The sequence below is a fragment of the Purpureocillium lilacinum genome (assembly GCF_023168085.1).
Source record: "Purpureocillium lilacinum CBS 284.36 DNA, scaffold_6, whole genome shotgun sequence".
NCBI lineage: Eukaryota > Fungi > Ascomycota > Sordariomycetes > Hypocreales > Ophiocordycipitaceae > Purpureocillium > Purpureocillium lilacinum.
The window spans coordinates 1789204-1991382 of record NW_027072116.1 but is presented as its reverse complement, the minus strand read 5'-3'; the positions used below and the strand labels follow the sequence as shown (position 1 = coordinate 1991382).

The 202179-nt window shown below is 59.8% G+C and overlaps 68 protein-coding genes across 68 annotated transcripts; 30 read left to right on the top strand and 38 right to left on the bottom strand.

The window, feature by feature from the left end:
* Positions 1 to 3773: 3773 nt before the first annotated feature.
* Positions 3774 to 4448, top strand: PLICBS_008515 (uncharacterized protein; the record flags this gene model as incomplete). Its single annotated transcript, XM_018323960.2, has 2 exons — positions 3774 to 3833; positions 3957 to 4448. 2 exons carry the CDS (start codon positions 3774 to 3776, stop codon positions 4446 to 4448), a joined length of 552 nt encoding a protein of 183 aa, XP_018177139.1.
* A 1405-nt stretch (positions 4449 to 5853) lies between these two features.
* PLICBS_008514 (uncharacterized protein) lies at positions 5854 to 7044 on the top strand (the record flags this gene model as incomplete). The annotated part of the gene is made up of 1 exon (XM_018323961.2): positions 5854 to 7044. One exon carries the CDS (start codon positions 5854 to 5856, stop codon positions 7042 to 7044), a length of 1191 nt encoding a protein of 396 aa, XP_018177140.2.
* Positions 7045 to 7820: 776 nt separating this feature from the next.
* PLICBS_008513 (uncharacterized protein) lies at positions 7821 to 8708 on the top strand (the record flags this gene model as incomplete). The annotated part of the gene is made up of 1 exon (XM_018323962.2): positions 7821 to 8708. One exon carries the CDS (start codon positions 7821 to 7823, stop codon positions 8706 to 8708), a length of 888 nt encoding a protein of 295 aa, XP_018177141.2.
* A 1375-nt stretch (positions 8709 to 10083) lies between these two features.
* PLICBS_008512 (uncharacterized protein) lies at positions 10084 to 10978 on the bottom strand (the record flags this gene model as incomplete). Its single annotated transcript, XM_018323963.2, has 4 exons — positions 10084 to 10152; positions 10206 to 10595; positions 10653 to 10759; positions 10813 to 10978. 4 exons carry the CDS (start codon positions 10976 to 10978, stop codon positions 10084 to 10086), a joined length of 732 nt encoding a protein of 243 aa, XP_018177142.2.
* A 5198-nt stretch (positions 10979 to 16176) lies between these two features.
* Positions 16177 to 17265, bottom strand: PLICBS_008511 (uncharacterized protein; the record flags this gene model as incomplete). Its single annotated transcript, XM_018323965.2, has 1 exon — positions 16177 to 17265. One exon carries the CDS (start codon positions 17263 to 17265, stop codon positions 16177 to 16179), a length of 1089 nt encoding a protein of 362 aa, XP_018177144.2.
* A 1521-nt stretch (positions 17266 to 18786) lies between these two features.
* On the bottom strand, positions 18787 to 21695 carry PLICBS_008510 (ribonucleotide-diphosphate reductase subunit rnr1; the record flags this gene model as incomplete). Its single annotated transcript, XM_018323966.2, has 4 exons — positions 18787 to 18830; positions 18884 to 21395; positions 21454 to 21611; positions 21677 to 21695. 4 exons carry the CDS (start codon positions 21693 to 21695, stop codon positions 18787 to 18789), a joined length of 2733 nt encoding a protein of 910 aa, XP_018177145.1.
* A 947-nt stretch (positions 21696 to 22642) lies between these two features.
* Positions 22643 to 23938, top strand: PLICBS_008509 (uncharacterized protein; the record flags this gene model as incomplete). The annotated part of the gene is made up of 3 exons (XM_018323967.2): positions 22643 to 22708; positions 22771 to 22948; positions 23007 to 23938. The coding sequence occupies 3 exons, from the start codon at positions 22643 to 22645 to the stop codon at positions 23936 to 23938; spliced, it is 1176 nt and encodes a 391-aa protein (XP_018177146.2).
* A 79-nt stretch (positions 23939 to 24017) lies between these two features.
* On the bottom strand, positions 24018 to 25544 carry PLICBS_008508 (uncharacterized protein; the record flags this gene model as incomplete). The annotated part of the gene is made up of 1 exon (XM_018323968.2): positions 24018 to 25544. The coding sequence occupies one exon, from the start codon at positions 25542 to 25544 to the stop codon at positions 24018 to 24020; it is 1527 nt and encodes a 508-aa protein (XP_018177147.2).
* A 1610-nt stretch (positions 25545 to 27154) lies between these two features.
* Positions 27155 to 28554, top strand: PLICBS_008507 (uncharacterized protein; the record flags this gene model as incomplete). Its single annotated transcript, XM_018323969.2, has 2 exons — positions 27155 to 27455; positions 28025 to 28554. 2 exons carry the CDS (start codon positions 27155 to 27157, stop codon positions 28552 to 28554), a joined length of 831 nt encoding a protein of 276 aa, XP_018177148.1.
* A 254-nt stretch (positions 28555 to 28808) lies between these two features.
* On the bottom strand, positions 28809 to 29213 carry PLICBS_008506 (uncharacterized protein; the record flags this gene model as incomplete). The annotated part of the gene is made up of 1 exon (XM_018323970.1): positions 28809 to 29213. One exon carries the CDS (start codon positions 29211 to 29213, stop codon positions 28809 to 28811), a length of 405 nt encoding a protein of 134 aa, XP_018177149.1.
* Positions 29214 to 32255: 3042 nt separating this feature from the next.
* On the top strand, positions 32256 to 34163 carry PLICBS_008505 (uncharacterized protein; the record flags this gene model as incomplete). The annotated part of the gene is made up of 6 exons (XM_018323971.2): positions 32256 to 32349; positions 32634 to 33109; positions 33179 to 33555; positions 33615 to 33738; positions 33794 to 33873; positions 33929 to 34163. 6 exons carry the CDS (start codon positions 32256 to 32258, stop codon positions 34161 to 34163), a joined length of 1386 nt encoding a protein of 461 aa, XP_018177150.2.
* Positions 34164 to 35828: 1665 nt separating this feature from the next.
* Positions 35829 to 36843, top strand: PLICBS_008504 (uncharacterized protein; the record flags this gene model as incomplete). Its single annotated transcript, XM_065601401.1, has 2 exons — positions 35829 to 36656; positions 36832 to 36843. The coding sequence occupies 2 exons, from the start codon at positions 35829 to 35831 to the stop codon at positions 36841 to 36843; spliced, it is 840 nt and encodes a 279-aa protein (XP_065457473.1).
* A 985-nt stretch (positions 36844 to 37828) lies between these two features.
* On the bottom strand, positions 37829 to 40379 carry PLICBS_008503 (uncharacterized protein; the record flags this gene model as incomplete). Its single annotated transcript, XM_018323973.2, has 3 exons — positions 37829 to 38313; positions 38389 to 40051; positions 40170 to 40379. 3 exons carry the CDS (start codon positions 40377 to 40379, stop codon positions 37829 to 37831), a joined length of 2358 nt encoding a protein of 785 aa, XP_018177152.2.
* Positions 40380 to 42202: 1823 nt separating this feature from the next.
* PLICBS_008502 (uncharacterized protein) lies at positions 42203 to 43978 on the bottom strand (the record flags this gene model as incomplete). The annotated part of the gene is made up of 4 exons (XM_018323975.2): positions 42203 to 42461; positions 42514 to 42960; positions 43021 to 43326; positions 43386 to 43978. 4 exons carry the CDS (start codon positions 43976 to 43978, stop codon positions 42203 to 42205), a joined length of 1605 nt encoding a protein of 534 aa, XP_018177154.2.
* An 802-nt stretch (positions 43979 to 44780) lies between these two features.
* Positions 44781 to 45971, bottom strand: PLICBS_008501 (fatty acid alpha-hydroxylase; the record flags this gene model as incomplete). The annotated part of the gene is made up of 2 exons (XM_018323976.2): positions 44781 to 45171; positions 45226 to 45971. 2 exons carry the CDS (start codon positions 45969 to 45971, stop codon positions 44781 to 44783), a joined length of 1137 nt encoding a protein of 378 aa, XP_018177155.1.
* Positions 45972 to 47249: 1278 nt separating this feature from the next.
* On the top strand, positions 47250 to 49805 carry PLICBS_008500 (uncharacterized protein; the record flags this gene model as incomplete). The annotated part of the gene is made up of 5 exons (XM_018323977.2): positions 47250 to 47366; positions 47425 to 47452; positions 47511 to 47671; positions 47726 to 48945; positions 49004 to 49805. The coding sequence occupies 5 exons, from the start codon at positions 47250 to 47252 to the stop codon at positions 49803 to 49805; spliced, it is 2328 nt and encodes a 775-aa protein (XP_018177156.2).
* A 568-nt stretch (positions 49806 to 50373) lies between these two features.
* On the bottom strand, positions 50374 to 51870 carry PLICBS_008499 (uncharacterized protein; the record flags this gene model as incomplete). The annotated part of the gene is made up of 1 exon (XM_065601400.1): positions 50374 to 51870. One exon carries the CDS (start codon positions 51868 to 51870, stop codon positions 50374 to 50376), a length of 1497 nt encoding a protein of 498 aa, XP_065457472.1.
* Positions 51871 to 53194: 1324 nt separating this feature from the next.
* Positions 53195 to 54710, bottom strand: PLICBS_008498 (uncharacterized protein; the record flags this gene model as incomplete). The annotated part of the gene is made up of 4 exons (XM_018323978.2): positions 53195 to 53409; positions 53586 to 54016; positions 54095 to 54173; positions 54272 to 54710. 4 exons carry the CDS (start codon positions 54708 to 54710, stop codon positions 53195 to 53197), a joined length of 1164 nt encoding a protein of 387 aa, XP_018177157.2.
* A 512-nt stretch (positions 54711 to 55222) lies between these two features.
* On the bottom strand, positions 55223 to 56440 carry PLICBS_008497 (uncharacterized protein; the record flags this gene model as incomplete). Its single annotated transcript, XM_065601399.1, has 4 exons — positions 55223 to 55285; positions 55333 to 55580; positions 55669 to 55761; positions 55807 to 56440. 4 exons carry the CDS (start codon positions 56438 to 56440, stop codon positions 55223 to 55225), a joined length of 1038 nt encoding a protein of 345 aa, XP_065457471.1.
* Positions 56441 to 61061: 4621 nt separating this feature from the next.
* Positions 61062 to 62556, top strand: PLICBS_008496 (uncharacterized protein; the record flags this gene model as incomplete). The annotated part of the gene is made up of 2 exons (XM_018323980.2): positions 61062 to 61902; positions 61961 to 62556. 2 exons carry the CDS (start codon positions 61062 to 61064, stop codon positions 62554 to 62556), a joined length of 1437 nt encoding a protein of 478 aa, XP_018177159.2.
* Positions 62557 to 62764: 208 nt separating this feature from the next.
* PLICBS_008495 (uncharacterized protein) lies at positions 62765 to 64117 on the bottom strand (the record flags this gene model as incomplete). Its single annotated transcript, XM_018323981.2, has 3 exons — positions 62765 to 63067; positions 63146 to 63787; positions 63962 to 64117. The coding sequence occupies 3 exons, from the start codon at positions 64115 to 64117 to the stop codon at positions 62765 to 62767; spliced, it is 1101 nt and encodes a 366-aa protein (XP_018177160.2).
* Positions 64118 to 67316: 3199 nt separating this feature from the next.
* On the top strand, positions 67317 to 69535 carry PLICBS_008494 (uncharacterized protein; the record flags this gene model as incomplete). Its single annotated transcript, XM_018323983.2, has 5 exons — positions 67317 to 67655; positions 67712 to 68206; positions 68312 to 68891; positions 68973 to 69198; positions 69289 to 69535. The coding sequence occupies 5 exons, from the start codon at positions 67317 to 67319 to the stop codon at positions 69533 to 69535; spliced, it is 1887 nt and encodes a 628-aa protein (XP_018177162.2).
* Positions 69536 to 70536: 1001 nt separating this feature from the next.
* On the bottom strand, positions 70537 to 71650 carry PLICBS_008493 (CDP-diacylglycerol-inositol 3-phosphatidyltransferase; the record flags this gene model as incomplete). The annotated part of the gene is made up of 3 exons (XM_018323984.2): positions 70537 to 70926; positions 70992 to 71368; positions 71458 to 71650. 3 exons carry the CDS (start codon positions 71648 to 71650, stop codon positions 70537 to 70539), a joined length of 960 nt encoding a protein of 319 aa, XP_018177163.2.
* Positions 71651 to 76352: 4702 nt separating this feature from the next.
* On the top strand, positions 76353 to 77456 carry PLICBS_008492 (orotidine 5'-phosphate decarboxylase; the record flags this gene model as incomplete). The annotated part of the gene is made up of 1 exon (XM_018323985.2): positions 76353 to 77456. One exon carries the CDS (start codon positions 76353 to 76355, stop codon positions 77454 to 77456), a length of 1104 nt encoding a protein of 367 aa, XP_018177164.1.
* Positions 77457 to 78226: 770 nt separating this feature from the next.
* On the top strand, positions 78227 to 80652 carry PLICBS_008491 (uncharacterized protein; the record flags this gene model as incomplete). The annotated part of the gene is made up of 5 exons (XM_018323986.2): positions 78227 to 78334; positions 78400 to 79158; positions 79208 to 79344; positions 79425 to 79955; positions 80013 to 80652. The coding sequence occupies 5 exons, from the start codon at positions 78227 to 78229 to the stop codon at positions 80650 to 80652; spliced, it is 2175 nt and encodes a 724-aa protein (XP_018177165.1).
* Positions 80653 to 81531: 879 nt separating this feature from the next.
* On the top strand, positions 81532 to 83344 carry PLICBS_008490 (uncharacterized protein; the record flags this gene model as incomplete). Its single annotated transcript, XM_018323987.2, has 6 exons — positions 81532 to 81621; positions 81734 to 81943; positions 82009 to 82056; positions 82104 to 82389; positions 82465 to 83180; positions 83234 to 83344. The coding sequence occupies 6 exons, from the start codon at positions 81532 to 81534 to the stop codon at positions 83342 to 83344; spliced, it is 1461 nt and encodes a 486-aa protein (XP_018177166.2).
* Positions 83345 to 84167: 823 nt separating this feature from the next.
* PLICBS_008489 (signal recognition particle subunit) lies at positions 84168 to 85076 on the top strand (the record flags this gene model as incomplete). The annotated part of the gene is made up of 1 exon (XM_018323988.2): positions 84168 to 85076. One exon carries the CDS (start codon positions 84168 to 84170, stop codon positions 85074 to 85076), a length of 909 nt encoding a protein of 302 aa, XP_018177167.2.
* Positions 85077 to 85477: 401 nt separating this feature from the next.
* On the bottom strand, positions 85478 to 88963 carry PLICBS_008488 (Dynactin, 150 kDa isoform; the record flags this gene model as incomplete). The annotated part of the gene is made up of 2 exons (XM_018323989.2): positions 85478 to 88785; positions 88960 to 88963. The coding sequence occupies 2 exons, from the start codon at positions 88961 to 88963 to the stop codon at positions 85478 to 85480; spliced, it is 3312 nt and encodes a 1103-aa protein (XP_018177168.2).
* A 34-nt stretch (positions 88964 to 88997) lies between these two features.
* Positions 88998 to 89552, bottom strand: PLICBS_008487 (uncharacterized protein; the record flags this gene model as incomplete). Its single annotated transcript, XM_065601398.1, has 1 exon — positions 88998 to 89552. The coding sequence occupies one exon, from the start codon at positions 89550 to 89552 to the stop codon at positions 88998 to 89000; it is 555 nt and encodes a 184-aa protein (XP_065457470.1).
* A 726-nt stretch (positions 89553 to 90278) lies between these two features.
* On the bottom strand, positions 90279 to 92524 carry PLICBS_008486 (uncharacterized protein; the record flags this gene model as incomplete). Its single annotated transcript, XM_018323991.2, has 2 exons — positions 90279 to 92053; positions 92212 to 92524. The coding sequence occupies 2 exons, from the start codon at positions 92522 to 92524 to the stop codon at positions 90279 to 90281; spliced, it is 2088 nt and encodes a 695-aa protein (XP_018177170.1).
* Positions 92525 to 94223: 1699 nt separating this feature from the next.
* On the bottom strand, positions 94224 to 95896 carry PLICBS_008485 (RuvB ATP-dependent DNA helicase pontin; the record flags this gene model as incomplete). Its single annotated transcript, XM_018323992.2, has 4 exons — positions 94224 to 94356; positions 94496 to 94827; positions 94926 to 95693; positions 95753 to 95896. The coding sequence occupies 4 exons, from the start codon at positions 95894 to 95896 to the stop codon at positions 94224 to 94226; spliced, it is 1377 nt and encodes a 458-aa protein (XP_018177171.1).
* Positions 95897 to 96635: 739 nt separating this feature from the next.
* PLICBS_008484 (uncharacterized protein) lies at positions 96636 to 98087 on the bottom strand (the record flags this gene model as incomplete). The annotated part of the gene is made up of 1 exon (XM_018323993.2): positions 96636 to 98087. One exon carries the CDS (start codon positions 98085 to 98087, stop codon positions 96636 to 96638), a length of 1452 nt encoding a protein of 483 aa, XP_018177172.2.
* A 1592-nt stretch (positions 98088 to 99679) lies between these two features.
* Positions 99680 to 100319, bottom strand: PLICBS_008483 (uncharacterized protein; the record flags this gene model as incomplete). The annotated part of the gene is made up of 2 exons (XM_018323994.2): positions 99680 to 100164; positions 100259 to 100319. The coding sequence occupies 2 exons, from the start codon at positions 100317 to 100319 to the stop codon at positions 99680 to 99682; spliced, it is 546 nt and encodes a 181-aa protein (XP_018177173.2).
* Positions 100320 to 112215: 11896 nt separating this feature from the next.
* On the top strand, positions 112216 to 114198 carry PLICBS_008482 (uncharacterized protein; the record flags this gene model as incomplete). Its single annotated transcript, XM_018323996.2, has 1 exon — positions 112216 to 114198. The coding sequence occupies one exon, from the start codon at positions 112216 to 112218 to the stop codon at positions 114196 to 114198; it is 1983 nt and encodes a 660-aa protein (XP_018177175.1).
* A 4718-nt stretch (positions 114199 to 118916) lies between these two features.
* On the bottom strand, positions 118917 to 121572 carry PLICBS_008481 (uncharacterized protein; the record flags this gene model as incomplete). Its single annotated transcript, XM_018323997.2, has 3 exons — positions 118917 to 119012; positions 119066 to 121363; positions 121420 to 121572. The coding sequence occupies 3 exons, from the start codon at positions 121570 to 121572 to the stop codon at positions 118917 to 118919; spliced, it is 2547 nt and encodes an 848-aa protein (XP_018177176.1).
* Positions 121573 to 124173: 2601 nt separating this feature from the next.
* PLICBS_008480 (uncharacterized protein) lies at positions 124174 to 125065 on the bottom strand (the record flags this gene model as incomplete). Its single annotated transcript, XM_018323998.2, has 2 exons — positions 124174 to 124737; positions 124811 to 125065. 2 exons carry the CDS (start codon positions 125063 to 125065, stop codon positions 124174 to 124176), a joined length of 819 nt encoding a protein of 272 aa, XP_018177177.1.
* A 2395-nt stretch (positions 125066 to 127460) lies between these two features.
* On the top strand, positions 127461 to 128428 carry PLICBS_008479 (uncharacterized protein; the record flags this gene model as incomplete). The annotated part of the gene is made up of 2 exons (XM_065601397.1): positions 127461 to 127666; positions 127957 to 128428. The coding sequence occupies 2 exons, from the start codon at positions 127461 to 127463 to the stop codon at positions 128426 to 128428; spliced, it is 678 nt and encodes a 225-aa protein (XP_065457469.1).
* A 69-nt stretch (positions 128429 to 128497) lies between these two features.
* Positions 128498 to 129303, top strand: PLICBS_008478 (uncharacterized protein; the record flags this gene model as incomplete). Its single annotated transcript, XM_018323999.2, has 3 exons — positions 128498 to 128737; positions 128794 to 129066; positions 129139 to 129303. 3 exons carry the CDS (start codon positions 128498 to 128500, stop codon positions 129301 to 129303), a joined length of 678 nt encoding a protein of 225 aa, XP_018177178.2.
* Positions 129304 to 129892: 589 nt separating this feature from the next.
* Positions 129893 to 131777, bottom strand: PLICBS_008477 (uncharacterized protein; the record flags this gene model as incomplete). The annotated part of the gene is made up of 3 exons (XM_018324000.2): positions 129893 to 130004; positions 130063 to 131070; positions 131122 to 131777. The coding sequence occupies 3 exons, from the start codon at positions 131775 to 131777 to the stop codon at positions 129893 to 129895; spliced, it is 1776 nt and encodes a 591-aa protein (XP_018177179.2).
* A 1157-nt stretch (positions 131778 to 132934) lies between these two features.
* Positions 132935 to 133725, top strand: PLICBS_008476 (uncharacterized protein; the record flags this gene model as incomplete). The annotated part of the gene is made up of 2 exons (XM_018324001.2): positions 132935 to 133066; positions 133216 to 133725. The coding sequence occupies 2 exons, from the start codon at positions 132935 to 132937 to the stop codon at positions 133723 to 133725; spliced, it is 642 nt and encodes a 213-aa protein (XP_018177180.2).
* A 949-nt stretch (positions 133726 to 134674) lies between these two features.
* PLICBS_008475 (uncharacterized protein) lies at positions 134675 to 136841 on the bottom strand (the record flags this gene model as incomplete). Its single annotated transcript, XM_018324002.2, has 3 exons — positions 134675 to 135202; positions 135254 to 135880; positions 135933 to 136841. The coding sequence occupies 3 exons, from the start codon at positions 136839 to 136841 to the stop codon at positions 134675 to 134677; spliced, it is 2064 nt and encodes a 687-aa protein (XP_018177181.2).
* A 1747-nt stretch (positions 136842 to 138588) lies between these two features.
* PLICBS_008474 (mitochondral 37S ribosomal protein S27) lies at positions 138589 to 139034 on the bottom strand (the record flags this gene model as incomplete). Its single annotated transcript, XM_065601396.1, has 4 exons — positions 138589 to 138614; positions 138667 to 138716; positions 138774 to 138979; positions 139029 to 139034. The coding sequence occupies 4 exons, from the start codon at positions 139032 to 139034 to the stop codon at positions 138589 to 138591; spliced, it is 288 nt and encodes a 95-aa protein (XP_065457468.1).
* Positions 139035 to 139462: 428 nt separating this feature from the next.
* On the top strand, positions 139463 to 140536 carry PLICBS_008473 (uncharacterized protein; the record flags this gene model as incomplete). The annotated part of the gene is made up of 1 exon (XM_018324004.2): positions 139463 to 140536. One exon carries the CDS (start codon positions 139463 to 139465, stop codon positions 140534 to 140536), a length of 1074 nt encoding a protein of 357 aa, XP_018177183.2.
* A 1551-nt stretch (positions 140537 to 142087) lies between these two features.
* Positions 142088 to 143101, top strand: PLICBS_008472 (autophagy protein 37; the record flags this gene model as incomplete). Its single annotated transcript, XM_018324005.2, has 3 exons — positions 142088 to 142103; positions 142184 to 142481; positions 142546 to 143101. The coding sequence occupies 3 exons, from the start codon at positions 142088 to 142090 to the stop codon at positions 143099 to 143101; spliced, it is 870 nt and encodes a 289-aa protein (XP_018177184.1).
* Positions 143102 to 144544: 1443 nt separating this feature from the next.
* Positions 144545 to 145330, top strand: PLICBS_008471 (uncharacterized protein; the record flags this gene model as incomplete). The annotated part of the gene is made up of 1 exon (XM_018324006.2): positions 144545 to 145330. The coding sequence occupies one exon, from the start codon at positions 144545 to 144547 to the stop codon at positions 145328 to 145330; it is 786 nt and encodes a 261-aa protein (XP_018177185.2).
* A 422-nt stretch (positions 145331 to 145752) lies between these two features.
* PLICBS_008470 (NADH dehydrogenase (ubiquinone) 78K chain precursor, 5-prime end) lies at positions 145753 to 148297 on the bottom strand (the record flags this gene model as incomplete). The annotated part of the gene is made up of 6 exons (XM_018324007.2): positions 145753 to 145870; positions 145928 to 147832; positions 147892 to 147906; positions 147990 to 148041; positions 148097 to 148120; positions 148183 to 148297. 6 exons carry the CDS (start codon positions 148295 to 148297, stop codon positions 145753 to 145755), a joined length of 2229 nt encoding a protein of 742 aa, XP_018177186.1.
* Positions 148298 to 148886: 589 nt separating this feature from the next.
* Positions 148887 to 150866, bottom strand: PLICBS_008469 (uncharacterized protein; the record flags this gene model as incomplete). The annotated part of the gene is made up of 2 exons (XM_018324008.1): positions 148887 to 149813; positions 149871 to 150866. 2 exons carry the CDS (start codon positions 150864 to 150866, stop codon positions 148887 to 148889), a joined length of 1923 nt encoding a protein of 640 aa, XP_018177187.1.
* Positions 150867 to 152102: 1236 nt separating this feature from the next.
* PLICBS_008468 (uncharacterized protein) lies at positions 152103 to 153193 on the top strand (the record flags this gene model as incomplete). Its single annotated transcript, XM_018324009.2, has 3 exons — positions 152103 to 152210; positions 152297 to 152426; positions 152484 to 153193. 3 exons carry the CDS (start codon positions 152103 to 152105, stop codon positions 153191 to 153193), a joined length of 948 nt encoding a protein of 315 aa, XP_018177188.1.
* Positions 153194 to 153330: 137 nt separating this feature from the next.
* On the bottom strand, positions 153331 to 154473 carry PLICBS_008467 (uncharacterized protein; the record flags this gene model as incomplete). Its single annotated transcript, XM_018324010.2, has 3 exons — positions 153331 to 154032; positions 154084 to 154265; positions 154329 to 154473. 3 exons carry the CDS (start codon positions 154471 to 154473, stop codon positions 153331 to 153333), a joined length of 1029 nt encoding a protein of 342 aa, XP_018177189.2.
* A 3741-nt stretch (positions 154474 to 158214) lies between these two features.
* PLICBS_008466 (uncharacterized protein) lies at positions 158215 to 161275 on the top strand (the record flags this gene model as incomplete). Its single annotated transcript, XM_018324011.2, has 2 exons — positions 158215 to 160645; positions 160695 to 161275. The coding sequence occupies 2 exons, from the start codon at positions 158215 to 158217 to the stop codon at positions 161273 to 161275; spliced, it is 3012 nt and encodes a 1003-aa protein (XP_018177190.2).
* A 467-nt stretch (positions 161276 to 161742) lies between these two features.
* On the bottom strand, positions 161743 to 163755 carry PLICBS_008465 (rRNA (cytosine-C5-)-methyltransferase nop2; the record flags this gene model as incomplete). The annotated part of the gene is made up of 1 exon (XM_018324012.2): positions 161743 to 163755. The coding sequence occupies one exon, from the start codon at positions 163753 to 163755 to the stop codon at positions 161743 to 161745; it is 2013 nt and encodes a 670-aa protein (XP_018177191.2).
* A 515-nt stretch (positions 163756 to 164270) lies between these two features.
* On the top strand, positions 164271 to 164955 carry PLICBS_008464 (uncharacterized protein; the record flags this gene model as incomplete). Its single annotated transcript, XM_018324013.2, has 2 exons — positions 164271 to 164381; positions 164455 to 164955. The coding sequence occupies 2 exons, from the start codon at positions 164271 to 164273 to the stop codon at positions 164953 to 164955; spliced, it is 612 nt and encodes a 203-aa protein (XP_018177192.2).
* A 324-nt stretch (positions 164956 to 165279) lies between these two features.
* On the bottom strand, positions 165280 to 166134 carry PLICBS_008463 (cofilin; the record flags this gene model as incomplete). The annotated part of the gene is made up of 6 exons (XM_018324014.2): positions 165280 to 165420; positions 165482 to 165530; positions 165587 to 165660; positions 165715 to 165898; positions 166067 to 166077; positions 166132 to 166134. The coding sequence occupies 6 exons, from the start codon at positions 166132 to 166134 to the stop codon at positions 165280 to 165282; spliced, it is 462 nt and encodes a 153-aa protein (XP_018177193.1).
* Positions 166135 to 166970: 836 nt separating this feature from the next.
* Positions 166971 to 168850, bottom strand: PLICBS_008462 (chaperonin; the record flags this gene model as incomplete). Its single annotated transcript, XM_018324015.2, has 3 exons — positions 166971 to 168484; positions 168544 to 168685; positions 168743 to 168850. 3 exons carry the CDS (start codon positions 168848 to 168850, stop codon positions 166971 to 166973), a joined length of 1764 nt encoding a protein of 587 aa, XP_018177194.1.
* Positions 168851 to 169797: 947 nt separating this feature from the next.
* Positions 169798 to 171363, bottom strand: PLICBS_008461 (uncharacterized protein; the record flags this gene model as incomplete). The annotated part of the gene is made up of 1 exon (XM_018324016.2): positions 169798 to 171363. One exon carries the CDS (start codon positions 171361 to 171363, stop codon positions 169798 to 169800), a length of 1566 nt encoding a protein of 521 aa, XP_018177195.2.
* A 1258-nt stretch (positions 171364 to 172621) lies between these two features.
* PLICBS_008460 (uncharacterized protein) lies at positions 172622 to 173258 on the bottom strand (the record flags this gene model as incomplete). The annotated part of the gene is made up of 3 exons (XM_018324017.2): positions 172622 to 172982; positions 173054 to 173106; positions 173163 to 173258. 3 exons carry the CDS (start codon positions 173256 to 173258, stop codon positions 172622 to 172624), a joined length of 510 nt encoding a protein of 169 aa, XP_018177196.2.
* Positions 173259 to 174651: 1393 nt separating this feature from the next.
* Positions 174652 to 175104, bottom strand: PLICBS_008459 (uncharacterized protein; the record flags this gene model as incomplete). The annotated part of the gene is made up of 1 exon (XM_018324018.2): positions 174652 to 175104. One exon carries the CDS (start codon positions 175102 to 175104, stop codon positions 174652 to 174654), a length of 453 nt encoding a protein of 150 aa, XP_018177197.2.
* An 867-nt stretch (positions 175105 to 175971) lies between these two features.
* On the bottom strand, positions 175972 to 176671 carry PLICBS_008458 (uncharacterized protein; the record flags this gene model as incomplete). Its single annotated transcript, XM_018324019.2, has 2 exons — positions 175972 to 176424; positions 176516 to 176671. The coding sequence occupies 2 exons, from the start codon at positions 176669 to 176671 to the stop codon at positions 175972 to 175974; spliced, it is 609 nt and encodes a 202-aa protein (XP_018177198.2).
* Positions 176672 to 177527: 856 nt separating this feature from the next.
* Positions 177528 to 178312, bottom strand: PLICBS_008457 (uncharacterized protein; the record flags this gene model as incomplete). Its single annotated transcript, XM_018324020.2, has 3 exons — positions 177528 to 177878; positions 177944 to 178177; positions 178241 to 178312. The coding sequence occupies 3 exons, from the start codon at positions 178310 to 178312 to the stop codon at positions 177528 to 177530; spliced, it is 657 nt and encodes a 218-aa protein (XP_018177199.1).
* Positions 178313 to 181594: 3282 nt separating this feature from the next.
* PLICBS_008456 (uncharacterized protein) lies at positions 181595 to 182770 on the top strand (the record flags this gene model as incomplete). The annotated part of the gene is made up of 3 exons (XM_018324021.2): positions 181595 to 181755; positions 182050 to 182691; positions 182746 to 182770. The coding sequence occupies 3 exons, from the start codon at positions 181595 to 181597 to the stop codon at positions 182768 to 182770; spliced, it is 828 nt and encodes a 275-aa protein (XP_018177200.2).
* Positions 182771 to 183317: 547 nt separating this feature from the next.
* Positions 183318 to 183678, top strand: PLICBS_008455 (uncharacterized protein; the record flags this gene model as incomplete). The annotated part of the gene is made up of 2 exons (XM_065601395.1): positions 183318 to 183505; positions 183675 to 183678. 2 exons carry the CDS (start codon positions 183318 to 183320, stop codon positions 183676 to 183678), a joined length of 192 nt encoding a protein of 63 aa, XP_065457467.1.
* A 232-nt stretch (positions 183679 to 183910) lies between these two features.
* Positions 183911 to 184931, top strand: PLICBS_008454 (uncharacterized protein; the record flags this gene model as incomplete). Its single annotated transcript, XM_065601394.1, has 3 exons — positions 183911 to 184065; positions 184562 to 184825; positions 184883 to 184931. 3 exons carry the CDS (start codon positions 183911 to 183913, stop codon positions 184929 to 184931), a joined length of 468 nt encoding a protein of 155 aa, XP_065457466.1.
* A 1352-nt stretch (positions 184932 to 186283) lies between these two features.
* Positions 186284 to 186984, top strand: PLICBS_008453 (uncharacterized protein; the record flags this gene model as incomplete). Its single annotated transcript, XM_065601393.1, has 2 exons — positions 186284 to 186441; positions 186642 to 186984. 2 exons carry the CDS (start codon positions 186284 to 186286, stop codon positions 186982 to 186984), a joined length of 501 nt encoding a protein of 166 aa, XP_065457465.1.
* Positions 186985 to 187514: 530 nt separating this feature from the next.
* PLICBS_008452 (ubiquitin fusion degradation protein) lies at positions 187515 to 188770 on the bottom strand (the record flags this gene model as incomplete). The annotated part of the gene is made up of 3 exons (XM_018324024.2): positions 187515 to 188327; positions 188383 to 188706; positions 188768 to 188770. 3 exons carry the CDS (start codon positions 188768 to 188770, stop codon positions 187515 to 187517), a joined length of 1140 nt encoding a protein of 379 aa, XP_018177203.2.
* Positions 188771 to 189338: 568 nt separating this feature from the next.
* On the top strand, positions 189339 to 190748 carry PLICBS_008451 (uncharacterized protein; the record flags this gene model as incomplete). Its single annotated transcript, XM_018324025.2, has 1 exon — positions 189339 to 190748. The coding sequence occupies one exon, from the start codon at positions 189339 to 189341 to the stop codon at positions 190746 to 190748; it is 1410 nt and encodes a 469-aa protein (XP_018177204.2).
* Positions 190749 to 192740: 1992 nt separating this feature from the next.
* On the top strand, positions 192741 to 194201 carry PLICBS_008450 (glycerol-3-phosphate dehydrogenase; the record flags this gene model as incomplete). The annotated part of the gene is made up of 2 exons (XM_018324027.1): positions 192741 to 192869; positions 193314 to 194201. 2 exons carry the CDS (start codon positions 192741 to 192743, stop codon positions 194199 to 194201), a joined length of 1017 nt encoding a protein of 338 aa, XP_018177206.1.
* Positions 194202 to 195072: 871 nt separating this feature from the next.
* PLICBS_008449 (uncharacterized protein) lies at positions 195073 to 195579 on the bottom strand (the record flags this gene model as incomplete). The annotated part of the gene is made up of 1 exon (XM_018324028.2): positions 195073 to 195579. One exon carries the CDS (start codon positions 195577 to 195579, stop codon positions 195073 to 195075), a length of 507 nt encoding a protein of 168 aa, XP_018177207.2.
* A 1795-nt stretch (positions 195580 to 197374) lies between these two features.
* PLICBS_008448 (uncharacterized protein) lies at positions 197375 to 199859 on the bottom strand (the record flags this gene model as incomplete). The annotated part of the gene is made up of 2 exons (XM_018324029.2): positions 197375 to 199229; positions 199282 to 199859. The coding sequence occupies 2 exons, from the start codon at positions 199857 to 199859 to the stop codon at positions 197375 to 197377; spliced, it is 2433 nt and encodes an 810-aa protein (XP_018177208.2).
* Between the last annotated feature and the right edge of the window lie 2320 nt (positions 199860 to 202179).

Here is a 202179-nt window from a genome sequence, read left to right as displayed (position 1 = left end):
ATTCGAGGTACGAGAAAAGGTGCGCCAGTATCTTTTGAGTCGTCGAGGTTCCTGACATGTGAAAGTGGCTGGTGCGCAGTGCGCACTCACTGCACTGCAGCAGCGGAAGCCAGGACCCCAGGGGGAGTGCCAGGTGCCAAGTGGGGCGTGCATCATCCCTGTCCGGTTTGCCGCCCGCGAACCCCGACAGGGGGGGTACATGTGGTTTTTTTAGTGGCGCATTTGCACTGCTTTCCTCAATCCGTCCGTCGGTCGCCTCCCTCCCCAACAACCTACCGCCATGCGCATCGCGGGTGTGCCGAGCCAGACGGCGCGCCGCAACAAGGCCGACTAACGTGCGCCGTACGCATCCAACGCTGGAACGTGCGTGCCTCGCCGCGCGTTGGTTCGATTGCTCGGCTCGGTCTACCACTCACTACTGGTCTTTGCCACCCCGTTCCTCGTCCTCCTCAGCCCTCGGCATCGGCCGTGGCTGCTGCCTCGCCTCGTGGCCCCCCTTTGACTTCTTTTTTTTTTTTTTTTTTTTTTTTTGTTCCCGAGGCGACCTCCCTGTTCCCGAGGCCGGACATGGGCAGACGGAAGGGCCAACAGGAATGGTTCGGATCCGGACGAGCCTCGCGCGTGGGCCGAGATCAGGAAACTGCCTGCGCTACGCATCGGGGCCCCTTCACGCTTGGACCTGGTACGAACGTCGTTGAGCCACGATTAGCCGCACGAGCTGACTGGACCATCTGCCTGGCCCGCCCCGTCGCTCGTGCGCGCATCGGACATTGTGTTGTGAGATGTATGCACAGGGGTCCTGATACCAGGACCAAAACCCGCTCGCTTGTTCCCGCTTCCCGGACCTGGACACGCCCGCGCCGTGATGGGCTACCTGCTGCCACGAGCCGCTTCCAGTCAGCCTTCATCTAGGTGGATGCGTTGGCCTCACTCTGCAGCTGATGATGGTTGAACTGCTTTCCGATGCGGGCGGGCAGCAGAGCTGCGTCTTCCGGTGCCGAGTCCGCTTCTCGAAGGGGATTGCCGCGGCATGGCTCGCACAATTCCACAACGGCTGGGGCGTGCGTAGCAGAAAACGCCCCCGAACAGAACACCACTTTGCCTGCACCGGCGGGCGCCATGGCTTCGCTGGTACGTGGGAGGCGCAGTAGCCAGCAGCAGCAGGAGCAACAGCAGCAGCAGCAGCAGCTTCTCGAGCGAAGACGGCCGCGGAAAACCCCCACGATCTGCTTGTTCCCGGAGCCGTCTTTGCCATGGCGTGGCTGATACGTAAAGCGTTGAGAGAGGAGGTGGGGGAATGGGCAATCGCAATCGACGAGACAACAAAGTACCGCGCAGTTCACGATATGGTATGGCCTTGCGAGCAATGCCCATCATCGGCAAGATGAGACGTGCCAACGACGGTGGCGTCGTGCCCCCCCGCGGGCGATCTCCAGGGTCCGCGTCTCTGACAAGCGAGAGTGACAAGGAGAGATAGCTCAAGCCGCCCCCTCTGTCCCGAGATGGAAGCACGGCTCGTTCGCCCTGATACAGTACATCCTGCAGACGAGGGGGGCGGCGCGGTCGCCAGTCCCATGGCCGCGATAAGGCGACAGCGCTGCCGCTCTGTTGCGTGCTCCTGCCATCCGCCGCGGAGTGTCGTCGCATCCGTGCATGACGATGAATTGATGAGCCGCCAGTTGCTTCCCGGCTACTTCTTACTTGGTCATTGGTGCCGTGCCCCCCCTTCCTTTCGTTCAATTGACACCATTCCATGGTATATTGCGCGGATCGGATGGCGCGGAGGGCCTTTGCCGGCGAAACACTGCAGCGCAGGCTGACACGAGGAATCTCGAGTGTAAATCATCAAAGCTGCCCCGTAGATTGCCCGATGGCTGGCTGCCAATCTCAGCCCCCCGAGTCAGTGACATACATGAGTTACATGCTACGTATGTACAAAGTAAGAATCAGCAAGAGCAGAGCTGTTGAGTGACGATGGGATGGACGCTCCCTCCCTCCCTCCCGCGGCGCGGACCCGGGTCTCCGGCCGTCTGGGAGAGACGACAACGGGCCGGATGAATGCGCGCCAGAGGGCGTATTAGCTTTAGTCAACGGCCGGCGGGCGTGCTGTGGCGGTTGGCCAGGGATTGGCCCTCAGCCAAGAGCTGGGAGCTCTTCTTCTTCTCTCAACATCGCATCTGGAGGAGGAGGGGGGGCGGCGTGGCGGCGGCGCATCTTCACATGCCAGCGTCCGCCACCACCAGCACCACCCCCAACAAGTCAAAACAGGGTGTAGGTTGCGCAATAAATAGCTTCCAGGTGCAGGCAGCGTGCAGTGTGCAGCGCAGCGCATTGGGGAGGGGTGGTGGATTGGGTGGATTGGATGGACTGGGACTGGATCCATGAGGTGGGCTGTTTGTGGCTGGTGGCGGGAGGCCGGCCAATGGCGGGCGGCCGGGAGCCCTGGGCCTGGCGCTGCGCCGGATCGCGAATGGACGGGCGGCATCGAATGGGCGTTTTGCCGGGGCGAGTGCCTAGTGCCTACCTGGCACCAGCAGCAGCAGCAGCAGGTTGGAACCTGGAAGGTCAGTGGACGGTTCCCATGATAGCGGCGGCGGCGCCTGGGCGTGCACCCACCACCCCCTGCCGCTCTTCCGTCGTGCGCTTCTGCACACCTTCCGCTGCTCTGGCGCCGCAGCACCGGGCTGCTTGATCTGGCCGCGCTCTGGCAGGCCCTGGCAGCCGACAGCCAGTCCGCCCGGACAGGGAGCAACTGCGCCAGAGGGAATGAGAGACCGGGAGAGAGAGGGGTCGCCTCACCTGGGATGCTGGGCCCCGGCTGCTTCCATGCTTTCCAGTGGATCCTTCAAGTACCTTCCATGCCTGCGCAGGCATCCCAGCCCAGCCCGTGACGCCGCCGCCGCCGCAGTGGATTCCGTCTTGCACGGGGGCGCGGCGGACGGGTTCCACCATCACCTGTCTGCGCCTGTCCGTCTGTGCGTCTGTCTCTGGGCTGGTGTGAGAGTGATGGAGTGAACCCACTCGTCCCGTCTGCGACCTTGAGCCTTTGTTGGAGGGGCCGCTTTCACATGCTGGCGCGCGTGTTGCTTGCTCGCCAGCAAGGGGACCTGCCCATGCCTGCTCATGCTGTCTCCCTGACTGATGAGGGTGGTGGTGACTCTGATTGCATGTTCCCATTCCCAATGCAACAAGCGCTCGCTGCTGCTGGCGGTACCGAACTGCACGATTGCAGAGGTAGAAGCAAGCACCAGCACCAGCAGCGCGCTACCTCGTCCGCTGAGATTTCATTCTCTTTCACGTTCTTGTCCCGGGTCCATCCCCCCCCCTTCCCTTGGCGCTTCCTTTCCCGTGCGTGGGTGCGGCGGCCCATCCACGGATGCATGTGCCAACCTCTACGGACCTCCTCCACCTACACCTACACCTACACCTCACTTATCCTGATAAAGTCTGCAGTGGCGCTCCCGCAGCTCCTCCCCTACCGCCTGCCTGGCCTGCCACCCTCCCCTCCTCCTCCAGTTTATTAGCCTTGGGCCTCGCACATTCGTATCTCGTCCCTTTCCTCCTTCTCTCTCCTTTCCTCTCCCCCTCCCTTTTCTTCCGTCAACGAACGAAACCTGCCTTGACGCCATACCCTCCTCGTCGTCGTCGCACCGACCACACAAAGCGTCCCCTGTGATACCCCCATCTCCCCAAACGCTAGTCGAAACCTGTCGACCATACGCCCGCCCGCCCGCCCGCTCTCTCGTCCTACTACGCACACGTACTCTTCCGCAATGGCTGTCCCTCAGGTCAACGGCGACGTGAGCCCTGCTCACCAGTCTGCCTTTATCCAGGTAAATGCGCCCCCCTCCCCTCAACGTCCGGCGGCAGAATTGGATATACCTGCGCCGCTGCCACCATATTACGTGATGGTGACGAGAGAGACGCATGGCTAACGACGACGTGTGTGGGTGCAGCACCTCCTCAACTACCCGCTCATCAGCGACGGCATCACCACCTTCAAGTCCAACGAGTACGCCCAGCGCTCCATCAAGCTCGGCGACTCGGCCTACCAGACGTTCGCCGCCCCCGTCCTGCCCTGGATCGCCAAGCCCTACGGCTACATCTCGCCCTACGTCCAGCGCGCCGACTCCATCGGCGACAAGGCGCTCGACCGCGTCGACGAGCGCTTCCCCGTCGTCAAGAAGCCCACCAACGAGCTCTACAACGACACGCGCAGCCTGATCCTGCTGCCCTACAACAAGTCCATCGAGGGCCGCGACCACGTCTTCCAGGTCTACAGCAGCGAGATTAAGAAGGCCGAGCAGCAGGGCATCGTCGCCCAGGGCAAGGCCGCCGTCTCCACCGCCCTCGTCGTCAGCAACGAGACGCTGAGCTGGCTCAGCAGCCTGCTCACGGCCAAGAAGGCCGAGGCCGCCAAGCTCGTCAACGAGAAGGTCCAGCAGTAATGGAGACTTGAAGTGCCGGGTGGCGGAATCGAGGGGGGAGAGCAAGTCGCATTGCACAGCGACGGGGAATACCTTTTTTTGCTCTTCAGCACAACTCGCGTCCTCTTTGTCGGCGGGGGTTCAAATATTGGCGTTTGGTTGCGCGCCAGCCGTGACCGCCCGTCGTCGATGCAGCCGACGGGCGTCGTCGCGAACGGTGGTGCTGGTGGCTGGTTGTTCATTATACCTTGGACTATGTTGGGCATTTTCTGCATCGCTTTCGTCTCCAAAATCTCTTTACTTGTGCTTCGGACCTTATTCGAGCCAATGCGTTCTTCTTTCCTTGGAAACCACTCTGCTATCTCTCACTCGCGTCGCCACGTCTCGGCTCGCGAATCGACCAAGCACACACCATCTTTGCTCATGAAGCTCTCATACACTGCGTCATGCCATTGCTTCCATTTTTACGGAAGGGGACGGCGGCGCAGATGCGCGAGTGTTCAATCAATCACTCCCCTCGTCTGGCTTGGATCGGAATGACGACCTGAATGATTCGGAAAACAGAAAACATCTTGGAGGCAACCAAAAGACCAATGGAAGAGCTAATAGAATTTTTTCTCCCCTACGTGCCACCTTGACCGCGTCACAGGGATCGTGGGACTGACTGGTGTTGGCACCCTGCTGAACTGTCTGACATGTGATTGTTGTGTGATTGCGGGTCCTGCGGGACACGGCATGGATTCATGGAGGCCCCCGCAGGTCGAGCTGACAAGGTGACAAGCTGATGGCAGCGGTGGGGGGCCCTTGCTGCTTTCCGTTTTTTTCGAGGTGAGCTTGATGAGCGTCCAAAACGGTGCCCGGTGGAGCTTCAGAGCGAGGCGCGACGCTGGAGCTGTTCTCCGTTCTGCGACTGAGCCACACTGAGCGTCGCTCACCCAACAAAGATGACTTACCTAAGCGTGTACCAGGCAAACCGGTGTGGCTGGGTCATCGGTACGTACCGGGACCCCATGGCTGCTGCCCGCCCCTCCCCCCCCCCCACTCTCGACGTTCGCAGAGGGAGAGATGCTGATGTAACTTTGACTAAGGCCGAGGGGCGGCCTTCAATTGGGGGGATTATTTCCAATCGCTGACATTTACCACTACTGGTGGCATATGGCAGGTTCAGAAGAGGTTGACAGCTAGCTAGCTAGTTAAGAATGGCGGGGGAGAACGCCGGTTTTCTTGATGACAGCTTTTTTACAGCTCTGGACTGACACATTATCAACCCCAATTCTTCTCCAATCTCCTCCTTCTTGCTTCTCGGGTTTTCTTCTCCGGATTTCTAGGATCGACTAGCTAGGACGACGAGCTCTAGTCTAGACGTTGCATCAAGGCAAAGGAATCGTCTATATATTGCCGCCGATCGTTCCTGGACCCCAGACTCATGAAGAATTTCCTGAGCATCAAACTCATACTCGCAATTCTTGTTGGCTTCGTTTCGACTGTCGTCCTTGTCGTCGTCAACAACAACCCAAGCAGCGTCGTCTCGGAGCAGATATCGTCTTTCTTGAGGCAGCACTTTTACACCACCACCACCACCACCTCGTCGGTATCGTCGGCTGAACTGACGTCGTCTGAGAGCATCCTGCAACAGCAACAGCAGCAACAGCACCTCACCTCCACAGACCCCATCACATCACAAGACAAAATGACGTCGACATCCTCCAGCGTCGTCCAGCGCGCCATCCGCAAGGTCTTCCTCGCCGCCGAGCAGTCCGAAGGCGCGGGCGCCCGCGTCCGCCGCTCCATCGGCACGCCCTCGCTGCGCAACCTCTCCCCCTTCCTCATGCTCGACCACTTCTCCATCAAGCCCGGCGCGGGCTTCCCCGACCACCCCCACCGCGGCCAGGAGACCATCACCTACCTCCTCGAGGGCGCCGTCGACCACGAGGACTTTGCCGGCAACCGCGGCACCATCCACTCCGGCGACCTGCAGTTCATGACGGCGGGGCGGGGCATCGTCCACGCGGAGATGCCGGCGCAGAACCCCGACGGGAGCGCGAATGTCGGGCTGCAGCTTTGGGTGGACCTGCCGGAGAAGCTCAAGGCGTGTGAGCCGCGGTATCGTGACTTGCGCGCTGCGGAGATTCCCCGCGTGGAGGTCGACGACGGCAATGCCACCATCAAGGTCATATCCGGCCAGTCGCACGGCATCGACTCCGTCAAGGACCTCGCCTACACGCCCGTCTGGATCCTCGACGTGGAGCTCCGGCCCGGCGCAAAGGTCACCCAGCCCCTGCCGCAGGGCTGGAACGCCTTCTCCTACGTCCTCGAGGGCGACGCCTACTTCGGCGAGGGCGACGCCCGCACAAAGGTCGCGCAGTACCACAACGTCGTCTTCCAGCAGGCCGGCGACGCCGTGCACGTCGAGGCCGACCCCGCCGCCAAGGGCAACACGAGGCTCGTCATCGTCGCCGGCACGCCCCTCGACCAGGAGGTCGTCCAGTACGGCCCCTTTGTCCTCAACTCCAAGGAGGGCGTCTACAAGGCCCTCATGGACTACCAGAGCTACTCCAACGGCTTCGAGCGCGCCAAGGACTGGCAGAGCGAGATTGGCAAGAGCATGATGCATTGAGCAGTTGACGGAATGGGATCAGGGCAAAATTGGGTAAATTAATGGCGTTTTTATGTTTGTATTTTTTGTCTGTTGGCGGGAGATTGGCGTCATCGTCCAACATGTGTGATTGCGTTCGGCGGCAACTTGCTACTTGCGCCAGGGGTTATCTGACAAGCCTTGTTCAATAGCAACGCATCTCTGTAACTTATATGCATCCGCAGATTTTAGCAATCGCAGCAAGTAAAAGTCATACGCACGTGCGTCATACGTATTTGCATCCGGAGGACATCGTAGCCGTACTTCAGTACGTGGACAAGGCCCATTTCACCTCGTAGACGTCGACGCACACACAAAAGGTCTAGGACGATTATCGTTCAGCAACATTCGTGCCAAAAGCCATCATCCAAGTCGCGTCCGAATGGCTCAGGAAAGCAGCCGCTCGGCACGCGGCGTATCGAGGAGGCCCTGCCTCTTCTCTCTGTCCAAGGGCTGGCGGAAGGCTGCTGGTGTGAGCGCGGACGACACCATTGGTCGCCACCCCGGTGGAGGATCCATTGCGGGATGTTGTCGTGCAGGTGTCACAGAGTGTAACACACTCACGGGACTCGAGTCCGCACTCGCCCAGTCGCCGTATAAAAGGCGTCCCTTCCTCCTCTGTCTCCCATTCCTTTTTTTCTCTCCTTCATACCTTCATGGCACGGGAGGGGGTACGCCAACGTCAATCAGTGAATTGTCTCGACCAATTTCACACCTCTGTTGGGCGTCATCGTGTCTCATCGTCTTCCAACTTCAAGATGGGTGCTCTTCGCCCAGGGCCTGGTGGGGCTCGATTCAGTAGCGGCAAGCCCTATGCTGGGCGCGGGCCCTGGCCTGTCAAGGACGCAAGGAAGGATGAGGAGGAGCTGGACAGGATTCCCTGGGAGGGCTCGCGGCAGGAGCAGGGTGGCCGGAGATTTTGCGAACTCTACCTTGGATCAACGGAAGGCGGTCTGTGCATCGGGTCAGGCACTGGAGAATACTACTTTCTTGTCCCGGTGACGGAGGTTTTGGCCGGTATTGCTGCGGAGCGCCAGTCGACCGCCCTGCACTTGTCGGGGGTTCTCTTTCGCATGGACCTTTTCCGTCAGGCCGAGGTGGACTTTTTCGCCACACTGGTCAAGGTTCCTGCTGCAGACCTTCAGAGCATTGAAGTGAATGCAAAGAATCGCGTTTTTCAGCTTGGGGCTTCAGCCACCGAGACACCGGAGGGTGCTCGTCCACGGGCAATGGGTGACCCAGCTGTGGCGAGAATTGCCAAACACGCGTACACCGGCTATGCTGCAGACGGCACCCTCTTCAATGCACCCATGAAGCCAGGACTTCCTCCTGTGAAGAGCGCTGAGGTGAACGGCGACACGAAGCGCTATTATAGAGGCAGGTTCCGGACTTCGTTGAACGGAAGTGGTGATGGCGGTGTCTCGCATGTGACCGGTGAGGTCAAAGACTCCATCCGCGTCTATTGGAAGCCCAGCGAGGACCTCACCGTCCGTGACGGCCCGGGGAACGTGGTGGTTGATGATCGTTACGTGATCCTCGTTGGAGTGCGTCCTCTGGGGGCGAGTCTGGTCGACGATGAGGACCCCAACAGTCGCCGCGTCGCCCGCGTCAACTGGGTTACCGTCGAGTATTACGGCCATTTTTGAGGGGAGATAAGCTTGGTACAGATTGTTTGGGAGGATTTCATTGTTCTCGACAGCACCAGATTGTTCATCATTTCCTTGAGTCTGTTTTCAGTCATTCGTTTAGTTTGAGGGAAGCACGGTAGCACACACAAAAAAAGAAAGAGAATACACGAGGGACTTGGAGAGTGAGCAGCCGCCAAGCCAAACCGTGAAACTGAGAACGTCTCTTCCCCCAACCCCGCCATTCATTATGCTCGCATGGCTGGGATGTGATTCACAATTCAACAACACCCCCGGTGCAAATCAGTCGCACCGGGCCGGACCGCCACCTACTGCCCCCCAAGGCCGCCGCGTTGATCCCGCCACGGCCCCACCCCGTTCGTTGACGCCATTCCGAGCCAGCGAGCCACAGCCGAGTTTGGGCCTGGACATCGCCAGCAGGAACAATGCCATGGCCCTACGAGGTAAGTGCCATGCGGAGATCAGCAGCAGGAACAACGAACGCGGTGGTCCTACGAGATACGTAGTGTGCAGTTTCCAGCGTATGGGGACCGAAGCGGCTCGCTTCGCCTGACTTGGCACGCTCATCAATCTCTTTCGTCGTCCTCTTCGAGTTGACGTGCCCGAATCGCGCCATGAACTCCGGCGGTTCGCTCTCGAAGCCGCAAAGGGAAGTGTGCGGTCGTGACCGACTCTTCCAGACTTCCAGAGTTTGGTTCGACGGCGTGCCCCGGCATCTCAAACATATCCAACACCATCAGAGCATCGCGCATAACACGATGGTATAGTTGCCTTGTGATCGTCATCCAGCCCGAACCTGGCTGCACAAAGGCCCTGAAATCGTATTAGGATCCAGGTATGAGAAGCTCCAGCTCGTACGACTCCTCACTTGCATTCACAGCATGATAGTAACCTCAACTTCACAGTTCAGACCAGTTGTGCCAAAATTATCAATTAATTCGTGCCTAATGAGAGCAAGAAAGTAGACGCCAGGCAGATCCGGGTATCAATGAACCACCATTCATCCGAAGACGGGCGTCCACGTCAACCCCCGTCGGCACCTTGCCAAGCCCACACCCACTTCTCAGACACTCCGAGCCACATGGGCACCAAACCACGTTGCGTACCGGGAGAAAACAAGATCCCTTGCTGCATTAATCGTCACCACGATCTGAGTGAAAGAATCCATAAACCTCATTAGTCCTCCGCAGCCTGATTTGCCCCCATGTCCAGCTCACGTGCTCTGCAATCCACATCGCAAAGATCTTCCAGGCGCGCGGTTGCACTCCGATGAACTCGTCGAGATGGCGGCCGAGCATGAAGAGGTATAGACGGGTATTTTGTATCAAACATGTGTAGCGTAACCATCAAAAAAATCGTAGAAGCCCGCGACTCCTTACAGGAAGAGAGCAGCGAGGCCAGCGGCGGCCAGGATGCCAGCAGGAGCGGCCGTCTTCTGGGGAGCCTGCATACGTGAGTCAGCACACGCAATCAGTTTCGCGCCGGAGGAGTACTTACAGCAAAGCCAGTGCTAGACGAGGTGCCCGAACGGGTGGCCGATGTCTGCGAAGCGCCGCCGTTGCCTCCAGTAGTGCCCGAAGCCTCGCCGCTGGTGGTAGAGGCGCCACCAGTCTCAGAACCGGTGCTGCTCTCGCCGGTCGTCTCAGAAGCGCTAGCCGTGCCCGTCTCGGTGCCAGAGCCGGAGGCGGTGCCAGACTGGCCGCTGGTCATGGTGGTGAGCGTGCGGATGATCTGAGATCCGGCAGAGGTTTCGGTAGTGACAACGACGCCTCCATTGCCAGTAGTGCCGGACGCCTCGCCGCCGCCAATAGTGGTCGTGGCAACGGGAGTCGTCTCGACCTTGCCGTCGGTGCCCGTGACAGTGCTGAAGATGGTGGAGACCTTGGCCTGATGTTACTGTTAGCCTTCACCCTGCCAAGCAGGATTATGAGCGAGATCACGTACGTCTCCGCTGCTGCCACCGCCTCCAGTCTTGGTAGCACCACCGTCGGTCGCAGTGTTGGTGGCGCTGCCACTGTTGCCGCCACCAGTGGTGATGACGACTCCGGCACCTGGACCAGTGTTAGCTAGAAGTACAGTGCTGTGGTGCGTAGCGTTGACATACCGGCGCAGATTTTCTTGCCGTATTCGATGATCTGATCCGCGAACTTGCCACCGCAGACAGAGTTGGTGCAGTCGCGGAGGCCGTAGGTGAAGTTGACGTTGGCGCAAAGGCACTTCAAATCACCCTCCTTGCACTCCAGCTCCTCTGCCTTCTTGGCAGACAGCATGTTGTTGGCGCAGGTTTGCTAAATCCTACATTAGCACCGGAAGAACTAGTCCTCGGTCTGTCGCAGGAAAGCTTACCGCGCACTGCTCAAGGCCAGCCGTGTCCTGGGCCAAGGCCACCGTGGCCAGGGTGGTGAGAGCGACAATGATGGACTTCATTGTGACGTCGGTTGGTCGGCAAAGACTGGAGAGTAACTAGAGAGCGACTTAGCACGAAATGCGCACAAAAGAGCGTGGGTTGTGAAGGAAAATGGGAGAAGTTGGAATGCAGGGAGGAGATCTGGGGCGAGCCTTTTAGGTGCCTGGGGTTGGAATGGGCAGGGCACAAGCTGCGTCGCTCGAGCGGGAGAGGGATCGGCAAGGGTTGATTCAGACGAAGTCATCCGACACCACCTGGTTTGGTTCGTTCGCCTTGCCGTCGAACTCGTGGGCCGCGTCTGAATGAGCACAGTGGGTGACAGTGAATGGGCAAGCAGGAGGGCGGTGTGACGTTGCAGTGATCTCGTCGAGACGAGACGGAGGAACGCAAGCAGGCAAGCAAGCACGCGGTGGTTCGTGACTTGGGGTGGAGGAGAGGCATCGCGACGAGAATAGTGTTCTCGTGGCGTGCGAGCAAGTCTCAAACGACGCGTTGAGACAATCCAAGAAACGGCGTTTGAGAGTCTCGGCGTGGCGGAGGTGCCATGATGCATAGCAACAGGAAGAAGCTCACCTGAAGGATCTTGACCGAGATGGCGGCGATGGAAGTGGCACGAGGAGATGCGGGTGCAGTCGAACGAAGTTGGTTTGCGTGCAGGTAAACAGAGGAAGCGGAGAAAAGGGAGAACCAGAGGGTAGGGGTGAGAGGAGGAGGAGGAGAAGGGTCGGGAGTTTTATTTTGAACAGCGGGAGCAGGTGCGGGCTGGGCTGCGGCTGCTGCATCGTCGCCCGGCCGCCCGCCAGCTGGGCAGGCATAGGAGGGACCGGTGGACGCACCCAAGCAGGGCAGGGCAGGCTGGCTGGCAGGGCACCCGCCCACTTGGTGCTACGTACGTCCGTCCGTCCCTCCAGCTCCCAATGCACAAAAGCCAGGCAGGCAGGCAGGCAAGCAGGCCCAGGCCACGCTTAGCCAAGGTACACTTGGCCAGGTACCGTCCCCGCCAAGGTACAGGGCTGCGCTCGTTCGGGCAACTGGCTGCATCTTGGTTCTGCCAACTTGCCCAGCCTGGCGAGATGGTGGGCACCTGAACGACGCTCTTGGCCCTAGGGCGCCTCATCACCGTAGGAGATCGGCTAGCCAGCCACCTTGGCCCGCCGAAGCGCCATTCGAACGAGGGCGCGCGCCAGGCCTCGCGAGTTTGGGCGAGGAGTAGGGAGCATCAGACACGCCATCCCATCACGCAAATACCACAGATTCAGACTCAAAACCCGTGCAAGCAGCCTTTCCCGCGCCGTGCTGCAACGTGCTTAGCTACAGACTACGTACGAATCACTTGCGCAACGCCATCCCGGGGCCCGTGGCTCACCAAAGATTCTCCGCACGGGCGGAGGAAGAAACAAGGGCCCCGTTGCCAGATTTGCGGCGGGGCCTCCTTGTGCGCCGGATCTATCCGACGGCGCAATCGCTCTGCGGGAGAGCCTTGCATGGACCACGCAGAGACGCGGGCCATGAGGCAAATGAAGGAAATGGAGCGCACGGACGGAGCCAGATTGAAACCACGATTCTCGTTGCGAGAAAAGGGCGGCGATGCACCATCGTGGGTTGGGCCATGCCATGCCCTGGCAACGTGCGTCTCGCGGTGCACAATGACAGACCACGGGCAATCGAGGTGCGTTGTACAGAGGGCTCTGCTGTGAGCGTGTCCTGAACTGGACTTTCGTCCTGGAAGCTTTGCTTGGCTAGCGGGCACCGGGGAGCAGGGCAGCGAGACAACTGCAGCGGTGCCGCCAAAAAAGCATGGTGAGGTGGTCACCAGTCCGGCAAGGGACCACAGCCGAGATGAGGTCTGAGGTCTGAGGTCATAACCAAGATGCGGATCGAAGTGCGTCGGCATTGGGCCACACTAAACTAGGCCGGGGTGTTGGTGGGTGGGGAGCGAGAGGTTGGGGGTGGGCAAGGTGGGATGGTTGTTCCCAGTTGGGGTCCCCCCCCCCTGAACCCATGTCTGGGTCCCACTCCACCCACCTGGCGCCGCCCTCCCGATACCCGACCTGTGTGGCTTTCCAGAGCCACCATCACCACCACCCGCCAGCATTTGGAGGTCCCACGATCGCCCTTTCAATCTTGCTCAAACACGCTTTCGCGATGGCCTTGAACCTTTTGTCGCACTTTTTTCGATGCTAAATAGAAGCCTCGGAGATCAGGATGGACCCAAGATGCCCCACGAAGCGACCAGAGCGAACAATCTCAAGGCTGGTCTCCTGTGCCGGAGGGGCTGCATGAGGATCTGCACCTGAGCGGCCGGCCGGGCTATGCCCAGCCGATACCTGCCCGCGGTGATCCCATCTCAAGTTCGACGACCTTTGGCCCAGTTGGGCCATCAGAGAGGCCTGCCATGGCTGACCCCGCCGGCCATAGTGGCCAAGCAAGCCAAGATACCTGTTCACCTGAACTACTAGGTGCTTGATTATGCTGAAATTTACCGTCTTCCCAGAGGCTCGACACCCTCGGTCTGTCCGGCAGCAGCAAGCCGTGAGCCGTGCCTGTGGCGCACGCAACGGCGAGGAATGAAGCGGTGGGCGGGCTTCCGCGACGGACCGAAGCTGCTGAGCTGGCAAGGCCGCAATGCTAGCGCGCCGGCAGTGCTGCAGCGGCCAGCTGAAGAGCGGCGCGGCCGTTGCGCCACATGCACGCGGCTCAGCCACACCGCCTCAGCGTTGGGAACGTCATTGCTCCATATCGCTTCGCAACACCACGCGTTCACCGTCCCGGCTCCCGGCCGCCGCCAAGGCACAATACCTGGTTCTTTGTGTAGGATTCTTGGTACGGGACCGGTTGGCGGGCGGACATGAGGCAATCGAGTGGTCATCGGCCGTCGGGACCAGGCGAGAGGTGAGGTGAGGTGAGGTCACACCCGACGCGATTGACCAGGGAACGCGGCCCCCTGTCGATGGGACGTCTGCGCGCGCCATTGGCCAATTGGTCCTGGGGGTTGGGGTTTTTCGCCAGCTGGGTTTCCCTGGCCTGCCTGGATCGCGCGGCATGGACGAGCCGATTGGCGACGTTCCGGAAAACCCAAGACGGTGATCGATCACCGTTGTTGTTTGTGCAAATTAACGTACGATGTACCGGCGGACGGCCAAACTGCCTACCCACTCACCCACTCACTCACTCCCACCGAAATGACGCAGCCGTTTCCGTCGTTGTCAACAAACAGGCAGACGTTGTCGGCAAACCCGCAAGCCGTCGTGCCACGGCCGTTGTTGCTGCCGAAAGTTCTAAACTTGAGATGAGATTTTGCTCAACGGAAAATCTCCTTTGAAGTCTAGGACGGCCTTAGAAGACGATTAGCAAGCCGCCACCAGTGCCCCGCTCGCCGTTCAAGTCGCGGGCCCTTGTCCAGCTGGACTCGAGATTGTCCAGCGACTACGGAAGGCATAGCGCCAACCGCACGGGCGCGCCGTCCAATCACAGGTGCCACGCGGGCCATGTTTGCAAAACGAGCCCAGAAAGACCGCCTGTGTAAGTGGATGGACGGAGCCGAACCGTTTCCTTTCCAGCGGCCTCTCCGTCGGGGGTTCTTGCTGGGGCCGTCCTCTGCAACAACAAGCTCACACTCTGTGGCCTCTTTGTTGCTGATCAAGGCCATCAGTCAGACAGGCTCCTCCGCCCATTACTCGCCGTCTGCGTTCTCCACGGCCCAGGTCCGCACCTCGGCCCAAGTTGGGACCCCCAGCCAGCCTCTGCGGTCTGCAACCACGGCAGCCGCCCGGAAGGCAGGTGATGCAGTCTTGACAAGTACCCTCCACCGAGCTGTACATGGGGTACTTTGCTTGGCACACACACATCGTTGTCGTTCGCGGGGCGACACTCCGGGCGGCCTGTGGCTCGCGGCTCACCTTGCATCATGCCGCAGCACGCGGGTGCGTTGGCAGCGGAACCGTGCACAAGCGCGCATCATTCATGTGCCTTTTCGTCACCGCAGATCGGGTCCGTCCCCGGGCGGCCTCGTCCACCTCCCCCGCCTCCGCTCGATCGTGGCTGCCCGCCTTTGATGTCGATGTCGAGATGCGGGCCTGGAAGAATGTCATGGACATCAATCAGTCCGTGCCCATGGGTTGGAGCCTTCACCGACAGCAGCCATCGCGGGTGGTTGTCCCGGCAGTAGAATGAAATGTTGCTTTGTCCAGCGCAAGTGCCTCTCGAAAGCCTTCTCGACTTACTACGTACATACATCATAGGTTGCCGTACTGGCCGTGAGACCCTGCCCCTCGTATCCAGGCCGTCGCGCGCCGTACTTCGTAGTACAGCTTTCCGTCTGGCCACCTCGCGAAGCCCTCGGCCCGTCCAGCGCCTCCTCTTATTCGTACAGGCGCGCTGGCCCCTGACTCTCCCGTGTAACTCGAACCCGACGCGATTCAGGGTCACTCGCTCGTCGTCAGGTTCGCTGCGTGTTTCGGGTACCATGTGGCACGACTCGCTTCTCTCTCTTCGATGTCGCTCCATGTCTCTCGCGAGGGAGGCAGCGAGCAGCAGCAGTAGCGCACACGACATGAGGGAGGAGGCTGCACCAACCGCCGTCGTGTTTCGATCGCCGACAAAGACGCATCGTCTCGTCACCGAGCTGCCAAACTGCCTACACCACAACTGTTTCAAGTCGACGCGAAACCGCACGTCATTTGACACAGTTAGTCGGATCTAGAATACATTGTAGCTCCATGCCGGCGCGTTGCATTACCCAAAGTGCCCGAGGGCTTGGGGCCGGTTCTGGCTTTTTGCCCTGAGCCGTCCCAGCCTCCAACCCCAGCCAGCCAGTATCAGCGCTTTCAGGCCGCCTGCCATCCACGGCGCCCAGCAACGGAACGAGTGTTCAACGCTTTGTCCAGTGTTCAACGCTTTGTTTTGGGCGAGTGGCAAGACTCTCAGTTCCAGGGTGTCTGACACTACTTTCACATATTTCGTCATGCGTCCAGCCCAGCCCAGTCCAGTCCGGTTCCTTACTTGTATATCCAAGGGTTAACTGCTAGGTTGAGTACAAACCATGTCCTTCCGTACACAGCATCAAAGGCTCCCCTGACTCCAGCACCACAGCTCCCCTCCCGGCCCAGCCGCAAAAACCATCAGCTCCTGCGACCCCCGTGGGCTCAGCACCGGCGGCCCACGAATCGGCCCTGCGTCCGGCTGGCCGAGACTCGCAAACGGGCCTCCCGCCGGAGACCAGGCGCTGCCGGTCCAAGCCTTGTGGTGAACATCACCGCTGTCAGCCAGCGCAACAATGTCGAGGCGATTCGCACTCGGCGCCACCACATGGAGCGTGTCGACGGCGAACTGGCCCCCCAGAGCCGCTGCCTCCAGCGCCGTCACGGAAGGCTCCCAGCCCTGCCCGGGCACATGCGCCTTGTGATAGACGGCTCGTAGGGCGTTGGCTCCGTGGATGAACAGGTCCAGTCGGCCCTGTCCCCAGCTTACTTCCACGGGACTGCTGCTAGGAGCCGTTACTCCTACGTCGGTGATCCTGCCCCAGCCGGTTTGCGACGGCTGCCAGGCGCCGCCGTCGCCGTCCTTGGACTTGTGGTAGATGGCGTGGTCTGTTCCGCAGACGGCGAGGTCGATCCGCCCCGGGCCCCATGACACCGGGCAGGGCAGACCGAGAATCGTCCCTCCGACGTTGCTCCACGGCTGCCAGTCAGCACTGCCCTCCTTGTGCGTGTGGTAGACGTTGCCGTCGTTGAACCTGGCAAATACATCAAGGCGGCTGGGGCCCCAGGTTACGGCGCACGGCTGCGAGTCTGCGACTCCGCCTCCGGGCAGCGGTTCGGCTCTGAACTTCTCGTCGGGCGCGTCCGACGCGGCTTTCCAGTAATGCCGGATACGGTTGTCTGTCGGCGACCGCGCGAAGACGTCAAACCGCCCGGGTCCCCAGGAGACGACGGAGAAGCCGGCGACGGCGGCGTCGCTTACGGGTTGCGGGGAACTCGAGTCCCAGGTTCCGTTGACCCTGTACTTGCGGTAGATTCTCATGTCGGGCGCTTGGTAGAATAGATCGAGGCGAGAGCCGCTTGCGACGACGGCTGGCTTTCCGATCACCCTGACCTTCAGCGACTTCCAGCCGCCGACGGGGAGAATAGATTGGGTGGACATGTTTTCCATGGTAACGTCAAAAGAGGGGAAGCAGGTTCAAAGATCTTGCGTACTTGAGTAATAAACCCGTCCTAAGTCTACTGCTCCCTTGCTGGGTTGAGATCATGCCGGGCATTAAGTAGGTGGAAATCGAGCTCTCCGCGGCAGGCGGTTAGCTGTCGCAGCGAAGGCGGCTGAACTGGCCCGTAACTGTAACGCCAACCTCGGGCATGCGATGAGGAACTTGCGACTTGACTTTCCTTTGCACGGACAGATAGATGGTAGCAAAAGTCACCAAAGGGGTAACAGAAATCGCACCACAACCAGGTCAGATCAAGTACTGTATATGTCACAGCACGTAAGAGCAGCAGGTCACCTGTCGCATCCAGTGCGGCTGACTGGAACTCATCTACAACGCTGACGCCAAGCTCGGGGTCAGCAGGGGGAACGTCTGGCTTTCGTTTGCCCGTCCTGGAAAGGCAAGGCAGAGCAGCGAAACCTACAAAGGGAGCTACAAAAAGGCGTATAGCATAAGCAAATCAATCATCTGCCAGACAGCACGAGAACATGCTTCAAGTCGACAGCTACAGTAGGGCAATGCAGCAGACTTATCAACCTAAAGAAAATGAGGTACGATACAAGTATTTCAGCCGTCAAAGCTTCCCAGAATCCTACCTGCTGATAGGCCTAACAAAACCGACTCACATGAAAAAAAAAGATCGCGAATTGCTTCGCCGCGGCGGCGCCTTTTCCGTTTCACACCATTCAGCAGGTACTTCCATTGGACACGCGAGCGCGGAGCCGGCCGCCGATCGCGGTCGATTGGATTTATGCATAATACTTCCATAGCTGTTCAGGTGTTTCTTGGTTTAAACTCTACTGCGATCTCGTTTCAGCTGTGGGCAGTGAGGCGGGGCCTAGGTTCTCATCGGCCAAATCGAGCACCCAAGGGTTGCCTATCGCGGCGGTGAGTGACGTCGCTCGGCATCACACTCACAAAGCGAGGGTTGTAGGGGAAAGGCCAGCCTGCTGGTTTGACGTGCACGCGGGGCGATCGTTGAGATTGGTGGGTGTGTTTGCCTGTAGGGAGGGACTACTGCGCAGCGTAGGTAGGTGCGGTAGACTCGAAAGGGACAGTACCTTGGTTGAGGGCTCTGGAAGCACTCGAGGGCAGCTGAGACAGGCCGCATATTTGTTCCCTTGATATGAAAGATGTTGTCCATTGACAGACGGGACTCGCGTCAAGCAGTCTCCTGAGAAATGTGCTAGAAATCTTCAAAAGACTCGTGAAACAATGTAGTAAATGCAGAGCCCGCAGACCGACCCGTAATCCCAGTCAAAAAGGAAACTGTACAAGATAACCGTTACATGCGAGGGAGCACCCGCCCAGCTGGATGCTGCACCCCGTATACTACTCGGCCGGGGTAGCCATGTCAGCTCTTCTGCCAGGCTACCACTATGCGCATTCAATCCATGCCCGTTATGCTCATCTCATCAACCGTCATTAATCCCTCAGCTCGACGAGCCACAGGTTACTATACTCGACTCCCTCTAGCCGCTGCACATGACGCAGGACTCGGGGTTCTCAATGCTGCCTGCCAAGTCTGTTAGTGTCCGGCTTCGTTCACGAATTATTGGGGCCTCTTACAAGCAACAACGGCATCAGAGTAGATGTCGCGTTCCCTCTCCTCGCTGTCCTCGTCCTTGTCTTCAGACTGAGCACCAGCAGGCTTCTTGCCGGGCTCGACCAGTTCCTCGTCGTTGATCTTGTCAGAAGGCTCGGTGGGCAGCACCCTGGGGCTGTCGCCATCATCGACATCGGCCTTGATGGTCGAGGGCTTGTTCGGTGAGGCAACAACCCGGGGCTTACCCTCGGCTGCCAAGGCAGGCGGCGGCGTCGTGCTAGGCGTCGGGATGCCGTTGGAGCTCAGCGAGTTGCCCGCCTCCTCCTTCAGGTATGAGGCGCGGGGCACCGCCGAGGGAGAGGACATGTAGCTGGTTCCCGCAGGAGCCGTGCGCTTCTTCAGCACCCTCTCCTTGCCCACGTTGGTGTCGGCGACCTTCAGAGCCTGCTGGTCGACAGTGAACTGAATGGGTGCCGCAGCTGCCTGGGTGCGCAGGTAGTACATGCCAGTCTTGAGACCCAGCTTCCATCCGGTGAAGTGCATGCTGGTGATCTTGCCCATAGTGGGATCCTTCATGTGAATGTTGAGGGACTGAGACTGGTCGATGAAAGCGCCACGGTCAGCCGCCATCTGGACGACATGTCGCTGCGAAATCTCCCAGACCGTCTTGTAGAGAGTCTTGATGTCGGCCGGGATGTTGGGGATGTTCTGGATGGAGCCGTTCTCCGCAATGATGCGGTTCTTCATGGCGTCAGACCAGAGACCCATGTCGACAAGGTCCTTGAGCAGCCACGGGTTGACGACCTGGAACTCGCCAGCCAAGACGCGACGCTGGTAGATGTTGGACGTGTAGGGCTCGAAGCACTCGTTGTTGCCCAGAATCTGCGAGGTGCTGGCCGTGGGCATGGGGGCAAGCAGCAGACTGTTGCGGATACCGTGCTCCTTGATCTGCTCCTTAAGGCTGTCCCACTCCCAGAGGTCGGAGGGCTTCACGTTCCACATGTCGAACTGAAGAATGCCCTCGGAGGCAGGCGAGCCCTTGAAGGTCGAGTAGGGCCCCTGCTCCTTCGACAGCTCCACCGACGCCGTCAGGGCGGCATGGTAGATGGTCTCAAAGATCTGCTTGTTCAACTCCCGGGCCTCTGGGGACTCGAAAGGCAGGCGCAGAGCCAAGAAGGCATCGGCAAGACCCTGAACGCCGAGACCGATGGGTCTGTGGCGCATGTTGCTGTTGCGAGCCTCCTGGACCGGGTAGTAGTTGACGTCGATGATGCGGTTCAGGTTGCGAACAACCACCTGCGTGACCTCGTGCAGCTTCTTGAAGTCGTAGCAGCCCTCCGTGTAATCAACGAACGCGGGCAGAGCGAGGGAGGCGAGGTTGCACACGGCGACCTCGTCGGGGGCGGAGTACTCGATGATCTCAGTGCACAGGTTGGAGCTGCGGATGGTTCCCAGGTTCTTCTGGTTGCTCTTCCGGTTGCAGGCATCCTTGTACAGCATGAAGGGGTTTCCGGTCTCGGTCTGGGCCTCCAGGATGGAGTACCACAGCTTCTGAGCCCGGATGGTCTTGCGACCCTTGCCCTCACGCTCGTACTTCTCGTACAGGGCCTCAAACTCGTCGCCGTAGCAGTCGGCCAGGCCGGGGCACTCATTGGGGCACATGAGAGTCCAGTCGCCGTTCTTCTCGACACGCTTCATGAAGAGGTCGGGAATCCAGAGGGCCAGGAACAGGTCACGAGCACGGACCTCCTCCTTGCCGTGGTTCTTGCGCAGGTCAAGGAACTCAAACACGTCGGCGTGCCACGGCTCCAGGTAAATGGCAAAGGCGCCGGGGCGCTTGTTGCCGCCCTGATCAACGTATCTGGCCGTGTTGTTGAACACGCGGAGCATGGGAATGACACCGTTGGAGGTGCCGTTGGTGCCGGCAATGTAGGATCCGGTGGCACGGATGCGGTGCACGTTCAGGCCAATACCGCCAGCCATCTTAGAAATCATGGCGCACGTCTTGAGGGTATCATAAATGCCCTCGATACTGTCCTCCTTCATGTCGACGAGGAAGCAGGACGAGAGCTGTGCCTGGGGAGTACCAGCATTGAAGAGTGTTGGTGAGGCATGTGTGAAGAATTTGCTGGACATGAGGTTGTATGTCTCAATGACGCGCTCGATGTTGTCACCCCAGATACCGACAGCAACGCGCATGATCATGTGCTGCGGGCGCTCAACAATCTTGCCGTTGAGCTTCAGCAGGTAGGATCGCTCGAGCGTCTTGAAACCAAAGTATTGGTAGTTGAAGTCGCGGTCATAGACAATGGCGGAGTCGAGCTCCTCCTTGTGCCTCATGACGCACTCGTACGTCTCTGTCGAGATCATGGGTGACGCCTTGTCATTGCGGGGGTTGACGTAGTGATACAGGTCACTGACGACGGCAGACCATTGCTTCTTGGTCTGCTTGTGGAGGTTGGAGACGGCGATACGGGCCGCAAGGATGGCATAGTCGGGGTGTGTGACGGTCATGTACGCGGCCGTCTCGGCAGCCTGCGAGGGATGGATCGTTAGCCGCGGTACAGACTGAAGAGACAAGAGGTTGACGTACCAGATCATCGAGCTGAACGGTCGTCACGCCACCGTACACGCCGGAGATGACCTTCTGGGTAATGGCAACAGGGTCAACGTGCTCCGTGTCCAGACCGTAACACAGTCTGGAGACGCGAGCAGTGATCTTGTCGAACTGAACGCGCTCCTGGCGCCCATCTGATTCTGGTGTGAGCTGATGATCTTCCATGTCTGAAGGGGAGCAAAGCTGAAGCTGCACATACCGCGCTTTCTGACGAACATGATGACGGCGACGCGGCAAGGTCGGCCGGGGGTGGTGGCGAGGAGGTGAAGACGACGAGGAGAAATGCAATGCGGGGGCTCTTTGCTGCGCGTGTCCTAGAGAACAGGCAGCTGCCACGATTGTAAAGAGCTTGCAGGGCCGTCAAGAAAAAAGACTGTGAATGCCGCAGGTGGGATGTGCAGGATCAAAGGACGAGGTACGCGTGTGTCGATGGCGGGACGGAGGTTTTAAGTGAGGCGCGTGTTTTGCACGCGCGACGCCAACCCGCTTAGCGCGACAACAACTGACAGCACGTTCCAGCAGCCCCAATCCATTAAACTGGCCCCGCGCCGCCTCAGCCCATCCGAGCGCCCGCCCGCCCGGCACAGGAACAAGGGGGAGGCAGGGATCCGCCGGCCGCCCAGGCGACGCCCTGGAGATTGTTTCTCGGAGACCGATCGGTCACGGCGAATGCTCGAGCGTGCACGGCGAGCGAGAGGGGCGCCTCGGAATTCCAGCGGCCGTTTCCCTGGGGATCCGTGAGTCTTTGTTCGCCCCGTTGTGTTTTTTGGCGTGGGTCGAGCGTGTCGCGCATCCCTACCGCACTTAAATGGCTTGCAGCTCCGTGGCGGCGCGCGGTCACGTGCAGGGCGGCGTCATTATTAATTGTTTTTCCACGCATGCCCAAGACTGACCGCTGCCCACGTGACCGTGTCGAGTCTGGACAGTGGGCCGCCCAAACTGGTGCGGCATCTGGAATTAATACAACACGCTACTCTTTTGAGAAGTGACCGAGCAAGGCTCAACGAGGCCTTGTCATGACTTTGTGACTCAATAACGAGAACGAGAACAGTTCTTTCCATGGCGTTGTGACTCACCTATCTCTATGTTCTCAAGACTATTTCAACACAGAATCGTCTCGCGCCCAAGTTCATCTCTTTTCCGTCAATCACTTTGCATCGCAACCATGGCTTCAGAAGCAGCAGCAGGCCCCGCGCCTGCGGGCGCGACGTATACGCCGAGATATGCGGATGTATGTCTCAAACGACCATTCAATTTGAAGACCTGACCTTCTGACGCCACATCATCTAGTAGATTGGCATCAATCTAGCAGACCCAATCTTCCGTGGCAAATATCACGGCTCTCAAAGGCACCCCGATGACCTGAGCGCCGTCATCGGCCGGGCGCGGGAGGTGGGCTGCACCAAGCTCATGGTGACGGGCTCCGACTTTCAAAGTTCTCGAGACGCGTTGAAGCTGGCAGATGAATACTGTGAGTGGTCTCTCAACTCACTGCGCCAGTATCACTCCCGGTCTCACACCATCAATAGCCGGAACAGTCTTTGCAACCGCAGGCATCCACCCCTGCAGCAGCTCCATCTTCAGCTCAGAAGGGCATCCTAATGGAAATGGACATTCGATGCCTTGCGACCCTGACCCTTCAGCCCCTGTTCCTGAGCACCACTCGCCCTGTCCAGACAAATCGTCGAGCATCATTGCAGATCTCGCGAGTTTGCTGGCCGATGCCAGATCGTCCGGGAAAGGGCATCTCGTGGCATTGGGCGAGTTTGGTCTCGACTACGACCGCCTGCACTATTGCAACAAGGCAGTTCAACTACACTCGTTCAAACTCCAACTCGAACTAGCCGCCTCTCTCTCTCCTCAGCTGCCGCTGTTCCTGCACTCAAGAGCTGCGCACGCCGACTTCGTGGCGTGTCTCAAGACTGCCTTTGGAGACAAGCTGGAGAGGTTAGAGAAGGGGGGCGTAGTCCACAGCTTCACCGGGACGCCCGAGGAGATGCGCGAGCTCATGGACCTGGGCCTCTACATTGGTATCAACGGATGCAGCTTCAAGACAAAGGAGAACTGCGACGTCGTCAAGGAGATTCACCTCGACAGGCTCATGCTGGAAACCGACGGACCGTGGTGCGAGGTGCGGCCTAGCCATGAGGGCTGGCGGTACCTGATCGAGAAGACGGCGTCCGAGGCACCCACTGCGAACGGATCGGCGACACCATCCGGGCCGCCTCAAAAACAGCCCAAGAAGAACCAGAAGAAGGAGCCGGAATCCTTTGAGCGCTACAAGGTCGTCAAGAAAGAGAAGTGGCAGGAAGGTGCCATGGTCAAGGGCCGAAACGAGCCGTGCAACATCGAGCGAGTGGCCAAGGTCGTTGCCGCCATCAAGGGAGTGGAGCTGGAAGAGGTGTGCGAAGCGGCTTGGAGAAACACGATACAAGTCTTTGGACTCGGCGAAGAGAGCTAGACATCATTGCGGCATGTTCAGGGGTATCATTGCATATAAGTAGAAGTCATCAAACATGAGCGGTCCCGCGTTGCTTGCATCAGAGTCCTGCGCCCTTGTGGCCCCTGATCCGTCCGTGCCTGATGACTCCTGTCGTGACGCCTGCTTCTCCGGTCATCCAGCCGGGCATACGCTCGCCATCAACAATGCCCGCTTCAACCAACTGCCGGATGCCAGCAAACACATGCGACCCTACAAAGGTAACCTTGACGGCTGGTGTCCACCGGGAGGTATCCTCCTCGTCATCGATGGCATCGACATCGGCGCGGGCTTGCCGAAGAACAGCGTCTACTTTGCTCCGCCTTCGGTCGAGCGGTTGCTCGTCGGCAGTCTCCTCTTCGTCACCTGCCTCCTGGCCTCGGACTGCGCCGCGAGACGCAGGGAACGGATCTCGCATCAAGAATTCGGCCCTCTCCACCCCCGTGCCGTCTGTGACTAGACCGCTATTTCCAAAGCGGGCCTTTGCGACCATTCTCGCTCTCTTGGCTTCACGCTGTTGCTTGGATGACGTCGCCCCCCTCTTCTGAACCGCCCCGAGACGCGGGGAGTCCTTTGACAACGGAGGTGTCGGCAACACAGTCTCCAATGGAGACTCCTTGGCTTTCTCGTCCGAGTAGATGCTCCAACCGCCACCACACGCGTTGCTTCGTCCGGGCCCGCGCTTGTCGAGCAGGGCAGACAGGTTCCTGCTGGTCAAGCTCGACCCCTTGAGTGTGTACCGCTGTCGGGGTCGGGACAATGCCTTGGGAACTCCATTGACTATGAGAGTGTGCAAGCTCTTGGAGTCACCGGCGCCTCCCAGGCCCGTGGATTGCGGTCTGGATATATAGAGCGCGGGAGAGCCATCTGGGAACGCCAAGTAGACTGTTCGAGATGCGCTAAAATTGGCCGTGGCGTTGGAGGAATCCCCATTCGCCATGGCCAAGCCGGTGTTGTATGGAGAGTCGATGACGAAGATGCGGAGTAGCAACAAGGGAAGATCCTTGGGGCGATAGAAGTGGTAGTGTGCCTTGACGTCCGGCAGAACTTGGTGTTGAAGATTCTGGAGAAACGTTGATGGATGGAACCGCGGTATCGTCAAGCTCTCGTGGTTGATCTTGCGTAGCTCCTCTTCGCCCTCCGTGGATGGCGGCTTGAGGGGTAGGATGCTATACGCAGTCCACTTCTGAGAGGTGGGATGCTCGTCAAAGTACGAAAAGTCCACCATGGCGAGTTGGAAAAGAGTGAGGCCATGCCGCCAATCGCCCTCCAGGATGCGGCTGGCAACATCTCGCTTCGAGCCCTTCTGTTGCTGCATGTCTGAATAGAGCTCCCGCAGCTCGTTGACGGAGCGACATGGCGGATACAGGTCGTCGGGATCATCTTCGTCGTCCTCGATTGTACCGCGTCTTCGCTTGAGATACGGGACTGCGTTGGCAAGAGAGTTTTCGTCAAGCCAGTCGAGGACCAGTGAGATGAGTGACTCGCGTGACAAGCGATTGAGAGCCTTGACGACGGCCGGGTTGGACGACTCGACACGGAGAGATGATGGCAGCCGGGCCTTGGTTGGGATTGAGAGCCGAGCCATCTCCAGAGCCGTTGCGCGTGCGCAGGCCAAACGAAGAGTCAGGTGCAACAGGCAGATCGCTTAAGCTTCACGGGTACTTGTCAATTGCCATGAGAACCCAGAGTGCAGTCAACAACCTTGCGATAAGTCGGCTCGCCCCACCAGGACAGACGCGACTTCGATTCCATGTCCAGACGCGTCGCCCACTGGCTGTCAGTGGACGGATTTGAGTGGTGGGTGGATGAGTACGTAAGCAGACTCAGTGACACGTGACATCGATCTCAGCCAGCGTGCCGACACCTCCCGAACGGCATCGAGCAATGCAGACGCGCCGCCATGGTCTCTTCAAGCAGACAACACTAGCACGAGACCATCTGCGCTAGCGATCCCAAATGATCATGAACGCATCCAGGGGTGCTGGAAGTCTTCTGCTCGGGATCGGGCGATGCTTTTTCCTGGCCGGTGGCCGGCTGCACTTGCCCGCTTGAGCAGCGGACCGCTGGTCAGGCATGTGCGCGGACCCCGGCTTCAGCCCCGATCTCACCCACGGGCACCCACGGGGCCCAGATTTGCATGGTTGCGTGATTAACTTTTGGTGAGGATCATCGGACCGTAATGATCCAGATGCAGGGTCCAGTGGCGGCGGCTGGACAGTTGGATGGGCTTCGCCTACCACCGGCCGCTGCCCAAGGGACCGTACGAAGTTGGCATGCCGTTCTGCGCAACCGGACAAAGAGACGTGTAGGTCTGGCGGCAATGCTAAGAAAAAACCACATCATCAAGACCAGCACGCTTTTCTGGTCGGATTAGTGAAAGCAAGCGATCGCGGATCTGCTGCACAAAGTCAATTGCTTCATCCAGGCGTCATCGACACATGTGCTCCGCCCGCCGTTGCGCCTGGAATTAGCCGCTCAAAGCCCTGCGCTGCGGCAGTCCTCGGGGACCGGCGCAACCGGCGGCGGCCTTACGGGCAGCCCTGACTGTATGGGCGCGGCTTGGCTGCCATCCGCCCTGCTGGAGGTACGTACCCCGTTCTCGTAGTCATGACTTGGACAAATGATAAGAAACCGTGCCCGGCGACTCGACCGCTGATTGGCGGCCCGGCCTTGGACCGGTGGACGACAGGTGGGGGTCCAGACTGTCGATTGTTAAGCACGCCTTTTGCGCCCCGCCTCTGGTCGTCCGCGCCTGCGAACGCCTGCGGGCGCTTTCGGCTGCCCCTCGGCTTGCCCATTCGGCTCTGCCTGGCGTGGCCTGACAAAACTGCGCACGACTCACCCCCACCGCCGGTCCGGCCCCAATCCTGCCTCTCGACACTTCCGCCACCAGTCGTGAATCCTCGTCCTGTCAACAACCCATCGATCTCGACGACACCGTTGACCGCGAAATCCATCAACGACGCATCGCCGCGAGCGAGATACAATTGACGGCGACGACTACCGTTTGTTTCGAACATCCGTCTACGACTGCGAGGTGGCTTTATTCTAGGCGGCGCACGCAACCGCACACCCCGCGCTCGCACCTCCGGCCATTCCACAGCCACGACGGCATCGCCGAATCGAACACACGCTCGCTTTTATGGGCACACGATACTAGTCCTTCATCCCCGGTAAACGACAAATCGCATCATCATGTCGACATACAACGGACGGCACGGTCCCAACGTGTCGCAATACCTGCGGGACCTCAACACCATCAGTCCTCAGGACACCACGGCCCCTGAGGAGGGCTTCAACATGGAGGACGACCTCTCCCTCTTCACCAACACCCAGTTCTTCGACTTCGACTCTGGCCAGAACCTGGACTACCAGGCCCAGCCTATCAAGCCCGATGGCAAGAGCGCCGGCCGCCACAGCTCGAATGCGTCCGACGAGGCGACCACGGCCGCGCCGTCGGTCATTGGCGACATGCCCAACCTGGACTTTATGTCTGGTGAGTGCCGAAATATTTCATACATCTACCTGCGTTCGCTTCGGCAAACCGTTCTCGTTCCTTCCCCTGTCTGTTTGAGCGAGCCTGAGCGGCAGCGGTAACCGCAGCCGCTTTTGGCGGCGAGTCCCCTGCGGGGGCTGCGATTCCCTGCCGTTGCACTTGCCCAAAGCGCAAATCACACAATATGCACCCTTGATTTCCCTTCCTCCCCCCGCTGCAGAGTGCGGCACTGGTCTGCCTATCAAACGAGGATGCGACCGTGTCCGCGCGCTGTTTTGGCCTGCATGGAGTGTTGCACATCTGGTCGGGTGGGGCATCTCACACCAACCACATGCGGCTGACAAATGATCCGCGATGGTGCAATTCCTCGTGATCTGCCGCTCGCGGGTCCTTATCGGACGTATGGTGAAGCGCTATCAATCGGCGCTGCCCGCCTGCGATGGCCTCACAGACATGCACCCTCCCCTCTGCGGAGCCCTGGGCCTTTCCGGGGAATTGTCTTCTCTTCCAAGCAATGGTTGCGCCGCGCATTGAGTGGAGCTTTCCTGGCTAACCGCCTCATCCACCAGGCGACTTCAACTTCACCGAGTTCAACAACGCTTATGCGTCCCCGTCCATGAACACCTTCCCTGATGGTGCCTCAACTTTCCCGCCGCTGCAGCCCAACCACGCCGCCGTCCAGGCCCACCAGTCGCAGGCCCAGTTCCGGCAAGGAGCTGCCCGGCCCGCCGAGAAGCGCAAGGCCGAGGCCATGACGGCCCCGACCCCGCAGCTGAACTTTGAGGAGGCCTCGCGCGTCGCTGCCGAGGAGGACAAGCGGAGGCGGAACACGGCCGCCAGCGCTCGCTTCCGGATCAAGAAGAAGCAGCGTGAGCAGGCCCTGGAGAAGTCGGCCAAGGAGATGACGGACAAGATCACCTCGTTGGAAGGAAAGGTGTCGCAGCTCGAGACGGAGAACAAGTGGCTGAAGAACCTCCTCGTCGAGAAGAACGAGGGTAGCGACGACATCACCGCCCTCTGGAAGGAGTTCACAAAGCACGCCACGGAGAAGACCAAGGCCGCGTCAGCCGCGTCCGAGGCTGCCAAGGAGGAGCGGTGACCTCGAGCAAAGCGGGTCTGGGCCGGAGGTGTCTGAGCTGGACCCTCCGGCGGCGTTGTGCGGTTCAGGCGTTCTTTGCTTCGAGGTGAAAACGGTCGGCAGGCGGGCAGACACGCTGTGGGACAACCGAGAACCGGTTGGCAGTGGATGACGTGAGGGTTATATATCACCATATACATGACGGGAGGAAGCGCATAGAGAGCCTACGGGCCCGAAGCGGATGAGTTATTGTTTGCATGAAATACATGAACGTTTCAATTGTTGCTAGATGAGCCGTCGCCGCCGTTTTGCGATTCGCGAAGAGTAGCCAGCCGAAGCTTGTTGCGCTTCCCCAGGATCCTGAGCGTGTTTTGCCTCTCAATGTCGGTCATCTCTGCCCAATTCGATATCCGGGACATGGTGCCGTCCTGGTTGACCACGAGGGGTCCGAGCGCCCCGAGCTTGACGGTCGTGCCCTCGCCGCTGACGTCCAGGGTGGTCACGTCGCTGCCTTCTCCCGGAGCCGGGAGCGCCTTGTCTGCCGCCGCAGTTCCAGCTGGGCGCTCATCCTGGCCCTGCTCGGTGTCCTTTTCGGGCTGGGCCGGCTGCTGCTGCTGCTGGGAAGAGGAGCTACTCCAGGACGCGGTTGATGCCTCGCGGCTGGTGGTGCGGGAAGACATGTTGACGAGGCTGAGGAGAGAGGCTGAGGGAGTGGCGGCGCGCGCGGTGACGGGGCGGGCGCGGGAGAGGCGAGCGATGGTGGTGCGGGCGGCGTGGCGGGCGATCTGGGACATTGAGGAACGGTCGGGCGAGCCCGGCTGAGCTGGTAGGGAGGCAGGCAGGCGGACCTCGTGCGGGTGTGGTTGTCGTGGTCCTGCAGGTTCAACTCGTAGATACGGGACCCCTGAAGCGAGCGGCGTTGGAGGCGGCGGCAGCACCGTTGCCGAAAAAACGAGCGTGTGTTCCAGCCGGAGCGGGCGAGCGAGCGTGAAATTTTCTGAGCGACGCCGGGCCGATTGAATCGGGGCGAGGCGTTCGTCGTATGCACGTATGTAGATGTGCGTAGATGTACGTACTTGACAGGACGTGGGTTTTGAGGCTCACACGAGGAGGTGTGTGGTGAGGATGAGTCGAAGTCTCAGTTGGTCGTGTTGCCTACGTCGTCGGCGAGCATGCAGTCGGGCGTCTCCAGTGCTCCACCATAAAAACCGCCCCCACGGCAGCGAGGACCCCCTGTCGCCCACTGGGGAGGGACGGGATGGAAGACCCTAGAAAAATGGATGGATGGATGGACGGATGGGATCGCGGGAGCGCCCGCATCGAGCGGCGGGAGGACTGCAGGAGGTGATGCACACACACACACATCGTTTCACGACATGTCTGGATTCCATCCATAGGTGGCGAGATTTCGCGCAGAGAGGAGGGCAGGGAAGTGTTCAATTTGTTGTTCAGCTGCTCGGTATATATGCGCGGGCGCCGAAAGGAGCTGATGGCAATATATCGCGTTCAGCTATGAATAGTTACTAGCGAGCAAGCAGTTGCTTCTCTCACACATCTCACGGCAAGTCATGATGCGCGTCGGAGGAGGACCCGGCGGCGCATTAGCAAGTAGGCAAGCAAGCAAGCAAGTAAAGCGCGCATCGGATGCAGGTCAACACGACGGGGCGACGGCGGCGGGCGCGCGCACGGCGAGACACGCATCGGATGAAATCTCACGAGGCACATTTCGCGCAGTGCAGCGCAGTGCAGTGCAGTGCATCGCAGCGCAGCGCAGCATTGTACAGTACAGTGCAGACAGACGGGGCTGATCTGGACGTGTATCCCTAGTAGTAGGGAGTTACATGCGCTGTCCTTGCTGCAGAGTCGCGTATCACGAGAGCAACACGCGACACTCGGGATGCCATCCCAGAAGGGTTGCTCACCGAGACGGAGGGGTGGCAGGCATCCCAGGTGAGAACTAGAAACGGGCAGCGGCGCCGGAGGTGAAGCGGACGGACAGCAGGGGACCGACCCTGGAAGCCGCTGCACTGTTGGCGGTTGACCGTTGGCTGTCGAATGTCGACGCTGGCGGTGGTGCAGAGGTGCTGACGGCAGTGCGCCCATCAGCCGGGACGGCAAGGGAAGCATGTCTACAAGTAGTAATTGCCAGCCTTGCTGCGGCGCATAATGGCCGATTTGCATATCGCCCCTGGCATCTGAGGGAATTGCAGTATACAGGGGATCCTGACAAGATTGTAAGTGCGCAATGTCTGCTTAGAGTCGATCCGGAGGACCTAGTGAGGCCCTTCGGGCTCAACCGGAGGAAGCATCAGACAGAAACAGACACCGCCTCTTGTTTTTCCCTCTCGGGCTCTCTCCCACAACCCAGCGACCCACTGCGGTCCCCCTGGAGCCCAGCGCTAATATGTTAGCTTCAGGTCTTCCCCAGCGAGAGCTCTCCTAGGGTGACAGCGGCGCAAATGCCGATGACAGCTGCCTGCCTGAGGTGCCCGCCCCGTAACAGTGGAGGGGGTGGCCGGGGCACGATTCTTCGCTACAAGCCAAGGTACCTGTCATGGTCGTCGTCGCGCGGCATGCCGTGCCGACTTTGCCGCTTCATCATCGCTGCCCATCCCCCGGGCCGGGGCGCCCTGCAGAAACGAGAAACAAAGCGACGTCATGGGCGGCGGCGGCGGCGGCGGCATGCGCGCGTTGCCCTGCGTGCCCCCATGGAAGGGTAGGTCGGGTTGGGGCGTCGGTGTTGTGCGTATGCAACAACGACGAGCCCTGCAGAGGCTGCATCGGGGGGACGTGAAACGCCTCAAAGGGAAATGTTACGTGTTGGTTGGCCCATTGTGTCTGCCGCGGCGGGCGGCGACGCCGTGAGGTGAGGTTTGGCCAAAGTGCCTCATGCGGTACCCATGCACAGTATCGTACTGCACGGTAGAGTACAATACCATGCAGCAGCAGCGCCATGTCTTGTAAATGCAATGGCAGCAGCAGCCTCATCCGCTGCCAACGGTCAACTCCCCAAAAACGGTCGTCCCGACTCTCTCGTCATCCGCGCCGACGAGAATGAGACAGGCGGCCTGGTCTAAGCAAAGCCCGTTCCACCGACCAAGTTAGTTATCCCCAATTCTCGTATGGCGGCGCCCGGGAAGGGCTTCCCATTTTTTTACGCAAACATGGGGCCCATGCAGACGCCAGCGGGGGGGCTGCGGCGGCGGCGGCGGCGGCGGCGGCGGTTGACTAGGTGTGTGTGTTGTCGCCTAACGCAGAGTTCGGTGAAGCGGCCGCCCGCGGAGGGATCAACTGCCATACCTTGCCTGGGCTTTGCCTTGCTTTGTCCCTCTGGGTACGAACCTGAAGTAAAAATGTACTGTAGGCACGGGCTGGCCTGTTATAACTAGCACGGCAGCGACTCCTAGCATATTTACCTGTCCGAGCTTTCTTCCCTCCTCTGCTGCTGCAACAAAAAACCAGAAGCACCGCATGCCCTGATCGGCCTTGCCCTTCCCCCTCCAAGCCGACTGCGCGCTGCGCCTCTTCATCTTTTGTCGTTGCTTGCCCCCCGTCGCGCGGCTTTTCCTCCGCAAACTTGCAGCTCTCTGCTTGCTTGAGCTGGCTCCTCTTCCCTTGTCTACTATCCCAAGCTCATATTCGTCGACCCGTGGCGCATTGAAGAACCCCTCCTACCACCACCTCGCAAACCCCTCCCGCGCTTGAAGCCCGATCGATTCACCATGTTTGGCGGTCGCAAGTTCTCGGTGAACCGCCACACTGGCGTGCCGAAGCCGCTGATGCGCCGCTTCAGCGGCGTCGAGCCTTCGGCGAACGGTGAGTTCAAACGTTGTCCTGGCTGCGAAGCTGGAGTCTTGGGGCGGGCTGGAGGAGCTGGCGTGCCTGGGCTGGAGTCGCGGTGAGACAGCCAGCTGGGCCTTGGCAGAAGCTGTGCCCCTCCAACCGCCCATGGCGGTCTTGGCCGCTGTCGTGCGTCTCGCGCGCGGCGACCCCTCCCCCGCAGCAGCAGCAGCAGCTCTGGCGCCACTCCATGGAGGCGAACTTCACGAAACCGGTCTGTAAAGACAACAGTTGCTGACAGGCCCTCGTCCTTTCTCCAGAGATCCAGTCCAAGATCCATCGCCAGTTCCGAAACGCCCACGAGGGCCACCTGCCGCACGCCGGCCTCGACGCGAGCCGCTCCTCGACCGGCGTCGTCTGGTGCACCGAACGCGCCTCCGAGTATGGCTTCCTCGAGGAGCCCGACGCCTGGGCCAACCTGGGCCAGGGCGCCCCCGAGGTCGAGGATGATATTTCTGGGTGCTTCAAGCGGCCCGAGACGATCGACATATCCGTCGCCGCCAGAGAATACGGCCCCACGGCCGGCATCCGGCCCCTGAGAGAGGCCGTCGCCAAGCTGTACAACGAGATGCATCGCAAGGGCAAGGACAGCCTGTACACGTGGGAGAATGTGGCCATCGTCCCCGGTGGCCGAGCTGGCCTGATTCGCATCGCTGCCGTGCTGGGCAACTCGTATCTGAGTTTCTTCCTGCCCGACTACACGGCCTACAACGAGATGCTGAGTCTCTTCAAGAACGTGCGTCTTGGTCGAAATGTTACTTGAACGGGGGTTGGACTGTCGAGCTAACACGGGCCAACGATGCAGTTTGCCGCCATTCCGGTGCCCCTGTCCGAAGAGGACGGCTACCACATCCACCCCGACAAGATCGCCGAGGAAATCGCCCGCGGCACCTCCGTCATCCTGACCTCGAACCCGAGAAACCCCACCGGCCGCGTCGTCGCGAACCCCGAGCTTGCGGAGATCCAGGACATTTGCCGCGGCCGCGCCACCTTCATCAGCGACGAGTTTTACTCTGGCTACAACTACACGAGCAACTGCGACGGCACCACCATCTCCGCCGCCGAGAATGTGGAGGATGTCGATGAGGACGACGTGCTCATTATCGACGGCCTCACCAAGCGCTTCAGACTGCCGGGATGGAGAATCGCGTGGATCCTGGGCCCCAAGGAGTATATCAGCGCGTGAGTCGTCTCACTAGCAAAGGCGGCAGCGGGGTTGCAGCTGACAAGGCTCCTTCTAGCATCGGCTCGTGCGGGAGCTACCTCGATGGCGGCGCGTGCCACGCCTTCCAAGAGGCGGCGATTCCGATGCTCGACCCTACGCTCGTGCAGAACGAGATGGTGCACCTCCAGCGCCACTTCCGGGTGAGTTGGCGCGCACATGCGCTGCGCTCGTGTCCCTTACTGACAGCCCTCGTAGGACAAGCGTGATTTTGTCGTCCGACGCCTGCGCGAGATGGGCTTCGTCATCAAATATGTGCCCGACTCGACCTTTTACCTGTAAGTGTCTCACGAGGCTGTCTCCTCACGTGAGATGGGTGCTGACACCCTCCAGCTGGCTCAACCTCGAAGGCCTGCCCGAGACCATCGCCGACGGCCTCAACTTCTTCCAAGCCTGCCTGGAAGAAAAGGTCATTGTCGTGCCCGGCATCTTCTTTGACCTGAACCCTTCGCGCCGCCGCGACCTCTTTGACAGCCCCTGCCACCACTTTGTGCGCTTCTCGTACGGCCCGAGAATGGACGTGCTGCGCATGGGCCTCGACGGCATCGAGCGCGTCGTGAACAAGTGAGTTGCCCCCGCTTCTGCCTTTTGGTGCTTGGGCTAATCACGTATGACAGGCACAGAAAGTCGAATTAGTCTAGTAGGGTAGGAGGGACGGGCTGTGTTGAAAGTGTGTTTGATCAGTATGTCACCGGGGGGACACTAGTCGGTAGCATGTTGGGAGAGTTTTGGTCGGGCACTGGTAGGTGCATTGAAGACATGTGTGATGAGGATGGTCGAGTTGGTTGTCGCTCTTGAGACGAGTCCATGTCTGTCTGTCATGCGTCGTTGCTGGGTCATTTGTCGCCATTGCCAAGGCTCTGTTGTGACAAGTTCTTAATTCCACATATCAGTCCACGGAAAACAACCCGGATGATTGAGAGAGAAAGCCGTGCCCGCAGCCTTGCCGGCCCATTCGTTTGCTCGGCCTCCTTTTCCGGTGTGACAGCCTCCCTTACTCCCGGATCTCGACGCCAGAGAGGGACAAGTGGACCAACAAAAAACAGGGGTTGAGATCTTGTTGCTCGAGATTATTGCCCGAATTGAATGCAGGTAAAGCAACACCGCGTGCGCCCTGAGGGGCACAGATCTATCTTATCATCTGGCATCCCGCAAGGCAGACGGGCCAAAGAGGGCTGCTGTTCTGACGTGACGTGTGACAGGGCGGGGGGGCTATGGTCCCGCGTGTGTGGCGGAAACAGCACAAGCACCGCCCCCCCAATGTTTCGACAGCCGCTCCCAGCAAACACGCTCGACACTGGACACCTGCAGGGTCCGGCCGTGTGGCTGAGCTGGGCGGGTGGGTGGGCGGTGCTGCGACGCCCCGACAGGGCGGGACAGGCAGGGGTCATTTAGCGCCCCCGGGGTTTCTTTGGGCTGTAAGTTGTAAGTCGTCTGGGTGCGAGTTCTATGAGACTGAGAGAGCCTTAGGGCCCTTGACTGAACCGCCTCGGTTCGAGCCCATGTAAGGCTTCGTTGTGCATGCACACCAGATGATGCCATTCACTCTCTCCATTCTCCATTCCCAAAAAGTCTACCTAACAAAGAGGGCGGCAGTGTGTATGTACCCCCCTCAAGCAAGATGTTTATAAAAGTTGGCAGGTCGGAAACCTGCCTGGCCTTTTTGTGACTTTTGGAGATATGACCATAAGTCTTGATAAAAGACAGGGGCTTGCGACGACAACCACAACTGTTGCGCAACACATCATCACCATCGAAGCAGAGATAAAGTGAAAATCGGAGAGATCCATCTGCCGCAGAGAAATTACTCTTACTCCTTCCCGCCGACGACATTCGATTCTGCCCAGAAACTCCTCTAGGTACCACAACCATGGACAAGCTCCGCAGTCTATCTCATCGACTGTCCCGCTCGGGCGACAAACGGCCACGAACGGAGAGCACCATCAGCAACGCGCGATGCGCCTCGTTCGGACACCACAACGCCTCCCTCACGCCCCAGGTACCATGTGCGTCTCCGCGCCCCAGTTCCCCCACCATAAACGCTCTTCCCGTTGACACGCAAGGAATCATCATCACAGCGCGCAGCGGTGCCGCCACGGAAGCCCCTCCGGCTTACACCCTCACGGGACCGCCCCCGGCGTATTCCACCACCAGAACCGCAGCAGCAGCAGCAGCAGCAGGAGCAGGAGCAGAAGCGCCGCCGCCGGAGCAGCAGCACGCATGCGAGTACACCATGGAAAACATGACGCGCGACGACGACCCGCACTACTTCCTCTACCTCTTCGACACCGTCTTCCTCGTCGACGACTCCACGTCGATGCTCGGCCCGCGCTGGCGCGAGGTCCGGTCGGCGCTGCGCCAGATCACGCCCGTGTGCACGAGCCACGACGACGACGGCATCGACATTCACTTTATGAACCACCGCTCGTCCGAGAACACTACCACCACCAACAACAACAACAACAACAGCGACGATGGTATCTCATCCCTAAGCGGCGGCGGCATGGCCCGCGGCAAGGCGCGCGGCGGGTACTACAACATCACCGACCCCCTCGCCGTCGACGCCCTCTTCCAGCGCCTGCGCCCGTGCGGCCCGACACACACGCGCGGCCGCATCGAGGACATCCTCGAGCCGTACTTCACGCAGCTCGAAAGCACAGAGAACGTGCAGGACGTGCGCCCCCTCAACCTCATCGTCATCACAGACGGCATGCCCGGCCCCTGCCCACGACACGTCTACAACTTCTCCGGCAGCAGCGGCTTCGGCAGCGGCTTCAACGGTAGCGGCGAGGCGGCGGCGGCGCACAACCCACACCTGCCCGACCCGGCCATCGTGCGGTACGCCCGGCGCCTCGACGAGCTCCGCGCCCCCGCGTGGCAGGTCGGCGTGCAGTTCTTCCAGGTGGGCGACGACGCGGCGGCGACGGCCTCGCTGCGCGGCCTGGACGACGGGCTGGCGCGCCGGCACGGCGTGCGCGACATTGTCGACACGCTCAAGTTTGGCGACGACGACTACAAGACGCTCACGGCCGAGGAGATTCTCAAGGCGGTGCTGGGCGCGGTGAGTAGGCGCCTGGATAACCAGAGCTGTGAGCGTGAAGGGGCCGGACGGTCCGGGCGTCGAGCCTCTCGGCCCTTGCGTCGTTGATGGTGATTTGCAGTGCCAGTATATGGTATATGAGGGAAGAAGGGTGATTGCCAATTTTTCTCAGCCTCTTTGATGGCATGGGCTGTAGGATGTGGACTGAAACTGACAATGTTGCTTGACATGGAAAGTATAGCGAGGGGCGGACTTAGATGGGCGTCCTCACAGACATTAGAGACCTTTTCATAGACTTTGCGACCTCTGCAAGGGGGACAAGTGTACGGATAGAATAAACAATATGTAATTGTGGACCTATTAAAGCCTCCCGAGTCGTAGCTACCTTGTCGTTGGTCAAACGTGTCTGTAGTCGAGATAGACGGCGAATACACAAGCCTATTCCGCCCGGAATACGAGCCTCTTCGTCTTGGAGATGCTGTAGATGAGGCTTCTATGCGCCTCTCCGGCGCTTCTCTACGCCCCGACCGCTAGTTCAACGCCCAACCCTCACGTCAGCCCAAGTCTTTCACGTGCACCCTCAGCGTAACGCCAAGTGTAGGTAAGGTTCCGCCGGGGTCGAATGCCTGGCGGCGACTTCAGTCGCGAGTAGCCGGTTGGCGCCAATGAAATCTGATCTTCCGATGTTGATAGGAGTAAGTCCCCCCATGCGTTGTGAATAATATGCCTGATAGTGAACCGCTTTGGACCATCTCACCACACGTTTGTCGTGTTGTGGGATCGAGTGTCGTCATGGGATACAGCTTCGGTCCTGGCGATCGAGTCTCACGCTTTTGTCTCTCCCAAGGCCCTTCGCAAAATGACGGAATGACCAGCTTGGAGAAATCTTCTCCGAGTGCCAGGGCACCAACCAAGTAAAGAAAAAGGAAAAGAAAAAAAGAGAAAAGAAAAAGTCAGTAAAGTGAGAGGTCCCTGCTCCCTCTCCAAGAAGAAAACTATCGTCCCGGTCCTGAAACCAACTGCTCCAAGATCTCTTCTTATGGCAAGTCTTTCCATCGACCGTCTGCTCTCCAAATGCCGTGTCCAAGGAAAGGCAATGAGGAAAACATGACCAGTCACCTGTCGGCCGTTCAAATCGCATCCTTGCGCAGCAGAGCAGAGTGAACACCGATATCTATCGTACGCACCAACGCCTACTGCATGCAGAAGACATCGGCCAGCGCAATCGAGTGCGCCGAGATCCCCATGCCCGTCTCGTTGCGGCACGTAATGACGGGCGTCGCGACGAGCGCGACCCGAAAGTGCTTGGCCTGCAGCTCCGCGGGATCAGTGTGCGGCCAGATGGGCAGCATGCTCTGCGACGAGAAGCGGCTACTGATCTCGGGGAAGCGGAAGTCGAACATCAGTCGGCTCGTCAACATCTTGGCCGAGATGTCCCACGCAGACTCGGCCACGGCAGCGAGGTCGCACCGCGCCTCCTCCACTGCTGCTGCGGCGGACATAGCGCTGTTGATGCCACTGTGCTTGTTCATGAGCGGCTGGAGAGCTGCGTACAGCGAGCGCGTCGTCTCAGAGACGCGGGACTGGTGCAACGTAGTGCCTTGTTCGTTCCTGAGCACGTGGTTTATGATCGCCGCCTGGCGGTTGAGCAGGGGCTGGCGCGCTGACGACGGCTGACCTGTTGGTAACCATATAATGTCAGAACAAATAAGTCCGCTGTGAGGTGATACGTGAGAAGTGCCAAAAGACTCACCAGCCGTGGCCTCAAGCTCGTGGCTCAAGTCCATCAACTCACAAGTCGTCTGGCTGTCTGAGCCCGCCCACGCGACAGGCACCCACACGCGGTTAACGACATAGTCAATGATCAGGCGCGTCACGACGCATGCCTTGGAGTTTTCGTTGCGGAGGTGAAACTCAAGATACGACGCCGCCTCCAAATCGGAAAGGGGGCGGTACGTGGCCAGCAGCGTGTGCCAGAGACTCGTTCCCGCCACGTGTGCCAGGGGCCCGCGCTCAGCGTCCGAGGCGTGCCGCTCAACGAAGGTGCGGATTTTGCCGTAAAAGTCCATGATGCGCTCGTTCCACGCAGAGACGACCTGCGGCGTAAGCTGGTTGGGTGCCGCGGCGATGGGCCTGGCGAGGTTGCTGCTGGAGGCGCGGGACATGAGGGCAAACGATGGAGAGGGGGACTCAATGTTTCCGGCAGGGATGCTCTCCGGGGCGCGGCCGTAGCGGCTGTTGCTCCTGTTGCGGCCACCGGACGTGGGCGTCGTGACTTGGAGCTGGGAGCGGTGGCCGAACGCACTGCCAGGGCGGGTGATGGCCACACCGCCCTGAGGTTGAGCTTGAGCCGTGGCGAAGCTCGTCGAGGGGTACAACTCTGGCGCGGTGGGACGGTATCGCGGGAGCGGCTGAAAGTTGCCAGGTCCAGGCGCGGTGAGAGGCGCGAATGCTGAGTTCGTCACGTTGCTCGCGTTCCCTCCCGAGACGGCGCGGTACGCTTGCTGTCCCATATTCCGGGGGGCGAGGCGACGCTCCTGCGAGAGCGCAGAGGGTCCACGTGGAGGCATGCCTTGGGCTTGGAGAGCGTTTCCGAACCTGGGTGGTGCGAGAACGGGCGGCGAGCGAGCCATGGGCTGGAACGCTGTGGCAGGGCGGATCGGCACGTTCTCAAAACTTGAGCGGGAGACCAAACCCAAGTCTCGGGTCTGCCTCTCGAAGGCGCCGGCCGTCGAGTCATCCTCTTCCTCTTTGATGGGAGATGCGGTTCTCTGTGCGCGTGAAGTCTGGGCGGACTCTGAGGTGAATAGGGAGCTAGCGAGGGGAGTGCTGCTCGCCTCCTTGGCTCCCGGGGGGATATTTGCATAGAGCTGCCGTTCGATGCCGTCGATGGATGGGGCCAGAGCCTGCATATTCATGTTAGGCCCTAGACATTCGGTAGTAATGATGGTGCCGCTGCTACCCAGCTTGCTCACCTTGACTAGCTCAGCCTGGGACGGGCTCGTCTGCCAGGCATTCGTCATAGTATCCTTGATCACTTTCACCTCTGTCATGAGCTCTTCAAGGGCCGCCCCGGTCTTCTTGGCGCCCGCCTCCGCCTGTTCGCATTTGGTCTTCTCGGCAGCCAGCTCGGCCGTGAGCTGGCTGATGGTCTGCGCCTGGTCGTCCGTCCTGGCGCTCGCGAGGTTGGCCTCGATGCTGATGCGTGCGATGGCCTTGTCCGTGTCCTCCTGGTCCAGGCTCAAGGTCACCACCGCCTCGACGAGCTGCGCCGTCTCCTGGTTGACGAGTGTACCGACATCGTGGAGTTGGTTGGCGAGCGAGGCGGACTCAACGCCCGCCGGCGCGGTGCGGAGGATGGCGCTTTGCACGGCTGCGAGGATGCGCTGGATGCGCTGGCAATTTTCGAATGCGGGCTGTTTATGGTGACGATGTCAGCCAAGTGCTTTACGGTACCATGGGCAAAGTGTGACGATCCGGGAAGCGTCTAGAAAGAGGAGGGGAGAGAAGGGATTCAGACTGCAAATTACTCACATGTTTCTCAGTCATCTGGCGAAGCCTGGCGGCGCGAGCAGCTCCCGCGAGGGGCGTCGACGAAAAGTCCACCGTCAGCATGTCGTCGTCCGCCGTGGTGACGGTCTGGTCTGGCGTCCGAAGGCTCGCCGAGGGCGATCCCATGAGCGGCGCGCCGTTGTCGGTTCGCTTAGCCGACGAGGCGCTCGTATCGTCCGCAGTGTTTGGCATGGTGACGAAAGAAAAATGGGCACGCTCGAAGGGTGTCGTCGCTAACTGTCTGCTGAGTCGAAACGATGAAAGTCGTGACGTTTTTTTTTTTTTTGGACGGGCAGGGTGCCCCGGCGAAACTGGCTTCAATCTCGCATTAGCAGTCGCTTTTCATGGCCGTGAGAAATATGTAGAAATGATTTGGAGATGCTGGAGAGGGGGAGAGAGACGGTTTGTGTGCAGGAGGAGAGAACTGACCGAAATCTGGGGTCACCAGCCTGAAGCCGTTTGGAGAACTCTCGAGGCAGGCGCGACTGCGAACGAACCAAAAGACTGACTTTCGTAGGCAAAAGACGACAAGGCAAAGATGCCGAACCTTGCAGCTTCGTCCCGCTCGTGCTTCTTCCCGGCGCACGCAGGATGTTTGTCGACGTTTCTCTCCAGGGCAGGTGTTGCAGATGTGAGGGGAGAGAAACGAAAGTGATCAAACGGCAGCGAGCGAGAGGTGGTAAGGCGCGGGCACAAGGGCACCTCGCCCCAGGCCGTTCAGCAGAGCGTGCCCTGGCAAGCTCCCGCGCGCAGCTGCGAGCGCCACGGCCACCTGGCACACCGCCCAGGGAACTGTTCAGGCTGCCTGGCTGCCTGGCCGGTCAGCCTTCCCCCTTTGCCTGGGCAACGAGGCCGCCCAAGCTGTGAACAACTGTGCGGCGGCCAACCAACCATGCCACAAGCTCACTGGAGCCATGGCCCCTTGAGCCGACGGATGCGAGTGCGAGCCCATGCTGTGACTGTGATTCAGAGTGACTCAAGCCTGGAGCGAGCGACTTCGCTTGCAGAGGCGGTGGTGTTTGCAGTGAAACGGGAGTTCAACGATCCGCGATCGGATGCCACTTCGACTCGACATGGACCCTCTCAGGCCTGCAGAAGAGACACATCATCAGGGCAAGGCCACTGTGAAGAGCAGAGACGAATATCCGGTCTAGTGTCGGCGATTTTGCGACGCTATGAGGTGTACCTGTGAAACGCCTCGTTGAGACGTCGCCGACCGTGTAGGCCTGGCTTACCATGGGCGAAGCCTCATCGTGTCCTGTTTTGCATCAACCCGACGTGCCTTCAGCGGCGGGAGAATACCACCGGATGCGTCTCCGTCACTTGTACCCTCAAGACCGACAACACGGTGGTCCACGCACAACAGCATCAGCGGCCAAGGCAAAGTTGCTACTTTTGACATTCATTTCCACTGGAAGATTACCCTAGTCTTTGGGAATCCAAGCCTACGCCTACCCATTTAACCTGGAAGCAAAATTTCCTCCCTTGGCCCACGGAAGAGGCTCGCTCCTATGTGTTCGTACAGACATCAGTGTAACGGCATGTGACCTTGTCACATGAAAAAAGCCAGTTTCGTCTGGCGGTGAGCGTCAGGAGATCCCAAGCCCAGCCAGATCCCGGATGGTGTAGTGTACATTTGTACTTCGGTTCTGTCGCTTCTGTGTTCGGTTGTCGAACTGGGACGATACGCCGTTGGACAACGACTTCATTAAGGGGCCCCCGTTCAGCATTTTACCATGGAATGGCATCAAACGGGTATCAAGGTCGTGGCATCTGAGAGAAGCAATGTTAAAATCTCAGCCACAGACGACGAGTTGGCGGGTTGAGCGTCGCACGAACGAAAAGAAAATTGGGAATCAAACAGAGCACGCGGGGCCAGGCGGATGGATGCCTGGGCGTACTGGACACGAGCACTTAGTCAAGATTCCGCAGTAGTGGATTGGACGCTACAAACCTGCCGAAAACCTAAATGGAGCCGAAAACGGTTCTCCCCATTGTCAACGAGTTCATCAACATTAGACGGCTCGGGCGCGAGAGAAGATGCTGCTGTAAATGGCATCCACGACGGGGGATGCGTTGATCATGCGGCCTCCGAAGTAGCGTCCGTTGAGGCCCTTGATGGCGTTCTCGCCGCCTTGGACCTTGTCGAACTTGAGGTAGACCTCGCCGGGGGTGTTTCGGTCGACGGCAATGTGCACAACGCGGCCATACTTGTCCTCGCACTCGGTCTTGACGTCTTCTTCGAGTTCCTGAATGAACTGCTCGCTTTGCTCCCTGGGAGAAAGGTTAGCACCGCTTCACACTACGACAGGAAGGAAGTACGTACTCGGCCGGGTCGTACATGTTTCGCAGCACGATGCATCGGCTCGCCGTGTTGACATTGACCGGCAAGGGCTTGACGTCGACACGAGGCTTCGCAGTCTGGGCATCGTCTCTGCCACCGGCTGGCTCTTCGGTCCTGGCAAGCTTTCTCATCAACGCGTCTCGACTGTAGTTGTTGAAGTTCACCCCTGCGACATCGGTGTCGTCCAGAGCGCTGCCACCACCGTTTCGGTCATCACGACCGCCGGCGCGGTCAAACGCTGCGGTTGGGCCGCGGCCACCGGCACCGGAAAAGGCGGAGCCCTGGAAGTTTCCATTAGGGCCGTGGTTTCTGGCGTCAGCACCAGCACCGGAGCGCTCGTTGCCCAGGCCAACACGGATGGGGCGGCCGGCGAGCTCGAAGTTGTTCATCTTTTCCATTGCCTCTCGGGCGTTGTCAGCTTCCTTGTATCTGTCAAGCATATGTTAGCCTCTCATCGTTTCAAATGCAAGCGGATGGGGTTGTCCTTACTGCACAAAGCCATAACCCTTGCTGCGACCGTTGTCGTCCATGAGCAGCTGGGCAAAGTCAAGCTCGCCGAACGGTTCAAAGACCGCCTCGAGATCTTCCTGAGTCACATTGAAATGGATGTTGCCAATATACAGGCGATGGAAGGGGGCAGAGCTGGATTGACCGCCGTCGTCTGGCTTCTTGACTTGGCGGTTCTTCTCTGCCTCAGTGAGCTTCACAATGATTGGGATGTTTTCGAGAGGACGGCCAGTGAGTTGAAGAGCCTTCTGAACGGTCTCTTCATCCTTGAACTCAACATAGCCAACACTGATGAGCAGTGTGTCAGCCTAGATCTGGAGTGAAGTGCAGAGAGGGGGAAAGCGGACCCTTTGGATCTTCCGCTGACGCGATCTTTGACGATCTGCGCCTCGATGACGGGACCAGCGTGTTTCTCGAAGAACTCCTTGAGTTTGTGGGTTCTCACGCGGTTGGCGAGTTGCTGAACAAAGACGGTGCGGCTGTCACGCTCGTTGGGTGGGGGGGTGTTGGATTGGGCTTCGCGTCCTCTGCCGTGATCCGCAGGGCGGCGGTCAGAGCGGTCGTGGCGGTCTCGTCGGTCGTAGCGATCACGACGATCGCGGCGGTCACGGTCATCTCGATAGTGGCGACGAGGGGAGCGGGATCGAGAACGGCCACGTCCTCCACGGTAGTAGTCTCCGTCGCGTCGGCTGTGGCTGTTGTAGTCGCGACGTCCATCTCGGCTGCTTCGATTGCCGTGGCGGCTGCTGTTGCTACCAGTGTCGCTGCGGGCGCCATCGTTGCGGCGGTCGCGGTGGCGGCTGCGGTTGTCGTCACGAGAGCGGTCGGAGCCGCCTTTCTTGTCGTCTCCGGCGTGGCGTTCATCCTGCATCGCCAGCTTCTTCTCGTTGGCTTCCTTCTCCGTGGCGGCCAGCAAGGCCTCGACGTCCAAACTCGCCATCGTGAGCTGGCACTTGACAACGATCTGCTCTGGTGATCAACGACGATGAGCGACGTGAAGAGCGCGCGAGAAGAGAAAATGCCTCGATACAGGTGAGGATGTAGAGTGAGCTTTCGCAGCGGGGGATAGTGTGACGACCGAAAAGCGCAAGAACTCGATCGAGGGATGCGGAGGTGGTGTGTTGGAGAGGGGAGCGCGGTTGTGTTTGCGAGGTGGTTGACTGGGTCTTGTTGGAGGCAGGCAGGTGTGGGGCAGGGGTGTTCAGAAAATCTTGGATGGCTTTGGAAAGAGTGGAGACGGGCCAGTCACGTGAGGGGTGCCGCCTGGCCAGCTGCCAACACCCGCGCCCACCTGGTCTGGTGCGCGCAGCCCCCCGCGCAGCCCGTCACACAGCCTTGGCAGTCTTTGACATGTTCGGCGTTCAGCATCCGCCCAGCGCAGCTCCATTGATTAGGCAGCAAGCGTACAGGAACGGCTATAGCAGTGACACATCGATGCATGTCATGAATCAACATCTTTGCGGGTGAAGTGAAGAGTAGACTTTGTTATTATTAGTGCTGTAGTACGTTTTTCTCACACAGAGACATCAAGTCTCCATTAGGTTCCCCGATACCAGTCTTTGTCGTCATACGTAAGGTATGTAATGCATGTTCCTGGCATCACACCATTGCCATCGTTCGTTTGTCGCTCAACAACAGTCCAAACGAGGAATCCAAACTCCAGCCAACCCATATCCAATAACGAAAACGACAGGCGTGAATTAGAGGGCATCCGCAAAGGCGAGACGCCCAAGGTGGACTGCTCACTTCGTCTTGATGAGGGGCTGTAGCTCCGTGCCGAAGATTGTGTCCCAGAACTTGGTGGTGACGCCAAAGCCGAGTTCGTAGTCAAGGAAGTGGTGCGCAAGGTGATACTTCTTCAGCTGCTTGTACCACAGCGGGAGATTCTGGTGATGCAGGAAGTAATGCGTCATGTCGTAGCAAATGTAGCCGAAAACACCGCCGCAGTAAACTGCCATGCCCGCGTACCAGTTGTACGAGAAGACAAACTTGGCCAGTTTCCAGAACGGCGTGGCCAACACAACGAAAAGAACGGGCGGCATGACTAGGCGGTACTTGTCCATGGGCAGATAGTGGTGGATCCCGTGGAGCAAGAAGTGCATCGTGATGCCGACCCTGTTGTCGGGCAGATAGCTGCGCGTCTGTTAGCTCTTTCTTCGGCTCGGCGTATCGGGCGCAGTAACTCACTCATCGAGGTGGAAAAGGAATCGGTGCATGCAGTATTCGATGAATGACCAGAGGAAAACTCCGAAAACCCAGTAGGCAGCGGTGATGCTGGGAGTCTCCAGGCCTTGGTTTGCCAGATAGACACCGTAGCAGACGCACGGCAACCACAGAGTAGGCACCACCCACCAGGCAGTTTTGGTGAGCGGCTCGAGGAAGTTTCCGAACAACGGAGCAGAATCACCGCCTCTGTAATGCCGCGGACGATGGACCTGGTCCAGGTAGAATTTCTTGCTGAAGCCTCCGTTCCAGATCTGAAGGAAAAGTGGCCGGTTGAGATCGAGGAACTTGTGCTTCTGATAGTCCTGGGCAATGTCCGTCTCCTTGCTCAAGTCCTCTTCGCAGGACATACCGGTTCGAGGGTGAACGTAGGGCGTCGACGTTTCCGTATTCGCCGAGCCGTTGGCCTCGGCCTTGGGATGCGCGGAGCCGTTGGAGCCCACAGCCTTTTCGGGGACCACGAAGCCGACTAGGGAGTCGTCCAAAACATCGTACGCGGCCTCCGAGTGGGGATGAGAAGTCGGATCCTTCAAAATGTCCTCAACGTCCTTGCCGGCATACTCCAGCAGCAAGTCGCCACCGCCAGGATGGTCGTCGACAAAGTCCGTCACATCGTACACCTTGGTGCCGATGGTGACGAAGCACGAGGCGGCGGACGCGTGCGATTCCACCTCGGCGCGAGTAAACGTCGGCAGCGTTCGCGACGGCATTGCGATGTCGAAAATCTCGGAACGGTCGGGGATGGGGCTTTGGACAGAGGGAGAACGACGCGGCGCGACCAAGAAAGGAACGAGGCACAAAGGGACCGCTTAGACCCCGAAGCAAGGGCGAAAAGGGGCAGCAGCGACAGCGACCCTTTTAAAGCGCCGCAGAAGACAGTCGCTATATCGTAGGGCAGTCTGAAGTCGTAGGATGGCGATGCATCATTGATCAGGAGATGTCGCGGTCGAAGGGTTTTTAATGAGCCTGCTGACCTAGCGCGTCCTTAGTGGCCAGAGGCCCCTAAAAGCCCGGGACTCAGACGGAAGCCGCGTCCCGTCGAGGAGGAAGTGGGCTCACTTTCCACTGGCCCCACCGTCCCGCCGCCTGGGCTGGCAGCGTGGCACTGTCGGAATCGTCGGGCGAAGCCGAGGCTCCGTTGGCGCATCCAGGCGCCCGCCACAGGGGAGGCCGCAGGGGAGGGGGGCGAAGCTTCGTCAGTGGGTGACCCGCGGCGGCACTTTGGTTCGATCTGGTGCTGGTGCTGGTGGCCGTGCTGTGGAAATGTCTGCCGGATGGGGTTCGTTTGTACATAAGACGCGGAGGGCAGTTGCAACGGCCAAACGGCATCCACACAGTGGTCAGCAGAACCCCTTGCTTGCCGTGGCGTCTTGCCGCGATTCCACCGTGCGAGCCGAACCATGCGCTACACAAACAATACAGCTGCCGGCGGGAGCGCGGCTGTCGCCACAGGGGAATGGAGCATGTGGCACAAGCCGCCGCCAAGACGATTCATCCAGGCGCGAGAGGCACGGATGAGAGGATGGGGTTTCATTGATGCGACTTGCAGTAAAGGCATCAACACCATACCAGGTCGTGAAGAAGGCATAGGGTAAGGGTGCTGTAGAGCGGCAACGATCCCACTCGTGGTCCATGAAGGAGCTAATTGTACGCCCCGGGACGCGCAGACCAGAGCCGAGCTGGGCGTCGTCACGGTCCCGTTCCCGCTGAAACTGGAAAATGGAGGGGTCCGGCTGGTGGTGGCGGGGCAAGCACGCTGACGAGCGGCGCGCTTCAAAGGTCTTCTCAGCCATGCCACACCCGCTACGTAAGTCAGCTCTTGGAACTCCTCCCAACCACCCAGCTGCTCTCCTCGCTGCATAATTCGCAGCTTCTTTCCAGCTTCATCCGTGGGCAGCTAACGGTGGCACATCAGCCAGTCCTCTGATTCTCCAACCCATTGACTCTGCGCACCTCCAACGCCCCTCCATCCCGAGTCCGTGCCGACAATGTCGTCATTCCCGCTGCCGCGGGGCAGTTGGCTCCTCGTGCTCTGCGTCTGCCTCGTCGTACTGCCCGGCAAGGCCGCCGCCTTTGGCGCAGGCAATATTCCTTCTATCGCACAAGTGCGTGTTACAATTCCCCGTCCTTGTAAAAGGCATTTTCGCTAACGGTCTGCACTAGGTTGAAGGCCACAACTGGCGCCATGGAGGTACGGGCACTGAATGGGGCTGTCCCAACTAATGCGAGGTTATACTGACAGGCGGCAGACATCGAGGACATGCTTGCCAGCCTCGCGTTCCTCCACGGCAAGAAGTGGAGCTCGATGCTAATTAAGCGCACCTACTTTGGCAACTGGCTGCGCGACTACTCGCAGGCCGTCGACGTCGGCAGCTTGAAGGGAGTCAATGCCGCCACCATTCGCATTCTGGTGAGACGACGTGTCTGTCTGCGCCTGTAATTTCTTCAGCTAAATCGATCCAAGGTCTGGGTCCTTTCGTTCATGGCATTTGGCTATGCCACTGAAGAGTTCGAAGTCACCGAAGAGCGCCTCGGCTGCTACCGTCCCGAAGAGCACATCGACAACCCCAAGGGCTACGCAGATGGCCTCGATGCGCGCAAGTTCGACCCGCGCCTGCGCGGACCCGTCGATCCCGTGGAGACGGAGATCGATCTTAAGACTGGGATGAAAAACTACATCGCCAACGAGACGGGGCATTGGGCTACCAGCGCAGGCTATCTCCGGTTCAGCTTTGCGCGCAGCATCCACTTCGGCCGCCTGTACACCTGCGGCTCCCAGGGCAAGGGCAAGGACGAGAACCTCTGCGAGGCCCTTCGGTGCCTGGGCCAGGCCCTGCACTGCATGGAGGACTTTGGCGCCCACAGCAACTACTGTGAGCTTGCCCTTCGCGAGCTCGGGTATCACAACGTGTTCCCGCACTGCGGCACCCAGGCCGAGATCAACATTCACGGCAAGAGGCTGTACCCCATCGTCACGGGCACGTTTGGCGCCGTCGACTTTTTGCATTCGGTCATCGGCGAGGCCAACGACCACTTCACCCAGTCGGAGGTCGACGAGGTCGACGTCGCGCTCAAGAATGCCGAGGCGGCCCGAAGCGGTGGCGGCGGCTCCAACTCCAGGGGCCTCTTTGACGGCTCGGGATCCGGCGACTTCATCTCGCTGATCTCGAAGCTTCCTGACGTTGGCTCCGGATACGCCGATCAGGCAAGGGACCTGAAGGCCGCCTCCGAGGCTCAGGAGAGGGAGAACCAGGAGCGCAGCCGCGCGGGGGATAACGTCAACCTCGTTCCCGGCATGAGCCCCAACTTCGACCCGGTCAAGACCGCGGGACAGATCTACCCCATCCTTCAGTTCAGAGACAAGATCGTCAAGGCGATTAGCAGGGGTATCTCCAAGGTCCCCGGTCTCGAGAAGCTCATCGAGCACATCAGCGAGACGCTGACGGCGTTCGTTCTGGGCCTCCTCGCGCCGTTCATCCGCCCCATCATCAACCAGGTCTCCAAGGTGCTGAAGGACGGGTCGTCTGGTGTCATTAGTGCCAGCTCCAACTCGCAGCTGGAGCCCTGGGACAACCCGCGCTGCTCCGACCCAACGCACTCCATGCTGTCCAAGGACCACTTCACCAACATTCTCAACTCGTGCGCCGGACGCGTGGCTACCACGATTCTGCAATACGCCGTGCCGTAAGTCGACAGTCCCCAGTTGGCTCCACTACGAGATGAATCCTGACCCTCCTTCCAGGCGTGTCCTCTTTGCGTGGGAGAACCCCAACGTCCCCGTCGATGAGGTCGTCAATGACGTCCTCCGCGCGTTCCACCACCCCGCCCTCCGCAACGAGAGCATCGAGGTCCAGCGCGACATGTTCAAGACCGTCAGGATGTGGGCCGACGAGCACCCCCGCCGTCACCAGCTGGGTCAGCTTCTGGGCTCAGAATCCGTCAAGAAGGGCAAGAACCATACCCTGAGCTCGCAGAACAAGAGCGGTGCTGGGGGCCACGGCGCGGGCGGCCACTCGCACGGCCCGTGGGAGTCCTTGAGCCAGCTTGGCCACGGCAAAGTATCTGGCTCGCTGTGGTCGCAGGTTCACACGCGCGATCTCAACTCCTTGGAGGGCCGCGACGGTGATGCCTCGGCCAACTACATGTCCTCCTCGCCCGCTCCTCCGTCCAGCCAGCGGCCGACTCAGCCCAGCTTTCAACACGGGGAGAGCGCTTCTTACATGTCTCAGAGCGGCAATCTGCAGCCAGGCCCGCCAGGCGGTTACTCTGGCCCCTCCCCTCAGCCTAGCCAATACTACGGGGGCGGCGGCGGCGGTTACAACCAAGCTCCGCCTCCGGGACCGCCCCAAGGATACGGCGGCCCGCCTCCCGGAGGACAATGGGCTCCTTCCGGCCCTCCACCACCGCAGGGCTACGGCGGCCCTGGCTACGGAGGCCCCGAGTACGGCGGTCCTCCGCCAGGCCAGTATCCTCCCTATCAGCAGGGTCCTCCTTCCCAGCAGCCACCTCCGTCGTGGGGCTCGTACCCCGGACAGCGCTACTGAGATGCGAATCGTAGTATGCCTTTGGAGAAACGGCGGTCAGTATGGTTGGGATATGAAAGCAGGGCACGCAACTGCCTCAGGATTTGACGAGAATGGGGAGTTTGGTGTGGGTTTCACGAGAGGTAGGAATGTGCTGTGAGTAGATTTCATTTTTCTTTGGCTGCAATACGGCACAACGTGAACATGAAGAGCAAAGCAAAGCAGCAAGGCTTTTGCATATATGCAGTCGTCTATTTCGCGGGACTGGGCTCTTTCTACCTTGGCCCTGCCCGACATGTCTGTACGCTATGTAGCTTTCATTATGCAAGTCGTCAAAAGCTCCTCCTTGGTAGTGACAACGTCCTCCACTCGAGTTCCCCCTTTTCGGGGAAACGCAGACCGCCCTAGTTACTGTACAGGGGAGCCAGCGTAGAAGGCTCCTTCTGAGCCCTCGTCCGCGAGCAGGGAGATGTGTGTGTGTGTGTGTGGGAATGGGAAATAAATTTCTCGTGTCTTTCGTTTCGTATCGTCCGTCTTCCAGTCTGGCTGCGCCGGCCAGAGGAGACGCCTAGTCGGTGTGGTTCGTCAGTTAGCGCTTTCCGCGACGGGGATCCTGGGCCTCGGCACGGCGAATGTCGCGAATCTCCTTTGTGCCCAGGCTGCCGAGGCCGCCCTCGGACCTGCGCTCCCAGCCGCCGAGGCGGACGACCTGGCAGGTGGCGTTGTCGCCGTCCCTGGACACCTCGGTGGCGTAGTCGACGACCCTGCGGGCGCCCTCGTCGGGGGTCTTGGCCTCCTTGACGACGTCGACAATCTCCTGGTCGCTGAGGGTGCCCGACACGCCGTCGCTCATGAGGACGAGGAAGGAGTACTGCGCGGGGCCCATGTCGACGCGCGTGATCTCGGGCTCGGCCGAGACGCCGATGCGCTTGCTGCGAATGTCGCCGAACGCGCGGCTGTTGGCCAGCCCCGCGATGCGCTCCTCGCCGAAGCTGTCGCCCGTGACCATGGAGCCCGCGGGCGCGTACCGGCGGAGGCGCCTGCTCTCTGTCGGGGTGGTGGGGTGGTGGTCCGAGGTCAGCGGCTGGGGCAGGCCGGTGGCCGTGTCGCAGAGGAGGATACGGCTGTCGCCCACATGCGCAACGAGCAGAGTGGACTGCGCGCCGGGGTGCCAGAACGGCGCGGGGGTGGGTGTCGAGATGAGGGCCACTGAGGCCGTCGAGCCGCCCTTGAACCGCGTCGTGCCTCCGATGTTGTGGCCCGACGGCGTCGCGTGCGGAGCCCCGAGAATCTCGTCGTCATTAACCGGCATGTCCGAATCTTCGGGGTCGACCTTTCTCGCCTGGGCCGACACAAAGTCGAGGTCGGCGCGCAGGAACGCGTACGCGATGCTCGACTCGGCGGAGATGGGCGACTTGTCGCCAGGCTCGTCCTGCGTGGCAAAGTGCTCCGGGTTGAACCGCCTAAAATAGCCGCCGATGGTGGTCGCGTACTCCCTGACCAAGTCCCTCTCCAGCTGGACGGCTTTCGCAATGTCCTGCACTTCGGCAGGTTCCGATTCGGCGCTGGCTAGCGGCTTGCCGTGCTTCACGTCGCTCACCGAGCCGTTGTCGTGGTTGGGTATTTGCATATCCTTCTTGACCTCTTCCGGGCCCTTCATGTCCACCGAGTCAAGAGCACGACCCTTAGTCGTCTCCTTCACACGAGCTGTCGCGGAACCGTTCTGGTCGCGACCCGGCTTCTTCTTGCGGAGGCTGCTCTGCAAGCCAAAGTCCCTTGCTGCCTCCTCGATGTAGCCGTGCAGCTCGTCTCGAAGGAAATGGGCACACTGGCTGCCACCGTGGCCGTCAAACACGCCAAAATAGAAAATCTGAGGGTCGCCAGACGCGCTGCTCGCCGGCGTCGCCTCACCGGGCTTTTTCCTCACGCTCATGGGGGCTCTCTTGGCAAAGGCGGGAACGCTGATGATGCCGGCCTGGTCCGCGTCTTCGTTGTAGGGCCGGCTGCCTCGGGCTGAGTGGGAGCCGAAATGGTGCTTGGCCCGGCGCAACGGGATCCTGACGACGGTTAGATCTCTGCCGGGCATGTTGGGCAACGCCACGGCGGGCGATGAGCCTGGGTCCGGCGTATGGGGCATCGAGGCATCGCGGGGTAGCTTGTGCCCCGGACCGGCCGAGTTGTGCGCATCCGGGTGAAGAGACGACGAGGGGAGGTGAGTGACGAAGTATGTGTGGAAGCACTGACGGGCAGCCGGCGGCGCGTGGGCTTGCGTATGGGTTCGCGCAAAGTGTCTTGGCCCTGAGAACACAACGATCTGGGCGGGGGAGCGGCCGACCCGCTGCGTTCGCCGGGCGGCCGCCGCGGGGTGCGACGAGGCCAGAGTCCGTCTCGTCGCGAACTCTCCGACCTGGAGAGCGGCAGCGTCATCGCTCGCGGGTTGGCCCCGACGCAAGGTCCCTGCTGGAGCCGGCGACAGCGTTAGTATCGCGGGGGCGTCATGGGAGAGTTGAGCGGCAGCTCTCGATGCGTTTCGACCTGCCCGCTGGACGACGGAGGCCGCCATTGTTGCTCGGGCGCACGGCTGGGAGCTTGACTGTGGCGTGCTGGAGTCTCAGCATCCCCCGCGCAGTAGGAGAGCCAAGTGTGCGTGGAGCGTCCGGTCCATGAAACGTGGTGTTGGCAGCTTGCGCAAACGGACGCGCGCGAGTGTTTGGAGGGGGAGAGAATCCCACGATGCGGCCGGGGCCGGATACCGGCGGCTCTTGGTCCCAGGGGCAGTTCAGATGGTTGAGAGTGCTCAGGCGGCGTCGAGGGACGAAGCTGAGGGGAATTATTGGCGATGTGTCCGCAAGAAAGGCCGCAGAGTTGGATCGAACAAGGAGAAAAACGCAGACGAAGTGACGCGGGAGCGGGTTGGCGGACTGGGTGTGCCGATGCGGGAGCGGCGTAGTTGCGAGTTGGAAGCAGGTTGGTCTCCTTGGTTCTTGGTTGGGCTTTGCGATGACGGGACTGGTTTGGTTTGGCCACCAAGTGCCCGCCGCAGTGTTTGTTGGGTGGGGCCCCTGGCGGCTGGCCCCCACCGTGGCCCGCCAGTTGCCGACGCCTAAAATTTAGGCGGCTGCCCCGCCTGCCGCTGATAATGTTGAACCGCCCAGGTGCCCGCGGACCGCACACGTAGTGGACATTCAAGCGTCCCTATATGTACCAAGCACCGCCAATATCCACGCAGTCAATATCGTCTATACTTTGAACCAACTCACTGCAGACATTCCAAACTATGAATATAGGGTGAGCTGGCACTGCAGATAGCCCCAAAAGCCCAATCATGCAGCCACGCAAACAAACGACCTTGTTCTTCTCAAGCCCCTCGTCGAGGTGCTCCGCCGCTCATTCTTGGCCCCAGCTACCTCTCAGTGCTCGTCGTGTGCCGGCCTTGGTGGCCTACCTGCCTTTTGGCTTGGTGCTTCTCCACGCTTGTGCCAGTCGGCGAGCAGAATCTTGGCCTCCCAGACCACCTTGGTCCCTTCGTCGGAGTTTCTGCCCATCTTCTCGGTGACATAGTTGGCGTACTTGTCCCAAACGACCTCGTCGTCCGAATCGGCACATTTCGCGGTGAGGGTCAGTCCTACCGGGACGGAGTGCTCAGTTAGGAGCCTGATTTTTGTTTTGGGGGGGGGGGGGGGGGGGTTTTCGAGAGAGACCTCGTATCTCTCCGCCTACGCCAAAAAGGGGGTGGGACTTCTCCAGCATTCAGGGGTAGGGAAGAGCAGTGAAGCTGAGTTTATCAGGGACGTCACTTACCACCCATTCTCCAATGCCAGCGGAAAATCGCCGACTCTTGCGTCGAGGAAATCATAATCAAGTCTATGTCCTTGAGAGCCACTTCAGGCGCGTCAAACGCCTCCTGGATGCTAATAGCTTTCTTCGTCTCCGAGTTTGCATCCGGGGCTATGGCGAGCAAGAAGTCGGCGTTGCCCAAGCTGCCGGTGATTCTATCGTACGTGCCGCTGTCTCCCATTTTGAAGTGAATCATCAACCTGTTGACGATCTGGCACCCGACCATGGGCGAGTCCAGCTTGGAGCCGAGGCCTTGTTGCTTGCGTTCATGTTTCTGCGCAGCGCCCTCGCAGCGGAGAGAGCGCCCGCGATCGTTCCAGTTTCCGGGCTTGAGCGGTTCGAAAAACGCCACGGTGCGGTTGACGTCGACCATGGGTCCGTCGCAGGAAAGGTCACTATGCAAGGCGCCACGTTAAATGTCAGGCTTTCGCGGTTGAGGCGCTGGGGCAGCATCAAAGGTAGGGGAGTCATACTCGTACAGCTTGCAGGGGCCAGCAGCCCAGTTTGGACGTAGGGAGGACACCTCTGCTCTAAATGGTTTGGGATAGTCAACTGGCCTGCATGATTAGCCTTCAAGATGCCGCAATCGCATATCAATGATGGTATCGCCACAGCCCGCGACACCGTGGCCTGACACTATTAATACGTACCGCACTGCCCTGGAGGAGCGTCGATCCATACGCACGGCGGGCCGAAGTTGATGTCATTGCATACATAGACGCTGGGTTTCAGCTTGCCCATGTCGAGAAGGCCACTGCACTTGTCACCACCACTCGCAGCTACCGTCCCCGGCTTCCGGGCATGAACCCCATCAGACCTCTTCATCATATGGGACGGACCAGGCCCCCTTGGATCGCGCGTGCAAGAACGGAAGCTCACGCCCGTCGTGGCCGAGATATGCACGGCGTTGTAGACGGCTGGGAACCGGCGCCACAGCATCTCGTAAAGCCCTGGGAACAGCCGGCTGAAAGACACGATGCCCCTGTCCAGGTACTCCATCAGGTCGGCCTCGCTCATGTTGGCCGCGGCCCTCGCGTGTCGCACGAACTCGGCCCACTGCCGCTGGCGGACCGAGCTGTCGTATACCATCTCCGCGCCCGGGTCATGCGCGACGACGCCCCCTGAGGCCGCCGCTCCGGCCGCGGAAGCCGCTGGTGTGCCTTGGTCTCGACGGCAGCGGCGCCTCTGCTCCAGGCGTGTCAGGCGGTTCAGCCTACCCCTGAGCCGGCGACGGTCGAGTGGCCGCGATGGGCCGGCGCTGGTGCTGGGACCAGGGTCGAGGGTGTCCCTGACTAGGGACATGCAATCTTCTACATGTAGCATCAAAAGCATTTGGTCGTCAGCGGCTGCGGTACACGCTAACTTTGGAGAGCCCTTGAACGTGGCAAGAGCAAGCCAAAGAAAATGGAAAGATCACAAGGGCCGGGGAAGGGGTTTCTCCATACCGCTTTCACTTGCTGATGACGACGCGCAAAGATGCTGCCGTGCGTCCTCTTCCATCTCTCGCGGTGACCAACCGCGCTCATCACTCCCGCTCTCGCTTATCACAGACTCCGGCCGGAGCAAGTTGTGCACCATGTGCTCAACGCCCTCCTCGCAGTTTAGGCGCTCCATTCTCGCCTGGTTGGCAGGTAGCCAGCCTTGGTCAGGTCGGCCGAGTCCTTCTGCTCGTCAGCAATCCTGTTGCACTGCGAATGCCGGAAATTGCTACTGCTTTCGCGGTGCTTTGCAGGCAGGCAGGTGTACTGTTGAGGGGCTTGTACTTGCCTCCGGGATCCACCCCGTCGAGCGCCATTGTATACCTAACCCCCGAGAAGTGCGGCCCTGCAAGGAATCGCAGTAGGCGGACGACGTCGATGGCCGACGGGAGGCCCCCTTCCAGCGTCAGTCGGAGGCGTGTTTCGATGTTCAACGCACCCCAATCTGTGCCCAGAGCCGTCACTGTAAGCTGAGTGGGCGCTGCAAGCTCTAGTCAGACCTCAACCTATCCCCATTGAAACTGACGGAACTGTCGACAGCTTCGCCACTGGCAGCGTATAGTACATACAATTATTCTGGCGGGCTAGGGGCCATGTGCGGGCGGGGAAATGTGTTCGGTCCCAGTCGAGTAGCTCTCGGAGCGTCTGGCGTTGCGCGTCGTCTAAGGCCGGATTATAATTGCCCGTTAGTTCGTCGAGAAACTCACCATAGGGGTCCGACTCATCTGCAGCCAGGCGTTGAAGCCTCTCTGTCTGCTCGGCTGCGCCTGGGCCATCACCTCCGAATATCGGCTGCCACTGACTGGCCCCGAACCGCTCCCACGTATTGTTATATGCAGAGTTTAGCTGCCATTCGAGGTCTTCTGCTCTATCCTGCCCGTCCGTGACGGCGAAGCTGATGATTTGCGACCAAACGATGCCTCCAACCGCCAGGTAATGCCTCGGCTCTGCGTCTGGGTCGGCATTTCCAGCCCCCGATTCTATCATGTGAGGTCCGGTGGCCAGCTCGTAGATCCACGAGCCTGGATTGTTCGCTCCTTGCTCGAGAACCTCGCTCAGGTTACTGCTAGTCAGAAGAAGACGGGGCAACGAGTATCCGTCTAGCCCTTGGATTCCCCCCTGCCGCTGCACCTGGGCGGGAGTCACGGTCGGGAAGTGCATGAGGGGCTCGTCGGCGAATTGAGGAATGGTTATATGGTAGACAACGTCGTGGACGCCCATACCATGCTCGAATACCATCTCTCGTGCTTCGGGGGCAGGCGTCGGTGGCACGGCGTAGCTGCGTCTGGCCCATAGTGCCAGGCATATCCACACGCCCAGACCTTTGCCGAGTGTCCTCATCGTGACGGACGAAATACCCACTGAAACGAGTCAACAGGGTAGTGCGGGGCCGTGTATATATAAGAAGCTGAGAACTTCCTCGGAAACGTTGCCCGGCAGCAAGTTGCTCGAATCGCCCTTCATCCTCGCCAACGTCCTCACAGAACATTTAAAGAGACTCCGCCTGATCTGTACATGTAGAGCCCTATCATCTTATGGCCAACTTAAACGCAGCGCCATGCTTGGTACGAATATGCTTTCTACCATGCATCCGGCAGTAGAAAGGCCGTAGTCGTGATGGTGTTACGCAGCCCCATATATACCACGTCAGCATTGAATACGGCTCCCATGGTTCAAGTCGGGATCCATGCAAGATGACAACAAGCAAAGAACGCAAACAACAACTTCGCCATGCAGTATAACAAAGCCCCGTTCTTGGCTTGACACGTACGACGTAGGCTGCCACTGAAGTTGATCATCGGCGTACATGTAGCGATATTGCCTGAAAACGCGTCAGGTGGAAGAGGAGTGGCAGTGGAGCGTTGTTTGCGTTGTTCGAGGGTTGGCACGCAGTTGGAACCCTCGGGTCCTCTTGCAGTAGAGCGTATATAATGCAATCCTATAGCCGGATTGCTGCCAGATGCAATGCTGGGGCTGACTGCAGCATGGGCACCCCCACGCCGCAGCTGGGGCCCCCGGGATAGGAAGCCGCAGCTAGAATCCTTCGCGGTTCCATAGTTGTACTGTGCAGTTATCTTCAATGTTGTGTGCCGTGGCAATTCCCCATGCCTCTTATCTCATGGCCGGCTGCGGCTCGTGCTCAACTACCAGACGATTTCTTCTGATGCTGTACCAGAAACCCGTGAAACTCTGCGAGAGTGTCATGGCCAACCCGCTTGAAGAAAGGATGTAGTTCCTCCCCCGACACCAACGACTCGAGCATTTTCCGCGCCGCCCAGCACTGCCCGTCGCTATATCGCTCAATCCCACACCCTGTCAGAGCATCGCTCTGGCTTCTCTGCGCCAAGAACTTCCATACATCCTGCCATCGAGACAGCGCCCTTTGTATGGCGGGGGCGCTCTCCGATATTGTCGACATGACGTGTCCGGATACCATGACGCAAGTGAGTCCTGTCTGTGTCAGCGCGCATGTCTTGTTACATGCAGGCCACGACGTAGGTAGCTATGCTGTCGACCTACCCGTGATGATCAAATACATGTTCGACATGGATACGCAACGCAGAGCGGTGACTTGCGAGCTTTCAATTCGGTCTTGCATCAGGACGCGGATGTAGTCGCTGATAGAACGCAGGCTGCCATGCACTCTCGCTTCTTCTGTTCGACGGTCTTGAGCCATGGGCTTTGAAAGATGGTCGGCGTCCCACGCATCGACCGCCTCGGGCATATCCCCAGTCAACTCAGAGATGGCAACGAGCGGTGGCATATGGAACATGATGCTTTGGTGCCAGTCGGCCATTGCTGTCCAATGGGCAATCCTGCACAGGCAGAGTTGAGTCCTGGGTTCCTAGTAGACGCACTTTTGGGCCTGTACACTTACCGGATGCAGCTCTGCTCTCGGACATGTTGCTCCCAGTTCGTGTCGGAGGAGTGTCTCGTCGCGAACAAGCCAAGCCGTCGGACCGTAGCTACCAAGGCTGGCAGTCTCTGCGTCCGTATTCTTCGCCGGGTCGCCACGTCATTGTTCATGAACTGCACATTGTTGACCAGAATCGCCGCCTGTAGCGTTCCCAAGAGCTCGCTCTCATCCAGCGATGAAACCGAGAGTTCATGTGTAGACATTATGTCCGCAAGCCGGAGAAAAATGTACTCTTCGAACAATCGCGCCAACGCCCGCACGGAAAGGGCGTCATCTCGGGGCGGCGACCGTAGGGCTCCTGCAAGCGCCACGGCCATCAGCAGCGCCTTTGAGGTTTCTGGCAAGCCAAATGAAGGTCGATGCACAATGGGGATGTGGTGGTGGCTTAGGTGGAAGTAGGTCGCTGCGAAACGGACGATGCTTTCCGGTGCGAGCACCTGTTTCGCGGTAGGTCTGTCAAATGAACAGCGATAACATGCGTCGTAGGCGGCAAGTGACTGATGGAGCTGGTGCAGGTCGTTAACGACAGACTCTGTCTTGGTTTGCAATACTGCCAAAGCCTCGGGTCGGAATATGGGCGATACCACATCGGTGAACATGTCCCCAGACGGAAACGGTACAACAGCATCATCCATTTCGGCCTGCCCCATCTCCATCATGAAGTCTTCAAAATGCTTCAAGAAAATATCCTCTTCCCCGAGTACTTCCCCAGCATCGATGGCCGCCGCCAAGTCAGGTAGCTCGGAGGGATCGTCGTCTGTAAACGATTCCAGCATGGTTGCGGCGGCCGGGTTGGTCAAGCTGAGAAGGAACATGGCCCCTGTTCGACTGCTATCAGATTCCCTCTCGCTCAGCTCTGGCGATATAGAATCGTGCGGTACTGTCGGCGAGTCGCTTCGCGTTCGGGCATAGCTGCAAGTCAAACGGCGAGCGCAGCACCGTCCACACGGTTCTCTCATGTCGCAAGTCACTTTGCTGCTGGCGCATTGCCGACATGCCTTCGGTTTACGTCCGCGAGCCAGTGGTGGCAGATGTTCACCCTCGTGTCTCTCCGGGCACTTGGTGCAGTGCTTGCGCAAGACATCACTTGAAGTGCTCATGTATCAGCCTTGTCAATGGTCCTTGGGACGGACTGGAGGCTTTGATTACCTGCGAGAAAATGTCTTGCGGCAGCCACGGCATTCATAGCGTAAAGGGCCATTGTCTGGTAAACTGTAAGCGCCTGGGCTCTCAACATTCAACGAACGGGATGTACATTGATGTAGGTCTGGACTCACGAGTGGCCTTGTGGCGAGACAGATGATTCTTCCGCTGATACGATTTACCGCAAATTGTGCAACTGTAGGGCTGAGTCATCGTCATGGGCATCATGCGTGCAAGCGTTCACCAGGGGCATGCGAGCCGCACATATCGGTTCGTAATGGTCGGGATGATGGGTGAGGCCGGCTCGAAATGGGTTTTCACCGAGCTGTTTGGCGGGACAGATGGGTGCTGGTGGGTATTTCCCGACGGGTCGGCCATAATTGTGGGGCCGCACAGCTGCCCGGTGTCGACCGGTATAAGCTGCAGCCCTCGGCAGCTACAATAGGTTTCCTCCTGGTTCCCCTTGCTAGAATTGTCTGTGGAATTACTTGCTGTTAATTCAATTCCAGTCTGATTCCACGATTCTCTTTTCAGGCGAAAGTCGGGCAAGAAAGGTGTTGTCTACAACCGACCGCCAGTTGACGGACCAGACACTTCACAGGGTGTAAGCCACAAGTGAGTACACCCAGACTGGGCATCGTTCGGTCACACCTGTTCAATCACAAGACTTGTGATGCTGATACGAATACAGTGAGAACTCGAATTCCGACTCTGCTGTTCCGCCATGCCCGGCTCCAACCTCGCCGAAGTCCCGCCCTACCATGCGTGCCTGTGCGCCACGTCCACCAAGCTCCCAAGAGCGATACGGCCAGCGACACTGCCAGTGACACGGCCAGTACCGATCTTCGAACAAGCTCGGGCCAGAAGTCCCTGTCTGTACAAAATACAGTCGAATATGCTCTGTTCGTTGTTGTCCATCCAGGACCTTCCACAACAAGCCCTATGCTAACGACTCAAGAACCACCCTGGATTCCCTCATCAACTGGGGCCGACAATCCTCGCTATGGCCTCTGACGTTCGCGCTCGCCTGCTGTGGCTTAGAGATGATGCAATGTTCGATGCCGCGATACGATCAGGATAGGTTGGGCATCATCTTTCGTGCCTCTCCACGGCAGGCCGATGTCATGATAGTGGCGGGCACCGTCACAAACAAGATGGCGCCGGCCGTGCGCCAATGCTACGACCAGATGCCAGATCCAAAGTGGGTCATCAGCATGGGCAGCTGTGCAAACGGCGGTGGCTATTACCACTATAGCTATTCTGTCCTCAGGGGGGTTGATCGCATTCTCCCCGTGGATGTGTACGTCCCGGGGTGCCCGCCAACTGCAGAGGCGCTCATGTATGGGATATTTCAACTCCAGGCAAAGATGCGACGAACAAAGGTCACTCGAATGTGGTATCGAAAGTGAATGCCGGTTAAGGAGGAAAAGGGATGTACTCGTGTCTGTTTAAAATGGCCGGTTCAACGGGCTGGATATGGGATGTGGACGCTTGATACATTACTATTCGAGAGTGTAGGTTAAGTTAAAGATGGTCGCGTGCCGTCGCGCAGCTTCCATGCGTGGACCCCTGGCTCAGCGGTCCGCCATCGCCGCAGTGGCAAAGTGGGTACCTGCGGCGTGTCTGCTACTGGGCGCCGCTCGTCCTGTGGTGCCTGACCAGTGACGACCACCACAACCTCGTTGAACATTCAGTGTGATTCGGGCAACCCATCTTCACTCACCATCCTCGAAGCCGGAGCGCCACCAACGCCGAACTCTCACCAGCAGACGGTCTGGAGCCTCGTCCCGGACATCTTCACAGTGGCATGCCGTTCTCGCACGCCGCACAAGACTCACGACCCCAGCCCTCCTCCAGCACGCCCCGGAACGCCCGCCGTGTCGCCACTCAGCCCGCCAGTCCATGTCTGCAACGCCGTCTGTGGCCGCAGACGGAGATGCATCCGAAAATGCCAGCAGCGATGACCCCGGCGTCGTCACGGTCGCCAAAGATGGAGACATTGTCCTCGAGGTGACTTTTGAGACGTCTCCGGCGACGCTGAAGAAGAACCGCCAGGCAGCGGCCTTGGCCGTCAACGGCAGGCTCTCCGCGACGACCACGCGGCCGCCAGCCACGACTCCCAAGCCGGCAACCACGCTCAAGGTGGCGTACCGAGTGAGCGTGCAGTCGCTGAGCCGGCACTCGCGCTACTTTGAAAACCTCTTTTCGAACCACCAGTTCCGCGAGGCGCGGCTCATCGCCGACGCGCACGCCAAGCTCTCCCTCACGGGTATTAAGCCCGCCAAGGCAGATGTCCGCGACCTACCAGTCGTCACTGTGGTGGACGATGACCAGGCCACCGAGGCGGCCGGCCGGGAGCTCGCGTTTGAAGACATGTTGAGCGTCATCCACGAGCAGCCTGCGCGAAACGCCAAGCCGCTCATGTCGTATGCCCTGACCATGGCCATCATTGCGGATCGCTTCGACTGCGTCGCCGTGGTGGCTCGCGCGCTCAACCATGAGCTCAAGTTTAAATGGCCCATGACGAGCAACAGGCCGTTCATCGATGATGCGGGCCATCACACGCAGGTCGAGCAGGTTCTGCGGCAGAAAGTGCTGGTTTCGTGGCTGCTTGGGCAGGCGATGCGGCTTCAGCAGTCGACGCGGGAGCTGATTATGCGGGGGTCGAGGCTCTGGAGCGCCTTTCATGAAGCGGACTCGCGCATGAGCGCCGCGTGGTGGAACTTGCCAGAGGGCCTAGAGGGTATGCGCCCGCCGCCGCGGACATGCTGCTCATGCAATCGCTTACTTGAATATCGCAGATGAGCTGCAGTACCGACGCGAGTGTATCCTCAACACCATCTCATCGGTGCAGCGCCACTTCCTCGACCTGTACTCATCACGAGACAGACAGTGCAAACTTGGCTACGACACCAGCGCCGCGTGCGACATCTTCCAGCTGGGGCAGCTCCACCGCTTCCTCAAGTCCAAGGAGCTCCTCTTCCTCGTCGACTACTCCCAGTCGTCGCTCGACGCGGTGCCCGACACGGCGCATCTCGACCTCGAGGAGCTCATCGCGACGCTCAAGCAGTGCCCCAACTACCAGGTCGACAAGCACCACGTCAACTGCGGGCCGCAGCTGCGCATGAAGGCCATCCTCGACTACATGCGCACCATGCTCTCGGCCAACGTGGTTTCCATCTCCCACGCGGACTGGAAGAAGCGGCGCGCTCAGGTTTCCTGGAAAGCTCGCAAGGAGAAGGCCCATTTGGAAGATGATGACGGCGGCAGGACATTTGCGTTTACACGGGCTATCGCCAACGACGAACGGCTGCGCTACGATGGGGTGATGCACGCGGACCGCATGGCCTTGAGCCTCTTCACGGCGGATGCATGGAATTGGACCCCAGAGGCATGATGTTTCACGAAACGATGACTTTTACAAGTAGCGCGCGCACATATCTATTAGAGATGAACTTATTTCTGCCGGTGGTGGCCGGCAAATGCTTCATAAGACGCTAGATGCAGGGCAGGCCTCTAGAGGCAAATGGATTGGGTATTGGATGGATACATGGCCTTCTATAGACATCATGTGTGGAATATGAGCTGGTCGCGGGGCATTTCCCTCAGACGCTTGCCGTCGTCGTCTTTTCTTGAACGGCGCCCTTGGACTCGACGCCGCCGGCAGCCTCGCGACTCTCGCTTCCGCTGCGGCTCTCGGCGTCAGCGGGCGAGGGGGCGGCCTTGGCCTTCATGAGGGGCCAGTGGCCCTTGGTCTCCTTGAAGCGCAGCGCGACAAACATGCAGATGACAAAGAGCCAGTACAGGTTGTACGAGATGACGGACCCGTAGGTGGCCGAGTTGGTCCAGCCGAGGATGGCGTTGAAGATGCCCCAGCCGCCGTCGGTGGCGCCGCTTGGCTGGCAGCACTTTTGGGCGTGTTAGCGACGGCACGGGCTTGATGTTTGGACGAAAGGAATGGAGCAAGGGGAGGGAGTAGGACGTACGTTGACGTGCCAGACGCTCTTGTCAATGTCATAGGAACCAGCGCCGCTGCCCGTCTCCGTGGCATCGCCGCCAACGGCCTCGTTCCACTTCTGCGCCTCAAAGTTCCAGACGGCGCGGGAGAAGAGGCCCGCCGAGACGAGATACAGGAGACACGTAGACGCAACGAGAAAAATCTGCAGCTTCGCCGTCGAGCCGCCCTTGTAGAGCAGCCAGCCGATGAAGCCACCCACAAGGAGCCCGACGACAACAGGCAGGGGCACGGCATACGCGGGCGCAGAAAACGACACGCCCGCGACGAAGACGACAGCCTCGATGCCCTCGCGCAGGACGGTGATGAAGGGCAGCGCGAACATGGCGTACTTTTCGAAGAAGCGGCCGAGCCAGCGGCGGCGGGAACCGGCCTTGAGGGGCGCCTCGAGGGAGCGGGCGAGCTTGACGCGCCACTTCTCCTGCATCTTGCCGATGCGCAGGAGGGCGACGCCCATGACGGTGATGATGAGGGAGGCGACGAGGCAGAAGGCGCCCTCGTAGTAGTGCTCGTTGGTCTCCCACGAGTTGCCGCCGACGGTGTAGAAGACGCCGATGAGGGCGGCGGCGATGATCATGCAGATGAGGAAGCCGCTGCCGACGCCGAGCCAAATCTGCGCGCACGCACGGTGTTAGTCGTTTACATATCCAGAGATGGGTTGGCACTTAGTTTTGCGAGAATTGCATCTCGAGGTGAGAAGAGCAAGGGGAGGGTTGGGCACAGTGGGAGGCATAGCCAAGTGTAAAAGTTGATTATCTTGGGTGAATTGAGGGGGGGGGAAACGTACCTGTCGCCGCAGCTTCTTGTAGACCTTGACATCGCGGTTGGGCCCGTCGAGCGTCTGCTTGAGAAAGGCCAGCAGGACGGAGACGATGATGACGGTCTCGAGCGTCTCGCGGAAGACGATGAGGAAGACGGGGACGGAAAAGACGTCCTTGGCCATGGCGGGCAGCAACGCACGGCAGGGTCAGGGACAGGAGGGTTGTGAATGAGGGTGCTCCGTGATTGTGTGTCTGCGGTCTGTGTGTGTGGCGCCGACAACAGTTTTTCCCAATCACCCCCAGAGGCAGCGAGGGGAGTGGCAGCTCTGTCTGCTTTAACGCTGCCTTGGGAGAGAAAATTGGCAGGGTCGTGTAAGAAGAGCGACAGCAGACAGACAGAGAGGCCCAGACACAGACAGAGTGGAGCGAGAGAGAGGAAAAGAGGGCAGTCAGTCAACAGAAAGACCGATTGACAGGACGCAACGCAGGTGACATGCCGGTGCCAAGCGACGCCGGTCTGATTATCTACCTGGGCATCGGGAGTTGGGAGGGGAAGGGGTGGGCATGTGGGTGGGTGGTGGGTGCGGCGCGGCGAGGACCGGGATCTTGATTATCTGGGTCGTCAATCAATCAATCAATCAGTCAGTCTGTCAGTCAGTCCAGCAGGAGGGGGGAGCGGCCTCGGATCAGATAAAATTTCGGGGCACGCGCGCGGACGCCCACAGACCACTGTGCCCCCCCGTGGCTGCTGGGTTCCGGGGCTGACGGGCTCCACGGGCCATCATCAGCTCCATCACCATCATCATCATGGCAAAGTGTGGCTTTCGCACTTGAACCGCGCTTGCAATGGATCATGCCACCACCACCTTTGCCGAAGCACCCCCACAGCCATCCCTGGATGATGGCGGCGGCGACCTGGACGAGATGAGCATCGGAGTGAGGGACCTGAGCACCCTTGTTGTTCCCTCGCGCGCTCACCGGCTGGTCGCTGGAGGTGATGATGGATGGGGGTCCCTCCCCCGTCCGCCAGTGGACCGCCGGCGGCGGCGACGGTGGCGGGCATGTGGTGGTAGCGGGTGCAGGAGGGCGGGCGGTTGGCAACCTCAGCATGGCGCCCATCCATTCACCACCCCACTCGACGACACTCGCCCAGCGGGGGTCCAGCGACCCAGGCCAGGCCACCTAGGGTGCAGCAGTCCAGCCAGCATGCAGGGGTGCCCTGGATTGATCGCCAAGGTCAATTGATCCCCTCCAAAGCCCACGCACTGAAGAGCTCCAGACGTCGAGGTGCTGCCCAATGCAGCATGGCGCTGGAAGCTCCCGCCAATCTGTGCTTGGCACAGGGCCCAGCTGGAGCCGTTAGTGCCGCAAGCCACCGGCATCTCTTAGCCGGGACGAACTTCATCACTCGCTTTGCTGCGTGGGAAGACTGGCCGACTTGTTCGACCTGCTGTGCTGTGCCGTGCCCTGTTCGAGTTCAGCCGCCGTTGCGCGCAGCGGCAGAGGGCGCGGTCGCGGGGGCACAAAGGAGACCTACTATTACCTTCCGACTTTGGTGGAGAGTCAGAAAGACGGGCGGGGGGGTCCATGCTTCCGATGAATCAAGGTTTGGCTTTTTTTTTTTTTTTATCCCTCGTCGTCTCCGTCTCCGTCGTCGAAGTCGTCCCGGCAGGGGCCTCGGCCAAAACAGGAGGTTGGCGCCGCGGGCGCGCGCGGGCGGCTGGACTGGCTGAAGTGGACGTGATGGGACCCAACGCACAACTAACACACAGTCACGATACTGTCCACATGCCCAACGCGACGGGGGGAAGGGCAAAAATCAGTCCACCGGACGTCGGAAATGGCAGTCTGCAATGCCACCGACATCCGCGCTCCCGCGGGCGGGGGACCAGCAAAGCAACAGCAACGGAACAGCAGCGACGATCCCCTCTGCTGCAGATACTACAGGGCCGAGGACGAACGAAGCACCACCGACCGACGCACGTTGAAGAATCGAGCCAGGAACCTAATTACAGCAGCTGCCGCGGGCAAGCAGCAACGGTTACAGCCGCGGCGAGTTCCATGCTGTGTGCCCGCTTTCCCTCTTCCCACTGTGGGACGGTGGACAAAGTTCCGCCGGGTGTCGTTCGACTTCCATCCTTTCTTTGCTGTATTATTACAGTACAACCCGGCCAGCAGGTCCAGCTCCAGCTCCAGCTCCACACCCACCGCCCAACACCACCACCTTTCCTGTCCTTTCCTTTCCCTCCTCGGCCACCACCATCCAGCCATCCACCATCATGTGCCACCGCCGCCAGAGGCGTCCGGGATCGCAAGCCTCGTGTTGGAAAACTTTTTTTTCTCCCGCCCGCCCGTGCCAACGCCCGCCCATCGTTCCCTCCCTCGTCCAAGTGGCTTCGGACCCCGCTCACACGCCCGCTTCCATCCCAGCACACAAGCACCGTAGCCGCCCTTTAACTCGTATGTGGCGCCAGCTTGTCGGCTTATCAGATGGGCCTAGATGCTCCGTGGTTGGGCCCTGACCTTTCTAGTTGGCAGTTTATCAATCAGCCGGGGGTTGGCCGCCCCGCGGGTCCGTCCATGCATGGCGCCCCCTTCCATCCGTGCCCCCCCCCGTGCCATGCCATGCCATGCCATGTCCGTCTTTACTCTTGTCCGTACGACGAAAATTTGTCGTCAGGTGAGAATAGAGGAGCATGGAACTCGTCTCGCCTACTCATGCCTATCCCAGAGCCTTGTCGGTGGCCCAATCATAAATCCTTTCTGCTCCAGTTCTTCTTGCCCATGCCTGGCTCGGCTACACTTCTTCACCCCCCCCCCCCCCCCCAATCTTCGTTGCTGAAAGCCCCCAGCCCGTTGTCGGTCCCGCCCTGCTTGCTCATTCGCTTGCTCGCGCGCAGCTGTGAAATCGTGTCACTCGTGTAAGTGATCAACGCCATGCGTGTGGGGGGAAGAGGGTAAGCCTCAGATCCAAAACTCGCCACTTTCCATAATTCCCCATTTCCCTCGTCTACCGACGCATCGTGCCAATTATCCCCATAGCCGCCGCCGCACGCCGTCGTCGGCTCAGGTCATACCGCCGGACCAACTCCCGGCCGCGCCCACGAGCCCACGATCCCGAGATAATCGCGCATAGGCAGACTGACTCCATCGAGTTGGCCGGCCCCCCGGTACCGTACGCCTAGCCTCGGATACAAAATCCGTATTCGCTTCGGACACAAGGCCGTCTCGCCGCCGTCGGTTTGTTGTCGAGGTCGGTGAGATCATCGAGGACAAAGGGCATCGCTTGTCTCCCCCGCGACTTACCCCCCCGTCCCGAGACACTCACTCGCCCGCCCTTCCAACTGAAGTCGCCGCTGCTGTCACACACACACGACGAGCATGGCCGTCTTCACCAAGGTGGCAGCTCTGGCCGCCGTCGCCGGCGTCGCTGCCGCGGCCACGGTCAACTACGACTTCAACATCACCTGGGTGACGGCCAACCCTGACGGTGCGTTTCCGCGCCCCGTCGTCGGCGTCAACGGCCAATGGCCCATCCCCAAGATCGAGGCCGACATTGGCGACCGCATCGTCGTCAAGGTCAACAACCAGCTGGGCAACCAGACCACGTCGCTGCACTTTCACGGCCTGTTCATGAACGGCACGAACCACATGGACGGACCTGATGGCGTGACTCAATGCGCTATCCCTCCGGGGCAGTCAATGACATACAACTTTACAGTGAGTTCTGAGATGGCAATGCCCGTGTTAGCAAAGATTCGTCTAACCAGAGGCAGATCGACCAACCCGGCACGTACTGGTATCACTCCCACACGCACGCCCAATACCCCGACGGTCTTCGCGGCCCGCTCATCATCCACGACAAGGACTTCCCCTACAAGAAGGAAGTCGACCACGAGATGGTCCTGACCCTCTCAGACTGGTACCACGACCAGATGCAGGACCTCATCCCCGCCTTCATGAGCAAGAAGAACCCCACGGGCGCCGAGCCCGTCCCCAACGCCGCCCTCATGAACGAGACGCAGAACCTGACGGTCCCCGTCGAGCCCGGCAAGACGTACCTCTTCCGCGTCATCAACATCGGCGCCTTTGCCGGCCAGTACCTGTGGATCGAGGGCCACAAGATGCGCATCGTCGAGGTCGACGGCGTGTACACCCAGCAGGCCGAGGCCGACAGCGTGTACATTTCCGCTGCCCAGCGCGTCAGCTTCCTCCTCACCACCAAGAACGACACGGGCGCCAACTTTCCCATTGTGGCGAGCATGGACACGGTGAGTAGCGTGGCCTTGTGCTCATGACGAATGCCTTTTTCTTCTGTTTATTAGAGATGAATGACGGTTGTACGCTGCGGCAGCGTCGCTGACATGCAAGTACAGACGCTGTTCGACAAGCTGCCCCCGGAGCTCAACTACAACAGCACCGGCTGGCTCACCTACGACGACGCCAAGCCCAAGCCCGACGCCGCCCTCGTCGACGAGTTCGACCCCTTCGACGACATGACGCTCGTTCCCCACGACGAGATGCCGCTCCTCCCGGAGCCGGACCAGGTCGTGCAGCTCGACGTCATCATGGACAACCTCGGCGACGGCGCCAACTACGCCTTCTTCAACAACATCACCTACAAGGCCCCCAAGGTGCCCTCGCTCTACAGCGTGCTCTCCGCCGGCGACTTGGCCACCAACGCCGCCATCTACGGCGAGTTCACGCACCCGTTCGTCCTCAAGAAGGGCGAGATTGTGCAGATTGTCGTCAATAACCTCGACACGGGCCGCCACCCGTTTCACCTCCACGGGCATGCCTTCCAGGCTATCCACCGCTCGGAGGAGGATGCCGGCACGTATGAGGACCAGGGCGGGGATCAGAACCAGACGTTTGCCAAGGCGCCGATGCGTCGCGATACGCTTGTCATTTACCCAACGGGCAACATTGTCTTGCGCTTCCGCGCCGACAACCCAGGTATGTGTCAACCTTTGGTTCTCATCATCCACGGAACACACCATTCGTAAGGGCGAGCACTTACACGCGGATAACCTACAGGCGTCTGGCTGTTCCACTGCCACATCGAGTGGCACGTCGTCTCCGGCCTGATGGCCACCTTCATCGAGGCCCCCACCGAGCTGCAGAAGCAAATCACCATCCCCGAGGACCACCTCGCCGTGTGCAAGTCCGCCGGCCAGCCTACGGCCGGCAACGCCGCCGGGAACACGGCCGACCTCCTCGACCTCAGCGGCCAGAACGAGCCGCCCACCCCCCTGCCTGCCGGGTACGCTTACTTCGCCCTCCCTTTCCCTTTCATCCCCATCCTGTAAGGCTGAGCGCAAAGCTGACATTGCTTGATTCCCCCCTTATCTAGCTTCACCACCCGTGGCATCGTCGCCCTCGTCTTCAGCTGCATCGCCGGCATCCTCGGCGTCTGCGTCGTCGCCTGGTACGGCTTCGTCCAGCCCGCCGACGAGGTGCCCCCCGAGGTGGCCCGCATCGTCAGCGACTCGAGCGATGTCGATGCCGGGAACGCCAACGCTCCCAACGCTCATGGAGACGAAGCCCTCGTCACGGCCGCGTCCGGTGGTGGCGGCGGCGGCCACCGAGCAACGTCTTGACGAAAGTCGGATTGTTAAACGATCCGTTGGTAGCGAGCAGATGCATGAGGTAGAGTGGTGGTGGTGGTTCGTTCCGCAGCATACAGCCAGCAGTAGAGGAATTCGGAAGTGAAGTGGGCGGAAACACGACGTGGATGAATCCAGGCTCAAGCATTGTAGAACCCCAGCATGTCACTAATTACCTTAGTTACTACTATATGATATCCCGCTCGAGAGTGGCCCTTTCTTTCTATGACAAGGCACGCACCGCGCCCGTGTCCTGTCCGTCCGGCAGCCACATATTCACCCCTCCAGTGCCGCCACTCATGCTCATACCGTCAGAGCAGAGAACAGCCTTTCACATTGAAACCCCCCCCCCCCCCCCCCCTCTTCTTCTCGCCGTAGCCCGTATAAGAGCGCGCAGAAGAAATCCCCACCAAGTAACAACATATCTATACAAAGCGAGAGTTCGGAAAAAAAAAGAGATTGAGATCAAAGAACATGATGACCGCTGGTTAAATCCGATCAAAAAAATCTCAAAATTCCTCGGAGAGCCACCAGCTTTCTTTCTTTCTCTCATCTGCCCTCGCCTCACCTTTTGCGTGAGGGGGGGCCGCCTCGATCTCTGGCATGGGAGATTCAGACGTCGAGAGTTCATACACCGTCACCGCCAACCGGCCCTCCCCTGGACCCCCTCCGTCGGGGGTTCCCCCTTTGCGCCGAAACTATGCACGCAACATCCCTGGTTCCTGACACCACTCGCCGTGGGTCGGCCCTGCATTAAAGTGTCGGGTGGTGGCCTCTCCTCAAGCACCGGTCTTCGCAGAGGAGAGCACCCGCTAAGTTTGGTAAAATAGATTGTCGTCGGCCGCCTAGCACGTCTTACATCGCGCCGCGTCGTCCGCCGCACCACTGGCAGAAAGTACCGCACGACACAGCCAGTGCACGTCCCACAGAGGCTCCGAAGCACACCGTCGCTGGAGTGAGGGCCCTCGGGCCGTGCCATGTCCATGTCGATGGGCTTACCCAGTCTTCACCTTTCTGGGGAGACCCTTCTCCTTTCGCGACTTAATGTCCACTTCGGCGAGCGACTTGCTCGCCTTGACGAGCTGTACGACGTTGATGAACTGCTTCATGGCCATGACGGGGAAGCTGAGTCCGGCGAGAGCCCAGGGGATGTTCGAGTCCATCTTGTTGGCCCGGGCAATCTCGAGGGCGGCCGCGCTGAACGGATCGGGGAACAGCTGCCTCAAGAGCGACGCGTTGACCGGCGCACCGGGCTGGATGAAGCCGCCGCTCGATTCCTCGACACTCTTGATGAGGTGGGGCGACAAGAGAGGCGATGAGAAGGACAAGAGGTAGAGGGCGATGAAAAAGAGCTCGTTGAGGGCGCAGAAGACGAACAAGACATTCTAGAGCGCCACAGCCGTTAGCTCACAATTCCATCATTCCTGGGTAGCAGCTCAGTGGCACCAACCTTGTTCGAGTAGTACAGGTTCAGCAGCCGGCTCTGGCTCTTATCAATGTTCTTGTGGCTCGAGTCGGCGCCGCCCACAACGAGCGTGGCATACATGTGCATGTAGTGGCTGGAAAAGTCGAGGGCGATGAGGCTCTGGAAGATGATGGCCCACCGAGGGAAGGCCGACGATAGGAAGACGAGGAGGCACGAGGTGGTGCAGCGGTCGGTGACCATGTCGAGCACCGCGCCGAAGCGGGTCGACTGCTCGAAGATGCGGGCCGCATAGCCGTCGAGCGCGTCCAGCAGGCACGAGATGCTGTACAGCAGCGAGCACGTCCGCGGGTGCAGCGGCATGTAGTATAGGGAGGCGATGGCGAGGACGATTCGCCAGTACCCTGCGGAGGCCGCGACGTTAGCAGGGCGGCGGACTTGGAGCGGACTTGGCGGGAAGGATTGCGCGCGGATGCGGCGGATATCGACGTACCGATGACATTGGGCCAGAAGAGGAAGATGTTCTCCTTGGGCTCCGCGTCCGACTTATCCGACGACGCGCTGTGGACGACGGCGCTGCCGTTCATGGGGGACGCGCGCACGTCCTCGTCTGATGATGACGGCGTATCGCGGGCCTTGGCCGCCGCCGCCGCCGCCGTCTTCCTTCGAGTCTGCCGGGCAGGCATGGTTGCTGCGAAGCTGTGTCCAGTCTCGCGTCAAAAAACTTCTTCGCTATCGATGTGCCGCAAGTGTGCCCGCGCGGGTCGTGGCCGGCGATGCAACGGCGGAAGCGTGCAAGGGGCAGGCGGGCGGTCGTTCGACGATGGCTTGCACGAGCGCGTGGCGCGAAAGCCGAGGAAAAGCTGCTGGGCGGATCGAATCGCGCGCGGTCGATGCGATGCGAGCGCGAAACGTGCGGGAGAGCGGACTCGCGCCGGTGAGAACGGTGATGTGACGGTGGCAGCTGTGTGCGAAGGAGCGGATGCGAAGTGAAGGTTGGCGGTTGAGGAAAATGGGACCAAGGAAGGCTGAGGCAATGATGATCAGGAGAGCGTCGAGGCAATTTGGGCCAAGGTCCGGTGGATTTTAGGTTTCTCCAGACGCCAAGCTCCACGGGCGCGGACACAGCGGCCGGCCGGCTGGCCCGGCGCTGGCAAGGTAACCTGGGAGGTCCACGGGTAAGTTAGCGTAGCGTTCCACCGGTGCCCGGGCGGCCTGCAGCAGCTCCAGCGCTGCTTGAGGTCCCCTATCGCGCGCCAGCCAGCCAGCTAGAATTTCGTGGGTAATGTTTGCGACCCAAGGCGCGCTGCTGACGTAGCTCAAGGGCCTTACGGAAGCCCTGGAGGGCAGCTTGGCTAATGAGCTGCGCGCTCGGTGCTGGCCAGAACGAGGAGCTTTGAGCGCGCTATGTGCTGTGATTGGCTCGAGGGTCGCCCAGTCGCCCAGCAGCTTTCTGTGGGCCTCCCGTGCCTTTCGCGAAGCTGGCAGCTGATAAGCCAGCGAGTGCCCGCCATGGCTGCGACAGGGCAGCTCAGCTGGAGGACGATTGTCTTGTCAGCAGCGGTCGGTTTGCCGTGTCGGATGCGAAAGAAACAGAGTCAACACGGCGGTTGCGGGCTCGAGAGACAAACTCCCTGAGACTGGCCGACAGGCCATGCTCCGACCAGAGGACCCTGCATCAAAATGGCCGGCAAGGCAGGGGGCCGACTCTGCGGGCTCCAGCGAAAACCACGCCACCGCCAACGACAACCCGCTGTCTCATTCTGCCCGATACCCGCAAACGCTCTGGCTGTCACGTTCCGTTCAACGGCGTCTCAGGGAGAGGTGCTGTCACATACATACCTCAAAGCTCATGCCAATTGCCGACGAACCGATGGAGGAGCACCCGGCGGTCCGATGCCAACACGCGCGGAACCGCCGGGCGGCCGTTTATAGAAATCGTGACGAGGGCCCCAACCGCGGGTTCGCGATTGCGAAGCCGGCAAACCTCCAGCCAACGCTCCCCGGGGTTTGCGAAACGGGCCAACAGTTTCCCAGACGGTTCGCCATCCGGCTGGATGATCGGTTGCCGGAGGCGGCAGGGGACCTTTTTTAACTGCAGAGCGAGCGAGGCATGCGAGCACAAGCCTAATACTGCAGCTACCATGCCCATTATGGACGGCAGCCAGGGATGGCGGTGCTGAAACGTTCCTGCGAGGTCCCAACTTCTCCGCATCGCGCGCGTCCATATCAGGCGGCGCGCTGGAAGTTGCCGGCATGCGGTCCCTCCCTCGTGCGTCATGAGCCAGTCTCATCGCTGGGAATAACCCGAGTCCCCCTCCTCGAGTTGCTATTTCTGAAGAGGGCCGGGGAGAGAAGTCAATGGGCGATGTAAAGGCAGCTGGCTTTCGTCCACACGGGTGACGGCCGGCTCTTGGTCTGCAGGCCTTCCAACACCACTTACATGCAGCCTGCAGGGTGATTGTTTGCGATGCTCCTTGCCCCAGCACGGCAGGACGGCGCACCTGCAGCCTACGTACGGTGCGACGTTAGCCAGGCATTAGTCGGGAGCCGTCAAGACGTCGGTCTCGAACGAGCTGCGGCAGGGATACCGTATCGTAGTACTGTAGTCGCCCCAGTCTCTGCTCCGTATGCCAGACGCGATCCTCCTCTTGTTAGGCGGCCCTTATTCTTCGTGGCAGCTCTCGATGCAACCCCCCGCCCCATCGGCGCGATGCAGCTGTTACGTGCAGCGGGGGAGGCATTGCGCAGGATGGAGAGCCAAGACAACCCTCATCAGCGCATCTCGCCCGGAAGGGTCCGTGATGGCCTGCCCGTCCTGCCCGTCCTGTCTTGCGTGTCCCCTCCACCCATCCACCAGCGAGGGACCCCAGGCCACGGATCGGCCTCTCAGGGCCGGGTGATCGCCAAACCGTGCATATGGGTTGAAGACGTGCTAGCCCCGAAGGGACGGCGTGCAGTAGTTGACCTGCGTTGCAGCAGAGGGACCACGTAGCGTGCGCCAGGTCGGCGGGCAGCCCGGTAGGCACGCCACGGACAGATCCTCGGTGTCAACGGCGGACGAGGCAAGGTGACGGGTGGCGAGCCCTGATTAAGGTACTGCACGCTACCACGGCCCTTTTCATACCTCAATGGACACTACACTCGCACAGTCGAGGCAAGGTAGTTTGACGAGCAGTGGGGGTCGCTGCAGCGCGGGTAACGCTGCAGCCGCCGGAGCACATTAAGTCGTTGCAAGCGCAACTGCCTGCCGCCGGCATCGACGACCATGATGCCACCATCTCGCCATCAATGGGCGATTTCGCCTGGTACCGCCGTCCGGTCCATTGCCATCGATTGCGGCCTTACTCATGCCGCCTAGCGCAGTATCTACTCGTACCAAGCTTCGTACACAGTAAGGCTGAGGACTATAGGCATCGTATACGAGTCCTCCCCATCCAGGCTAGACCGGGGTTCCTCATCGTGGAGACGCAGCAGCGAGCCGCTGCGTCGTTGCATCGTCACCCCTCCGGTCCCCAGCGAATTGGCACTTCAGCCGCCGCCGCCAAGGGGGCCCCTGACCTGTGACCACCTCGACGACAAGGGCCCAGCCGCGTCAGACGACCGCGAGTTTGCCTTGTTGCGCGCCGATTGCCCTCTTCTCGTGGACAAACGGGCTCGATTGGCCGTGGCACAGCAGCCTCGGCGGCGCAGAGCAGGGGGGGCCAGGGTACGGTAAGGTCCACGGTTGGCTGTCCACGGCATTGGGCCAGCAGGGGGGGGGAAGGTGGCTGCGGCTACGTTGTAGCAGGAAGCAAGCAAACAGCTGTTGAGGCCCAGATGGACGGATGGAGGGACGATGGGCATGGATGCTCCCGGAGTGCCGTTCGCCGTCGTCCAAGCAAGCTGCCCTGGTGGCAGGGGGCCCAGCAGCTCCAGCCAGCTATGTCCCCTGTTCGGCGGCGGCGGCGGTAGTGGATCTCGGCGGCCATCACAGTGCATCCGCGCCGCGGGGGCCCACCCGGTGACAACCTCCCTGGCCTCCACTGGAGGTGCCGTGCCCCCGAGGTGCTGCCCTCCACTGACTGCCCCAAGGCTTGTTGCCCCTCCACGCCGGGTTGAAGCAACAGCCCACCCCGAAAGCTGAATCTGGACGGACGAGATCCAGGCAATGATGCTCGAACCCCGATGGCGGTGTTCACCTCGTTGCCGAGCCGTTGGCCCTGGTGCAAGCACAGCGTGGGAGGGCTGCACTTGTTCGGTCGGCCAAACTTGTGATAGTACCAAGATGGGCTTGAGCAGGGTCCATTCTTCCACCACCTCACGCTCATGAGGAGGGGATCTCGGGCATGTGGTTCCCCAAGCAAGCTTGGCAAGGTCCCTACAGTGCGCCACCACACGTCACGCTTCCCTCAGGTCCCCCACCCCACCTCCTCCTCCTCCCCCGGCAAAGGTAGCCAAACCACCCGCCCGCTTTCCATTTGCAGGGTCCCCGTCCCAGTCAAGCCAGTCCAGCCCGCTCGCTACTGGCGGCGACTCAGGCGCTTTGCCGTTAATACCTTGCCAGGTTGCTGCGTCTGCTGGTGCCGGCGAGCGCCAGCCAGAACCTGCCTGCAGGTGCCGCACCGCACCTCAAAAATTCTTCGCCTTTGTCCCGCCGCCACAAAGTGGGCGCATCTAACAAAAATCCTTCGACCAATTTTATCATCGGACCCCGATTGCTTCTTCTCGCCGCCCCCCCTGTGGTTGTTGATGTGACCACTGCCTCTCATTTCGCCCCCCCGCGTCCTCTTGCAAAGCCGGTGCGGCGACCACCGGCTCCTGCATGCGACTGCGCCCGACCCGGTGTTGCTGCTCCCGCTTGATCTTACCCTCATCCCACCACTACCATCACCATCACTCCACATCGAACCGCCGAGCGCTTGCTTGCTTGCTTCGACGTTGCCGCCGCCGGGTTCCCCCAACAGACCTTCCCCCCTGTTGCGTCGCCCTCCGATCCCTCCTGGATCGAGAACCTGTCGGCCTTGCAAGGAACCGAATCGACTCGTCCCAATTCTCTCGGTTGACCAACAGCTCGAGACAGCTCGCGCCAGTGGCTCGCCCTCCCTGCCCGGCACTCTTCATTTAGATCCGGTCTCGCCGTCTCATAACGGCGCCTCCGTGCCACCTGCCGCTGCCCCTCCTATCTGCCCATACACGTTTGACGGCCGCCGCGAGTCAGAACGCCTGTGTGCCTAAAAACGTGTGAGACGCCAGCGCACCTTTGACTGAACGTGTCAGTCTTCGAATCAACCCGCCGGTGCAAGGCTGCAGCTCGTCTTCCCCTCAGACGACGCTGACGACGCGGCACCCGCGACAGTCGACCTCTCATCACCAAAACCGGGCGAATCCTGCCGGCACTTAACCGCAATGGCACCGCACCCGACGCTCAAGGCGACGTGCGCCTCGAGGGCTGAGACGGCCACTCATCCTCTCACCTCGTATCTCTTCCGGTTGATGGAGCTCAAGGCCTCCAACCTCTGTCTGAGTGCCGACGTCACAACGGCACGTGAGCTGCTCTACTTTGCCGACAAAATTGGGCCGTCCATCGTGGTGCTCAAGACTCACTACGATATGGTGTCGGGCTGGGACTTTCACCCCCAGACCGGCACGGGCGCCAAGCTCGCCTCTCTCGCCCGCAAGCATGGCTTCCTCATTTTTGAGGACCGCAAGTTCGGCGACATCGGCAACACGGTCGAGATGCAGTACATTGGGGGCTCGGCCCGCATCATCGAGTGGGCCCACATTGTCAACGTCAACATGGTCCCGGGCAAGGCGTCCGTCGCCTCGCTCGCCAACGCCGCCACGCGATGGTTCGAGCGGTATCCGTACGAGGTCAAGACTTCCGTCACCGTCGGCACGCCCACCGCGGAACAGTTCGAGGACGTGGACACGGGCTCAAGTCAGGAGGGAAAGGCAGACAAGGAGGAGGGCAAGACGCGGGCCGACGACGGGCGCAAGGGCAGCATCGTTTCCGTCACCACCGTCACGCAGCAGTATGAGCCTGCCAACTCGCCGCGCCTGACCAAGAGCATGGCCGGCGGCGACGAGGTTTTGTTCGCCGGCATCGACGAGGCTCCGATGACCAGGGGTCTGCTGATCCTGGCGCAAATGTCGAGCCAGGGCAACTTCATGAACAAGGAGTACACGCAGGCCTGCGTCGAGGCCGCGCGAGAGCACAAGGACTTTGTCATGGGCTTCGTGTCACAGGAGAGCCTCAACTCGGAGCCGGAGGACCAGTTCATCCACATGACGCCCGGCTGCCAACTGCCGCCCGAGGACGAGGACCAGAACGGGACGGTGCAGGGCGACGGCAAGGGACAACAGTACAACACGCCGCAAAAGATCATCGGGGTGTGTGGCGCAGACATTGCCATTGTCGGACGCGGCATCCTGCGGGCCGGTGATCCCGAGGAGGAGGCGGAGCGGTACCGGTCAGCAGCGTGGAAGGCGTACACGGAGAGGGTGCGTTGAGGGCCGGCTGTGTGTATGTGTGCAATACAGGGCGCAGGTATTTGGGGTGTAAAAGCCAATGAATTGGGCTTGGTTGATGCTTGAAAGATGCAGATGTTGGGGAGACCATGGCACTATCTAGGGAGAGGCCAGCCGTAAATACGTGGACCGTTTCGGGTAATGACGAATCTATAATAGCAAGACAGTGCTGCATTGTCTCTGCGCCTGCGCCTGAATTGCTCACGGTGCTACCTTGGTGCTGCTCTGGGCAGAAGATGGTGAGCTGAAACCACCGAGCTGATATAGTCGCCTGCGAGTCACGGCCCGAGGCTGCGGAACCCCGAATCGGCAGGGCTGGAGAGGCTGCTGGAACTGGACTGGGACCCCACCGACGGCCGGGCTGCCACGCACGGGGTTAAATCCCCGCGGCACGGAGTTTAGTCCACGTTTTGACAGGAGCGTCAATCGTCATGTCAGGCGAGCGAGCCAAGCAGGAGCAGGCGTCGCAGCCGGCCCCACCCCGGTTCCTAACGTAGACGTAGACTCGAGACCCAAGACAGGGCAGCTCCTTCCGCGACTTCGACCAGCAAAGCACGTTACTTTGCGCATAGCCTTGCAGCTCTTTTTCGGCCTTGTTGGGTGGGCGAGCCTCGTTTCCCTCTCTCACGCGCCTCTCGCGACACAAAGACGCAGCCGACAGCAGCAGCATCTTTTGCCGCCATCTCGACATTGACGCGCTGGGCTTGCGGGCGCAGTGGGTAGGTGGTCTGCCAGCTGGCCCGGGCGGCGCAATGGACGACCCCTCGGTAGACGGCAACCCGCCCTCTGAGCGAGGGCCGCCCAGGAAGAGACGGCGCATCGTCATCTCGTGCGGCGAGTGCCACAGACGTAAGCAAAAGGTTTGTTTGTTTGATCGTTGCTGCGGATGACGACGGACACGCCATTCTGACCAAGCATCGCGCAGTGCGACCGCGAGCTGCCCTGCTCCAACTGCCGGTCCAGGAATCGGGAGTCGGCCTGCAGCTATGACCCCGGGGCACCCACGGCCCGGGACTATGAGATGCGCAAGCCCTCACCGGGCCGTCATGATGACCAAGGCGACCTCAAGAGAGATGAGCCGCTGTCGTCCATGGCCGCCACCTGGGGATATGGCCAAACTGGCACCTCGACAATCGGCTTCCTCAAAAAGATTGAGATGGCGGACGCGGACTATGTCGATGGACCCATGGCGGCTCCATCCTGGGGCTCCAAGCAGCAGAGCTTTGCCATTCGGGAAAAGTACAAGGGCCTCATCAGGCAGCTTCCTGCGAGGACCTACGTCGACAAGCTCATTCGCCTGTTCCTGCACGAGTTCAACTACCAATACTCGTATGTCGACCCGGGCCTCTTTTTCAAGCAACTTGAGGAGTGGCACAGCATTCCGTTCAACGTGCTGTCCAACGAGGGGCCCGAGGCACTCTCGCCAGACCTGAGGGCGTTTCCCGCTGTGCTGTTTCAAATCATCGCGACGGCCCTGCTGCTCATATCCGAGGACGAGCCCTCCGACTTCCAGGGCCTGAAATACGCAGGGACCATGACTTTTGAAGACTTGGCCTCCGAGTATAGTGAATCCGGTGCTGCGATTGTCAACCTCTTTGGCAAGAAGGGCTTGTCACTCACGACTGTGCAAGCCGAGTTTCTGAGAGCTTCGTTTCTGAAGTTTACTGCCAACGTCACAGAATCGGTCGGTAAAGCCCTCAGGCTTTTGGAGAAGTTTGCTAACGCAACATCAGTGGCACACGATTGGGGTTGCTGTCAGGGACGCGCAAGAGCTTGGCATGCATCGCGACAGTCTCGACCCGAAGCCCAAGGATGACACTCCAGAAGCCATTCTAGAAAACCAGTGGCTTGTCCAGAGACGGCGTAAAATGTATATGATGTTGGTAATATGGTTTGTCACCTCACCCAGCCGACGCTCACGGCCTGGGCGCCTGCGCTGACAAGTGACAGGGATATCAACATGTGTGTCATGTTGGGCCGGCCAGGAGCCGTGGATGCAAGACACGGCCTGCCGTCCATCCCCATCGACGTACCGGCGTCGACCTTTCAGTCGAAAACAGCGCTGATACAGCGGGACAAGGACAATGACCCACCGACGCCCCTCACGCGGGCGCTATGGCTCCATGAACTCATGTTCCCGCTCCGAGACATTCTCGATCTCGAGCGGGAAGGGCCGTACCCGAGAGACTTTACCAAGGTTGACAGGCTTCATCAGGCAATCATGGAGCTGAACGACAGGAAGCCGGCTGCATTCCGACTGGAAAACCCAGACACGAGGTGGGACAATGATGTCGACACGCATTGGATTCAACCAACTCGGCTCTACGTGGCACAGCTGCACGAGTTCAGTCTCATGGCGTTGCATCGGCCGTACATATTTCATCGAAAAGAGAGCCGCATACACGCGTTGCGTGCCAGCCTGGATTTGTTGGAGCTACAACGGCAGTTTTTCGAGAGCCTTCCACCCAGGGCATGGAGGAGGTAAGCCCGCACACATGCATGCACAGACACCTGGTCCTTGAGGCTGACACGACGCAGCTTCCTGTTGTTCTTTGGAAGCTTTGACGCGATTGTCGTCATCGCGGCCATTTATATACTGTTCCCACACGACCACCCTGAGCTTCGGGACAGCGCGACGCAGAAAGTGTACTGGGCGATTGAGCGGTTCGCGGCAATGCAAGATCGCAACCCCTTGGCCAAGTCTGCGCAGGGCGTGTTGCGCGCCATCCTGGCGAAACTGACGAGAGCGGTGGGTGGGCAGACGGCGTCAACCACCGGGGGGAGCAGCACACAGACCCCTGGCGCCACAAGCCTCGGACAGACGAGCGCAACGTCGGTGAGCCCACCGAGCAAACCGGCAGTTGAAACGGGCCACGTCGCGGCCGGGCCGGGGGCACCGGTCCAGGACGTAGGGTACTCGACGGCGATGATGGCGGCGGCCGACTGGTCCCTGCCGCCGGTAGACAACCTGGCGGCGATCGCTCCTCTGTTTCCGACGTCAGACCTCATCTACAACGACCTCACGGGCATCCCGCAGCAGGGGATGATGGCGGTGCCCATGGACGGAGACGACGCGTCGCTGGGCACGGGCGGCGTCTTGCCGTGGCAATTCGAAGGCGACTTTGGCGAGGACACGGTATGGCAGATTCTCAACCAGTTTCAGTCACAGGAGGCGTGAATATACGTAAGCGAGAGCGGGCATGACGAGGCACCAGCGAGCTGGGGCAATCGGCCGCGGGCTCCTGCAATGAGATGAAACCGTTGATGATTCAAGGAGGTGGGCGGGAAGAGGCGCGCGCTTGCCGGGATCCGCGTGATTGGACTGTGCGTGGCTGCATTTGTTTGTGTTTGCTCAGCGCACTCACGGCCGCCCCGTTGATTGCGTCGTGACACGACGTCTTATTATTAGTTTTGCGAGTTGGGTGCGCCGTGGGGACTCGGGATACAGGCCCTCGAGGGATCTGCGAAACACGGGTTCATCAGCGTACATACGTATCCACGGTTCGGGGCGGGAGCAGCAGCACCAGCGGATGGATCGTGGATCCTGTCATGGGGGGGGACGAGCAGCAGCAGCAGCAGCAGCAGCAGCAGCAGCAGCAGCAACAGACAGAGTAGCACCAGCACCAGCAGCACCAGCGGCAAAGCACCAGCAGCCGGCTGGCACGAGCCACGCCCCGGGACGCGCCATGCAGCCGGCCGACCGACTAAGAGAAAAGCAACTCGCCCGCCGACCAGTGAATCACGTTATTTAACATTATTGCAGCCGCTGCAAGGCCCGGCACATGCTGCGTTACCTACCTTTTTTGTTATGTTGGAGCCTGTCCCCGTCATCTCTTCTCTCCGAGACGTCTGCACGCGAGATCTCATTTCCCCAGAAAGCAGGGGTTCATTGAGCAGCAGCAGCAGCATCCCTCCTTCCATCTAACTAATACTGTGCCACACAACAACAGCAACATCATCTACAACAAAGACCAGCTCGCACTCACTCCATCTTCTTGTCTCTCGCAAAACACGCCAGCGCGATCGAACGAATCCCAACGACAAAACTCGGTAAAACATGGCCGCCCTCGGACAGAGCGTCGTTGATTTTGTGCAACGATTCCATAAGCTGCAACTCCAACACGATACCAGCGACACGCTTATTCGGGTCCGTACACGCACCACCCCACATCCCCATCTCTCTGTTGGCCGGGGGGACTATGGCGAGCTCCAAGCCATTCTTCCTTCCACCAGGTTCCAAGCAATATGTACAGTAATAGCTCACGCCTCGGTTCTTGAAGGATCTCCTCTTGTACTGCGATCGGGTCGAAAGCAGTCTGCGTCTGCAAAACAAGAAGCTCTCGGACGAGTTGCAGGCGTGCAAGTTCAATCTCACCGACAGCACGAACTCGAGACGAGACCTCCTGCACCAGCTGCAGACGCAGGAGACGCAGACCACCTGGCTGATAGAAGAGAATAAGAATTTGAAGGTAGGCGGCGACGACGAGCATTGGGCAGCCCCTTGAAAATTCGGACGCTGAGCAGCTCATGTCAGGATCGCAATTCATACATTTTGGTGATGATTGATGGCGACGGCTTAATTGTACGTCTCACCCCTTTGCTCACTCGAACCGTCCTAACGTCAATAAGTTCCGGGAGCAATGGACGCGTCAGGGCTTCGAAGGCGGCAAGAAGGCTGCACAGGCGCTCCGAGAAGCCATCGCTGAGCAGTGCGGTGACCGTGCAGACGACATCGAAATTGTGTGCAAGGTCGTGGCAAACAGGGCCGGCCTCGGCAAGACGCTGTCCCGCGCTGGCGGCCTGGAAAGCTGTGCTGATATCAGGGACTTTGCCGCCGGCTTCACGAACGCGTACGCCTCGTTTGATTTTGTCGATGTGGGCACCACCCCAGGTGCCGCGAGCTCCAAGCTGAAAGGTATGCTCGCGGCCATTGCTGAACGTCGAGAGTTCGCCCTTTGTGCTGATACGTTTCGTTATCGTCCTCCTGCAGATAACACGCGCTGGCATTTGCAAAATCAAAACTGCAAGCACATTTTGCTGGGAATATCGCACGACCCGTCATATGCTCCGTTTGTAAGCGAGATCCTCGAGGACGAGACTACACGCGAATGCATCACCGTCATCGAGGGAGTTCCCGTGGCCCACGAATTGGCCTCGACAGAGGTCAAGGTCATGGATCTTGGAAAGAACCTCTTCCGATGTGAGACCCCCAACGGCAGCGCGTATTCAGCCTGGGCGAACGGCGGCCCTCGCACGGCGAGCCCGGCCACGAGTGTCGGCTCGAGCAACCTCACGCCCGGCAGCAGCATCATGTCCTACGCCAACGTCACGTCCAGCGGCAGCCCGCCGCCCCAGATCAACGTGGCTATTGCGCCCAGGCCGTTCAGCGCCGTGACGCGCCCCAAGGTGCAGTATCAGCAGATCCCGCCGCAGCAGCCGGACTGGAATCCTGGCGCCCGGGGCCTGGACGAGCCCATCACGGTCAGCGTGACGGCGCTCGAGAACATCAAGAAGCGCAAAGACCACGACAAGCTGTGCAACAACCACTTCCTGCGCGGACCCTGCACCAAGGGCGACTCGTGCATGTTTGTCCACAACTACAAGCCCACGACGGACGAGATCAACGCCATCGCCGTGCTCGCGCGGCAGAATCCCTGCACCAGCGGCCAGGACTGCGAGCTGGAGGACTGCATCTACGGACATCATGTGAGTGGGCGACGTGTTTCTAATTTGCGGGCGATGCTAAGACTGGCCGACAGTGCCCGAGCATGAAGGATGGCGTCTGCTGCCACCCATTTTGCAAGTTTGCCGAGGACGCGCATCCTCCCGGCACAAAGTATAGGAACTCGCATATCCGAGCCAACAACTAGAGTACGTATATATCAGGCGGCCGTCGACATGAGGATGGCTCAGGTGGGACTCGGGAAAGGGGCTTGGGTCTCGCTTTGCGGATGTCACGCACAAACGACATGACACAGAACAAGGCATATAGATATACAGAGCGAGGGCATCTCGTTATATAATGGTCAAGTAATGAAACTAGGGATTTTTATCCTTTTCTCATTCAGCCTGGCTGCCAGGTCCTCGAGTCGGCTCAAGCTCCCGCGCACAATTTCTTCTTCACTTGAGAGGAACGCCAGGGGCGCAGGATGACATGACCTTGTAAGTTGACAAGCTCGGATGCCAGAAGCGAGCATTTATCACGTTTTTTGTGGCTTCTTTGGGTTTTGGACCAGAGGACGTCGAGAGGGATACTGAGTCGTCTGGTCTGGTTTGCCGCCCCGGTCGGCCACTTGCCCCGCGAGACTTTGGACATGGAGGCCCCCCCAAGCGCCCCCACCAGAAACCCACAGGCGGCCAACCCCACCATTCGTCAAAATCCATGTGCCACCACCCAGCAGCTGTGGCCAGTTTCAACCTCACCTCGTCAAAGACGCACCACCACCGACCAGGCGAATCCCACCAATCTCCCCCCGCCTCCCAATCGAACCCGCCCACGCCCCCCGTTTACGACCGCGAGCTGCGCCCCCCCTACCGCATTGAATCGTCGGCATCTTGGGCATTCGCGGCGCCCGGCCTGAAGTCTTCTCTGGCCTTTGCCTGCCCGCATCGCCTTCGCTAAAGGACGGGGAGGAAACAAAGGGCGAAATCGATATCATCGGACAGACAAACGGACGGAGCAGCTAGCCCGCCATGTCACACCCCCGCGTGGAAGAGGTCTCGGACAGCGACCCAGACGCCTTCTCGGACCCGGACGAGGGCGACATTGACGACTTTGTCGACACGGACATTATCCGGCGGGTGGCCGACCCCCGATCACAATCGCAAACCCAGTCACAGCAGCAGCAGCAACAGCAGCAGCGCGCGGCCGCGCAGTCGCACATCCTCGACCCGGCGGACCTCAACCCTCTGCGAGCAGGCCCCGGCGGCGGCGGGCTCTCCGCCGATGAGCACGCCGCGTACAAGGGCTTCCAGACGCTGTACCCCGTCTACTTCGACGCGACGCGCTCCCGCGCCGAGGGCCGCCGCGTGCCCGCCCACCTCGCCGTGCGCAACCCCCTCGCGCGCGACATCGCCAACGCGTGCTCCCGCCTGCGCCTGCAGACGCTCCTCGAGCCCGAGAAGACGCACCCCAAGGACTGGGCCAACCCGGGCCGCGTCAAGGTCGGCCTCAAGAAATCCGCCCCGGGCACCACCACCACCGCGGTCAAGAACAAGCACCACCTCTACACGCTCGTCGCGCGCCACCTCGTCGAGAACCCCACCACGGAGGCCAGCGCCGGCCTGCGCCTCCGCGTCGGCGGCCAGCTCCAGCCCCCCGAGGGGAAGCCATACCCGCGGCCCGCCGTCCCGCGCGGCTGGAAGATGGGCGAGCTGCTGCCGTACCTGAGCGCCGCCATGACGGGCGGCGGCGTGTCCGAGAACCTCTTCAAGGACATGATGAAGGAGATGCAGGGCGGCGGGGACCCCATGGCGGCGCTCATGGCGAGCCAGCAGGCTGGTGCTGCTGGTGCTGGCGCAGGAGGCTTTGGGGACGAGGGCGGTGCGGGCGGCGGTGGAAGCAAGAAGAAGAAGGACAAGAAGGGCAAGGGGAGGGCTTGATGATGGGCGCATGTGCGGGATGAGAGCGGTACAGCAAAGAGCCTGGACGTGTCCGGATGGGCTGGCTTTGATGGGTCATTGTTCGCTACAGGAGATGCATTCATCCGCCTCTGCATGAGAGCAAAGTTGGGCCTCTGCAATTCCTGCAGACAGGAAAACAAAATATACCAAACGAGCACATGACACAGAGGTCTATTTATCCTTGAAAATGCCCATATCCCTTGCGGCCTCGAAAACTGTACAGCATCCGGACAGATGGCAATACGAAGTGTATATAAAACACAAAACTCATGTACGCCTCGAGTCTGTCTACAGGACCTCTCGGTCCAGTGGGTATCAATCCTGATCCTGACTTCGTCACGGGCAGCAGCACCAGCAGCAGCCCTGTCGCAGCCATTCGTTCATACAGCAGCCATCCTGCCCCTGCTCCCCTGCAGCGCCTCCCACTCACGCGATCCCACCACCTGCACGCCGCCCGCGCCGATGCCCGTCCCGGCCATCATCGCCTTGCCGTCGCCGCGGGGCAGCCTGATCTGCAGCTGCGCCGCGGGGTTGCGGATGAGCCGCCCCGAGCCGTCGTCCATGCCGGCGCGAAGCATGGCAGACTTCTTGACCACGGCGTCCTGCCACGAAGACAGGGCGGCGTAGTCTTCCATTTGCTTTGCGGCGTGGTACTGCGGCGTCGTCTTGGCCGGGCGCCAGGCGAGCTTGTCCTTGGGCAAGGCGGAGAAGTCAAAGAGCGTCGCCGACGTCGCCACCTTGATCAGCTCGCCGAGGACGTCCTTGCCCTCGGTCTGGAGCAACTTCTTCCGCTGCTCCGCGAGGCCTGTTGGCTTCGTCAACGGCTCGGCCAACCAGTCGTAGCCCTGCTGTTCCTTGGTGCGAGCACGGCGGTTGTCCTCGCGCAGATACCGTACGGCCGATTGCAAGCTCTCAATGTCCTTCTTCAAGGCATCCATCTCCCGGGCCGTTGCCACCGCACGCTCCTGTCCGGCCTTCATGCCCGCAGCGTCGGCGCCGTCGGCATACGCCCGGCTGTCGCTGGCAATCTTCTTCCACTTGTCGCGCTCCGACTCGAGATTCTTGAGCTCCCGGTCCTGTTTCTCGATGTCTTCCTTCAGACTTGTGACTTGCTCGCCCGACGCTTCGAGCTGCTTCTGCAGGTTTGTGATGCGTTCGACATTAGCTTGTGCATCCCGCATGCGGGACTCCAGCGTCTCTATCTTGAGCACAGCAGTGCTGAGGTGCTCATCGCGCTGCGCAATCGTGCGGCGGGCCTCGTTGTGCTCCTCCCTGAGCCGGCGCAGTTCTTCCTCTGCGTCTACGGGCACCGTCTTGAGCGCCTTGAGCTCCTGAGATCGGAGGCGCCAGGGAGCAGGGCTCATGTCAAACTCTTGCGTCTGCTCCAGATCCGTGGCCAGCCCGGCCAGGTCAGTGATCTGACTGTTGACCGCGCGAAGCTTGGACAAGTAGTGCGATATCGAATCCGTCTCCATGACCGCGCCAATCTCCGTAGCGGCGGCTTGAACGACATCCTGAACCTCCTCGTGTGTGAAGGGCTCGTTGCGACCTTCGTCCTGCGTAAAGAGCTTGTGGACGCTGTTGCCAATCTTGCGGGCCAGGGTAGCCAGGTCCAGACTGCCACTCTCGCATTGTTCAAATGCCTCTCTCGTGTCTGGCGAAAGCGACAGTGATCGCGTCTTGAGGTCTTCCAAGGCCCGCACGGCTTTGCCAGCAATGACCTTGGTGCTCCTGGTCTGCGTGATGATCAAGTCGAACTTCTTTGCGAAGTGATGGCCCAGCTCGTCGTCTTCGCCCTCTTGACCCTCTGCCGGTAGCACACGCTGCACCATGAGCTTCGTCGTGTTGAACGCAACAGCCGCGGACTCAAGGTGACTCTGGACCACCAGCGACCGCATGTGGACCTCGTCGGCAAAGCTGGACAGCCCGGCGGAGATGTGGACCTCGGCGAGGTGTGACATGAGAGACACGGTGCGATGCAATTCGTCTGCGCAGTTCTTTTCCTTCAGGTCGTCCCGTCGCAGTCCATCGATCCAGGCATTGAGCGCCCGCTCCACGGGCTCGAGCTCGTGCAGGGCATTCTGGTACTTTGAGAACCGCTCCATCGAGCAGTGGCTCATGTCGTTGACGAAGCGGTCGCACATGGCGGACACCCATACCAGGTTGTCAACCGCATCGCAGCCCGCAAAGACATCGTCCTCGTGGCCAGGGTGAGGCTGGCCGCTGAGGCGCTCCCGGATGAAGCCATTCAAAAGGTTGGCCTTGAACGCAAGCCTGCGGAATCGCAACAGCGCAAGGACCGAGTCTTGGTCTTCCAGGTAGGTGTCGGGCAAGAAAAGTCTGACAATCTCGAGATGCTTGCCTGCTTCCTCTGCCTCCAGTCGGCGAAGCTCTAGATCGATCGTCTTGACTTGTGCCTTGGCAGCGGAAAGCTGAAGCTTCATGTTGAGATCCATCATGGCTCTTGAACGGTCGTTCAGTTTCTCGGATTCGCCCTCGGTCACGGCCTGTGAGGCCCGCATGTCCTCCAAGTCGCTCTGCAAGCTGGTGACGAGCTCGCGGAACCTGGAAAGGGTGTACTCCATGTCTTCAAACGACTCTTCTTGTTGGGCGGCCCGGCGTGCCTGTTCTGCAATGACGCTGTCCTTGAAGTCGAGATCCTCCTGCATCTCCTTTTCGTTCTGGACATGGTTGGCTTCCAGCTCGTCATTGATCTCTTTCAGGTTCTCGAGGTCGTCGATGACGGCCTTGAGCTCCTCGATCTGCTCCGACATGCTCATGTTGCGGTCCGTGAGGTCCTCAATCATGTCTTCGGCCCCGAGAGCGTTGTCGAGCTGCTGGCGAAGGTCATCAACTGCGGCTTCGGACTTGTCCAGCTTCTCCTTCGTCTTTGCATTTTCAGCCTTGACGGCATTGAACTGCTTCAACTCTTCCTCGAGTCCGGTGATTTGGTCTCGCAATCCCTCTTCTTGCTCCTGGGTAATGTCTCGGAGCCTCAGCAAGGCATCGCGCAGTCGCTCATTCGTCCGTTCCATCTGCAGCCAACCGGTGCTCGCGCGTTCTTCGGGCGTCATGCCTTTGCTGTACTCGGTGTTCTCCTCTCGAAGAATCTCGACCTCCAGCTCAAGCTCCTCGGTCTTTTGCTTCAGCGTCTCGAGCTCCATCTTCAGGACTTCTGCCGTCTCTTCGGCCATTTCCCTGTCCAGGGCAGCGAGCTCCAGGGCAGAATCATGCTCGGCCTGCATGGCCTCCACGGACTCGAAACGGGCCTCTGCCTCCTTGAGCTGTTTCCTTAGTTCGGCATTCTCCTGCTGCTGCGGCTGGTATTTTTGCTGGAGCTTCTGGATGATGGTCTCAAACTTGTCGCGTTCGCCCTGAACCTTGTCAAGCTGCTGGAGTTTGTCACGATCTTCGATTCGTTTTCGCTCTAGCACCCTAAGCTTTGCCTTCAAATCTTCTATCTCACGGCTTGCTGCGGTGGTGCCCGGGGTTCGCGATGCGGCTGCTGCTGCTGTCACCCTCTTCAGGGGCGGTGTAGAGGATGTCCCGGGCGACGTTGCGGCGGCCATCTTCTCGAGAGCATTTGCCCTCCCCCGTGCCGGGCTGGTTGGCTGTGGTGCAATTATGGGTGCATTGCCCCTCACAGGAGACACCGGTGTCGTATCGTCGGCCGAGCTGCTATCTCGTCCTGCTTGGGAATCGGCAGATGGGCGGCGGGCGAAGTTGTGTTGGGACAGTGGGCGGACACCTCCTGGCAGCGCTCGTCCAGTTGACGCTCGCGCAGTCACGGTGCTGGCTCTCGAAGCCACAGACGATATGGAGGACTGTCTCGCGGTTCGGGTAGAGGGGAGGGCAGGTGGACCCATTGAGGTTCGCGATCCGCTTATCGAAGTGCGAGGCTTACTTCCGACGGACGAAACGCGCGTGTTCGAGGGCGTGCCGGTCCGTGACGCTGAAGAGCTGGGCGGGCCGCTCAGTTGCTTGGTGGGAGACTTTGCAGGGGACTTGATTTCGCGTTAGAATCATGGACGCGGCCATGGTCGGGATGCTCACCCTGATAGCGCTCGTCGGACGGGACATCTTAGGCCCAGGGCTCGGACTTGGCGCGTTCATGCTCCGGCGCTTCGTCAAGGCCACGTCCCCGCCAGCGGCCGATGTCCTGCCGGACACCGGGTTGAGGCTGCTCGGCCGTGCAGGCTTCCGGGCCGCGGCTGGCTTTGCGGCCGGCGGCTGGGCGAGGATGGTCACCATCATGGGCTTGACGAACATGCCATATCCCATGGGACAGTCGAAATAGCGCTCGCCTTGGACGCTGCCGTCGTTCTTGCCGGTCTTGTCCTCGAGCTCGACGCCGACCCATTCTCCCACCTGGAAGTGGGTTTGGCCAGCGAAGCGGACGATGCCCTTGCGGCCATCGCTGAGCTGGACCGTCTGGCCCGATTTGAAGTCTGGCATTATGGGAGGCGGTTGAGGGGACGGGGGTGCATCGTGCCGGGTCAGGACGGTGTGAAGTTGCAGGTCGTTGGCGTAGTTGGTTGGTGACGATGCCAGGCCGTTGTTGACAATGAGGCTGCGCCAGGGGATGATCGGGATGGAGCTTGGGTGGATGCGGCCCCCCTAACCAAGACAAACACGCGTGTTGGTGGACGCGCCCCATCCCCGTGCGGTACCGGCCCAGTAATCAACCACGGGCCCCACTTCTCGGCCCCTGAAGCAGAGCACCGACCATCCGCGTCTGAAGCAGGTACGTAGTGACGTACAACGACAGCTCCTTCCCGTACCCATATGTGCACGAGAGGCGACTCCTTCCATGCAGGAGCGATGCAGGAAGCCGTTAACATAACCATGGGTCGTTACCGGTAACTCCATGGCCTTGGTCCAAGGTACAGGTACGTATGAAATGGTAGGCGGTGGTAATGGAAAGTAATTTGGGTTCGCACTTCGCATCTCGAAAGACACCAGGCCGTTTTCGACTTCACATTAGCAGGCAAATACCACCCAGCAGTTGTGCACACTTCGACTGTCATTATTTGGTCTCGTTACGCCCATGGCACTGAACATGCAACAATGCCCTCACAACATGCTCGTCGGCCTGTCTGCCTCAGCGCACGGCCCAAGACGCCGCGGTCGTTTCCGTCGACGTGAGGAGGTATGGCGGCGGCAATCCAATCGGTTCTGCGCTCATAGAGCATCTGACCTCCATCCTTGAGGCAGCGCCTCGCGGAACGATCCCTCTCTCATCCACTCCATCACCTCAAAGGCAATCCTCCTCTCTGTGCCCTCATCGATTTCCTTGCCCGAGGGCAATTTGACGAGGATCGAGCCCAGGCGCCGCGAGAGTTCGACAACCCTGCGGCTACCGGTCTCCTCGTCTTCAGCCGGCATGACGTGGACCACGAGATCCGGACAGACAGTGCCACGCCAAAGCGACGCCATCCACTGCCAATGATCGAGTGGCGAGTAAGTGTCCTGGATTGGCATCGTGCAAGCGTACCTGTCCGACACCGTCAAGCTGAACCCGTCTCTGGCCAGTGCCACCGGCATCCTGACGGTCGAGCCTGGTCCTCTGTCGTCTTCCGGCGGCGTGCAGGCTTCGGTTGAACGGGCTTGGGCCACCACCCGCTCCCCGTCTGCTCTTTGATCCTCGGCACTCGGGATGAGGGCCGTCTTGCCGGTAATGTGGCGGCCAATCTGCTTTGATTTCTTCTGCCACGAGGATACGACGTCGAAATACGGCTCGAAGGAATCGCCGAATTTGCTACCAGCACGACTCAAGGACGATGCTTGTACCAACGAGTCCATCTCGGGCGACTCGTCCTTCCACACCTTCAAGTCAATGTCGCCGCACGCCACCAGCGTCTTCTCGATGACGGTCCCCACCTCTCGAAGCAACCTCGCGTCAGAACCTTCCACTGCAATGAAAGCGCCTCTCGTACCCCCCGGGTCGGCATCCCTTGCCAAGGGCGGAGCGGTCCGACAGATGCTCGCAAGAACGGACAGCTTGCGACTGAATGGAATCGCCATGATGCTGTCTTCCATGGATGAGGTGCTCAGGCCGCGAGGCTCTCGAGGAGGTGACTCCATGAGGCCACCCATGGGCAAGCTGACTCGACGAGTGTCCAAGGACGGCATGCGGGACGGCGATGGTGGTACCGACGACTGCAGGGGCGGCAATCGAAGAGACTCGTCAAAGCCACTGTGCCTCCGGTTCGACGAGTCTTTCTCCAGCCAGGATGTCGAAGGCGAGGGTCGAAACGGTGGGGGCATCGGGCCGCTCTGAGATCTCGGCAAACCCCCAAGTTCGGGTAGGGGCGTTCGAACAAATGCATGAGCAGGAGTTTGTGGCGGCCCATCCGTCCGTGCAACAGCTGGTTCTCCTGGCTTCCTGCTCACATAGCCGCTGAGAGATCCGTTGATGGGATGATATCCACCGGCATCATTGGCCCGACGTCTCTTCATGCCTGGCGAGGTCGGCTCCCCACTCTCCACATCCCTCACGGAAGGCAGCTTGGTCGGAAATGCTAGTGCGCTTGTGGGCGACTGCTCGAAGCTCGATCGACGAGACCTGTCCGTATCTGCCCGTTGGAGGCTGGGCCTGCCTTGAGATCCAGCCCCTACCTTGGCGGCGGGAGACGTTGCAAAGGGGGTCGATGGTGTCTGTGGCGTGGCAGCGGCTCGTCCATGGCACTTTGGGCACCGGCCTGGCTCCTCGGTCGGCGACGTGGTCCCCCATCCAGCCTGCGGCTTGTTGCCGCGGCGCGGCTGGTAGCGGTAGTTTGGGTACTGTGTCTGGTGGCGCTGCTTCTCCTCCTCGGCGAGGTTCTTCCACGTCTGCTTCACATCTTCATCTTCATTCTTCCACTTCTCTCCGATGATCTTGGAAATGTCCGGGTTGGACAGCTTGGGATTATCTGCTGTTACCTGCGCCTGATGATGCTGGCGGTACAGGATAAATGCTGGCCAACGAAGCGTTTGTCAGCCGCTGGTCTTAGCTCGGGGAAAGCGATGAGTTTGAACGCCCGCTTGGGAACTCGTTGGACTCTCCAGGCCCCATCACTGCATCGACGTGGAGTTCCACCGCCCGGGGGTTGCGCAAGGCAACGTCTTCACTCACCGTTTCGTGGCCTTGGAATCTTGGGGGCTGGCGTGCAGAGGCAGATGAGATCCCTGGCTCCATCCTGCCTCTGGGTGCCTGCGCTGCTGGCGCTGGGGGACTCCTGCATGCCGCGGTCGGCATCCACGGCGTGTATGGTGGAAGCCCGCTTTCTTGATGACGCGGACCGGAGAGGTGAGGGAGAGTGGCCCCCATCAGCCGCGGCGGCGATGCCCGCTGGCTGCTTGTACTGCTGTCCCAGGTCCACGTGACGGCGAACAGGAGCTCCGATGGCTTCCATGTGTCGGGCAGCCAGTGCGAGCACTTGTGTCATCGTTGACGGACGCAAGGACGACGTGAAGGGGCTACCGGTGAGCCGCGAGACGGTCTGCACTTACACCTGGGCCCAGCCGGCAAGGGCGTTCTCGGCGTCAGGGCTTCGAGACGGCAACACGACGAGACGACGACGAGAACAATGGGAGTATAAGACGGGGACTGGAGCTCGAAGAAGGACGAGATAAGCAACGGTGGCAGGAAAGATGCCAAGAATGAAGATGGAGCGAGCCGTTGCCCGAGTGCCCGGGTCCTTTCCTTTGTGAGAGGACGCTGGCATTTGGCCATTCACTCAACCTCCGCTCAGTGGACAATAGCACACCCGGCTCCGGACAAGCTCGCTCAACAGGCCTGACCTCGCCGGCCCTTCTCTCTGACTGCTGCGCTGCTGCCTTCAGTGTGCAGAGGGGCCAGTAAGAATCCCCCTACATGTCTCGGGAGTCCACCGGGGGGGCGTCGACTGGCGTTCACCCGCGGTCCAGTGAAGGTTTCTGGCCGGCGGACAAAGCGTGAGCTTGTTGCCTTTGTCTTTGGGGGCGCGAGCGTTTATCCTTTTTTTCTCCGGGGCCGCTTCGTGCTCTTCGGAACGTTTTTTGCGAGAGGGAGGGGGGCACGCCGGACGGGAATCGATCTCCCTCCCCCTCCTTGGCCCCCTGGCATCCCGGCAGTGATATACCGGCGCGGGTCCCTCTTCAACGCCCAGCCTCGAGGCAAAACCGCATGACACCCAACATTTCTACCGCTGCACCGCGCCTATTCGTCCTTTGCCCGCGTCTCTCCGCTCCTGCAGGCTGGCTGGGGCCCAACCTCGCTGTCCCCGGGGGCGGGCGACATTGTCGACGGGCCACAGGAATGCGAAGCGGCGTCGGCCTGGAATGCTGCGCCCGCCTGAGACAAAGGACGAATGGCTGGCGCCAGCCCGAACGCGGTTTAAAGGCTCGTTCCGCACGTGATGCTTGGAATCGGTCAATCGGTGAGGGTGAGCGGGAGCCCAACCTGCGATCGTGGTGTGCTCCGCATGCGTGACTTGCCTGCGTGCGTCCCATCGCTCTGCGCCCACCACGACCGTCGCCAGCCTGTCATGATGGCGCGCGTACGGCCCCCAGCAGGCTTCTGGTTTTGTCTTGGGCCGCCTGTCTCTGCTGGTTGGCTTTCCAGGTTCCTGGATGTCTCGGCCGGGGGCGACGCTCACGACGACACGCACCTCTCACTCGCAGGCGCCGCGCCTTCACACCTTTGACACTTCAGGCCGCTTCTGGGATGAGATGGATGGGTGGGTAGGAGGGGCGGGCGGCACGAGATGGGCGAGGCGTCGTCCTGTCACTTTTTAATTCCCCCGAAAAGCTTGGAAGGACGCCAGAAAACCCAATGGCAAGGCCCCTTCCCCCGTTTCGGTGTTTCGCCCATGGGGGCCGCCCGTTACAGGCAATATCGACACTTTTTGCTACTATTCCCACAAGGCGTTGCGCCTCCCCCTCCTCTCCCTCTCTCCCCCCCTTTGGCCTGGTAAAGCGGGTAAAAAAGATGAAAAAAACCGTGAAGTGGCATACTCTCCCGGCGCCGGACCATCCGCCAAAAGCAAAATCCCGTAGAAAACCTTGGGGCCCCCTCCCCGTCTCGCGAAGTTACGCTTCAAGTCTAAGGGGTACACTTTCTCTTCCCGTTTTGTCGTCGTCGACGCGGCCGTCGGCTCCGCCTGCTTACGAAAGGTACCCCCGTCCAGCTTCGGTGCTCAGCAGCGCCGCGCTGCGCCGGGCGTCGAGGAAGAGGTCCTCGCACTCAGCCACGTCGGCGATGTCGATCTGGGAACGGCCGTTGGCCTTTGCGAGAATGCTGCCAAACCATGTCAGTAAGCGGTTGTCATCCAAGCGGGGGACCAGACGATGGAAACGACGTTCCGGAATCGGAACGGCACAAGGACTCGTGGCCATCGTTCCTCGTTTCATCGTCTCCGGCGCATTCTGAAACTTACCTGGCAGGGGTCAGCAGCTGCAGGCAGTACCGCAGGCTGATGCGGACGCCGTGGTCCGAAATCTTGTCAATGGCAGCGTCGCTGATGGACACGCCTTCCGTCGACGCCCGTATCCGCACAATCTTCTTAATCTCGTCGGCCTGGTAGGGCGCCGTGGGAATGATGAGTAGACGGGCCAGGAAGTCGGTAGGAATGCCGTGGGCCGCAACAATGTCGTCGGTGCCTCTTATTGTGCACATTCCGCGGTTCGACGCCAGCACCACAATGGGGGAGATGGGCGATTCCAGTGCTCGGTTAAGGTAGGTGAAGCACTCCACATCGAGCATGTGTGCCTGGTGAACCCATGCGAGTCAGCGGCCTTGCGCGTGAAACAAACACGGGTCGAAAGCAGCCTTCTCGACATGCAAGAGAAGACAGGCAAAAAACATACCTCGTCGATGAACAAAACGCCCGGAACCAGCTCGGCCACGCCCTGGTCGATGTACTTGCTCACGACCTTGTTGATCTCGGCGCGCAGCTTCTCCGTGATCTCAGTCATCTTGGGCTTCATGAGCTGGCCCATCATGCTCATGATGTCCTGGCCGCCCTGGGGCCGCGCGTTGGCGACGTCGAGGTCGTGCAGCGTGACGTCCTGCACAATCTCCTTCTTCTTGTGCACCTCGCCCTTGGGGATGGGCACGTACTCCTCGGCCTCGAGGTCGAACTCGGTGGCGTACGCGTCCGACCGGCCGACGCGCTTGCAGGCGCCCGTGTTGGCCTCGATATAGATGACATCTCCGACGGTGACTCTCTCCTTCTGGATCGCCTCGTAGATGCTGGGGTCCAGTCGCAGCTTCTTCTGGCCCTTGGCGCTCTTGAGCCCGATGAGCAGCGTGCTGATGGTCTTGCCGTATCCTCCCAGCGGGTTCTCGGCCTCCTCCGGGGTGAGTTCTGTGACCTCGCCCTCGTACACCTCCTTCGTCTCGCGGACCTTGAGGCCAATGGCCCTTCGGAAGTTCTCCATGAGCATCTCCGTCTTCTTGACCTCGGTCGAGTAGATTTCGCTGCCGACGATGGGGCAGAAGGGGATCTTGGTGCCGAGCTCCTGGCTGATGGCCAGCGCGAGGGCAGTCTTGCCGGTGCCCGGGCCGCCTGCCAGCAGTACTCCCCTACCAGCCATCTTATGAGCTCGAATCAGGTCGACGACAACGCCACATGACTAGAATATCGTCAGTTGCCTAGCCTCACAGCGCGACACGCGATTGGGGAAGCCCGTACCTCTCTCGCGGACGCCTGGCCCACGAAGCCGCCGGCCTGTGTCTCTGCGCGTCCATCGGACCTGAGGCCGAGGCCTTTGATGTGCGTATGCGCAGCCGTCCGGTTGTCGCGCTTGTTGCCCTTGACCTCGCTGATCTGGACCATGTTGGCGGTTTCGGCAGTGACGCTGCCGGACGTCGAATCCAAGCCTGGCTTTCTGTGCGGTTGGAGGGGGCAGTTCTCTCGGATGCCGTCTGCTGCTATGTGCTCCCCGTCAGGGCTGTTGCGAGTTTCGTGGAGAGGCGATGAGGCTGGCGACGGACGGGCGAGGGTTCGAGATCTCGAGGTTTTACCATTGGACCCCAGCCTTGCAGTGCAGGCGCTCGCCCTTGCGCGGCTGGCTGGGGGGGCCAGAACGGCGGCCCACTTTGAGTCACGTGATAGCGCGAACGCGCGACTGCGATCACGCTGCTCACAAATCTTGGCTACCCTATATCAAGTCCGCTTCTTCGCCCTGGAGAGCAGGACTGACGGTGGCAATCCGTCCACTGCTTTCTGAAGTCGATTTGAGGGCCTTCCTAGTTTGTAACTTGCTGGGCCTGTTCTCTTTCAATGAGGCTTAGCCACCGTGGCTTTTTGGACAGTGGCTGAATCGTAGTTGTTTAACAACTCCATCGTCGACGGCAGCCGGCCCTGGTGACAAGTGCACTCATAGCAACAACTCATGCAAGTGCCGCAGCTCAAACTTACAATTTACACCACACGCCACTGTTGGTCAAAATGATGACCCCCATGCTTCTATGGATCATCGTGGTCACGCACGTTGTATCACGCAAGCTCGGAGACGATTTCCTAAGCAAGGTCACACTGCAGCAATGCAGTCTCGTTCCGTAACACTACGTGACTACCTCATCCTTTCCAAGTGTACACTCTCCGCGTTGCCGCCAACGCCCATGAGCATCGGCGAACCCTCCGCCTCGCCGCTCACGTTGTTCTGCCTCTCGACGTCCTCCACTTTCGGCGGCGAGGGCGGCTTCTTCATGAAGACGACGCCGATGGCGCTGCCCAGGATCAGCGCGCAGCCGAGGAAGCTCATGACGCCCATGCGGTGCCCAAACACCCAGCGGTCAAACGCCACGGCGAAGAGCATGTGCGTGTAGACCATGGCGTTGGCGCGGTTGGACTTGTCGGCGGCCAGCCCCGCCGTGAGGAGGTACTGCATCACGAAGCCCAGGGCGCCCAGCGCGAGCAGCAGGAACCACTGCTTGGGCGACGTGGGCGTGATCCACCGCAGGGCCGGCTGGCCGACGTCGAGCTGCGGCGCGGCGCACAGCGTCACGACGCAGATGACGGTGCACGTCATGCCGAAGAAGTTGACCGAGATGAGGGGGTGCGCGCGCTTGCCGATGGAGCGCAGCGTCGTGAAGGCCCCGGCCGCGCCCAGCACGCCCAGCAGGGCCACGCCCACGGCCACGAGCCGCTCCTGCGCCGTCGTCTGGTGGTCCGCCCCCGGCAGGCCCTGCTCGGGCGGCTCCGTCGTCGAGTGGTCGTCGCCGCCGGTGGACGATGACGTGCCGCCAGAGAAGAGGGCCGCCGGCTGCGCGATCAAGACGACGCCGAGGAGCGCCACGACGGTCGCCAGCTGCTCGATGCGCGTGAACGGCTCGCGCAGCAGGAACCAGCACACGAAGCCGGCGACGCCCGGCGCCAGGAACGTTATGACGGTGGCGTCGGCCAGCGGCAGGTACATCATGGAGTACCACATGCCGAAGATGCCAAAGAAGCCCGTGAAGCCTCGGGCGACGAGCAGCCACCGGATCTCGCGTTTGCCGATGGGGAAGTCGGGCACCTGCATCCACCACATGTAGGTCAGGCAGCATATCGACGTCAGGCTCTGCCGCAGGAGGAGGACCTGGACCGGGTGCATGCCCTCGCCCTCGAGCTCGAGCAGGCGCGCGCTGAGGTTCATGGAGGCGCCGAACAGCTGGGACAGCGCCACGAGGATGGCGGGCTTGTTGCGGTCCCAGAAGCGGGCCCATGATGATTGCTTGTAGGGCTGGAAGGGTTGCCCGTGGGCTGGGTTGTATGAGCCATGCGGTGCCGGGGAGAGTCTGCCGCTCGGGGCCGGACTCAGTGATAAGTGACGGAAGTGCTCTGCGGCGGTCGGATGTAAGGCCTTGTTGTCCCGTCCACGCATATCCGGGGACAAATCACGGTGATGGAGCGGATGTTGTTGTTGCGTCTCTCTTGCGTTGTCGTCGTCATAGTCGGGGCGGGAAGCTTTGGGTGACTGACGAGCCGGCCGTATCTCCGCACCGGAAGGCGGCCGACCGCCGTTGGGCTCAGGCTCCTCCATGATTTTGCGTCTCGCAGTCAAAGCAAAAGTTGCAGTGAGAGATGTTATTTACGCTGACGACGATTGGGTCTCAACCAAAACTAAGGACAACAAGAGCAGACAGAACTGCGCCATAAACAACAAACGCAGTGAGAGCAGAGAGGCCTGTTCCTCATCGAAGGGCTGCTGCTGCTGCTGGTGGCTGTGCACAAGGTTGAAGAACAAACACAGAACCGACTTTCCAATGAAGAAAGGTGCAAGGGAAAACAATGCGCAGCGCGGGAGCCCTCCCCTCCCAGCGAGAGAAAAAGCTAAAGGACCAGAACAGCAGCCGATGCCCTGTTGCTTTACTAATGAACAGCCTAAAAGAAGCACGATGCCCGCTCGCCGGCCCGCCCGCCAACCTCTTTGGATGGAGGGATGCTTGCGGGCTGCAGTTGGCGAGCAGGGGGGGGGAGCCAAGGGAACAAGAGGTGGTGGTGGTGGTGGTGGACCAGCTTTCCCTCGGGCCCGCAGCCAGTCGGAGGGGTGGCGACTACGCATGGAAACACAATCCATCTCAAGCCAGGCCATTTTGCACACACTCTGCACTTTGCGCGGGCCGGTCAGGCAAGTGTAGGATGAGCAACAGCAAATCAGGCAGTTGGATCGAAGACGAGCCCGAGCGGCGGCGGCGCCCTCTGCGGGGGCGGATGTAAGCAGGATGGACGGGGATTGGGGATTGGGGGAAGGGGGCCCAAGTGCTTGGCTTGCGTGCGTGCGCGGGCGGGCGGCAGTCCGTCCGTGGTTCCCGATATCGCATCGAGGGCGGTATCGGCGGAGGAGGAGGAGGAGGAGGAGGAGGACGGGCTGCGGGGCTGCCACTCCGGGGGTAAGCAGCGACGAGGAATGGATCCCTTGCCGATTGCCGCCGCCGCCGCCGCCGCCGACGCGGGGGTTCGGCGCAGTTAGCCGGTCGATCTCTTTTGGGCGGCCCGGCTGTTTTGATGTTGGGGGGCAATAGCCGTCGCCGACTTGTTTCCCAACACGTTGAAGAGCCGTAGCGAGACCAATTCATATCCTGCTGGTGAGAAAACATATACGACGTATAGTTAAGTCGGTAGTGTTGGATACGTCCAGCGAGCCTTGTCGGCACTGGAGGCATATAAACCGGCATTGGTGGGCATCACCGATCTTCCACCACCGATGCGTCCCTCACGCCGCGTCTCTGCTCCGCCAAGGCTCATCAGTACGCGCACGGGCCTGCCGACGGGCCAGAAGAGGCAGTTGCGGGAGAAGTCGTACAAAGTGCTAGCATTTCCCCTTGTGCTGGCCGAGCAACTACAGTTTACTATACCTGTGCACGACAACGCCGTGTTGCGCCGGGCCACTTGCTGGAGCTGCGGGCTCAGTCTCTGACGGATCTCAACACAATACCAAAACATTCTCTTGCCGCGATAAAGCTTGTACCGAAAACGCCGCGCTACCTGCCCGTAAAACTCTCGGCTGTCAACGCCCGAGAGAGACCATCAGCCACAATGCCCCATGCCTCATGCCCAAAACGCCAAATGACATAGCCCATGACTCAACAACGGAAACCGTCTTGACGCAACGCGACGCAACGCAACGTCATCTTATCGCTTCTTCCCCAACGCATCCGCCTCCGCCTCCGCATCATCATCCGCCTCGCCCAACTCCTCCTCCGCACGCGCAGCCGCCGCCGCCGCCGCCGTCACCGCCGTTGCCCTCCCACCAGCTCCACCACCCGCGCCGCCCCCCGCCTTGTCACCGCCGCCGCCGCCGTCCTTCTCGCGCCTCTTCTCCTCCTCGGCCGCCTCCTTCATGATGTCGTCGTCGTTGTCGCGCAGAATCTCGCGCGCCTTCTTGATCTCGCGCTGCTTCTCAAACACCTCCTGCACCTTGCCCAGGAAGGCCGGGTTCTTGCGGAACGCAAACTCAAAGTCCTCGTACTTGATCTTCTGCCGGCCCGAGTAGTGCGCCGCCCGCGTCGCCTCGAAGGCGATGGACTGCATGAAGTCGGTCAGGATCTCGTCCAGCACCCGGATCGTCTCCGGGAGCGGGTTCTTGACGTCGCCGTGCGCGTAGAGCAGCTGCGCCACTGCGTGGTGGGTGAGCGAGGTTAGCAAAAAGGGCGTCGCGGGGAAGGGCGGGCAGCGTAGCAGCCCGACGGGTGCGTAAGGGGGGCGACGTACGCTCGATGTGCGAGAAATTCATCTTGCCGACATTTTTGCCGGCTCGCGCGCGAGGCTCCATGGTGACGAGCTGTAGGCCCCGGCCGGGAGCAACGGGTGCAAATGCGATAAACGATGGTGGCTGAGCGTTGGAGGCGACGATGCGCACGTCGCAACTTGGGCGGATCTGGTATGGCGTAGCCTCGAAACAGTTGGAAAAAAGCCCGGTGCTTGAAGAAAAGTACGAGGCAAGGTCCAGCCTCGCGAAAGCGGCAGATGATGGACGTGGATAAACGTGCGTCGTCGAGTTGATGAAGATGAAGTGTCGACGGTGCCCCCACGAGCAATGGCTGGTGGAGCTGCCCACTGCAGCGGCCTCGCGTCGGCAAATCCTCGCTTCCCCACAGCTTGCCTGCCAGGTAATAAAGCTCCCCTGGCGCGGCGCATCAGACGCGCGAGGCTGAGAGGCCACCATTCAATCACCTCGAACCACAGCGCCGTGCTGCTGCCGCGAACCACATCTCGCTCTTCCCACACGCTTGCTCCCGCATCGACCATCGCACATACAATATCGCTCTCTTTTAAGCAAGCTTCAACATGGTATAGACGACCGACCCCCACCAGAGTTTCCCATTCGTGACGTTCCCCCAGCTAACTCGCCGTTTCCCCGCGCGCCTCCGCAGACGGCCCTCTTCAACTTCCAGTCCCTGCTCCAAGTCATCCTCCTCCTGATATGCACGAGCACATACGTCCACCACTTCGCCCCGGGCATCATGGACCGGAACAAGAATGGGTAAGACGGTGTCCCCCACATGCGCGGCATGAGCAAGCAGCAAGCCAGACAGGAACCCCCCAAGCTGACTTGGAGGCGCCCGCGCGCTCGCAAATCCAGAGTGATGGGTATCTTTTGGAAATGCGCCAGGATAGGTGAACGCCTAAGCCCGTACATCAGCATCTGCTGCGTCCTCATGGCGGTACGCGCGACCTCTCCTCTCCTCTCCTCCTTCCCCGCCCCCTCGCGAAACCCCCTCTTCTGCAACCACCCTCTCGTGCCTTGAGAAATGTGCGCTCAGAGACTGACGCGCGTCGCCCGCCAGGTCTCCCTCTTGATCTAGATACACGGACGCAGACGACGACGACGACGACGATCAAAACGAGTATCGACGGAATGCACACCTAAAGCCTACGAGCTTGGAGTTTCAGGTGTTGGCGGGAAATTCATCATCATGGAAAACTATTCCGATGACGTAGGCTGTCTGGTTTGTGCAAATGGTCCGCCGGCGCCGAGCCACCCGATTGTCCTGCATCTGCAGGGACGCCGCTCGGTACTTGCGCCCTCCTGTACGCCGAGGGATGCGGCAGCAAACTATATACCAGGCACTGAAATGGCGGAAGTGCGATGTGGCCTATCAAGCAAGCAAGAGTGCCGGGAGCTGCCGGCGGGCATGGATTAGCTCCTGGCCGGACGTCCGAGAATGCTCATCCACAGGACGGCGTGTCCTCGCCGCACAATGAGCAAGGAGCCATTGCAAGTAGGGCGTCAATACACTAATCATCTACCCGCATGCGTTGACTGCTGGCGGCAATGGAGGACACAGAAATCATGTAAGCATGACGTGGCCATCAAAGGTTTCAGGATACCCTGTATAAAAATCATGAGCATCGTCCCATCGCCCATTCGATGCGCCATCCCATGTCGATAGCTGCTCGGGCACCAGACCTTCGTCTCCCCTACGTGTCTATCTCTGGCGTTCGAGCAAATGCCATCATGGATAGCAATATCATGCCAAAATCTGCTCATGCCTCATGCACTCCATCGGCAGTTGTGGCGACACCCGGGGGCCGCCAGCAACTCAAATCACATGTACATCCGGCAACCGCCATAGCCTTGCGAGTCCCTTCCCCGGCAGCCCAGCCTCGATGGCAATCCCGCGTCATATCCACATTGTTGCGCCTCATTACTAGCGATTTGACTCCCACGAGGGTGTGGCACGCTGAAAGCCTCAGAAAAGCCAGCCGTCGCTTTCGCCGAAACCGGCAAGGGCGGGCATTGCGCCACGAGGGTTTCCCCAGATGGCTCTCGTCTGCCTCCAGGCTTGGCCGAGGAGGCAACAGGCCGTCTCGAAATGGCAAACCATGGCAAACAGGGCTTTCGGGGGAGAAGGACCTGGAAGAGAAACCTCTCTCCTTATTTCCCAAAAGAGCCAAACCAAGTCCCAAACCAACTCGCCCGCATCCATCAGGCTGTAACATGCCGCATGTGATGGCGACAGCCCAAAAAAAGACTGAGCGTCGGCAAACTGCTTGGGCGACAGGATTTAAATTATTAGGGGTGTGCGGCGCAAGTACCGGTACATTTGGCGAGTCGTCGGCGCGCCCATCAGCCAGATTCCCGAAATGGGCAGCCATATCCGCGCCAGGCTTGGCCGATGATGGAGGGCCGGGCATCCATTTTGGACTTTTTTGGGCAGACGAAAAAAATCCAGCCCACCGGTAGCACGGTAGGGTCGGGCGGGCACGCTCTGGCTTCCAGAACAACCGCCGAAGAGGGTTGCAGCGGCGGCCGGGCTTGGCTTGGTGCCGTGGAGGAAGCGGCGGAGCCCTGTGACCCAGCGGCCCAGCGGCCACGACACGACACGAGACGGTGACAATGGGGCTGGGGACATGGGGCCGCCCAGCTGGAGACCTCGCTTGTCGGTGCTGCATTGCGACTGCAAAGCGTACTCGCAGTGCCTTTTTGCCGCCGGAAGCGTGCGAGGTGTCAGAGTGTCAGCTGGAGTTGTGCGTCTTTTTGGCGCGACCGCCTGCGTAGTGGCACGACGAGAGCCGCGATGGAACGCATCTCGTGGAGCGCGCAATGCAGTGCGACGATGCCAGGCCCGTCGCATGGTGGTTCCGTCATGGTCGTGGTCGATGTCATCGTGGTCGCCCGCCGGTCGGCACCCGCCCGCCCCTCCGCCAGCTGGCTCTCCCCTCGTCGACGTCAAGCCCGCCACGGCGGAAGTGGAAGATGCATCATCGGCGCGGCGGGACCCCCGGGACAGTGCTGGCTTCTCGAATGCACCTGTGACATGCTCTGGGCTCGCCGTGCGACGTCCGGGCTGCTGCTGCTGCTGCTGCTGCTGCCGCTCGCCCTGCCCTGCCCTGCAGTTTCGCCGCTGACGGTGACGCAATGGCCTTGGACGCAAGGACTCGGATCTTTGCTGACCTTGGGGCTGCAACATCGACGGGGGCCCGGATGCAGCGGCGTTTCGTGTTTACATCAACACATCCTCAGTGCAATCTTCAGCTCACGCGCCGCTGACGGCTTCCTCGGGCGGACAGCACGCTCGACGCTGTGACAGGGCACTGCTGCACCTCAGCTGGGCTCCAAGCAGCAGTGAACCGCAACCAACCTGGCCGAGGCATTGACGCTTGTCCGGTAGCGGGCTGGAACCAGACGGCGAGCAGAGATCTCGGGGGCCACGTGAGGGTCCGGGCCGGACCCAGAAGGGAGGGACCCAACGACGGCGGGACCGCAACGTGGCTGGCCACCCTTTCCGGGCATCGGCTCTGTGAAATGGATGGGCATCTAATGTGCATGGGGGCGGAGCCATCCATCGCTCGGTTCCAGGCGTCTGGGCCAGGCCACGAGACGAGTCGCCAGCCCTGGTTCACGCATTTCGTTCCCCGGTCGGTCTCGCCCCGACTTTGATGATGTAGGTTCCTCCGTGCAGCGCATCCGCACCAGTAGTACAATGCCGGCGAGTCGTGAAATGTAGGCAAGGCATGCTATGGACAGGCATCTGGCGAGCTGGTCTGAGGCTGAGCTCGTAAGTACAGCACCGCACACGTTGAAAGCCTTTTCGTCATACGACACTTGCATGCATGACAGTGCATACCGGTTGCTTAGTTATGAGATGAATGCACGAAGCAAGGTATGCGGTATGCATATACGGAGAGCGGTCGGAAACGGCACGTCGTAAGGCAGCCTGACCCTTGTTGACCTTGTTCGTGGCGACCATTCGTGCGCCCCGAGTTCCCGTGACCGTCAGCACCGAACGGCGACCCTGCTGCCGATAGCCTTGCTGTGATTCCAATCCGTTTTTGCCTCCTTCGCATTGCATTGCGCTGCACGGCATGTAAGATTCATGGCGCTGCAGTGAGCTGTGCTGCGTGGAGCGCCGATGAGACGTGTCACTCCGATGATGAGGCGTTCCTCCGCTCCATGCACGACAGAGCGGCGGCTCTGAAATGGTCCGACTTGACATGCAGCTGTCGCAAGAGGTCCCTGTTCCGTGTAATGATGATCGCTGCGCCGACGCGCCGCTGTGGCGTCAATCTTCCGCGCAAGGGCGACAAGTCCGAACCGCCCTGGCCCCACGCCCGGCTGCAGGACCGAACGCGGTGATGATGCCGTCGGGGCCTGTTGACCTGCGGCGGATGCGTGAGCGCCGCTGATGATGAGCCCGGCGAGGTGCTCGTCATCGTTTCACCCCGTTTCAACGGCACCACGTTGTCACAGACAAAGCATACGCAACCCCAAAACACCCTTTGTCGGCGCCCAACAGATACAGAAAAGGCGGTGCGCCCTGCGCGTAAAATTCGTGTCGCAAAGCCATCTGCAAAGTGCCGGGCGCAGGACATGCAGCACTGCACCCCGTAATACTGCCCCGTATCTGGCGTGCAGGATGGAACTATCAGCCTGTCTCTCTTTGACCCGTTGGCGTTGGTCCACTACCGCTTGTCGTCGAGGAGGTTGAGGCCGTCGGCCTACCGGTGGTCATGCAACAAGCCCGGGGGGTCTTCCCGACTTCCGCTTCGGACCACGGCGGCGCACATCGCAGCCGTCGTCCGGGACCAGTCACTTGCATCCGCGCTTGACCTGGCGGCGCAAGGACCATCGTTTGCCTGCCTCCTGGCGAGGAACGAGACGCCACGGCATAAACGCCGTGAACGTGAGTGGGAGAGCCAGCAATGGCTGTGGGGGGTTATCCCCGGCCGCGTTTTGGTCATACATCCGTACTTTCTGCAGAGCCCGGGGCGATCTTGACACAACCTTCACCAGGCGATACGATCCTGCGGTGCCAGAAAACCTCTCACGGCTATATCGGGTCGCAGCGATGGTGACTCGCCGACGAAGGGGGCGCCTGCACGTAATAACCCGCTGGGCAATTCGTGGCTGGTCGTGCGTTTCGGGGCTTGGCGGGTGCAGCACTCTGGCCGCATAACTTTGACGCCTCGCCATCTGTTTTTTTCCCGCCCTCCTTCGTTTGCCGGCGCGGCGCGAGGTCGTGCACGGTCATGGCGCAGCCAGGGCGCCCGGCGTTGGCCACGCTAATAATATTGCGGTACCGTGCCTCGAATCGACTAATCGCCTCCCTGTGCCATCTTCAATATTAGATCTGACGGGGGAATATCTAACCAACACGGAGGGGAAGTGATCCGCAGGGACACAGCTGGCGTAGTCACCAGACCCTGCAGTGGTCCGTAAAGACATCGGAGGGTAAGAGAGTCTTGAAACGTCCCCTAACGTGTCGTTTCCATTCTCGGTACACTACCGTAGCCGGTCCACTTCAGGGGCCCTCGAAGGTGAGGGAGGCATGGGGGCCGAAGCCGTCCAAGAGCGGTCGCACTTGAATGTGGTCCAGTGGGTAGGCGGCCGGCAGCAGGTAGGGGGAGGATGCGCTAGCTGAGGATGTGCGTACATAATAGCAGGTGTTTGTGTCCCCAGTGTCGAGTTGAGGCTGCTGCGTTCAGGCGGTTGGCGGCAACCCATGGGCACATCGTCATTCCTGGCCCCGGACCCCCGGTCCTGTAATTGCAGATATTGGAACTTACACGCCGCAGTTGACGGCGACGGGGCTCCGCCCAACCGACTCCGTCCACAGTTGGTCCGGCTCTCCGTAGTGGGCTCGGTGCTAGTAGTCCAGCTAGCAGTTGCTCGTAACCGCCAAAGTCAAAAAAGCATGAGGGAAAAAGTTGCCGTCTGTCGGAGTCCAAGTTTCAGCAGCTGGCTGCACAGTTGGCCTGCTCCGGAAACAGCGAATGGATGTTCCATTTGCTCTTCGTTGCGACGGCGAACCCAATGGCGGTGGACTGGAAAGCCAAAGCTCCTGCTGGGACCGTTTGTTACGGATATACCTGACACCCGTCATGGCGCCAGGCTCCTGGTGGTTGACGGCTGCCGCCTTCTTCCCCCGTCCCATTACTCGTGACAACTCCACCAAAGTCGGCACCGCCCTGACTAGGTCTCGGCAAGGTCGAGCGTAAAGAAAGAAGAAAATCGTACCCCGCAGGGATGCTTGCACATGACGAGTCGGCTGCCGAGCCCGGACCGCCTTTCGCACTCTATCCGAAGTTGACAATGCGGTTGGGTGGTTTTGCCCTGGTGTTGTGTCGCGTTTACGACCTATTCCGTCACTGGAGACGTCGGGAGGCAGCCTCACCGTGTTACTGGAGCAAACGACATGTAAGTTAGACGTCGAGCCGCTGGACCATTCGACCGCCAAGGTTCGTTCGGCGAGTCTCCGCGACTCACAGCCGAGGACTTGTTGCGTAGCCTGTGAGCGAGGTCGTATGACCAGCATGAGGTGAAGCGCCCCCAAAGCTGGTTCAAACTTGGCGAGGTTGCATCAATGTGCAAGCGACTGAACGGAGAGCTGAAAGGATGTGAAGCCGTGAATTGCCCCGGCGGGCTCAGTCATCATCGCTTGGGGCCTTGCGGGATCAATGCCTCGCCTCATTCACCAAGCACTCCAACGCACCTGCCAACCTGGTATATCTGCTCATCAGCGGTCGGCAGGTACGAAGCAGGCGTCGCAGAGTACTTGCGAGTACGTGCTGGAACGCGTACCGGATTACGTACCGGGGTACGTACTCGTACAGGTCTCGGTAAAGGCACGGGGGCCACTCAGCCAAGCAGCCAGTCCCAGCGAGTCGGATCACCCAGGACGGCAGGAGGGGCCCACGGAGCTTCCGTTATTTTGGCTCACCGGCGGTGGGCACGACCCAATGGGCAGCGCTTGAAAGGCTGTTTCCAATCGGCGTGGCAGTCCGCAAAGTACGAAGTACCCGGCACCGGCGGGTTTGTGTGTGTGTGGTGGCGAAGCCTCAGCCACGTCTCCAGATGGCCAGCTGCGCGAAGTCAGGATGCATGCTCAGCGACGCACGCAGCAGCTGGGCCCGGCCGACACACGACACTACGTCTACGTAGTAGTCGGGTGGATGCCACGGCAGCTGCGGGCAGCAGCCAAGTGCGTGAGCACCAGTTGGTGGCGATGCATGTACGAAGTACCCAGAATGCGCTCTCGTCCGTATCCTCTGTGACAGAGGGCAGCCCTGGACAGCCCTGTGATCCACCGTCATCTGGCACGTCCGATCCCTCGTGACCATGACAGCCCTGACGTCGCTCTCGAGACGCTCACCAAGTACATAATACACGGGGCAGGTATGATTTTGATACAGCCCGCCAGCCTCCGGCTCGCCTCCCTGCATGCGGCCAGACAGGACGAACCTAGGAGGCTGCCAGCAAACTCACGAACCCACCTCGTAGGGCTCGCGGGAGGGTACAGCACAACATGACACGCACCAGACCTGTGTCAAAAGTACGCTGACACCCGAAGCTCGAACGAAACCGTGCCCACCTGAGGCGCGGCGTTCGGACGTGCGAGTCAGGCTGTGACAGAACCACGAGGTGGTGAAGGTGCTACCTTGCGCACAGCACGGTTGCACCGCCCGTCGCAGGACCGGCTCCGAGGGGGGCAATCACCGAGACGACCGCTGGCGGGCGTCATCAGGCAACCGGGCGCGATAAGCATGCCCGAATGAATGCTGTCGGCTGGTGCGAGGCTGGGCACACCCAACAACCAGACCGTGTGATGCCAGTTGTCCTTGGTACCGTTAGTTGGCGAGGCCGGCGGCGCCATCACAGCGGGCCCTCAACTTCCACCTCCGCCAGGACAGCTGCGCAATCAATGGCAGAACATCGTTGGTGCCGCTGGATTGTCACTGCAGGGACAGGAACTTGGTAGCGCTGCACGGACGGATGCGGGAAAAAAAAAGGAAGAGGTCACCTGGTGCCCTCATGGCGGGACTATGGGACAATGGGCGAGCGCTCGCTCGCGTCTGGGCTTCTAAATTTTCTTTTTTGCTTTTGCTTCGTGTCTGTGGCATGACAGCAAATAAACACTTGATGATTAGCACCGCGAGGGCACGCACGCGCGCGCGCTGTAGCAGTGCTCGTATGCACGTCACCCGCCGAGTCTCTGTGCCATGTTAGTGACTCCGTACAGTGTGCTGCTACTCCGAGTCGTGCAGGGTCGGTCTTATTAATGACCGACATTAGGAACTCTCAGTCATGCCATTGCGTTGGGCCGTGTCTCTTGTCGTCCCTGTGATCGACCACGCCTTTACTGTACCTTGCCAGAGCTACGGACCGCAGTAGAGTAGTACGTTAGGTAGGTAAGGTACCTCGGGCAGCCGCTCGGCTGGGGGACAGGCAGGAGCGAGCTGGTGCACCGCACCGTTAGTTGTTGACCTGAACACGGTCAAAGTCACTCACCTGGACCATCCATCCATTGCTGCCCCTGTCGTGCAGACGAGACATGCAAGGGTCGGTCGGCCAGGCACTCAAACAGCCTTGTCCACCATGTCCATCCACCACCATGCCAGCCAGGCGCGCAGCACGCCTCCATGCCATGTCGTGCCATGTCCCCCGGCCATGCCATGCCATGCCATCCCGCCACTGCTCCCGTCGCGACGGTCGCGGATGAGGCTGGGGCTCGCGATGGAGCCCGTCCCCCATCAATCGAGCCGGATAGGCGTACCGGCCTGCCCGCAAGGGGATTTTAATGGGCGCCCATCGTAGGATCCATGCCATGCCGTGGCCCCGTCCGTCCCGCAGGTCCCTGAAAACCGCCCACCCCTGGCCTGGCCCTTGGTTGGTGGATACTGGGCGAAGGGGTGTGTTCCGTGTGGTTCCCACCACATCCCGCGCATCGTGGGTGGTGCCCTCGGTGCCCTTGGTGTCCTCGGTGCCCTCTGTGGTGGCCTCCCTTTTCCTCCCCGGGCCTGGCTGGCCCGCGCCGCAATTTGAGCCAGCATGGGGTGGTGCCATTGCCGGTATGATGCGTGTGCTGTGCTGCAGGCAGAGCGCAGAGACACAAGGCGCTGGCACTCGCAAGTCGCATCAGCACGGCGGCCAGCTCTCACACACGCGCCGTGCCTGCTGGCGTCCTGGGCTCCGGCCGCCTCTGCGTGAATGTGTTGGGTTGTAACAATGCGCCTGCGTCTCTGACATGCAATGCAGTCTGCAATCTGCTCTCTGTCTCCGCGACAGAGGACAGACACGCACTCGCGCACATACGAACATCATCAGCCAATGCCAGAGGCTGTCCGGGCACATCGCATCGCATCGCATCGCATCGCGTCGCACCCGACCTTGCCAGGCGGCAGACGTGTGGTTGGGAGTCACACCTCATACGGCCCTCCAGCTGCTCTGGTCTGGCCTGGCGTGGTCTGGGCTGGTTCGTGCCGTCCGGCCCAGCCCAGCCCAGCCCAGCCCAGCCGCGGCACATGCGCGCCCTCTCTGTGCCTGCCTCCTGCCTCCACAACAGTCGCTCGTCATGTCTTAGGGCTCCCCGTGCGTTAGGTAACTTCCATGCCCATTGCCAGGGCGGGCGCGCCTGAGGCAAGTCGTCCTCGTACTTACGAGTGAGCGCCCGCGCCCCGGCGATCCGGCCCATGTGCTGCTGGAGCCGCATCCTCACTAAGGCAAGGTTAGCGATGCCAGCCGTCCAGTAGCACCGGCGAAGCACGGCGTCCCGCTTGCATGTTCAGCTGCTGCCGACCGTGCTGCCGGCCTTGGGCCGTCCACTGACGGCACAGAGCCTCTGATCGCCGCCGGAAAGAGAGAAAAAGGGCGGGTTTTGGATATGAGCAGGTGGCGGAAGGCAATAAAGAACCTTGAAGTTGTTGCTGGACCTAACCGCCATGACGCACGCTCGACCGCGGAAAGTGACTGTGCTGAATCGGACTGGGCGACAGCGCCCCAATATAACAAGGTACATCCCAAAGGCTAAGCCCGGTCGATGGCGGCCACGCATGACTGGGTATGCATCTTCTGCGCCTCACGGCCTGCTGACCTCCATGACTTCCGGTGCGGCGCAAAGGTTGAACTGGACGTGACTTGCCTGACTGACTGGCGATGGTGGTCTGTTCTGGCCGCGAGGGCGGCGGTAGGGGGCCAGCATGCTGCGCGGTGTGAGATGCCCCGTAGCCCAGGGGCAGGCACCTCAGTGGGCGTGCACCGCCTGGATGGGTCAATGGATGGCTGCACCTCAGTTCAGCAGTCCGTGTCCCTCGAGACGGAAGTACCGGCCCGCCGGAGTTGGCCGTCGGAGGTACTTGGGGTCTCCGGGCTGGGACCAGACCTCGCGTCCACTGGTGGCCCCCGCCATGAATCTCACCTCAATTGTTTGGTTACCCGCCTGCTGGGTCGCTGGGGCCCCCCTCCCCCCACTGCGATCCACCACCCACCAGGCGCTCCCTCACTGTCGCGCCCGTCGCTGCACGCTGGGAATGGTACCTTGCCTTGGCTTGCCCGGGTCCAGCAAGCCTCCCACCACGGCCTCCACCACCACCACCACCACCACCACCTTGGGGAGCGCACCCCCCCTGGAGGTACCAATCCCAATGGTACCCGACCCAATCTGAGGCGTCTGGCGCTCCCTTGACCCCCTACCGCGGACACAGCGCTTTGGCTTCAGCGGACTTGACTCTGTGCGGACGAGCCACACCCACCATGCCACCCTCTGTCCCAACTGCTCCATCCGCCGCCGGCACGGTGGCGGCTGCCACCACGCTAGCACGCCGCCCACTGCCCACTGCCCATGCCATCCGCCCCCGTGCCGATGGAACACCCCATGTCACTCTACCCAAGTACTCGGACGTCTCGCAAGTCATGCACATCGTCCCTGGCGGCAAGTCCCAGTCCCAGGCGCCCCCCCTTCCTTCCTTCCCCAGTGGATGGTCGTGGTGGTGGTGGTCAAAGACTTGTCTTTGGGTCCCCTTTTTCTCGCCGCCCTCCGTGGGCAGTTTTATTAAGCCATGCCATGCCCTCCCGGCATCTCCTGCCTTCTTTTATTCCTTCCCTCCCCCTTCCGTTTCGAGATCTTGCCTCTTTTCCCTCTTTCCGGACCGACTCCTAAACTGCCTCTCTCTCTTACTCTCTCTTCTCTTGCCGTCTGTCATTGTTCATTGCATTGCGTCTTGCCCCCTTCGTCACTGCACCCATTGCATGCAACCTCGGCTGAACGAATACACGCCCAGTCCGGCTCGACGCTGCAACCCACGCTCCTTTGCATTCGCCCTCACGACCACGTCACTTCACGCCATTGGCACCGGATAGATTCACTCAGCAAGCGTTTTCGACTCTCGTCGGGCCATACAAGCAGCCGATCACACCACACATCATCCTGCTGGTCGACGTTTCCCCCGTTTGCAGCGAATCTCTTCACCAACAAAGCGAGGACGTGCAAGGGGGCCACTTACAGCAAACGCCGCCCCCCCAAGTCCCATACTTGGCCGTTTGGTGCAGCACTCACACACCGGAATTGTATGTAAGAACGGCAAACCGCATTCCCGCTCCCCTTGTTACGTCGATGCCCAATTGCAAGCCGCTTTGTACTCGCTTGGCCAATTGTGTCGAGGATCCGTACTCGGGCAGCCACGCGGAGGTCCAGGCATTGCTCTAATGAGCGACTGCCGGCGCATCACTCTGTGTGCTGGCTTTTGACACGGCCGTCGTGGACAAATTTCGCAGTGGACTCGAATAATGTTGGTGACCTCACTAACACCATCTCCAGATCTTTGCCTCACATAGACGCCGCCTGGCGTCTTCCCCCACCGCGAAGTCGACCTGCTGGGAGACCATTGGCGTCGTCGCCTGAACAGGCGACGGTCTTTGCACCACCCGACGAACCCATTCGAACGGAAACATGGATCAAGGCTATGGAGGGCCGGTGGAGAGGTCGCGGACGCTTTCGACGTCTGGTCCCGTGCCCAACGGGGACGGTGAGGCCATGAAGGACACCGACGTTCAAATGCAACCCGCACCTCAGAACGAGACGGAAAACAGCAAAGCCGCGCAACCATCACAAGAATCACCTCGGCGGTGTGAAGGCCCTGTACGGACGTCGTCGCCCGCGTCGGCCGGCACATCAGAGTCTGGCTCGACTAGCGCCTCCGAGTCGGAACATGCAAGGGGAGAGACTACTTCGGCCCTCACAAACCGGAAGTCCCGCCGCCATTCGGCCCCACAGCCGTCTCCCCTGGAACCGCCTGTAACTCGCTCTACATTAAGTGAGCTTGACGTGTCTAAGATCATTCACAACCCAAAACTGCGTCATGATATCAACTTCGACCCCGAACTGCATTTCCGACCGAACTTGGATGGCGAGAAGGGCCGCAAAAAGCAGGAAAGGGCGAACCAATTCTGGAAAACACTCAAGGAAGAACTCATCGAATTCATCATGGATCGGCCAAGCTTTGACCGGAAGCACGGCGAACGAAATGACTGGACTCTACCCGCCTTGCTGAAAGCTGTCAAGGAAATCATTCAGACCCTGGTACCTCAGCGCGATCGGCAGTTTCTCGACGAGGGCCTGAACGTGGAGCTGCTGATGCAACAATTTAACAAGGGCATTGCCGACCTGGAGAAACTGGCATCGTGGCTGTCTCGTGTCCTCAAGTCACACTGCGCTCCCATGCGCGATGACTGGGTCGACACCATGTATACGCAACTGAGCAACGGAAACCGCAATGGCGACCTCGACGAACTGGTAACGGGCATGCGCAGCCTCCTGAGCGTTCTCGAGGCCATGAAGTTGGACGTCGCGAACCACCAGATTCGATGCCTGCGACCAGTGCTCATCGAAGATACGACTCACTTTGAACAAAAGTTCTTTTTGCGAAAGATTCAATCGCGCAAGGTGGACGTCACCGGCGCAAGGCTCTGGTACGCGGACGCCGAGCGGATATGCGATCGCCTGCCGGGCACTTCCCAAACCTTCGGCGACATGGGGGTTTTCTTTGACGGGCTCACCCGGCTGCTGCTTCCCTCTACAACAGAAAAGCGCGTGCCGAGCACCTTCCTGTTCGACGAAGAGCGCATCATGAAGCTGAGATCTGACGTGTTGGACGCCATAAACCTTGACGTGTGCATGCGCATGTACGAGGAGCTCGAGGGTCTTGGGTCGCTCGACTACAAGGTCTTGGGCGCTAGGCGGGTTATGGACGAGTTTGACCGCTGCGCAACCCCTGAAAGCGACTTCAACTTCAACACGCCTCCGTCGAGCTCTCGACCTTCGAGCTTGGTCTTCAGCTCTGCTGGCTCGACGTCTTCGTCTCCTCGATCGTCGGTTGTCCTCCCGTCGTATGTCGCTCCGGAGAATACTGAAGCCCGAGCAAAGGCCCGCAGTCTATACACCTCCCTCGTGGCCCTCTTGCAAACTGCGACGCCGACGTCGCGACCTCATGCGCGTTGGCAGGAAATGGCCCCATACATGGCTGTACAGATCTTCCGGTCCACAAGCGCGCCCCAAGATATGCTCGCCACCTTCGAAGAGAAGGTTGTCAACACAATCTGCAGAGCCAAGTCCGAGCTCTACGCGGAGGTCGAGTCCAACTTCCGCCAACGACTCATGGCAGAGCTGAGCGGTCGCGTACGGGAGTTGAAGGCGCTTTCTGGCGTCTCGCTCTTTGCCGTCGCCACGGGTGCTCGCATCCAGAACAGCGGCGTGCTGCAGACAAGCCGCGATACGGAGACGTCTTCTCGTGACGGCCTGGAGGAGGGTGGCATCGAAGACATGGCAACCCGTCTCGCCCATCTCGGTATCCTGCACTGGAGGGTCTGGGCCCCTCTCGTATACTCTGGCGACCAGGACGACATGGTTCTCGATGACGCACCAAACCAGATCTGAGGCGACTCAACCCAACGTCCGTCTCCACGGCTTCCCAAATTTATACTCGAAACAGAATGGCGACGCACACTCAGTCATGGCAAGTCCGAGAGACTGTCTTGCTAAACTGCATAACCGCACCGCACCATACAAACACGCCTCTACACACAAAGCTGCGTTCGCCACTATATCACACTACACACTAATTCGGCATGGGGTTCTCACAACCCCCCGGCTCGACAAATATTTCGACCATTTGCCATATCGTCTATCATACAGCTTTACCCATTGGAGTTTCCGCTACAGGAGTTCAAGCCATTAGACCCGGGTACGGAACAGGCGGCCGGACTTTTGTATTTTTTGCTTTTGGCATCGGCATTCGAATTACACTTCAGCATTTGATTCACAGGCAGCTCTGCGACGCGTTCGCCGACCGATTAGTCTATTATACTGCTTCATGTTTTGCGCTTTCGACAAGTCGGCGTTGAGGAATGGAAGAAAATGACGGCGGAGTGCAAGGCACGCCGCCTGCCACCGCGTGGGCCCACGTCAGGGGCCGGCACCCGGTGAGAGCAACTCCAGCATTTTTCTTGTAAGATTTCAGGTGGTCGGGATTTCGATAGACTCGCGTGGCGGCTTCGGCCCCGGTTCTTAGCAGAGAGAGTAAAGAGGCAATCATACACAAACCAGGGTCATCGATGGATGATCCCGTTATGTTTACTATGGCGTTTCGGCATTGATCAGTGATTGCGACCGTGGTCACTGGCCGCGAATGAATTAGCACGCATGGCTTGTCGCCCAAAGCAGCGCGGACTCATGCAGATTTTCCGGCGTGGCTTACAACACGCCGTCTTTAGCAGCGCGCTTGAATTCCGTCAGCGGAAATGCACCATGTGAGGCAATTGCTTGGCAGACAGACCTGAGCAGTTGTGTACACATCTGCGGAAGCATCACTGCTAGTATCGAGAGCTTCATCGGAAAGGCTCAGGCCACCATTGACGCTCTTTTGCTTCAAGTATGTAGTTACGGCCCCCCTCTTCATGGATCCTCCAGCGTGCTTTGTTTTTCCTCCACGCACGCCTCACTTTGGCCGGGTATGTGCTACATGAGACCGTCTCAGGGAGCGCGGCGTGACTGTGTTGTTGGTCTTATATACTGTATTATTTGTATCTTGATTTGTTTTTATTAAGTTACACAACAGGTGTTGTTTACCTACTTTTGGATGCTGGTGAGGAGGTTGGTGTGATAGCCAATATGCCCAATGGCATGGCGGTAACAACAACTAAATTGCCGTCTTGGTGAGTCGAGGACCTGGTGAGTCGATGGATTGGTGGGTTTACTGCATGTGTTGATGAGTTGAATGCATTGAATATGTCTCCGGGTTGTCATCGACCACTGGAAATCACGACGACGTCGACAGGATGACAAGAAAGTAACTCTCAGTGTGTAAGCATGGCCACTGTTACAGATTCGAGAATTTCGAGCGTCATTGCGGGCTTCACGCTTGCTTAGTGCTTTTCCCAACGGTCGTGCAGTTTAGTGTCAGGGGTCACCAACCTTGTGTGGCTGGGCTGGCATTTAGTGTGTAAGTGATGTTTCGTGGAAGGCTTGCAGTTAACTACTTATGTAGCCGATGTATAAGTTGTGATGACGGCGGACCGTGACTGGGAGTTGAGGTAGAGGAGGGAGGATGATGGAGGTGCACATGTGTCTACACTTGGCACCGCGAGTAAGAGACCAAATATACTGAGAAAGCAGCCAGGTTGATGAGGTTCAATGTCAGACTTATAAACAACGTGTAAGTGGCGATGGTGGCGAGCAATGAGTGGGGAAGAAGAGGACAGGAAGAGCGCATGCATCTGCACGGGATAGTATGAGTGGAGCACAAAGGATGTAGGGCCTCAAGGTTGGTGATGCTCAAGTCAGGACGTATTAATGGTATAGAAGTGGTGCAACAGATAAACGAGCAGTGACTGAGAGTAAGAGAAGCACGTGTGTCTGCAACTACATGGCGCGAGTGAAGGACACAAGATGACTAGTCACCCGCAATATTGCCCGTCCACTCTTTCCCCCAGCCATAAGCAAGAGAACAACGCATGAGAGTCACGAAGTGCCAGCGTGGCAAGCGTCAACGACGTAGCTGCCGAGAGTATCTAGATCCCGCAGGGCGGCCGGCATCTGGCCTGTCCTCGTACATTGGCGCCATGTATGAACACATATGCACACATGCAAGATGCAGGTGGACATGCTGCGCAGCACGCGGCACCACCGTAGGGGCACGCACTCTGCAAAGTAAATGCTCTCTCATTAACGGCGGCCAGGGTGCCGCGTGGCTGGGCCCGGTGGAAGGGCGGGTAGGGTTGCATATCTTGGACAGCCCAGGGTCGTAGAGTTCAAGTAGTGAGATACGCGAAATCCGGGGTACATACGTGCGTAGAAACTTAGATGACGCCGCAATGGTTGGTACAAGGGAGGCCTCCAAGACCACTCGGACTGATATAGCTCGAGATGAACCCGCACGACGGCGAGAATATGATATACGCGATTTGCATCACTTCTGTTGTCAAGACGACCCTAGTGTCGGCGGGGACGTACTCATCGCCTCGACACGACAGCTCTCCACGACGGCGGCAAATGTAGTACACACCATTGCATCGCAAAATGAAGTAATTCACTGAAAGGTGGTTCTCCGGGCACCTCACGCAGACAGGCTCCCTGCGACGACTGAACACAAGAGCATGCTCTGACGTTTATCCGCCCCCCATACGTGTCTACTGCATATCCCACCCCATCCCTCACTAGTCAGGGCAGCGGCGGCGGCAGAGACGTTTTCATGTGATTTTCAACACTGCAGGGGTTCTAGAAGTCAACGCTCAAGGGCGGAGGACCGTGCACGAAGCCCTACGTATGAGCTCTATTACCCGAATAGGACTGTGGCCGTAGATTGTATGGCTAGATTTGCTTGGGCAAGGGGACAAGGCTGGAAGAAACCTCATAGGGGCAGGCTTGCCGCGAAGTCTATGCAAAGGGCGGGGGTTCGGGAGGCTCAAGTCCTTGGCTTGCATGCGTCCGGGCCGTGCCGCAGTGCCATGAGCTAAGGCGGGCTGGTCACGTCGATGCCTATTTATGGCCAGGTCCCCTGAGCTGTCCACATTGTTTAGCTTTCGTCCCTGCCCGGCCTTAGGTTCACCTATGCGTGGGCCCTGACAGAAATAAGATAAAACGGTCCGTCGGGTTCTCAAAACGGACCCTCGGTGCGGGTTCGTGCTTAAGCGAACGCGCGGGCGGCGTCCGCTCACGCCGCTCTTAAACTTTGACCATGGGACGCACGCATAGGCGCGTGCGGGGATGGCGGGCCGTGGTGCTTCCGTGGACCGGCATGAGGGCATGACGACATTTATTAGGTGTCTCTTTTTCGTGGCATCTTTGTCCGTGAGGTTTCTCTGTGAAGTCTCACCGTGAAGCGGAGCTCCGTGACCTCTCGCCGCCGTGACGCATTGCCCGGCATGAGAACTCTTTCCGTAGTTTCTGCCTTTGTGAGGGTCCCCTTCTTGGCTCCTCTCCGTCTGTGACTCTCCGTTCGCGGAGACTCTCTCTCTCTCCGCGTGGAGCCCTTCCGCTCGTACATGCGTCCGTCCGCGTACGTGGCTGGTTTGTGTTATCGAGATGCCACTACCAGGCCTCATGTCCGGTTTCTTGCCCCCGTGATGCATCACTCGGCAAGGGATCCCCCTCCACAGTGTCTCCCTTGGTGCGGGTTCCGTTTTTGACCCTCTCCGTCTGTACCTCTCCGTTCGCGGAGACTCTCTCTCTCTCTCCGTGGAGCCTCCCGCTTATACCTGCGTCCATCCGCCTATCAAGTGTATTTGGTATATGTTGTCAAGACGCCACTTACAGACCTCATATCCAGACCGGAGATCTCCGACCGTCACAACAGACGCAGCCCGTCGTGAATATGCCGGGGCCGAGGCTGAGCCTGAACCTCTCGCTGTCCTCACCAATTGACCTTTGTAAACATGCCCGAGGCTGGACCTCTTGCCGTCCTTGTCAATCGACATTGTCAAACAGCCTTTCCACGATGCAGCATGTCGCGGTACAAGCATCCGTCCACCGCTCATGGACATTAATTCTGTGGAAGGGAAGAAGTACGGCACGGGCTCATAATTCTGTGAAAGGTGACAGTTGGCAACAACACGACGTCCTCGGGGTGTCGACAGTGAGAGCCACAAACACGTCAACATGCTTCTTTATCAAAGACTATGGCTGCTTCGGTCCTAACCCTGACTGACATCTGTGGGGCGAATCCAAAGAAGCCCCAGCCCCGTCCACATCCAAGTCCCCTGTGTCTTTATACTTCCTATATAAACACGGGCGTCCTTTGTTTTTCTGTCAACCCCTCTCCTGCTATTCCTGCTTCCTTCTTCCCCTCGGCACCTCTTTGTCGCCGTCGAGACGGCGTTGCCCATGCAAGTACAAGTCTATAATGCCCAAAGCACCCCTCATCAAAGGCCCGAAACCGAAAAGATAACAAAACCGATTCCCCAAAATAGAGATATGTTACAAGAAGCGAAAATAGCCAAACCGGCCGATGCCCAATAGCTGGCCCCATGAAAGCAAGATGATACAGGGAACAGAGTCCGTATGAATGAATATACAAGAAAAGAGAGCAGGCTGGTGTACCTGCACGAAGGATGATCGGATGACGTGTGAGAAAGCGCGAGGTTGGCGTTCTGCAGTGATTATTGCCGGGGGCTGAGCGGGCTTTTGCCTGGCCCTTGGCTCCTTTTGAGCCGGCCCAGCTCTTCCTCGAGCCTGCGGCACCTTGCACGCTCCTCCTGAGACCGTCGTTAACAGCTGCTCCTTGGGCCATTGGCGAGTGGTTGCTTACCTTGATGTCCTCTTGGAACTTCTTGCGCTCCTCCCGCATCGTCGCCCGGAATTGCTCGCTCAGCATAGACGCACCAGCTCCGGGCTTGCCACCGCCCGCAGACGCCTTCAGCCTCTCACCATCCAGGTCTTCTTGGAGCTTGGCCATCCTCTCTCTCGTCTTTTGCGTCTCGGCCTCGAATGATGCCTTGGCGGAGAGGGCCTCGTCCAACTTGGCCTCCAGCTCCAGCTTCTCACGCTCTGAGCCGATCGTCTCCTTGGTGATGGCCTCCAATTCCTGGACCGTCTCGCCGAGCTCCTTCTTGAGTCGGTCGACCTGGTTCTGGAGCTTAACCACCTCGGCGCTGGTCTTGATGGCCGCGACTTCTGCCGCGCGTTCTGCACGGGAGCCATACGCGCCGTCCAGTTCCGCCCGAGCAATGGTCAGCTCCGTCTTGAGCTCAGCGAGCGTCATGTTGAGCAGCTCCAGCTCGTCCTCCTTCGTTTTGATGGCCTTGGCGTTTGCCGTCATGGTGGCCGTCTTTTCGTTGAGCTGCTGTTGCAGCTTCTGAGCATTGTCCTCCGCGGCGGTCTTTTCTTGTGTGAGCGTCGCAATCTGGGCCTCGAAGCTGCTCAATTTCTGCCCGGATCCCTGGTCGTTCGCCTCGGCGGCAGCAAGCTTGCTCTGCGCATCCTTCAGCTTTGTCTCTAGAGCGTCAATCTTGGCGTTGCGATCCTGGATGGCGGCTTCGGCGGCCTCGGCTGCGCCTGCTGAGCCCCTCTCCTTTTCCAGATCCTGGAGCGCGTCTGAGAGCATCCTCTGCGCGTCCATGGCGTCCTTTTCGGCCCTCGACAAAAGCTCACGGCTTTGTTCGAGCTCCTCCTGCCTTCGGCTGAGCTCCTCATCCTTCTCGGCGTCAGACTTGTTGTTCAGCTCGCGCTGCTGCTTGATCTGTCTCTTCAGCACGTATTTCTGATCCTTCAGTGTTGAGGCCTGAGAGTGTAGCCACTGAACCCTAGTCGCGAATGAATTCAGAGAGTATGGCTCATTCGTGTCAAACGCCTCATCTTCTGACATGTCGTCTTCGTCAGGCAGACCCTTGTCCATTCGGGATCTCTTGCGATCTTCCTTGCGTTTCTTTGCTTCGATGAACCCTCTCTGAATGCCGTCCCACAGATCATTAAGCACGGGGCCGGAATCGCTGTCGTGACCCTTTGACAATGCCCGACCCAGCTGCGAATCAGCGAGGCGAAGAGAGTCTTCGAGGTAGGAGAGGCCGCCTTGCACGTCGGACTCTGCGGGAATAGGGGTGGGCGTATAGTGAGGGTCGGAGGACATGAGCAGATCCCGAACTTGAAGGTTCAACGACTCGATCCGTTCGCCCATCTCCTTGCCTCCGGCGAATGAATCCTGCTCGGCTTGTACGGCGACGAGACCGCTTTCGAGGTAATCGATCTGGCTCTTGATGAGCTCAGCAGGCCTCGCGTCCTGCGAGACAATGTCTCCCGGTGGCTCTTGGTAGGCCCTGTTGACTTCGGGGTTGAACCTGACAATGGTTTCCCGCAGCGACAAATTCAGGCTCTGGAGCTTCTTGATGAGCATGTCCGTCTGGCCACGCAGCTGCATGTTTTCCTCTCGGAACCGGTCCATCTGGTTCTGTTCGCGAATGGGTGACTTCATGGGAATCTCGATGGCGTTCTTCCTAACTGCCCGCCCGTTTACGCCCTCGAGCGACTCCAGCTGATACAAGCTCGGATCGTCAAGGTGTTGCTCTTCGCCGTTCTGATCCAGGCTATTTCTGCTGTGGGAGTAGGTGTATAGGCTCTCGGGGCTCCCTGGGATGCCGTTCGGGGGTTGACCATTTTGCAGCGGCGCCCTCCTCTTGGACGCTTTGTGGGTGAGCTGCAGGATGCCGGCAGTATGCTCGAGCAATCGGCGTTGAGGAACCATGAGACGCTTCTCCAGGTTGAAGAGCTCCGCGGCCAACTCCTCGCACTTTTGCTCGCACGACTCCCTCTCCCGTTCGGCCTCCACTGCGTTTCGGTCGTCGGGCGCAGACGCGTTGGCGCCGCCGGGGCGGTACAGTTTCGCCATGGAGACGGCCGCATCTCGATACTTTGACTGGATCGCGAGATTCGTCCTGGTGGATTCGACGCGTTGTGCGAGGAGCTGCGACTGCTTCTTCAGCTCATCCACCTCTTCCTGCGTCAATATCTCGTAGCCCTTGCTGTCTGATAGTGCCGTCTCGGTGAGCAGGTGAATCTGAATGGGGTCCTTGAGGTCCACGACACCCGATTTCGTCGTCGCATTGCCGTTGCCCTGCAAGGCGTTAGACTCAATTGCCGTGGCGGCACTGGGGAGTTGAGCGCGCTCACCAAGTTGAATCGCGGGGCATCGCGATCAAAGATATTAGGGGCATCTCTTCTGTATCCGTCTGGCGAGATCTTGCTCTTGGGGCTCGTCGTCGGCGGCGACAGGGCCGAGGCCCCGTAGTCGTAGGGAGCGCCTCCCCCGGGATACCCGTTCATGCTGGGCGAGCGATTCCCTTCTAACTCGACTGGTCGTCCGAACGGTCGTTTATCATATACACATTACACAGGAAAGAAACGGCGGCCGTAAAATGTCGAGACGGGTCAGCTCGCCATGCGTCGCAGGACCGGGACGAGCGAGCAGGGAGCAAGGCTGCAGCTGTCTGCTGCGATTGTCCACGTCGCGAAGAGACGGCCCGACTGTGTCGCTAAAGGCAGGGCGAGACTCGATCGATCGGAGGCGACGTGACGGGTTGTCGTGCACCTATGCAAGGTGTTTGCGGCAAGGGCGTGTATCCCCCCAGCGTCGTGGTTGCGGATGCGGACCGGGATCGCGACGAAGACGGGCGGGCGGGCGGACGGTCGAGGAAGCAAACGGGAATGGGGCCCAGCACCAACAGTCGTGGAATGGGGGGGCAGGATCACGGGCGCTTGTGTGCCTGGGCTGGCTGGACAAAGAGTCGTGGAGGGCGGATGGGTGGCTGGACAATTGGCGACGGGACGTTCGAAAAAGGAGTCCCGCCCTTCGGGCAAAGGGCAGGGCGCGCAGGCTGGCTGGGGCTGCAGCAGCCGCTGGAGCAGCCGATAGCGTAGCGCAAGGTACCGAAAGTTAAGGTAGCTGCCCACCTCGTCAGGTGTGGGCGGCTCTGCGAGGCCTGGGCCGGGTACCTCCCGTCAGCACCTCATGGGAGGTACGAAGACCCGGACCAGACTGCAATGCGGGACCCGTCACTCCCCGTCAGGCGGATTTGCTGGGTCCATCCCATCCAGCTCAGGCAAACTCCCCGGAGTCCATCTCCAATCATTTTTGCGCGCTTTCGCTGCGGCGGTTGGGCTGAGAGGCGGGCACCTCCCCTGGAGCAGACAGTGGCGCGCGCGGGGCAGCTCATCACTTGGTACCCAGGCCATCCAGCCCCAGGCAAACAGCGGGCGACAGTGGATGAGTGGTTCCTTTTTTGGGAGGGAGGGGGGCCTCGCCCAGCGGCCGTCCAGTAGCGTCGCGGTGCCTGGACGGTCGCGCGTGGGCGACGGCATGGGCGGGCGGGTCAGCCGCCGCTGGGACCCGGGCATGGACCTGAGCGGCAGTGCTCGGCGGGCGCTAGCCCCGTCCAGGGCCCAGACCGGACGACCCGTCGACGTCGCGGACCGCCTGAGCTGCCTTGGGCGGGCGGGCACCTCCTGCAGCAGCAGTGGGACCGCCCGCCATGCTGTAAGGCACGGAGTCAGTATCCTTGGATTACAGCGCATGCGCGTCCCCTCCGCCCCAAGCCCCCCTGAGGCATGCCAAGCAGCCGACGCGGCGGGCAGGAATTGACACAATTTGAGCACGTACCCTTTCCCACTGCTTCCATGCTGCAGCCAACTCTACTCGGCGGCCTGAAGGCATTTACTCGTACGACTGGCGCATTCTGGCCTCGGCTCCGAGGGCCGACAACCTGCGCAGGACGTAATATGGCTTTTGAGAATTGTCCAGGTGCTCGAGCTGAGGTGCTGGTGTCGAAACTTGAACCGTCTAGCGCATGCCGCTCCTCATGTTCGCCGCCGTGCTGGTGCGGATGATCACCAAACCAGCAACCCATGCCATGCCATGCCCGTCCACCCACATGCCACCCATGCGGCGGCCATGGCCCTTGCTCGTTGCATGGGTGCCATCCATCATCATCCCGGAGCCCCGAAAGTGATTATTTTACGCGACGATGCATGATGAGGTGCTTGCTTGCCCTTGTCCTGCCTTGCCTTCCACGCCGTGAGAATGGAAAATTTTCCCAGCCGAAAAGAGCCCAGCCGGCGGCGGCGTCTGCGGCTGCGAGCTGGGGATCCCCGAAGCCCACGTCCTAATTTCCCAGCATCTCGGGACGAGATTGGACGCCGGCCCGGGGGGCCCGGATCCATGAGATGAACGCCCATGTGCCGCCAGCCGAGAGACCTGGCCTGTACATTTCGTGCGTACATACGTACATACAGGCATCGAGCTGATCATCGTGTCATGCATAGGGGAATTCCGGTTCTTCTCCTTATATTCGTATGAAGACGTCATATGGCTGAAGACAATGCCTAAACTATCGCTGGATTTTGCTTGCAAGCTACTTGGCGCAACGAGATTGACGAAAAGAAAAGCTCGCGCGGCACGGCCAACGCCACGACAAGAGCAACACACAAACATAAAAGTGCTCCGTATGACGCGCTAACGCTTGCTGCTTGCTTTTCTCGGCACGGACTCGCACACCACACGAGGCCGAGACGGCGCGATACGTACGGGTAAGATGGCGTTGTTATCCCGTCTCTGACACATCGGTTGCCTTACAGCGAAAGCTTGGGAAGGCTGTGGGGTGACGAATGCGGGTGAGGCCATGTTATCGCGTCTCTGATGCAGGACTTGTCTTGCAGCAGAAGGCAGGGGCAGCTGCACTTCGTCTGGAGATGGGATGACTTCAGATGCCACACTCATTCCTCAACCTCGCCCTCCTACCTATCATGCATCACAGTGCTCGGTGGCCACAAAGGCAAAACGACACAAGTCACGAAGTAAGGAGGTTGGTACTGGTACGATTGCCATTACCAACCCTAGTCTAGACTCTAGAAGTCGGTATCAAGCACAACCTACAGCGCCTCGCGGAACTGATCTACTATCTGCTGTCCCATCGTGCGCCGTCTATCCGCCTGCCCACCGTCGGGCTGCCCCTGCACGCCCGTCGACACGCCCGTCGAATTCTCCCCTTCCAGCCTTCGCCTCAGCCCTTCAAACTCCGCGCTGCGTCTTTGCGAGCTCAGCCCGACCATCCATCCGGGCAACCGCCACGACATCAACGCCACCGGCAGCACGCCGCCTCGCCACGCATGTCCCACGAGCCACCCCACGCCGGCCCCAATTACCGAGCCGGGCCACTGCAGCAGCGACAGGTGGAACGCGATGAGGTATTGATACGTCTTGTCTGAGAACGTCACGCCGGAGAAGGGCTCGCTCGTCGGCGGGGCCTGCGACGTGGCCACGCGGTACTTGTACATGTGTGGCACCATGGCGTAGAACTGGGCGAGGACGGCGAAGATGATGGGTGTCGGGCCGGCGGGCATGTAGTTGAAGAGGGTGGAAGACAGCGGGCGGAGGACGGCCATGATGAGGAGCGGGATAAAGGCCGTCAACAGGTACGTGACGATGAGGAACGACTAGCACACCACAACGGTCAGCGGGGTTGGGACTCTAACGGCAACGACATGAGAGAGCTTCAAGCGGACTTACGGCGTACTTGCGCGGCCCCCACATGCGCTCGACAACCCTCATGTTGTAGAGCGAGATGGCCGCGAAAAGCACCTCGGTCGAGTTGGTGTAACAAGCCTGGTAGGCGAGTAGCCGCCAGAATTGCCGGTACCGCCACAGGTGGGTGTCGATGAGGATGTAGAAGTAGTGCTTGACGTCGAGCATGCTCGCGGCGATGGACACGGAGACGAGTCCGAGGACCGCCAGGCGCGTGACGGGCGCATTCGTGAATGTCATATTGGGCGGTAGCAGCTGTCCAGGATACACTATCGTGGAGTTGTGGCCGGCCCGACGCGGTATCGTGCCTCAGCAGCGCATGCCTTGGGAGGCCAGCTGTCGTCTATGCGACCGTCGACAGGACGTTGCTTGCCCAGGGCCAGCGTGGGCAAAGCGCGGGCGCGGAGGGGAGGACCTCGAAAGGCCTCCAATCAAATCAGAGCAAGTGCCTGATGATAACGAGGGCGCTGCATTTGCAGCCTTGCGACCAGGTGGGCGCAATTGGAGGCGTTGCTCGACCGTGTTGTCGGGTATGGAGGAAGAGCTGCCAACTGGTCCTTTGTGCCGAAAGCTGTCACTTAACGTTAGTTGGTTGGGTCCGCTCTCGGCGACGACGCGACGGTGGCATGATGACGAGCATCACGTGCAGGGCCCCGCTGTGCTTTCGTCGTGGGAGAGCACTCGAAGACGACCTGCCGGGCGTAAACTCGGGGGGACGGGACCCGGGGGGATGGGGGGGCCGGGCACTACCGTACCTAACACGCCGGGGATTGGCAGGGGTAGGGGGAGTTTGGGGGGCCGGACGGACGTCAACTGGTGGGTGCGGGCGCGGGCGCGGGCGTGCAGAGAGCGGGGCAGTGACCGTTTTGTTTCTCCAGCGGAGAGAAAGACAGCGGATGCCCCGTGCGTGCGCGCGCGAAACCCAACTCCTCCTCTCGTGGCCGGCGAAACACCTCGGTCAGAGAGCCAGCGGTCTGTCCTAGGTACAGTGCCGCCCCTTGCGCTCACGAGCATTGCGTTTGGGGCAAAAGTCGTCGTTGGGCTTGGCACAACACGTTTCCTCGTGGCAGATGATATGTCGCGTATCGCGCGTGCGCTGGGGTCTCGGTTCTGGCGAGCGCAAGGCGCCTCCTCGTGTCTGTGCGGGTTGATGGTTGTCCGTCCTGTCCTTTGACATTGGTACCAGCTCAGGGCCACCTCTAAAGACATGTGGGTATAAATGGATCGCCGCAGAAGGCCATCTCCCGTGCACGTCGTCTCCATGGCGTCCTATGTCGAGTAGCAGTGTATCCAGCGGGATGGGACCGAGCGCAGCCGTTATAGGCCTGTACCACCTGCGGCGCGATGCCCAGGCCGGCAGTGACCCTGAAAGCTACACGGCGCCTCAGGCTGGCTGTCTGAATGCCCAGGTGGCTGTGCGCACGCCGCTTGGGAGTGTGGAGGGCAAGAGGCCCGTTGGGGCGCGCTTGCCGGCGCCCGCAACGCCACTGAAGATAGGCTCTACAACCACATGCAGTGCCCTTGAAGTTACCTTAGCACATCACGTCGTCGTGCCCTGGGGCATGGTAACGGCGAACCAGACTTTACCATCGTCCATCATCACTCCCACCTACCTACGAAAATCCACGTTTGCACCGCACGCGGGACCCGATCCTCGGTGGCGGCAGTCGGCACGACGACCAAAGACCGTCTCCCAACTCCCACGGGCCCGCGCAGGGCTTGGCTGCAACCCGCCCTCTCTCGTGCCGGCGTGCGCGCCAACATCTCTACCGGGGGTAATTCGTCGTCGTCACTTCTGGCTCGGCCAACAGACATCGTCGTGCGCCTGCCTGCAGACTCCCAGACGCAGACGCAGACGCAGACCCAGAGACGCGGACAACGCAGACCGCCCTGCATACTACGTATCGCCAAGCCCAGAGACACGACTGACAGGGGTTCCGCGGAGAGGCACCGCCGGTTGATTCCCCCCCTGCGTCCCTCCCTTTCGTCACGCCTCCCAGACCGTCGGGCTCGCTCGCTCGTGGGTGCCGAAAGCCGCTCCTATCGTCTGTAGCCTTGTCGGGCTTTCCATGTTTGTCCATTTCGCGTCACCAACATCTCTTCTTCGCGCAGCTCGTCTCGTCTCGTCTCGTCCCCCATCGCCACCAACATCTGTCGGGACCTCCGCCTCTGCCGGTGACGAGACGGGGAAGCCAACCTACCTACGCCATCGCACCTTAGCCCTGGGTCCGCTGCAATAATAACTTGCTGCTTCTTCGGCTCCGCCCTCCGCGCTTGCTACTTCACATACTCCGTACATACGCCAACTCGTTTTGCGCCTGCAGGTCGCTGCCTACTTACCTACCTACAGCCATCGATACTGTGGAGGCAAACCCTCTTGGCATCGCCTTTCCATCCAACTTCGCCCGGGTGTTTACTCACCGTCTGTTCGCCCCCCTTATAAACGCCCCTCTTCCTGTCCTGGCCGCCCGCCAAGATCCGTCGTCGCCGACACAAGCCACACACACAGATACTCGTCCGCGACCCTCCAGTCTACAGCCCACATCCTTCAGCCCTGCCCGCGGCGCAGATCTTCAGCCGGCTCCAATTCGTCGACGCTATTCCTACACATCGCCACCCCGAAACTCATCTCATCATGCCTCTCGCAAACGTCGGGTCGCTCGTCCTCAACCACGTCGTCTTCCTCACCCACCTCGTCTACATCAACCTCGCCTTCTCCCATGCCGAGCCCAGCCTGCTCGTCGTCCTCTACTTCGTCTCCAAGCTCGTCGCCCGCCGCCCCGAGGACCTGGACCTGGACGCCGCGGCGTCGTCATGGCCGCCGCCGACCGCGCCCAAGTGGTGATGCCGACCGACTCGCCTCACCGCAGCGAGCGCGCCGTCTCATCTCAGGGCTGCGGGTATGAGTCGCCGACCGAGGAAAACCAGCCGCCGTTCTTCTCGTCGCCGTCACCGACCCCGAGCTTTCATCAGCCTCACGGATCCGCTGCCGTTGCACCACGTCCTGCCGCTCACGGCCCCGTCCCTCGCGCTCCACTCACCTCACGGCCGTCGTATGTTGCAGCGCCCGCCTCAGATGGCCATGCGCACGCCGCGCGTGGGCACGGTCGCTGGCCTCCCAATCAATCAAGTCTCAATGGCATGGTAGAGAAGGCAGAGACCATGTTGCCGGACGCCAAGGTCACTCTCAGAGACCGCATCGCCTGCTACCAATGGACCTACTTCACGATGACCATGGCCACCGGCGGCATCGCCAACGTCATTCATTCTCTTCCTTACCGGGCATCTTGGGTCACGGGCATCGGCGTCTTCTTCTTCCTTTTGAACGTCTCACTTTTCCTGCTTCACTGTATCCTCATCGCCGCGCGCTTTTACCTACGCCCGGGCAGCTTCGTCAGGTCCTTCACCGACCAAGTCGAGTCTCTGTTCATCCCGGCTTTCTTTGTTTCCATCGCAATCATCATGATCAACACTTGCGAGTATGGCGTGCCGCGCTCGGGCGTCTGGCTCCTCAGGACCATGGAGGTCATGTTTTGGTTCTACGTGGCGCTGAGCGTCTTTGCGAGTGCCGGCATTTACCTTGTCCTATGGTCAACACTGTAAGTCGACGTGCGCACGGTCCCATCGCAACACACGCTCACTGACTACGACAGCATCTTTCCTGTCCACACAATGACACCGACGTGGGTCTTTCCAGCATACCCTCTGCTGCTCACGGCACCGTTTGCCGCAACCCTCATCGACGCTGCCGAGACCTCGAGCCACACTCTTTCGCTCAACGCCACAGCGGTTGCCCTCGGCGCCGCAACGACCCAGGGGACCGGATGCCTCATTGCGTTCATGATCTCGTCAGCGTTCGTCTACCGGCTTATGACGCAGAAGCTGCCGCGCGATACCCAGCGGCCAGGTGTGGTGAGTTTTCATGAGAGCCTCCCCCGACAAAATGCATTTGCTGAGACCCCGCCAAGTTCATGTCGATAGGGCCATTTGGCTTCACCGCCGCGGGAATCGCACAGCTCGGGAATCAAGCCAGTCAAATCTTTCCCCATAGCTTTCTCGGCTCCGAGACCACCGTCGACATCGTCAGAGTGGTGTCCATCCTGGTCGGGCTCTGGCTCTGGGGCCTCGCCATGTGGTTCTTTCTCGTCTCCGTGGGCTCCCTGTGGAAGTACGCCCGGTCGGGGAGCAGCCTGCCCTTTCAAATGACGTGGTGGTCGTTTGTGTTCCCTAACACGGCACTGGTACGATCAAGGCCCATACTCGCCCCCCATCTTTAAACCTCTCTTCTTCTAGGCATACTCACCTTCATCCAGGTCACTGCTACCCAAGTCATGGGCAAAATCTTTCAGAGCAAGGGCCTCCGGCTCTTCGGCTCCATCATGACCATCGTACTCGTCATCGTCTGGGTCGGCGTCTTCGTCACCATGCTCCACTGCCTGCGGACGAGGAAGCTGCTCTGGCCCAAGAGCAATACCTGAGGCGCGCGACCTGCCCCTTCGTCACGACTTCTTGCTTTCACTTTTCGATCACGCTTCTTCGAGATTGTCGTTTTGAATACTGTACTGCATTGGTGGCGTTTGTACGAGCAACACGGACGAGCCTGGGGATAGAGCATGACCGTGTCACGGCGTTTTTGGGCGAAAGGTGCATCAGCGGGGACCGGAACCGTTTCTTATTATTCTCTAGTACAAATAGTATTCGTCGGCACGATCGAGTGCCGGTTTTGTTTGGGTGGGTGCTGACGGGCACCTGTCTGGAACCGCGTATCCCACGTATACAACCGCAGGCGCTGTTTGTGTGTGAGTATAGAGTTTCGCCCGCCTTGTATCCCGATATCCCGAGATAGCGGCGGCGGGCAAGACAGCATAACCATAGTTAACGCTTAGACGCCCCGCTTGTGCATCCTTCTTCAACCAGTCGCTCCTGCGCCGTTCACACTGCCGTGGTGAGGCAATGGTGCAGCCCGCATCAGGCAAGACACCATGCAGATAGGGCCGTCAACGCCATGCTGGCTAGCGCCAGCATCTTGCGACTGTACCGCTGCGGCCGTTTCCCTGACTCGGCCGTCTAGAGCTTCGCCTTGGGCTCGTCCGGCTGGGCCGTGGCGTCGAGATTTACCGTCACCTCGCCCGTCTTCTCGCCCTTGCCAAAGAAGATGACTTGCACCGTCAGATCGTCCCTGCGAGACACTGTTAGGATCGATACTTGTGAAAGGGGACCGGGCTCTCGAGCCTTACCGATATCTCCTGGAAAAGGGTGAAGGGAGAGTGAGGAGCGCCCGCACTTGCTCGTCATTGTTCCCACCCAGCGCATTGCGAACGAGATGCGTCGCGACGTTCTTGTCCTGGACGGTGAAGCGGTCCTTAGCATCCGGGTTGATCCCCCACTGCTGTACGCGGATAGGCGTCCGCTGGCCATCTGACCCGTCACCCTTGCCTTGCTCGATAGGGAGCGGCTTGTTGGCCGAGCCAAAGATCTTGGCCCAGGCGTTTTCGAACTGCGAGCTGGATGAGCCTGCGGCCTGGGATTCGATCCACTGCCCGACAAGACCAACCACCTCATCGTTGGTCAACATCTCCCAGAGGCCGTCAGTGGCGAGCACAACAAAGTCGCCGTTCTCGGGCTCAATCTTGGTCGTCGTGATGACCGGCTCAGCAGTGACGTATGGCGGCGTCTTGAGCAGGGGAGATGGGCTGCGACCGAAAAAGCTCTCGCGGAGCTTTCCGGCAACATCCCGGCTCCATTTGTAGACTGCATCGCCAAATGCACGAGTCGGTTCCAAGCCGCCCAGGACACGGCCGTTGCGGACCACATTGTCCTCTCCAGGGTGTTCTTTGCGCATCCGTGCTACCTCGCTGGGGGTGCTGCCCGTCTGGTCCTCTGACAGTGCAGTTGCCGTCCACTTGCCCGAGTTGGACCGTCGGCCCAGAACCGCGCGAGAGTCACCAGTGCAAGCAATGCGGAGCAGCTTGCTTCTGCTGTCATAGAAGGACAACAAGGCGCAAGAGCCGGACAATGCTGGCTGCAGTAGCTCGGCAGCTACGGCCTTGGAGCTTGCCTTGAAGACCTTCTCAACGCTCTTGTGAACGATCTCGTGGTCCAGGCGGTTGAAGCCGGTCTTGATGGCTAGTTCGATGGCCTCCGAGCTCGGGAGGCTAGCATCGGAGGCCTTGTATGTATGGTTGAGCTCCCTGGCGACGTAACTGATGAGGCTCTCTCTAAGGGTCGCTGACGTAGTCCAGCCGCTGGGCGTATGTCAGTTGAATGTGGCAGTGTAACGAACAAGCTCGGCTTACGAATGACCGTCAAACACGCCCCAGAACATCCAATCGCTGTTGGTCTCGGCTCCTGCTGCGCGGCTAGGAACCTCGACGATCTTCTCGGCGTGGTCGTCCTCGATGGGGTCGTTGCTAGGCAGTTGGACCAGATCATATCTTGTAACGCCCTCGCCGCGGTTCACAGAAAAGGACTGCTCCAAGCGGCGCAGCTTCTGCGTGGCCTGATCGGGGGTCAGCATCTCGACGATCCTGCGGCCGTCGTCTGACGTGGGCTTCAAGATCGGGCCCTCGCCCACGATGGTGCCCTGCCTGAGCTCGTCGGCGCCGACGACAAGGACGGTGCGCGTCGGCACGGCATCCCCAGCCCCGACACCGGCGCCCTGCTTCGAGGTGAAGCTGCGCGCGGCCTGGCCGCCCGGGACGCTCGACGAATTGTACGAGTACCAGGCGCCGTAGCCGACGACGAGGCTGGAGACGAGGGCGACAGGGAGGCGGCGAAAGTACATCGAGGACCTCAGAGGCTCATTGGCGCTGGGCTGCTGACGTTGTGCGAGGTGGCTCGCGGAGGAGAAGAGGGCGCGGCGCGGGGTTCGCGAGGCGGTCCGGGAGAGGTTGCGGACGACGCTGAGGTATGTCGACGTGGTGCGGAACGCTCTGACGGCCGCGCGATGCATCGGGGCGGAGTGTTGGCGATGAAGCGACCGACGACGCTGGCGGACTGACTACGGCGACGTGGGCACCCTGGGCTGATGCCGCGCTGCACACTGCGACTGCTCCGGTGATCGCAGCTGTGGTCGGACGCGATTGCTGCGGGCGGATGACGGTTGGACGGCGAACCCGCGGGTTGGGTCGAGGGATGGCAGATGGCCCGGGCCGCTGCTGCTCTGGTGCTCGTTCTCGCTCGGCGGCGGATGAGGCGAAGGAGAGTTGAATCGGGGTTGCGAGAGACGAGAAGCAGCTGGGCTGGGGAGGTGGGTTGCAGCGGCAGGTCCAGAAGTGGCAGGTGCGCCTTTGATCGGTGCCTGTCACTGCGAATCGAGGGGCGGCGATTGGCGGTTTACCGAGGGGGGCGTGGGAGGTGAGGTACCTCCAGTGAGTAGAGGTACAAGGGCGCCGCCGATGGCGGGCCAGTCTCGTGCGCTGCGGGGCGTTGGCATGGCCTGCAGCTGCGGCGCACTGCCGTGCCGGCACCGCCGCGCGCAGTGACAATCCACCACAGTGCAGTGCGATAGGAACGCCAGAGCGTTGAACGCCTGCCCGCCCGTGGCAGTCTGCGTCCAAGTGCTGACGACCTGCAGAGCTCCATCTCGCCGCTGAGGATGCACATCAGTGCGATTCTCTCTTGCTATTCTAGACAGCACCAGACAAGTGCGTCTGACCGGATTTGGGCAAATCTACTGGACGTCGGTGCTTGCAGGTGGAACAGCGACCTCGCCGTTGGACCACCCGGCTTACAGCGACCATGCCACGAGGTCGTTGCACCGCCCCCGAGGTTTTGCCATGCCCGTGTTGAGCCCACCCGCCACGGCCATGCATTGTCCACTGTGCCAGTGCCAGACCCTCCCCTGCTGGAGAGCGCCCGACCCCAGATGCAGGGACCCAGCCAGCCCAGCCAGCGACCCGACCCGACGACGACCGCCGCCTGCGTCTTGGTCACTCCCTGTCTCTCGTCACATGCAAGTCAACCTAACCTCATTCTCACTCACACCCCATAGACTTATACGTCTTGCACACGCGACACCGAGCCAGGCCACTTCATTTCACCTCACATCATCCTTTACCAAGGTGCTTTTCCTCGCGCGGGGAAGCAGACCTGCGCACCTAGATTACCATGGCCCAACCGCCGCCACCACATCAACAGCCGACGGCTTCCGGCGCCGACCGCATCCGCTCCCTCACAGACCAAGACTCCATCTTCCAGGCCTTTGACTCCTACCCCTGGAGCAAGGACAAGGCATTCCTGGTACGTCTGCCCGGACTCGCTCCTCTCATCCTTGTAAACATCCCTAGCGGTTGCCGCTGCTGGTGCCGATGCTGCCGCCATGAGCATCTCATCCGCGACTTTCATGACGCTCCTCAACGCTGACCCGTCCGTCTCTCCCCTCCTTACAGGCCGGCCTCTCTGCCATCCTCGGTGAACCCGGCTCGCCCAACCCGCAGGGCGGCTCCCCCACAGACATCGCCACGCACGCCCGCGTCTTCTACTACGCGCAACGCATCGGCGTACAGATCGACTTCGCCCAGTACCAGCAATGGCTCGCAGACCACCCCGACCACAAGCCGCCGCAGGTCGTCCCCCCAGAGTACCTCCCCGCGCAGGACGACGCAGGAGACAAGGCGGCGGGAGACGCATCCTCCGCATCGACTCTCTCCTGGCAGCAGGCAGCCCCCAAGGCCGACCTCTACGTGGACCGCAGTGCCGCGTCTCAGGCGTCCCCTGGCGGCGCAGGCGAGCCAAGCTACCCGATGGGCTTCGCCGAGATGCTTAAGCTCCTGCAAGAAGGGAAGCCGATTCCGGGAATTAGGCAGATCCCCAACACGGTTGCTAGAGACCCGGTGAGACTTTACCTCCACATGATGCGCCAGTGTAGCTCGTATTCTTACTATCTGAGCAGGGAGTGAAACCCGTTGGCTCACGAGCCGCACCAAAGAAACCCTGGGAGAGAGACGAGGTCGTCGCACCACCGGAAATGGATCTTCCCCATTCACTCGATACAGACTTTCCGCCGTTGGACACCGAGGTGCCTGAAGCTCAAGCAGAAACGGTTGCCTCATGATGATTAACCACTCACACTATTCAGCCTTCGAATCTCACGCAGTCTATGGGGCGGCTACATTACAGGCGTTGAATCTCGCAGCATGTCACGAACTCAAAGGGGCTACGTCTACCCAAACATGCCAATGATGCCGGGACATTCATGTATTATGAAGCGCACGACTCGGGCTTCCGTTCAAGTCATGCAACCTGTATCAGTGCTAAAGCCAAACATTTTCATTAATGAGCGTCATCTCTACTTGGCACGCCTAACAGACCACCAGACTCTGCCGTAAAAAGCAGAAGGTGGGAAACCACAATCTCAGTGCCCGCCGACGTGCCAGAACAAACTCCCTAGCCCTCCTGTAAAAGATCACCTAAAGCCAACTGGGTCAGCGTAGCCGGCGCCGATGAGGTCTCCTTGCTTTGGGCAGGAGGACCCCAAAGGTGCGACCACCGCCAGCCCGCCCAGGCATATGCTGACAGGTCATCTATGGAATGCAGGCCCCCTCACGATTAACAGCTGCGTACTCCTCCATATTGCAAAATCCATAACCATGATGTGTCCAATGCACCCAGAGAGGCTGTAGCCAGCTGAGCGTAGGATGACGGGTGATCTGTAAATTACCTGCAAGGGAAAATGTTCCTAAGTGAAAGTCGACAAATTCTTGCTCGGTGGTCAGTTCGGGCAGAATAAGGAGAGGCAAAATTGGATAGCGGTTGCAACGTAAGCTTGATTCGGGGAGCGGTCGCAGTCATCTGCCTCGGGCAATACAATGCGCAGCGGCATCTAGGCGAACGCTCGACTGCTCTGGCTTAACGATACGCGCCTCCGAATCGAGGTCCAGGACCCATGCGGCTGCCCATGCCGGGACCGACCCCGGGACCGGGTCGAGTAGTAACTGCATGATTGGTGCACAACATGCCGACTCGCGAGCCAAACTTGGAGCCTCGCAGGGACACCATGTGCTTGCGGATGTGGGCGGCGACCATCTCACGGTGCTGAGGCGTGGCGTTGTTGAGAATCCACTGGATGAGGTAGTTGCCGTACTGGTCGCTCGCGATATCGATCAGGGGGATCCGGGTTCGATCGCGGCGGCCCTCGCAAACTCGGTCCAGGTATCGGCCAAGAAAGTCAGTGCCACCGATCTTGAGGCACTTCTCGACGACCTTTGAGGCGAACTGGTCGGTGCTGTACTCAGCGGCGTAGCGAATGACATGGTCAATCGCCCGGCTGCGGTCAGGGGGGGCGCCGTGTTCGCAAATGTGCTGGATGCACCAGTTTCCGAACTGGCCATGGGCGACGATGTCGATATTGGCGAGTACTTCTTCGATGCATGGGCGCTTCAAAGCAATTGTCAGTATTACTCCGCCGTCTCGCTCAGGCTGTGTTACCTTGTCGTCTTCAAGACAGTTCTCAAAGATGTTCTGAACGACCAAACTGCCCGTCTCTCCGAGGGCAACCTCGTGCCACATGCCCCTCAGGGCGTCGTTGACATACTTCATGATCTGAGGCGGCGTCTCAGTCCAACGAAGCTCAAAGAGCTTCTGCCACACATGGCAGGCGTAACGATGAATAACAGTCTCCGGGATGCGGCGCAGGAGCTCATGCACCATGATTGCCTTGTAATCTTCGGGGACAGAGTCAAACGCCTTCTGGACCACGTGGCATCCAAACGGGTCCATGGAAAGGTTCAGGGTGTTCCCTCGGATGGCGTCCGCGATCTTGATCACCTGCTCGGGAGTCCCATGCTCAAAGCAACGCTGAACCAGGAAGTTCCCGAAGCGATTGACCATCAGGGGGTACGCCTGCGCCACGATTGCCTCAACAATCTCATACTTTTGCTCAGGGCTGCCGACCTTGAGCTTCTGCTGAAGAAAGATGGACGCCTGCTGGTCATTGTTGCAAACGATCTTGTCCACGATGTACTTCCAATTGGCGCTGACGTTTTTATCAAGGAGTCGGCGATAATTGAGAGGTTCCGTCGCTGGGAGGTACGTTGGGCCTTCAGCCGGCACGACCTGGTCGACGTCAGTAGACGGCTACAAGAAAGGGAAGTCTCGCTGCAATTACCTCATTCTTCCAGCCTGCTTTCGAGGTAAACTCGGAGGCGTGAGGGGACAAGGGCGTTCCAATGGGCTGCTGCTGATACGGCGAATACATCCCAAGCCCCATGGGGCCAAGTCCCGGAGGTGCATTCATGGGCAATTGGGCAGCCATGGGATCAAGATGGTTAACCGGTCCGGCCATAGATCCAAAGCCACCCGCGAACTGGTTCGGGGCACTCAGTCGATGGTCGTAGCGACCGCCTCTTCGACCGGCGGGGGGCCGCATCATCTGTGCCGGGTCCTGTGCGGCCCGATCAGCACGAAAGCTGTCGACCACAGGATAGGGTTCGTTCGAGTCTCCAAATACCTGACCGAAGCCTCGACCACCGAACCAGTTTCCGGGGGCCGGCTCACTGGCCGGAGGTTGGAAGGCATTGTTGGCGAAATTTCCCTTTGACGGGCCCCATATGCCGCGATTCCTATTGAGGGCAGTGGTGGACATGGCGTCACTGGTGTCAGACTGAGAATCGTCCGGGGGCACCCAGGTTGGTTCTCGGGAGACCGGTGGCATGCCTCGCGGAACCATGTAGCCCTGGGGTTCTTGTTCTCCCTTGAAGGACTTGGTCTTGGCCAGCTCCTGGTCCAGCTTGGAAATTTGATTCTGCGCTTGAGCCAACTGGAGCTTCAGTCTCAGGACTTCATCAGTCTCTGGACGAGAGTCCTCGATGGCGGCGCTTGCAGGGCGAGTGCTGGGGGTAGCCGCTGGAAACCCTTCGGAAGCCGGGGTGATGGGCAACGAGTTGCTCGACGAGGCGTGCTCGGCGGTTCTCGCATGAACTCTGTTGTTTTTGTCGTCTTCGGCGGACCTCAACGCTTCGTTCTGCTGGTTGAGGACGGCTTGCTGCTCCGTGAGCTTGGCGAGTAGCTTGTCCATGGGATACGATCCAGGAGAGCCATCCTGAAGATGCGTGTCAGTGAGTACCCAAGATAGTATCAGCTGTTCAGCAATCGCACCACTAGGCCAGGCTGATTTGCCAACTTGGAGCTGGCCAGGATGGCAACATTTCTGAGCATGGAAGGGTCCGAGCTGCCATCGCGCATCTACTGTGGCTCAGCAGCTGCTCAGCGGCCACGATCCGGTGCACGGGGAAGAAATGAGATGGTAGGAATCACTTACGCCTCCCACGAACACCGAAGAGCCCGAAACACCGGAGGGAGAGGTGCTGTCGTCTTGGTGGAGGCCCGCTGCGTGCTGCCCTCCTTGTTGAGGAGTCGGGCCGCGATGCTCGGAGGCCGACATGATGTAGCCAAGACTGGGTGCAGGTGCACGTTGGTGAGTCGCGTCTAGCGAGGACTGAAGAAGATCGGAAAATATGATCAAAATGGCGAGGCAAGAAGAGGCCAACGAGATCAAAGGCGCTGGGAGATGGGGAGCCCAACCGCGTTGAGGCAGAGGAGGATGGGAGGATTTGTTCCACAAACCGTCGGAGAAGATGAGTCTAGTCAAACCAAACGCGTAAATAAGAAGGAGCCGCCAAGGCCGATAAGGAAAGAAGGAGTGCTTGGGCAGACCCGAAATTATGCCCGACCACGAGAGTCGACCAGCAGGCGGCAGTGGGAAGATGTTTGGTGTGGACTGGGGCCTAAGCGAGACGGGTGAGGAGGGAGGGAAGGCTGGAGTTTTTCTGGGGGGGCGAGGTGCGGAAGGACGGGAGAAGCACTTGACGACTGGCAGTGCGGTGTGCCACTCCAACCCGTGCACGCAGTCGCCAGTGCTGGACCTGGGCGTGCTGCAAAGCGCCGGACTGCACGCCAGCTGGCAGGGGGTGTTCAGCGAACGCGCGAGGACTGCGCACCTAATTGCACACCCTGAACAGATCTCCGGGCTGAGGTCCCGCAACAACCTGGAATGGCAGCCGTCAGAAGCTCAAGGCAGCATCTCGCCCCAGGTGGGCACTCACAGCTGCAGGGTCCGGCCAGGTCTTTGCAGGTCGCCCTGTTCGGACGGTAGGTAGACTGTTTCCCCGTGCCTGGTTGTTCGCTACCCACTCCTTGGCAATGACCGCTATGATGGCGCTGAGGACCGCCTGCAAATCTCCAAGGGCAAGAGAAGCGTTAGATGAAAGGCTTGGCGCATGGCCAATGTCGGATGCGTGCTGGTCGTAGATGCCTCGCGGCTGCGTCCCGTGTGGTGATGATGCTGGCACGTACTCTGCAATAGTCAGCAGTGGATGCCGTCCCCACGAGTAAGGACCGGGAGGCCTGCCGCAGATAAATACCGTGCGCCGATTCCTACGAGCACTGCCGAGGGAGAGCTTTTGATCATCAGCGAGACCAAGCCAGAGCGACCCAGAGAGCCAACGTGAACGACCATCTGCTCCTGAAGAACCAATAGCCGGGTCTTGACAATATGGCGCCCATCAAAAAGAAAAGAAGTTCCAAGCACTTCCACGGCGGCACTGTCGTAGATATTCTCGCATTTTCGGTGTATGATACAGTAAAATACAGCGTCCGAAGCTCATTCCCCCGCCAGCACCCTTTCGTGCTTTGCGGCGTCTTCGTCTATGACATTGCCAGCGCTGAATCCCGGCAGTCCATCGTACAGCTCGCTTCGGTGCATAGCGGGTATCGTCACTTGTCGTGCGCGGTCCGAAAGGTTGTCTACCATCGGCGTCTCGAGATCATCGCTTCTTGCCGGGCGTGGCAGCTAGCTGAGGGTTAGCAAAGAGCCCCAATATCTTAAGCCATCGCTGACGCACCTGGCGGTCCCGTCTTCTTCTTGGGCGCACTCTTCCCTCTCTGCTTCAGCCTGTATCATGCGTGTGAGCGTACCGCTGCCAGTGATTCGGGATCAGAGTCTGCGTACTCCTCAATGTACTCGAACCGGTCCTCCTCGGCGTCGTCCCAGGTCGCGAGGATGGGCCCGAACTCGCGCTTCACATCCTTGATGGTTGCCGTCTTCCTTGGGTAGTATGCGGCGACGGCAGGGCCCTTTAATCGCTGTCGCAGGACCTTGTTGCCCATGCGCGCTCCCTCAGGGTTGAACGTTGTCGCGAAGACCTGGCATTGCGCCTGGGCGCGGTTAGCTGCCTGCGACTGCAGGAACGTTTCGCGGCCTTACCTTCATCAACTCCACTATCCGTGCGCGAGGGACGCTCATCTTTGCATGGCCGACTGTGCTGTTGTTGCCGTCGACGTCGAATTTTCGAGATTGAGGTGAAGTCGTTCAGATCCTGGCCGGCACAGCTCTCCGGGACCACGATTGGTTAGTGTGATGCATGTGGGGCAGCAGACCAGTTCCACCATACCGACCACGGGGACGCCCCAAGCCGTGCCGACTTGAACTTGGTTTACACTTCTTCACAGTCACACCTTGAACAGCAGACCTTACACTTTGTGCCCTAAACCCGTACATTTTTAGACCACCGAGGGCCCGACACGCTCTCTTCGACACAGCTTGCCCGTGAGAGCATTTTAGTGCAAATATTTCACCGCCGTTCACCCACTCACTGATTGTTCTAGGCTTTGGATCTCACTGGCAAAGTTGGGCAAGCAATGGCCAAACGCCCAGCCTCGAGCCTGGAGGCCGGAGAGGTCCTCAGCCAGAGTGACCAGGCGAGTAGCAAGCGACCCAGGCAGGACGAGTCGGAGCCCCCCAAGGATGGCCAGCCACGGCCCATGCAGCCGAACTCGTCCGAGTCAATGCCCAGCCTGACAGACTTCGTCCCTTGGAAGTCTTCAGAGATCTCTTCACAGCTGCCTCCGCTGCCGCAGGTCAAGGACCCGGAATTGGAGAAGAGGGCATTCACTCACCCTGGCGTTCCCCGAAACGGTGAGGAAAGCTACGAACGGCTAGAGTGGCTCGGCGACGCGTACATTGAGCTCGCGGCCACCGGCCTGATCTTCAAGACATTTCCGAAGACTCCTGCCGGCCGCTGCTCCCAGCTGCGTGAGCTGCTGGTGCGCAACACCACACTCGCTGGGTACTTCCGGGAATACAACATGTCATCGAAAGCGATCCTCCCTACGGAGTTTCATGGTGATCGTGGTTTGGGACGGGGCAGATCGAGCGACAAAGACCTGTGCAAAACGCAGGCCGACATGTTTGAGGCGTACTTTGGCGCCGTGGTCGCGTCGGACCCTCAACACGGCAAGGCCGTTGCTCTAGCCTGGATACGAGCACTCTGGGGTCAGACGCTCAAGGAGAAGATTGTCGAATACGAAACGAAGCATGGTGCATCGGCCGGTGCCAGCGCAGTGGCATCAGCCCCGGCGTCCAAGGCAACTCCGGCCCCATCCGACGTCAACGCGAAGCTCAACCCCAAGGACAGGCTGCGGGCGGCCATTGGTGCAAAGGGCGTCCTAATCAGCTATCTCGACATACCGGGAAACAAAAAGGACAAGAACAACGGGTTGCCGCTCTACACAGTCGGTGTGTACCTTGACGGCTGGGGCGAAAACAAGAAGCTCCTGGGCACCGGCACGGCGCTGCAGAAGAAGGAGGCGGGACACAAGGCAGCAGCCCAGGCGCTGGAGAACAAGAAGCTCATGAGGGTGTACGAGACGAAGAAGAAGGCGTTCCAAGAGGCCCTTGCGGCTGCGCAGGAAAGCGAAACCCCCAGACCATAGGGTCAGGGAGGGTTACAGGATGGCAGATGTTGCAATTGTTTGAATACCCCGAGACTCTTCAGAGGAAGTGCCGTTTGTCTCCCAGAAAGGCGTTGCATGCGGGTAGATGTCAGAATCTTGCAGGGAAATGTTTGTGGAAACTACACCCTGTCAACAAACATGGCTCTAAACACGAAGAAAGTGTGGGAATCACGACGTGCTCCGTAGGTGCAGCAGCGCTTGTCTCGCGGAAGGGTGGGGAAGTCGGACTTCGGAGGATCGTGAGGTCTAGTTGCTCCGAGGGAGCGGGCGCCGTGGAGTCGGGTGCGACGACAGCCTTTTATCACCTGCGAGGTCTACGGCAGCGATGGAGGATAAAGTATGTCTCAGTATCGTGAATGGCCTCGAAAAGAAAAGTAGACGCCGGCGCATTTGTTATTGCAAGGGTTGTTGTCTTCAAGCATAGGTTATCCTGTGGTGTTAGACGGCCGGGCGCTGTCACATGCCTGCCGAGACGGTGCCTCCACGGCCCTCTGCGGCAGGGTGACCCTTGCGAAATGCCCACGTACAGCACCCTTGGACAATATTGGGTCCAAGGGAGAAATGGCGATAGACAGACGACACTATGCCTGTGTTACTTTCACACAAGCTACATTGCATGTTGCAATGGGCAGTCCGGCATGAGAGGGCAACGACTGCTGTGATGGTGGCGGAGGCTGGCGCTTCGCTTATATCAAGGATGTGAGATCAATGCGCCTCTGATTCCAGAGATTTGGCGGCTCGTCAGCGGCTCCGACGGCAAGTTCAGCAGCCGACTGGTTTAATCTTGTAAGGTACAGTACATTACCGACCGTCTGGAAGCCCGGGAGTCCGGGAGGGGCGGAGGGCGGACGCAATGCAGACGGGCCAGCCCAGCTCAGCAGCACACTGGAGCACTGCAGTAGCACGGGTGATAGGCCCGGGAGCCTAGAATTGGAAGTGCCTCGGCCGACGCCTGCACCCGTTGGTGGCGCCGCCCAATAGCCCGCCTGTCACACCTGCTGAGTCGCAACCTAACGCAGCACAGGGCCTCGGCATGCCGCGTCGGAATGTCCATTGTTAGCATCATCGTTAATTCCGTCTTCGTCCCCCAGCCCAGCCCAACTCGCCCAGCCCGCCGAGCGTGCCTCCGTCTCACCCGTCCGTCCGTCAGCCAGCGTCACCATTACACCCGCGACACCACATCTCGACGGCCACTCCCGCCCCCGAGTTCCCCGTCTTGATTGACTCCTCCCCCTCTCTCCCTCCGCGTCCAATCCACGGCGCCCCGACTCTCGCACCCGCATCCAGCGCCTGCATTGGACCCCGTATTCCGCCCGCCCGCCCACCAGCCCGCGCCGCCCTCGTGCTCCGGTCCCCCCATATCTCGAGGGAGGTCATCGCGTTGCACTGCCATTGAAGGGCTGGAGTCGCGACTGGTCAACTCCTCTTCTTGTCGCCCTGCCGCACGTCGCATAGGCTTCATCAATCTAGCCCACGAATTACGATCCTTCCTCATAACGGACTCGCTGGTGGCGAGATACAGCCGGCACCATGGCCGACTCCGTGGGTGCGTTGCACGAATCCCGCCTCTGATGCCGTGCAAAGGACCATCTCCCTTACGCTGACATCGTATACCCTTCCGCACAGATCGCGTATTCGTCCACGCCCTCAACACAGTCAAGAAGATACCCAAGACGGGAGCATCGCGGCCGCCTCCGTCCGACCGGTTACGGCTCTATGGCCTCTATAAGCAGGCAATGGAAGGGGACGTCGACGGCGTCATGGAGCAGCCCACGGCCGGCCCAGGGCTGACCGCGGAGGAGCTGCAGCGGGAGCGCGACAAGTGGGATGCGTGGAACTCGCAGAGGGGCATCACGCGCACCGAGGCGAAGCGCAGATACGTCGAGGCGCTTATCGAGACGATGCACCGCTATGCGACAACCTCGTGAGTCCCAACCTTGGATGCCCCGACTTCACAGTGACGCATGGCTGACATTATGGGCCATCAGGGATGCAACCGAGCTGGTCACGGAGCTCGAATTCGTCTGGAACCAGATCAAACACAACTCTTCGAGCTCGACGGGCTCGTCCCCCAAGGCCGGGGGTTCGACCGGAGCCCCGCGGCAGTTCCAACAGCCCATGAGCGGGAGCGACGGGCCGATGAGGATCCTCAGCCCGATGAGCGAGCAGGACGAGGCCGAACTGAGGTCACAAAGACAGATGGACCTCGAAGACGAAGCCGAAGCTGCTGTGGAGAGCGGCCGCAGTAACCGGTGGCAGAGGAAGATGGAGCGCGCCGTCACGAAGCTCTCCGCCGAGATTGCTGCGCTGCGCGAGCAAATCACGACAGGACGGGAGTGGAAGTCGAAGAAGGCGCGCAGCTACCCCGCGTGGGTGAGCTGGCTTGCCTGGCTGGTGCTGCGACACCTGGTCATCGACAGCGTCATCCTCGCCATCGTCCTGCTGTGGCTTCGCAAGCGAAAGGACAGGCGCCTGGAGGATCTCGTCCGGGCAGCGCTCAAGATCATCCGCGAGTATGTCAGAAAGGTCCTCCCGTCGAGGTGATGAGCAGCAGCAGATGCAGACCGACACTACTGTCGGGAGCTGCCTCCCACGCTCAATCATGGCGCCCGAGCCACAGGATTCGCGCCGCGTCACGCCATCTGGTATGCGAGCCCTTTGCGCCGCAGCGGCACAGCGCAACAGTCTGATCTCGGCAAGCGACGCTGCGAACGGCCTGGCTTAGACAAGTCCCACATCCCTCCTCCGGTATAATCCGCGCTGTGAGTCGCCGCCGCACGGCATGTATGACCCCGAAATCACGGCGTCGAGCATTGGTCAACTCGAAGGAACGTTCCGCTGAGAGGCGGTAGGGAAGCACCCGGTGGGGGGCAGACGGGAACGTAGACGCACAGGGGGATTCCATTTGTTTGGTAATATGAGGTGAGGCATTCGGAGACGGACCTAGTATGGCAGAGGACCATGGCCCAAAGAGGTCTGCATATGTCCATAGAGAGGCACGATGTATGATAGATGTCGAGGCATCTCGACCCAGAATCACCCAGCTGCACGTTCGGCGCAAGCCATGATGCAACAGGGGTTTACCATTCACAAAGCCGAATACTCTCAGATGCAAGGCGTTTCCGCTGCAATACGATAATGCTGCTGGTTTTCTGCTTGCATGAGACTCGCGTGGTACGGCCACGACATGTACTAGCAACTGAGCAGACTTACAGACAGAGACGTGTTGTAGGCCTTGTAAGCAGAATCCCTCAAGGCAAAGCGGACGAAACCCATGCCGCTTCGGCTGTCGATGGTATGCGTGTAAGTCCGCACTTCGTGCAGCAACCCATGCAGCCCGCCTGCAGTTTTGCGGCAAAGCTGCCTGATTAATTGATCGGTCAGAGGGCCATTGTCTGCAGTCAAGGGGGTCACCTGCGACTGCCTGCCTGCCTTCCATCCTTCCCATACGGAATACATGCATTCGTTATTGCAGCACCATAAAAGCCCAGCCCAACACCACCTCCAACCTCGTGCATCTACCTTTCAACATTGCTGCGCCGTTTCCCCCACACCACTCACTCACTCACACACAAAAACAAAAAACAGGCACAGGAGACCGTGTGCGTCGCCGTTGTCGTCGTCGGGGCGGCGCCCGATACTAATACACTAATATCACCCATACACGAGAAAGGCCCCGCATCGTTCCTGCCTTCGTTTACCAAGGGAGTCCGTATTATGGATCTGTTCCGCCTGCGGGCCGGAGCACCGCCGCCAACAGCTCCTCAGGGTCCGCGGCACCAACCTCGACGTCAACCTCAGCCTCAGCCTCAAACTCAAACTCAACTTCAACCGCAGCCTCAATTGCAGCAGCTGTTGCGGCAACCTCCCACCGCGCCGGCAGCCATGCTGCGCGAGCGAAACCTGCATGGGCTGCCACCTCCCCTCGCACGCGCCGCGATGATGCGCGAGCGAGGCCAGTATGAAGCTACCGTGCCTTCACCAGCCATGTCCGCGGCACCACCGCAGTCGCAACACCAGCAGCAGCAAAATCAGCAACATCAGCAGCAGCACCACCAGCAACAGCAACAGTACAAGCCAAGCGACATCCCCCCGCTGACCTACCTCACCCCCGGCGCCATCTTCGTGCCCCTCCCGGCCGACCTGGCCGCCAACCCGCTCCCCCCGCCGGCAGACCGCGTCGCGCGCCTGCGCGCCATCCTGGCCCGCCTCGACGAGTACGCCGCGCAGGTGCGCTCCAACGCCGTGGCGCTCGTCCGCCGCGAGTGCTTCCGCGTGCTGAGCAACGCCCTCGCCGCTGAGCCGGAGCTCCCTGGGCAACTGCCCCAGTCCAAGGGGGAGGACGATGATGTCCTTTCTCCAACAGCAGTTGCGCAAGCAGCTGGCCCTGGTCCTGGTCACGGCCATGGCCATGGCCATCCGCAGCACCAGAGGCACCCGCAGCACGCTGCTCCCGCTCCCGCTCCTGCTCCCAGCAGCAGCAGCGCGCTCTCGCCCGACGACTACAACGCCATGATCGCCAACATGTCCGCCCCAAAGTCCGTCCTAACCGCCACCATCGGCGACGCCAGCATCGCCGCGGACCCCCCTCCGCGCCCCGACTTCACCAAGGTGCCCGTGCGTTCGCAGCGGGAAATGGCCACCTACCAGATCATGGCGTCCGTCTCGCGGCTGCTCGATGAGCTCACCAAGATGGACATGCACTTCGCCCAGACCAGGCGCGAGTACGAGGCCGCGCTCAAGCGGGAGATGGAGGCCGACGAGGTCCGCTAGAAGCGGGACCCGTTTGGCCCTCGTTCTTCTCCTTCTTCGAGGCCAGCCGCAACGACTACGACAACAGCGAGGGGGCCCTTTCGGCCGAAGTCTAGCCCGGCAAAGCCGCTCCGGTCATGCCTCAAGCGCCGTCCCGGCGACATAGTCCAGCAAGCGGGACCTAGCGTTGCCAGCAAGCCTAAATAAGGCGAGCGTCCACGAAGCGGCCTGGGGTTCTAAGGCAATCATTCATCAAGACGCGGCACATGGCCAACCTTCAGACCAGCTAGCACCACGCGACTGAGACATCAGCTTGGTAAATTATTTTACCCTCATCACCTCCTCTAGTCCGACGTCCTATATGTACAAAGCCGATTCAGACACCACCTCCACCAACATGACGACGCAAGGGAAATCTTTCTATTTTGGTACAGCCGCACGTCTTATACCCCGTACGCGATCTGGCCCATGGGCTTGTCCTCCTCCATACCCGGTGCCATGAAGTTTGTCCTCGGGTCGCCCGTAGCCTTGGCTGCGGAGCACCGGGCCATGGTTGGTGAGCTGGACATTATGAGTTAGTTCTAGAACACATGAAGCGACTCAATAGACAAAACATACCTCCGAGAGATGACGTCTGTGAAATAAAAGTTGTCGACAACCTTCTTCAGCGGCGATCCGCTGGCCTTGGATCCCTTGTTCTGGTCCACGAGCTGGACCTTGCCCAGTTGCCGCAGGGCAACGGGCTCAACGACGTCGTAGGCAGCCAGCGCCGGGCTAATATCCACCATGCGGTCCCGCACAGCAGCAACATCGTCGTACGGCAGAGGAGCACCTAGGAACTCACTGGCGGCCCGCAGGATCTTCCAGTCGGTTCGCGCCGCGCCGGGCAGAGAGGTGGCCGCGCGGGTCATCTGGACTCGGCCCTCGGTGTTGACGTACGTGCCAGCCTTCTCAGTGTAGGCGGCACCAGGCAGGATGATGTCGGCAATCTGCGCGCCACGGTCACCGTGGTGGCCCTGGTACACGACAAAGGCATCCTTGGGAATATCGGCCTCGTTGAACTCGTCGGCGCCGAGCAGCCACACGAACTTGGGCTTCGTCTCCGCAACAGCAGCGGAAGGCGTCGTGAAGCCAACCTCGAAGGCGCCCGCTCGGGACGCTTCCCTCTGAAGCACGTTGTAGCCGTCCCACTCCTCGGTCATGAAGTTGGCAGAGTTCTTCTCAACAAAGGCACCAACGGTCTCGTAGAAGGCCTTGGCGTCGGCGTGGTCGGTGACACCGGAGCCGACGACGATCATGGGCCGCTTGGCAGCCTGTAGCTTCTTGCCGAAAGGACCAGCGAGGGCCTTCTTGAGCGCGGCGTGGTCGGCGCCGAGGTGCTCAAACTCAAAGGTAGACTCCCAGGTCTCGCCGACAACGCCAATCTCGAGATCGGAGCGGAGCCATTGTTTCCGGATGCGGGCGTTCAGAACGGCGGCCTCGTGGCGGGGGTTGGTGCCAACGAGGAGAATGCAGTCAGCCTCCTCGATGCCCCAGATTCGGGAGTTGAAGGCGTAGTTGGACCGCACATCGATACCGTGGGCGATGGGCTGGCTGCCGGTAGGAGTATCCAGGGCGAGGTTGTCGGAGCCCAGCTTGTTGGCCATGTCCTTGGCGACAACCAGGGACTCGACCTCGGTCAGGGCACCAGAGATGATCTTGAACTCGTTGCCCTGGGGCTTCTTCTGCTCCCAGGCGCGGGCAACCTCGGTGAGGGCCTCCTCCCAGTCGGCCGGCTCGAACTTGCCCTCTCGTCGAACCAGGGGCATGGTCAGGCGCTGGGTCTTGAGGCCGTCGCAGGCGAAGCGGGTCTTGTCGTTGATCCACTCCTCGTTGACATCATCGTTCAGACGGGGAAGAACGCGCATGACCTCGAGGCCGCGAGAGTCGACACGGATGTTGGAGCCGAGGCCGTCGAGGACGTCAATGGACTCGGTGTGCTTCAGCTCCCAGGGGCGGGCGCGGAAAGCGTAGGGCTTCGACGTCAGCGCACCAACGGGGCAAAGGTCAATCACGTTGCCAGACATCTCTGAGTCGAGGTTCTTCTCAAGGTAAGTACCAATCTGCAGGTCGTTGCCACGGCCAGTGGAGCCGAGCTCGGGCGCTCCAGCGATGTCGTTGGCGAATCGGACGCATCGAGTGCAGTGAATGCATCGGTTCATCGAGGTCTTGATCAGGGGCCCGATGTTCTTGTCCTCGACGGCACGCTTGCCGCCAATCTCGTGGAATCGGCCGCGGTCGGCACCGTATCGCATGGACTGGTCCTGGAGGTCGCACTCGCCACCCTGGTCGCAGATGGGGCAGTCGAGCGGGTGGTTGGCGAGGAGGAATTCCATGACACCCTCGCGAGCCTTGTGGGTGAGCGGCGAGTTCGTCTTGACAACCATGCCGGGCTGCACAGGCCAGGCGCAAGAGGCCACGGGCTTCGGGGCCTTTTCCACCTCTACCAGGCACATACGGCAGTTGCCGGCGATCATGAGCTTCCTGCGGGCTTTGTTAAATTTCGGTTCGGCGGGACAACGGGGAGGCGAGCGGGATCGTACTCATGGTAGCAATATCTGCGGGCGGCGTTAGCAACTGCAATTGGCACCGACGACGAACTTCAGGTCTGAGAGGGCGACTGCGGGGAGCCAGCACATACCTTGGGATGGTCACTCCAGCCTTTTCGCAGGCCTGGATCAGGGCAGAGCCAGCTGGCTCGGGGTCAGCAACAACGTCGACAGCAGCTCTCCAACCGCCGCGACATACCTTCAATCGAGACCTTCTTTCCATCTAGCAAGGTGTCAGCCCACGTCCGCAGCTCAATGGCTCCCTCGTCTCGCGGTCTCGCTTACCAACTGTCAATTCGACCTCCGCCTGGCGCTGGGGCGTGGTCGCAAAGGTCCGGGAGACGTTTGCGACCCGCCGGCCGGTCCGCCAAGCCGAACGTGCCAGAGACTGTCGAAGCATCGTGTCGCCTTGACGGAGAGAAGGAGATGGACGATGCAGCGCGCTGCGGCGAGATAAAGGCTCAGTGGTTGACGCCTCGACAAGAACTGGTCTCCTTCGGGTGGATGGGAAGTGCGCCAAACACGGATTACTAGGTACTATACCCCGGCCCTGATTGGCTGGCCGGCTCCGACGTGTGTGCCTGAGGCCGCCACAGCCTGCGTGGAGCCCCGACCATAACCTCGCCAGAAATTTTGCGGGCAGCTTAGCTGCTCTTTTTTCTCCTTCTCACCATAATTGTACCACGGGCACACTTTATTGTAGGTGAGCTTGAGCCGCGTGTCTGCCTCGCAGACATGGTGCTTCAGTCGAGTCTTCCTCTATCTTGTGCCCCAGATTGAGATCTATTACGCCGTTTATGGAAGCATGGGAGAGTAATCGCTCCGTGACCGCTGCCTCTTACCGCCGGTCGTTACATACCGCATTGAAGGACATGTTTGTGATGCTCGCGAGACGCGGGCCTTGGTGGAAGGATCACGGGATGTGAAGGCCGCGTGCAGGTTCTCTCGTCGATCGGGTCTATATTTAAAGTTGCCGGGCACGTCTTGCGCTATGAGCTGCAGCTACACTGGAGGGCCCGTTCCGTCCTGGGCACCTCGCCGACCCATCGTTGCTCCTCCTCGGCGTCGCCCTTCCACGTAGCACCATCGAAGGACTTCCCGTCCCACGCCTCTTCGAATGGGTTGAGCGCCATGTGCATGACGCGATCCAGGACATCCCTTTCGCCGTCCTTCTCGACGCGTCGGATGACCTCGTCCAGGATCCAGCCGCGAGGGACAAAGTTGGGGTTGACCTGCTTCATGGCTTGGATGCGCTCCTGGTCTCTAGCCGAGGACACGCTTCCCTCCCCGTCCTGCCAGTCGGCGATGATTCTTGACCGCCACTTGTCCAGCCAAGTGGCGAGCTGATCTCGGGCCTCATTCTCGGTGACCGTCTTCGGCGGGCCCTCTTGATGGAAGAAGACGGAGGCCTTCTCCTTCCGGGCCTCCGGGGTAGAGAGGTCCTCCAGCTTGAGGCCGCTCAAGCGGCGGAAGAAGTGGCTGAAGTCCAACTCGAGCGTCTCCATAATTGTGAAAATGGTGCTGATGAGCTCGTCATAGTCCGACTTCTGGGCCTCCCGAAGGCCCAGGCGAGCAGTCATGAGCCGCTGGTACTCCGCAAGGGCGGTAGCCTTGTACTCCTCGCCGGTCTGCATAATGAGCTTCTCCGCCCGGGAAACAATGTCCTCCTCTTGGCCCTCCTTGACACCTTCAGAGACGAATGTCTCGTCGTCTACCTTGGCTCCGGCGCCCATGAGTTCGCCAATCGCCTCTCCGAAGCGGACAAGATTCCACCAGATGATGGTGACCTGGTTGCTGTAACTGTATCTCAACATGTGGTCGTCGTGGTTGGGCGTGTAGGAGCGATCAAAGGTATCCATGAACGCAAACGGTCCAAAGTCTATCGACAAGCCGTAAATGGACGTGTTGTCCGTATTCTGCCAATAAGGTCAGCTGCGTCACCGGCGCGAGGAGGGTGTGGTGAGGTGTCATACCAAGACGCCATTCATAAAGCCATATGCCTGCCATGCAGCAACCGTGCGAGCGTTCCTCCTCACAATCTCGCGGTACAACCTCGTGAATCTGTTCTCGGCCGTCTCATCCGGTCCCTCAATGTCCTTTGCCCCAAGACCACGATTTGGCGCCGGCGACTGGTCTGGCTTGTCGGGGTTGGCAAGCCGACCGGGGAGAGTTTCCCACCCCCCAAAGACATCTTCGGCGATGTACGTGGCGAGCTTCCTGATTAGGTTCCTGTCTCCCCGCGCACGCAGAATGTCAAAGTTTCCCAGTCGCAGCCACGACTGCGCGAAACGCAGGACGATGGCTCCCGGCTCGATGGTCTCGCGCCTCACCTTGGAGTGCGGCAGCAGCGTGAGCGACAAGGCCCGGGTCGTGGGGATCTTCAGCGCATTCAGGGCTTCGGAGACGACAAATTCGCGGATGCTCGATCGCAAAACGGCTTTGCCGTCGGCGAAGCGCGAGTAAGGCGTCAGGCCGGCACCCTTGAGCTGCAGCTCGTAGCGCGTGCCGGACGCCGGGTTCGTCGTCTCAAACAGCGAAATGGCCCGCCCGTCACCGAGCTGGCCAGCAAACTGTCCAAACTGAAAGCCTCCGTAGCACTGCGCCCACGGGTAGCCGCCTTCCAGCTTCTCCTCGTCCCATCCGTACAGCTTGTTACCGGCAACGAACTGGCGGAAGTCCTCGGTCTTGGCTTCGCTCTCCTTGATGCCCAGGTCGCGCAGGGCCGCGGGACTTACGGCTAGCAGCTCAGGGTCCTTCTGCTCCTCGGGGCGCACCCACGTAAAGAGGGCGTTGCGGACCTGTCGCGGGCCGATCTGCTCGCGGGGCGTCTTGTGGGAGTCGGCCGGCGTCGGAAACAACGCGTCAGGCGGGAGCGACTGCGTAAAAGTCCAGGACTTGGGCAAGTCCTCGAGCGACGACCCGGCATCCTGCGCCGCGGAGTTGCTGCTCGACTGCCGCGCCGTGGCCATGGCAGCTGTGGTTCGGAGACAGAGCCGTCGGGTCAGTCCGGGTACAGCGGCTCGGGAGAGCATCAACGGCAGATGTTATCGGCGTTGGAGCGGGACTAAAGTCGAGCGCAGTTTATTGAGCAGATGCGAAGAGTCTCATCGGTCTCATCGTCGCACCGAGGACATTATCTGACAATATGCGGTTGCGATAGGCTGGTGGCAATGATGACAAAGTGACGATGTAGATTCGATGGGTCTTCGGGGCGCGGATTGACATCACCAACGGCTGTGGCTCGGGAAGTGACACCCACTCCGGGGCCCCCACACTGCGGCATTGCGGCATTGCGGCGGGTATAGGCGCAACCCGCGCTACAAATGCCCCTCGGCTTGAGAGGCGTCACCAAGTTGCACCCGAGCTTGGTGATTAAGCTCTTTTTCGTATCGTAGACGAGGGGCAAGGCATCGAGGCCGAACTTGCCAAAGAGCAGAGACTGTCGCCAAATTATTCTTCGCTTTATTTGGAGGCTGAAGATGATGGACATCCCGGGTGTGTGTGTGTTTTCCGCATTCCGAGCTCCCGCTTCCCCCACACCCCGAGATACCGGGTAGCTGGCTTACTCTTCCGAACTGATGGCATCGCCAGTCTTCCAGCATCGTCTCTGCGAGCAATTCCTTGTTTGCTCTGGATCTTGCAAAAGCTGTGACTTGTATCCTGTTTCTTTGCCGGTAATGAACTGCCCCCTGCCCCGATGCAGGCCGTTGGTCATGTCCAAGTCCTCAGTGCGAGGAACTTGTGATGTGCATGCCTCGACTTCGTTCACGCTGGTGTGCCGAATGTGTAAACTCCAAAGCATAGCTTACGACCGTATACACTGGATAAAACATCAGCCACCTTCAAGGACCCCTCGTAGTAACGAAACAACAAGCCAGCTCGTACCTCCCACAGTGCAAGCGAGCCCGCCGATTTCGCCGTACCTAGCGAGGAAGAAGTGCGCCCTCCGCCAACCGGGGCCCAGTCTCCGTGTTAGTCGCGAGCCTGGCGGGGTAAAATGGCAGGTCCCGTCCAAGCAACGACATTCGCTCCATGACTGATGGAATCGTTGACGGGGCACCGGCAATGAGCTCCGCAAAACCGGGTGTGTTACAGACTACACGACTACTACATTAGTAGCCAACCCCCACGGAGCCGGACAACCGACCTTCTTGCTCCCCCCAAAGCACACAACTTGCCAGGAGTCCTCGAGGTTCGGCGACAACATGAACTCTATCGGCTCCTCGTTCCAACCCGATGCCTCGGGCACGGCGCCCAAGCAGGGCCCTTTCCTGCCGACGCTGAAGCTCAACGACGGCAACGAGATTCCCCTGGTGAGTAACACAGCGATGACGCCATCGCCGCATTATTTTTGTCCTTTTGCAATGACAGCCCCGTCTAACCACTGTCTTCGCGGCAGGTTGGGTACGGTCTCGGGACGAAGAGGGGCAAATGGGGCGACGCTGCCTCTGCCCCGCTAGACCAGTCCATCGTCGACGTCACCAAGGAGGCCATTGAGCTCGGCTACCGCCACCTGGACGGCGCCGAAGGTGCGCTCCCGCAGCGCCATCCCATGTTGTTGGTCCGGCGTTAACAGTGAATCCTAGCATACGCAAACGAGGAGGAGCTTGGTGCTGCCATCAAGGCGTCCAAGGTGCCCCGCGAGCAGCTCTTCGTCACCACCAAGATCAATGCCAAGGACAAGAAGAATGTCGAGGAGGCGTTCAACCTCTCCCTCAAGAAGCTCGGCCTTGACTACGTAGACCTCTATCTGCTTCACGGCCCCTGGTTCGCAGACACGGAGCAGGAGCTCCAGCAGCGCTGGGCCGAGGTTGAGGCTCTCAAGGCGTCCGGCAGGGCCAGGTCCATTGGCGTCTCCAACTTCCTGCAAGAGCACGTCGAGTCTCTCCTGAAGACGGCCAAGGTCCCGCCCGCCATCAACCAGATCGAGTTCCACCCGTACCTCCAGCACGGAGACCTCGTTCCTTTCCTGAGGAAGAACAACATTGCCGTCGCGGCGTACGGACCGCTCACACCGCTCACGTCGGCCACCGACGGGCCGGTCAACGCGCTGTGGAAGCAGCTCGCGGACAAGTACGGTGTCTCAGAGTCGGAGATTGGGCTGAGGTGGTGTATCGACCAGGGCATGGTGGTGCTCACCACCAGCTCCAAGAAGGAGCGTTTGGAGCGCTACCTGAAGAAGCTTCCGCTGATCAAGCTGACACCCAAGGAAGTTTCCGACATTGCTGAGCTGGGCCAGCAAAAGCACTATCGTTCCTTTTGGAAAGACCGTTTCGGTCCGGATGACAGGCGGTAGATGGCTAGCCAGATGCCCATTGCGGCCAAGCAGGCAGAGACCTGAATATCACACTTCCACAAGTAGCGCTGAGTACTGAGACGTTATGTGCTTCCACTATTCAAGTGCGCGGTTATTTTTCGAACATATGCCATTGATCACAGCTCGTCGTCTGAGTCGGTGTCACCCGCAGCCGCGGGCGCCGGTGCCTTTGCCTTCCTATTGGCGAATGGCAAGCGGCGTGTTGCTGGCGGAGCTTCTTGCGCCTTCTTCTCGGGAGATGTCCGCTGTCGCTTGCTGTCTTGCCTGCCAGCAGCGTTCCGGGCAGCTTTTGGCTCAGCCTCGTCCTCATCGTTGACACTGGCTGTAGATGCTGTGCCCTCACTCGTTTCGCCGGGGTCTGTGTCCTCCGCCTCCTCCTTGACCATGTCTACATCCTCGTCTCCATCCGCATCTTCTGCGTTGTTGGATGCCCGCGTTTTCCGCTTCGCAGGGCGCGATTGGGCCGCACGTCGGGCAGGCTGTTCGTCTTCTTGTGGTGACTGCGAGGATGGCTGCCCTCCGTTGAAGGACGAAGAGGCAATGACCTTTTGCTGCTCCCGGATCTTGACCTTTTTCTCGTTGAGCAAGTCCCGGAACTTCTGAAGCAAGGACGTCTCGTCCTCCTGCTTGGACTCTACTAGCTCGTCGAGTTGGGACTGCAACTCCGTGACTGCAGCCTCCAGTTCGCGGGCTTTGGCTATGCTGGAAGCTGCTTCGCGCTTGGCCTGGGCTAGCGCGTCGAGAGATACTTCGCACCACTGGAAGAGCTCGATGCCCTCTTTCTGATCGCAGTTGAGTGTGATGGCGCCCAATCGTTGCTGCTTCAGTTAGACGCTTTGCTCCCAGCCGATGATGGCAGGAGACCCTACCGTTATTCCTTGCACCTGCTTGCGCACCGTCACTGAGATGGACGAATCAGTTGAGACTGTGGCAGTCGCCTGAATGTCCGCAACGAGCTCCTGCTCGAAAATTGACTCGAGGATCTGCTCCCATTCCTTTTCTGACACGGGGCAGTTCTTGACCCGAAGTGATGATACCCGGTCATGTTTCACTATGCCGGCCAGTCAGTCCTTGCCGTGCCTGACGATCTTGTTCAGAGATATGGGGGGCTAACAAGTGCACACATATGGCGCCTCTCCTTCGGTGGCAACGAGTTTGAGGTCCAATGCCTTGCGGCCGGAGGATGTGACTTGGACGAGGACGGACGTAGACTCATCGTCACTGCGGGGGAACTTGACGACCCTGGTGTTGGGCGCCATGTTACCGTCTTGAGTATATCGGTTCTGTCAACAAAGCCGTAACGCTCGCAACAATGACGAGGGACAAAATGAACGACCGCTCCGTCCAACAGGTGTAGCGGCTCGTTCCGGGCCCGAGCGCAGGGTATGCACGGAGAGACTGGCGATGGCGCTGCTGGGCGAGGCAAGCGTGACGTCAAGGAGCGTCCGAACACGGTTACACGGTGACACGGTAACACGACGACAGGGTCCCAAAAAAGAAGCAGTCGAGAAAAGAGAGAAGAATGAAACTTGAGGCGGCCTGAGCCAAGGATGTTTGCTTTTTTGTGCGAGCGGCAGGCGGCTTGGTGATGCTTCTTTATTTAAGCTGAACCGAGCTGAGCTTGAGCTTGAGCAGCCAAGGCAGCACAGCGGCGAAGCCCACTGTAGCTCCCCGCTGTCCAGGCACCTTCACGTCATTTGACGGGGCGAAGGGACGTGGACGCCTCAGGCCTCGAGGGTATGTCCGCGCCACGAGACGGGCAAGGCACGAGCGGGCGGTACCTGCGCAAGCCACACCCCAGCCCCGCACGAGCTTGAGGCGGGCGGCCAGCAGCGCAGGACAGTGCATGAGCGCGTTGAGTGTGCAGTGGCTGAATCGTTACCCAAGCCATGGAAGCCCCAGCGCGCTCACCCACAACGGCGGGTGCTCATCAGTGGCGGTCGGCGCTGGCGCAGGAGCCCGAGCCGACTCCACAGAAGGTCTCCAGGGCTCCGCCGGTGTCTGGGGCGACCGGAATGCACTCGCGTCGAACCACGTGTGTCTGTGGCCGGCCTCTCAGACATGAATCAGGCTTCTTTACCCTCGTTGCCATTGTCCAAGATCCTGTAAAGTTCTCGTGGTTCCCAGTACTGGGGCACCAGCACACCATGCATAAACGAGGCTTCTTCTCGCTGCTCCTATGGGCCAGATGGGGCGCGTCAAGCTCGCGTTGGAGACGCACGCGACCTGGGCTTCTGGGCGGTGCCAAAAGCATCATAGGGCAGCGCCGCTTTTACCCTCGACTGCGCCGAAAAGTGCAACCACCGACCTCACCCCAAATTTGTGACCGTCTCGGTGCATCAAGAAAACCCAGTCGATCTGGCTCCTGATGAGCCGTCCCGCCCGTGCTTTTTGTGTTGTTGTTTTGTTTTGCCTGCCGGCTTGCGCTTTTTGCTCGATCCAGATCCAGCTCTCTTTCCGTCCTCAGGCAAACCCTCGGGCCGGTTGGCGTGGGAGCTGGAAGCTGGCCGAGGCGCACTGTGCTCCATTACGTGTCCTTCCCGTCTTGGTGTGCCCTCTATCAAGGCGCATTCGCATCATGCTCGTTCGATATAATACGGGGCAACGCCGGTTTTACTTTTCAAGGCCGTCGTGTCGTCGATCGCGAGTTCTGGGCGCGGTTGCAATCGCAATCGACAGGTCACCCATCCGTGGCACTTGGACCAAGGCCCGGGGCTTCAACGTTGGCTACACCGACCCAGCCGCTGGAGAGGCAACGCCGGACCCTTGGCAAAGGGGAAGGTGGCCCGCGAGAAGCGTTCCGACCGCCGTTTCGAGGGCAGGTGGACGACGAGACGGGGCCAGAGGTAACGTCCGGGTCGGGCAGGCTTAGTAGTAAGTAGTACGCCGAGTCCTTTGCACAAAGCAGCTCCGCAGCGACCCCTATTTCTCTGGGGTCTTGGGAAAGTTACGGAGCACAGAGGGTATCGAGCCCACAGTGGCGAGACCCTGTTGATGCGACAACCGGCTTCGTGAGGCGGGCGGGCAAGGCAGGCCATGGGCGGGTCGCCCGTCACCGGAAACTATTTGGACGTTGCTGAATGAGCGGCAGCGAGTCGCACACGATCCGGGTTGGCAGGACGGGTACGGAGGCGGTGGCGGGCGGGCGGCGGCGGCGGGCAGAGACATGTTGACATATGCATACTCCGTACACACATATACTTACACACCGAGCCTCCGTAGCAGTCCGTCGTCAGCTGCCTCTTTCACGGCAAGGAGTGACGCGCGCAAGGACCCTGAAGCCCGAGAGCGTGGTCCGGCCGGCCGGCTGGCTGGCTGATTCCTCGGCGCCACGGACCAGGCGGGGACCGTGACATATATATTGCTCGGTCAACGAGACAAGAGCCAAGCGCACGTCCCAGGGCAATCTCGCGTCCCCAACGCCTCGTCGTCGTATTCCGGCAGGCGGCGTGGCGGCCGCGAGCTAAAATCGACCGAGGCCGTGACTGCAAAAGGCAGAGAGCGCGCGGACGAGACAACCGAACAACCCATGGGCGGGTCCGGGCCGCCGGGACGGCTTGCGTCTCAGTGCGTCACGGAGGCCGTTTCGATATATTAGCGGTGGGCCGCTTTTGATTTCGCAGAGAAATGACGGTAATTTCGAGTCATCCGGGCAACCGAGCGAGGACCCCTAAATCCTCACTTCTTTTTTGACAGCGGGAGGGGCTTGTATTTCAAGAGGGCCCGCTCGCTCCTCGAGTCGCGCGCGCCGCCGCCGCCTGGGCCTGGACGGGACAGACACACGACGACCTGCCTCTCTCAATTTTTGCCGCTCGATCCAATCCTGTACATACTCCCGCGCGAGTACATACGCAAACGAAATTGGGTGGTGGCGTGGTTGCCGTTGCTGTGGCCGTTGCCGACGCCGACTGGCTCATTGCATCGCCTCACGCCTCTCTCCCGAGCCCATTCTCACCTGGCCACTACGACTCGGCACACAGTGCCTCGCCGCCCACTCCCGCCCTCCCGCCCTCCCGCTTGCTTCCACCGTCCCCGCCGATGAGCTGCAGGCTGCAGGTGCGCATCGGTCTCGTGCATTGAAAACGCGAAAGGGCGGCAGCGACACTAGTCCGCACGCGGGTAGCGCTGAATCGCGGGGAGAGGACCCAGTCCCAGTCAACCAGTCCCTGGCGCCCGCTCTCCATTGGCGGCCTGACCCGTGGGCTCAGGCACAATCCCTCAGGCGACTCAGGCCCTGAGGCATCAACCTGGAACCTGAACCTGACCCCAGCCGGCGCAGCGATCGCTCCGCACCTCGTCTTTTTTTTAGGGGCCTTCCAGGCGCGTTCTTAGCGTGCGCCCCACTGTTGCGACCCAGACTCGACTGGCCAGCCAGCGCCGTTGCACCTGAACTCCAGCTGGCCCAACGCCTCCCACTGTGCCAGCCACCACGAGCACCGCACCGTTTCTGAGGCTCGCCCCCAGCCTTTCGTCTTTTCCCACAACCACCAGCACCAGCCAGTCTGCTCCGATCTGGCCTGACTTCGGGCCTGCATCATCAACCTCGCACCTCGACATCTTGCATCCTGCGTTGCGCAAGCATCGCCCTCAGTACGCGAGCCGGCTTCCGTCGACAAGCCTCGGCCTCGTTTGCTCTGCACGGCCTCGTCGCCTGTCCGTGCCTGGGGGCGCACTCCCACCACCCCCCCGCCTTTGACACCATTCACGTCGCAACGCTCGAAACACGGCGACCGAATCCAGCCAGCGACATCCGACACACGACCTCGCCTCGGAAAACCTCGACATCTGGCCATTCGAAACGTCATAGAGCGTCGCTCACACTCTCGCACCAGCTGCTCGGGACGGGAAAGCACTTCACTGGCTCATCTGGCGATTATGAGTCCGCCTAATTGACCTTCGTGCTCGTGCTCCTCGGTCGCACATGCAAGCAGCCTCAACTTGGAGGGCTGCTCCGTAACTACTCGCGGCACGCGGCACCACAACCACTGATACACGACATCATGGACACCCTACGACTGAAACCACGCCTGCCAGTGGCGGACGAGATCGAGAACTGGGATGATGACGACGATTTCTTGGTCGACGGCGACGAGCTTTCCTTTCGAGGCTCCGTCACCACCACGACAAGCACAAACCAAGGCCCTTCGCGTCGCCGTGACTCCAACTCGTCACACGTCTCACTCCGCTCCGATTTGGAGTCCTGGTTTGGCGAAGAAAAGCAGCTCCATCTTCCCGATGACGACGAAGCCACCACCCTCGACGCCATTGCTGCTGCAGAGCATGCCGGCATCCCACTTCCCAAGAACATTCCCTCGTCGGCACTCATGGGCGGCACCATCAAACGACTGGGCGGAAGGAAGATTAAGAAAATTATCCAGGAGGACTGGGAAAACGATCTGGAATTGCCAGAGTCGTCCCAGGGACTGAAGATCAAACCAAAGGACGAATCCGAATTTCCAGAGTCGCTTAGGCAAGTCAGCGCGGGTTCGGTGCAAACGAGCCCCACGAAGCTCAAAACGCTGCCTGGCATCACTGCAGGCCAATTTGACCGCAGAAGCTCGACACAGTCAACCACAAGTGCCTTGTCGGCAGCTCTCAACCTAGACAAGTTCAAGGACACTGACGACGACGACTTTTTTGGTGATGGCTGCGACACGATCAAGGTGTCCAAGAGCCGTGCAGGCCCAGAGCCCGTTTCCCTTGTCACACCGCCAACACCGAGCAAGTCTGCCAGTGCTGGCAAAATGAAGGACACGGACGATGACTTTGAGAACGACTTTGAGCTGCCTTCGGACGGAAAGTTGAGACTGTCGACTAGGAAAGACATTCCCAAGACGCCTTCTGGAGGTGAAGATTTGGATTGGGGAGAGGGTAGTCTCGGCACCAGGTACGGCGGGACCCGGCGAGACGGGCGGTCCAACAGAAGTTCCTCGGCGTCTGCATTGAGCCCGAGCGTCTCGAGCTCCATCACGGCTGAGAGTGAGGATGAAACCTTTGATGGCCTTGTTCTTCCTCCTGGACCTGTCAATTTCCGAGAGAGGCTGCAGCACCGAAAGAAAAGCAAGTCTCCAGAGCGGATTCCCGAGGAGCCTGAGCCGTCTCCCAAAAAGACCGCGCCAGCGGAGGCGGACCGTCAGGACTTTTTTGATGGCCTCGACATCGCGGATGGCAAGGTTTTCGACTCGGGAAAGCTTACTCTTCATCGCAACATCAAGATCAAAGAGTCGGCCCCCGCCAGCCCGGCTCGTCCCAAGACGGCCATTTCTTTGACCTTCACCAACAAACCTAGTACCCAAACTCGAATTCCCCGCCTGAGCCACGAGAGGGCGCACTCCACTCAGCTTGAGCCCGTTTATGAGAGCGGTGGTTCGACATTTGCCCATAGAGGCCGACGCTCGCAGTCGAGGATGGGACATGCTTCGCAATCATCGGTCACGAGTCTTCCAACGCCCACTACGACATCTCCCGGTCGTGCATTTCCTCCTCTGACCCCCCAGCGCCGAGAGGTTGGCGCGAGGTCATCTTTCTCGTCGCTTCGTAACGAGCCCTCCACTACCAGCGCGCAGCTTCTTAAGCAAAAGCGGTCTCTCCCTGCCGTGCGTGCTTTGAACACTCCCGCCAAACCGTCGACTGCGCGCACGTTTGAGCGGCCGCCCTCGAGGACCGACACAAATAGACCGCAGTCGTCGCTTCGGCCTAAGACGCCCGTCGAACGCCAGCGAGCTGGCATGACGGATAGCCCCGGCACTCAATCCAGACGGACTCATCTCCCCTTCCTTCCCGCTGGGGCGTCGCAGTCTCAGTCTCAGCATGTCGCGTCTAAGACGCTGCGGCAGTTCCGTCGCCACGATTCCGACAATGCTATCGACATTCGGCCGTTCTCCCGCTCGTTCTCGAGATCTGGAGCACGGTCGCCCAGCCCTCAGCGCTATCGCGTGGCTGCTGACACCTGGGAGCGGCTGAGCAAGCCCAAGAACAAGAAGCACTTTGGCGACGGGCATGAGCTGGACGGCTTTGACGACCTCCCTACCTCCCGAGAAGCCGAAACACGGTATCTGAAGCAGCCCATTGTGGGCACTGCCAAGCCAGCTGCGAGACCCAGGGGTTTCCAGAACATCCTCCCTGACAGGACATGCACCCCAGCTCCCCCGACTCCGTTTACCGCCAAGCCAACTCAGACGCCTCGATTTGCACGCGATACTGCCGCCAGCCGAATTGCGCGCGAGACGGCGCGGGCACAGCGTGTCCCCAGCAGCGGTCCCCTTGCCCCTGTGACTGCTCAGAGAGAAGCACAGCTGGCGACTCGAGGCAACGTGGGACTTCAGTCCCTTCTGCCCCAGCCGACTGTTCGTTCCAAGAAGCGTTCCAAACCACCTCAGCAACTCAAACCCCATCTCATCGCAAACCTCAACTCGGGTAAAGAGTCAAAGGGTAGGCATCTTCTGCCAGCAATGTTTGAGCCAATACTAATGATTCGCAGTCGTGAATGGAATGTTTTACAACGCCGAGACCTACCGCTGGGAGGGCAATGAGAACGCTTTGAATGCCTTTGACAACGCTCCAGCCTCGACCCCGTCCACCGTCTCTGTTCCCCAGCATATGGTCAGAGAAAAGGAGGTTGCGACACCCCGTCCTGCCTTGATCACGAACATCAGTGCGACAAAGGGCGTCCAGGTCGTGGGCGGCATGGTGTTTGATCCAGAGCACATGTGCTGGCTGAAGCTTGGTGCACAAGGTAGCGCCAAATCGGAGGCGGGCGATACCATGGATGGGTTCAATGCCCTAGACGACGATGAGGACGTTTTCAAAGACATCCCCGATCTCGAGGACAAGTCTGCAGCTGACGACAAAGGAGACGGCCGAGCGACTGACATCAAAGACGATTGGCTCGTGGGTGAGGAGTTTGATGTTGGCCCGGAGTTCGTTCGGCGCCAGCGCGAAGAGGAAGATCGATGGCGCAAGAAGTGCGAGAAATGGGTTGGGCGCGGTCTCCGAGACCGCGAGGTCTGGAGATGGACCATCCGCGATCTCGTCTCCCAGTTTGATGAGCTCACAATGTGAGCCTCGCCCACTGGACTAAACAAATTAACCTTCACGACGATGGGGGAGGCCGGCCGACTCGGGCACGGCTTCCCCCCACCTTTAGCATCCTCGGTTTCACTGCATTGCGGGGGAACTGTATTGTTGTAATCTGCATTGGACGGCTGGGACTCGAACAGGCTTGGGCGATAGAAAAAAAACCAACAGAAGAGGCGACCTATGGGTCGCCTGGCGCGCAAGACAGGGTGCGGACAGGCACTGGGAGGGTTCATGACGATGACGATGCAAATGATGACTGACGACCTCTTAGTTACTTCTTTCGCATGGAAAGCAAAGATAGGTCCTCTGACGGGCGGCTGGCGAGTATAATAATATTGACAGTTTGTTGTTTTGTGACACACACCACACGTATGACGTTGCTTCACAAGTTTGCCCTTCTTTTATATTCCTGAAACCGTGATGAAAAACGCCTGGTATTAAATGTACATCTATTTGGACTGCTTCTTGGCCGCCTTCTTGTTGCTCCTGGGATCCAGGCCTCTCCTGCGCATGGCGTTCCTCCTGCCCTTCTCCATGTACTCCTTGTCCTCGTCGTCGTCCCAGCCGCCAAAGTCGTCGTTCTTCTTCTTCTTGGCGCCGCTGCCGTCCTCGCTGTCGTCGTCGGTGATGGGCGTCTTGTCGATGACCTCGTCGTCGTCGGCGGCCGCGGCGGCCCTGTCGCGGGCGGCCGAGGTCTTGGGCGGGGTGGGGCCAATCTTGTGGAACTTTGCGACGTAGAAGCCGTCGACGTTGTAGGTGTGCGGGTAGTAGCGGCGGGTGAGCTTGAGGCTGGCGTCGAACTTCTTGCCCATGAAGCTGGTGAAGCCCTCGCGGCCGAACGAGATGCCCGTGTCGACGAGGCGGACGTTGGGGCGGCGGCTGAGGGCGTACTGGACGACCTGCTCGTTCTCCTCGACGGTGACGGAGCAGGTCGAGTAGACGACATAGCCGCCCGACTTGGACGAGTGGTTGACCGAGTCGATGGCGGCGAGGAGGAGCTGCTTCTGGGTGTGGGGCAGCTGCATGAAGTCCATCTCCGTCTTGTTGGTCTTGACGCTGGGGTCCTTTGCGATGACGCCCGTGCCGGAGCAGGGCGCGTCGAGGAGGACGCGGTCGAAGCCGCCCATGGGCTTGGGGAACTCGCGGGCGTCGTAGTTGGAGACGATGACGTTGCGGGCGCCGAGGCGGTGGATGTTGCCGATGAGACCCTTGGCACGGGCCTTGTTGGGGTCGTTGGCGATGATGACGCCCGTGTTCTTCATCATGGCGGCCAGGTACGTCGTCTTGCCGCCGGGCGCGGCGGCCATGTCGAGCACGCGCTCGTTCTCCTGCGGGTCGAGCGCCATGCAGGGGAGGAACGACGACGCGGCCTGGAGGATGTAGTGGCCGGCGAGGTACTCGGGCGTGGCGCCGAGCGGCACGTTGCTCTCGAAGATCTGCAGGCCGACCTTGGACCACTTGCCGACGGGCTCGAGCGTGACGCCGCGGTTGATGAGCGCCTGCGCGAGGTCGCGGCGGTGCGTCCGCAGCGTGTTGGTGCGGATGACGATGGGGCGCGCCGTCTCGTTGGCCTCGAAGAAGGCGAACGCCTCGCGCGGCGTGAAGAGGTTGTACAGCTTCTCGGCCAGGTACTCGGAGTAGCCGTAGTAGGAGCAGATATCCTTGATGAGCTGCGCCGTGTACTCGGACCGTGACCGGCCCTCCTCGGACAGGTTGGCGAAGTCGTCGAGCACTCTGATGTTCTCCGAGATTCTCGTGCGGAGGAGCTGCAGGTCGGGCGCCAGCATGGCGTTGGGCTTGCCGGCGATGTCGTCCTCCTCGTCGTCGTCCAGGATATGCGGCCTGTCTCCCTCAATGTTGGTCTTCATGGCGCTCTCAGCCAGCTCAGCAGCGTTGGCGGCAGCCTCCTCCGCTATCTGGCGGTCCAGCTTCCTCGTCAGGCCGGCAATGTTGGCGGCTGTGAGCTTCTCCTCGGCGTCCGACTCGTCCTCGTCTTCGGAGAAGACGTGCTTCCCTTGGCCGCCCTCCTCGTCCGAGTCGAAGACCGATGACCCCGAGTCGGAGCCCAGAAAATCGTCGCCGAGCGTCGCAGGCGCCTCATCGTCGTCGTCTGACAAGTCTGCATTGTCCAGGTCGAACTCGTCGTCAAGTTCCTCGTCCGAGTCGTCCTCGAGGCCGGGCATGATCGTCTTCACCACGGGCTTGGCCTTGCCATTGGTCTTGGCCGGCTGGGTCTCCTTTGCGGGCTTCTTTCCGTTCGTCTGTTTCGCCGCCGGTGCCGCCGTCTTCTTGCCAGCGGGCTTGGCGACCGCATTCTTCCCCGTCCTCCGTCGCTTGTTGCCAGGCGCTTCGACAGGCGTGTCGACAGGCAGACCGGCCTTGCGCTTCAACCTGGCAAAGTGTTCCTCCGACAGGGCCTCGGGCGGGCCCTGTTTTCTGGCCATGCGGCGTCCGGCACCCATCGTGAGTGAATTGGGTGAAACGGTGGAAGGGAGGTCCTTTGGAGATCGTGTGTCTCCGTGGGCGAGATGCTGCAAAATTCCCAGCAATGTCTCGTCGACGCTGCAGGATGGTCCGCCCCGCCGAACTTTTTTTTCGTCAACTTGCGCCGGCGCAGGGGTCCGATACGGTCGGCGAAACTTCGTATCAGTGGGCGGGTGGGCTGCTGAGTTACATAAGCGGCTTTGGTGGCGCGCAACCACCACCGTTGAGCTCCACGGTGCTCCTGGCGCTTGGCTAGTCGTCACCAAGAAGCCGAGGGATGAGACAATAGATTCTTTTTTGAGATTGAGAGGCCTCTTTTCAGACTACGAACGTGAAGAGCGGCAGTTCTTTTCGCCCATTTCGAAGTATCCAAACTCGGGCAGTTGTCCCCCGCTGCTCTCCTGCAACCCACCTGCAACCCCACCTCAGACAGCTTGCTGCTACTCGCATACGGCTTCGATCAAAGGCGATCCAGCTCTCAACGTCGCCCACCATGACGGAAGTCGCATTTGCAAGGACGTTTTTGTCCTCGCTTGACTCTCGCCCCGTCAAGCTATCCCCCGATCATGTCGAGGACCCCAAGAACTTTCCGGCGCGGCCACCGGTAAGACATCCCAGGCTTTCGTTGCCAGTGATGCAACATGGTGCTGGCACTCGCAGATGCTGACCAGAAGCAGTACATCCTCCCCCGCATGCCGCAGGCCATGAGCCAGCCCAAGAGCCTTGCCCCCGGCCAGGAACGCAGCATCACCGTCACGCTCAAGTCTCTGCGAAACCCGCCCCTCGACATCAAGCTGACGTCGCAGCCCCTCGCGACGTCGCTCCTCGACATCAAGAACGCCGTTTCCAGCCAGACGAGGATACCGGTCGACAAGATGAAGATTCTTTACAACAAGAGACCCCTGACAGATAGCAAGATTCTGAAGGAGGTTGTTGGGGAAAGCGACAAGGCGGTAGAGTTCTCCGTGATGGTGATTGGAGGTGCGGCAGCCATCCCGCCTGAGCAGTCTGCGGCCACTGCGCCCGCCGAGGTGACGGGAACTGCAGCAGTGGATACGGACGCCTTCTGGGCCGATCTCAAGGGCTATCTGATGCAGCGGTTAAAGGATCAGGCGGCCGCCGAGGAGCTGTCGCGCCTGTTCAAGTCGAGTTGGGAATCGAGCAAGTCGGCGCCATAATCGTCAAGCGAAATACACGAGCGAAAGCGCGCTACGAATTCTATGAGCCATGGAGAATTTTGGGGACCCTCATCTCTGTGACTTTTATTTCTTGGCGTGATATCAGAAGGGCTGAAAACAACTTTGCATTGCGTCTCCATCAACACCAGTGACCGAATACGATGGCCCTCCCAGAAACCACTGCGCACCGGCTTCGTTTTCACCTCTCACCGTCAACTCTGCATCATAATCGTAGGCTTGTCATGTCTAGAGCCGAACATAAGGTAGTCAATTCATGCGCTCATCTAGACGGCTTGTCCCGGTTGCGACGACGGGGCGAAGGCCTTAACCGGCAAGACCCTTGCTGACGACCTTGATGATGGTGTCGTACTCGATGTCGTCGGGGTCGTTGGCCTGCAGTTCGGTCGCAATGCCGGTCAGGGATCGCTTGAGGGCCTCCTTGGAGGAGGCATAGATCATCTTGGGCTATTTTGTGGGAGTTGGTTAGCTGTGTGGCTCAGCAGTGGGTCTCGCACCGTCTACGCACCTGAACACCGGCATCATCGGGAGACCAGGCGATGAAGGTGAGCTTGTTTCTGTACCAAGAATTAGCCGGGCGACGATTTGAGTAGGACAAATCGTGAATCCATACCGCACACCATCTCCGGAGGCCAGGTTGTACTCGAAGTCGTAGACGGCATATCGGGGGCCCTTGCCGACAGCGCCCTGCTTTCAGTCAGATGGAAGGTTGCGGTTGCTATGCTATCCGAGTTGGCATACCGATTTGCTCTTGGCGGTAGCGTTGATGAGCTTCTCGCGGAAGTTCTCCCAGTCCTTGTCGGGGGACGCCTCCTCAACGACAATCTGCTTGTTGTCGTCCGACAGCTTGAAGACGATGTACTTGTACTTCTTCGACAGCTTCAGGTCGTTGTAGGCAGTTATGCACTCCTGCGAAACGGTGGCTCTGGATATCGTCTTGCGTTAGCACCAGGTCGGCCTTGCGCCACCGCAGCCCAGGCTCGCCGTGTACCCTGCCTGCCCGCTTCATCGCCGAGGTGGGAGAGGGGCAGAGGAGGCAGAGGGAGCGACGGGGTCGGCAAGATTGCGCGATTGAGTAGAGAAGGCTACGAACCCGGATTGAGACTACATCGTCGTGTCAGCGATCGGCATTAGTTGTTGAGGCGGGAGGCGACGTACCATGATTACGGTCCACGTCAGGAGACGACGGTGGGAATGAGGGGTGATGGGCTAAGACATTGTCAGCTACCCCTTCTTGCATCGCTGCGGGGGTTCCTGCGAGTCGCAAACCGCGCGAGGGAGCCCCGTTTTTGGTGTTGAAGCCTCACCGAAAGGATATGCGATTAGGCGCCGCAACGTCGTGGTGCGAGGACGAAGCGGATGGAGAAGGGTGCGTCTTTACCGATGTAGCCAGGAGAGGTGGAACTGGGCGGGTGTTTATTAGCAGACAGCTTGGAGGGGGGCTGCCCGGCGGAGAAAAACACCACATCATCATGGTGGGGTTGGCCGCGAGATGCGCCCCACGTGACCTTGCCGGAGTGCGCAACACAGCCCGACGGCACAACCAGGCACCAGTTTAGCTTGAGGCACCCAGATAAACAGCGTGGGTGGCCTTAGGGAGGCGATATCGTACAAGGCAACCGCAATTAATCCTTTCGGGCCGTGCAAACACCCCGAAGACTATCGGCATTGCTACGTCTTGAAGCTCGGGCGTCACTGTGGTTTCAAACCACATACTTCCAAGCTATCACCAGGTCGACCATCGACACCGCGTCACAGCGCTCAAGCTCTCCTTCCTTAACACAATGCTTTTCAGCTGTTCTACACGGGGCCTAGTGCTATAATACAGGGACTCCAAGGTGTGCCTCAAAATCTGCAGGGGGGTATGAAGACATGTCAAGAGACAGAGCGGAGATTGCAAGGCCACTTGAACCATCCACCGTAACACCGAATCCATGCCCAGTGATAATTCTTTTATACAACGCCGCGTCCGTCGTCGCCCAACGTCGTCACACGTCTTACATCATGCCACCCATGCCGCCCATGCCGCCCATACCGCCCATGCCACCCATGGGAGGGCCGGCGGGCTTGTCCTCGGGAGCCTCAACGATGGCAACCTCGGTGGTGCCGAGCAGGGAGGCAACACCGGAAGCGTCGATGAGACCAGTGCGGACGACCTTGAGGGGGTCAAGGATACCGGCCTGGATCATGTCGACGTACTCGCCCTTGGCGCTGTCGAAGCCCTTGTTGAACTCGGCAGCGTACTCGTCGAGAAGCTTGCCAACAATGACGGAGCCCTCGAGGCCGGCGTTCTCGATGATGGTGCGGGCAGGTCGGGTAATGGCGTTCTTAACGATGGTGATGCCGAGCTGCTGGTCGAAGTTGGCAGCCTTGACCTCGTTGAGGGCCTGGCTGGAGGCCTTGATGAGGGCAGTGCCGCCACCGGGCAGGATGCCCTCCTCGACGGCAGCGCGGGTGGCGTTCAGGGCATCAACGAAGCGGTCCTTCTTCTCACCGACCTCGACCTCAGAGGAGCCACCGACGCGGAGGACGGCGACACCGCCAGAGAGCTTGGCCAGGCGCTCCTGGAGCTTCTCCTTCTCATACTCGGAGGTGGTGGGGTCGGCAATGACGCCGCGGATCTGCTCGCAGCGCTGGGCAATGGCGTCCTTGGAGCCCTCGCCGTTGAGCATGATGGTGTCCTCCTTGGTGATGGTGATGGAGCCGGTGGAGCCGAGCATGTCGGGGGTAGCCTTCTCAAGCTTGATGTCGAGCTCGTCAGAAAAGACGGTGCCCTTGGTGAGGACGGCAATGTCGCCAAGGATGGACTTGCGGTTGTCACCGAAGCCGGGAGCCTTGACGGCAGCGACCTGGAGCTGGCCGCGGAGCTTGTTCAGGATGCAGACAGCAAGGGCCTCGCCGTCAATGTCCTCAGCAATGATGACAAGGGGGCGGCGCAGCTGGGTAGAGGCCTCAAGGGCGGGGATGATGTCCTGAACGGCGGAGATCTTCCTCTCAGACAGGAGGATGAGGGGGTTCTCAAACTCGACCTTCTGGGCCTTGGTGTCGGTGATGAAGTAGGGGGAGACGAAGCCGCGGTCGAAGCGCATGCCCTCGGTGACGTCGAGCTCATCCTGCAGGGTCTTGCCCTCCTTGACGGTGATGACACCCTCCTTGCCGACCTTCTCCATGGCGTTGGCGATCATCTTGCCGACGTGGCTGTCGCCGTTGGCGCTGATGGTGGCGACCTGAGCAATCTCCTCGCTGGTGGTGATGTCGCGCTTGTTCTTCTGGAGGTAGTCGACGACGGCATCGACGGCAGCCTGGATGCCGCGGCGGAGGTCCATGGGGTTGCAGCCAGCGGCGACATTCTTGACAGTCTCGGAGAAGATGGCGCGGCCGAGGACGGTAGCAGTGGTGGTGCCGTCACCGGCAGCCTCGTTGGTCTTGTTGGCGACGTCTGATAATAACCGGGCGCCGAGGTTCTCGAACTTGTCCTTGAGGCTGACGGCCTTGGCGACAGTGACACCATCTGGTAGAGAGTCAGCAGAGCTCACAATGCCGTTGCTTCCGATGAACGGAGAGGCTCACCCTTGGTGATCTTGGGCGAGCCAAAGCTGGACTCAATCAGGACATTTCGGCCCTTGGGACCCAGGGTGGTCGCGACGGCCTTGGCCAGAGTGTCGACACCAGCCAGGAGAGCGGCGCGGCCTTCAACACCAAACTTGAGCTCCTGCACGACGCGTTAGAGGGCCGATGGATGCGCTCGGAGAAGCATTCTCGGTCCTACCTTGTGGGCGAAGCGCAGCTGCTGGCCGAGGCCGGCTCCGGCGCGATACCGGGAGGCAGCCGAGGACAGAGCCGTGGCCCTGGCTCGCGAGCTCAGTGCGCGCTGCATCTTGTGTGTGTGTGTCGGAGTGAGGACGAGAGAGATTAAAAGGAATAAGGTAGTGTACAAGGAAGCAGGAGAAAGGAGTCGCTGTGCTGAGGCTGGGGAGATGCAGCTTCGACGGGACGTGGAGAGGGAGGAAGAAGAGGTTCGTTCAATTGGAGAAGCTCCCTCTTGCGGCCCCAAAAAATTGCACGGAGACGCTCGGCAAAAATGTGTTGCCCGGGGATCGTGGGCTGCCCAATCATGGGGGCCCCAAGGCTAGCAGCGGCCCCACAGCGCATTCTACGCCGGGGAAGTCGCGAAGTAGCCTACTTTCCATGTCGTTCTAGAACCGACGGCTCAAACAAACCATCATGAGGTCCAGAGTTCAAGACTCAAGACGATGCGGACGGTCCTGGAGTGATGTGGACGGACGGCATGGGGGACCGTCGATTGAGCTTCGGCAAGGGCCATCATGCGGCTACTTGCCGTGCTCTACGAAGCAGGGAGGTCTAACCGCCGGGCGCGGACAGGACCGTGCCGCATTCCAACGTCCATCTCAACCGCTGGTATCCACCGTCGAGACGTTTCCCACGGACATCTCGGCGTGGACGTTACTCTACGGGGAACGTCATGAATCGGCTTGAAGTCAATCGCGACGGGTGAACTGGTGATCTGACTGCACCTGGGTCGTCATAGCAGGCGTCTCAGGCAGAAGGTGTACGCACCTGGTCCATCCCCTCGCTGGTATTTCAGTGCTCCTCCATCATCACGAGTTCACGATACGGGAATCAAGAGTCATGGAAATTTCCCATGTATTTCCTATCTACGCCGTACCTATCTGCGACATGAAGCCCGTTTCCCCCCAGGGCCGTCCGTTCCCAAACTCTCGTACATTCGGCCCGGCCCCCCATACTTTACACATCCTCCACCCCCCCGGACTTCCAGCAGATAGGTACCTTTGTCTCCGGCAATTAGTTGCCGCCGAACTTGAAGACCTTCTTGAAGAAGGCCTTGATCTTGCCGCACTGCTTGGCCGGCTTCTCGTTGTCGAGAAGCTGGGCCTCGTCGACGGCAGTGGCCGTGTCGGCCATGTCGTCGTCGAGGTTCTCGAGATGGGCGGTGCCATCAACGAGACCAAGACCGTAGTCGCCGAAAGTCTCGGCGTTGGAACTGTCGGGAGTTCCGAGGTGGGTCTGCTCAGATCCAGACTCGATGGAGCGCTGGATGTGGAAGCGGAGGACGTTGTCAAACGCCTCTCGCTGGGTGCCAACGACGACTTCGAGAGCGTTGCGTGTCTGAGTGGTCGCGGCTTCATAAGCGGCAGCCTGAATGGACTGCTGAACCGTGTCGTGGATATTCTGGACTGTGTTCTGAACTGCGTCCTGAATGGCAAGTCGGACAGTGGTCTGAACAGTAGCCTGGACAGCCTCGAGGACAGACTGCTGAAGTGCCTGAGTCATAGCCGGAAGCATCGCGGTCATAGTCAAATGCTGCATGACGCTGCTCATGTAGCGGGGAGTAGCGGCAACCATCTGGGTTATCTGGTTCACGAGACCGCCGTTGGTCTCAGCGGTAGTGGCAACCATCTGAGTGATGTGGTTCACAAGATCGTTAGTCGTCTCAGTGCTGACGCCCTGACCATTGTTCTGGGTATTGCCCTGAGTTTCGATGGCGCTGGTGAGAGTTTCAATGAGGTTGAGTTCAGCTCTGTTCTGAGCGTTTGCATTGTCAGAATGCTGCTGCATCTGCTGGTACTGAAGGTCCAGCTGGCGGCTGAGAATGTTGTTCTGTTCGTGGAAATCCGAGTTCTCCTGGCGGATGTCTCGAAGAGTCTGGCTGAGACTGTTGATGACGAAGCGGAGAGGACCGAGAGCGGAGGCAAGCTGCTGCTCCACGACGTTCTCGACGGTCTCAGCGAGAGTCTGAGCGTCGGACGAAGTGGTAGTCGGAGTGTCGGCAGTAGGGAGGGGCGCAGAAGCGGCGCCATTCTGAACGATACCACCGTCGACAGGAGCAGAAGAGGCAGTGCCAGCAATGTTGGCAGCGAGGCCACAAGTTCCAATGGGGGATGGGATGCATCCACGGCCGTTCTGCTGCTGGCGCTGGTTCATGACCTGGCTGAATCCCTCGGTCCAGGGACCAGTGCTGAGGGAACGGTTGGGCTGGTTGGTGCCGCCCCAAACGAAACCGACTCCGTTGCGGTCGAGGGTACTGAGAGGAGCCGAAACGGATCGCCGACCGGTAGATCCAGTGCGAGAAACGTTGCCGTTGGCCACATTGTTGCCGTTGATGATCATGTTGGCGTTCAAGTTGTTGGAAACGGAAGCGCCATTGGCATCTGCTCCGGTGTTGATAGCAGCTCCATTGATGGGCTGAACGGGTCCGCCCTGATGAGCAGTGGCGTTTTCTCCCTCGGGAGCGATGAGATTGTGCTCAGAAGCCGCACGAGACGGAGCCTTGTAGACGGTGTTGGGAAGGCGATAGTCATCACCGTTGCTTCCTTCTCCTCCACCAGTGTTGTTGGCGTGAGGAGCCATGATGATTTGATCACTCGTTTGCAGTCGAGTGGTAGTGCACAGTGTGCGTGATGCAGATTTTCCGTCTGAACGGATAATCAAGCTTGATTGTTGAAGGGGTCAAAGACGATTAACGACTTATAAAGCCGGATAGAACGTTGGAGTTGGGTTGGATGGTTGAACGAAGCTCTGTGGATGGTGGCCACGAAGCTTCGCAGAGACGATGGTGGATGGTGAAGGAGAAGGAGGGAGGAGGCTGGGAGGGGGGACGAGTGCAGGCTGTTATTGAACAGTGAACAGGACCTGGCCCGGAAGCGAGCCTGCGCAGCACTGTGGCTAGTAGGGTACTGCGTGCTGAACAGATGAACAGGATGAGGCTGGGTTCCCCCGAGCAACGCGCAGTGAATAGCGACCTCAGGGGCGTGGCAACGCCTGTAGTCCTGCGTGTTCAGTGCACTCAGGCGCTGTACGCACTGAACAGCCCGAGGTTTGCAAGTTTCAACGGCTTCGGGCCTACCCAGGTGAAAATTTCGCTGCGCCGACGTTGCAGGAGAACCGGTGGCGCTTTTGCGTTGGAAACGTTTGCCATATCGAAGTCCGTCCCATGTGTTGGCGTCGTGCGCGCCCAAACACTCCGCCACCACCCGCGACAGGGACGAGTTTTGACAATTCTGAGTTTTGTCGGAGAAAAGGCTTGCCGGAATTAATGCATCCCTTGTTTTTGATCGGCCAAAATCGCAGTTCTGTTGCGATATCTGGTGGTCACGTCTGCACAGGGGGATGGGAGGTTTGCGTGCGAGCAAAACACTCGGTTCTGGCTGTTCACCGGCCACCAGCCACCCCGCGAAACGCACACAACGCGCACAGAAACGCCGAAATTTTTCAACAGTGTGGCTAGTGAATCGAGGCCTGAAGCCTCAGTGCACTTTCGCTGGCAGGGAAATTCAGTGCACTGCCGCTGGCGAGTGCGTCTGCATTCGCTGGTCAGCCTGGCATGTCGCAGGAGCAAGTGCAAGTGTTGAGACGCCAAAAATCAATTCATGATGGGTGGGATGGTAACAAATCTATCTGCAAAGGAGATAAAATCTCAAAGCATCCCTTCTTCCAATTGCGTCCCCCCCATCCCAATTCCGTAGCCCCTGTCTACACGTAGACATTCCAAAGAACCCCAACGGCCGGCACCGCCAGTTGCGCTTGAGTGAGAAGAGTGAGAATCAAAACTCAAACTCCGTCCTCCGTATCACTGAGAGCGTCTGGGGCATCTGGCGTTATTAATTAGTTATTTCTTGGGACGATTGCCGTGGTCGGCAGACGCACCAGAGAGGTCAGAGTCGTCCTTGACCTCCTGCTTGACGGCCTCGTCCTTCTGTTCCTTATTGCGCTCGTCGGCGGACTCAGGGGAAGATGGCTCGGGTGCAGTCTCGCGGACACGTGCAGTCTCGCGGACCGGCTGGGGAGACTGCGCTTCTTCCTTCTTGACGACTTCGACCTTGACCTTCTTGGCGCTGACGGGAGTGCCACGGACGTTCTTTCTCTTGACTGGGGTCGACTGGGGAGTTTGGGCAATGTCCGTGTCGTCAGACTCCTTAGAAGCGGCCCTCGCGGCGTGGGCCTTGAGCAAACGCTCGTATCGTTTCTGGCTGTTAAAGGATGTGTGGTCAGCAATCTTCCAGTGTCATGTGTCATCGCAGGGCCTGGGGCAAGAACTTACGCAGCTGCCTTGGAGACGATGTTCATCTCCTGGGCCACGGCATCAAAGTTGGGCTGCGAAAGATGTCAGCTATCTGCGACACTCTGCGAGGTGAGGGTGCCAACGGTACCTTGCCATTGTTGGCATGCTTGATGCAGCAGACCAGGAACCTGACCTGCTCATCGGCACGGTTCTCAGTCTTGTTCGTGGGAGTCGTCGCTGACATTTTCGTCGAAAGCTATGCTTAGACCTGTCAGCTGTCGGATGTCTTGGACGAAACCTCTCGAGGATAATGAGAATGTTTGGGGGAGGGGGGAGAGACAGTGTGTGCAGGGACGAAGCGTAGCTTCCCGCCAAAGTGCACACCAGGAATCAATGAGAGGGGCGGACGACGGCAGCAAAACATTCATAGGGAAGACATACCTGATGAGAGTGGCTAAATGCAATGCAGCAAAGATGAATGCTTGAAGACTGTGCAGCGAGGTGAGTTGGCGTGGGCAGATGAATGCAAGTGAGTGGTGGCGGGTGCAGGAACGCAATCTGATCCAAGCAACACGGGGTGGCAGAGGTGGACTTTATAGTATGAAAAAGAACGCGGTGGAAGCAGAGGCTCTGGTACGGATGGAAGACTCGTGGTGCTGTTTTGGCTGTCCTGCTTGCTCTGACCACGTCCGGTCTGCCTCCCGTCGCGCCTGGCAACACCGGATTACAGCGCACCGGCTGAGCGTCCTTTCTTTCAACAGCAGCATGCTTCTGTCTTTGACAAAAGCAAGACTTGGCATAATGTGCTTTCTTTAAGGTTGGAATTCATGAGAACCGCAATGCGGGTGCTGATATCTCGTTCAGGCCCGAGTTCGCGCTGCGCGTGGTCAAGCGTCTGCCTGCCACAGACTGTTCACACAGGAGTGGACTGAACGGGCGCCAGACGGCGAGTTTCCTACCACTAGCGTACGCGTTGGGACTGGCAGCTTTGCAGCCTCATCAAAGCAGCTTTAGGGTACACGCAAGTCCTTTGTACTGGTCCCCGTGGCCTGCTCAAGGATGTGCACGGCTGCGGACCACTCCAGGCGGTGCTGCAATCAAGTAGGTAATCACCATGTCTCTCGTGGATGAATTTTCCGTCAGATAATTGGTCTTGCTTGCGAAAGCTGGCTCAAGGTAGATTGAGGAGATTGTTCATTGTCGCAAGACTACGGAGTTGCAACAAAGGCTTTGGCGCTGCCACGCAAACGCGTCGGTTCGCGGGTCCCGTGGCAGAACTTGTCTGAGATGAGCAACTCGCCATCCCAAAGAAATGCTCTATGGATCACACTACGGTTGAGAGATTTCAAAACCTCAAGCATGTAAAAGTCAGGCGTAGTCAAATAGCTCGTTGAGTTCGCAAGTACCGTTGTCAACTTGGCTGTTCCTGGTTGGCGTCCAAACTCCCCGACTTCATGTTCCCATCAAACTGCTGCGAAATCAAGCCCTGATAAAAGACGCCAAACGACCGTCCCAAAAGTGCATTGTCCCATGCCACCCGTTGAAAAACTCCGTGATAACAATGGCCGTCGGTGCCAAAATCAAACTCCCTGCGCCGTCCCACTCCAATGGTGTGGTGGAAGTTCAAGTTCCAAAGCTCAGACTCCGCCATCGGAACCCTCCTGTTCCTCCTTGACCTCGTCCTCCACGCTGGGCTTAACATCCTCATCGTCCACGCTGGGCTTGATATCCTCCTCCTCGTCATCGTCCTTCTTGACGGGGGCAGCAGCGACGGCCTTCTTGCGGGGCGAGCGCGTCTTCTTGACCTTGGCGTCGCCGGCCGGACCGGTCGCGCCGTTCCTGGGCTTGCGAGGCGAGGGCGTGGGCGCCGTTCCGTCGCGCCAGCCGTGGCGGACCGACATCTGGCGGAAGCGCTCCTTGGCGCACTTGGCGTCCTTGAGGCCCAGGTCTCCGGCGACCTGGTCCCAGTTGGCGTCAGGCTTCTGGGTCATGTTGTCAAAGAGGGCTTTGATGAAGCGGAGCTCGTTTTCGGTGAGGCCGTTGGGGGCGTCGCCTCCTTCGGCGTTGACGGCGATCTTCTTGGGAGGCATGGTGTGTTTTTCTGTCTGAATGTCAGCCGAATTCGCGGGTTTGGGAGGAGTAGAGCGTGGCACTCACTCAGGTGGTTGTCAAGAATGTCAAGATGGGAACTGGTAAGTGGCCGTGGATGACAGGTGTGAGGACCTGGGCTGCTCTTCAACTCTGAAGAAGGGGATAGTCTGACGCGGTGGTAAAGAGGAGAGTGGCGGAGGCAGGATGGAGGTGGGAGGTGGGAGATTTGGGCTGGGCGATGGGCAGAACGGCAAGTGAATGAACGGCAAGCCGTTGCCCCAGAGCTCACTGGCTTGCCAAGGTCATTCACTGGCAATCAAGGCACCCAGTTCGGCCAAGCGTTCACTCGCTTGACGGTCAGAGTTCTCAGAACAGGCAAGGAGCCAGACCTGGCCCTCGCACCGTGGCAACCAGGTGGCAGTCACTCGGCGGAGTGCTGTTTGATCCTGTGACAGAGAACGCAGGGTGGCCACTATCAACGTTCCTCGACAACGCGTGCTCTCGGGCTGGGGCATATTGTCACTCTTGCTGTATAGACGACATCTCAAGGCACAGCACTCTTGGAATAGACGAATATACAGAGACAGTCACGTATCATGCAGTGGAGGAAAGAACCACAAGATAGCAGCTGCTGCTGCCATGTCACAATCGTATTATCATCCTTGCCCACGGCAATCATTGACAAACCCCCAAGTCCATCAACTCATGCCTTCAACTACCAAGTCCCCATCTCCAGTCCAAAGTCCATCCGACGTCGTCCGAAAAAAAGAAAAGAGCAAAGCCAACCCCAAAACCAGACCGGTCCAAAGTCGCCGGATGGAAACCAGGCGCCCTTCAGATGAGGACATATGAGTGTTATCGCAAGTTTAGAAGGGATCCTCAGTCTCACCCTCGGCCTCGGCCTCGGCGCCCTCGCGGCTGCGCATGATGGACTTCATCTCCTCCTCGAACTGCGACGCGGTACCCTCATAAGCCTCCGACTTGACAGTCGACTTGGTGCCGCCGCCCTCGATGATGGTCTCGTCATCGTCGTCGTCGCCGCCATCAGCCGCGTCGTTGTCAGACTCTTCCTTCTTCACGGCGGCCGCCGCAGCAGCAGCAGTAGCAGCGCGGCCACGACCCTTGGTGCCGGTGCGGCCGGTGCTCTTCTGCACCTTGCTCGGGGTGCCCGCGGTCGAGCCGGGGGTCTTCTTGGGAGTGGCGGGCTTCTTGGGGGTAGCACGCTTGGGGGTCGCGCGGGCGGTGGTGGTGGCGCTGCCAGGAGAATCGGCCGCGTTGGTCGAGATGCCGAGCTTGCGCTTGATCTGACCGAAGCGCACCTATTCACGGGGTTGCGGTCAGGTTGGGGCTGCTTTGGCGTCGGGGAGCAGCTTGGGGGGGGGCGGAGGGACGGCGAAGGTTGGTTAGTACCTTGGCGACTTCGGCGTTCTTGAAACCCTGCTCGTCGGCGACGGCGGACCAGTCGATGTCGGCCTTGTTCTTGGTGTGCTTCACGATGGCGAAGAAGAACATGGCCTCGGCGGCGGTGGGCTCCTTCTTGGGAGTGGAAGCAAGGTCGTCGGCCATGGCTGCGACAAAATGGATGGCTGCGGATGTCAGTTAATGACATTCTATATAGCCCGAGATAGAATCAGATACTTACTTTATCGTTGCGATGAAGACGAGTTGTTGCGAGGAAGCAGTTGTGCTGGATGCGTTGCAGATGTGCGTGGAACGCGTGGGAAGTTGTTGTGTGGAAGGGTTGCAGGAGAAGAAACGCGAACGAACAGCCCAAGGAGATGGAAACCAGCTTTATGCGGCGCCCGGTGTGCCGACAGGCGCCGCCAGTGAACAGTCTGCGCCAGATGGCGAACAGCTGGCGGGCTGGCTGCTGCCGGCCAGCCGGCCAGCAGAGCACGAGCTGTGTTCAGCACGATCTCTTGGCGGCGGCCGAGGTGCATTGCCCTAGTCAACAGTGAAACGCGAAGTAAACGTGACTTACTGCCAGTCAAGAAGGGACCAAACGTAGTCAAGTTCATGGCTTGCGCGGAGGCAGACACCACGGATGCGTGGCATCGGATGTGCATGAGATGGGCATCAGCCTTGGCTTTCGTGTTGATTCTATATACCAACAAGCAAGAACTAAAGTTCAAAGGCATAGACGTCCCTCCCATTAGTGTACAATTTGTTCCGCGACGTTATCGAGGCCGGTATCAGTCCCGGTCCATGTCCAGCGGTCGTTAAAAGCAAACGCAGCCGAGCCAACAGATTCTCGGTTCCAAAAGAGAGGCGACGGCTCGCCCACAAGTTTTTTCGTCATTAGGTCATGAAAAGGACAAACGTCTACCAAACGCCGCACCGAGATTTTAGATTTGTGATGTACGAGTTGTCGTTTACTCTCGCGGCATCGACATGATGAGAGCCTGCTCGCCACACGGGGGTATCAAAAGAGCTGCGGGTCGTGGAAGCGGTCGCTCCAGTCCTGGCCGCAGTCCACCAAGGACTGAGTGGCGCCGAGGTCAGAGATGCCTTGGCTCTGGGGAAAGTCCCCAGACTCGGCGCTGTAGCTGCTCAAGTCATATGCAGGGTCGAATGTGTCGAAGAGAGGAAAGTCGGGACTTCCGTCCGTGCTGGAAGTGAAGGCGGACGAGGCCTTGCGAGCGCCATTCTCGACGGCAGCGGGATGGACTGACAGAGCTTGGGTCATGTCATCACTGCAAGGAGTCAGGAACCGGGCATTGAAGTCGTCCATGGTGTCGCCCAGATATGGGGAGACCATCGAAGCTGGAGAGAACTGCGAGGTCACTACGTCAGCATCAAGTTAAACGATACATGGAAGAGATGTTCAGATGAGCATACCTGTGCAAGCGGAGACAGACTGGCGAGCGACTCCGACTTGATGGTCGGCTCCTTCTTCGTCTGTGCATCCTTCTTGGGCTTGGAGATCTTCCCCTTTTCGCCATGGCGACTCCTCTTCTGCGGCTCGTGGCCAGTGACGGTGGCACGGAAGCGAGAGTATCGCATCCTGGCAGCGTGCCCATTTGTGATGGGCTGCAGCAGGACCGGATCTTGAGCGACTTCGTTCCAGTCAATCTGCGGCAGAGAGATGGTCAGAGACGTTCATTAGTCCAAGACGGAGCGGGCTGCACCACTCACGTCCTTGAGGTTCTTCTGCTTCAGGATGGCGAAGAGGAAGCGGGCCATGGCGTTGTCACTGTTGGGAGACATGGCGGCGGTCGAGGCCTCTGTGGTGTTGATGGGATGGGTAGTAGAGATGAAGATGCGGTTACGAGGGTTGAGGCGGATGAAATAGCCGGACAGGGATGTCCAAGGCAGCGTGAGACGCCTCAGCAACTATGTGGCCGCGGGCGGATACCTGACGACTGTGGTGACGCAGCAGTCGGGTGTGCGTGTGTGTTGATGATGGTGGATGGGTGAGTCAGCGTGAATGTCGACTTTCACGGTGTTGGCGTGGAGATGGGTCGGTCGGAGGTTACGACGAAGCGGCCGAGACGAGGCACAAGGCCGAGGAGGATGGGATCAGGCGCTGTGTTGGGTGGTGAGTGGATGGTTGGTCTCGGCGGACGAGAGACATGAAGCCAGGGACGAGATGTTCCTGACTGGCCTTTGGCACTGCACGGAGGGACGACGGAGAGGAGGAGAAAGTATGAAGCATTCAGGGGAACAAATGGCAGGCGAGGGGGAGGAGGCAGGATTTAAGAAGACGCTGGGATTCGGATCTGGTCAGCCAGGGATCCATCCATATCCATCATGCCGTGATCCAGGAACATGAAGAACGCACACCCCCGGCGGCGGAGGCCACGCCCTGCCCACCAAAGCAATCGGCATGGCGGTGGCAATCACCAATGGCCGGCGCCGGGCTGTCTGAGATGGGAGGCTCCAGGCCCGTGGCTGCCTGGTTGCCTGGACCACGGGGCGCGCTGCTCGGGGTCCCTGCCGAGTGCGATGGATGGGCAGCGCAGCGCAGCCGCTGGGGAGGCGTAAAGTGGTGGGGCGACCGCGTAAAGTGGCTGCAGCGCTCCACGGCCCAAAGTCTCTCCCCCGCCCGCTAACCAAGTCCGCTAGCGGCGCCTGTGATGCACCAACCCTGCTGCAAGGCATGGATGGCATGGGAAGCCCACCAACACCCGACACTCGGGCTGGGTAGTATCAAACCATCCGACTGTCGTTTGATGCGGAATGGCATCGCCTCTTGGCCGAGACGACGAAGCGTCGCAAACGGTGACGGGAGCTTTTTTCAGGCTGTTGTCACCGGTTTGTGCCGCCCGTCGAGTCGGCGCTGGCCAATTGATCGTGCGCTGTGGCTACAGCGACCCTAGGTAAGCCAGCAGCCGCCGCCCAGCGACCACCGAGCAAACATCGTCGATGCGCCCTCGACGTCAATTGGGAAACCCGACAAAGAACGTCCGTCGTCTTCATTCAGGCTAGACTGAAACCTCCGTGTGACTCACACCATCCAGGGAAGAAAAAGTAAACGAAAAAATGCGGGAGGGTCAGATGCAGGTTCATCATTCCGTCAGCCCCGGCGCAACCGCTGCCGTTGGGGCGATGCGGTGGGCGCTAGCTGCGCTTCCTCTGTCGTGGGAGGGGTGGGCGGTCGTCGACTGCCGACAACAAATGCGTCTAACAAGCAGCAAGGCAGTCGTTTCTGCAGTCAGATTGCGGTGCTGCAATTACAGGACTGCACATTTCTAATTATTTACTCGTGCTCCCGCGGCGGCAACGCTGTCGCACAGCGCAGGATCGCTCGCCGGCAAGGTTTTCTCGCTGCCTCTGTGCGACGCCGACATGGAGCCATTCTTGACGCTCGGACAAGACCACGCTTGTCGCCGAACCTGGCCGCCGTCGCCTCATTTCCCTCGTCCGTCAAAAAGGGAGGCCGAGAAAAGTGTGGATGAGACGCCCCCCCGCCAGGCCGTGTGTACTTTGTGACGCTGCGCCCACCCCGACGATTGCGCAGCCCGGCGTCAGGTAAAGAGGGGCTGCGTCGCAACCCATCGCCAGGTCGCTCCGATTGCAACTCGGCAGCGGGAAACGCTCCAGAGATGCGGAAAATTTGACAGCTGGCAGACACGGCGCTCGCTAGCCATTGAGAATGATTTTGAGACCGCCCATGGTCGGGGCGAGGCGTCATCCCGGCGTCTCGTCGAGGAGGGGATGGGGTGAGGTGGTCGGAAGACGCGACGGGCGCGAACTTTTGCGGGACACTGTGTGACGAGGGGGAGCGCCAGGTTGGCACGAACTCACGTGAGTCGGCGAGTACGGGGGTACGTACCGCTGGCCTGCCTGGAGACTGGAGGTGAGGCGAGGCGGCGAGGCGAGGCGCCCGCGTCCGCCGCTGCCCATGGCGTGCCCCCCCCATGGCCCCGTCGCCCAGTCAGTCGCCCATTCGTCCTCGGATATCGCGCCCTTGCGTCTGCTCCATCTTTCCCATGGCTGCTGCAGCTCGAGATGACTCGACCGGCTCCGCGACCAACCATCTCCCTTGCCAATGGTCGCCTGCCGGCTGCTTCGCCAGCCATGCACTCAACGGGACAAGGTCGAACAGCGCGACCGCACTCTGCTCACGTAACCAAACTCTAGTCTTGCATCATGGCTTCGATGGCTGCCGCTCTTGACAAAACATTCGAGGCAACTGACTTTCATCCAGTAGCCAGCAGTGATGACATGGGGCTCGGTTTTGCGGCACTCGTTCGCATCGCATACGGCCAAAGTTGGGTGGCGACTGCCCAAGTTGCGGTCAACTGTTGTCCCTCTATCCCTATCCATCTCCTGCTGTGACAACCATTGACGTGTTTGCCTGGAATTAACAAATTGACAATGTCCTCGACCCAACATGTTGGTGCTGTGCTCCGTGCTCTGTGCGCCGTGTCCTGTGTCTCGTACCTGCATTCTCACAGCACCTGCCAGACCGAACTGCCTGGGGAGCCGACCCCCCGTATTATTGGGCTGCAGCGTCGGCTAAACGCCGCTTCAGCTCCGGCTAAGCCGTTGCATCGCGTCGCGTGAGAGCTACATGCCCTCGCGACAACGCCCACGGAAGACGAAACCTCGTCCTGAGCGCATCTTGCATTTGCCTGACACAATCGCCCAAGTATCGCGTCCCTCTGGAGCGCAGATTGCCTCTTCAACCAAATTATCCTCGCCCTGGCGGCGTTGCACAAGACCGCTGAGCTGAACGGCCCGTGCCGGGAAAATAGTTGACCCAGCCTCCGGGGTCTCCACGTGCCGCGCCTGGGAGGCCGCAGGGCCCATTCATTAACCCCCCAAACCTCCCCCGACAGCGCGCCACCCGCCGGTTCCTCACTATCAATTTTCCCATTGACCAGCCGCCCCTCCTAACACGACCTATCCTCGACCAGCTCTTCTACATCTCCCCGGCGCTGCAACCACCCCAGGGCCACCACCGCGATCAGAGCGCTCGCTCTGTGTGATCGCCTGCCGCCAGACGACGCGCTCCACTACGCACTTGCATTGTCCGGCAAGGCCATGGCCATGAACAACAAGAACTGGAACGACCGCGCAGACAAGGACCTGTTCTTTACTATTTTGTCAGTGAAGAACATTGGCGTCATCAGCGGCGCAGAATGGACCACCATCGGTAACCACATGCGCACGCTTGGCTATGGCTTCACCAATGAGGGCTGCCGGTGAGTTGCACCTGTTTACATCTCATCTTATCTCATGGACGGACCTGGTGTGCATGTAATGCAAGCGCATTGCTCACGCTGTACCTTACACCTGTTGTGTTGTCCGGCTTCACTATGCGCCCAAACAACTTCAACTGTCGTTACGTCCCTTTGCCGGGTCCTGCCCCGTGTTGTATCTGCTCGCGATGTAGGAGATGTTAAAGTTGCTCAGTCGCGTCCTCATCACCTTCTCCTGCGACATCACGGCTCTGTTCTTGATTGGCGCACACCATGCTGACCATGCTGGACCTGCAGGCAACACTTTCAGGGGCTGAGACGCGCGCAGAACAAGGCCGAGGCTAACGGCGTTGTCCCCGAGACTGCCAGGAGAGTCGACCCAACGCTGAACCCCATCACCAGACGTCCCGGGCCGGGACGCGGCCGGCCGCGGAAGCAGCAGCAAGAAGGCGGACAGAACGCGCAGCCAGGCACGACGCAAGACCATCCGCCGGTCCCTTTCCCAGGAGCACAGTACTATGGGCACATTTCAGACCAAGTCGCCGGCGATGCGTCTCAAGGAGCGCCAGACCACCATGACCAGTCGCCTGTCCTGAATGCGGGTGGCGACATGATACAACCTGAATCGGTATCGGCCGCCGGGATTGAGTCGTCAGTTCCTGCGCTGGCGGCCGCGGCAGTCCATCCTGATCACATATCCGGCGTCCACGAGGAGGGACCTGACGCCGATGTAGACGCCGATGGCGCCGAGAGCGCCGGCCACTTGGACCCCACGGAGCACGCTGTGCCAGGAGTTGATGAGCACCCCGCCAAGCGCCAAAAGATGGACGTTCCTGAGCCGGAACCGGAACCAGAGCACGATCCCGCCCTCGATGACGAGGCGGTGCTCGCTCTCGCAGCTCACAACGGCGCCGGTCCGGGCGACCAATACGGCTCAGAGTAAGCGCCCCTTAATCTCCCTGCCGTCGTTCTCGTATGCTGACTTTGGGACAGATTCGACAACTACGGCGAAGCCTAGCCAAGGCGTTCGCGATATTCTAGCAAACCGATGCTTCATATGCACCTACATCGATATGGCGTGCGTTGGTGTGAGAGGGGCAGTATTATTTGACATACTTACTCATTGGTGCTATTCTTTGAAGGCTTTGATGCCGTGACTGGAGTTTAAGCAATCTTATTTTGGGCTGCGTTCAAGTTATCTAGCATTTTTCGGGTTGAAGCAACTTACGGCAAGGGTCGGATTAGGAGACTGGGGGAAATTGGCGCTTTGAGGCGCGGCAATATGGTGTGTAACAACAGAGCCCTGGCGGTTTGGGCGCGGGACAAAGATACCTTGGCACTTGCCAACGGGCCGGCACATGCCTGGCCGGGAGCCGCTATCATATCGCCCGCTCTTCCTCTTGCCCTGGTGACCTTCCCTCCTCTTCCTCCCACATCACACTCCATCACCTGTGCCTCGTCGCTGAAGACGCGCCCATCTCCAACTTTGTCCCCGATCACATCGCATCAAGACTGCCTATCGTAAACCCTCATCGTCGCAAACAAGCAAAAGCATCGCCATCACCATGCCGCCCAAGGGAACCAAAGGGGCCCCCAAGGGATCGTCCTGGGAAAACCCTGTACTTCTCCAAGATCTCGCGCTAGCTCTATACGAGACTGCGAGCAAGGCCGGCTGCTTCAGCGCGGCCACCAAGATGGAGATCGAGGCGTTTATGAAGCAGCAGGGCCATCCCACTACGTGGGAGGCTGTCCGGTAGGTCGTTCCATTTCGTTTGTATGCATGCATGGGGCATGTCTGTGTGTACCGGTCCTCCAGTTGCCTTGTCATTTCCAGCATCGGCCGCCTCACCTTACCGGAGTTGCTCCCGCCACCTGTTCGTGCATGGCTGCCGGGGAGCCGGCAGGGGTCCGAACAGAGGGAGATAGAGGGAGGTCACCGCGCACTCCCACCGCGCACTCACGTGTTGCCAGTGCAACGCACAGTGAATCCATATCCTGCACATGTTGCCCTGGGCTCATCCCCCATTCACTCTTCATCTTCTCTTCATCATCGCCCGCGCAAGCTGCAAACGCACCTGCATCGTCACAAAGCTCCTTTGTTCCCTACAACTTCATCCTACAACCCACACCCAGCTCGTCGTATCCAACATCCTGCACAATGGGTGGTCGCCAGATTCAGAAGTGGGATCCCGCGGTCCATGAGGATATCCTCATTGCGATATTCCAGCACGTCAACCTCTCCACGGTGGATTGGTCCTCGATCATGGGCGACATGCGCAGCAAGGGCTACACCTTTACCGAGGGTGCCTTACGGTATGCCCAGTGCTTATTTCTTCGCGCATGTTCGCCGCAAATTCACCGTTCATTGGTTTGCCAGTCGACAGCTGGTTGCTGAGGCTGCCAGCTGCCAGCTGGCGGTCACGCTATATGTTCCCACACCCAGGGCAACACATCCCCTACCTTGTTCTCCCATTCACACACACTCACCACGCACACTTCAATCTCCGTGTCCCAACTATTGCCGCCATCCCACTTGTACCAAGTCCTCTCCAAACATGTCCGGTCAGCCTGCCCGTGGCTGGAACGCCGCTACCCATGAGGCTCTTCTCCTCTGCCTCATTGACGAGGTCAAGCCAAGCAAGGCACTCTTCACTAAAGTGACGGAGCAGATGCAAGCCCGCGGCTACACTTACTCCTACGTCGCCATCACGTATATCCACCCTGCATTGCATAGCTTTTCTTCCTGTTTTTCTTCATCTCGTGTGTTGTCTCATCTGTTCGGCATGTGGTCGCTAACTCTATCGTCTAGCCAGCACGTCCAGAAGCTCCGCAAGAACCGCGACCTGTCCGCCCTCGGAAAGGCAGCTGAAGGCAACGGCGCCACTCCCACCAAGCCCGCCGCCAAGCGCGGCGGCGGCGGTCGCGGCCGCAAGGCTGTCTCCAAGAAAGACGTGCGCGAGTACAGCCCCGTCGACGACGCGGAGGAACAGATCAACCTGAAGCGCGAGGCGTCGGAGGAGACTTTTGACGTAGAGACTCCCGTCAAGAAGCAGCGCGTCAAGCGTGAATCCACGTGAGTTTGCAACATTGATGCCGGTTCAGAGACCTGTTTTCCTGACATTGACTGCAGCGAGGACCTCGTCAACGAGGACTACGACGCCGAGGACGGCGAGACCTAGTCGCCTATAATTTCATTCCCTCACGGACAGCCGCCCTTTTATCTTTCATGTTGGTGTCTCCTATTCGACGACATATTGAGAGATCATTGGTTTTGCCGGAACGAGGGAACTTGGGCGCACATTGGGTCGGATTGGGAGAATCGGACGGGGAACGTGGTCGGTCGGTGAACTGGCCATGAATTGCATGGAGGACGAACGTCGGAAAGGTATACCAGTGGTAAACACAAGGCGCGTTTCTTAGGCAAAAGATCACAATCTGACGCGGCTGTGACCCAGTATCTCTTTCGACGATCGTGTTCCTTTGCCAGCTGCGGCATTCCCGTCAGACAGGCGCGCATCCCTTTACAACTCTACGACTCATGTGAGATGTTCCAGCGTAGTGGGCGAAGCTTCGATCTTTAAAGTCTCGCGTTCCCTGGGGACATCTTAGGGTCTCGGGTTTGTCGTCACATCCGTGAGAATCAGACGAGTTGCGCATGCAAAAGCCAAGACTGCTTCACGTGGCCAGTGTAGAGCACACCAAGAGCCTCGCATGATTAAAAATGCACCGCAAAGAGCTTCAGAAGTACTGCTATGCGTTGATGGTCCAGTCGCTGCGTTGCCTAGCTGCATCTGCATCATCTGCGAGACCGACCCCCCCCCCCCCCCCCCCCCCCCCCCCCCCACCCCCTTCTATCGCCTCCATCTCCCCACGCGACACACTTCCGTTCAACCCGCCCCTCCCACAACACATGTCGACCAGTGAATACAAGACGAAAGGCCGCGCCACCTCAGGTAGATACGCGTCGACGGGCCAGCCCTGAACACGCACCTGTGACTACGCGTCGCCCGGTAGCCAGCTGTGAACAGCTGCCTGTGCTGGAAGCCCGCGGGCTGCCCCTGCCTGTTCACGAGGCACGTGGCCACCGGGCGTGGCCGTTGGGGTATAATCTCCCGGTGCTGCTCCCGTCGTTCAAAGTCGTGCTGCATCTCCCCCGGCCTTGCGCGTTCGCTCCTCTTCATCTCATTATCTGCACCAGCGCAGCGTGCCCGTGCAACAACAGCAGCCTCCTACCAACGCTGCTTTGCAGACAACACTCGCAGCATCTCTCAAACCCTGTAGGTAAGACGATATCTTTTCCTTCCATTGACGACTGAATATGTTGGATGTGTTTCGATCTCAATGTTGTTCGCTCCCAAGCTTGGCTCATCTTTGGCAGGCCAGGGTATCCCAAGCCTAACCTTGCTCACTCACTCACCCACTTCCATCGTATCATCATCCCCCAGCGGCTTCAGACTGACCAGTAACTGACTGGACCCCCAGGTAGACAGACACGCTCAGCTCCTCCTCATCGCCGGTCTACACTCCCGCCATGGCCGCCGGAGATAAGAAGTGGGATGCCGCCGCGGAGCGTGACCTCTGCGTCGCCATCATCATGGGCAACCAGGAGGGCCGCACCAACTACAACTGGCCCAAGGTGCACGCCTTCCTCACCAAGCTCGGCTACAAGTTCACCAAGGATGCCATCTCGTACGTTTCTCTTTTCCCCCAAACCCCCATCTTCGTCCCCCCCCCCCCCCCCCCTTCTTTCCCCTACATCCTGCAGTCGTCTTCCTCTTCGATCCCTCGCCCCCCTTTTCCCAATCTCGTTGGCCAAAACAAAGACCTAGAAACCAAGGCTCATGGCTAATGGCTCCTGGAACTAACTAACATATGTTGCGCGCACACAGGCAGCACTTCACCAAGGTCGTCATGAAGGACTTCAAGACCCGCCACGGCGACGACCCCATCAAGTCCGGCGCCTCGACCCCCAAGAAGCCCAGCACCCCTCGTCGCGCCGCCGCGAGCACGCCCTCGAAGCGCAAGACCCCGACCTCGGCCAAGGCCAAGGCGGCGGCCAAGTCGGCCGAATTCGTCTCCGCCGAGGACGACGACGAGACCAGCGACGAGGAGCCCCTCGCCAAGAAGAGAAAGGTCAAGGCCGAAGCGGCGGCCGCCGAGGCTGAAGCCGAAGCCGAAACGATGCCCTCTCCCGTGAAGAAGGAGACCAGGAAGACTCGCGCTCGCAGGTAAATGCGGATCCGACCCTCCCGGCAGCGTGTTCACTGGCAGGGTCGTCGGGTGTACTGACGTGTCGTGGTGTTTTAGCCAGACGGTGTGCTCAGAGAACGAGGCCTTCCAGGCTTGGCTGGAGAAGACTGGCAGTTAGGCAATCGACGACGCCACGCGGTCGAGATGGGGGGAGTGATGGTCTTTGAGGCGAACGGCCGCCGGTGGGCACGGTGTTAAAGCGGGCTTGTTCTTCTTCACAATCGATGGCGCTTCTGCTTTGACCCTGCTTGCACTAGTGGCGTTCTTCTACGTGGGAATTCAGACACAAAGGATAGGACCAACAATAATACGGCCGAGTCGGTTCGTTACTCTTTAGCTGGTCAACGCGAACGGTGAAGTGATCGTCCGTAATTGCCTAGCAACTGAGTGTATTTGGGATGCTACCGGGTCCTTAATGCCAGTGTCCAGCCAGTTGCCAAGGAAATGTGCCTCGCTCAAATGTCATTATTGACGCGAACCCCTAAACGCCATGCAGCTTCCTCTCTAGCTTCTCATTTCGGCCGCCTTCCATCGAGCCTGTGGCCCTCGCTTGGCCCTTTCTTGTCCGGAGCCTTTGACTTTTCGTCAGATTCTCCCTTGCGCTTTACTGTACCTCGCAGGCTCTGCCCCTGGCCAGCGAAGTGCGGCTTCTCGGAGTTCTCCTTGTCCACTTGCTTCTCCTCATCCGTCTTCACGGGCTTAAACTCGTAGCCGAAGAAAAGCTTATTCGGCGGCAGGCGGAGGGGTGCCGGGGCACCGGTCCGTCGCTTCGGCACACCTGCAGCGTCGACAGGGACTGGCGTAGCTGGCTTGGGCGTCGAATTTTTGCTACCCTTCTTCGCGAGGCGCTGTCCTTCTCCCAAGAAATTCGTTGCGGTGCTGGTGACTGACGGCGCGATGGAGCTGTAGTTGATGGCCTGTGCCATCGTACCCTGACTGTGCACCACTCCGCCTGCCGCGATGCCTGCCCGCCCGCTCTGTGGCGTGCTTGTGCCGCTCTTCTTCTCAGGCTCGACATAGCCGACTGGCGGAGCAAAGTCGACCGATACGTCTGTCTCGATCATGCAGACGCCCATCTTGTCCGTCTCTGGCTTGACGTCCAGCACGGCCATCTCGTAGACCTCGTCGTTGTACTCAAAGTTGAACACGTCTCCCTTTGTGAGAGCGGCAAAGCTCCTAAATGCCCTCTCAAGAACGGCTCTGGGATCGCTTATTTCAAGGAAGCTGACGGACTGAGGCTGAAGCTTGACCAGCTTGGCCAGCTCGAGAGACGTGGTTCGGACTTGGATCATGTCGCCGACCTCCATCCCAAGTGTCTCCATCATCTGTAGATGAACGTCAGCTTGTGGCACGGCAAAACTGGATGCTGTTCGGACGAACCCATTGAGGAATGTATGCTCGGCCCTCCTCGGCGATGAACTCGAGGACACCGGCGTGGGAGTGTTTGCCTTTGGCCCCGTTGATGAGCTCCATCAGAAGTGGCCACTGGACATGCAGCTTTGACACCTTGTCCAGAGCTGACGGCGGAAGGATTATCTTGGAGCCATAGTTGAGGTCCGGCCGTTCGGTGCCTGGGGCCATGATGACTGGGTAGCATCGGTAGTACTCGTCGAAGCGCTGCACGATCGGTCGACGCCCATGGCGAGCCATGTTGTACATGTGTTCCGGGTTGCCGGGGTCAAAGCCTCCGCCGAACGGCGAATACTGGGGTGCGTTGTTAGTTAGTCACGGTCAGTCAAGAGAAGGTAGCGGGCATGCAACGAACCATGGTAATGCGTTTGTGTGGCGACGAGGCCAGGCGGTAGGTTTGGCACGATGAGGAGAGCGTAAGGCGCCCGATTTTAGCAAGGGCACAGGGAGCTGAGGAAGATGCGAGTAGCTCCTCTGAGGCGTTGTGCTATGAAAGGAGTTCCGAGCCCGCGTGTCGTCGTGCTGGGTTCGCAGAAGTAGGTAGGCAGGTTTGAAGTCGGCTTCGCTCCGTGCTGTTGGTGATGGACGGTGCTGATGATGTGGGGTGGTTGTGGCAGCGAAGGCAGCTTGGGGGATGACGCAGGCACCAGGACAGAGCTTCAGCGGACCCCCGGCGCCAAACATAATCCGCCAGCCACTCACACGGCCTTGAGGCGCCTGCCCCACTAGCTCAAGGTTCCGGTTCAGAGCTTCGAGGCTGATCACTTGCGACCTGCATGTCCGCTTGTGCATCACTGCGCACCGCACAGAGCTGGAGTCACGCCCATTCTACTCTTGCGAGCACATATCCCTTGACTCAGGCACCATATCACCAAGACTACATTTACTCTACCCCGAGTCTGCCGTCGGCAGCCGGCCGAACCGCAATGTCAACCCGCTTCTCGGCCGCAAGGCCAAAGCGAGATGGGGAGAACTTCGCGCGGATGCACCACAACAAAGACGAATCCGACAGCAAGCGGGTCAAGTTCGACGTGCGAAATCCGTCGACGCTGGCGCCGGATGCCCGCGAGGATGACGCGGTGCTGGATGCGGATGTCATCGGCGGAACCGGTGCGACAAAGCGAGGTGCCGTGAACCTCGACGGCTATGACAGCGATTCCGACAACGAGACCTTCAACGCGAGAGCTGCGACCCGCAAGGCAGGCAACGTCGACTGGAACAAGCTTGACAACTACGATGCCAAGGGCGGTGGTGCGGACGGCACAACAACTACGGCCAACGGCGGAGACGACGACGACGATGACGATATGTTTGCCGCAGACGACAAGGATGCAGGTGACGCTGCAGAACCGGAATCTGCAGATTTCGACAAATCTGGCCGCAAGAAGAAGGATGTCCGATTTCTTGACGCGGCTAATATCCAAGGCCAGGAAGAGACAAGCAAAAGCGGAGGCCATGTCAGGCTCGATGACCAGGAGAGCAGCGACGACGAAGCCGACGTTGAGCTCGCCATCCAGGAGGAAGGACTGGACCAGGAAGTCGGCGCTGGCGGCTTGAAGCGAAATGCGCCCAAAGTGGAAGCCTTCAACCTTAACGAGGAAATGCAGGAGGGCCGCTTTGACACAGAGGGGAATTACGTGCGCAAAGCCGGCGACCCGGACGCCCAGCACGACAACTGGCTCAACGGCCTAAGCAAGAAAGACATGAAGAAGGCGGCAGAGGCTCACGAGCGGCGCGAGGCTGAAGCTCGGAAACAGCGCATCCAGGAGGACGGCGTCCTGGTGTCGGACCTCCTCAAAACGCTGATCCTGCAGCTGGAGAAGGCTGAGACGCCACTGGAGGCGCTGGCCAGGCTTGGAAAGAACCAGGTCAAGCCGACAAAGAAGATTCCCAAATGGAAGCTCAAGAAGATGAACAAGGGCGCGGACGGCATGGACGTCGACCCCGACGCCGCTGAGGATCCAGAGCAGGCCAGGCTCAAGCAATCCATCGACGCCATCACCGACGCAGCTGACAAATTGCTCAGCCGCGATTATGAGGACGTCTACGACCAAGAAAGAGAGATGCTCGTCCGGGAGTATCGGCGCGAAACCGGTGAGGACTGGGTCGAGCCTGAGCCCCGAGGCAACACGAAGGTCGGTGACGCCGAGGCGTCTGGTGACGAAACCAATTGGGAGTTTCGATGGACTGACGGTCGCGACGGCGGAGATACGCAGGGCCCATTCGACACTGCCATGATGAAGGCGTGGCAGGATGCCGGCTATTTCGGTGAAGGAGTCGAGTTCCGCCGTGTCGGCGACGGTGGCGACTGGAGCCAGACGGCCACCTTCAGGTGAGGTGCATCACCGGTGGTCGAGAATGGAGCCGCGATGCTCACGTGCGCTTTTCGCATCGACCTGGCGCGGCAGGGGTTCGACGGGATTCATCCGCGACGGCCATGATGCCGACGGTCACGGGCTGGCTCGCTGGCTCTCGGATGCCGGAGGTCACCACCGCCTCGGCCACCAGCGTTGCTCATGTGGGGACGACGGGAACAGAGCAAGGGGCCAAGGCGCCTTTTTACGTGAGTGCAGATGTTTGTGTACGAAAATCGAGGGACAGCGCCGGCCGAGAAGGGAAACTAGACAGCCGACGAGAACTGGTTCCTGGTGTTCCCGAACGAGGCCCGCATGGCCGCGGCTGCGGGCGGCTCTCGTCGCCAGCGGCAGCCCGTGAAGCCCCGGCCACCTCCACGATTCGCGCACGATGCACCCGATCCGTTGCCGTGCTGCGGGACGGCAGCCGCTGGCGTTTGTTTAGGCCCCTGCAGGCCTGTGCCACACACAGGCTGTCCTGGACGATGAAGCCATCGTGAGAACGGAGGGTACGAAGAGCATTTTTTACAAATTGGAGGACGCGCTGCCCGCGCTGGCGATTGAGTCACCGTGGGAAAAACTGGACGCCGGAAGCGGAGGACATTTTTGTTGAGTGATTTATCATCGCTATTACAGCACAGCACAGCAGGCACGCCTTGTCGGAGACTCTGCATCGGCCGATAAGCACAACGAAACCACACGCACCAGAGCTGGGCGGGCTCTACCGCGGCGGTACCTTGGGCGCGGGCGGCGGGCGTCGCCAAGGTTGGGTATCTCGTATGTTTTGGCGGGCGCGGTGTACCCGCCGGTTCCGGTAAAAGACGCAACTGGGCTGTGGTGGAGCGAGGCGAGGGAGCAGTCGTTCGCTGGGCTGAGGATGGCGGTCGTCGTTTTGGCGGGCGGGCGGGTGGGTCAACCTTGTTGGCGGGACTGCCGCCAGTGACGGCGTCGCGTGAAAGAAGTGATGGATGGCATGGATATTATGGATGGGCAGATGGATGGCGGGCGTCATGGCGGAGGGACGGACCACTGGCAGCGCGTGGCGAGAGCATGCATGCGATTTCCGCGCCCATGCCCATGTCCCGGACGCCCGCTCATCCGCTTGCCTGCCTGCAAGAAGCGAAAGGAATTAGTCGCGCAAAACGTCGGTCGCATCGCGGAGGAACCGCGTGCATGGTATGATTCAAAGCAGTGATAACCGTCACAGAGCTCAACAGTGCGGTCCTCAAGATCCATGCCGCGACGCGCCGTGTTTTGGGGATGCGGCGTCTCGGCCATCCCATCCATCCACACGGATGTGCAGGCCGGGCGGCTCGACGGGGCCATGACGATGTCGAGCAGGAATAACTCTGCCGTAATCAGGTGAGGTCAAGTGCGCTGCGTGCCGTAACTACGTAGGTAGGTAAGGCACAAACAAACGCACGCTGGGCGAGCTGCTGTGGATGCCGGCCTTCCATTAATAGTGGCGCGGCTGGGGCCTAGCACACCTCCAGCGCTGGGCAGCGTGTCAACCATCACTGTGCATCGCATCGGGTGGTGACACCAGCAGCCCGCCCAGCAGCTTCGCCCGCCCACCCGTGTGCTAGGTTCCGTCCTCCCTCCAGCCCAGCCCGGTCCGGCTGCAGCAGCAAGTACCCTCCCGGGCCTCCTCCTCGTTCGGAGCTCCTGCCACGCCACCTGCCTTGCCATACATATTTTTCCTCCCCCTCCCTCCATCCTCTTCCTCCCTCTTCCTCTCTCCTTCCTTCTCTTCCCATACCCTCCAAGCATCTCACGAGAACCTCAGCTTTGCTTCCTCATCCCACTACACAGGTACGTCCATGACCCCGCCGCTGCCATGGGCAAGCCCTACAGCACCGTCTGAGCACCAGCTACCCCGCCACCGCTGCTGGGCCAGCTTGCCCGCCGCCTTCCGTTGCTGCCGCTGACGTTTGCCGCCTCCTACCAGAAACCACCTCCCCAAGCACAAGCAAAATGGCTCCCATCAAGGTTGGCATCAACGGATTCGGCCGCATTGGCCGTATCGTCTTCCGCAACGCCGTCGAGCACCCCGAGATCGAGATCGTTGCCGTCAACGACCCCTTCATCGAGACCAAATACGCTGTGAGTTTTCCCCCCTCTCGTGGCGCCACCGTCATGGCTGCCCCTCCCCCTCCATGCCACCCGACGCGCCTGCAAGCTGCCCCTCCTTTGCGCTGCTGCTGTTGATTGCGACGCCCCAACCGTTGTCTCAACAACAATGGATCGTCACCCCGCCGTCATTTTTCACTTTGGCCCGCGCCGAGCGTCGAATGAAGGCATTCAATTGAGCAATGGTCGGGGCGCCCGCAGTCCCGGGGCATGCGATGCGCTTCAATTCAGGATGCAATGCAAGGGCCGCAGTCTCGCGAAAGATTTGTGGCGGGGGCGTTGGCGTGGAAATGACCCCTGGGTTGTTCCGCCTCAGTACCCCGCCACAGGCACTCGCGAACCCTGCAGTGCCCCTCACTCATGGCATCTCCGGTCACAACTTCTTGTGAGCAAGCAGCTGACATTTTCCATCCACAGGCGTACATGCTCAAGTATGACTCCTCCCACGGTGTCTTCAAGGGCGACGTCTCCGTCGACGGCCAGGACCTCAGCGTCAACGGCAAGAAGGTCAAGTTCTACACTGAGCGCGACCCCGCCAACATCCCCTGGAAGGAGACTGGTGCCGAGTACATCGTCGAGTCCACCGGTGTCTTCACCACCACCGACAAGGCCAAGGCTCACCTGAACGGCGGCGCCAAGAAGGTCATCATCTCCGCTCCCTCTGCCGACGCTCCCATGTACGTCATGGGCGTCAACGAGAAGACCTACGACGGCAAGGCCGATGTCATCTCCAACGCCTCTTGCACTACCAACTGCCTGGCTCCCCTCGCCAAGGTCATCCACGACAAGTTCACCATCGTCGAGGGTCTCATGACCACCGTCCACTCCTACACTGCCACCCAGAAGACCGTCGACGGCCCCTCGGCCAAGGACTGGCGCGGTGGCCGTGGCGCTGCCCAGAACATCATCCCCAGCAGCACCGGTGCCGCCAAGGCTGTCGGCAAGGTCATCCCCGACCTCAACGGCAAGCTCACCGGCATGTCCATGCGTGTCCCCACCGCCAACGTCTCCGTTGTCGACCTGACTGCCCGCATCCAGAAGGGCGCCTCGTACGACCAGATCAAGGAGGCCATCAAGGAGGCCGCCAACGGCCCCCTCAAGGGCATCCTCGCCTACACCGAGGACGACGTCGTCTCCAGCGACATGAACGGCAACACCGCCTCTTCCATCTTCGATGCCAAGGCCGGTATCTCCCTGAACGACAACTTCGTCAAGCTCGTCTCCTGGTACGACAACGAGTGGGGCTACTCCCGCCGTGTCCTCGACCTCCTGGCCTACGTCGCCAAGGTCGATGCCAGCAAGTAAATATCACTGTCACGGAACACCGCGTGGTCGGGCAGTTGATATGGGCATGAGGATGTACGCCGAAATTTGAGGCACGGTCGAATGTTGCTGTGTTCAGTCTCGACTAAAAAAATGAAGCGACCAAAAAAGGGCTTCGCAAAAACCCCCAACATACCAAGGAAATCCTCAAGGGGTGGAATTCGGAAGCAGGTTCCGGCGCTGTGTTAGTGTAACGCTGAGGAATAGACTCATCCTTCCCATCCGCCACCATGCATCGTCGTCTTGTGCTACGTCCTCGACCTGTGACATGTGGCTCTGTGTTCCACGCGTCCGTCACGCGATGTCTCGTTGAAAGCACCTGCGGAAGGCCCGGGGTGGCACCACATATAGTGATTTTTCTGCAGGCTTCCGCGAGGGCGGGTCACGCTTATCTCTGCAGAATCAAGTACAGTATGGCAGTGCTGGCCCAACTCAGCCCAAGGGATGAAGTCGAGTTATGACAAGGTAGGAAGGTTGACTGAAACCGGCAACGACTGGTTGCCACTTTTATGAATAAACAAGTTGACTTGAACTGTGCTTGAGCAGGGCGCAGCGTCATTCATTTGTTTGTTTGTATTGCAAGACATTAGATGGTTCCCTGTCTACCCGCCCAAACTGAGGGGGGAGAAAGAAGAATACAACAACCAAACAACCAAAACCCGAGCACGAACCAGCTGGGAGCATCATCCATACAAAACGGCGCGTAAAACGTATATACTTGGGTATCAGACATGGTTTTCCACCACCAACCAACAGGATAAGAGGACATGGGCGACATGATTGACCGTATACAAAAGGGTGAAGGAATTCCCCCACTCATGCCAGTCAAGACCCAAGACGGCGGTTCAAACGTTCAAACCCACTCCTCGTCGGTGCAGCGGCAGCTATGGTTCGTGACGCACATGGCCATCTCCGGGCGGTTCGTGTGCTTGTACCGCCCGCTGACGCACTGGGCCCCCATGTAGCACGTGTCCGGGGCGCAGTCGTCGCGGCACTTGACGTAGAAGTGGCCGTTGCCGCCGCCGCCGCCGCGGGCGGAGAGGAGGAGGCTGTGGCCGCCGTGTTTCGGTCCTGCTGCTGCTGGTGGTGCCGGTGCTGATGCTGATGGTGCTGCTGCTGGTGCTACCGCCATGGCGGCGGAGGAGGAGTAGCCGCCGCCGTTGCCGCCGGAGGAGACGGTGGAGGAGCCGGAGCCGGAGGGGGAGGGGGAGTTGGAGTTGGCGTTGGAGTTGGCGTTGGCGCCGATGCTGGCGGCGTGGGAGAGGGGCGTGGCGGCGGCGGCGAGGAGGAGGAGGAGGAGCAGGAGGAGGGAGTTCGCCGGGGTGGCAGCGGCGGCGGAGTTGAGGCCGGTGAAACGCATGGTGATGGAGTTCTTGGAATCCTCTCCCTTGCAGAAACGACAACAAAAGGAAGGGATTGTTGCGTGACGAGTCGGTGCAGAGAAAACGAAACATGCAACGACGGAAAGCCAAACCCCTTCTTATATAACCCCCTTTCCCTTCTTGCAGAAACCCATTACGATACACCATCCCTCCGTCCCTCCATCCCCCTCCGCACGCACGCTCTCACGCACGCACGATTCTATTTTCCTTCACTCGCACGCCCCCAGCCCTAACCCCCTCCCCTCCTCCCCCCCTTTCCCGGGAACCGTCACCATCACGCCAGGCACCGACACAGGCACAAGCACAGGCACGGGCAAAAGAACGCACGCACGGGGTCCCACGCAAAACACGTCGTCACCCCATCTTCACCACACGGGCATGCTACATACCCAAAGCAGCATACATACACAAAAACACACACACGGAAAAAAACGCACGTACATAGTACCATGCACCCCCCTCTCCCTCAATGCCTCCCTGACCACTGCCGCGGTGGCAGCTCCATCCGTGGTCTGTGCCGATGCTGTAAAACCGCAAACCGCAGGCGTGGATACGGCCTACCTACCCTTGGAGACAACAACAGACAGGAAGTTACCAAGGTTAGGTACGTAGGCCAGCAGTTGCCAAATAGCTTGTAACGCACAGGCCGTTTCCCCTTCTTCACAGTCGTCAGCCACGGCTCTGTCTGCAACGGTTCGCCATGGACAGGGCGAGCAAACGCCCACCCCGAAGCTTTGGCCCACGCTCAAACGCACTGCCACGCGTCTCTTACGCAGGTTGCCAAAATCAGACCCGGAATTCACGGACGGTTCATGATGCTACTCCTGTCAATATCAATTTATAGGCGTTTCCCCCCAGGGCAATGATGTGGCATCCAGCCTTTATAAAAAGATAGCTCCTCTTCACGGAAGCGCGGCATCGCACTCAAACAGCCGCGTGTCCATCACGAGGGTTACAACTCAGAACGCATGCGAGGAATATGTATAGAATACCTCATTTCAGACACTGATGGCTTGGTATTCCGTCCTGCCAGCAACGTCCAGACGGGACGTCGGCTTCTGCGAAACTAGAAACAAGCGGGGCGCGCGTGAACGCGTGCAGATGGTGGGATATCATCGTAAGCAAGTATACAGGAACGACGCCGTGCGTCCAGTGAGAAAAATGAAAAACAGGAGACCCTTCGTCCCTGACGGGAGGATAGTTGCGGTTCCCAGCCACGGAGATCGTCAGCATTTCAGGTAATGCCGACTACCACTGCACAGACAGTCCCCTCCCCTCGTCGTGCGTTTCCATGCCTCCCCGTGTGGCCCCCTCTACATGCGGGCCATCCCAGCCGCCGAGGGAGACCAGACGAGGGAAGTGCGGAGTCATGACGAAGGGGGAAACCGAGCCTGGACTGTCGCAGCAGGAACTGGTGGAAACAATGACGAGCAAGAAAGAAAAAGCAAACAAGACGCGTTCTTCGCCGTCTCAAACGCCGTGATGCAACCCTCCTTCCCGGTCCTGGTCTCTTGATATACGTCCCGTTGCCAGAACAACCTTTTGCCGAGGGAACGCCCTGCTGAGACACAATTCGGGAACATGAACATAAAAAAGGAGAGAGGAGACATGGTCAGTCCCCCGTCTCCGGATTCTGATTCTCATAACGCATGGCTTGCCGTCGTGGCGTCCGCCTCTGTCTGTGTACCTCTCGTCCGTCCGCTGTATCGTACTCGCAAAGTGTATCGCCGCTCGCCCGGGTATGGAGCCGGTCGCCATCGACAAAGCCCGGCCCTAAGCGTGGCCACGCTGAAAGGGCCAATACTCGGCGAGCATGGGGTCCGGGGTCCAGTCAATGTTCTCCTGCGCACACCAGTTTCGCACCACCCTGAGTGCTGCGTTGGTCACCTCGTCGATGGTGTACCAGGGCTTGACATCGATTCGCATGTCCTGGTCGGCAATGGTGCTGTTTATCTCACCTACCCAGGGCCAATACCGCGTCCGTTGGCGTTCCATGGTGATCACCTCTTCGTACTTAAGCGGGCGGCTGTCCAAGTTGGAAGCGTATCGAAGTACTTCATCGACGCACGTGCAGTGCAGCACGAGCAGAGCCGCAAAAACGGGCTTGTTGGTGTTTATGCCCTCTCGCCGCATCTCGTTGTACACAGAGTCCAGCAGCGGGATCATGCTAAACCAGGTAGCATAATCGCCCCTGTGCTTCGACAGCCGGCGCGAGGGGTTCATAGCCTGAAACGCCATTGTGAACGTGATAATGCACTCCAAAGCCAGCGCGAAGCCATACTTCATCTTGTCCTCGTCATGCCGCCTGCTAATGGCGTTATATTTCTGGAAGGTTGAGTCCGAATCGTGTTTGAGGCCCTTAGCCCGCTTCTTCAAGCGATCCTGCATCTCAAGGAGTGTTTTCATTTCTCGCTGATGTTCCGGCTTGGTTACTGTCACGCCTTGGCCGTTGGGCCGTCTGTCGACCGAAGTCGTGGGCGTGGCTTGTACGCCCTCGCCGGGGGTGTTGGCCATGGAGTTGCCGGAACTGGCGCGAGACATTGCGGTTGATCTGCGTGACGGTGTCGACGGCGTGGCCGCCACTCGAGATAGATGGGAAGTATCGGACACCCGTGGTCTCTTGGTGGCCTGTGAATCTGCTGCAGAGTCGACAGCGCCAACGGGGCGTTTTCTTGCTGGGGGGGCCTGGGACTCGTCGTCGCTGCCGGCGCGGTCGCGCTCTCTTTCACTTTCCTTTTCTCGCTCCTTATCTCTGTCTCGCTTCGCCGCGTCCTTTCGAGCCGGCGGCAAGGCAAGAATCTTCCTGACCGTGGGCCGCAACTGCTTCGGTATGTCGAGCGTAACCAGGAGCTTCCGGCGTGGACCGGGCTTGGCAGGCTCCTCGTTGCCGTTGTCAGACGCGGGGTCCTTCTTGATCCCCAGCGCGTCTCTGCCATCTCTACTCTTGTCGTCCGACGGCTCTGGCGACGCATTGTTCTTCCGTCGCAACTCGATCTCCACGGCCGGCGGTAGTGTGGGCGACAGTAATGGTGGTATGACTGCCGGCGGCCGGTTCTTCTTGCTCAAAGGCAGTGCCTCACTCTTCTTTGTCTTCGCAGCCGGCGCGGCGTCCCTTGAATCGTCCCGCTTCTTCTTGCGGGCAGTGGGACCCTCGTCGCCATCACCACGGGTACGATTCTGGTCGTCGAAACTCAAGTGTAGTGGGGAGAGCAAAGGCGGCACAAACGACTTGGAGGCATCGGATTTGGTAGGAGTGCCGCGATTGCTGCCGCCCAAGCTCGGGCGGACCCCATTTGTCGAGTCGCCTCGCGGACGAGCTCCCGGTGATGGATTTCGCGCGGTGTTCACAGCGCCTTTTAGAATGGAACGCCCGTTGGGCAACGAGGATGAGGAGGACAGCCGGTCCTCTTTCGGTGGGAGGCTATCACGCGCGCTCGCCTGCAGTCTATCCTTACGACGCTGCGGGTCGTCTCTATTCGACAGTGGCGGCGGCCGTTCGTCGATGGGTCGCCTATCGTCGGGCTTTGAACGCTTCTGGGGTCGGAACTCGTCCTCAACATCGACCAGCCGTTTCCTGGCAGCTGGCGACGGGGGCTTCGGAGGCAACGAAGGCGGTTTAGGCGGGAGACTGGATGCGACATTAGCAACGGGGTGGGGGCGAGAGGACGCGGTCAGCGTACGTTGTGTCTGGGCCATCACGAGCTGGCCGCGACTTGCCATCTAGCGACGGCCGGGAGTCGGGCGCCTTAAGCCCGTCCAGCTTTCTGGAGTCTGGGGTGCGTTTGCTTGGTTTGGGCTCTGCCGCGCCGTGGGGGTTGGACGTGTTGGCCACGGTGAGACGGTCCGGATTCGACGGCGGCACGCGCTCGCCATCCAACTTCTTGGCAATGGCGGGCTCGGGCGGCGACGCAGACGAGGGCGTGCCAGTCTTTTTGTTTTTGTAGTCGCTCAGCGACAGCTTCTTCTTCTTGTCTCCGCCGGCGGCCAAGGCGCTGACCTCGCGGGGGACGGGCTTGGGCGGCTCCTCGCGCATGTCGTAGTAGGAGCGCGTCATTAGGGTGCCGCGGTCGGCTTGGGACACGAGGGTCATGTATTGCAGGCGGGTGTTATGCCATTCCTCGAAGCGCGGGCGGGAGCCAGGAGCCGGATCGTCTGGGCGCACGCGATATCGCCAATTGGTGTGGTATGAGAGGTGATGGGGCTTCTCGGGCAAGATGTGCTCGGACAGCGACTCGACCGTCTTCGCCGCGGCATCCATGGTTTGCGGGGGCTAACCATGCCTGGAGGCAAGGATGCGGCAGCGGGCGATCGAGCGCGCACACGGGAGGTGTACGGCGTTTGCGGTCCTTGTCGTTTGAGCCCCCTTGGGTCTGGCTGGGTGATGAATGGCGGGTTTCGGTGGTGATGGCGGGGGCCGCGCGCAGGCGAGCAGGGCGCAAGGCAATGCAATGCGCCGAGAGAGGTGGAGGCGATGGCGGCGATGCAAGAAGCGGTGCGGTGCGGTGCGGTGCGGTGCGGTGCCGGAGCGGCGACGGGGACGTGTCGGCGCGCGACGAGGCGAGGCGTGGAGTCGGTCGGGGGCGGTGGTGTTTGTGGTGGTGCAACAGGCGGCGGAAACGAAGCTTTGGCGTCGTCTGGGGCTCCACGCTCCCGCGATAGGCACGCCTCAGCACCCAAGTACCAGGTAGGTACGTACCGCCACGCGGGCGGGTTTCGCAGACGGACAACAGCCGGGGAGGGAGCGCGCGCTGCGCTGCGAGCGGCTGCCGGAGACAAAAGACGAGAGACAAGGACGAGGCGAAAGGAAAGAAACAAAAAAGAGTGACGGACGCAGGGTGCGCAGATGGAACCGCGCCGTGTCCTCCTCCGAAGTCGTCGTTGGTGTGCAGCGGAGGAGAGGCGCTGCGCAGAAGTGGGCAGGAGAAGGGGAACGAGAGAGAGCGAGTGATGAGTGTGTTGGTGTGAGTTGGCAAACGGAGGTGTGACGATGCCTCCAACGAGAAAAGAAGTGGGCTGGCTGGCTGGCACCCGAACCTCAGTGAATGAGTGGACGAGGAGTGGCCGTGGAGGCAGGCAGGCAGGCAAACGGAGCGGCGACGAGGCTGCTGCCCCAGGTGGTGCTCGGGGCAGTGGAGGTCAGCAGCGGGTGAGCGCAGGTGCCTAGGTAGCGGCTGGAGTACCAGAGCGGCAGCCTCAGGCGCCCGGCGTCTCGGGAGCGGCAAACCTTGGGGTCCCGTCGTTGTTAGGCTGGCGCCGACGCTCACCAGTAGCACCAGCGAGCAGCGGAGGCGCCGAGTCGTTGGCGGCGGGGGCCAGGGCGTTGGAGTGGACTCAGTGGAGGCCGAAAAACAAAAGGAAGGGGATCCGAAAGAAAATACGACCCTACAAAGCATCCAGTCGTGATCTGGCCAGCAGCTGACCGAGGAGGTTAGGTTTAGCACCTGCCCGTAGCACGCTTGTTACAGTACTTCGTACAGCGCGTCGAGAGAGCGCTAGAGGCGCACGTCGGACGACGGGACCCTGCTGACCGGGGCCGTCGCTACCTATCCAGGTAAAGGCGCGGTGAGCGCGCCGGCGCGCCATTGACGACTGTTATCGCGTGCCATTGTCTGCATTGGACAGCATGTGCGCCCATCACAAACCCGCGAGCCAGCACCACTCGTCACTTCTCGCCCAGCTCCCTCTGCGCTACTATGCCCGTGCAAGCAAGGCCCCCCAGATGCGGGGACGAAACCCCGGAACGGTTCGTGCCGTCCACGGGCTGCCACCACAGGCCGAGGGGGACAGAAGCACCAACCTACCTACCTACCTACCTGCAGTTGCATGCCAGACGGACAATTGCCATGCACGTCACCTGGCACGTCACCCGCGACTTTTGTACAATGTAACTCGGATAAGGTACTGTGCGAGGGGCTCGCCTTTGGTCTCAGTGCGATATACTCCGAGCATCGCATTCTATTTGTACGAGGTTTATCTCTCTTCTGCTCTGTCCATCGTTGTCCCATCCCAACGTGATCCCAGCCCGTGCCGTGACACATGCAACTCACGTGCTTGACGACTTCAATGGAACCGCCTCTCCGGTTGGTGGCGGGCAGAACAACAGACGATTTTGACAGCGGTTGCGCAGGTGCGCCAGCCTTCAACGGTACGTACCTCCCGTCATCAGCCCGCAGTGCCTGGTGTCCGGGGGCGGTCCGGCAAGGCAAGCGGGAGCGCCAAAGAGAAATCGCCGCTAAGAAATGTCCGCCTGCCAGAGAGGGTCGCAGCGCAGGGCAGCCCTGTCCTGCCTGAGGTGGCGCCTGGTACCTAGCTGGAGGCATCCTAGCCTAGGCATAGGCGCAAGCCAACAATAAAAAGTCGTAGGTGCTTACCCTATAAGGCTGTAACCCTCGTCAAGAATTCAACACAATAGGTCAATGACTACAGAGTACAATAAGAACAAGAGTATTTGCTGCAGAGTTTTCGCCCGCAAACGCGCCGTCGTTGATTGCAGCCCTGCAGGCGCCAATGTGCGTGCATGCCGTGGCTGGGCAGCTGGCACGCGACATTGTTTTAGATGGCATAGGACTAAACGATGT